Below are 288358 nucleotides of genomic sequence, written 5' to 3'. Positions count from 1 at the left end.
TTTTCCCAGGAGTATTATAAAGTGATCTGCTATGTGCATCTGCTTGTTCTATTTCTGTTTCGTAGCCCAAGATTCCTAACGCAGGAGGCAATAACCCGGCACCGTGTCAGATCGTATCGTGTCACACAGAATGCTGACCTTGGCTGACATAACGGGACATGCTACAGTTGAAGTAATGTAATGTGAGCCCATGTATCATGTGCTTAACGTTAATCTAAAGTTATTATCTGTGAACACAGCAAAAGATTCGGATAGTGTGTTGTATGGAACTGCCTTCTCTTCCTCAGGTGGTCTGAGCTGTGTTCAAGTTAACGACCCAAATCAATGGAGAGAAGAGAGGCAAAAGCCAGGCCAGTGTCTCTGGGAGAATTAATACTGAAGCTACTGACCAGTTCAGCACCTACTGAAAGTCATTGTAGCCCCCTTGGCACCACAATAACCACAGAAGTGTGACCACATGATGGGAGCACTGGCTATCAATTGATTACACTCTTGGGAGTTTTTTGGTATGGAAAGCTGTTCATATCCATTTCACAGTAGGTCTGTTGCTGAAGGGGTTACTGAATATACTTATTGATATTATTTTATTTAAAGCAGTTAATATAAATGTTTGGCCTTATGAAGTTAACCAATTTTATAACATTTTCTTTGTTTATCTTCTTTCTCGATCTTTTGACTCACTGCCCAACACTATATGGGCTGATCTCTGTTGTTCTCCTAGGGAGACTCAAACTCGGTGTCTTCTTGGAAGATATTTTGTAAATTACATGTCATATTAAAGCATGCCTTCAAATTAATTGCTTGAATTTAAATATTAGGAAAAAATATTCAGTGCTAGAATTGTCTTGTTCCTTCAGTGGTTTAGTGGTGCTCAGAGCCTGTTTCTGTTTCTCCTGTCATGTGCTCCTGTGACAGCATCATGTTCTTCAGTGTGATCACCTTCATTCTTAATCAGCCAGCTCTTAACTGACAGAGGTTATTATTCTTGACTTTTTGTTAGGCCAATATTTTCAGTCCTTGGTGCTTAAAAATTAGCCTTATAAAGCTGTAATTGTGCATCTACTTTAGTGAAAACATTAGGCAGTTCAAGCTGGAAGCATTTTAAAAATGAGCTAACAGTGTACCTAGTGGCCTAAGCTGATGAATGCTGGCATGTAGATTTGCTGCAGATGATAATCAAACATCAGTTTTATTTCAAATAGGGGCTAAAAGGACTCAAAAATAAAAAAGGTTTTTCCATACACATGATTTTTGAGTGCTGTAAATCTTGAGTGCCATAAATAAGGATTTGGAGCACCATAGAGCACCTACTAGAGAAAACTGGAAGCTATATCTTCTTCCTTTGCAGGAAATGCCTTTTCTTACTCTGAACTGCCCTTGTGATCGTAGATCAGTGCTGCATTCTTGACTGTACTGAGCCTGATCCTGCTTACCTTGAAGATAACTAAAAATTCCCATTCTCTCCAGGAACACAAGTCTAGACTATAGTTAGTACAGTAGCAGTGTTTGGGGGTGAAACTTTCTTCTCTATAATCTGCACATCCCCATACCTTTAGTAATTAATTTTTTTTTAATGAGAGATACTTTGTCTGTTATGTCCTTTTAGTTTTCTCTATTGCTGTTAATCTTTATGGGCTGGATATGGAAATATTTGCAAAAGTTTGTAACAGAAAAAGCAACACTGTCATTATCTAGTAGGATGAAGTAAAGGATGATAATTTGTCCTGGCCACAGCCAATATTCTAGAAAAGTAGTGGGAAAAAAAAGAAAATTACATGTGTTTTCTCTGACTCCAGACTAGACTCAGGTGTGTTTCAGGCTTTCCCCCAAGTTTAACTAGCAAGCAGTGGATGTTGGCAGCAATCTGATCTGGGTGCTTTGCTGCAGATGATTGTGGAGTCAGTCTGAAAACAGGAGAAAAGTTGAAGCAGCATAGCAACAGATTTGCAAAGAAAGTAAATGCTTATTTCATACAGATTTCCTACCTTCTGTTTAAGACAGTATCAGGAGCATGGGAAAATAATTTATTTTGCTGGAATTAAGGAGATTTTGAGATTGTCAGTGACCAGGCTCAAGTGGGTCATCAAATCACAGAACTCAGAAAGCATAATGTAAAACCGTAATGGTATTTAATGTAACTCAAAATTGGGAAAATATGGAGAAGCTGGGTAATTTTGAACACTAATTTCCAGAGAGGAGCATCAACCCAGACCTGAATGCAGCCAGGAATAAAGAGAAATTTTCTTCAAATGTCAAGCTGAAGCAACACACTGACAGCATCGCAAGGACAGAACTATCATGATGGAATTTTCAACTCTTTAGCACATAAATCAGCAGTTACACTAATTAAATATATACAGAGAAAAGGGCTCTAATCCTTTCTAGGCAGTGTTGCTCAGCAAAAGGTCTATCAGTTGAATAAAATACTGGAGGAAAGGCCATAAAATGGCATACAGCAGATTGTTGATGACACCTGGAGTTGCCAAAGAAGGATAGAGCGAGTGTGAGGAAGAAATTGCATTTCTGTGTACAGTAACCTCTGACCAGCCGGATAAATCATGGCTAGTCAGAAGTTATTCCAAGGCTGGAAACTTTAGGGCAGTATGCAAGGCAGAGACACTAGAGCTGTTGTGAGATGTTTTCTATTTGTGGAAAGAGGTATACAAAGAGCAAAAAGTTTCCTGAGAGAAATGGGATGTTGGAGTTAAGAGTGCAAGGAAATATTACCTGTGGCTTTTCCCTCATTACTTTACTTCCTCATCTTTGAAGTTAGTAACACCATGTATGAGTGTTGGGAGAGTTCAAGAAACTCCTTCTACAAGTGGGGTTTTAAAGGTCTAAGGAAATTAGCATCTCTACAATTGTAAACTTTGTGGAACAGAATGACTTGCATGATCGATTTAGAAATTAATATATGTAGTGTCAGTAGAGCAAATAATTCACTAGAATCTTTGCCCAAGAGCAAAGTCTAATAACCCACATCTCCTCCACCCACTGTAGTCAGCACAACTTTGCAGACATCTGTCACGGAACTGACTCTAAAACAGGAATAAACACAAATATTTTTGGAAGAATGTTCCAGAAATAACATGGGACTACATTTGAAGGAGGCTGTAGAGAATGAGGAGTTTCATTGCACTTCCAAATAGGGTTAGACATGTTCCCTCTCCTTAGCCCAAAACGTCAAACTATCAAAAAACTCATTAAAAACCCTTTTCCCAAATAACTGATGATATTTTCATACTTCCTTTATTTGCCTTTTCAAATTTCTAATATGCATAGGCAGCAATTCAGCTGCCCAGAGGTACAAGTCTCTGCACCCTGTGGCTTGCTGAGGCATCTTGTGTGCAGGGATCCAGGTTTGATCCCACCAAGGCATTGCTGCCATGCTCCCCTACACTGCAAAGGTATCAAACAATGCTGGTTCCTTTCAGTAGTAGCTCCTATACTCACTAATATTAAAACAAGTATTTTCCAGGTGAAAGATGCTGAAGTCTAACCCCACTCTTCCTGCCCAGGCTACCCCTTTTACTCTGGCAGGAGGCAGTAGAGTGTGCTGAGGAGCACCTGTGACAAGCCACACGTCAGAAGTGGATATTGCCTTACTGATAAGAGGTCTTCTGTCAGTTTTGTGTTTACATATGTTGTCCATTTGCAGAGCATTTCCTTTGCTGAAGGATCCCAAAGCTCTTCACAGAACTGTTCATGTGGAGGACTGTCAAAATTCAGTTAAGCTGTTCTCAAGAAGCTCTGAAGTCTTTCTCTTAAAACTCATGTAAAAACAAATTCTCAGTTTTTCAAGTCTGACTTGATGATGAAGATGGAATTACAAATCCACAGGCATTGCATTGCCTTTCAAAGAAGGGAAAAAGCAGATGGGGTTGCTTTTTGTGCGCACTTAAAAACAATGAAAACTTGTCGATATTTTTCATTTGAATTTTCATGAAGAGCTAAGAAACTGTGCTGATGCTGGAGGGGGCAGGAGAATGTTGTGACTTTTACTGGCAGAGAAATATTTGAATGGTTATTGACAAAGAGCACAGTGCACAGAATGTGCTTGGGCTAAGCAGAGTGAAGGTGTTTGACATATTGGCAATACAGTGCAGGGTCAGGGGGTGACAGATTAATGTGTTTCACAGTCCAAGCTAATACTCTCTGCGTGCCTCCGTATGCTCTTTGTTATTGAACACATTTGGAAGGACAAACTAGCTCTGGGTTAGTTAAACCTAAGCACTGATTCTAGCACAAAGATGCTTTATTTTGGTTTAATCAGTTAGGCACAAATGTAGAATAAACCTAAATAAACTATTCTTAGGCTAAATTGAGTACCATGCAGGAGTTTGCACTATTTTAGTTAAAATCAATTGAATTTCTAACTGAATTCAGGGCAACAGTGAGTGCAGAAGGAAGGAGTCATCCCCAGCTCAGTGATTCACAGCAGCCTGTGGCCACTGTGGCCTAACCATGAGCATGTCACAGCCAGGCCCAGTGGCTCTGGGTATGTTGGAAAATCTTAAGGCAGGAGGCAGAGATTACAAGAAGTTAAAAAACAGCCCATGGAGAACTCCTTAAAACTCCACCTCTTGGCTTGGAACTCTCCCTGGCTGGCTGCTTCTGGCCTGCTCCCTGGAACAAGTAACAAAACTGACTCTGCTTCCAGCAGCAGAGACCAGCAAACCAGCAGATACTTTTCAACCCTACAGATACGTTCAGAGAATGGGAGGTAGAGGACTGAAATGGAAAACAGATGATGGACAGAGGCTGGCGAGAGCAGGAGGAATGCAGTGCAGGCAGCCCATTTGTCTCGGAGCAGCTGATGTGCCTGCTCATGGCAGCGACCTGGTCTGTCGGCAAAGTGTCATAAAACGATGGAATAGTAATGCCTCTCTTCTGGAAGGTGCTGAGCGCTTTGGCTTCATAGAATCACTGTGTGGGACACAGCCCCCAGAAGTTCACATAGCTGTGCAACCAGGGACAGCACGGTCTACGGTGGAAGTTTGCATGGGAGGCACTTACAGAATGCAGAATTGCATGCCAGTCCCTGCAATGCCTGGTGAGATAGGCACACGTGTGAGAAACAGCTTTAGGGGTTGCTGAAAGCAGAATGCCATCAGAAAGCTCCAGTTGCTGAGTTCTGATCTCCAAACCTGTCTAGGACGTTGTTGATGGATAGTTCTAAATGGATTTCATGTGTGTCAAAACATTTACGTGGAATTCTGCATGTTTATATGTTTTATATCCAGAGCTGCTGTTTTTCAAGGCAAAGAGCTCTTCTCCAGTGTAGTTCCCTGTGTTGTACATATTTCATACATGAGGACCTGACAATAGCAGATTAACGATGAGAAATTTTCTTCTGCTGGCCCCAGGCCATATTCTTTAGCAAGCACTCACAAATACATGTGAAATGGCAGCAAAGGCAGAGCTCACAGTGGGAATAGCCATGGGATTGAGATATCAGCACATTCACTGGCATGTTGAAAGTGATGTGACGCCTCTGACAGAAATAATGTGGGTGGGTAAAGATCTGCTCTTTGGGGTCCAGGCAAGTGCAAACGTGAGGAAAACACAAGGAAGAGTTTATCCCAGCTCCATTCAAATGCAAAGCAAAATGAGCAGTATTTGATTGCAGCCATCTGAGAGTGTGAGATGGATGGCTGACTGAGCTAGGAAGGCTTTGCTTTGGGAAGACACCACCTGGTTCTTGAGTAAGAATAGCTGGAGCATATTGCAGTAACTGCATAGCTGTAAGTGTGCTAAGAGGCTTGTACCCCCTTAATAGCACTGTGTGTCTGTGTGGTGATCCCACCCTTAAGGAGCTCATGTGGGGAGAATAAGCTGTGATGACGCTTTAAGGCCATTTTTTCTATCAATATAGCACTGTTTCTGTGTTGGGAGACATGCTACTGCTCCAGATTGCATACCTAACTGCAATAGCAGTGCTGGTAGAGGAGCAGTTTGCAGTCCAAGCAGACAGAAAAGCAGGTCTGCACTGCAGTGGGGTGAGCATCAGTCACTGGTGTGGGCTGGGCTGCTGCTGCCCAGGGGGCTCCTTCTGGCTCCACTGCAATGCTGTAATTGCAGCTCCAACTTCTGCAGAATTCATGGAGAGTTTCCAATTAATGCCAGGTAAAGGTCATCCCTGAATTGCTCAGGTGGCCTCACCCACACATCTCTATCTATCCCCACTCCTCAAAGTCTCTTGGAGAAGTTTGAGTGATGATTAGCAGTTGTTTTTGCTTCATGTGCTTGCTGTGCTCCGTGGTACCTAAGCATGTCACGTGCTCATGTCACATATTATACCTTGCTTGAAAGGAGGTAATTAAAAAACTGTTGAACAGCATCCTTTTTATTACGAGAAAACCCTGGGATTTAAGCAAGAAAATTTTCTGTTTATTTTCAAGCTTTAGAGAAGTTATTGACGGACAACGCAATTTAAAAAAAGAAATGAGCTTCTTCCCAGGACCTTTTATAAAGAGGCCTTGTCCAGCTTAGAATTTGGGAAATGTAGTCTATTTTCTGAGTTTTGCAGTTGAGGTCAGCCTGTCTGTGATTGCGAGTATCTCTAGACTTTGGCACTGTGCTGATTTAAGCCCTAGGGCACGCATTTAAATTGTCACATATAGTGTGTCTCATACTGACATCTTCTTCTGTAGAAGTGAAGGATAATACAGCACTTGTGCTGCAGAATAAGACAGTGCTCTCTCCTCAAGCATGAAAATTGTCTGCAAATTTCAGACATGTTTTCCTTGATTGTGGCGGCTAATCAAGGCAAAACCCAAAGTTCATTTTACTTGGGGATGAACAATGCTTGGCAGTGTAGTGAATGTTAATGCAGTTAATTATTCCTAATGCTGTGTCTGTCCTCTGAAGAGTTCAATATCTCTAGACAAGGCTTTAATGATCCACAGCTACCCTGTGGTTTCACCCAGAAAGTGTTGTTTCCTCAGACCAGTTTGCAATACGTTGTCCCTCAGTGTGTGCTCTCCCCTGGCTTTGTGGTGTGTCACATCTCTTACGGTGAAGTTGGGTGGGTGGTTTTAAATAGGCTTTGTTTTGTTACAGAACTCAGAGAATCAGAGAATATGCTGAGTTGGAAGGCATTCATCAAGATCATCAAATCCAACTCCTGGCACTGCATAGGACCCCACAAGAACCACACCATGTGCCTGAGAGTGTTGTCCAAGCATTTCTTGGACTCAGACTGGTGCTGTGACCACTGCCCTGGGGAGCCTGTTCCAGTGCCAGCCACACTCTGGGTAAAAAACCTATTCCTGATATTGAGCCTAAATCTCCTCTGACTCAGCCTCAGGCCATTCTGTTGTGCTTTCTGCTGTCTCTGTTTTCTTCATGCTCTCTGTAAGCTTTTGATGTTGTTGATTGGGGAACATAAGAGTAGAAAAAAAAAAATATCCCAAACATTTACCTACATGGGTCAATGGCAATAGTGTTCCAGGTCACCATGGTGCTCAGTGTCAGTGGAGTCCCTAGGATGTGGTAGGAAAGCCTTGTGCACTGACAGGGGTAAATTATCTTCATAACACCTGTTTGCTGATTTAATTCTGTTGTAACTTACCCACAGTGATATCTTTCTCTAAGTTGTGGCTTTTATTAGATCAACATAGTTTAGAACTTCATGTTTGTTAGGGTGTCTGGGAAATCTTCATTTTAAAATTGTATGTCTCTACATATAAACAACTTCTTTGATACTTGAAACAAATTCTGAAAATACTGCTTCTCAAAAGTTTTCAGATAAATCAGCTGTGTAACTGTCTGTCTGTACCTGAAAACTATAGTTTAGGGGTTTTTTTTAAGTTTTTCAGGTTTGGGACAGGTCCTGTAAATTGAGATTTGTGTGTGTTTACTCTGAATATGCTATCTTTGCTACAAAATTACTGACAGACCATATTTTTTTATCTGAGAGTTTGCAGGGCCACATCCTGTAATCCTTTGTGTCATAATTTTACAGCTGTGTTTTTTGTTGTTGTTTTGAAAAAGCCAGTGATGGAAATTGCCTTAATTTGAAAGTTGACACCCCTCATGACTGTGCTTTGTTGACAGCTGAGTGCAGTGCTACCTTCACCAAGAGCTCCATGCTCATAGAGTATCTCCATTAATAAATGTTCTGTTAAGAAGTGCTAGTTTCTTAAAAAGAAGAATCTCTAAAAGTGTCTTAGACACTCGACAGGACTTTTTATTGAAAACTCTCATACAAAACTTTAAAGTAAAAAAAATGTTTTCTTCATCAAGAAGCCATAGTTAAAAATTGGCTTCAAGAAATAGAGAATGATTAATGAAGCTCCCCTTCTTCAGTGCACTAATCCTTCTTGAGATTTAAGTGTCTGCTATGGAAAAGGTCCACAATTTGGAGGGAATGATTTATGAAAGAAATTAGGCAACAAACAGGGCTTGTGGTTTCTGCTCACAGCAGAAGACAAAAAGCCTCCGGAATTAAAAATTATTTTTATTTTATTTCTAAGTATTTTTCTTACTGAATTCTTGACATATGTACTGTTAATTAGGCAGTAATGATTTCCTTTCATTTGCACTGCAAATTACACCAATAATTATGCTTTTATTCACAGAATATATTTTGTTAACTGACCTTGGGTTTAGTGTGGAATACAAAATGAGAAAGAATTGTTACGTTCAGTTGATGCTTTGAGATTCCTAGGGAGTTCTGCTTTTGCTAACTTTGAATTTTAATTTTGGAGACACCAACAAAGACATACAACAGAAAGGTTTTAACTAAGTATATTACTTTGACAGAAGTCACTGGGTTCTACAATTAATTCTCACCAGTAGATCAATGCACTTCATAAGCTGCAAGTCATCCTGACAAGATGAAACAAATGCAATCGTTAGTGAAATCCTGATAATTTGGAACAACGGGCTGTAAAACTAGGTCAGTTTGTGTCTTCTTTGAAATATTTTTCTCTCCATAGTGTTTCATACTTGGCTTATCTTGATAATGCACTTGACATCTTTGGTGACTGATCATATGCTAATTTAAATTCATATTGTTATGCACGAATTCAGAACAACACTGGGAGATGTTTCAGCATGATGACAAAAAATTTTAACCAGTAATTGTGACTTAAATATTTTTCTGTCAAAATGTATAATTTTTTTCTAATCTGAAAAACGTAAGGGAAGCCTTATTTTTGTTATTTGAAGATAGGTATTGTAATGACTGAGAGCTTTTGTTTTCCTGTCTCAGAGAAATACCGGATTTGGCTTTTTAGGGCAGGTTACTTGGAAGAATAAGGTCTTCTTTTAGAGCTGCTCATCCAAACCACTGCAGCCAGTTGCTAGGACTGCTTCTCTCAGGAACACCCATGCTGATTTACTGGCCCCAGTCCTCCTGCTGATGTCAGTGGTAAAAGTATTGTTGACTTCAGTAAGAAAGGTATGAATCCCATTATCTTCAGATGCTGCTATCTGGATTTTGTGATATTTCTTGGAGCATATGCACTTTCAGGTGTTTGCTACTGAGTTCTGTAGAATGCTTTCATTGGGGGAGTATATAAAACTGTCATGCCCTTCTTCATATACTGTTTATTGTCCTTTGTCCTTATCATTTCTCTACCATAGGTTTCTCACAGACTTTCAGAGATGAAGAAAATGTTTATAAGGGCTTATCATGCAGGAACACATCTGATAATTGCTAGCATGCTGTAAACTGTTTTGGAAAGTAACGCCTTCTTTATTGTTTCCAGTAAAAAAAAGTTTGATTCAAGATTAGTTAGCTGTTTTCTTGACTTACTGACATCTATCTACCTCTGCCCTCTCTCATTTTTTTTTCTCTTTTTTTTTCTTTAGAGATGTGAATTCAGTGAATATTTGTTGGGCTGGCTGCTGGTGAATAATAATAATAATAACAATAATAATAATAATAATAATAATAATAACAGAGAGAGAGTGCCTAGGGTATAGTGTATATTTAATGAGATAAACAATATTTAAATATAGTATTTTCAGAGTTTGGGACTTCTATTCCTGTCTTATGTCTGGTTCTGGTTTTCACTAATTATGTAATTATTAGTTATCACTTTGGGGGAATAGAAAAAAAGTTTAGTTTAAAAGTACTACTGACTTAAGAAAAAGATAAAGAAAAAGAAGATGACAATGATGAAGAGACTTACTGACACTTTTTCATTGCTAATAAGTCTAAAATATTAAACTCGTAGAGTCATCTAGCTTCTTAGGTTAGTTTTTCAGAGATTCTGACCACTGAGATCTCTCTTTGCCCCACAGATGAAACTGCAGCACACTTGGCTGCTTAGGTTAAAAAATAAAAGCAAACCATGCATAAGGAGTAAAGTCAAATTGAAATTCACAGACGAGGTATTTTATCTCATTTTCTTTTTCCATCCTTTTTCTCGATGAGTGTTTTTCCATATGGCATAAAATGGCACCTAAGAGACATAATAAGGATAAATCTAGGGCAGTGTAACAATATTTATTGTCCTTTATAACAAAACAGGAAGAGCTGGCAGTTGCTCAGTGACAGGTTTCCAGATCACACTGTTTCTGATAGACTTACAGCCCAGGGAGGCCAGAAACAATCCAGCACAGTAGGTTATGGCCTTTCCAGAATAATTTCACTCAGTAGAGATTGAATGATGCAGTCATGAATGCCCTTGGGAGTACCTTGTTAAGGACAAGGCACTGTTAGTATATTATCAGATTTGGAAATAATAGTAAATAACATCCTAAGTTGTAATTTTCTAGTGTTACGATAATACAACTGCAACCTGAGCATGTCCCCTTTTGTAGATTTGCTTGCTTTCCCAGCTGAAGTTTTGGTGAGTCTCCCGGGGCCCTGTCTAGGTACAAACCCTCTCACTTGTCACCTGCATGGAAGTTTGATTCTCCTCCCAATTACAAGTTCCAAATAGCAACTGTGTGTCTGCCTGGGATACTGGCATGCAAATAATAACAGATTACCGTTAAAATTCCAAGGAACCAAGAGAAAAGAACTTGTTTTTATTGCTGAAAGCTGGTTTTGTTTGTTTGTTTGTTTTTGTTTTTGTTTTCTTCTGTTGTTTCCTTTGTGTCTTTGGGGGGGCTTTTTGTGTTTTTGTTTGTTTGTGGTGTCAGTTGGTTTTAGTTTTTATTTTATTTTGTTTTCTTTTCTTCTTTAAAGAAAAAAAAATATTTTCCTAAGCAAATATTTTAATCCTTCCAAACTGTCCTGAAATATTATTAGTCTCTCAGTACTCCTTGCACTCCAAGGTTTTCCACTGTAGTGTGTTGTCCCACATATTCACTGAACATTTGCATTTCTGCCAAAGATCTGTGTGTGCACTGAGTGGAGTGTTGAAGTTTTGTCAACCATTGTTTTGCACAAAGAGAAAAATGCAAGTGCTGTGCCGTATTTTCAAATATAGCCCAAACAACACAAGCTCACATGAAAATGGAAGGCTTTGAAATGTGAATGGATTTCTTTGGGTATCATTGTCCTGTCTGCAGCTAAACTTCATCCAGGCACAGATGTGTGGAGCAGGGGGGCTGCACTGTGACGATTTATCGTGAGGGTTTCTTTTGGCAGGCCAGGAAAAATTACAATGTGAATAAAGGGAACTTGTTTAGTACAGATGAAGACTCTATTAATGAGACCCATTATTCCTATTTTTGGAAAGTGTTAGATTTTAAAAAAATATATACAATGATGTATTATTTTTGTTAACAACGGCATTCACTGATCACTTTTATCTTTGTGTGTGAGTTTCTAATTATACATGTTAGATGAGTGATCTTTACTGTAAATAGTAATGTGGTTTTCTTCCACTTGATCTCTCTGTACTGGATTCTGTTTCATTGTTCACTTTTTTCATCACAGTATCTTGCTTATTTTATCTTTCAACAGACATTTCTTTACATCCTCTCGCATGGTCCTCCCCTCCCCCTGGTAACTTTTTGAAAAGGGCTTTATCTGAGCAGGCGGTTTCATTTGTCTTTTGATCTATTTTTTGATGGATGTGCATTCACTTCTGATAGTAAGCCCAGTACTGAAGTCTTTATTCAAGGCCAAAGTGTGGGGACTTGACTGCGACTCCTGGGTAAGGCTCTTACCTACAATTTCTTAGAGCTAACGGGGAACTTGGAGACCAGACATGTTGGTTAGTTCATCATGAGGCTTTCAAAGGTTTTTCAGGGTGTATATTGGCAATTTCCAAACTGTCAAGTGATTCCTCTTGAGTCTTGAACAATAGCAGCATTGGTAACTGCCAGCCACTTCTGGAAACCTGGAGTTTTCACCCCTTGTGCTTCTGTGAGAAGAAGCTCTTGCCTGCTCTGGCGCACTCCTTTTTGGCATTGGATTGCTCCCTGCCCATGCAGCAGCACAGTCTGCACGTGAGAGCAAAGGGTGTGTGATGCCTTCTGATGGTCCCACTGAGCTACAGCATTAAGCTCTTCTTTCCATGTCCTTACTGAGATCTTCTTAAGAGCCAAGAACATGAATAAAGAAGGTAGGTACTGGCCCAGAAAAGGGAATCGAAAGGTTTGTAAACCCAAGAAGTACTGACACCATCTTTAGGAGAGGGAATAGAAGTTCTGAAAGAGAACAGAAGAATCACTCACCTACCTGGAGATGATAAATAGGGAAAACCAGAAGTTATTCAGCCTAAGCCCCTCCCTGCATCTCTAAACCAAAATTAATCTGATTTGTAGAGATGAACAGTGACTGGAAACTCAGGTATTTGTTTTGTTCAGTCTATTTTTCTGTAGGTCCTCAGATGCAAAGTCAAAGTCAAATCCAGTTCTCCTTTAGAAATGCGAGTGACTTAAACCCAGCATTTGTATGTTAAACAACTTGTTTAATATAGTATTAACATTCGGAGAGTCACAATGAGGCTTTGAGGTTAACATCCCATTAAGATGAATGGGAGTTGTTCATACCTCAGGCTGCAGATTCAACAAGACAGCAGAGCATTGATTTACATAGTGAAGGCTATATCTTGGCAAACCAGAAGGGCTGCAGACATCATTTTTCTAAAGGGAAGCTTCGATTGCAGTGCACACATTACAGACTGCAAAAGGCCCCAGATCAGGAAGCCACTGGAGCTGGACAGCCTCTGGCTGTAACTTTAAACTGAAAGACATCAAATGGGCTTTTCACTATAAAAGTTGAGATCTCAGCCAGGTGCTCCCCACTCCTGTCTTGACACTCCCTTTGCTTCCTCTTTCCTCCTTTCTCCCAGAACTGATAGGAAATGTAGGCCAAGGATTTGATGACCTTTACTGACCTTAATGTTATGCTCATTTTTGTTTCTTTTTTTAAGTAGTATGCCTTAATATTTGTGCCAAATCTTTAGATTCTCCCTTTCTTCCATATGTTTTTTATTCTCTCTTATGTTGATGTATTATCACATTAATTCCTTTCCTTCCTTAGCTCCACATTTTTCCCCACAGGAGCTCTTCCACTTGCCTGTTTTCCTGTGTTCTGTCCTTGCTGTCTGGCATGCTGTAATTTTTTTCTAAGACACTGTCCTCCTAAGGAGCTCCTCTTTGCACAACTGTATGTATGGATGTGGATTTTCTTTAGATCTCTCCCACGTAACCTCTCCCCTGCAGCAGAGTACGGCTCTCCTGTAAATCCCAGGATGCTTCTGTCTTGGGCACACAGAGGAGTAAGACAGCCTGGATTTTACAGTAAGGTCAAACTGCAGACATTGTGCCTGTGTGTTTTGTAGCTGAAAACCTTCATCCTCTTTCTAGCACACACTGGCTTGATTTGGGCATCAGTCTGGAGTGCAAATGAATGTGGCTGCGCTTTAGTTCCAGTTGGTTACATTGCAAACCCACAGCATTGCCGGTTGGCCTGGCAGGGGAATCAGCTGGGAAGGGAATAGCAGGGGCACTAATGCTGAGGTGTATTTGGCAGCACAGCAGCTGCCTGTACTGTGCTGCATATATTGTTTATGTCTTTTGTCACTGAAGCCGCTCAACTCTTCTGAGTAATTAATAGAATTATCAGCTTGTAACAAGAGAGCCTAAAGTGATTTTTTTTTCCCTGATAGACTTCTGCTTATGAATTTTGCTTTGCAATAATGCATTCATTTTTTACTAGTCCAGCTTGTGTAATTAATTAATCAGTCATGGATGAGACATGGAACTTGAAGATTTTGTTTGTTTGACAGGTATTGCTACATACTTTGACTTCTTAATTTTTTCTCTTTGTAGTACCTCAGGAGAGCTGGCATGAGGGTCACTCACTCTATTATTGACTCTGTTGCATTGCTTTCAACAACTCAGCCCTCATGGTATGTCACACAGCCATGCATTTTATATTCAATATAGTTACAGTTTAATAAGCTTCATTTTCTGTACCACTAGCTTGTATTCTATAGTGTTGGTTTCCCAAGCATGGTACTAAGCAATTTCAGAAAATGGTGGTACAACTGTAGCAATTTTCCTCAATTTGTTCCTGACAAAGAACTCGCTTCAAAATTGAGTTGGCTTCCTTTTTGTTCGAAACACTGGTAGACACAATTAGCCTCATTAACCCTGGTTTCTGTTTCATAACAGAAAATTAGCCTACAATCACTGGTTTGCTGGAAAACACTATTGCAATTAGTCCTGAACACTCTAATATGAAAATCCATCGCATTTTTAATTTCTCTGACATATACAGAAAACATGCCTGATTTCTCACTTATCTTGGAGATTGAGATAAAGTCAAGGACCAAGTCCTTGGCTTGCTTAGAGCACTGTAGAACAGATTGGACAAACATCTGCTGAGAGTGTCATGTGTGCATTGGTCCTGCCATGCAGGAGGGGATTTCTAGAGGTCCTGTCTGTCTCTGTTATTCTGTGAGGTTCTGACCTCTCACACAAGGTCCAAATAAGGACCATTTAAATCCTGGCCCCACTGACTGGATGCTTTTCCTTACCAGTCCTCCAAAAATGCTGTGTTATTCCAGATTCATTCCAGAGTAGAACTCTGGTAGTGGCACCGAAGCCAGTGCCTTTTTAGCAACTTAGAAATGGGCTGACTCAAAGGTGAATGAGATTAATTATTCTTAAACCTCTGTAGATAATCTGGAATTGGATGACTGGGAGAGATTTATTATCACCTTTAGGACCTGTGTCACTCCAGTGAATATGCCAGACTGTGATTATGTTCTTATGAAACAGTTATTCCAATCAGAGAGCAAAGGTGTAGTTCACGTGGGGTGCTAAGCCATTAGGTAGGTGCATGGTGTGTCACACTCTCAGAGGTTTACAGAACTAGTGCTGCTGTAGGGTGAGACTTACTAGATCAAACTGCTGGGAACTGGTGTCCAAATTCTATCAGGCTCTTACTGAGACAGTGAGGAGCAGAAATAGAGGAGGTCTGTGTACACCTGTGTGTGCAGAAATGTACCCAAGAACTTTTCTGGAAATTTGGGTACCTCACTTCAGCCAAATTACATTCTCCTGTGAAATGGCTGAGATTTGAGTAAATCCAGACCTCTCTGTTTGTGTTAGAAATGGGAAAACAACCTTCATTATTTTGAATTTAGCACAAAAACTCTAATGGTAACTCCTAATCTAGCTCTGCCCTTTCCATGCCTCTTGTCATCCAGTAAAGAGGGATGGTGCTTGCCAACTTCTAGATGTGTCATGAGTGACTTCAGTGAAGGATGTTGTATTAATACTCAGCAGAATTTTAGTGAAAGACAAGAGAAATTATTTGCATAATTACAGCATCTTAATTCTTGCAGGTGGGACAGAGGGCAGGTCTACAAAAGCTCCTAGGGCTGCTTGCACAATAGGGAGCTGAAGACTGAACTGTGTCATTTGTGCAGGAAAGGGATTATCTCACAAGTCTCTAGCACCCAGAGAAATTTTTGCCTAAGGGACATTTTTCTCCTATATTACATGATCCTCTTATTTCCCAACTGTTCTCTCTAAATGTATGTGATACCCTGGGGGTATCTGCCTTTGAATGATCTCAATTGCTTCTATGTCCATTTGGGTGCCAGGCTAGAGGACTGAAGTGAAGCTGAGCTGTTCTGTCTTGATAGCTAAACTGCACATGAGGAATTCTGTAATTGAAGTTCAGGTCACTACATGTGTTTGTTATTAAATTCTCAAATAATCAAACAGTAACTAAATAAATGGTAATTTAATTTATTAGATGCCCAGAGCATTTATAGTCAAAATGCCAGGGAAATTAATATGAACTTATTCCACAAAGAAAGATAAAGGCATTGACAAAAAGCAAAGTCTTCAAACACCATCTTCATTCATGCATGAGGCACCCTGTGTGCAAAATGATAGTGTTTGGAATGTCAGCCAATCAAGCAGTCTAATTGGCTGAACTACTTAAGTGCCTCATCATATAGAAATGGGTTTTAACATTTTCTCTGTCACACTTTAGTTCCTCCAAAGTATGTCTGAGCTTTACTGTAGCTCCAGCCTATTGAAGATTTTTCTAAGGCCTCTGAGTGAGGTGTTGAGCTGTGACTTTAACACTTCATTGAGCTGAGAGCCCCAAGACCTGCTTCAGAAACCTGGTCATAGGCAAGCTCTGGAGGTATTCCATGGATAGGACATGGTACTGGCTCCTATTTCTCCTGTTTCAGTGCAGCATAGTTGGGTCTGGCTGGACTTCAGATTACCTGCAGTCTCACTTCTTCCAGCAACAATGGATTTGGAGCCCAGTTTGCCTCTGTGCCAGCACAGCTAAATTACCAGTCGTGTGAAACAGCCTCATCCCATGAGCAGTAGGTGAGATGTTCAAGTATCAGAGGTCAGCTGAATGTGCCACAAATCACAGGTAGCGAGGGGAGCAGGTGGTGCTTCAGTCCCTGCTAGCAAAGGTGCATCAAGGAGCATGTGCTCCAAGCATGTTGAGGCAGATGTGTGCTCCTGGTGAAGGGAGCACATCCTCCTTGAGTGCACACAGGGAATTCACACCATGCAGGATTGTCAGTCTGCAAGGCTGAAGAGCCCAGAGCAAAGATGATAATTAGAGCCTCATGAGCAATGATTTCCATCTTGTACTCCCAGCTTCTTCGTTGATTTTTGTGATAAATGAGGATAAATCATCCAGACCATATGAACCAATTTACTCTTCCATAAAATGATTATACATGGTAGTTTCTGATTGTCCCACTGTGCTGCATGTGACTGTTTGAATGATGCCTTGAGATGCTTGCATGAACATTGCTATACAACAGCAAAGCATTATCATTAAGGGTCTCTTTCAGAACAGAGTCAAACTCTTCTGGGGAACAGTTTACTGTGCATGCACAGACTCTATCTCTTGGCTTGTATTTGTCAACATGTGTGTGTCCATCCTCCCTTCTCTTGTTTACTTTGGTTATTCACCTAAGCTGAAAAGGAAGAGATTAGGTTAGATATTTTCAAAGATCTGCAAATGTAGTAGAATGCACAAGGGGCATTTTTGGCATTAATGTTCTGTGTATTTTGTTTGGATAATTAAGCACGGAAAGGTCACCTTGTGTTCTAACAGAAAACATAGAAAGAAAAGCCAAGTTAGAGCAAAAGCATTTTAAGGAGAAAGGATCAGCATCTCACAATATTTATTACTTCTTTAGTGTTTCTCAAGCTGCTGCAATTCATTGATTCCAAACCTGTGCTTATACATTTAGTTTTCAAAGGCTAGTATAAAGTATGATATCGAATACAAGGTAAGGGCTAGGCAGCTCAAGGAGAGCACATTGTTGACAGCCATTTGGCAATGTTTGTCCTTTGGGACAGGCATCCAGATGAGGTTTATTCAAAGCACATCAGCCATGGCACTTTGTAACCCTCTCAAAGAGAGGACGCATGAGGAGCTCCTTTTCTTGTCATGTGCTTATGTGCCTTCTGAATATCATGTCCTAAAATTAAATAAACAAAAAAACCCCAAACCAACCAAACAAAAAGCTTTTTTTTTTTTTTTTTTAAAAAGAATGAAAACAGTGGACAGAGTTTGATTATGAAGTTCCAGCCGTTTCTGCCTGAAGCCTTTCCCACCTCAGAGATGCTACTCTGTTTTTACTCTATTCCTTGTGGCTTTCTGTCTGCAGCTTAACTCTGCTCATTATTTATCTGGTGAATGCTTCCAGTGAAAGCCACTGCTTCTACTCACAGGTGAGCTTGGTCCACCTTACAGCATCCAGAAATCCCTTCCTGAATTACGAACACTGAGAAAGGATTCAGCTGGTTATTGTTCCCACAGCAGCTTCAGGGTATGAAGCAGGGCCAGATGTGAGCTGTTCTGTGCACACAAACCCCATCTTTCCCTGTGTGACCCTTGCAGCATCAGAGAGGCTAAAATAGCATAAGGATAGGTTCTTGAGGATGATCTCTGCTCTCACAGTACCTAAGACCAGGAGGTTGTATAGATTTCTGTCTCATGTAGGACAAATGAGTGCAATGGGTGAATAAAATAGGAATTCATTTTTCTTCTGTTCCTAGTTCCTACAGAATGTATTTAAAATTCACTCTTAGGAGACCTTCCTGCCTCATCTGTGATTGGCAGGGGGACTGTCTGTACTATGCAGAGCTGTAATTTATTTATTCCTTCTATTTGTGACCTGGAGTTCTTTGAGTATTTTTCCCCTCTCACGAAAAAAGTAATTCTCTCTCCTACTTCAGTCCTACATCCTTTCTTATGAACACTTGGTAAAGATTTCATTTCATTTTTCTGCAATCTTTTTCATCTGTTACTAAATAACCCTGGCACTCTCTTAGAGCTGTGCTGACATTTTGCTTCCTACATGCTTGAAAAATTCTTATTTGTCTTTATTCCTTGAAAACATTTTACCACTCTTCCTTTCAGGTTTTCCTGGCCAAATTTTATTCTTTTAGCCTCATTCTAGCACTTCCTCTTCTATCTCTTTTCTCAAATACCTGTTTCATACCTTTTGGTTACACAGTCATTCATTTCTCTTTTTGTGTCTATTCTCCCTGTATTTTACTTCCCTGGATAGCCTTTATCCTTCTAAATCTGCTGAATCACAAAATGCTCCAGTCCATTTTTGGTGTTTCCAAGGCCAGGTAATAAACCTAAGAGAAAGGAAAAAGTGAAGGCTTGGTGTGTGTTGTGTATCTAAAGGGAACACTTTCAGAAGGATTGGCAGGGTTTCAGTAAGCAGTAGACCCTTGATGGTGCTTGTCCTCAGTGAAACTGTGTCATGATTAAAGCTAAACTGTAGCACTTGTTCTTAAGGATACACGGTGGCCCTTGTTCCTAGAGGTTGGCTGCTCTATGAGTGAAATAGGAGCACCATAATTACCTGGGTCATTCCCCCAGATTCCTTCATGGCAAACCCACAATTTGCTTGTAGATTTTTTTTCTCACAAAACCTACTTCTCCTTTCTCTCTCTCTTTCTCTCTCTATTCTGCAACCCCCCTCCCCCCCTCTCTCTCCTCAGATATTCTGCTTTGAGTCTAAGAGTGCACCTATTTACTGTGTTAAGACAGAGCTTCTATTTGGCCTCGTTTCACCCCTCTGTTTCAGCCTTAGCCCCATCCCTGTGATTTCTGGGTCAGCTTCTGCTTGGTATGCAGTGTCCTGCCTGGAGTTCTGAGCATCCTGTTTCCCTGTGTTGCTGGGCAGTTTAGTGTCTTTCCTGATCAGGCCTCTATATGTGCTCGCAGAGCCCAAAAGCAGAACCAGAAATTCCTGAGTTAAAAATGTTACCATGGCTTCTTTTTGTCACTAGTATTACCTGAAATGCTGTCACAGTGGGCCACAAGCACACTTCCCAGCAATGCAGCTTATTAAGCATGGTTTGAAGATTCCTGCTTACCAGGTAGGGAAGACTAAGGGAGTATGATAGTACTTCCACAAGCCCTCTGAAAGACATTACATGGTCTCAGATGAGATTATCACCTCTCCTGGTTTTCAGTTTAACTTTTGGTGGCATCAGCTGTACTCTTGGAAGAAGACAGGATGAAACAATACCTTGAAATTACAGAGAAGCAGAAGGAGCCTCCAGTAAGACACACTCCTCATGGAAAAATCCTTTACATCTAAGCCTCTGACACTGCAAGTTCAGAGAAGGAGAGGAGAGGAGGCAGAAAGCCAAGCAGAAAGTGGTTCAGGCTGATAGAATTTAGTTTTGCAGGAAGGAAAAAAGCCCATTGTCTGCAACCACATAATCATCTTGCACGGTGTGTAATGTTTATAAAGAACAGGGGGTCACATATGGCTGGCTGTCAGCAAGAAACAGCAAGCTTGAATTAGTATTAAAAAAAGCTGAGTACTTAAAAAATAATATAACTACATGTAACAAATGTAAATGGTTTCAGCTGTGATAAGAGAACAGTCTTTCCTTCCTTCAGACTTGGCTCTGTGTTTCCTTCCTTAATTTCTTCTGTCATGTTAAATTATTTACAAAATGCATCCTGGTATTGAGAGGTTAGGACCTAACACAGACAGCTTCTTTACTGGCTTTGTGGTAAATGTCTGGCAAATCAACTTAGACCTGCAAATGAGAAATTTCTACAGATCTTTTTAAGTACTGCCACATTTAAAGAGACGTTCAGGTTTGGAATACCTCTCTAGCTGTTGTGCAAACAACTCATTTTGGGACAATTTTAGAAGCCCATGTTATTCCCTTACTAGCCTAAACAGCCCCTGTGCTCCAGTTGTGTGATATCAGGGATGGAAACAAGAGCTGGCTATAGATAACTAGGGCTGGCTTTAACTGTGTGGGATACTTGTATGTAGGAAAGAAAGAGCTGGTTCTCAAGGAAAGAAAATGAGGCCAGTAAGAACTGCAGGCTTCCCTCTTCATCTTCTGCTGCTTCCTGGGGGTAAGGGGTGTCAATGTACAATGCTGTATTTTAACACTGACTGCTGATTATTCAAGTGACTATCAAAAAAATTACACTGCTGCAAAGAATATACTGAAGATATAGTGCCCAGAAAATGCCATGCACTTCAATGGGGAGCTTTTGCCAGAGAACAAAAGGCCTGGGACTGCAAGAAAAGACGGAAGTGTGGAGTCAGTGCTTCCCTGGGGCAAAAATTAAAATCCATTAATTTATATTGATTATATCCCTAAAGCATTTTAAAGTATTTTTCCCTGTTGTTCAAACTTTGCTGTTTCTAAGTCATAGAGGAAAGGGGGGAAATGATGAAGAGCAAGGCAATAGTAGCTTTACAAGGAACAAAGGAGATTAAATACAGCTTGCCCATCCCTTCTGTTCACTATCCCACTTCCCATTTACCTTGTCAGTACTCATGGCAGCCCAACTCCAGAGGCTTCTGCAAGCTGAGGAGGGGAAATTGGAGGGTGGAGGGGAATGGCTGAGGGGATGTTTTGTGATGGCTGGGGCTGGGCCCCTGAGCAGTCTACCAACGATCACCAAAGCCTATTCGGAGTGCAAACTGCTTTCTCCCCTGGTCTACTGTATTTTCTTGATCATTCATCATTGACTTTATTGATCAGAATAAACAATTATTATAGGGAAAGCAATGAAAAGAATGTTCTGTTGAGATAGCAGCTACAGAAAACCACAAAAGAAGGTGTTTGCAAGAGCCCAGCCTGACAACTGGAGTGAGGAGCTGGCTCCCACATTGATGGGAGTCGCAGAAATAAAAAGCTGTTCCATACCAGTGTTCACAACCCTCTCACAGTTATTTGCTACTCTCCCTGTGGCCATATCCTTATCCCTGCTGCTCTTTCCCAGAGTCTCTGAGCCTGGAAGAGGTTGAATTTCTGCTGATCCATTGTATCAGGGCGAATTCTGGCAGCCGTGGCAGCGGAGGCCTCTGAGAGCTTGTACTTTCTGATAGTTTACCTCATGGCCTTTTCTTCCTAGCAGGGTAGAAAGGTGAGGAAGAGGTACAGAGAGAGGGAGGCTCCTGTAGACTGCCTGGGGCAGTGTGATTGCAGCTGTCCCTTGCCATATCAGAATGGGCAAGTAGGTGACAGGCATGGTCTGCTCTGGTAGCACTGCTTGGCAGAGGGGAATTATGTTATCTTGAACAAGGCAGTAACCCTTTGTTTAATTTTAACATTTCGAAAGTGCACTCTATCTCTGTTACACTTTTGCAGGGAGCTGGTGTCTGCCTCCTCCAAATGTGATGATCAGGACACATTATTTGAGTGTGGTGTGATGGTAGATGCAGCAGTTGCTACATTATTTTCTTCTAGAAAACGAGTTGTTGTTGGTTTTTGTGTGTGTGTGTGTTTGGGGTTTTTTTTGTTTTTGTTTTTGTTTTTTTTTTGTTTTTTTTTTTTTTTTTTTTTTGTTTTTTTTTTGGTTGGTTGTTTTTTGTTTTTTTTTTGGTGGGGAAAAAAACTTCGTTCAAAACACAATTCACTACAACGTGAAATGGACAACATTTAATCCCATTTTATGTTATCTTTGTGGCTACTTTAGTTACCCATTTCTTGGGGAAGTAAAAGTTTTCTGTCTATTTTGTGTACTGGCTGACCAGTGTGCCTCCAGTCTTGGCTGTTCCCCACGGAGACAGTCTGCAATGGCTTTGTTATCTGTCTCATCCCTCCTCCTCCTCCTCCCTGCTTTTGTCTCTGTTTCCGGGAGAGCTCTGGAAGTGCCTGCCAGCCCAGCAGTGAGCCTGCCCCACACAGCATCCCCAGCTGCTCTGCCCTGCTACGCCCACATTTGGTTTGCCCTGTTGAGACCAGGACCTTGGCGTGTGTTTTACCCTGGGGTGTGTATTTTTCTCCATGGCACTATTTATCACATATTCTTTCTTTCTCAGTTCATTATTTATTCAAGCATGCAATTCACATCCTCCCACAGTGGGCATTAGTGAAGGGTCCTGCTTGGTAAATGGGAGGGGCTTTTACCCATTTACTTTTTATCTATGGTGGTTCTTTCATTGCTGAAGTCATTATTTCTGGCACTCCTGTGATTTCCATGCTGTGATCTCGTTCAAATGAGCTCCTTCACATTCTTGTGCTTCTTCTTCAAATGATAGGCACTGTCTGTAACTTGAAGTGTTGTTTTTCACTCAGCTCCAGCTATGGGTTCCTTGCACCTTTCCACTTCCAGTCTCTTTTTTCCTCATAGTTTACTTTCTCTCTCCTGCCTGCAACAGAAGAGGACTGTCCTCTCCCCTTATTTCTGGTCTTGACTGACTGACTTCCTTTCCATGGTAGGTTCGAGTGGCTTTCTCAGAAGTACCCTTACAACTGAGACTGGTGCCTTGCTATTGAATTGGTCCAAAGTTTCTCTCTGTTGCCAGAAGCCTCTTTTGCAGACTGTTTCCAAACACGACTCTGAGATGTTTTAATCTTTTGTGGTTGCAGCTCTGCTCCTGTCTCTGTATTACCTCTCCCCACTCAGCTTTCTTTGCCCAGATTAAATGAGAACTGCAAAAAATGTCATCTTCTTCATGACTAGCCCTGACCTGAAAAAGTTCCTTGCTCTGACAGCTGCTTTCTTTTTGGCAGCAACATTACTGTCTGCAGCACTTTTAAAACCTTCTCCAGTTATATCACACATTCCCAGAGAAATTCCATCTCTGACGGCACTTCTAATTGGTTTGTTTTTTTCACTTTATGTCTTATCTTATTTTACTCCAAGTACTTTGTGTTGTCCTGAAGTTACCCTGAGCCAAAGAGGGTGGCAGGGATTTGCCTCATTCAGTGTCCAAGCTCCAGCAGCCTGGTATGGTGTAACATGAGAATTGGCATAAATGGAAAATCAGTTTCAAATAGCTCATGCCAGCGCACGTAGGAATGTGTTGACTGCAGGCAGTGTGTTGTGTGGATTGCACAGATAAGCATATTCTCTGCTATACCATCATTCAGTGCACAACCTGCCATAAATGCATGTATCTGCTCCCCTACAGATGGACTAGTTCCTAATGCAGTTCTGTTTTCTGTAATGACCTATAATGTGTTCACCATCTTTTTGATTTGTCCTTTTGTAGCTAAATGTGTCTCAAATATACCATGCACCACAGGTATGTAGGAAAGTCAGATGGCTCTATAAGGGCTCCTCACCAATTAAAAAATAACCCCTGTGGACAAATACAGTCAAATGCTGTAGTTTGATCCACCAATACATTCTTTTCCTGCAGCACATCCACTTATTAAAGCTGCTTTTCTGTGGAAATTAAACTACCCCTGAAGAGTCCTTTGGTGGGGGACGTTCACCTCTCTCCCCAAACAGCCCAAGCGATTGAGGAGGGCTGGAATTCATCTGCAGAAACTAAGGGCAGCTTCTCTATAGGTGTTGTCCCAATTTAGAGAGTGAAATAATGGCCTCTGGCCCCCGCCTGACTTGGAAGGATAATGTGGGAGTTTGGGGCCAATGTATTTGCATATATGTGGAGCCAGCATGGAGAAATAGAATACAGAGCATTTCTTAAGTACCTCCTTTTCTTGTCTGTAGCTCAACAGGCTGTACCTGTTTACCACCATAGTTTGCAGTTGCTCACCTGGCGACATCTGCAAGGCACCACGCTGCCCTGTGTCAGAAATCCTCAAGTTGGCTCTGGGGAGGCTTGAACCTGCACATTGTCAAACTGCACACAGATCTGGACTCAGTTCAGTGCTGACTGAGCTGGGAGTCTCTGCAGCCCCTTGCCCTCCAGGGGAGAGGGAGCCTGCTGTGTCCCATGCTCTCTCTGCATCCCCCAGATGCTCTTAAAGTGTAAGCAGATGTCACTGCATGGCAATGACACAGCAGACACTGGTGAACAAGTCAAATTTCACTCATCTTCTAGCTGACCTAGAATGGTTCACAATTGGAGCTATTCTCCCTTGACAGCTCCGAGAAGAGGACTAATGCCTACTGCTGATTGCCAGGGTTTTCTGACAGCAAAGCAAATCACTTTTTAAAGACAGTGACTTGTTTACTTTTCACTGAAACTTGAATTGAAGATATTTCATAATAGAATTTGAGCAAATTTACCAGATGTTTCATCCCACTGTGCTTTTCTGGCAGGTCTACAAGACAGAATGCTGACTCAGGCTAATAAATCAGGCTGTGTATGAAAGGCTTGGGGAAGGAATACAATATATATGCCTGAAACCATAGGAATATCTTACCCCATCGATCCTTGGGAATTCCTGATGTTTCCTGTGCTTTTCTCAGAGACTGATTTCAAATACAGGAGGGGAAGGGGGTCCTGTTCTGTTCTTGTAGCCTATGGTGAGACCTAACTTTGTCTAACAGCACTCCATGTGCTGGCACTGGAGATCATAGACATAAAAATGATTAATATATTTCTGTAGTCAGGCAATTATCTATCCAGCTGGGAGAGAATGGGAAATAGGAGTTTAAGGTGCGTTCAGAGGCTGGCTGTGACCCAGAAAAGTACTGTATTGCTCTACAAAATAATATTCCCTTCCTCATCCATCTCCTTCTCTTCCACCCCCTGTCCTTTTGCTTTGTTCAGTCTCTACTATAATCTCTTTGCTTCCTTGCTGTCCTATCCTGCTGAGCTCTGCTGGTTCCCTTGGAATGAGGAAATAAAGCCACCTGTAGAAGACTCTTCTTCTGGGGGCTTGCATTGCATGTGTTAACCACATAAGACTGTTTTAAAAGACATTTCTACTCCCTTTCTAGTGATTCTCACAGTATTTGATTCAGTTTACTGACCACTGTGCAAGTTTCGACCATTCAGTCTGCTTTTGCTTTCTTTTCTCTAGTCTTCTTTTATTTTCTCTTACTGTAGTTCTGCTGGTTTTCTAGATATTCACCTCCTTGTTTCTCTCCCTACATATGAGGAAAAAGCAGATGAAGTTTCCACACCAGGTTCTAAGCAGAGGAAGTAATACAGGAAATGCTATTCGTGTTTGTCTGACTGCAGCAGGAAAACATATATCAAGCTCTTCACTGAAGCCCACACCAGCCCAGCAACACTTGTGCTAGTGATACCTGGTCCCCTAGGGTGTAAGAGGCTTTGGGTGACAGCACAGCATCATGTCACTCTACCCTTGCCTGGAGTGATTTAATTAACATGTCCCTGAAGTCCTTCTGCTGTTACAGGCTGTGCTAGTTGGAGACTTTGCAGTGCTGCTCCTCCTGTATGGCCATTTTTAAGGATTCTCCCTCATACCAGGGTGACAGTGGTACTAAGCAACCCCTCTTTTAGTCCAGCAGATGTGAAATCAGGATACTCAAGCGTAGGAAAGTGTTCTTTAAATAAAAACACGGACAGACGTGGACCCACAACAAACAGATTGCCTTTGAATAAAGTTTGCCCATCTGAATTAGCAATGTCAGAAGCTGCATTTTTAAATCACAGTCATATAATTTCAGCAAGTTCTATTATCCTGTGTGTTGCCTTTATCTGAAGATTGCAGGCATTTTTGATTATCTGTCATTTTATGTTTATGCAGCTGTTTTCATCCTGATAGGTCACAGAAATTTGCCACATGGCAGTAATGGCAGCCATCTCATCCAGAATGTTACAAAGGAATGGAGAAATGGGGAGTGTCTACCCAGGACTGCTATTGCAAATTGACACACTTAGAAAAATGCTGTAAAGCCATTCCACTCCATTTTTAATGCTGTGTCTGAACAGCCTACGCTCGATGAATTGTGTGATGCTCGACTTGTCTGTCTGTGCAAGATGAAGGGCTGAGCTGGCTGTGTTAGGTTTAAACCCATGCTTCTTGTGGCAGTAGGTATTCCTTGGCCCATGCAGCATCTTGAGGGTTAAGGGGCTGGAAACGGCAACACTGACTGTCCTCCAGCTCCTCAGGTCTTAAACCCATCAATACCCGAAGCTATTGTGATGTTCAGCCTGTGTCTTCTGAGTGAGTCTGCACAGTTGGCACCACTCCAGCTGCAGCTGCTCTTTAAAGTTGAAAAAACTGCTTGGAAAGTGTTTTTTTTTTTCTTAAATTATTATTATTTTCTCAACTTTGAGAATAGTTTGGTGTCATGTCCCTTCCCCCCTACTCCTTCCTTTAACAGCAATTTGCAGTCCAGCTTGTGTCCCACCACTCACACTCTCACTGCAGCCTTAAAGGAGCACAGACCAAACCTCAGCAATTTTCAGCAAGGCCACAGAGTTGTTGGAAAGGTTCCCACTGCCTTCTTCAGTGAGCTCTTAAAGGCAGGCTCCAGCTTTCGAGTGCTGCTGTAAATAATGTCTAGAAGGGGCCGGATAAGGAATAGGGGGTACACACAGCCCTGCTTTCAGCTCGCATTTAATTTCCGTTGTCTCTTTTAAGAGAAAGAAGGGAGGTAATTTCATGTAACTTGGCACATCGTCTGATTGTTGGACCCTTAGGGGTCTGTTTGGGGCTGTCTCTCCCACCCACAGGACTTCAGGCTCCAGGTTTTACTTGGAGGAGCCAGAGAGGCCTCTCGGGTGCCTGAAGGGGAGAGCGCAAAGTGTTAACTGCAGAAGGAGCGCTGGAAACAAGGGCAATTTTCTGGCTTTGATCTGTCACTTGGCAGTTCCAGGAGACAGGCTTGTCTGGGGCTATCTCTGCTGCAGAGTTTGGAAGTGGCTGAGAAGGCACCGCTCAGCCTGGGGGATCAAAGTGCACCAAAGAGCAAAGGAGCTCGATGTCCTCTGTTTGAAGCAGGAGCTGCAAAATAGAAATGCAGCACTGGTCTCCGCCAGGAAGCCGAAAGGGAGGATGTGCTCCCCTCCTTTCCCTCTTTCTGTGAATTTTTCAACAGGTTAAGTTGCATTTGGTCGTTAAGGGTTGTGAGTACACTGAGAGACAAATGCAGCATCTGCAGCTAGAAGGAAGGCAGAGTTATTCGAGTGGAGTTAATAGCCAGATAAGGTGGCAAATATTAAGTTATGGAAAACTTACTGTATCATTCCCTTAATTCAACAGAAGGTGACAAGGAGATGAATTAAATATAGAAACTAGACATGAAAGAACTCAAAGAATGTCTGTGTTCTTATTCAACGCTAGGATACAGAATGCTTGATTTCATGCAAATCAGACTTCATTTATTTTCTGTTTTGCTTCTTCAGTTATATATGAGATGAATGAGGAGTGTTTTTTTTGAGCATCCCATACCTGGTAAATTCACTCTGGGAATGGAGGAAATAGAGTGAATATGATTCTGGACAATGACATCGCCAATGATCCAAAAATATTTGCACTGGGTGACCTGAATAATCTCTTGAATATAAATGAACCCCAAGGGAAAATTTCTATTAAGAGCAAATGCAGTAGCTAAAAGGGTGATATTGGTGAATTGGAAATATGCAGAAGGATTTAAAGCTTGCTGAATTGTACACAGGATTAAGTGAATTGACACAGGTGGAGAAAATAATTTCAATAATTAACAGGTTTTTGTTCTTTGGGAATATTTCTGGGAAATATAGTCATAATGGTCATACTACACACAGTAAGTTACTGCTGTAGTGTAGAATAATGGAATATATCCATGTGGTAAAATAGTGATCCATAATCATATTGTTATGCTAGACTGTGGAAAAACAGACATTTGAAACAAAATTAAACTTTGTATGATACATGGATATATTACATTATGCTTCCTTCTGCAGGACACCTTCAAAGTGACAGTTTGCTTACTGGGTTATCACACAGCACTTTTTCCTTCTGCTTGGCCCTTGTTTAGCAATGAGGGACTAAAACACATGCAGGGCAGAGAATGTTGCTGAGGTCATGCAGAAGAGACCTCAATTTCTTGGTTGTCTTTCCTTTGCTAACCCTCTGTGCTGTTCATTTATATGATGATCCTGTCGAAACAGGGCCAAGCAAAAGTAATAGCTGGTGATCCTGTTGGGAACTAGGTGGTTGTGGTTATAACTCTGCTTCATCTGCAATCTAATGTCTCCAAAGTCATGAGCGCTCTTCTCCAAGTCAGTCAACCTGGGCCACCACAAAGGTTTACAAGGGTGGGAGTTAAAAGCTAGGAAGCTGGACCAGGCAGATTGGCAAGGGCTTGTCTGTCTTACAGTTTCAGGCTTCTTGTTTTGTCAATGCCTTGTACTTATCGTCAGATTAAGTCTTAACTGGTTATAATTGCTGTGCACTGAAGGTTACATCTGTGTTTTTATGGCCTTACAACTTCCTAAGGTGTCTCTTTGCCACTGAACTTTTCCGTGCATGTCTACAGCATCACTCACTTTTTCATGAGGCCCTTCCTGTTCTTCAGCAAAGCCAAGAGACTGAATCTTTGTAACTTACTGGGGCAAGGAGTACATCTTATCTCCCTTTGTACCATATCAGAGTGGTTGCTTTCAGTGAGTAATGATAGTGACAACTCGTTCATTAATGGGCTGTTAGGTGTGTCTTTTAAGACCAAAGTTGTACAAATTATGTTTAGCACATATGCTTAATAGGCACATATGCTTAATCTTCCTATATAGCACTTGAAATTTTGCAACCAACCTGTAATCTCTAATGCTGTGAGCAAGACAGTCCCTAGCTGAATATTTTGAACAATAAGAGTTCCAATACCAGTAATTCAGGTAAAGCATTACTTTCTGATACCATTAAGTATAAAAAGTTCCCCTGAAATGGTTGTGACCTGCCTGTTCTGCATGGCTTGCAGGATTAGCAAAGCCTATTTGAATTGATAGAGATTAAAAAATGTTTCTTGACAAAGCAGCTGTTATTAGCATGATTAGCAAAACCACTAATTGGGGAGTGGTGAACAGCAGCCAAACAAAAGCCGTTTGACTCCAGCCCTGCAGTTAGTGCCAAAATATTGATGGACAATATACAGCTTTTAATCACTGCATAGAGGACTGTAGAAGAATGAAGAAGGGCTCTGAACCAGCACTGCCCAGTGTCTTTGAGGCCATTGCAGTGGTGCACAGAGAGCGTGGTTTGCTACTTGGGGAGCAGTCGGTGGCAGTCGGGGCTGTATTGGAGGTTCTTCTCTTGGTGTCCTTGGCAGTACAGAGCTTCTTCCTCTTTGGTGGAGGAAAGTGTGAGCACCTGGAAATGCTTATGATAGTGAGTAAGGACTTGATTTGGGCTTGGTTTTGTGGTCTGTTTGCTTTAGTAAAACCTGAGGAATTGATCTTAAAAAAATGGTGAAGGACAAAGGTGGAATGTTGTGCTAATGATGGTGTAGGATATGATAGCAGTGCTTTGCCATATAATTTTTTTGCCCTTCCTCAATGAACCTCTAAGTAGTGCTTGAAATCATTGCCAGTCATGAACAGTTAATTGTGTCATGTATTACCTCCCCACAACAGTCACTTGGACTACAGAGGGCTGTGTGGGGTTTTTATAGTAGGGAGTTGGGTTTTTTTGTTGCTCTTATCATTTGCACTGGGATTTGTTTTTACTGCTGGAAATATGCTTGGAATGGACAGTGGGGCTGTAAGGCACTGTGGCTCTGGGGAGTTCTTCACACAGTCTTGTCCTGGATAGTATCCCACAGAGATGAGTTTTACTCTCATAGCAGAAGGAAAGTGTGACCCTGCTAAAGGGACATGACTGGTGATTGCAGTTCTCAAATTGCAAAGAGGATGTTCCTGAGCAATTCTGTTGCTATGTTAGAGAGCATCAGGAGTGGTCAGCAAAGGGTCAGCCTGTGGTCCCGATGCCTGCTGTCTGTCAGCCTTGATTAATAGTACCTGAAACTCAAATCACTTGAAATTGAGTTATAAATTAATTATAAACCATAGTATTGAGACCAGAGTAGGAACTACTTTTTTTCACCTAAAAGGTGAATGAAATGCTGGTTGGTTTCAGCATTGCAGGAGCCCAGATGAGTGCTTGAAACTTCCAATACCTATACAGAAGCAGGCTGTGCCCCTTCAGGCTGAAGATATCTGCAGCCTTTGACCAGGATTTTTGCTCCAGTGAGGGATGCAGCTTCAAATGGGCACGTCTTTGCTGACATTCACTGTGGCAGTTTGGTGTGGGGGGCTTTGGATCCCCTTCTGACATGCGCAGCCCTTTTCTGGATTTTGATCATTGTGGCTAGATGGGCTTCTTAGGATGACACAGATGCAACTTATGAATAATTTATAACACTTCAAAAATTCTGATTGTGCTGTCTGGGGAAATGGACTAAGCACAGTTTGCTCCATTTAAAAGCAGGAAGTTGTTTTTATTGTAAAACCCCAAACTACATTTGCATACTCCCATGCTCTGCTATCTCACATCTCTTGCTCCCTGTCAATAAGCAAGATCTTTCAGTGGTTTGCTCAGTAAGAAAGTGATTCCACATTATTTCCTACAGAAGTTCCTGCTGAAGTGGGCTGGCTGTAAAGAAGCAGCAACTTCTTTACATTCAGTAACCATACCATTTTCTCTATCAGCATGGAGCATTTGACTCATGTGCCCTAGAAAATAACTCCTCACTCCCACTATGTGCTCATATACTGAGCTGAGATCTAAACCTGACCTGCAGTTCTGGGATAAAAACTCGTGATCAAAATCACTGGATGTGGGAGGTCAGTGTTGCAGCGTCCCTAGTCTCTGGGGTGAGAGTCCACTATTTATGGAGTATTGTTGTGAATTCAAAACAGGTTAATGCTTTCTAAGGTCTAGTGAAGTTACAAAAACACAGTACCAAAGAACATCTCTGCCTTAAATAAAAGCTGATTATAGAGCTCAGTCTTGTTTCTATAAAAGTCAATAAGGGGATTGTGCTTCTAGATTTCACTCAATCTGGGTCAGGGGCTTTTATCAGGGGGGCAAAATATTTCTGTATGAAAAACTGACATGTTTGGTTTCCAGCACAAGCTGTGATTTCACTCTTGCAGTAATGGGATGCAAGTATACTCTTCAGGGAGCCTATTTAATAAACAATACAAAAATAGTGGTTCTGTCTATAGTCTCCCACACAGCACCTTGAAATGTATTGAGCACTGGGCCTTATGAAGCAGAAGGCTAACCTTCCCCAGGACTTCACACTCCCCATAGCTGAGGGACTAGGTTTTCATTACAGTTAATAGCAGATGGGGTAACTAATATTTTAAGCCAGATCTTAGGCTGCAAATTCATAGCAGAGTTTTGTGTGATTTAATTTTCTTGATTTGATACTCTCAGAATGTGCACAATCCAGAGGTGCTTGGTTGTAAAGCTTGCAAATAGGCTCACCTCTTCCTGTAATTATCAGAAAATCTTCTGATGTGTCTGCATAAACTGGGTATTTGTATGTACACAAGCATCTACCAAGCACAAGCCTCTTGAGAATTTTGGCTCCCTTTTTTGTATATTTTTTTTTCATGATCCTTGCTCTGAATGTCTTGTTTGTTAGTCCCTGTTTTCCATACTGGAATTTGCCTAGTAAAGAAGTGTCTCCTAATAGTTGCTTTTCATGGGGAGATTGTGATGAGCAGGCTGGAATTTCAGATTCCTGCAGAAATCTACCCCTGAAACCCATTTCTGACAGTGACTCACTCTCATGTAGCAGCACCCCTGGCTGTGGTGAACTCCACTCACCCAGACTGCCCTCGCTTGTGAGTAATTTTCTTGTTCTCCTTAGCTACCCATGGATTTGCTAAGTGCTGAGGAGCATATATGGAACGTACCCTAGAGAGTTGTTAGCCAGGTGGCTGCTCCATTAATTTTCATGGTGGCCCTGTCTTAGATCTCTGTATGCTGCTGTGGAAAAACTCAGTGCCCTCCGAGTTTTAATTCAGGGATCATAAAGGCCTAATGTCACTTTTCCGTAAAGGAGAGAGCAGCAAATGATTCCTTGGTGTATTTTGCTTTTATTTTGCAGCATGTGAAGACAGAGAGGTTTATGAGTTTATTTGCAGTATAAAATCACTTGGTTAGTTCTGCATAATATTGTTTACGGATATTTCACAACCATTTTGGAAATTCTCAGGGACAGAAATGCATATCAGGGTGTGACCAATTAAAAAAGTGCTTGTTCTGAGATTCCTTTCTATAGAAATTAATGAGGCATTTTTGGGGAATGAATTCTGAATGTGTTTGCTGATCATCTTCACTATTAACCAGAGATTAAGGGAGAAGTGCAGTAACCTCAAGCCAAGGAGGAGAGCTGGAGGTCAGCTGAAGGCTGCTCAGCCAGTGCTGGCTTTTTCAGCTCTGTTCCCCTTGCTGAGGAAGGGCTCTCTTCAGGCGTCGACTTTACTTGTCTGTTTAATAGTCCTAGTAAATCCAGAAGGACTGTGTACCCATGGCTCAAGGTCCCTCTGTGCACACATGCACAGTAATAATCCTGCCTTAAGTGCCTCTTAGTGTGTTAGGTGTTACCTTCAGAAGATTGTTTCCCTCCCACGTAGAGTCTCAGCTTTACCAAGGTTGGATCTCCTTCAAAGAGAGCAGCCTTCACAGTCTTAACAGGCTTTCATCCATATGGCTTCTCACTTTTTTCCCCCTCCCTCTGCTTTAGGTTTTCCTTGCTCACCTGCCTGCTCTGCAGCTTGCTTGGATGCATTGCTGACTCGGGAGCTCAAGACCAAGGATTCTTTTAAGCTTCCTGTCCTAGCACGTAGCTGAATACATTCAAAGACTCTCAAACGTGAGTGTGTTGCATGGGGTGGGCTGAGGGCTGTACCTAAGCTACTTTCAACTCTCTCACATTCTTCCCATCCCCACTGGCCAAGGAAGCCATATATCCTTTTCCTGGTAAGTAAAAAAAGAGTTTAAAGACTTGCCCCTGTGGTTTCTTCCTACCATTAAACAGCTCGATCTCTATACATCCAATATAATTTTGTTTTGCAGCTAGTCAACCCTCTTGATCGTGCTCTTTGCTGATCTGGTAGTTATTTTTGTTGCCTCTGTGGAGATCTGCTCTCAGCACACCCAGAGCCAATGCTCCTGACAGGCAGCACAATCCTGGAGAGCCTTGGCAGGCTGCCTGCGTCTGTCCTGCAGGCCCTGGGGGGACTCTCACACGTTTTGCTGCTTACTTTCCTCTTTCCTAGAGATCTAACGCAATTTTGCAAGTAGTCACTTGGAGCCATATTTCCCTTTGCCCTGGAATATTTTTTATTTATTTTTAGTAAACGTTTGTCAGTATTTCTAACACTGTGCCTCCAGCAACGTGGCCTGGACTGAAGCCACGCAGCAGTCTGACAACCTGTTAGGCGAGTCTCCTATCAATTAGGCTGCAGCTGTCATTGGATCTATTCTCAGCCTCCTTGGTACGTGTTTGCAAATAACAGGGGCTGCTGTTTTGCAGCTCTTGATTTTTTTTTTTCTCCACAGCCAGTCAAGAACATTTTATCTCTAGAATTCCTCCTGTCTCCTTTGGGTTTGCTTTCTAATCATCTTCGTTTTATTCCCCTAAGAATATGTGCTTATCGAGGATACTCTTATAAAGTCAAGTCTCTTATTTAATGCAGAAAACCTGGAAAACCTCCCTCAAAGAAATAAACAACAACAAAAAAACCTCACTCGAGGCCATACCTTGATCCTTTAAATGTTTTCAGACTTTCTCCAAAGCATCCAGACTCCTTCTTAACCTGTGGGAAGCTGCCATTTTGAAAGCCCATCTTGCATGGAAGCTCTCCATGGGGGGAGCCTTGTTTCTGCTGATGTTTGAACTTGAGGTGATAGTGTGCTTCATTATCAGGTTTACCACAGCTGGAAATAGAATCCCCAACGATGTACAATCTGTTAGAATTTCCTCTTATACCTTCTACCATTTACAGTTTTCTCTTCTCTTCCAAAAAAATAATGAAAATGGCTCTATAACTTTTTTCCAGATGTTACACTCTGCATGGTGGTACTTGATGCTAATCTTTCATTCAGTAATCCATGGACCACAGCCCAGTTTCTATTAGAGTACCCATGCTTAGGCATATAGGGGTTTTTTATGCTTCTATGTGAAATGGGAAATCAGAACTGAGTATTCAATCAAGGCAAAAGCAGCAAGGGCATTTCATCCTTGGGTTGACTGAAAGATACATTTTGATATTATGCTGTCATTTCTTTCATAAGCCCAGCTCCAACTTTGCATAAAAACAGTGGAAACTGTTCCACCTTCTGCTCATTCCATAGGTTCTAACAACAGGTCTCTGGCCTGCAGCTCTGGAGGCAGAACCAGCCCATCATAGGCAGAATGAAGCAGTCAAGTTTATATCAGCTCATGCTGAATTGGCCAAAGTCCCTACACTTGCCTGCTGGGATGCTGAGGACAGGACTTCTTATAGGATAGGATCCCCATGAAACAGCAGTGCAAGATACTTCCCCTGACATCACTCAATGTTTGCTCTGCAAGAATATCCACGAGGAGCCCACTTGGTGCTGTAGCTGAGTTGGCATTCAGAGCTAGCATGAAGTTTTTGTTTATGAAATTACCCCAAAGTAGCTGTGTGGCCCTGTGAGGCTCTCAGGCACTGTTCAAGTTCACACAGCGCTGCCCTGCAATGCTGCATTTCCTGGAGTGTGATAAACCTGGGACAGGAAGGCTCCACCAGGATCCCAGCACTAAGAGGTTTGGTGAAAGTGCACCAAGGTATGGGACAGATGGCTCTTGAAGGGATTCTGCAGAGCGCTGAGCAGCCGCTTGGCACTTGAGCAAGAGGGGCTTCTGTGGACAAAATTAGGGAAGCCAGAATACACAGAAGGCCCAGGCAGGGCATGCTGGATTGCCTAGCAGTGCTTTGGCACCTCGGAAAGACCTGAGTGTTTTTGTGATCCTCTTCCTAGGAAAAGTGGCTCTAAATTCCTTAGGAAACTTCTATTTAGGCTAGGATCTAGGCTCCCACTTCAGATGTTTCATGAAATACTTGTTGGAGATAGACCCTGCTGAGCAGAGTAGACCTTTGGGCAATCTCCAGCTGAGGCATTTAAGGGTTTCTCAAGTACTTATTTAATGAAAAACGCATTTCACATGTATATAGCAACCCACATTGTTCCTGCTCAACCACTGAGCTTTCAACTCTTTGAAAGTATAAACATAGTTAGAACAAGCTGCCATCCTGCAGACAAAGCTCAGTTGGCAAGATGATGTCGTTTATGCAGTATTTATGTTCTCCTGATAAACAAAGACAAGTAAAATGCTTTACTTGTTAACATCAATTCAAAGGGAAAGCAAATGATGGCACTTGCTATAATCATGTTCAGTGTTCTGAAGGTGTCTGCAGGTTTCAACTTTATACTAAGCTCTTGCTTATAATTTGCTTCTTATGTTTTAATAGTGTGTGACTGTTTCTGAGAATGCAGTGTAGGACCTTGTTTCAAGACTGTATCTAAGGAAAAGGGCTCTCTCTGGATTTTATAGTGATAATATTAAGTGCAGCAGGAGCACTGGTTAAATAAGCAGGAGAGGACAGAGCTGACTAGTTTGGTGTTCATTTCTTTGTCAGCTGCCACTGGCATAGTGTTCAGATTAATGTGATTACTCTTTGCAGTGGCTGCAAGTTCATAGACCAACTGTGCATTTGTATCAAAGTCATTAGAATGATTTTAGTCCAGGTTTCCTACCAGAATTATTTATATAAAATGCATTTGAAATTCTATACTGGCCATTTACACGTGAGGATTTCTATTTCAGGAAGCTTTGGAAATAGCCAGGATCTTCAACTGCACCCTTTCCAAAAGATACAAGATCCTTTTAACATTTAATGATGACTGAGAAGGTGCTTAAAAATAACTTAGAAGCACAAAACACATTAGTGTGGTCCGTACCAGTTACAGGACTGGACTAACAGTTAAATTTTGGATTCTATTTGCTTTTCTCATCCTTTCTTGCTTCATGACCTCAGGTGAATTGCCTGGTTTCCCTTGATAAATGAGCTTAATGCTTATCTATTGTCCATATTTACGTTATTACATTTAGGAGGTGATTGAATCTGAATTCATCTTCTCTGAGGAAAGAACTGTAACACTCTGTGGTGGTCAGGTAGTATAAAATATACCCTTCTACATGACTGCACATGGTATTATCCGCTGCATAATTTGCTGGGTATCAAGTCATTTCCCATGCAAAAGGTCCCTAGTTAACGATGGTGTGAGTTCTTTTGGGAGGGATTATGCTTACATATATATATTTACAATATTCAACATAATAGCAAGCTAATCTGGACTGTATCATTTTTGCTTTCCTACAATTTATACAATATAGGTAATCAATTAGTCTGATTCTCCTGCATGCTGCTAAATGGAACATGAACAGCTCATAATGGGCAGCAATAAATAGACATTTGTATGTACACAGGTACCCTGTGAGGTGAAGGGGCCATGCAGGAGACAAGGTACTGAACAAAAGAGCCCTACATAAAACCAGGCTTTCATTTAAAGGAAGAAAAATGTCACTGAAAGCTGCAAGGTTATTAGCATTACTATGCATGAGGAGTAGTCAAAGAAGATGTTACAAGAGGAAGAGAGACATTATTCAAGTGTCTAGGAAGATGGACCATCATCAGCAGTGGAGAGAGAAAAGGCTTTCAAAGGAATAGCATAGCATTTCAAACATTAAATTATAAGGGAACTGAAGCTTTAAAAGGTATGTTGGAGTTTCTGCATTATTTATAATTTGAGATTGCCTTTCCCCCTAGATGCTTAAGTTTTGTTCCATTCATACAGAAAAGTCCTTCTCAGCTTCTGGACACTGAGCCAGCTCTAAGTTTTGGGATATGATTTACTCTAAGAAGACATTGATTACCTGCAATGCTGCAGTAGGTTAAAGTTGCTGCTTAGAAAGGCTGGGGAAGTGAGCAAAATTTGGCTACCATTACTCTGGAACCTGGGAATGCTGGGCTTGGAATTAATTATTATTTTGTATTTTTATTGCGTCCATAACTATCAGTTCCAGCCACTGACAGGATTTCACAGTGCTAGGTGCTGTCCTTTCCTCAACACAATTTAAGGTCTTCTGGACACCTTTTTTGAACCCAGTGCAGAGCTGCACTGACAGTGCAATCACTCAGAGTGCAGAAGCTTACACTAAGAAAAAACCCTGCAAAAATATAACTTATATCAGTTGCCTGAGCAAAAGAAGCTGTATTGGCAAAAAGAAACTTTTTTTCCCCTTTTGCTCATATTGTAGCTCTGTCTGTGTTAGGGCTTTTGCTTGCATAGCTGAAAAAAAAAATCACACTTCTAGCTGACAGGGATACGCTGACAATTTTTTTAAATAGATGATGGATCAGTGTGTGTTTTGGGGGGGAGGGGAGGGGTGAACCTGGTTTAAAATAGAAGTTTCTAAAATTGGTTTGCACAGATACCCTTAAAATGGCAAGTACTACCCTTGCCAGTAGCCTCCTGCTTCCTGGCCCTCCTGTCCTTCTCATCCAGTCTCAGATTCCAGCCCGGTATTCCCCTTCTCTTCACCTTGTCTGCCCCACACCCTGGTGTGTCCAGGTGGGGACTCTTGCCTGCTGTCCTTCAGTTCTCCTGCCTGGCTTCCACCCTGCTGCCATCCCACCTCCACGACTCTGCCTCCCTTTCCCTGCAGGCAAACACCTTCACTGAAGCTCCAGCCCAGCCCCTCTGCCACCAGGAGTTGCTCCCTGAAGTGTTTCTTACCTTCCTCCCAAGGCCTCCATCGGGTGTGACGGCTCAGGCTTTGAATACAAACACAAGTCCTCCAAACACTCTGTGCCACTGCAAAATGCTTCATTTCCTTTGGCCAAACTGCACACTGAGTCAAAGAGAGAGCAGAGCAATTCTCTTTTCTAACAGAGAGGCAGAGACTTTCCAGAACGTCTGGAGGAAGAGAAGGGCTGTGATAAGATCACAGGACTAGAGGCATGAAGGTTGATTCTGTTGCTGCTTGCCCTGAGCAGACAATTACTGTTTCCCTTGTTCCATCAGTTCAGGTTGGTTGATTGGTTGGTCCAAATGGCATACAAAGCTATCATATGCACTAAGTCCTGAGGAAGGCATGGATTCCAGAGCTATTTTGATCTTTCTGTATCATCTCTGGACTAAAGTTACTACTTTGGCGCGTCAGATTCCCTGTGTATAAAATGAGACTTCACAGTCGTAAGGTATGAACCTTAATTTAACCAAACTGGAAATGGGGTGAAGTCCTGTGGTGGTTGAATCTGCTGAAGTGCAAGGAGTAGAGATTACCTGGACCCCAGAGGACTAACATGCCTTTGGAAGCACAATTTTGTGAAAAAACATTGCTAAATAATCCACAGAGGTTGCGAGGGAGTGAGGGGTCAGAAGCAAGCAGGCTCCTGAGCAGACAGCAGCCTGGACAAACAGGTCCTTGAACTCCCCATAAGTGTTAGTGTGCATAGCCAGCACACCACAGTCCTTACTGTGGTTATTGCAGGCAATTCATAGGTTATACACCTGGAAATGAGGCAGATAATTTTTTTTAAAGGAGCAGTGAGAGGACTTGTTTTAATTTCTTTTCGAATATGAAAGTTTAAGTACTTAAATAGCTTTTAACTAAGTAACCCAAGCCCATTGGTATCAATTATTTGTTTGGAGTTTAAACTGACATTTCATAAGTATGTTAATTGATACTGCACTAACTTACTATAGGTATCTTCCTAAGTGCCAATTATCTGCCTCAACATTCCCCACAATTTAAGTTTGTTAGTAAGAAGCTAATTACACTAGTTTATTGCTGATGGAATTACATGAAGAGTAGATTTCACTCTTACATACTTATTAGACCTCAATAAGTGATCCTTAGCAGTCTGTTGCGATTCAATTAACAAGTAATAACTTACTTAATGAATCTAATTGAAATGCTTATTTCAGTCAGGCACCTAACATAAAGCGCTTTACTTTGAGCACTTTTCTGAGTACTAGTCTTGTTTACTTAATAAGAATAAAATGGGGCCACTGAGGAAAACTCAGGACTGGGATGAGACCTGAACCACTGTTGGCAGAGACCTGCCAAACATTACCAAAAGTAATCTGCCAGGTGATTTCTGTTCTACTGAAATATCATGGGAGTAAACCAAGACTTTTGTCTCTCTGAGGGTTTTAAATCCATGGAGAGGATTCTGCAGCATGAAATTCTCCTGACACATTAGCTCTGCCTCCTGTGCTGAATGTAAACACTGGTTGCTCAGCTGGGAGTGCACAGCTCCGCTGCTCTGCTACGGATGCTGTCACTGAGTTCAACTCACTCCTTTTCCTTTTGAGTCTGCAAGTTTGGCTTAAGAGATTGATAGAAGTGTGATGATGGCTCTATTAATGATCTAAAACTATTAGTGTAATTACAGCCAGAAAGAGAATGCAACATGTAACTGGAGGGTTTTATACTATTCCATGTCCTTTAGTGGAACTGACTTAATGTCATCACCATGAATTTAATTTTTGCTCACGAGCAGAACTCGTGCTGAGCTGTCTTCATTGACCACTTGAGGTGAGCAAAACACAGTTGCTATGAAGAGACAGGTTCCTACCTAAAGTGGCAAGGAGGTGTGTGCAGCGTATCTGGGAATGCACACACTGTGCCTCATGAGCTGTTAGGTTGAGAGTCTCCTTAATGGGGATTTTGTGGTCTTACCAAGGATAACCTGGTGTGCCCATTTAGGGGATGGGAAGACCCAAGAATGATTGACTTCTAAAGCTATTTTGTTTCAGGATTAAAAGTCTGCTTTCTCCTGTAATGAGTATTTAACAGACAAGACTTGTGTTTGTGGATAAATGCCAGGAAATCTTCTCAAGCAAGCTAACAAATTATGCCATTTGGCAATATTAGTGTATGGGCAGTAACCTTTTCTCGAGAATTTTTAGCAGATAGATTTAGTGTCAAAAAAACCCATAACAGGCTGTAATATCTTCTCCAGTCTATCAGGTTTGTTACCAACTTTTTAATGCATGCCTTCTACTCATTGAATTGAAAGACCTTATTGATCTCTTTGCAGCTGAACTGATTATTGGGGTAAGAGAGAGGCTTCCTGAAAGAAGCCAAGAGAAATTATTCATTTAACATATTCCCATTTTAGTAAACTTCCATTTAACCTCCAGGGTTAATGAAAAAAAAAATTACTGGTTGGCTGGCATAAATTTATTAAATCAGACAGAAACTGAGTTCAGGCTAGTACATTTAATGTCAACGTTTGTAATAATCTTAGGGGGAAAAAAATCCACACAGATTTATTAGTATTTCAGAACTGCTTTATTTTAAAACAACAACCATAACAGCAAAGGAACCCAGCAAGGAAAGTAACCCCCAAAATGGAGACACGTTCTGTACCTTTGGGTAGTTTGGAAACACTTAAATAAGGTATTGGGGACTTCGTAGGTCTGTTGTTATTGGCTGAAATCCTGTTGTCATCAAGAGGCATTAGCTGGCTGGTGTCTGTAGCTTCTTTGAGTTGGGATTAGGGGATTTGGTCTGCTGTCCAGAGGTGCCATGGTTCTTCCCCGTGTCTACAGAGTGAATGTTGCACATCAGAGCTGGCGTCTTTGTTAATGTCTGAACAGAGGGTGAGGATTAAATAGGCCTGACAGCTGAGGGGATTTTCAAAGGCACGAGTGGTATTTAGACATGTATCTTCTGCTGGTTTCTGTTGGTTTTCCAGACTTGCTTTCAGATGCCTGGTTTGATGTGGGTCTGTCACCCCACTGCTCTACCTGACCCTGTTACGGACAAGCTACTTATGGGTGTTTGATGGAGACTGGGGAAATTTTCAGAGGTACAAATGTCAACACCCAAGTTACTTCGATGAGATGGAGAAGCTCATTCTCGATAGGGAGGAGTTCATAGAGAACCATCCTGGAGAAGGTTCTGTCTTGTCATTCATTGTGTGGCAAGCTTGGAGGTGAGACTGGGTTGCATAAAAAAGGTGCAGTCTGACATTTTGAAGCTGAGCTCCTCTGATCCTGATTTGACTTTGTATCTGAAGCAAAGGGGAGTGGGGCTGGAATATCCTATGAAGCAGCAGTTCAGGAGGGGAGAAGCTTTCATTGGAAGGACTCTGTGGAAAAACGAATGAGTACTAAAATACCAAAGTGCAGCTTCGTGACAAGTTAGTTATTGTTCTGTGCAGAATAAGTTAAACTATGTTTCAGAGAACACAAGGAGGAGGTCCAGTACTGGATTTAGATAGAAACTGCTGACACTGTTAGCTGGGTGGTATTTGTGCAGTATTTTATTAGAAGCCAACATCATAAAGCTGTCCATTCTGTCAGCCAGTTTCAGGACAAACTTATTCTCCTCCCTCCTGCCATCAAATTGAGATGATAGGTTTCTAAATGATTTTCTTCTGAAATGTGACAAAAAGTATATTTTTGGCAACTGATCTTGCTTTGTGTCTTACGTGATATTTTGTCCCTCCAGGCCTGGAATATCTTCTGTAGTTAGAGCCTCATGAGATATATTCTCTCCCTCAGAGTATGGAGAAAAATTCTACCTGGAGTTTTTGTTCGAGTGGAAGAGCAAATCCAGTCTTTTACCAAATACTGCAGTTTAAGTGAAGCAGCAGGAACTAGCAAGGAATGCTTGTAATATGGGACATATCATGTATAGTAAAATGTCATTTTCAAGTGCTTTCTGAACTATCTGTCCTAGTAATGAAGCAGCTCTGAAACATCACATGACTTTCTCATAGTGTGTTGCACTCAGGATAACCTCGCCTTTGATCATGATGTCACTTCAGATGAAAGACTCCCATGGAGAGTGGTACGTTGTGCATTAGGATCGGCAGATATCCTCCGGGATCTGAGCAGTGAAGGACTATTTGAGATGTGCGCTCTGTGCTTGTCAAAGACAAGTAAGTGCTGCAATAAAAATAGAATATTCAAACTCCCCTCAGCCTGGGTAGAAGGAGGACTTCACCTTTATGCAAGAAGACCTTCTTAATCTGAAAGTTCTCCCAGAAAGGGTTTTAAGGGTGAGTAATCATATTTACTGTCATTCAGTCCAGGGTCAGATCAGTGATTTCCTGAATGTTTGAGTGGGTCCAGGTGGCCCTGCTTGAACAGGGATCTTGAACCAGGTGATCTCCAGAGGTCCCTTCCACCCTCAATCGTTCTGTGATTTTGACATCTTGATACGCCTACCAGTAGAATTGAAACAAACATCACAAAGCACTTTCTTCTGCTACTGTTAGCACCAGCAGCCCCCTACAACAGTCTCAATATGCTCTGTGGTACCTTTATATGGCTTTTCTCTCCTGCCTGGGAGCTTGGTATTTGGCACCTTATGTCCCAGTTGAGCTTTTCTAGTGAATTTAAAAGCAGAGTTACAGTCACACACACTGTGGTCCAGAGATGGCAAGAGGACTTCACACACAAAACGTCAGCTGGCCTAAGCAAGCCAGTTCACTTCCATGGCAGTACCTGCTGGAAAACTCTCCAGCCACCAGAAATGGCATGCCATTCCTGCAGAGGCATTTTTCTTTCCCTGAAGCCTTGACCAAACACACATGGCCAGAGATGACGTTGGGGCTGTGTCCTGTTGCAGCAAATGCTTTCCTGCAGATGTGCTTCCCATTTTACTTTGGCCTTGCTCACACCTCCTTAGCGTTTGCTTTCAGGGAATGTCTGAGTGATTGAGGGTGAAGGCCTGGCCCCATGCAGCTCTGCCACCTCCTTCGATGGAGTCAGTATTTCACCCGCGCTAACGGTGACAGAGACTGAATGTCAGAGCTGCACGCACAAGCTTTCACAGAAATCAATTCTCACATGCAGCATTAATACTGGAAGTGCTTTTCTCTCACCTAATCGTTGGCCAGGCACAATAACCTGTGACTAATGACCATTTGTGGTTATACAGCACGGCCTGATTATAAATATTTGCCATTAGCCCGCAACAAAAAAAAAAATCTCAGGCTGTTAATTGACCAACGTGTATTCCTGAGGAAATCAGAGTAATCAGATGGATATTCATTGCACTGAAAAGGAAGGTGGAGCCAGCTTGTGCACTGCTTTTATGATTCATCTGCTTTTGATTATTTTTTCCTCATGTGAGGCCAGTATTGTAAATCAAAGATTTGAGAAATAACCCTGTGCTTGAAGTGACCCAAATTAAAAGCCAATTGCCACCTTTCTTCTCTTACTAGGCAGCCGTCCATTTCTGTGCAGGAACAGACATATGTTAAAGGCTGTCATGCCGCTGCAGAAGCAAACCAGTGAGCTCATGGGCTGCCTCTGCCAATGGTTAAGGTCAGCTACTGGAAAAAATTACAAGACAGCTATTACAGCCAGGTATGATCCTGCAGAAGGGCCTTCATTGAGAATTGCTACTCTTTGCTCAATTTTGTGCAAGCCAGTGAGACTGTGACCTGGAAAAACAGCTTCTGATTCTCAAAACAAGGACGGCAAAGTGTGTGCAGTTTGGGGGTTGGGATTTTTTTTTTTTTTTTTTTTTGGCTATTCAAGTTTTTCAGTCATAAACTGCCTTTTTTGTTGACAAATGGGGATCATTCCTGAAAATGGTCAGGACAGCTTGTCCATGTGGTAGATTTTCTTGTCCTTCCCTACCCTTTAAAGCATTGCAGGAGCCTGAGCAACAATCTTCTTGGCTGACACGAATGGCAGAGGCACCAGTCTGATAGAGAGGATGCACTGTCACCACTGCAGCCCAAGGAATTCTCAACCCTTACCTAAACATTGTGACACTCTGGCCTCTCCACTCTGGTCAGCAGCCTTCACTTGGACACAGACTTGGATCTAGTTACAATTTTAACGGGCAGAGCTCAGAAAAGTTATTAGTGACTGTAGGAAAAAAGCAAGTGAGCAGGCCATAAATCAGGCCATCAGATGAATTCAGAACACACTAATAAAATCAGAGCTTCCAATAAATTTCATTTCAGGCATAGTAGAAACAGTTTCTCAGTTGAGAGTTCAGCACAGATTATAATTTCAGATGTGTGTCTGGTCAACTCAATATGCCTACAAAAATGTTTGCAAGCAGGCAGCAATGGCTGGTCCAGAGTCAGGCCCTCACACCAGCTGAACTTCAGTAGGATTAAATAAAAAGTAGAATCTTTACTTCTCTGAGCAAAGCTCAATATAATTAAATATTTAATGTAGGGTTTTTTTCTCCCAAATCCTTTGGTTTCTTGCTCTTTTATATGTGATATGATGACATTTGAACAACAAGTGCAGTCTTGGTACGTTGGTCTCCTGGTACTGCTTTTTATATGAAAAGCTTGCACATCCTAGCTGAGGTCCAGATGCTGCATTTATGAGGTATTTTGTCGTGATCAATTTTTAAAAAATATTTTTCCATGCCATGAAATTAATAGGCACCTGGGGAAATACCAACCAACTCCTCCCTGCTCCTGCAAATACTAACCTTTCCCAGATGGGAAGGTATTTCTCCTTCCCTTTATTTACCTGCAAGATGTCCTTGCTGGTACTCAGAATCACAGAGAGAGAAGGAAACATTAAGTGGAAAACACTACAGACAGTCCAACTGCACTAAGAACACCGAATTCTGAGGAGCCATTTACTGCATAAACCCTGCATAATCTTCCCAGGGTCACAGAGTGAGTCATTAGCAAGACAGCACTAAGACAGAGGCATCCTGATTTTTCTAACTACTCTGATTACTTTAAGACCCCAATTTAAAAGGCCATAGGTTTGTGCTGGCAGCACAGTCATAGAGATAACTACTCACAGCTTTACAAATTGGTTTTCTTGCAATCATCTCACTAGTGTGGGCCTGCAGCCCTTTTGTATTCTCTTCAAAATTATTTTTTTCTACCAAAAGCAAAGCAAGCCAGAGATGAGCAGCAGCCTCACCTCTGCTGCTCCATGCCCACAGCAGCCCTGGGTGCTGAGGCCAGCTCTGTGCTCTGGGCCCTGGGCCCTGCCCTTGCCAGGATGATCCTGCCCGCCTGTATCAAGCACCCTTTGTGTGCTCATCAGCTGTGGCCATGGATTGTTCTTCAAGGGAGACTTTAGGATGCTTAAACCCAACCAACTGACCCAAGAGAGCACTGGAGGAGAAAAACTGAACCTGTGTTCTTTTCTTCCCAAGTTTTCCTTATTGCTGCAGTTCCCTTCCAGATGGGGCGTCTGTAGGTGGCTGTTTTGAAATCATCATTGGAGACAAAGTTTAGAAGCTGCTGGTATGTCTGCTTAGCCATTGCCTGCCATATTCCCTCTCTGTTAATAAAGGGAGAGGTTTTTTGTACTTATTTTTCTAAAAAATGATAAATATTTGTTTTCATAGACTCTTGTGTGTTTTCACCCACCTTTGAACTCAGCAGAGGATGTCTGGAGAGATGATGATGATGATCTGGTCACCCCCATCCAGCCACTGCAGCCCTCTGGTTAAGGGAAGGCTGGTTCATTATAGACCAAAACACATAATTCTGGAAAATGGTCACTTAGCATATTTTAGATAAAATACAGACATTTTCTGAACAAAAAAAAATACCCCAGGATTTGTGTTGCAGATGCACATTTTTATGTCACTAAAATAGCAATTTGTAATTTTCTCAAGACTTTTAATGCCTGACTGAAAATGTCTCAAGTAGGTGTGCGCTTCAAATGCTACAGCCCCTCCATGGAAGGGACACCTTTAGCCACACTGGCTGACACTTTGGTGTCAAAGACATCATTAATTTTAAGTGGAAAAGCAGCACAGGCTTGCAGCATACAACAGCTGTATGTCTTTGATGCTTCATTTCATATATAAAGACATCCAGAGAAAAAATACAATACACCAATAAAAGAAATATAAATTTTCTTTGGCACCAGAAAAATACATATTGAGTGATTATAGGTTTGGGAGACTTTTTGGCCTTTTTTTTTTTTTTTTTTTTTTTAGCACAATGCTTTTTTTACTTTAGAAATGGTTTTTTTTTTTTTTTAGTAAGATAAAACTAGGTGCCATTGTACTGTTAAAACATGGGTAGCAATTTTAAAGTATTAATACCTTGACAGCATAATGTCATAAAAATAATTTTTATCCATTATCTAAAATCAACTTTTAATTAAAAGAGTACATTATAGTTGTTTTCTGATACTAAATTATCTTATTTTAAAATCATGTGTGATGTTGGCACTACTAAATATACAGCATATATTTTTCTGCTGGGCTTTACTGTCTGCCTGAAATGTGAATTTCAATTATTAAGCATTAATAAGTATGTAGGAATGTCCTGCTATGTGGGTCTGCAATTAATTTTACCAGTAATTAGCTCTGTCTTTTGTAGTCTACATTTTAGAAGGAACACACTACCTTCTTACAAAACTGTGCTGTATTTGCACAAAATTGGTGGTTTTTTACCTTAATGAGAAAGGTTTGCCCAGGTGAAATGTGAATCAAGCTTCAATACAGGCTTCATGTGGGCATACAGGACACATTTTCAAATTCAGTGCAATGTGCTGGTGTGCCATGTGGGCAGCCCTGGCTCTGTACTGGGCTCTGCCACTGCACACTGGTTACTTTACCTCAGGAGGCTGAAAGTCACCTACAGCCCCTCCCTGCTCCCCAGGAACACACACATCAGTGCGTGGCTGCAGGGAAAACGAAGGGCTCCGGCGTGCGTCACTTCCACCTCCGCAATTCCCGTACGGCCGATGAGCGGCTGGAGGGCTCCGTGCCTTCCTCACTGAGCTACTGAAGGCAAGTAGAGATTTTCCTCTGTTGTAATCCCAACCACACACCTAAAACCAATAATGCTGCACCAATAATGATATTACACTCTCGGTACATTGGAATATTTTATTTTGACTTTACATGCGGTGTTAAAAACCCAAAGAACGTATTATTTACACATCCACAATACAAGTTTACAAGATATCTATACATGTTAAAGTACTCTATAGTATAGAGCAGCTTCATTTAAGGGTTACTTTTTTTATGCCGTACCATTAAAAAAGATACAATCTGCGTTTACCTTTGCACAAATGGATAAAGCATCTTTTATTATTAAATTAACAGAATAAGGACTAGGTTGAATGTTAGAAATTTCAACATAAATACTGAGAGAACTCACATTACCATCTACAAGGCAGCACAATGTTACAGGAGGTTATCAGGGTTCACATACATTTATCTTTCGGGTCACACAAGTCTGTATTAATATTTGTAAAGTGAATTCGGATCAGTTTGTGTCTTTTGACAATGGAGTACATTTTAATAGTTATTAATCTGTAGTGTTTTAGTTGCAAGACAGAAGTGTTTAGGAAGAGAGATCATTGATTTTTGGATCCAGAGGTCTCAGGAAATAAATGCCCCTTACAGCCTTACAAGAAGAAATGACTACTTCTATCCTTTATTCTTTGTTCTGTAACAGAGATCCAGTTTTTAGTGACTAACCTTTTCTCCCCTTTGAACACATAATATAAATCTCCACCGTCTCTGAAACCCATTGCAGTTATTTGTCCCACTAATTCATGAATATTCCTCTGCCATGGTTATTTCTATAGTTATGTTCAATAAACAATGTGGTAGTGTGTAGTTTGCAAGCTAAAATAGCCATCTGTGTTGAACATCAGCTGCAAGTGGATACTGTAAACCCTACTAAATAGCTTACACAACTTTAGCAGGTGTTCCATTACCCTAGAAACCTCATTTGATTTCACATTATAACTGTTTGATCCTTCAGAGAGCTGGAGTGGAATGTTTATCATGGTAAGGTGATTTAATGCTGCTGTCTTCTTGGATTGTAGGCTGCCTTTAGTTACCATTAATTATTCTTGCTTTTTATCCTTTTTTTTTGGGTGCTGTTGAGAGGTTTTACAACTGGCACTCGGGAGATATGTGCTATAGTGAGAACACTTGACAGATTTAAATTTTTTTTTTTTTTAGTACTTTTATCATTTGCATGAATAAGGCACAAAATGCACAGATTCAGGTAAACTCACACATAATATTTACAGAATATTGTCATTACCTGCATGACTTTGGAAAAAAACAAACCTTACTTTACACAACAAAAACAAATTGATTGCACTACTGTTGAGTTTTCACAGACTGCTTCTGCCAGGCCAATTAATGTTTCTTCTTTTTTACTGACAAGAGTCTATCAGCGTGTAGGGCATAATTAAATGCAACAAAAATGTAACCTTCTCCAGTTACACAGGCGTTTGCCAAGTGAATTGATTAGTAGCTGCCCTCAGTGAGAAGTACAGGGGCTCGAGTTCACAGTGGCCAGGTATTGGATGGAGGCACTGTGGAAACACAGTAAAACTCCCCCATTCCAGCCCAAAACACTAGATTTGAAATGCACAGCTCTGAATCAATAGCAGCATAACAGAGTTATGAAGAATTAAACATATCTGCACTCTTTCACCGGGTGACTGTTTCATCGGGGCGTTACCGCTCAGGAGGCTGTCAGAGATGCGCAGTTCATCCTTAGCTGGCTCCAAACTGAACCCAACGGGCTGCAGAAGGCAGAGTCATCTGTTTGTTCAGTCATGCTCAATGTAAACAATTCCATAGCATAAAAGATGCAATGGGAATCTAAGTACATCCTAGTGTGTACAGTACACACGCACATCCACACACACGCACAGCTTATCTGTGGCAAAAACAAAATGCCACACACACGGAGAGAAAAAAAAAAAAAAAAATGCTACAGTTGGGCCAGAGACTGAATTCCAGCAAATTGATTATTAACCCAGCTATTCATTGAGACATTACCATTTTCTGACATTTGTGCAAGAGGCAAGGTGAATGCATACATAGTAAAATGTTCACATTTAATGGGAATGACCACACTTAATGGCAGTCTAAAATGGAACCCATTTTTCAAGTATTTGCTTACTGATTTTTCCCCAATAACTGTTTTTAGCTATTTAGAACAGTAATGTAGCCCCCACCCCATTGTGCTACATGTCTCCTTAGCTCCAAACAAAAGAAATGTAATGACCAGCACTTTCCTTTGTTCTTTTGTGTTTGCTCGTAGCAAGTACATGAAGTCTTGCTACAGCTAAACGTGGCAAGACACAGATGTTGCTGAAGTAAAGACAGTTTCTTTGGCCACTTTGTTCTCCTTAATAACAAGCAAGTCTCTGTCTTACGTGTCTACCACAACATCATCTCACAACCTGTACAGGTCAATGCCACACTCATTTTAGCACAGACATGTCCTAGTAACTGTATTTGTTCAGTGGTCTGACTGAAGTTGTCTGAGGAACGAATGAGGGTTTTGGTGGCACGTCGGGTTTTAAGGAGGGTGTCCTCTTTATTCCTGTACGAGGAAGGGTGCCGTTGCTCGTGTAACTGCTTTGCCTGGACAAGGAAGGCTGGAGGTGAACACTGACAGGCGTCCCTTGCATGTAGTCCATCTTTGTGCCTGCCGTGGGGGTCATGTAGCCCCCACGATTAATACTTGGCTGTCTGGATAACAAAACACCATTTGGTGAGTTTAAGTTTTTAGGAAGGGCAGATATCGAGTGCCTTTGTGAAGAATTTTTGTGATAACCTCTCTGCCTTTCCAAAGAGGTCATTGGTACTGCGGGGGTGGTGGGAACGTCCACTCGTTTTGTGGGACTGTTTCTTGGAAGAGTCGATGGAGGAGAGTATAAAGACGCCTCCCTGTTGGGAACCTTAGGTGGGATCTCAGACATATTGCCCATTGGATCCAGCATTAAAGTCTGGTGGGCCACTTGAATATCTCCCATAATTGCTTTGGGATTATTAGTAGTTTCATTTAAGTGTTTCAGAAAATCATTCAGGGTGTTCCTGGAATCAACAGATCTCCTGTGGTCTCTTTTGCTGGATGGTTTTGTAAGTGGATGATCAATATGTTGCATCTTTTTGTCTGCCTTGTGCGCATTAGAATTTGAGAAAGATGTATTGTAATCATGGGTAGCGTTGGGTAGAACAATAGCACTGGGAATATGTCCATGACTTAGAGGGGAGTGGGGTGGAGGACTGGAAGGAAAAAACTGAGGGCTTTTTAGTGGGGTTTCCTTTCGTGAAGCATTGAGGTTACCATGAGCTTTGTCCGACTGACTTTTCATAGCCTGCAGAGTCTTTTGTTGAAGAACTGGTGTAGATTCAGGAGTTGGAAGTGCAGCTAATTCTGGAGGCTGTCCCCTGTGGTCCATCATCATGGACTTCGTATCACCGTTTGGAGGCAACTCCTTTCTGCTAGTCAGCAGGTTGGTGTACAGTTTGGGTGAATCAATGTTCTGCTGATATTCCTTGACAGGACTATCAAACAGCCCGTTCAGTTTGGCAAAGCTCCCACTGGAGTCTGTGCAGGACTGAGCTGATTCTGCATCTTTGTGTATTTTTCTGGATTTCCGTACAAATATATCCCGGTAACAGTAAACGGCCACTCCCGCAATAAAGGCTCCCAGGACAAAAGCGGCAAAGACACAAGTGATTAGGACATTCATATGTACCATTTGGTTGGACTCTCCTGATTGTACTTCCCACCTTACACCTGCAAAAGACAGGCAGTATATCATCAATCTACAGGTATTCATACTGACATATTTCAGCAGAAGACAACAGCCTCCCTCAGGGAAGTGTCTGCTCAGTGTTTGTAAGTGCTCTGGGTGTAGTGTTGGTGTAACGCAGTAGGATCCTGCAATTCACACCACTGGTGAATGCAAATAATTTTATAAATAAAAATGACTGTGTGAGCATTGACCAGTCTAAATGAAGACTGACTATTTGCTTTGATAATAAGAAATTCTTGTCGAAGCTTCTCTCTCCTTATGTTTTGTTTAGCCTGTCCCCAAATTTCCTTTAAGGCTCACAAATAGGGGCCTTATGTTATTAACATTAATGATTTCTGCTGGAAAATTGAGGTTAGAAGGTCCTACTGGGCCAGACAGCAATTAATAACTCATGGATGGATTTCTCTCTCTCTTTTCTGCCCAACTCATAAATCAGTATCAAAGGAGAGACAGGATTATGCAAATGTTGTGTAAAAATGTACAAAGTACATACTGCATTGTTATAACCATGCTAATGTAACACGGTGCAAAACTTGTGACCTACTCCACCCCCATGTTGCTGGCCCTGTAGTGCACACCTGGCACTATATTCATGTAGAAGTTTTTAAGTTGAGGATCATGTGATTCTGTTAGAGCACTAATTTTTTTTTTCTTTTTTAAGCCAATAATGAACATAAATACTTACATAACAATAAAAAAAACCAACTTGCAGGGTAAGTTATTAGAGAATGTTAAAATTTAGAAACTTTTAGCTTAGACTAAGAAGTTGAATATTTGATTAATTTTTTTATTTGTGTATTAACAAGCTCCCTTTGGTTTTTTGAGATTTTTTTAAAGCAACCACAGACATCTTGCAGCTAAGACAATGTTAGTTTTTAATGAAAGTAATTCTGCTGCTATCCCAAGAGATGTTAGAATGAAAGAGCAAGAGGGAAGGAACAGATTCACTTTTTGTTAGAGGCAAGGCCTTTGAACATGGTTAATGTTCAGGGTTACAGGTTTTAATGGCACTGTGCAGAAGAAGAAGGAAAAAATGAGTAAAGTTCACTAATAGCTATGACACAAAATGTGATTCAGAACCAAGAGCAAATGATAATAAAAACTTAAAGCAAAACGGAAAATAGCTGCAACAAATTAAAATGACAAATGCACTGCCATAATGGCTGATAGGAAACCTGATATGTTTTGGTGAATGGTAATAAAACACAAATGGTTTTTGGCTGGTGAGATTTTTCAGTAAATACAGAATTGTGCAAACATGTCTGTCACCTCACTGTACTGTGCACTGATGGAGAATTTTGTTAAGTTTTGGTTATGGGATTGGAAGCTTCTTGATTCTGTGGTTGACTGCAATAGTTCTACTCAATTAAAGTCTCTGTTGCCATAACAGCCTAATCAGAGGTTCACTTAGCTAAGTGAACAGAAGGATGAACTACAGGCAGAATAGGTTTCTTTTTGTGTTCAGCTTAAAATCTCTGCGTGTCTCAATATGTACTGAGACCATCTGTAAACTGATGCTCATATCCAGAGAATAAAAATTCTGCACATTCTTACTCTGACCCATGTTCTTCAGAAACATGCTCCAGGCAAGCAGAGTTTGGGATACACCCCATTTAACACATGGATCTGTCACTGAGCTCCGATTCGTTTTCTGTTTCCCCCCCACCTCAAACCCAAAGGAAAAATCTCAAATGAAAAAACCCAAACGTAAGCAACCATTCATGAAGACTAATAGTCTTAACCAAACTAGACTGGTTTGAAAACAACAAACAGAGGTGCAGGCAAGTCTTGAAGGTAATGTTTTTTAATGCATCCAGAACTCCCACTGATTTCAATGGGAGTTTTGAAACATCCCAGGAATAAAAGGCTGAGTTTATTATCTGTGTTTCTCATTATAATCTCTAAGCAGCACTTTGTCCATAGGATAAGTATGTATGAAAAACATGATTGCACTGTCTGCATATTCACAGGAAATGGGTGTAAAATATAGCCCAACAATCATGGTTGTTACATTTAAACCTTAGGCAATGCTGAGACTATCAGGTTTCCATTCAGCTGCAATGTATTCCCTGGTAAGGCCTTACCCTTTGGGACACCTGATAATGGATCAGAATAATCAGAAGTGTTTGGGTCATCTTGAACTACAAATTTCCGAGAGCCAGTCACTTTAGGTTTCCAGGAACCAATCACTTTAGGTGATATAACTGGGATACTTGCCATTGTGGTAATGGAAGCTGAGGAGAACTTCATGTCTGTGGTGGCAAACAGATTTTTATTAATGTGTTTCATGGCACATCTAAGCTATAACTGGAGACAGTATTTAATGGGAGTTAGAAAATGTGACCCCCCTACGCTCTGCAGAAGTACAGATGGTTGATTAAAATCAATCACTTCAAAACTTTATGTATGAAAACAGTACATTTAAACATCAACAGCTGCTAACCAAAAAGCCAGAGAAGTCAAACATGAAAGCAGTGCAAAAGTTAAAGTAAGCAACTGTGGGGGTGAAAAGCAACAACTTAGTCTACTTAATTGCTGTATTATTCATTGGAGACAACATACTTGGCTGCCTTTTAAACATCAAAAAAAAAAAAAAAAGAAGTTACTTGGAAAGATATACACTCATGACAGGTTACGCCTGAGAAACCAGATCAGCTCCATTATTGCTATTATGGTATACCAGGAACTGCTGAATGAGCTATTTCTGCAGGTGGGGATAAAAGGAATGTTTTTAACCTCTGTTTTGTAATGGTTTTTAAGGAATAATGTTGCATAGATTCTGGCTCTCTGTAGTACATTTGCTGAACAGAACCACCACAGCCTACATGAAAATGCACAGGAGCAGGAAACACATCAAACTGGGCTTACAATTCACAGTCTGGTTTGAACACTCAAGTGTTTCGTGTTCACTGTCACAGTAAGTTTAGGTACGAAGGTCCATGGCTCAAGATCGGACTTGAGAAATGTACTTCAAAAGCACACTCATTCAGGACTTGAAAATAAGGTTCAGTTCTATCTGTGTCATAAAATATCACTTTGAAAATTCAGTCAGTAAACACTCATGAAGCCAGGCAGCATTTGCGTGTAACACGGTTTTGTTCTGCTTTCCTAAGTGAGTCTCTAACTTGCATTATGAGTAAACTGATCTGGAAGACATTTGTCTCAAACTTTTTGTCAGGTTACAGAAGTGAAAATGTCAGAAACCAAACCGCAAAATAATGTTCCTTTTTCACTCTTACAAATTTAACATACAAATGGATTATTTTCGTATTTGTCAGTCAGAAGCGTGCCCTTGGTTTGAAAGCAAAGACCCAAGTTCCAGAAGCAAAGACTGGAAAATAAGGGCGGAGACTTGCTCCTGTTGAAGTCAACACAGGTTCTGCTCTTGAGTTCAACAGAGGAGCACTGGGTGTCCCTGAACACCAGAGGCTGACAGTGAAAACACTATTAGAAAAGTCACTGGAGGAGAAAAGGATGTGAAAGTCCATCTGACAACAATGCACAATGTTTTTTCTAAGCCACTTTTGTCTACACAAGTTCTCATTCAGCTACACAGTTTGTGATGTTAAATTTTTTGCCATTAGCATAAACTACTTAAAGCATTTAAAAAATATAGAAATACACATTTTAGAAAATGTGTATTTGAGCAAAAAGCTTGCTGGGAAAGAAGGAAAAGAGGAGAGGTAAGGAGGAAGATGATGGAAGTTCTGCCATTCATCTACTAGAGATGACCAATAGGGGCATTCACAAACGCATGGCTGGGGATAAAGAGTAAAGCTTAGTGGACTTCGTGCAGTGAAGATGTCATCTATGTTAATCAGGCTCTTTAATAAAAGATGGCTCAATAAATAATGAGCTGTTAACATGCGGCTACACAGGGTGAAGTGCTGAGTGAGAAGAGTCTGACTATCTTTACCATCAGTGGGAACATGAGTAAAAGCACAAAAATGGAGGACTGCCAACTGTGCAAAAGGAAGGAAAAAAGGGCTGAAAATGCTGAACTGAAGGAAAGTAAAGGTCATTAATTCAAAAAAATTAAAAAAAACTAACCAGATGTTGGGTCGCCAAATATTTTGTAATCTGGTGTAGCTGTAGTAGGCAAAATTTCTAAAAGAATTAAAGGAACAAGTAATCAGTAAAAAGTAACAAAAAGAAAGCAAAAGATCTCAAACCTGAGTAATGGAAAATAAAAACTAAAATATTACTGGTTACAAAAAATAAATTCTTCAATACTTTGCCGTAGACCCCAAATAGTTGTAAACTGGTGAAGGAAAGACAAAAACTCTGCCACCCAGGACCAAAAAACTCAGCTTTGTGAACATTCACAGTAACACCAGGTGATGTGTTCATCATGTTACTGAAAAGCTCATCAGAAATTTAACATCCACAGTGAGGTGTGGCCACAGACTACAGTGAGACACTACAGAGGAGCAGCATCGACTGTGCCTTACCATGGCAGTCCCCAAGCTGTGCCGTGTTGCCGTACTCGACATCTTGTACGTATCCTCCAGTGCTGTGGTTGTATGAAACAAACAAAGAGAACCTGCAATTAACAGTATTAGTAAGGATACAAATGGAGATTTTTATTTTTTTTCCCCTGGAAGGAACAAATAGAAACATATCTAATGGCCAGGGTACGGCCGAAAGAATTGCACAAAATGCACAAGTTAGTTATAGCCCAGGCTTTAAAACTCTGTGTGTGTGCTTATGCCAGGAAATAGAAAAAAAAAAAAAATTCCTTTTTTTCAGCAACTGCATCATGTCTTCTCCATCGGGCATGCTCTTGGGTTTAGATACAACCGTCCAATTATACTAGTTAAACTTTGCACTGGCCTGCTACAAAGGCCTCTTTTTAAGATACAGCTGCTAATGCACCATATATTACAGACTTGATTTGTGCAAAATGCCTTTTGGTATGCATATATATCACCCCAGCTCCAGCACAGAGGCACAACCTTACTCTTCCCACTGTGAATCCTGTGCTTTCATATTTGCAATTGGCTGTGCCCTGGCCCTGAGCATGCCTGGGAGGGGATACTCTGTGCTCTCCCCTCTGAGCTGCTCAGGTTTGCAGGCTGCCTTCCTGCTTCCAACTGCTCTTCCTACAGCTCTGCTTGTCCTCCTGTACATGTAAAACTCCCACTGAAAGCAAGTCTTCACCCAAAGGTTGCAGAATTAGGCCAGACTTAAGCATTCTGTTCCCTTACATATACAGTGTACTGAAAAAACATCTTTAAAAAAAGGGAGATTTATTAACTGTGTGCAAGGGAAGAGGCACAGGATATGAGCTCATGGGGTCTGTAAAGCATATGTAGAGATGCTGGGCTTATTTGAAAAGGAGTACTTACAACATGCCTGGTGTCACTCTTCCACAAGTCTCATGGTCTAACCAGCCACAGTACGGGTCCCGTGAAGCAATACATGCCCTTGCAAGAGAAAAACCCCAAAAAATCACGCATTTTTTACTTCCTTCCCAAGAGATGTTGATGCCCTTCCTTTAAGGGGGAATTCAGGAATGTAGCCATACTTTTTACATGATCCATGACGCTCACACCGACTCAGAGGAATTCTAATGACGCAGCTGGAGAAGGCCACGAACAGAGCATGGTGGTCTCTGTCCAGCTGAAGGGAAATGACTCTTCTGTCCTCTTCGCTCTCTCCATTACACCTGTTCAGCAAAAATAATGGGAGGCCATTGCTTTACTGACTGTAGAACCTTGTGCAGTAAATATTATATTTATTTATTGTCTGTGTAGATACTGAAACCAGACTTTTTATATATACAAATGTAACCTACTAGTCTTTGCTGAGTGATCTCAAAACAAACCTATGGGTTATCAAATGCCACCTTCTGGTTGCTATTTACATTTAGGTGACAAATTCGCTGAACTAAAAAAAAAAAAAATCTAAATCCATTTTCTTTGTTCTCTCAGTCAGCATAAATATCTTGACAGAGCAGAAAAGGAGTCCTGTATTGGATGCCTGGAGAGTCTAATTGGAACATTTCTATTCCCAAATTCTTTGTGCCAGAATAAGTGAGTTTAAAATGATCAGACGTAGTTTATACCCTGTTGGTCACTCTTGAGCAACCCCTCAAGATAAGCTCAGATTATTTAACATCAGCAGATACTTCTGACGTTTCAGAAGTACTTGTGGGAGAATTAGACTGTGTCACTGACGTCACTGGAGTGGAATTAGGTTGTTCATTCAACCCATGCAAAATGGCAAGTCACCAAATATTTTCAGGTTATTCAACACGAGGAACATGATGAAATGACAAACAAGTGGTGATGTTGGTGATAATGAGCTGGCTTGCGCTTACCATAATCTTTTTTAGCTAGGTACCAACTACTAGATGAAAAGCTTAGATGTTCTGGTAATACTCACTTTGCATGATTATACGCTTCAATCTCTTCCAGTAATACGCTGTCATTCAAAGAAAAGGGCCTGGTCTTTGCCAAGATTTTAAGTACTACTCCTGCTTCAGAGCCAACAAATATGACTGTGTAGTTCTGGTAGGGTCCAGCAGCGTGATCTACAGCTATTGCTGTCAATCTGTATCTAGCAAGACCAAAAGGCATATCATTAACAGCAAGTTTTCTTGTTTTCCTTTTCACATGTGTTATTTTTGAACAATGTCATACCTGACACGTGTTTTGGTAAACCAAGGCTCCTCAGTGACTGAGGGAACAGCTGAATCCATCAAAGGATGAGATTTGATGAAGGCGAGTGTTTCGTCTGGGAAATCAATGGAGGTTTTGTAAGCCTCTGCTAGGCCATGTTTTGCACAGCAGCCAGGTCTGAAATGAGAAGAACATTGTTTTCCTCTTGGTATTTTGGTTAATGAGAGAAGGCAGACAGCTAATGAGCATCCTTATGGCTGAAGTGTCAAGTTCTGCTTTGGGTTTGCTTTTGGCACTCCAGAGTGCAGCTGATTTAAGGTAGCTCTTTACAAGGACAGTGTTATGACATCATGAGTAAAAACCTTTTACCTTGGCTTTGGTACTTTGTCTTCAGGTACAGCTGTCCAAACAGAGTCAGGAGTCTTTTGTTCTTTAAATCTCCCTTTGAAGACTTTCTCAATGTCATCCATGCTGAAAGCACACACTGCTGAACCAGGGATGCTGTAAAATTAGAAAAACAGTTGCAAGAACTCAGACTACAATGGCAGCAATCTCAGTGTAAGAGAGAACCAGAGCAGTACCTTTGATGTAAAGTTGCTCATCTCTCACCTGTTAAGCTGTGTGGTGAATACACCGACAACTGTGGGCACTCCATTGATTTCTATTATGTCTGTGATAGACTGCAGAACATCAAAGTAGAAGAATGAATCCCCAGGAACTGAGCAGTTGAGCCGAGCTTTGAGAAAGGATGTCCAATGTTTCTCCAGGACCCTTTGGGATCCCCCCATGTCATTTTTGCATATGCGTGCCACACGGGAATACACAGCCTGTCAAGGGCAAAAAAGAAAGGAAAAGGGAGGAAGGCTTGAGAGATGCAAAGAAAACAGTGCTTGTTTCTGAGCTGTTAATAAAACAGCAAAGATAATTTTGTTAACAGGAAGCTGTCATTTATCTGCACAGAAAAGATGAAAGCAAATGATGTTCATCTCATAGTGCACAGGCATCTTAATGTATCACAAAGCAAATGCATCTTCACAGCTTGTCCCCACCCTTTTTCCCCTGCAAAATCGTATTGTTAGTGAGATTTAAAGACTTTAATTAACCATGTGTAAAGGATTTAATAATTTATTGTAGAATATCCTTCCATGGTGAGGCATGAGTATTATACTCTGTACTGGCATGACTGAATTATTCAATATCCAGGGACATTAGAGAAACTTCTTTGAAACTCTTCTTTTGTGTTGTTTTCTTTTGTTTCTTTAATAAGCATGAAAACACCCTCAGATTTTCCATTACTTGCCACAAGAGTTAAGGCAACAGCAACTGAAAGATACCTGTAGTGAGCTTGCCTAACAGCAAGGCTAAGAGACCAGAAGCAGCTTTTGGGTTGAAGAATGCACTGCTCTATTTCTCCTTTATTTCCCTCCCTGTAAATTATAATGTCGGGAAAACTGTGCAACCTTTGTATTAGTCCCTACTTCATACAGTAAACTGTGCTTGTTTCTATGCTGGTTTAGGATGATCTCTTTCTGCTGCGACTCAGATACCTGACAGCTCCCTGTGCCGATACCGACCTTGCCTAAAGTGTTGTGCTCCACAGCGATTTCTCGGAAGAAGAAATAAACATAGTTCCCATATTCTATGGCGTGGAGGAAGTGTGGTTCTGTAAGAAAGAGCAAGTAGAAATTACTTCAAAGAGCCACACAATCATCATACAACACTGACTGTGCTGTGCGACTTGGCGGCTCCTCCCCAGGCCCACACCAGCCAAAGTGAGCTCCAGTCTTCCAGATACTTTGGGATGGCCAAATAAGGGTGCACTGGAGCTTAAATGAACTTGAAGTCTTTAGTTTTGGCTACTAGACTGTAAGAAGGCCTCACAGAAATTCTGTTTCAGCTGCAGTATTTTGTAACTGCAAATTCACTCACTGAAGCATTTAACAAAAATTTTGCCACTTTTTTTTTTTTTGTTAAACAGCTTTTTTATTGTAATGATACCACACTGAAAGCCTCACACATGCTGACATTGTAGCATATGTGTAAAGCACACTGGCTGTGAATTACCTGACCTTCTGTGCCACTGAAATTACATTTGCCATGTGTATGGGAAAATACTCCCCAAATTACCTTTTATCCATTTGGAATCATACTTTATTGTTCTTAAGGCAGATCCATCCCCCATGCTGCGATAAATAACAGCATCACTTGCCAGGAAATCTGCTACTGTTGCCGAATACAATTTTCCATCTAAAACGGAAGTTGAAAACATGGTATTAAGAGGCCTTTAATAATCTAAAGAATTCTGACTAGCCTGTATTTTCCCCCATTTCCTTACTGTCACATTTCCCCAAATTGCTGTAACCTATTTATTAGCAGGTCAGCTTCAGATCCTTTGGAGACCCTTTAAAAATTTAAGAGCAGGGGCACCATGACACCTTTAGCTTTCCTGTGCTTGCTTTAAAAGCTCTCTGGCTCCTTTGGTGTCATTAATCATTTAGACTCATTACAAGCAAAAGTTCTTACCAGCAAAGAGGGCGACATTGGTTTGTCTGGCATCAAATGGGCATCTTGCCAAACCACTAATTTCCTCCCCATCATACTCTAAGGTATTCAGCTGGAGAAGAAGAATAAACAGGTGATAGTGTCATTTCTATTTTGTGCACTGGCACAAAAGCACAACATTGCCTTTCCACAAAACTTAATTCAGCACACTGGCTTCTGTCTGTTTTTATTTCACCTTGAAGCACCCCCCAGTCACACTGGATGTATTTGCTAAAGCATAATCAGTGCAAGCAAAATCAGTAACAGATTAATGACGTCTCCAATATTCTTACCCGATAGTATCTGCACATAGGGTTAAATGCATTTGTTCCACAGACAAACACCATCTCATCATTCCTTGGAACAAAGACTTTAATGAAGTTATGGCATTCATCCTGAAAAGAGAATAAGAGGTATTAATCACAGACTTCAATATATAGTAAATACTAGCATCACTTTTCTATAATGTGCTAAACTTACTTTATGTTTGCCTTTCATAGCACAGTTCTCTCTGTCCTGCTGCCTTGATCTCCATGTTAATTTCTGTTAAATCAGACCAGAAAAGAACATTTAAATTCCTTTCCAAAGAAAATTCTTAAAAAAAATTAAAGCCAAAGAAACCCACCACCTGCATCTACTACTTACCTTGCTTGGAGTAACTTCTGATTTTGGAACTTCATTTAAGTTTACAGTGTAAACCTGGTCCCTGTTTGCAGAGTAAAAAGACACCAGTAAATTCATTAATTCTATGGTCCTGTATTTGATAAGCTAAACCTATTCTTAGAGTGTTGTGCTAGACCAGAAACTCCTATGAAATGCTTATGGATTTTCTGAGAAGGTTGTTCATGGAAAACATGGGGTGGTTTTGATTTTTATTGCTGTGGTCCTTAAGCAGCACCTGCAGTGTCCAGCTCCTCATCTCTGCCTGCCCATTTTGTTAAAGGCTAACCTGGGCTGTAAATATGCAAGTGTGTTATCCTCACTTCTGACATCCCTGACATGTCAGTCCAAGTTTAAAGCAATCAGGAGAGGTTTTTATCAGGCAGGGCAGTAATATAAAAGCGGGAAAAGAGCATTTGATCATTGGTTTTAGCCTAACTGCAGTAACTGCAGCCTTCAAATCCAATTTTCATGCACTGGCCATAGATATGGTATATTTCTCTGGGAAGTCCTTCCCCAGTTCTAATTTTTATCATATTCTGCACATTTTTCTAAATGAATTTTACACATAAATGCAAAACCAGAAGAGAAAAGAATTTTAATCTAATGAACTGAGTGAAGGAAAATTACCTGCCAGTGATATAAAGTGTGTCTCGAATTTTCAACATTAGTTGGAAGTCCAGTCTGTGCTGAGATTCATTGCCTGAAGGGCGTCCTCTAAATACTGGATATTGCCTTGAATCTGCAAGTAAAAATGGGCTACACCATCACTCAGGATTATAGAGCTAAAGAATCAATATATGGCATTGATTAGCTGTATATACTAGGTGTAGAAGGGTTTAAACTAAATTCCTTGAGTAATGTCTTGAATATAAATGAGAAAAAGATGGCTAATGTCAGCAAATGTTCTTTTTCCTGAAGTTATTGCTGTATTTCTGATTGCTTTTTTAAGAAAATGATTAAGTGTTCTATTAAAGATACAAAGCCAGTAAACACATTTCAATTTGAAAGGAATCGGATTTTTTTTTTTCCCCAATTTCACGAGGAAAAAAAACCAAACAAAAAAACCCCAAAAAATCAACATTAGAACTTTTTCCCGGGTGTTTAGCACCACTTGCAGATTAACTTACAGTGGTAGTCAACAACATTAATGGGGTCCTCGTCCTCAGGGAAGCTGACAGCTCGGCACCGGGACAGGCTCATTAGCGTCAGGAAGGCACAGAGCAGAGGGAGCCTCATGGCTGGGGAAGGCTGAGCGCTACCTTTGTGGAAACACTGTTTAACTACCTGGAAAACAGGAACACAACAGTGAGATTTCAGCAGCACAGGCGAGCAAACGTGACTTCCTACAGCAGATTTTGTCTCTATTTGGGCACTGGCAGCAGCAGACTGAACTGGAGCTTAGGAAAGGCTCCTGTAGGCACACTGATGGAAAACTACTGCATGGCATACCCCTAACTCAAAGCTGCCCTGAAACATATTGATGTTTGCTAATTTTTAGCTGGATTTACAGGCATTTCCAAAGAAGCTGACAACTGTCAGCCCATTTAATTCACAGGAATCAGAACATGCAGGCTGCTGACCTGGCAAGAAAAATTGTCAAACTTAGGATTAGAATTTTAATTAAACTGCAATCTCTTTCCATCCCCTCTGTCACTGAATGTCATCCAATAAAAACCCATTTCCCATAAAATACCTAAATCTTATCCACAAAACGTCACGGCACACACAATCTGTCCAAACACCCATGCTGTGTTTTAATATTAGTGCTTTTTTCCAGGATGCACCATCACAGTACTAAGTCTAACAGACCCATTGTCAAAGACTTTATGCCAAGGACCAGGCACTTGATGCTTTGTCTTCTGCAGTGACTTACACATGTGCACAGTTAATGCAAAATGCTGCCCTTACAGCACTGTCACACGTTTTGCAAGGGTGGGAAGGCACTCAAAAGAGGGGACAATGTTGAACTGGGTTCCCAAGATGCCACTTTCCCCCTTATTCTATTTATTACTGTCCAAAGCCAGCAACTTCAGAGGCTTTCATCAGTAGGGGTTTGTGTGTGCCCTATAGACCGTACAGCACAGATTATGACAGCACCACAACATTATACAACAAAGCTTTTAAGAGGGGAAGGGAAACATAACTTCTCCAATTAAACTACAGAGATATTTTAGTGAGCAAGAATGTAACTACTCAAGTTGCAATTTGGGTAGGATGCAAGAAAACACATCTCAAAGTGAAATGTAATCTGTAATGACCGCAAGTGGTCTGGGCAGGGGTCATATTTCTCATTAGAAACCTGGCAAATGTAGTATTATTCCCTCCTCCAACCTTTTGGAGGCATTCATTCAGCCCTGATTCACAGGTCAGAGCTCTGAGTCATCAGCTCAATGCCTTGCAGTTGCTGAAATTGGTTATTAAATGTTTTGTCTAAACAGAAAAAAAAAGAAACCTTTCCATTTTAACATTTCAAGAATTGCAGCGAGAGGAACACGTTGCCAGCACAAGGTGCCAGACCTGATCCAGCAAAGCACAAAAGTATTAATCATTTAATAATTTGAAAAGCAATTAAAAAACCCCTTCATAACAACACTTAACCTTTCAGTCATGCTTACTGGGGACAAAAATGCTGTATTTGTTAATTGATACTACGGCTGGCTACGGGCAGGGCTTCCTCCTTCCACAAGGCTGCTGAGCTGTCAGTTCAGGCTGGACTGAGAGCAGAGCAACTGAGAGGCTGGTAACATTTGGGGATGGGGGCAGGGGTGTTGTCTGGATGCCTGCCCATTACAGACCGACCTGGAAAGAAGCATTTTCCACTGTTAATGATATTTCTGTATCTCAGTCCACCAGTCCAGAACGAATGGGCTGTGCTCTTAGTCAAGATTGATGAGTGCAGTGGTTAATAAACACTAATGATTCCTGGCACTTTCCCTCTGCTCTTCCTTGTCCTGACATGGCCTCTTCAGCTGAAGCATCTTGCGTTAAATTACTAATGAGCAAACTTAAAACAAACTGGAATTAATAAAGTTAGTCAAATTAGTTCTTTCTTGTGAAAGCACCATTAGAGCAAAGTCCTGCAGCATAGTGGCTCCCAGACACAATAACAAATCATTAATGTTTACACAATTTTTTTTTTTTTTGGGGGAGTGTCTTTCTTTAAAGAAAAGCAGGCTCCAAATATCCAATCCACTGCTACCCCAGTGAAAGAGAAAGGGGAGGCACAAAACTGTACCTTTAGTCAGTCAGTAACATCAGTAAGGTGCTTAGTGAAAGCCCTCCCTGAAGCCTCGTTTTCTTGGAGAACAAATGAATACAAATTGCCAAAGAGCAAGAAGCTCTCCCAGCCATGTAGGCTGTAGTTAGCATAGGAGATGAGGCTGTTTGTGGCCCACATATCATGACTCAAAGAGACCCTGGCCCACACAGCCTGCAAACTGCACAAGTTCTGCCTCTACCAAGCATGGGCAGATAATAGGGGGTTCCTTTTTTCCTCTCTTTCCTCTCAATGTACAATCTGGGAAGAATTCACTGGGGCAAGAATCACAAAACTGTCTTGTAACCTGCCCTACACTGGCAGATACTGACTTCTGGACTCAAGGAAATGGCTGCAGAAAAAAGGGCAGTTTGGTTTTGGGTCACGATTGTCATGGCCAACACACAGCAAACTGTCACAAAAGCAGTAGGGAAACACCTGAAATGCCAGGTAAACAAGGAGGGTTTCGGTTTTCTCAATTAGATTCAAATTTCAGGGGGCATACCATACTCCCTCAAAGAATGAGAAGTTTTGTAAATGTAAATCCACAGGATGTGTCTCCCCAGAGATGGCATCCACAGCAGAAACAAACTCACATTCATGGCTTCCTCAAAACCCCCTGAAACATCTCAGTATACTCCAGGGGTGAACTCTGAGAACATACAGGGCTGGAATAGTTATGGTCTGCAATCTCTTCTAATTAAACACCACCTGTCACAAATCTCTATCAAAGAAAATATCTACATGAAGCACAGACCTCTGTCACGACAGGAGAGAAGAGCAGACAGAGAGCTGGACTGGATCAGCAAACCAGAGGCTCTCACTTCTCACTAGCCAGGCAAAAAGTACAGATTTCTTTGTTATTTTGCTTGCAAAATTATTACAAGAACATTAACGGTAGCTAGCTCTGATTTCCAGCTACACATGAAAAGGAAATGCACCTGCTTCAAGAGGCTCTTGAATGCAGCTTTTATCTGGTTGGACATAGGCTTGAGATCAGACTGAACAGAGAATAAACTGGGAAGAACAACAGCTGTTTCCTGGATAATCAGAAAAATGGGCTCCATCTAGCCCTTGGAGCAGGGCTTTATGACAGCCAGGTGTATGCCTCTGGTAGACCAGATAGGCTGGTGTGAAAGATATAATTCTTGCCACACTCAAACCTTTTAGTGGAGGCCACTACTGGGGACTACAAATAACAATGATGAAGTATCTGTTTGGACCAGAATAGCTGATTACAAAATGCTGGCAAAGTCTACCTTCAAGAAAATGCAGAAAACAATCATACTCTGGGTTTGATTATTTCTTCCCTAGCCAGGATTCAGACCAGTCTTTGATTAATTTCTCTTATAAATTGCATTCCTAGCGTTTCTGCTAGGAAACAATCCATGGCAAGTGCAGTGTTTGGAAATTACCATATTGCTATCCTTGTTTTGCAGCTGGGGAATTGAGGCACAGACCAAGGCCAACAACCAAAAAAAGCCTTTTCAAAGTTCCTGAGCTGCTCTGGGTCATACATGGTCCTTCCTTGCAGCACAGGCACATTGACCAGTGCCACTCAGGTGGAGAGCAAGTCACAAATCAGAGCTCTTCTGGCCACTTGGCCTGTGCCATAACTGCTTGTTGGCTGCAAGTAATAAGAACCAGAGGTATAAATGCTAACTGGTGGCACATATACACATTGTTTAAGAGGAGAGTAACCTGCCTGAAACAGGCCTCAGGGAGATGCTGGTGGTCAAATGGAAGGCAGGCAGTTGTCCCATATAATAAACTGGTTCTTTGTGCCTGGTACCTTTCAATCTCAGCTACAAATCCCATCCTTCAATTCCTGATTGGGGGAATCCAGAGAAGCAGGATATAATTTCTGTTAAAATATGAGCCTGCCTTCAAACAATCACACATGAAGGGGAACAGGCTGGTGTTTCTTGCCCATTAATCTACTCCAGCCTTTGACAACGTGCCGGTGACACTCCATCAATCATCTTTCCGTACACTGCCACGTAAAAGAGAAGGGGGGAAGGGAAAGGGCATTCAGCCAGCTGGGGAGAAGCAACATATAAAATGGCTTCAAACCAGGCTGATGCAATATCTTCCACTCACTGAGAAAAAAAATTTTCTTAAAAATCTCCTTAACACAATAAACGCCTCTCAAAATGCTAAGCACAGACAGGAGAGCAGCACAGCAAATCCAGGCTCAAGTTCAAGACAGGTCAGAACAAAAGATATATCCTAAAAGTTAGCTCACTTGTGGAGAGTTTGCCAAGGAATGGAGAAAAGGGTTGCAATAATAAAAGCTGAGTAAATGGCTACATTGTCTTCCTTCTTCACCAGAGTCAGGCTGTTAGGTGAGATCAAGAATGTCCTCTGTGCTTGAAGGTACAAGTTACAAGTTAACCATATCATAGAGGGGGGACAGGCAGAATTGATTAGCAATATGCTGATCTTAGTCAATTTATGTTGATATGGTTTGCCACAGTCCCAAGTGACTGGACTTGGACAGATCAGGAAATCCCTGCTGTCCTCTGTTCCTTCCTGCATGCAAATGGCTCCCTGAGGGCACTAATTAGTGCAAAGGCACTAACTACTGCATTTCTCAGATGGCACCTTCTGAAATCTTGAGCATGAAACCACTCTAATAATAAGATAAAAGTTAATACAAAACAAAACATAAAAATCTTTTACTGCTGCTTGTTCAGAGATGCTCAACAAGTTTCTCAGGGGCTACAGTTGAGACTTCAGTTTCTGATGCAGAGTAAAGCAGATCCTGTGCAACACTCAGCAACTTCCACTCAGCCCTTGAGACAACCCCGGTGAGGGTCACAGGGAACCCTTAGACACTGGCTTCAGGGCACTGAGCAGTTGGGCTCTTAAACCACAAGACATTCAAGCAACAAAGATGTGCTGGCCAGGCTAGAGCAAGTCACAGATTTCACTTGCAACCAAATAAAAGCTACAGTAGTCTCTGAATGAGAACTTCTCTTCAGCACCTCTCCCCTTTTTTTGGATACAAAGGACAAGAATAGAAAGGTTAAAAATCTTGTTTACTACAGCCTCAGGGATCATCTTTTGCTGCACAAATCACTTACAGTCTACCAACAGCAAGTTAAAAAGCACGACCTGAAAAGGGTATGGTTCAAATTCTGGGCTTCATGAAGTTTAAATGCCTGATGGCAGTGACTCCACTTTAGTGGGCTAAGGATCTGCATCTGAGTTTACTTGCTGATGGTAACTGCTACCAGGTGGGGGAAGTTCAACTTCGTGAGCCAGCCGCAGAGAGAACAGCTCACCAGCAGGGCACTGGGGCTCTGCTCCACTTGTACCTGGTAAAGAAACGTAGGTTGTTGCTCAATTTTGGTTTGTCAACCAGGTCAATCTTTTCAGAAGATAAAACATTCAGAAGAAAGTATATGAAGGTGGTACAGGCTGTCTTAAGTGGTGCCCTAGACTTGTAGAAATGTATGCGTTGGCAACCATGAATACACCAGAACGTTCACTCAGATACCTGATCCCTGCTGTGACTGGAATAAAATAACTAGAGCAGAGCCACACAGAGGGGGAACCAGGTCAAAAAATGTTTTGATAATCAAAACACGAAAATGAAGCCTTTTTGTACCACTTGAGTCAAAATGTAAGAAAGACCAGCATGGCCCAGGGTCTAATGGCTTGAACTCTAGAGAGGGAACCAACTGTTCTTTGTCCTGCCTCTACTTTTTTGTCTTGGTCTTTTTTTTTCTGTGTCTTACTGTGTGAAATGGATCTGATGAGTCATTTGCTTACAAGCCAGAAAGTATTCCACATAGAACACAAAATCTGCCTTAAAAATCTGTATCAGTATTATATGAGAAGCAAGGGATTAGATTCCCATTTTAGGTCATAGCTATACATAGGTTTTCCAATGATGCAATTGCATTATAGTGTGGTAAATCCTCTCTAAATGGGGATACAACAGCCAGAATCAATGCAAGTGTGATTTTCTTTATAATTTTTTTAATGTCATTCCAGTATGTGTTTCTTCTAATGAAGGCTGACTTCAATAAAGTTCCTGAAGGCAATGCCTGACACACGGGTTTACTGTACACTCAGATCTTGGAGACTGTCGATGATGTGATAAATCCACGTTGTAGAAATTGGTGACAGATTGTTTCAGCTAATTATCAAATAACACAGAAAAATATTTGTGGTTATAATAAAAGAAACTTAATTCTTGTAGTCCCTTTTAGAAAAATACAGCATGAATAAATAGGTAATAAAACCTGTTTCTGTCCTATAAAGGTACATCCAAATTTAAACTTGCTTATATAGCCCTCCTGACTTTCTCTAACAACCTTAAAAGTCTGCAGCTCTGAAGAAAAAATTTAGGATATTTGGAGCAGATATATTAATTGAGCATGAAAGTGCAAATAACAGGTCTGTTATTTTAAGATAATACTTGACTTCTTTTAAGGATTCTGCATTAACACCTCTTGATCTATGCCTAAGTAAAAAAAGATAGTTTAATATTAAAGTGATGAAACCCTACCACTGAGTATCACAGCTTTCATCTTAATTGGCTTATGGTACTGCCAGCTACACTTCAGTTGTTTGCAGGCTTTGAACGTTGCAGAAAGCGCACCCCTCTTGCTGCAGAACAAGCTGACAGAATGCTTGCAAAATGGATAGGGTGACTTTTAATGATGGAAGTGTTTAGTGGTTGATTAGATGCACTTTGAGGGCTAAATTCTCCTGTGATCAAAAATTTACTTGAACACACGGTAGTTTCAGCAGGAAAGGAAATAAAATGCTCAACAAACTGTAAGTGATTGCTTCAATTATGTTTATTTTAAGTTAATTTTTGAGAGTGAATGTTAACCACCTTCCCTTACCAGGGTGACACAAAAGTCCTCCAGCTGAAACCAACCTTTGATTTCAGCTCACATCTATGGTCAAATCTGTTCTGTTTTGCAAAGCTCCTGCAGGACATCCTTCCCTTGAAAGTTTGCCAAGGTTGAGCTATCGGTGATGGAGTGCAAGGTACTTTAACTTAAGCAGTGCCCTGGATTCACCATTTCAGCAGACCTGCATTTCATTAATTCAAACTGCTCATGCCCAACTGGGACTGCCCTAGGATATACTAAATTTATTCATGAAATCATCCAAGGACTGGTGCAGCGAATGTCAGTGCAGTGATGTTCAGGGTTTGTTCTATACTCTTGGCACTGATCTTCCATTAATTCCTGGCCATGGGCAGCCCTGGTAGCATGAGCTCCTACCCCTGCCCTGACCCCAACCCGAGGAAAAGCAAAGCCACCCTGCTGGAGAGAGCAGCTGTGGCTCATCAGGGTGAAGTCCTGAGTGCCTCCAGCTCCCAGCTGGGTCAGAGGTGTCTGGTGCTTTTGATTAGGGTGTTTCAGACTGAAATACTTTTATCCCAAAAACTAGCAAGAACTCTTAAGCCATGATGGCAAAGATCTAATTACTTATAGTACTACATACAGGCTTAGATGCAGGTTTGGGAACAACCCAAACTGCCCCCTCTTGGCCTCAAACAAAAGCCTAAAAACCTAGGCCAAAGTATTAGTTTTCCTCCCTCGAGGAGGGTTGGCTAGAAGTGTGGGTGAGAGCTGGAAGTGAAGGAAGTAAGTATTCTTCCTGCAAGCCTGCAGAACATGATTTACATAGGAAAACTGCCACTCATTTCAGCATGATTAGGCATCATCTGATAAGGCAACTCTGAGACAGGTATAAACCAGTATTTGCAGGTGAGGACATAATGAAGGTCTCAGGCACAACTTGCACAAGTCCAGCTGACGCCACAGCCAGAGAGAGTTGCTGGCAGCCCCTTGGGCCTGCTGTCTGAGAGCCCTGCTGTCTCTCCAGCCTGCACCTTGAGCAGTGCTCCAGCCCTGATCCCCGAGATAAGTGCTGCCCATTTTAGTCCTGGCTGGAGCCCAGGAGGTCAGGGTTTGCCTACGGGATGAAGTGAAAGGGATGTTTTGAAATGGAAGGGAGGTTTGGGGGAAATAATACGTCCCAACAAGCAGGATTGACAAAGAAAAAAAGGGATTTGCGCTGTGGAGAGGGCACATCTGCTGTTCAACAGGCTGTGCCTCAGACAATGTTGCTGTCAACCTCACTCCAGAAAGCATCACTTCTTTCCACCCACTGCTCTCCCCTGCTATAAACATCCCTCCAGCACTGCATCACTGTGCCTTGCTGGAGCATGGGGCCTGCTGGCTTGAGTTGCTACTGCCAGGGAAAAGGCTGCTGTATGCCACTGCTCCCCTTCAGAGAGAAAGTAAATGACTGCTAGAAAATGCAAGGGGAGAGACAGAAGACTATCAGCTGGCAAGAAACACATCAGAGCATCCTAAGCACTGGTACTATCAGTATGCCATTCTCAGGGCTGGAATAGCCAGCCAGCCTTGCCTGTAGGAATGCTACCTACGGAGAGTGGGGAACAATGTGTTTTTAACTAGTCTTGGTTTTTCTGCACAGACAAATCTGGTAGCTGACCACCCAGTTACCTATTTGTATATGCAAAGCATGTGCTCTGCCACTTTCCTGGGCACAATCAATTACATGTACAAAATACAAGCATGAAAACCCGAAGGAAGCTTGAGCTCAAAGTTAACGATTACTATTCTCTCGTTAAGCATTAAAGATTAACCACACCAGTGAAAGGATGTGTTATGAAATGTCTTTCCCAGGCTAGAAAGTAATAGAGGTTTTTTTTGTTAGTTTGTTTTGTTTGTTTTTTGTTGTGTGGTTTGTTTTTTTTTAATTATTATTATTGTTTTGGAGTGTTGGTTTTTTTTTATCTCAAAGTCTACTCAGGATTTGAAATAATTATTTAAACTGCTGTTTTTATTTACCATAATACCAAACTGTTGTCACTTGCCACGTGACTGCTCATACTTTCATTTGAGATGTCGTGCAGAAACACATGGAAATCTAGTGAAGGCAAACCAATTTTAGAACATGTTCCAAGCAATTGTTTTGCAGCACTGCCCTACAGTATGAAGTCTCTTACATTTCTTAAATTGCCTAATCAAATGCAGACTCTGTTCCAGTCACGCTAAATTTTCACATTATGGCAGAAAAATACTTCTTTCTAGCCTAGCACTGAACAGTTGGATCACATTATCACATTTGCTGCTTTTGTAGTCTCCAAGTGTGTATTTGTAAATGTATGTATATACATATTCACAGGGGAGAGGGGGGGAACATCAGCGCTCATGCTGTGAGACCCTGGGGACAGTCAGAGGGACAAGACCCATGTCCTAAGAGGTGCCTGTGCTGAGGAATAGTGGTGAAAAATTTCTTTTTATTTGTCTAGAAATCAGATGTATTAGTGCAGGATTTGATCCAGATGATTCCTTGCCCTACAGTCTCCTGAAGTGACTAAACTGATACAAGCTCAGTAAGGTCAGTTATACCCATTTGTTGCCAGTCTGGGGTCGGAGGCAGGATTGGTGCAATGTGCAGCCATTGCTATCCTGCTCTGGGTCCCAAGCTTGGGCACATCCTGTGTTGCTTCACATCAGTTTGGGGAACTCTGCATCCTAAAACCACCCACTTTCTACAGACCAAACACAACCTGCAGAGCCCACCCTCAGCAATTCTTTGGAACTGAATACAGCTGTGCTGGGCACCAGCTCTCCCTCTTTCTCTCTTTTACTTGGGCTTCATCACCCCATGGTAACATTCACCCTGCAAAACAGGGAAATATATGCATCTAAATAATTTGGCATTTTGACTAGTAAGCCACAGAGCAGTCACAGATCAGACCTTTAAAAGTAAAAATAAAAAAGATATTCAAATCAGTAACATATGGACTGGAAGTGCTTCAAGCAAGGTCAGAAGGAAATCTGTAGCAAATCAGGGAAGGGCTTTAAAGCCTTATATTACAGCCTGTCCCCTTCTCTCTTCCACACAGACCTCCCCAGATGCCCAATACAATTACAATGTTTCCTTAAATCCTTGTGTTGTCACCAGTAATACTGGCCCGGTGTCAATATGACTCACCCCCACACTATTTAATTCTGCAGGTCTATTTTTCTTACACATCTGCAGCAAACACATTTAGGTTTGTGCTGGCATAGTTTGCCCCCAAAGACCAGTGTTCAACCACAAGCAGTGTTTGTTATGTTTTTGGTGAGGATGAAAACCTGATGCTTTAGAGGGAGGAAAAGCCATAATCCACTCTCACAGCAAAACCTGTACAGTGGTACACAAGAAAAAAAATTTCTATCTGTACCCTTGCAGGAAATCAGATTAATCCCCAAAGCATGAGATTTGATTATTTTTGTCTGAGGTTATCATCAAGGAAAAAACCTACATAATGCTAAAAATATCCACAGCATTTAGTTTATGAAGAAAATATGACTTACTGAGCAAAACCAAATTACTGGCTTTTCGGTGTTAATCTTTGATAAACACGTGCTGGGTTAAAGAACCTGTCACAGAGAGAAGTTTGCAAATTGAAAGAAACCATTCAACTCTTCAAGATTATTTCCCCCCCACTCCCCTCATTACTCCTTTCATGAGACACCTGGGGACATTGTTCACACACTGTTGACAGCTTTCACGCTACTGCTTTTCCTCTCTTAAGCTTACCCTTCTCCTCAGCACTCGTCCCCAGGTGGCAATACACAAAAAGAGGTGTATTTGCCAGGAGTGCCAATGCTGGCTCTGGGAAAACTGTTGAACAGCCAGAGGGTCTTCTCCTGCCTTCCAGCTTGGTTGGTGCCAGTTGCTTCCACAGGGCACGGAGCCTCCCTGACCTGCTCTGGTATTTCACACCAGAGTGCTGCTTAGGGACACACAGACCGCTTCCAGCCCTTTCTTATTTTAAGCCACCATCACACCAACAGGTAGAGTCACACTCCCTCACTAACACTGGGCTACACTCAAACACTGTCTAAAATTTTAGTACCGTAGCCTTAACTATACACTGAGGGTTTTGCAATACACATTTTTCTTCCCTGTAGTCTCCCAAACCAGGATGGTTACACAGCCCTACAGAACATGTAGGTTTTGACACAACATGGGAAGGGGGTACCTAAATGGAGGCACAATATAAGCAGGGTCTTGAAATACAAGCGTGAAAATTTTCTTTTGACCCCAAAGTGCATCTGCCATGATAGACACACACAGAAATAGCAGCAACACCTCCTGTTGTCGCTGCAGTCCCTGCCCACCGCCAGCACCCATACTCGGCCTGGGAAGCGAGGCAGTAGCACTTGAGGGAAACACCTTTTGTTTCACGCCACAATAAAGCTCTGAGGAAGGTTCAACCCAACAGAGGTGTGAACTGCTGCTTTACTGCTGCTTGAGAAAGCAGAGTCCCAGCTGCCACGACCATTTGGTAAAAGAAAGATGAACTATGTAGCTCACATTAAGAAAAGCCTATTATTGCAGTAATAGCTGAGCTGAATGACCAGCTGATCAGCTCTCATCTCTTCTGAGGTTTCACTCCCACCTCTGATGGGCTGTGTTGATGGTGCCCACTGCTCACTTGTTACCTTTCCAGACAAGCACCTCTGTGTTTGCCTCCCTGCTGTCCTTCACACACTTGAAGAGCCCCCCAGCATGCATCTGCCAATTAACTTCTCATTCTCAACCCAAGCTCTCTTCAAAGATCCCTCTTGCCTCTGATGCCTCCGATCCTGTGTGCCCCCTCTCCCCAACACACGCAGCTCAGCTATGCTTAGGCGGCTTGTGCGCTGGCACAGCTGCTGATTTTGCATCCAACACGGCTCTCCTGCTTCCAGAGGCCACTGTCTGGCTGTACCCATCTGCCACCTCTTCTCTTAAACCATCCACTGTGGGAACAGGATACATCCTTTTCAGTTTGTGTTTATCCAGTGCCTATCCAATTAGAAACCTGGGCTGCAATTTGCCTCTTAGATGCAATGGTTAAAAAAAAAAAAAAGTAACAGCAACAACAACAAACCTTTTTGCAAGAAGAGTATCTGTGTGCAAATACGACCTCTGTTATGTTACCAAGGTCAGGCAGACCAAGGCCAATCTGCTGTGTGAGAATATAAATCAAAGCTGTCCAGGGACTGATTTCGTTTACAAGGTTTGTAACCATTCTGGACAGAACAAATGTCACTTGCTTGCCTGAGCTCCTTGCTCCTCCTCTTCCACCACTACTTCTTTGCTCCTCCACTCCCATCTAGCCCCTCCCTTTCTGGTAATACCTCTTGACCTCCTTTGCTCTTGAAATCAAAAGTTCTTTTCCAGCAAGAAAGCAGTGTCTTAAACGTGACAGCCATACTAGGCCAATTTATTTAAATTATGCACAAATCTCAACAAGGAAAATTAGCAGAGAGCCACAAGTACATTCACCTGCTGGTTACCTGCCATTCATGGCACACATCAGAATTAAAACAACAAATGCTGTAATTACTTCTTTCCTCTTGCATTCATAGATCTGCAAAACAAACCAAGGAAAGCATCTGTAGCAAGTATTAGAGTCTGGGCACAGATCCTGCGAAATCACATGGTTTCCGTTGTGGAACTAAAAAGGCTTCTACAAGAATGTGTGAAATACACAGCCGAAATTCTCCATTTCTTTTTGTGCTCCTTGGCAGTTTGCGTGGCCAAGTTAAAGCAGCAAGTTCTGTTTCTTTAGCTGGCGGCTCTCAAAGCACACCCCGACCCGCACGCTGACAGCGCACAGGACTCAGCCAGCAAGCTCCCTCTCGAGTACGGACAGAGTTAATGTAATCCCACTCCAGACAACAGGTTGCTGCCTCCAAACTGGAGCCTCGAAAAGAAGGAGTCCAGCGGTTGCCTCGCTCCTCACAGCCATTTTGCAGCCCTTGCTCCTGCAGGTGTGCACCCCCAGCCGCAGCGGGGCTGGGCAGGGGTGCCAGAATGAAAGAAACTTCATGTTCTGGATGTTAACTTTAGTTACCATAGGCAGACAATGCTGCCACTGGCGTGGAAGAAAAAATTGCTGTAGCCAGCTGTGCTGTTCACAGTCGGATGGTTTCTGTGTAGCTCCAAATGGTTATGGAGCCAGTAGCCTGTTGTGGCCAAGGACAGGATGATGGATGGTCTACACACACTGTCCAAGCAGGGAGAATGGCAGAAGTTCACTTCAGGGTTGTTAAAATGCTAATCTGGGTTAGTTAACAAAAGCTGAGTGGAATAAAAAAGTTAGGGAAATAAACACTACTCATATGTTATATATGTGCACTACAGATTTGATCTCTGTGGTTAATACAAACATTTGACTTTGGAAGTGGGACAATTCAACAGCCTTCCTGTCTGAATAAACTGAATCAACTTCTGATATTAGCTGTACTGTAATTACTGTCAAGCCACAACGAGGGAAAGCGGGCTACGGCACACAACACACAGAGCTCCAGGAAACAGCATGGAAAGGGCAGTAACACGATTTTCACTGCACACCTCTTCCATGTGACATGGGAACAAATCAGAACCCGCTTTCTTTTGAACTCGAGGCTGGCAGCTATTCACAGAACAAGCAACAACTTAATAAGATGGCTTAGATGGATTTTAACAGTAACTGCTGTAGCTTATCAGATGCGTAAGAAAAGAGATCATCTGTTCGAGCAGCAGTTTTGACGAAAGCGACATTTGAACTGTTTTAATTACACACAGAGTTGCTAAGACTGAAAATAACTTGTACTACCCAATGCAAGTAAAATGCCTCATTCCATCTTTTCTTAATTATTTGTGGAGCAAATTATTACTTTATCAAGTAGAAAGGTATCTGATTTTATCAATCTGGAATTAGAGGTATGTTTAATGACGAGTATGTAATCAACCACCATCTCCTCTGTTCAGCAAGCAAACACACAGTCTATGCCTTGAAAAATATCAGACCACATAAGTAAGGTCCACATAAGCTTAAACAGCTCAGAAGCTGTTGATGTAGCTATTTCCTTTGTCTTACAAAGACTAGAACTGAAACAGTCTCAGTCATATCACTTGGAAAAAACACTTGATGAAAACTGAGCATATCCACACATGATCTCCACTTGACTTCATATTTCAAATTTCTTTCTTATTTTTTTTTTTCAGAAGGAAGAACAACCATAGCATTTCAACATTTCCATGCAGGTTCTATCCATCCAGTTGGGCTTCACCTGACTTCAGGGGATACTGAATCCTGTGTTAAGTGCACTAATGTTTTAAAAAGAATTCAAAACCCCTAAAACTCCGGAGCTGAAATCTGCATGTGATCAACTGTAGTAAGACCAGAAGATACATTGCTACAAATGCCTGATATAACACATAGAAGTGAGCTTCTATGATGGACTTTTGTTTCTCTTCCCACACCTCTCATGACAGGACTGATTGGATCAAAGGCCAATTCAGTCAGAGTGGATTGCATATATAATTAAGCATTCCACCTAAAAGTGTGCTCTTCATAAACATAGAGCAAAGTTATGGCGGCTCTAAGGGCTACAGTATCTGCTGCAATAGTCAGCTCAGCCCTTCCCAGAAACGTTCAGATGGTCCAGCTCAAAGGGCTGGGGGAAAAAACCCGCAGCCATACAGCTGGTTTGTAGAGCTTTGACAGGGCCATCACTGTATTCCTGGCACACACTCCTGCATCACACAAAGCACATTTAGAAAATGATGTTATCTTTGTTGCATCTCGACCATAAAGGAGAACAGGTAGTGACAGACTGCAGGATATGGGGGAGGAAGAGTCACTGTAACTAAAGGTGCAGATGAAAGTGAGAAGCTGGTTAAATAAACCAATTTAGAGCCTCTGGGTTATACTTTTTTGGCTGCCTTTTTGGAAACAAATCTGAGCTACATAATTCAGAATGCTAATAAATTCTTACTACAAAAACTTTTCCTTTCTGATTTAAAAAACCCTGAGCTCTATATTAGTTAACACAAAAAGTGTTCAAGTTCATGATTATATAGAAAAGAAATCAGAGCACTAAGCTGGCAATTTGTATTTATCTAAGCCAGAGTAAATGTTTATACAATATCTGCCAACATAACAAAATATGCCTGTCACTTACTACATTAAACATGATTACGTACAGCTTAATTTACTGAAAGGAACTGAAGTAGACTTTGGAGGTGCATAGAATTTTATAGTGTGAATAAAGCAGGAAAAACATCTATTCTCTTTTGCCACAAAAGTAATTGCAAAGCTTTACAATGAGCTTCCTGTTGGACTTGGGAAAAGGAGAGAACCTCAGAAAATTCTCTGTGAAAGTATTTGTATGTGAGAGCAACAGACCAGCAGTAAAAGCCTCTAAGACAGTAGGAAGCTGTTCCTTCACATAATATTTAGGGACTTAAAACACATTAATAAGACCAAAAACTTGGAGCACAAAGGTATCTCAATAAAGATGCATGTCTTTTTTCCTCCAAAGAAAATAGCTAGGAGAAAAAAATGCCACACATTTACAGAGCACTGAACAGTATTCTGGAAGAAGTTTGCTGTAATTCCTGCACATTATGTGTGAAGCGTGTGTGTGTGTACATGGCTAAGCTACAATACCATCTGTACAGCAAGTGCCACATATGTGAGCATTATCAACCATCATTGCCGCTGCTGTGCTCAAAAGTAAATGTATTCTAAGCCACACACACATATAAATACAAATGACTTTACACACTGAGGGCTGAATTTTGCTCAGATTACTCACAGGCTAATGCCTGTGATACAGACATGATCTTGACCAGAAGTAAGAAACAACTCAGAGACTGGCAGAAACCCACTAATTTAAGACTAGCTATATTCATGCTAACAAGTGGGATATCCACCGGAACTACAATGTTTTCAACACATCAACCTAAAGCACTTAAACCCATTTCTCAACTCACAAGATAAAACACAACGACAATCACAAAAAAACCCCCGCACAACCACCCCCCAGCCCTTTAAAACACAGCCCTGAGAGCCACCTAGAAATATCTGTGCGACCTTTCATTTCCATTCATCCTTATAAATAATAAAGAAGGCTTTAAACCCTTCCTAATTACTCCCTGAAAGAAGCTGTATCGGTTTCTGCAGCGCTGAAACGCCCCCCCCCCCCCCCCGCGAAGAAAAAAAAAAAAAAAAAAGAAAAGAAAAAAAGGAAAGTTTCCCCGCTCCGCACCTGAGCATTGTTTTCGGCAGGAGGGCGGCGCGGAGCTGCCCCCGCCGCGGCGCGGGGATAATTCACTACTGACTCCAGTATTTGTTTCCATCCATAATTGATGGGGAGCTGGAAACACAGCTCCCTCTGCCTCCCAGCGCCCGGCTGCTGCCGGGGAGCCCGTAAATCACGGCAGCGCCGAGCCCCGCGGCAGGGCGGGCTCAGCCCCCGACGCGGCGCCACAGCCCCGACTCACCCCAAAGCGCCCCGGGGCGACTTCGCCGGGGACGAACCCCACAGCTCCGCTCCGGCCGCCCCGTCCCCGGCCAGCGCCGGCTCCCTCCCGCTCCGCTCGGCAGCGCTCCCCGTACCTGCTGCTGCCCGCGGCCGCCGCCCGCCGGCGGGGCCGCCCGCTCCGCTCCGCCCGCCGGCCCCCGCCGGGCGCCCCATCCCGGCCCTGCGCTGGGAGCCGGGGCGGCGCGGGGGAGGCGCGCCCGGCAGAGCCCACCCACTCCTTCCCTCCCTTCACCTCCCGCTCATGGGTTTATTCTCGCCCGTTCCTCCGCGCCGACACCGCGCCCCGCCGCCACCGCGGACAACTTTTGGGGTCTCACCGCAGCGGGAGCGCGGCCCGCGGCCGGCGGAGCTCGGCGGCGAGTCGCGCCATGGCGGGGCGGGGGCGGACCGGCCCCGGCACCGCCCCGGCCGCGGCCCCCCCGCCTCCGCCTCCCCCGCCGCGGGCAGCGCCGGGCGCCGCCCCGATCCCGCACCGAGCGGCCCCGGCACGGTGCGCCGAGCTCCGGCAAAACTTCGCCCGTAGTTTTACCCCCCCCTATAAACACCTCTCGGCAGACGTGCCCACCCTCTCCCGCCCCCGCGGCCGCGGAGGTAAACAGCTGGGGCGAAGCCATGGGGAGGCGTTTTCTTCGTCGCCGACGCCACCTTCGCTTCTTAAGACAGAAATTTTCGTTTCTGCGCGGAAAGAAAAAAGTCGTTTGGAGCGATGCAATTTTGCAGGCTAATGAGACTCGGTTTTGCGGACGAGTACTTCGCGTGTGGTGCTGGGGGGGGATGTCCTTGAAATGACATCTTTTTAAATGCCTGTCCAAAATCCCCTCAGATATTTCAGAAACAAAAGGTTTAATCCCAGAAATGAAGTCCAGGAAATAGCTGTCACGAATTCATTTTTTCTTCACATGAAAGATAAATTAATTAAGGCTTAAAGTGCCATGGAATATTTTGGATGCCCCTGCAAGGAGTAAAAAAGGATTACTCGCCAAACTGTATCATCTGTGTTTGTTTTGTGGGAAATAAGAAAAATACTGAGTAAAAATAATTTGGAGATTTTTGCTGGGGAATATCTTCTTCGTTCACATGCAGTTCCCAGATTCCTGCCCCTTAGCTGTGCACTGCCTCCATGGCAAATCCTTGGACCAGTTGCTCCCCACAGTGCTCCTGCCCCTCTGGAAGACAAACGCTTGATACTCCCAAGCAGTATTTTGGGCTGATCTGGCAGGTTTTTGCGCACACACCACTCGCAGTGGGAGCATTGCCTCTTGAGAACTGATTCATCTAAGCAAGGGCGCCAGGATTTGGCCCATAGTAAATTCTCTTTAGAGATTGTGCCAACAAAATCTCCCAGCCATGGGAATAGGACGTTTTTGGCAACTCAGCCCCTTGGCTGTCTCTCTCTGATGTTTCCTAGTGGTGACAGGGTAAAGGCGAGATCATTATGGGCTTCCTCACTGTGAACAGAGCAGGGCTATGTGGCACCCCAGGAGCTGCTGTCTGGTTAAAGGTGTAAGGACATTATTTTCCCTTTCTCATGAACAGCTCTAATCTGAAAAGCATCAAAATTTGCACAGTGCACGAAAATGCTGTGATAGAGACTACGCGCTTGGTTAGGAACCAAATTGCAACCTGAGGACAAAAAAAGCTGAATGTGTTTCAAACAGAAGGCTTCGTTTCGCAGAATAGCTCTGTGGCCTTTGCACTGGAAGTCAAACACCCGGAGCAAACTCACTGTTGTGAGGATTTATCAGGGGTATGGAGGGGTACCTTGGTGCAAGTTACCCACACCACGGCATTGCAAATGTGGGATTTGCTTCTTGGCTTTTGAAACACCTGATGGTAGTGCCAGCCAGAAACACTGCAGTACAAGAAGAGTCACTCATATTTTCATTTGATAGATCCCTTTTGTGACTGCCATGTAGAAATCACTCTGCAGTGTTGCTCGGTTATCCCTACAGCGGGGGGCATTGGATGCACAGCCTGTGGCATCTGCTTGGGCTGTGGCTGCACACTCCCCTCTGCTCTGAGAAGGGCGGCTTGTGGGAAGGGACCTTTCTTCCCTGCTATACCTCCCAGCCACAAGCTGACTCAAGGCTTCCATGTATCAGGATGAGAGATTAATATGGTTTAAATCTCCTTCTGCTTCAATTAGGGAGGTGACATATTGTTGAGAATCGGATCACATTCCTGTAGGGCAAAGGGTTCCAGCTTGAAGTACAGCATTTTAGAGGATTTTGGTATAGCCAAGACTAATATCTTGTGTCTACAGTTAAATATGGTAGTTTATTATCGTTTCAAAATTTGCTGCATGGCTAGAAACCACTTTATGTAAGGATTTAAAGTATGTGCACTTACAATATGTGTGCAGTCAGGGAATTACACAGCCACAGGTTTTTAAACACAAATATATGCAGGCTCCTATTGATATGATAAACTATCAGTAACATGCGCTGCAAAGCTTCTTAAATCCTCATTGACACAACAGACCACTATTGTGTCAATAGTGTGCAGATTAATGGGGTATTGTCAGGCTATTTTAGGCCTTAACTTTCATTTATCCTAAAACTTGTTCTTCATTGTAACTCTTAACCTTTGGATTCTGCCAGCACATTTCTTGTCACAAATATACTAATGGAATTAAAAGAAACCTGGCTTTTAAATGTTAATTATCCCTAGAATGATTGATTTGTAAAAGAAACACATCAGCAGAATCTGAAAGTACAGAGGTACAATAAAATGGGCTGAGTGTCAGCCCAAGAGCCAGGAATGCCCCAGGACCAGCTTTGGCTCCAACCAGACTGTCCCTGTGCTCAAGGTGGTAATGAGAGCACTTACCCACCCTATCTCATGGGTTTAGCATATGGATTATTCCTACTGTCTAAAGGACTTTTCACCCTCTAAGTATTTTACAGACTTAAGCAACACTTGTTCACGAATTTGAAAATGTAAGCAAAATATTAAAAATTTACATACTGATAATAGAACCACCATCTGTTAGAACACCATATTGAGTTCTTAATTCATTAATATATGGATAATACTAAACTAATATGTGTTTAAACCAGACATTTCTTTGTGCTTGAATGCCTCCATTGGGTTTATAACCAAGGCTGAGCTGCTTTCAGCAAGCAGGTGTGTTAATTAAAATCACCGCTGCAGCCACATGGTGATTTGGTAAGGAAGCACACAGTGCACACAGTGCAGGGCAGTTTGTAAGTTCAGAAAGCCACCTTCAGAGCATGGTCACACAGCAAAGTTTGCTCAAATGGCGCATCCCTAGGAAATACCAAGTGCTGAGGAAAATGGCACTGATGGTTTCCCCCTGCCTGAGCCAGAGCTGAATCAGTGACTCAGCATGCTAACGCACGGAAACTTATATTTTGAGGACATGTTCATTTAAGCTGTGTCATTTCCAATAAAAACAGCAAACGTCAGTTACAGAAGGATGGTCAAGTCACAGCAGTGCCAAGAAGCGATGATGTTATATCCTAAGAGTGGTTTTATTTTAGCTAAATATTTTACTCTCTTCTTTCTCTTTTTTTTTCTTCTGAAAATCATCACATTTCACCAGTGCATACAGACATCTGCCTACTGCATGGTATTGTATAGAGGAATTGGTAGGTAATTTAATATGGATCAATACATAATTTCTGATGAAGTAGACAAGCAGTTTTTATATTCACTGTCTTTAAATCTAAATTTCTAAGTGCGGATGTTATGACTTACCTTGACTGTAATTAAGTTTGATAATAAAAGAGAATAGAATTTATTTATTATGAGTGCATAAAATTAGTTGGACAATTTAAGGTGCTATTCAATGAGTAATGCTCCCATAGCAGGGCTAAACATTAGTCTGTCTGATAATATTAGTTTCTATTAACAACCTAGAAAAGTTATTTTCATACAGCTCTGGTTTTATGTGCTTTCGTGTCTTCTCAATATCTGGGGAGCCATTGCACAGGGCAGGGCAGGCATGTGTAATAGGTGAATAAATGTAGAACAATTTCCAAGAAAAACAGGCTTTTTATCTCTATCGATTGGTGAAGAATTCTCTCCTTTGGATTTTTAAGAACATAAATGTAGAAAATAGGAAGATCAAGCTATAATGCTTCACAGCTCATCACCAGAACAGGGTTAAAGCTACATAAGCTGAAACTGATAGCTCATTATGGTACTCCACCTTTAGCCTGTACAAGGCAGAATTCGGTGTTTCCTAATGCTCACCTCTGTTAGGATGCCTACCATTCTTGGCTTTAGCATCCAGTCTCCATGAAGCCTTACTGTAGCTATTGCCCTATTTGTAGCCACTTATTCACCTCCACTCCCCATAGTTTAGATCCCAAGATGGGTCTTTAGTCTGCCTAGAGTGCATTTAAATGCTCTCCCTGTTCAATCACCCTAAACCCTGTTGCCTGGGGGAATATAGGTACAAATCCCAGTGTTTGGCTGGCAAAGCAATAAAACCGTTTTCCTTTTTCAAGTCCTGAGCTTGTAGCAATATCAACCCAAGTCAGGAGTGACACATTTCAGAACATTGTTGCTCATGATTTACATCAATTGGCTAAAAATAGCTAATTGCCAATGTAGTAAGCCTGTACTGTGTTGATACAGGCAAATAATTGGTTATAACTCAAGTATTGTATGAAGAGTGGGAAGTTCAAGAAAAGACATCACAAATTTATCCCTGTGAATAGTATCCAATTCAAGTATCACATGAATGTAGTTCTTTATAATGCTTACAGGGAAGAAGAAAATTTTTTCATATTTTCCAAATGATGGGAAACCCTTCTTTTCAGTTTCAAAAATTTCACAAATGCACAAATTTCAACCCTTGTCAGTTGTCAGAAGATTACAGGAGGTGCTTTTAAGCAATTACCATTTTGTAAAATACAGGAGGACACCAAACAGTTCAAACGCTTTCTTATAGCATCTTCTTGGGTATTGTGTTATGTTTAAAGCATTTCTGACTGTCAAAAATTAACACAGAATCGTTTAGGTTGGAAAAGACCTTTAAGATCATTTAGTTCAACCATTAACAACATCACTGCTGTGGAGGGATGTGTAGAAATCCCAGGTTTATGCCTCTCACTCTACACAAGGTGTAGTGATAATTTTCTGCTAACAGTGATGGGCTGTGCACCCAAACTTGGCAACTTTATCCTGTCTCTGTATAGGATCACCTTGTCCATACACTTTCACTCTTGTCATTTATCTTTCTGGTTGGTGTAAGAAATGGGTCCACAGTGTCATTCATGACCACACACAATCATCTGACGCCAGTTTGCCTAGAGAAGCATACAGAACACTATCTCTATATTGAATATTGAAGTGATAAGTCTAAGCTGCTCTCAAGTCTTAGGCAAAACTCTGGGTGAAATTCAATATGTTCATTCTCCAATTCCCCCAACTACCTCTGGGGAGGTAGAAGAGATGTGCCAGTAATGAATAAAAATAATTGTAAAACAAATAATTTTTTCTAAGCTTTGGCAGTATGCTGCATGGGTCAGCCAGTGAGGATCATGCAGGCTCCTGTGCAGATGAACCTGAGGCAGTGAAAAGCCAGAAATCCCTCTGCTGAGGCTGTGGGGCTGGCAGAGAGAACCCCATGTCAGCAAACTGGGAGAGACAGAGACACAATGCTTGCAAAGTGTTGTCCTGAGTGTTTTACTACTTGAAATGTGCTTAGAGTGAAATCTGGATGAAATGTGCTTAGAGTGAAAGCTGGATGACTGTATGACAAAGCTAATAAAAGGGATTCAAGCAATAAACATAACTGGGCACAGTCTTGTAAAACTGGTCTTTCCTGCCTGTAAGCTCCCCATCAGGCTTAACTTTGTAAAACCAACTCTTTCAGGGCAACAGTTCTTGCCACGGCACTTTCCTGCAAAGATCATTGCAATAGTAAAACATGACTATTTCTTGGTCCTTGCAAAAGAATAGTATCGTTAAAAAAAAAAAAATCCCAGAGAGGGATAATCGTACAGGGCAGAGAGATGGGAACAGAAAAGCCAAGCTGAAGGCATTGTCATGGTGCCTTTAGGAGCCCTTCAGCCCTTTAAATGTCTACAGGAATGACTGAGAGCCAGAAAACTTCATTCTTCTGTACAAGGATTAGCTTTTCATTTAGGTATATTACAGCACCTATCTTTTGATGGGGAATTTATTTAAAACATCTAAGGTAATATCAACAAACTACTGTAATTAGATTTAATAGCACACTTCCAAGATTAATAGGTGATCTTCCTCACAGGCTACAATTTTAATTTCCAGAATTTCATTTGTCATCTAGCTGTACTCAGTACAGATTCACCATCGGCAGTGTTTACCTCCAGTTTTCCTCACTAGTAGTAAAATGTGCTGCCTTTTCCAGGCATAGACAGATGAAAAGATGTATTAGTAAGAAATCTGTGTTCATGGCATATAATCACCAGATGACAAGACACTTAATGTTATCTATTTATATATTATATATAGCAACTTCTGTTACACAAAATCACTTTTCAGTCCCATTTTAGGGGATTACCTAATCCTGTAATTGATTCTGTGTGATGAATCCCCGTTGTCCTGTGGAGACCCACTGACCTTCAGAACAGGAACAGGCCTGAAAACATTCTATTATTTCACTGTTATTTATGTGTAAATTACAAGATAATGTAGGATGAGAACAGATGATTTTATCTTTTTATTTATTTCACTGGGCTCAGAATTTTAAGTGTTTTATGTCTTGGCCAAGAAGAAATATTACTCCCTATCAGTAAGAATGACTAAAGACATAACTGATGTTTTCTTTAAGGTAAAACAAATACTCCCTTAGAAATTTAGCCAATCATACAAGCTTTGAAGCAGCTCAGAGCTACAGTAAAGCTACTTTATACTGTAACTGTCACATCTCAAAACTTGCAAAGGGGAGAGGCAATTGCTCACTGGTTATAAATACCAGCAGTTTAGTTTATCTATAGATTTGTATCGTGTTACTCATTCCAGAGTCCGTAAAATCCAACATGAATCAGCTTGACTTTGTACACAAACAATCACATCCTACACAAAGGTGACTCCACAGGTAGCAGCTGATGACATTTATAGTCTTGGTGGTTTTTAGTATTACAAAAAACAAGCGATTAGACATGTGTGCTTGTGTAGACTCACACAGACCCATCCACAGACACACATAAACCTTCCTCCTTCACTGTCCCACCAAATATAACTCCATGGATTAAGGCCTTAAATAAGTCTCTAAGAATGTAACTTAGTACAGTCTGAATCTCCCTTGGGCAAGCCTGAGGTAGCTCCTTGGGCTGTCACAGCTAAGCAGCTGTCCAGCCTAACCCGACTCAGGAGCCAAAAACCTGCCTCATTTGGGTGACAGTGAAACAGTTGTAAAGGATCAGACAGACATTATTCGTGGCTGATGGAGGGAGGGTGCTCAGAAAATAGTTAATACCAGTAATTACTAAGAATAGAAAGGTAAACAACCTGCTTGTAATTTTGTATCTGCTTGAATTCTTACATAAAGCCTTACCACATGGCATTCCTGTCCAGCAAGGGGTAGACGCTCATCCTGGGTTTAAAGAAAAATGATCAAACTACTTTTACCTCGGTGACACACATAGAAAGTTCATAGCCCACACGCAATCGGTAGTGACAGGAATTGCTGTCTTTGGCATATTACCTTGAGTTTCTGTTTAGTGTATGCCCCTTGACATCTCAGATCTATTTCCTAGCCTAGGGTATTTGGTTCTTGAGGCATAGGTGGATACCTTTAATTATTTTTTCAACACTCATGGCCTTAGTTAACATTACAGTTCGTTCGAAAAAAATGACTTCTGGCTTTGGTATACCTCAGTGTTCCTCCTTGTGTGCTAGCTGTGGGCTGCAAAATCCTTTCCACTGAGTAGCTGTAACAGAACCATCCATGGAAGGTTTGCCTTTCTCTGTTCTGTGCTTTGCACGTTAGTGCAGAAGGAAAATTTCCACTTACAGAAGGTGAGTACACACAATTATTATTCTTTATATACCACATTGTTAAAATTAAGAGGCAAAAATGAGTGCAGGTTGTTTGACCCTTTGAAGTTACTGCTACTCCTTCCCCCATCAACATTTGAAATGGCACCATGTCCACTGATCCTGGGACACATCCTGCTGTTTTTCTTTAGAGGATGCAAGATGACATATTTTCACTTTTGAGGGGACAGTAGGTGACAATGAGATAGGTGCCCCATTTCATCCCCACATTGTTTCCCTGATCACATTGTGCCAGCTGCTTGTATGACTGTGCATGTCAGCCCACTAATCTTGAGTGATGCAAAGCTCCACAGAGTCTGGGGAAATACCATTGTCTGTGACAACTCATGCAGGAAACAGTCATGCAAAGGAGCTGTCAGGGAGGAGGCTTGGTCTAGAAGAGGGGGGTGTATGGGGTCAAAAGTGTAGAAAGCACTTTGGATCCAAGGCAGTATAAATTAGCAATGGCACCTATTCTAGCCCACAGAATCTCCTGTTTGCATCATACACTCGAAGAATTAACATTGCAAAAATATACAAGAAAGCAGCAACCAGTAATAATGAAGTTATTACTAAATACCATGGATGGTGCTTGACTTGGAAAAACAGGCTCAGGTAGGAATGCCAACACTATTATCTGACGTGGCTCAAAAAAAAAAAGAGTAAGCCATGACATCTCCATTCTTGGCAAATCACAGAGACTGCTGCAGGCACTCTGTTCCCTCTGCTGCTTGGAATGATGCAGTCATAGCTGCTGTCACTGTTAGCTACTGATCTCCTCTTTTCTGTGCCTTTGTGGGTAAGAGGAGAGGATGAAAACTGGTTCTCTACTTGGGAAGCAATGAAGAAACAGTATTTGTGGCTCCAGTCAAAGCTTTCCATCTCCTTTTATAGATTTGACTTTTTTTTTTTTTAATTACTTGCATGACAAGGTGCCAGGATTTTAGCAGCCATGTTATAGCAAATAAATCATTTTACAATAAAGTCTCTACTGTCCAGTAGCCAAAGATAACTACAGGTTATTCTCAGCTTTCTTATCAAAAGCTCTTTCAGACTTGGGTATTTTATCTGAGTACTTCAGATGCTGCCTGAATAACTTCCTGTGTTCAGAAGAATCTCAATGATTGTTTATTTTGTGCATATGTACTTTACATGCTGGTGGAGAATGCCTAGTTGGCATTTCTTTCCTGCCGTTATTAGCCATGTATTTGCTAACAGAGCTCAGCACTAAACCAGAGAGGAATGGAAAGGTCTCCACCTCCTCATGTAGCCAGACCATACAGAAACACTCTCCATGTGTGGGATGGGGGACCCAGCTGCATGAAGCCCAGGCTTAGGGGGGGCCCTGCCATCTGGGCAGTCCCCTGCACTGCCCAGGCTCGGGGTGCACTGCCAGGTGAAGAAGGGAGTGGAGTCAGGGGAAGACAGTAAAGGCGAAGTGGGGGAGAAAGCAGAGTGTCCCATGCTCAGCCAGGTGACAGGTGATTTTGAGAACAGGGTCATGGTCAAGCTTGGACTCACATCCCAATACCAGGACTCAAGCCCAGAGGAGCTTTGGACGTGTCAGAAGAGGGATCTTAGCGAGGAAGTCTCTGCGAGGTGGATCACGTATCACTCCTGTCCATCAGTAATGTCACAGTGCTGATGTCAGCCTGACAATTTAGATTCAAAATCCTTCCTAGAAGGATCAGGGTAGCACGTGAGCCTGAGTTCCTGGGGTTGCTGGCCATCTGGGCTGCTCTTAAAGCCTTGTGGTTTTACACCCTGCCCACGTTTCGGGCGTCCTGTATCCAGAACGTCACTAGGGAGAACTGCATGTGTTAACTTGCTCTCTGATCTACACCTCTTCATGAACTTTTGACAGAGCCTAAGTCTATGTTTTCCCTAGGATCTTCAAAACCCTTTCAAACAGACCTGATGACAGAAAGCCTGTTGATTTTTGTTGGGACTGCATGAAGATCCCTCTTTTCTCTCAGTTGTCAAAGGAAAAAAATGTGAACTACAGTTTTCAAATGTCATCCTGGGGAACCAACCCTCAAACACTTCCTCACATATAAAATGCCCTGGCAGGATTACCATATAATATCCATTGCAGCAGTGGAAAATATCAAAGGATCATGATTTAAAATTAAAACAAAGCAGCACCCTTTCTTGTCTCAAAAGCAATACACTGTTCCTCTTCCTTCTTTTCCCTTCTCACCTGCAAACTGCCATGCAGTTTGGTAAAGTGGGATTAAGTAACCATAATAAACACAACCATGTGAGGCCAGAAAGTGCAAATGGAAGCAATCGCTTTACTTTTTAGCCCAAACCTTCTGTTACTGTAGCAAATGAGATTTTTTTGCAGCTGACTCGCAGAAACCGATTTAGACCCTTTGCACTTGCTGCCAGCAAGTGTTCCCACTCCAAAAATAGCCTATTGAAGAAAGAAGTGTCAGTTGCTGTCTTCAACAGGCTGCTTTCTAAACCCATTGTTAGAAGACACCTACTTCAAATGAAACCTGGCACGTCACCACGCCGGTGGGCAAAGCGCCATTCTAGCAGATGGGCAGGGGGTAGGCAGTGCCAGCAATTCAGTCTGTATATCAACCTGAGTAACAAGGTTGTATTCCCATCTGAGAATGTCAGAGCCCGTAGCTGAGCTCTACCTTAACCTGTGTCCTTACATGTGTTGCTGCCCAGACACATCTATGGGGTATTTAAAATGTTTCTGTTTGATTTTGAGCCCAAAGTGCTCTGTTTGACCAGGCCCCAGGTTTAAGTTTGGGATGGGTAAACCTGGCCTGCCATGGTCTGCAATGAAGGTGTGGGCAGGACCACTGTGAAGGTGTGAGCAGGGCTCTCTTTCAGTGCTTTTATCCCCACTGCGGCATTTAGCCGAAAATATGTGGGAAAACACTTCAGGGTGCTGTAGTAATGGCAAAAACTACCAGAAACACCTCAACAGCTGTGGAAATGGTGAGAAACCGCAATGTGGGGATCTCTGACTGGAGCTGTAGGCATCCAGTAAGGGGTTAATCTCAGTGCTCAAGTCCCCCTACATTTAGTGTGAACATGTGCCCAAGCACCAGGCGATAAGAGCAGTCCTGCTCTCATTTTGTACTAGTCTCACAAATCCCCGCACTCTCACTTGCTCACAAGAGCATCAGGCCTTGATGAACTGGGATTCATATGCCTCAGCCTCGTGAGACTGATGTGACAATGAAGTCTCCACCTTTTGATGTGTCTTGTGCAAAAAAAGCCTTGACTTTCTAGTGAAATGCCAGCCTGTGTGGAGACTTTATCTAGGTTCTTCTGTAGCACCTATTTGTATTAATTGTGTTACAAAGTCTCAAATTAATGCACGTAAGCTCTATCTGCATCTTTTCAAAATCCCGTCTTATATATCCCATGAAACTATTAGTTTAGCTATCACTAGGTATTAAAATTTAAAAGGGTCACTAAATGCATACTGCTAGGAGGGAACAACATTAGTTACACATTACCAGAACAAAACTAAATTAAGAAACAGCTCATTTCCTCTGTACCATCAATATTTTACTCAGCCATAGCCTGGATGCTTGTACTCACAAAAAGGAATTAATCATTCATGTGCTAATGTACATCCATTATTTTTAAATCATCACTTAAGTAATCATTTTGTGTGTGCTCAGATGTGTGATGCCTGCTTATGAAAGTGCAGGAAGATCAATACAAATTAAATAAAATTTAAAAGGTGGATATCTGTGAAACAGATGCAAAAGAGTCCTCCATGCAGTAAAAATTGTAACAAAATTTCTGTAAAACTCTGTTAGTGAGTCATAATTTGAAAAAGATACCAGTCTAATGCTAAGCCATGCTACCCTCTTTATTTTGGTGCGAGCATACACAATGAAGTTCATCACAGATTTTGTCTTAAAACGTGCATAAAACTGAAACAACAAAATCTTTACTGCCATTTAATTGGGTACTGCCATTTCCCAACAGTTTATTTACCGAGAACCACAGTGCTCATATCATAACATCATCTGTGTCTGCACATCTGGGAGGTTCCCAAAACCCTTCCCAAAGTGAGGTGCAGGAAGCCTCGTGGAAACTCTTCCCCCCGTGTTGGGTGCAGTGCTCCCAGCTTGTGCTGCAGGTCATACACTAAGTGTGGGAAACGAAGCACTGAGTGTGGCTCAGCAAAAACAACATCCTCCTCTCCTGCAAAGTGTCACACAGCCTTTAACATCCATCCAGTACAGATCACAATAATCAAAGTCTCATTTCCCCGGCTCCCTGGAATGGACTAACTGTATCTCCTGGGCTGGATTTGCTGCTGCCTTGGGCTTGTCATTTACACCCATGGAAAGTGCTTCCAAATCAAGAGCCCTGCTTTGCTCAGATATAAATTACAGCCACTTTACTCAGACATAAATGTCTATCTAAGGTGCAAAGTAGCGAAGAACAGCAGTTAGTGCTGGCTGCATTTAGAAGAGTTAAGATGGTCCTACTAGATTGGAGCCCACAGTCCCATGGAAATTAAATCAACTTTTGCTGAAAGTGTGATTGCTTCTTTTGGACTCCCCATATCAGTGAAAGAATATGGCAAAGGTGTTAGATCCCTGCAAGGACAGTGAATTTCAAGCACAGTACTTGAAGTAGAATTTGGTGTTGCAGGGCTGCAGGTTTTTTCTTCTATTGCTTCAGTAATTTTAAGGTGATGTATTTTGATGACAATTTGAGGAAGCTCTGTGTTTATGAGACTATAACAAAATCTGAAAAATAAGTTCCAAGGCCAGGTTGTCTATTAACATATGGTATGGCTTGTGAATTAACGGAGATGAACTGGAACAATGCTCAGAAGAAAGCAAGAGGGTGTGTACCTTGACTTCAAGATGGGAAGGCTTGGGTTCCTTTTCCAGCTAAGACCTGACATTCTCAGTCTCTGAAATAGAGAAAATGATCTACCAGGCAATATTTCTATTCTGCAGAAACCTCTGAGTCTTAGTAGTGGGTTCCCAGCTAGCTCTACACCAAAAGCCACTGCTTTTGGATATTTAATTTTGGATAAAGGACTTTTTTTCTTCCTCTCTTCCCCTGCTTAATAGATCCAGATATTTTCCAGATGAAATTTTTGTGAAAACCAGTGCATCCCTGTGAACTGTTTCTACCTCATCAAGACATCATATTTCCAGCCATCTCACCTGCAAATGTCAGCGAGTATATGGCAAAAAAGGCAGCACAAAAGTATAATTAGTTTACTGATAGTGGATAATAGAGCAGCATGAACTGACCATGATTCAGAGATGTATTGTGAATAGCTATATTTTAGACTTCAAGGAACTGAGAGTTTAACTTCTGGAGAAGTACCAGGTGAAGCTGTGTTGGGCCACAGCTTGGGGGCTCCCTGAGGAGCAAGCAGGAGTTCAGTACACGCTGCGTAGGCACCAAACCAAGCACACAATTTACATCCCCTGGCAGTGCAAAGCAACCAGTTACTACAGTCCAGTACACAGATATGAATCCATAACCTTGGAGAATTGGATTGGATTAGTTTATTTAATTTCAACCTAATTAAGTGACAATGCATGGTCATGAGCAGTGTATAGGGCAAAAAACAGTTGCCAGATGAAGTGCCCACCAGGTTTGGAGGCCACTGTCAGTAAACTATAAGAACATAAAGTTTGACCTTTTTCTTTTGACCTAATTTCTTTTTTTGGGTGCCTAAAGGACTAAGTGGGTCTCTTCCCCAGGTCAGAAGCTGCAGGTGAGCTGGAAATCACTTGAGAGAGATTCAGCTGTTGTCTGTGGACCTTCACCACTCTCTGTGCAGAGGAGAATCCTTGAAGAGAAGCCAGAATGGGAGCTTGCACCGATGTAGAGAATTGCCCCAAACCTATGTGTGTGCATCCACTATCTCAAAACACACACATACATGTGCCTTTTTTTGCCTTTGCTCAAATTTAGCAAAGTGTCCTGAAATGCACTTCATATGAAGGATAAAAATGTCTGTCTTGCTTGTGCCAGTTTATTGCTATTCATCAATGTGATTCATCAATGGATGAAATGAGATTTTCAAGTTGTTTTAAAATGATGAGGTAGTTTTCAGAGCTCACGCAGTTTGTTACTAGATACACGATTTATTAATATATTTGTCAAATAATGTATTTGACAAGTTTTAAAAACATTTCTAGCTAATTGCTTTTATAGCTCATCAATCTTAGAAGGGGAATAGCAAGATAAGATTGTATTTTACAATTTGTGTTTTTCTAGTCTCTCTCTTGTCATCGCCCAGTGAAAGGGATGGCAATGTAAACACTGGATCCATGTCTCCCCATGATTTTTCTTTGGTTTACTGGTGATTTTCTTTGTTCAAGCTGGACTCAACCTTGCAAGTGAAACCAGACCAGGAGATTGGCCAGTTTCAAACTTCAATTTACAGTTTCATAATTGATTAGTGTATTGTGATTGCTTTCAGCACCATGGGACTTTTTAACAGCACTTTGCCTGATTTTTTGTTTTGATTTCACTCTAAACTATAACTATGTTTCCATCTATTCCTCACTGGGCCCCATTCAGAAATATCATTTTCAGGATTACATTTTCCTATTAAAAGCTTGATTGAAAGATGGATCCAGGGCTCAGACACATAGTCACTTAACAAAGCAGATGCAGCAATTTCCTCAAGCTGTTTGTTACCACCTGCTGTCAGACACTGTATCCCACCAAGGAGTGGATGGAGTGTTTGGTGGCTGCTTCAGTGCAAAGTCCTGTGTCTCAGTTATATTCCCTGGACATGTTCCCTTCCATCTGCAGATGGCTAAGCCTCAAACAGGCACTTAAAGCCCACTGACACAGACTGGAATTATTAATGATCTGAGCAGTTTTCCTGATTGAGACCAGAATTTCCAGTCCTGTGATGAGATACACCAGAAGACTTCTAAACCTATCCTGGACAGCCACTCTGCTCAGGCACAGGAATCTGCCATAACCAGTGCTGGTGCAGGACCAGGGGCTCAGGCTGGGCACACACATCCCCTCCCATGTGCTGATGCTCATTTCCAGGCCCAGCTGCTTTTTACCGTCCCTCTGCCAACCACTGCTGCCCCATAACTGCAGAATAGATCACGTGCCTCTTCCCTCTGCTCTCTGGGCAAAATCAGGCACACAGCTTAACCACCTGCTTAAACTATTTAAATCTAATGTAGTTTTAAAGCCATAAAAGCCTAGCAGGAAAGCAGGGAGAAGTCTTGGAGACCATTCTGCTGAATAAATGTGGAGAAATTTCTGATGCTGGACTGGTAAGCGGGAAAAGTTAAGCACTGATGCCTTAAACCACAGTAATGGTTTGTTAACTAATATTGTGGGTTCACAACCACTTCTCTGGGACTGCTGTGGCGGGGAGAAGAGAGATGGGTTACACTCAGATGTAAATCTCTGCAAGATCAGCATGTACACACCCTTCACAAACCTGCTCATGCAGCTTGCACATAAGCCTACAAGGAGTTGCTGATTCAGGTTTTTCTTAATAACAAAAATATATTTTTTGGAACTTAAGCTTTGGAACTTAATGCAGTCTGCTAATCTATCTTTTATTAAAAAATAAACGAGAACAACACAGAAGAAATAACACCAGCCAGTGCTGGGAAGGCAGACTATTATATCGAGAGCAAGAGCCTGTGCATCTACACTGAATAAACTTCATTTCTGAGGTGTGCCTTACTCAGACCCAGCCCTGCAATTGTACTCCACCAGGCTTACTGGCATGGGACAAAGACACTGCCTGATCCAGTCCCTACAGATAACATCCACTCATCTGCAAGAGCTGTTTTCCTACCATTCTTTCTTAGTACTGAAAAGCCTTAGCTAGGTCAAAAAATTCAATAGTCAGCTTTATTTGATTTGTGACATGGTATGGCTTTTTTTCTTTTATATACATTTTAAAGTAATCTTTGTCTTCAGCAGAGGGTGAGAAGCTGTGGTATTGTCACCCCAACAGCTCAGAAATAGCTACAACAAGCAGGGTGAGCAGAGGCACTTCAGAAGCTGATGAGAGTGGGGAGATCTGCATATTCAGAGCAGGAGCTGCACATACAAACTGAGCAACTGCCACCAATGGACGAGCTGATTACTGCTTATTTGCAGGGGAGAGAAATGAGTTCTAACTGGCTGTTCACTTTTGCTATCGTGAAATGCATATTTGGCTACAGCAAACGACTTCAAATCAGAAAAGTGACATTTTTGTGCTGGCTGTTTATAAACAGGATGTAGTTAGTGTAAGGCACCCACAGCTGCAGTAACTTCACATTTTCAAGGCTAGACTCAAATGTATCACACTTTATCATTATTTTTTTCATATTTGCTATACCCAAGGCCTTGTAGTTTTATAGAGACCTAAGAAAATAACTTGATAAATCAGTTGGCACTTAATATTGTATAACAGTTCATTGTTTTAAAGACAGTTTGTATTTGGACCTGAAACTTTAATCACAGCATTTCAGGCTCAGTCCCGTTTTTGATAGTCAGTGTCATGAGCTTTGGTAAGTGCACAACTGAACTCAGTAAAACCGAAAGCTGGGAAACCTCTTCAGTATTAAGAGTGAATTTAGCTGAGATGAGGGTCAGAACTTTCAAGCTTGTTGCTGACTGTTTGACTCCAGTGGGGTGGCAGGTGGAAATGGGCAAGGAGAGGAGTAGCAATAAGATAATGGGGCAGCATCACAGGTACAGCTTTCTAGAAAGACAGATGCAGCTTAAATCCACGACTCACCCATCAGATATCTTCCTAACACTCATGATGAAGTTGATGGGAGTGGTTTGAGGAAACCACAGAGAAAAGCTATCTTTAGTGTAAATGTGTAACAGTAATTCTTGCTTCTTACAAGAAAAACATCGTGGAGACAAAGAGGCAGCTTTCTGAGGGGGAAAAAAAAAAAAAGGAAGGGATGTGGGACTACAGTACTGAAATCTGTAAGCAGTTGCTAGAAATTGTGCTCCAAACTCGTATACATAGAGTTTGCTTTTGACTCAAGTAATAACTAAAGCAACTTATCTTCTGCCAGCAAAACACATTCCTTTCCAACAGAAAATTGCAGTGATTGGGCCATCATCTTCATCATTCTTCAGCTTCCCCTCTGTGGGCAACATTGAAAAGGCTGCTTGGTTATTTATTTTTTTTTCCTTCCTGTACCTGTCAGTGACAATACCATTAAGTTTTGAAACAGAAGGAGAATTTGCTATTTTGGAATTAGCACCATGACTACCCTTTGTATGGAAATAAGGTTACTCTGCTGTAGTAAAATTGCTGAACTGAAGGCACAGTTTGAAGTTCATGACCCATTGAAATGATGATTTATGGAACTTTTTTTGCAAATTACCTGTGTTAACATCAAATGTAATATATTTCCATCATTAGAAAGGGAGTTTTCTTTGCAAGATTCTTTCCATTTGTTGTATAGAATTTTGTTCCCTCAATACTTTCTCATAGGAGGGTTTCAATTTTACAATCCATTAGAAACCTCTGAAGGTTCTGCTTTCAGATAAATGCTTGGCAGTGTCCAGGCTCAGTCCACTTGGATGGATGTTACAGTGGAAAGCCTTTCTTCTGTACTACCAATTTACATATGGTCCCAGCTCTGGAAAGATGGGTCATGTTGTCAAGATCTGCACCAAGATGTGTCAGGGAAAGAGCTAAGAAGAAAAACTGCAAGACTTCCCTTTTCTTCTTGTCTGTGCTCAATGTTAAACTTGTGTCATGAGAAGACAATAAAAATCAGTGTGGGATCAAAGAATTAGGGGGAGATCATGGTGAACCTAGAAGTATTTTGCTTACGTGGGATTATAATATGAAAGGTAAAATTAAGTACATGGAAACAAAAAACACTGGGGAATGGGAACAGTGTGATATGGAATTCCCTCTGTGTCATCTCCACTGAATTTCATTCATTGAAAGTGCTCAATATATGGCAAATATTTGAGAGACCAGTGCCAGAGCAGTATTTTGTATATTCTGTGGATGGAAGTGTACTGGGAATCTGGTCAGCAGTGTAATTGTTTATATTCATTATAAACAATCTGTGTTATTTGGCAACAAACCCTGCCTTTCTGAGTTGACTCTCATTGCTGCTGAGATAGTTTCATCAGCTGGTTGTAATTTTACTTTGGGGGCATGCAAAAGTACACTGTATTTCTTCCAAATTATCTGTGGGAAAAACATGGAGAATACACTAAAGACCCCTCATTCTTGTGGGACCTCTTTTGGCCCTCTTTCAATAGTCTTTAAGGGCTATAAGAGGATGTAGAATAGGTTTAGTTTGCATGTGTCTTGTAGCACTGTTATGTACATCTGCATATTTCCTGGGTTTAATGCCCAACTATGTTCTTCTTGAACAGTGATAGTAGATAAAATAAAGAAGATTGCTATTGATGGTAAAATGGGGCATGGAATGGGGGAAAAGATCTTACTGTGAAGAAATTAAATCCTTATTTAGCCTAAACAACGAAGCAAATAATATAGAAGCCATTTTCTGAGCCTTCCACACAAGGCTGAGTTTATTGCAGATGTGTAAATATGGTTTTTGCAAGATGGGACCTTGCGTTTGTCCAGGATACCCTGCACCTAAAACATTTCCTTGAGCTTCTTATAAATATGTACTTGTGCTGCTGCCTAATACGTGGGCAGTGTAAAACTTTTCTATCAGTCATTTGGGGGATTCCAAATGATCCTCTACTATGTGAGGAGAAACTATATATTTTCCTTTTTTTTTTTGTCTCCTAAAAGAGTAAAGGGAAGGCCTGACAGTGAATTAGCCAGTAACTTCATGGTTGGGATCTTCCACCTCATAATCTGAAGTCTGCTCAGAATGGGTCAAAGCAAGGACTCAAAACTTGAACTTTTATATCCCACATATTTATTTTGACTAGTAGGAGCCAGTCACTCAAAAGGAAATTTTTTCTGTCACTTCTGAGTTGTTCCAATTTGTAGGAATAATTAAATATTATTAAACTTAATGAGAGATGGATTATGCAATCCAACAAGTTTGAGCATTCACCTTTGGTGTCACTGATGCAGGTTTGAGCCTCTGCTCTAGTGACTCATCAGAGCAAATAGATGCATCTGAATTGCTGGATGGGCATTGCTTTTGCTTGACTGACATTTTTCCAAGATAAAAAAAGAAACTCTACACCAAACTGTTTGCTGAAAGAGGGCTGACCAGCTCTGAGTGAGCCCTACCACATCCCTGCTACTTCTCTGACCACAGACCTGACCATACTCAAGCAGAAATACTATAAGAGCATGTCCCAGCCATGTGTTTTCGAAGAGCATTTCATCAGCATGAAGAGTTTTAGTTCCTCTCCCATGCTGGCAGCCTCCAGTGCGGGGGAATGTGTTTGTGCTCACACCTGTGCCTGGAGATCACAACTGCACAAGAACATGAAAGAATATTTCCAAGTATATTAGGTGCCTTTAAAAAATTCTTGTAATCTTCTGTTTTCCCTTCTTTCTCCTCTTGTCTGTTTTTGCTAAGCCTGTGCTTGTCATGCCCGTAGGCTTCAAAGGGAAAAAGACTCTTATTCTGGAAGTGGCTGTTTCTACCAGAGGAGCTCATTCACTTTGGCTGTGATCTTCCTCCAGGAAGGTGAGGCTCTGCTCTCAGCTTACACCCAGGCTATCCCGGCTCCCCTGAGTTGACCCAAGGACAGAATTTAGCTCTGTGTGGTAGAGGCTGAGCTCTAGCTCTCCCTTAGGAAGTCTGACTCTCTCCCCGTCTCTCCTGCTTTTGGAAAGTGCAGTGGGAGCTTCTCTAAATTTTGACCGGGCGATTTCATTTGTTCAGTACTTGAAGAGCAGGATTTATTTACTGAGGATTTAAATTTCTCTAAAGTAGGGAGAAACCAAATAGCACTGCTCTTTAAGCATGCCTCCACATTTAGAAAGCATTGGGTTGCACTTTCCATTTGAAGCTTTTCTTCTCAAAAAATAATGCAGACACCCCTCCTGAGACTTTCCTGGCACTGCCCCCCCTGTAACCCAATCCACCCCCGTGGAAGAGCAGAGCTCGCTGCTCGCCAGGTGTGCAGGCAAGTTTGTCACATAAAAGACTTTAGGTGTAACTGTCGGCAACATGAGCTCTGAAAAGGCATTGAAAGAGGGCTTTATATATATTTAAGTATAAGGTATGTGCTGTTTTGCTAATGGGATTCAGTGTCTATATTTTGCTGTAAATGCACCTTTTTCTCCATAAGGTATGAACGAGAAATTAATTGTAATGACTTTTTGGATGGCCTTTGATTAGAGATGGATCTCTTCCTACAGGCATCCTCTGACATCTTTCCTTTACTTGAGTGCTATCAAAACTAGTAGGAGACAACCACCATTTCTATTTGAATGAATTCTCTTGTTATTATAGTGTCAGGCACTCAGCATTGTCTGACCCTGCAATCTAGAGGCCCAAAGTCTCTGCAGTCCTGGGAAATACTTCTGAAAAATAGTGATAACTAAGATAATAATAATTCTCAGCACTCCTGTAAAGCTTTTAATCCACTGATCTCAACCAGATACCAGCACTTACTACTAGAGGAAAGCTAAATATGTGGCATGAGGGATCCTATCATTTGAAGGAGGAAGCTTGCAGAACACTGTGCACTGGGCTGTTAGAAAGGACAATGGTCAATTGTTCTGGGTAACATACTGATCTCACTACACTTAATGACAAAATGACTTCAGTGGAGCCATAAACACAAAAAAGTGTTGGGAAAAATAGTGTCACAGTCTCTGTATTCAAAACATGCCTTTTTGTAACAAAGCATTGCACATTGTAATATAGATGTTTGCTATCTGTTGCTTATCTTGCATGTCAGACTTATTCTTTCTGACTATTTGTCTTCTTTGTCTATCTAATTTCTATCAAATTTGAATATGCATAGATATAACTTATAAAAGGTGAAATATTGCAAAAATACTCTGCCAATATTGTCATTATTTCAAACTGATTTGTTTGTACATCAGATTTTTTGTTTCCATTTCACAGAAATTCAAGGAACCTTTCTTTTTTCTTTTTTTTTCCTTGCACCTGCATTCATGGCAAATAGCCTTCAAAGTGTCATTGAAGAGATTTTGGTGAAGAAAAAATAATTTACATTTGCATGTGTACACACTGATGTTTGCTCTCAAGAAGTAGGCAAACATATCCAACTGGGAGGAAGATAGCTAATCATGTACCTATATGACAAACTGTAGCTAATCAATGCAATTAGAGAAATATAGAAATTACAATCAATCCAAACTGCTAAGAATGGGGAAAAAAATCCTATTTTTGAAATAGGTTTGAATAGCAAACACTTCTGAAGCAGCTGTGATTTGCTTACAGATATTCTACAAAAGGAAGGGATAAGTAGATTTCCGTGATAAATGATTTATTGCTAATTATTCACCGAGTCCCATTCTCCCACCTACTTTAATGAACTCTAATATAGTGAATCTTAACACCCAATATAATGAAAGCAAATCTTCACCCTTAGTGCAGTGTGAATGGCACAATCGCTTTATTCTTTTATTCACAAAGTGTCAGTCATTCATTTCAGCTCTGGATCATTCAATAGAACTAAGATGTGCAGTGAATGTGATTCCAGTCATGTCATCCTGTTAGTGCAAAGTGATTCTCAATAGCACTTGACAGCACACTGCTGGGTTGGCTCAGTGCATTAAAACAAACCAAATTATTCTGGTTTTATGTACATATCGGTACTCGTTGACATACTAGTAAATTGTTTTAATAGCCTGTACTTATGAAGGTGTATATCTTTGTAGTTAAATTCCAATACATTGTAAAGTATGCTTTACATAGAAAATATTCCTCTCTCAGGAAAACTGTAATCACAAAGTTTAGACTCAAAAAATACAGCCATGCTAACTGCTGGATCTGATCTTTGAATAGCCATCATGAGGTAGATATGTGTGATTGAATCAGAAGCGAGTGGCCCGAGACACAGCTTTGGAGCAAGGGGAATATAATGTGCTGCAGTTACAGCCCAATTAAATGGTATTCTGCTTAGCTGTTTGTGGCCAGAACTGCAGCCTTGATGAAAACCAAACCAAGACGTTTTTTTACATAATCCTCAGAAATAATTTCCTTTAAGTAGTTTTTAGACCAGATTTATATCTTATGTCAAACAAAGGAGATGATGAATACTTCCCTCAGCTAATACCACCTTCATGTGAAAGGCGTGCATTGGCCTAGCAAAGCGATAAATAAATCCACAATGATGAATACTGACACTCTTTACTCCTTATTCCTGCCTCTGCTTTCACCTCTATGCTGCCATGCCAGCTCAGACGTACAGAAAATATTCTTATTATGTGTCCTGTTTGTGAAGACTGACCAGTTCCCTCTAATTCGTGGTGGTCCTCAGGGAGGAAATAATTCACCTCACTAACCTTTATGGACTTTAGTGCACAGATGACTTGCTGATGTTTTTAATTGGTTCAACTGCACGAGTGGCTGAACAGTTTGATGTGGTTTGTTACACTTGCTGCTTTTGTTATGAAATATCTAAACACCCAGGAAATCTTATTGCAATGCACATCCAACCTCTCATCTACCCACGCAGCTGTAATGGCTCGTGGTTTTCAAAATTTGATCAGAGGAGTCTTCCAGTAACTAGATGAATTAAGATTCACTGATTGAGTGCAGATCCTGGGGGGCAGCACACATTGCTGATGCCAGACAGAAACTTTGTTTGGCACTAGTGTATCTCACTGATGCACCTATTCTTTGCCTGATTGCATTCACATCCACCTCTCTGCAGGATGTGGTGTCATCTCTCAAAATAGCTGAACCTTTGCCACTTAAGCATGTGATCTGACTCCTTTCAGAGCAGAGGCAATTCCTAAAAAGCCCTAGAAAACTGGTGTCTTCAATTTGAATGTATTCATCATTAGAAATATATGAGCTACATCTGCTTTGGGAGAGAAAGGAGAGGACAGGGTGATGGGGCATTCCAAGAGTGGGAGTAGGCCATTTAGGGGTCCCTTTATTTTAATATTGCATAGTTTTTAGCAGGAGAACCACAGTCATGCTACAGACCTGCCTCCAAGGGAGATAGATCTGAAAATCTTATAGGAAGGACCTGCATGGTGAAGTAATTCTCAAAATTACTAATTTTAGCTGCTAGTCCATTGGTGTGTTTTATTCTGCAGCATTGGTTGAGAGCTGCTGTATGATCAGGGAAGAGTTACAGAGCTACAAAGAGTTTGTATTCTACAATGTCTTTACAGTGTTTACAAATGGCTGTCCAGTTTACTCTTCTCACCTGAATGTTTATCTCCTTAGCCAAACGGGAGAATTCTTGGTAAATGCATGCTTTTGGTTGATTCCATCTGAACACTGAAGTTTTTCTGATATATGAGAATGTATAGAGAGAATATAAAATCTTAGAACAGTATGAGTATTTGTATTATTGTTTATTAAAAATAAAACAATAATACAAATACTCTGGAACTGCCAATACACTGAAATCTGGAGACTTGAGGTGGTTTGCAAAACATCCACAAATGAAACCTCACATATTGGTTACAGTCCCTCATGTGGTGGGCTCTCTCCTTCAGACCTCATGGATGCTTTATAAAATATCCTCAAACTGCTAATGGTACCTCTCCAAAGTGCAGTGCTTCATTTTCTGCACAGAAACTCCTCATTGGCTTCTAAAGTGCAAGCAGGCTGCAAAGATGCAATACAGCCATTAACAGCACAAAGGGAAAATGGGATTTGTTTACGTTATCACTGACTAAACAATAGTACTATCTATAATACTGCTATCTGTCAATACTACTGTTATCAATACTATCAATACCAATATCTATCAATACCGACAATACTACTATCTACCTAATAAGAATACTATTAATCATATCTAAAATGATCCTTCCTGGACTAGGGAAAGAGTAGAGGCTGCAGAGTTCTTTAAACAGAATGCAGAAATCAAAAGCCCTTTTACTTGCATTTTTTTCATGATAGGAATTAGATAGAGAAGTAATAAGATAGTGGCAGAAGTGCAATGGATAGATTCATTTCTGCAAGAAAAAAACCAGATCATACACAGCTTCTCTCCTACTAAAAGCACAGATTATTAGGCATATGCAGTTCTTGTATGAGTGAGATGAAGTGGGGACATGGGCCAATGGAAATACTGTATTTGCATTAATATATTACACTTGCTATAGAACAGCTGTGGCAGGAATGTTATTACCTTTTTTTCCCTTTACAGTAAGTGTTATGTTTTATAACACTTGTTCTTTGAAGAATACCTAACTGATTTGGCTTTGTCCTTATTTCTGTTTATCAAAGGTTGGAACTTGTTCCCACTGAAATCAGTGCATTTTAATTCTGACTTCAGCAGTATCAGGGTGCACTCCCAGCACATAAAAGAGCATATTTATCCAGTTTTTGCAGTTCAGTAGATACTATTGATCTCCTGTGCATAAAGCATGTGGCCAGCTAAGGGTTGCTCATCTCCATTTCAAATGAGCATGTTTTATTGGCTAAACTGTTTAAAGGGTAATATATCGTATATGTCAATAGCATATTTAGCAATATCAGAGATTTTACAGATTTCTCAATTTTTTTTAAAAAAAGCCCACATATACTGTAACAGCAGCAATCCCAACATCAACTGCTGCATACCAAGCTGCTTACACTTAAATAAAGTGATAGGAGGGGGGAGACTGAGGGAAAAGGGGCTAACAGGGTTTGGCACAGGGGGAATCACACATCCTCAGGATGCTTCTGGTCTGTTCACTTAGACATGGATATGCTTCCACTTCTGTTTCTAGAGGCAATGGCTTATTTTGATCAGCCAGCTAAGCTTCTTGAACAGGCAACTCTCACCTCTAACCCTCCAAGCCTGCACATTTTGCATTGCAAGGATTTCCTTTGGCTGAAAGGAAGGAGGGAGGCATTGTCGCAGCAGCTCCACAAGAGGTGCCAGCCTCGGGCACCTCTTGCAGGCAGGCTGGAACAAAACGCTGGAGGCAGTAGAGAATGTGTGCCTGGAATTGTGACTTCCTAAAAATTAGAATGAAAAAACCCTAAATAAATGTAAAAAAAAAAAAAAATCCCTTCTCCATATTGTCATATAAAATTCCACTCAATATATCATTAAAGTAAATAGCTTCAATAATCATTGACTCAGGCAGTCTTTATATCCAGGACTGAATTACAATCCACTATTAAAAATTTCTGGAGTGGAACCAACCCCAAACCTCTGACCTACTGCTAATAACACAGCATCAGCCTGCCTGAAAATATTATTCCATCCTCCTGCCACACACAAATCATACAACAGAGAAGCTGTTCTCTTGAAAACAAAGCCTAGGAGCAACTTGCTTCTTGCATCCCTTTCTACTGTTTGTTTTTAGTGTTGGGTTTTTTGTTTGCTTTCATGTTCACTAAAGCTGTTACAAATTATTTGGGTGTTTAACTTCTCTTGGTTCCCAAGTGATGTTAGGAGAAATTAGTCACTCCTCTCATGAGTGATGAAGACAAATGATGTGACTCATCTCACCTAACTTCAGCCACCGGCATTTGGCCTGATACATCCAGTTGAAGGAATTCTACAGACACACAGATCCCAGTCTTGGTAGAAGAGATGAGAGGCCTTCAGCACATACCACTGGTTGTTACTTTCCCTCTCCTAGAGGTAATTGCTCCCTTAGGTCAGGCTACATTTAGGAGAACCCCCACATTTATTCCTATCAAAGTGAACCCGGTTGGCTTGAAAAGTTTCACTTAAGAAGGTATCAGCCTCTTTCTGCTGCAGATGGTGGAATGCTACAGAAACGAAGATACTGTAGGAGACTGAACTATTACAGATCACATTGAAATATGGCATTGCTCTTCTTGTTAAATTAGGTACAAAACCTTACTGATGATTTTAATTTCCTTAACATCAGTGTGAACTGAAGAAAGCTGTCTTATTTTTGTGATCAGAATAAATGCTGGTTTTCCTCCTTTTTTTTTTTTTTTCCTTTTTCTAACTAGTGTATTTTTACGACCTGTTAATTCTAACTTGTGAGTTTTTTGTATTGTAACTCCACAAAATCAGCAACAGTTACTTTCTGTTGCATTCACTACTGAATGGTGCATGGCGAATTTAATAAAGAGGAAAAAAAATAACATGTTCTTTCTCACTTATTCCAGCTCAAGCCCTTCCCAGGCAGGACATGGAGACGTAGGCACTTTTTGTGGACAGCTTTAGTTGCATGCCAAGAACAATGTGATCAGTCTCTGCTGTATGCATTGTTCCTATGAAAATTTGTAACATCCACTGTTGCAACAATGTAGGGTTTATTTATAAACAATTATCAATTATCACAAATATTTAGATAACAGTTTCATAAATCAAAATGGAGTGTGTCTATGTGGTTCTGCTGTTTTCAACAGCCTTAATAGCTTTTCTGAGAGAGCCTATGGGGACACACCACCAACAGACTCCAAGCACAAAAATGACAAAATGCCTCCCAATTCAGCTGTGACTAGAAAAATGGGATGTTTCTGGGAGATCTTCATCCATGGCCAGATGTTTTCACCCCCATTACTGAGAAGCTTAGCAGCTTTCAGATGGCCTCTGCAAATCCCTAGGTCGCTCTCAGACTACTGGAGGATGACTTTAATTTGCATGTTAAAAGACAGGCAGGTTTGCTTTATAGGCTGCTTTTCTACAGTCCCTCACAGTTTGCCCCATAGATAAGACCTTCCCTGCAGACAGCACGATAGAAGAAGTGGGAATTTCTTCTATAAAACCTCTTTGTTCACTATACAGTCTTCTAAGTGTTCAGTATTTCTCTTGGCAAATGTTAATGTACTAAACAGACATCATATACATCCATAGGTAAGTGCTTATATATATATATAAATGTATGTATAAATTCATGGGGAAATTTTTTTCATTCATTTGCTGATCAGGCCTCCAGGGAGCCTGGCCTCAGAACCTTTTGTCCTCAGTGAGCAGGAAAGTGTCTCAGGGCTATAAACATACATTGCATGACTGCATTAAATTAGCTCAAGTGCCTGCATATTGCAGCTAGGAGTTGCACCTGAATGTGGTTTACTTTGGCAGCAAAAAAGCAGAAAAAACAACTAAAGAGATTAGTGGGCAGGACCCCAGGCAAACCAGCATCCCCCCAGAGAGGGGGTTTCCCCAGACAGGCAAACCTAAGGCAAAGGCTGAGTCAGTCACAGTTGAACACAATACATTCACCTAACTGGATTCATCTGCTAACAGGACATTTACATTAATTTAAACAGTTTTAAAAGCATTTGTGAAATATGGTTATTGACAACGGAAAAAAATAGAACCTACTCTGTATGCCTTGTACCTACCTAAATTAGCAACTAATGAAAACAAATTGTATTTAAAGGATTTTAATATTAATTAAGTTAATGATGACATATTCCAAGTAGTACACTTAGAATCAGTCTGTAATAGCAAGCTAACAGATGTTGGCATTTTTATTATTAATTATACATTTCATTATCATACGATGATTGTCAAACATCATTTGACAGCAAAAAACGTATAAATGATTCACACGTTTTATATTGTGAAGATGATACTGTGCTTGATTTTATAATATGCTGAATTTAATATGCCAGATACAAAATACTCTTTGTTTTAGCAGCCTGGAATACAGACAGCTTCTGCACAACACCAAAGACTGACTAATCTAATATGGGTTGAAGCTCTTAAAAAGAAACAAAACGAAACAGCTGTCACATTTGAAGGTGAAGCATGTATTTTAAGATTACCTCAAGTAGCAACAGAAGGTAAAAAATATCAATGTATATATTTAACAAGTATAGTTTGCCTCTGTCATTCATATGGTTATGAAACAAATGTGTTGGGAAATAATGGTGCTAACAAGTTGCCATTCAATCATGATAAAATTGGGGAACAAATTATGCAATATTTGCAGTGTGAGTGCATTTTACTTAGAATTTGTTTAAAATTCATAAAGTTTCATCTTTAAAATGAAGCACTGGAGTTACCTTATTGATTTCAAATCACATTATATGCATCCTTCAGAATGCAGTTTCAGCAAAGTCTGATTTAGGTACAGTAAATATCTCCAAAAGAACATTTGGGACGGAAGTGTAAATCTACACCGCATGTCAGAGCAGACAGATCAGAGCTCTCCAAATCAAATACTGGTACACTTATCTTTATAATCACCCAGGATTATTTTTTTGCTTACTGTTTCTAGCTCAGCATAATCTTTGTTCATTGTATAAATGTTAAATACTGTAAATGACAGTTCTCTGAGGGCTGTGTGAGTCTCAAGACATCATTCAATCTAATACAATCACACAGCAGTAGCATCCGAGAAAAAGGTGAGTTGGTTCCACAGTCAGCTTGATTTTTTAACAGAAAGGCTCATTTAGTAATTGTTAAACAAGTCATAAACATCCTTGCCAAACTCCATCACTTCAAAAGGCATGATTGGTAAATGAAAATGGATCCAAATTACCCTTTTTCCTTCTGCAGGGCATGAAGTGCTCGGACATAGTAATAATTCTGTCTTCCTGTGTCCTCACGCACACTTACCATTTCAGAATTGTTTTTTCAATGATCTCTTTTCCCCCTTTGTTCAAGTTTCACAGTTAGACCATCCTTCCCATTCTGTATTAGCACAGTTCACAAGAAGGCTATTTCAACTTCGTTTTCTAACACTTATCTGCTTAAAGTGCACATAATGTATGTCTGAAATATAGCCATTATCCAGAGGTCTGATTGTAGCAGGAGATTACTCTTAGCTGACTCACAGAAAATTGTTTTACACTAAAAACCTGAGTTTTAGACAAAGAAATGTTTTTGAAACTTTATCAGATTAAAATGTATCAGATTCATAGAATAAACTTAATGTCTTTTAACTAACCAAGGGACATTGTCTCATTAAAAATACTGGATTTTTAAGGGCATGGCAACAGCACTGTGGTAGCTCCTCAGCAAGGGGCCATTAAAACCACTAGAGCTACAGAGGCTGCATCAGCTGGTCACCTGTGTTAACACCTTTTCAATTATTACTGTGCAAGGAGGTTAAATACTGAATTTCTGTTTCTCATTACTATGAATATGCTCTCTTCATTTCTCTTCCTTAAACAATGGAAAATGAACACTCTTTTTCACACAGTATTTTTCCTGCAAGAGCATGATACTGAACTGCTGGGCTTCCAAGTGTCCCAGGGTCAATTTGATTTGTGACACCCCTTTTCCTGCCATCTGTAGTAACCCCCCTACCCTTTTAGCAGAAGATTTGCTTACGACTGTGAATAAGGAGAAAAGAATATTTACACTGACATTTTCTAAGTTGTACCATTGCCTGAATGTTCTGCTTTTTGAGGATTACTCCTAGAGGATCTATTTAGGCTTGGTTCTGGTCTGGTCTTTTTATGTTTTATTTACCCTGTGCCTGTTTATTGTTTGCAAAATACACTGAGCATGGAATCTCAAAGGGTCATTTTCCATTGCTGCCCTCTGCTGTATTACCAGCAATCTGTTCTCCAGCATGTGCAGAAACCGGGCAGGATTCAAGGGCATAAAGAGGAACTTCCCAACATTTTGTGGTCAGAGTTTTCTTGAGTCATGTGGCCCTGTATAATCTTCTTGGAAGCATCCCAGGCCATTCCTTGCTATTGGGCTCTTTCTTCTGTGTGGGTATCATCCTTCTTTCCTGGACATTAGTGTCTGACACAGGACACCCCCCTCCAGCCTGGCCTGCAGACCATATTGGTGGCACACATCCAGTGATGATGTTTTGAGCTAATTGCCCACAGGTAGTATTGAAATTCAGTGTGGAGTATATCAAGATCTACTTTCATTTCATTTGACTTTCCATCAGGAGGAGTGCTGAGAAAGTCTTATCATAAGCGGTAACAAGGTTTCTTCTTGAATTACTGAGCCTCAGCTGTACCAGGACCTGGCAGATTTCCAGCATAACCTATAAACTGGCTGAAGCTGAGTAAACAAATTATAGTGAATTTATAGTGCACAAATTCAGCCTCTCATTCTGTTTGTGATCTGTCAGTGAATAGTTTACAGCTTGTTTTGCTTCATTCATAATTCAGAATCTTTTGGTAAATAATCCAGTACTTGTAGGTGGTGAGTTTTTAGTAGGTCTTTGGGATACTCCAGTCTCAAGAGGTGTTCACAAATTTTCAAGAAAGCACAGGCTTTCATCGCTTTTGAATAGGTGTCAATTAGTCTTGGTATTAAGTCTGCTCATATTCAGCATTACACAAAGTTTCTGCCTGCCATTTTTGTGGGTAATAAGAAATCTTTCCTTAAAACATCATGAAGACACAAACATACATTACAAAAACAGACACCAAAGGAAAAAAAAAACAAACCACAAAACCAATGGCCATTGCACTAAGATTTAACTGCAAAATTGAGTCAGAAGCAAGAAATCAGGCTTGCAGCCTAAAGGCATTTCCTAGACTGAGGTTTCAGCCTGTTGTGAATCCTATTGGACTAAATCTTAATAGAAGGAAGTGCTTAGCTGTTCAGTGTAACCCTGAGTATATTAGAAAAAACCCCTCTTATTTTCCCTTCCCAAGCTAAAGTCATGTTCCTTACTATACAAACATAAATCCCATTGACAAAAGACTGAAAAATCCTATTCACTATAGCTCAGACTGAGCAGGCAAGCATATTTCAGAGCAAAAGTTATGTTCTCTATTGACAGATGTGGCTGCACAAGCTGACAGGGCAGGGTGATGGCAGACACCAGTCCCCAGCGAACATGGCAAACCCAGAACCAGAACCCACCATCAACTCACACTGAAATTGTTGGATAAGCAAATCCAATGAAAGAACTACTTCAGCTCTTCCCAGGCTCCTTTCTCATCCTCTCCTTCTGTAGCAGAAGCTACAATATGCATGTTTAAAAAGTGCCATAATAGAAAACAACTAAAAACATACAGCTTGCTGTCTGCTCTCGGTTGTACAATGCAGTAAATGTCTTATCACTAGATTTTATTAATACCCTAAATGCATCCTTCCCAAATAAGTATAGAGCCCTTAAATATTACTGGTTTGCCACTGTATCCTTTATGTAAAGAGACTGTCATTGGTCAAAATGATTACCCTAAGTATTTCAATTTTACCAGTGAATCAGGGAATAATTCTACTCTTTGTTTTGCTCTACCTGAATTCGACTTAAACAACAAACTGGAAAAACATACAGCTGGGTGTAGACTCATAGAATATGCTGAGGTGGAAAGGACCCATCAGGATTATCAAATCCAACTCCTGACCCTGCACAGGACACCCCAGGAATCCCATCAGGTGCCTGAGAGCAAAGTCTAAAACTTCTTGAACTCAGGCCTGGTGCTGTGACCACTGCCCTGGGGAGCCTGTTCCAGTGCCCAACCATCCTCTGGGTGAAAAACCTTTTTCTGATATCCAACCTAAACCTTCCCTGACTCAGCTTCAGGCCATTCCCTCAGGTCCTGTCACTGGTCACAAGAGTGAAGAGATCTGTTCTTCCCCCTCCAATTCCACCTGTGAGGATGCTGAAGATCACACTGAGACCATCCCAAAGCCTATGCATCTTTTAAGCTGAATTTATATGTCACTTCAGATTTATTTCAAAGACAAAGAGTACTAAAATGATACAGGCTTTGTGATGGCCCTTTATACAGGACAAGTTCTATCTATCTTGAGCAAACAAATTTATATGGATAGCTGTGGAAAGAAAGACGGAAGACACTGGAACATTGCCAAAGAAAAATCCTTTATAAAAAAAGCTGTTGGAGCCTAATGAAAGTATTAAAAGCAATTATCCAAATGTTTCTGTATTTGCTCAGCTGTAAAGTTAGCAGAGAGATTGGTATAAAACTCAAGTAAAGCTTTAGAAATGTTTTAATGACATATAAAGCAAGAAATTTTCAAATGATCACAATCCAGATGGTGCAATGCTTTGGAACATGGTGGTGGTAGTTCATCACAAGACACTACCATCCATCCTGGCTCTGCACCATCTGCATTCATGAAGCTCAACCAGACCTCTCATCCTGACTCACTAACCTGCTGCCAGGCATCCATGCTTACTGCAAGTTGTATAGAATTTATCAAAGGCATTTAGAAAGCCTCAGAAAAAAAAAATAAATCTGTAAATACCATAATTCCTACAATGAATTAAAGGGAAAAAGTCACACTGCACATGTTTAAGATGGTTGGGAATTCTAGATGATCTTGAGTTACACCTAAACCTGATTAAACCTTACATGAAGCTCATGGCAACCCCAGGTCCAGTTCTTGCTCCAGATACATATAATTAGATGGTTCCATGCATTTTCCTCTCCCTCACACACACATATGCAACAGATTCAGCTGCTTGCTGTTTGGAGACCTGGGAACTGTGCATTTGCCAAGGCTGATATCCCTTTCAGAGCTGGAGGACAGAGACTAAACGAACTGATTAGGTTTTTAGATGTGCCTTGGAAATGGACTCTGGCCTGAATTCACTTTTTCCTTGAGATTATTTTACTTACCTTCCAAGCCTACTATGAAGAACCTGCAAATTTGGTATTTCAAACACCCCATTCACTCTAAAAGTAAATTTACAGAAAAAACTTCAATTTTAAAATTTCAAAAGCTTCAACAATAATGTTAAAAATACTATTTGAACAAGAATTGCAAGAAATTTATACTATCCACAAGACTTTTTAAATTTGGAAACTAAATTCACAGACTGAGTATTTCTTTAAAATTAAAAGAGTCCTTTTGCTGTGTTAACATTTTTCCTTCTGTGCTGTTGCAACCACTCTCCCACTCCTTTATCTGACTGATATGTTAATAACAGGTCCTAGGGCCATATGTTCAAATACGTTAGAATTCACGATGGCTTTGTTCTAGTTTCTTAGCTCCTATTAAGGCTGACAAACTTCAAGGAAAATGAGCTTTACTAGCACAACTTCCTTAACATTGTAAAAGATGAACATACACAAATACAGTGCTTGACTGCACAAGTGTTTTTGTAGGCCTGATACTGTCCACACCTACTCCTGACCATACTTAGGAACAGTTCCCCTGCCTTCAAAGGAATCTCCTGGCAATGAAATTTACTGGTAGGAGCAAGAATTTCCAGGATCAGGCTCTACATCTGTGTAGATATGAGTGAAAACAAAATTTTGTCCAGAGATGACAGGATCTGTTCTAGAGAACAGGATCACAGTCACAGAGGAACGTGGCACGTGCCAGAGAGCATGAAATGCTGAAAGCAAGAGACCCTAACCCAGCTCTGATCCTTCCCATCTGCAGACAAGATATTCCAATGATTCCCCTTGGTCACCTCCCTGTGGGCAGCCTGGGGCAGACCTTATGACCTAAAGATGTGCCTTTGTGAAGTGATACTGAAGTTAACACAAATCTCAGCAGTACCTGCATGTTAACTAAAGGAGGTTGAAAATATTTTCAGGGTACATAAAATTTACAGATATGCAGGCTCAGAGGGAATTAAACTATTCAGAAAGTCAGATCATGTTGTAAAATAGCTTGGCCAAAAGAGTAAAATCAGAGAAGTATAAATGTTATTCACTGACTTTTTCTAGGTGAAATATTTTGACTTTTTGTTCCAAAATGACATTGCATTTTGAAACTGACAGAGCCATTTGGGTTTTGGGTAAAAAAAAACATAAATAACGTTCTTAGAAAATAAGGTTCTTTGTCTTAGGTCAGGCAAAATGTTTTGTGTCAGCTGAGACTGACATTTAAATATATTTTTTCCAGGCTAGACATGAGCAGAAAAATCCAGCTCTAATCTTGACACATCCTGGTAAATGTATAAAACTGAACAATTGTTTCCAAATATGTACACTATTGGGAAAAGCAGCAATTGTTGCTTCAGCTTTCAAGCAAGGATGTAGTGGTTGAATTGGGTTACTTGAAAAGCACCCACCATTCAGTTTTATTAAAAGCTCTTTCCAATTAACAAAACAGATGTGTTTAGGATTACAAAAAAACAACCACAGACTTCCTTAGAGCTTGTCTGGTCATAAATATGCCATTAGACATGCAAAGATTTTCACCTCTCCTCACATAAGACGTTCCAAGGTTCCCCTGGCCAGCCTTCAGGACTCAGGATGCCATTTTATGAAGTTAAACTACTTCAGTCTGTGACCTTTAAGATTAACTGTTTGGGGATTTTCTTCTCACATATATTTTTAATCTGTTATCCAATTCGTGCAATTGTTTTAGAGCAACTGTGCTTGTGAAATGCACTTTGTAGAGCTTGAAAAAAAGAAATAAGTGCTAAGGAAGGCTTCTTATTTATACAGCATGGCTGTGTATTACATTTGCATAATATGATATCAGAAGAAATAAATGGCACCAGAAATAAGTGTATGGAGGGAAGTGCTAATGAGCTGTGCAGAACAGGGAAAGACAGTATTTTTTCACAAAGGATATGGATCTACATTTTGGGAGAAAGGAAAGTCACAGAATTTTTCTCTAATGAAAACCTGAACAAAGAGATATTGGATCACATTTCCCCCCCCGAGTTTGTTAGGTTGTTTACAGATGTAATTCTGAATATTAATAAAACATGCATACTAAGCTGCACAGCCAGAAAACGTGCACAGTGCAGCATGGTACTGCAGAGGCAGTTTAATGTGCTAGTTGTGCTCCACTGACGTTATGTAGAACAGGGAATCTACCCAGAAAAGTCTAAGACACAGGTGCATATGTAAACACTCCAGCATGAGAAGAATGTATCACTGAACAGGGTTAGCCCATGTAAAAGAAAGGGAACCTAAAGCAGAGGAGACAAAGCCCATTGGATTTGTCCTGCTTTGGGGATCTCCAAGGGATGGTGGTTAAAGTATGACATTAGCAGAGGTGTGGCTCTTGTGCTGTCACATTCTTCACGTGTGATTTTTTGACCCAATCTATCACTGTGCTGTGTACAGATAGTTGAGAAAGGGACCAAGTCCATGCATCTGTTTTTTCCTATTGGAAGAGGATATTATCTCATGATAAGCCTCAATTTCTGCCTAAGTCACTGGGAGTTCTATCATTTACGTCCATGGAAGCAGAACTAGCTCCTATGCTTTAGCAGCTGCTATCCTTCTCCTCTGGCAAAATTAATCAGTGATCCCCAAAGACTTCCAGACCCACTGACTGATGCTGCAGCAATAGAGCAAAGGGTCGAAAAGGGGAAGGAAAGGCTGCACAGATTACAGTGAACACACCTCTAAGGTGTCCTTCTTATTAGAAGTCTTCTATATGCAAGTGTAGAAGACAAAAGACTTGAATGGATGTCAACCTCCTCATTAAACCCGGCTGCTAGTTGCTCTGCTCAGAGAAAAGCTAGAAAATATTTCTTAAAAACCAGCTACCAGTACAACACTGATTCACTGCAAGGTTTTTCTTGGACAAACACATTCACCGAAGAGACAAAACAAAACCAAAGCCCAAAACAACAAGCTGTCCTCTCAATTTACAGCCCTTTTACAATACCTTCTATTATTGATGGGACATGGCTTCACAATTCTTTTTTTTTATATTTTATTTTTTTGACATTACACAGAGATGACTGCATAGTGCACAGCCAGTCACTGCATCTGCTGGATAATTTTATATCCTGCTCAGATGCTGGAGTATATATGGTCCCATGGTGAGTACATCCAATAGACTTTTTCTTCAGTGGGGTTATAAATACAAGTAAAAGCAAAGTACTGCACATAAGGTGCCTATATATTGCTTTAGTGAAGAGTGAAAAATGCTATGGATTTTGGTTGTGTGGATTCATTCTGTCTTACAGAATACTGAATAAATTGATATCTTTGTTCATAGAAAGGTGAATTTTCCTGTGGCCAGCGTGTTCCAAAACAAATTTTCTGAAGCATTCTCTAAGGCAACTGTCTAACTACAGTGCTTTCTGTCCTGTTATCACTGTGGTCTGGGATGCAGTTAAAACAAATTTAAGATCTGCCACTTTCTTCTGGTTTCTCTGGGTAACATTTTAGAAGGAAGTTTCCTGGTACATGTTAAGCCTGGTGGTGAACTATTTTGAAACTTTCCAGCTTCACAGTTGCCACTGTCATTGCTAACACTGGCATAATGGGCATTTTGCATATTTTGGAGTGGTGCTAGCTCAAGTAAGACCTAGACAAAACTGTATGAGGAAAATAGTAAATTGTTGCTTTGTTCAAAACCTCTGTCAAGGGGTACTTTTGGAGTCTAGGTAAAATTCTGAAATGAGGAAACCTCCTCAAAACCTGCATCTTTTGGTAAAAAGTCAGAGGCACAGAAATGCAACAGTGAAGCCTTTAGTCTACCACAGTAGTACTGTGCAGTCTTCTGCAAGAGGCAAGTAGCAAATCTTGTTGCTCACTTACATCTTCATGACTTATTTTTGTAAAAAGTCAGGCAGCCTAGGCATGTCATATTGTAACAGGCCAGCTTGGGTTTGGAAAAGTGCCTGACATAAAGAATGTGAGTCTTCTCTGTTATTGAAAATCTAGTCTAAACCCACAGAAGAGTACTTTATTCCTCAAGTGGTCCCGGTGAAATCACTACAGACCCTCTGAAGGAACTGTTACCCAGTTACACAAAATTTCACAATGTTGTCCTAAATCTGGAGTGCCAACAACCAAGAGGGTGGCAAGACAACAGTTTGTAATACAGCAGAATCTATAGTAGTGGCTGCATACAGGGAAGTTTTCAGCTGCTTCTGAATTATAGCAGAAAGAGGAAACACTTCTCCTGCAGTATAGTGGAGGAAGTTGTACTCTTGTTATTAAACTTCTGAAAAACATTTATTTGCTTTTGAAGAGGCATCTGAGATTTCCTTTCCTGGTCAGAACTGAGAAGTCTTCTGGGTTTTATTTACTTTCCATCCAAGCTTAAGACTTATGCTTTACAACTCTGACTCACAGACTGAGGTTTGTCTTTAAACAATTTAGACTGTGGTGTACTTCTGATGAGCACCTAAACCCATCTTTGAGAAATCAGTGTGCAGAGACAGAGAAGAGAGAGGTAATGTCTGTCCCTGGATTGGATCTGACACTGCTCTCAATCACAGCACAGCAAGGCTGGAAGGATTCCATGTTGGTGTAGCATCAAATGGGCGTGTACATCTTGTGTGAGCGCTGCAGCAGGACACAGAGATCCCGGCTCTGCTGCTCAGCGGAGCTGGCACTCCCCTGCACTTCAGAGCTTTGGAGTAAGGCAAGGCTCCCACAGAAACTGGAAACTGTATCTCTCCACTGGCACAGCAGCTGAACTGTGCAGGACCTTTGCTGTAACAGACCCAAGGGTGACCTTGGGGTTCCTGCATCACCCCTCACCCCTGGCAGGCAATGCCCCTTACTCTGCACTGCACTACCCCTGGGGGACCAAGCACACCTCACCCCTGATCCCTGCATCAGGAAGCAGTCCTGCCCCTTTCTACATCCAGCTCATTTATGTGAGGGTTTGTTTTGCATTTTCAGCCTTGCAAAGTGACTCTACAAGTTTCAATCCCGAGAATGAAGGGAAATCAGCTTTCAACATTCTAGTCCATAACCCACAATATTTGTTACATACTTTTTCAAGCATCAGTGTTTTGGCAATCAAAACGTCTCAAAAAATGCAAAAAAACCTCTCTTACACAGCAATCTGGGTTTAGCCAGAAAGCTTTGTCAACTCTGTCTCAGCAGTTAGTTATCCTGGTTAACTGGATCAATGGTGACAGCTGTAATTACTAGAGATGAGATTGCCTGCACTGTAATTACACTTCAATCTTCAGTGTGAGATGGACTGTAGGACACACACTGCAGATTCTCCCAATTACAAACAGGTTATGGAGAGCGTAGTACTTCTGTGCTAATCATGTTTGTTATTATATAGAATTAAAAAAAATGTCACCAGCTGAAAGAATTGTTAATCTGAAGCAGCTTTGCTGATTCAAAGGCATTAATCCACAAAGCTTTACCGCTATGTGGGTTTTCAAGATAACCACACTGTAGAAACATAGAAGGGTTTTTTTTAACCTAAATAGTTACTAGTTATTCATCACATTACAATCACCATTACTTGCTCCAATATTCATGTGCAGAACATTAATAAAACATCAATGTTCATAAAAAAAAAATCTCCTTTCAAAACCATGCATTAAATATAGGAATAATTCTTTAATTTTTTTTAAGTCCAGTGCAATATGAAAACATGCTGTGCCTGTCAAAACTTGTTCAAAGAACAAGGACTAAGAATAAGGAAACTATATGGATTTGACCTTTGATTTAGGTTTGAAGACATCAACCATGAATGTAACTTACAGGAAAAAAATGTGTCTGAAGGTAAAAGGATGCTGAAATGTTTATTTTTAAAACCAGTGAAACTATTAAAGAAATATTCTATTTTGCCTCACTAACTCAGCCCTCTATAGTCATGGACTCCTGTTTTTACTTTCCTTGAGGGAGGATAATATATTTCTTTAATTAGGTTTAAAAATGTTATTGCTGATTTGAAACTACATCTACATACATGTATTAATAACTTCTGTTTCCCAGAAAGGCCACTGCACCTTGTTTTTATGCAGCTCTTATTCTAATTTAGTTTATTTTTCAGTGCATAGAAACATCCATGATTCATGTTTGGGGGAGAAGGGAATGAGGGGAATAAACCAATATATCTTTTTCTCTCATTTTCTTTCCTTTTTTTTTTTTCTTTTTAAACTCCTGAGGCTCAACTATGCCTGATATATTAAAGACCACGTAGGTTTAATGAAATCCATTTATGATTTTATGAGTAAAATCTGTCCCTGAGCACCACTTAGGCTCACACATATGCCATCACGACAGATCTGAAGTGGCATGTTCGTGGGGAAGAGGTCTTGCTCCCGTTCTTTGCAAAGGGGTAAATCTGAGTTTCTAGCATCGAAACCCGCGGTTTTACATTCATGCAGCCATCACATTCTCCTTTGCAAGTGCCAAGTGATGGCACTGCAGGGAAAGAGAGCACCATCTGTCTCCACTGCATGTGCTTTCCATGTGATGCCGAACAGTGGGAAGGAAGAGTGGTCTTTGCAGGAGGCTGCTGCTCTTGTCGCTGCCTCTGCATCTCCTCTCTTGGCCTGCGTGGGGCAGCGCTGGGGGAGCACAGGCAGAGCTCTGACTTGCACAGCAAAGTCCACTGCGGGAGAGACCCGTGCCAGGGAGAGGGCAGGTGTGTTAACTCCCCACTACAGACACCGGGTGTTGAGAACCAAACTGATCTCCTGCATCATTACATATCCCTGCATCCAGGGTACCCCCCTCCTGGGGCTAGTGGCAAATGCACCAACGGTTCCCAGATTTTTGGGGAAGTAAATCTATATTTTATATCACAAGTAAGAATTTTCCAAAAAAATGTAGCAAATTGGGAGAGGAAAAGAGACAGGTAAGTTTTATAGTTCAGCTCAAACCTAGTTTGAAGCTACTGAAACCGTCACTCAATTGCTAGTATAGTAACAATCCTCACAAGAATTTAACTGTTCCAAATAGATATTAAAAGAAAATGTTTGGATATCATATATTCTGGATAAAAATTATTTCTAATTATGACTATTTTCTTTCACTCATTTTTCTATGTATAATTTGTAATTACCTTTTTTAACAGTTTGACTCAAACTACAAAATGCTATGGAAGATTTTTGAATTAAAATTACGTTATCTCATCAGGCACTGTTACCAAGCCTTATACGATATAAACTGTTGGGGATATTTAATTTATTTAAGCTATACTTTCCCTAATGATAAAGATAGGTTAATCTACTGTTGTCTATTTCAAAAAGTTTGGTATTGTATTTCAAAATGAGTCTGTGAAATCCTGATTAATAGAAACTGCTTAAGCATACCTTAAGCATGTGATTCCACTGAAATGAATGGTTCTACTTACATATTCAAAGGTAAGCATGTGCTTACTGCTTTGTTCAGCTGGGGCCTCAGATATTTCCAGAGATTTTAATATCACATTTGCAAACCAGATGGTAGTGCCTTAGTTTAGTAACAATGGAGCAAAGTGTCCTTCGTTTATACTTTAATCTCAGAAAATGAGATCAAGACATTTTCAGCAACTAGTTGATTGATACTATGTGAAAGCTGAACAACCTTGTTAATTAGGCAGTCCTGCTGGAGTGTCTGAAGTGCACGGCAAACCATAATTAAAATATAGCATTACAGTGATCTGTGGAGGCAACCTGCTTTAACCCTCCCTGAAGAACTGGCTTTCCTGAAGGTGCACTGCGGCATTAGAGGGGCAGACAAAAGAGCCCTGCCATGTGATCCAGCTACAGAGGTTAGCAGCTTTCAGTTTCATAAAAGGATTAATCAGACTGGAAAACCAAGGACAAAACCTGGCTTTCTCCAGCTAAAGATCTGAGTATTCAGCAACTACATTCCATTTTATTTGTTTGGATTCCCGGTTCACAAACACAAACAAAAAAAAGTAACTGTGGACTCCAGGAGGCTCACACTTAATGCCTTGTGAAGAGGTCCTTTTTGTCACTGCAGAAAGACATGGATGGCTGATGAAAGTTTCTCACTGGCCCTAAGCAATGAATATTCAGGAGGTGCTCACCTTACCAAGTGGACAAAATCTTCAACGAAATTGGAAGGGGGAAAGAAGGTGGAAGAGGGTCAAGTTCAAATAATAACTTATCTTGCAGAGGCTGAATTTGTTGAGACCATCCTGAAATTGCTTCATTACCACTGCAGTGAGAACTGCAACAGGAAAGTTCAGCGAACCAACTCCTTTAGATAAGTTTTCCAAAGCTACTTAGTAACTTGCTTGGTTTGCAGATCACATTCTGAATTTTCAACTCGCTCAGCAAGCTTAGAACAAAACTCACAGATGGGTGCACTATTTTGATGCAATTAACTGTATATTTAGATATACTTATCTTATACTTCTGGACTCTGTATAGAAATGTTTAGTTTAAAATAACACTGAGACAATTGATGTTTCCATAGTTTTAATTACTGTAGAAATTTGTATCCACTTTCTGAGCTTTGGAGGCTGATTTTGGCTTGGATATTTGTTTTGTCTTTATTCAGAGACACAGTGCAATTGAAAATATCCTTTCCGAAGAGGGCAAAAATGTGATGTAAAAAAACCATCTCAGTCAAAACTCTGAATACTGGATAAGCCAGAAAGTGTTAAAAAGCTGAGACTGCATATAATAAACCCCTTATATGTTGCTAAGTTTAATTCAGAAAATCCTTCTCTACAACAATACTAGTCTCCCTGTAGATAGTATTGTTTCTAATTCATTACCTACCAGCATTCAAAGCACAGTTTATTTCAAAAACTGCAAAAGCAAAACAATGGAAGCATGTTAAAACCCTATTATTTATTTAAAAGCGGTAAAGAATGTGTCTTAAGTTATACAAAATTACCATATTTTTATTGGTTCTGAGCTCTGGGAGGAAATGTGTATGCAATTATAGTATGTCTTCTGCATCTGTCTGCTGAGTTTATAGTAAGAATAAATCGTGGTTAATCATGTACAGTCTTGTATTTGCTCATAACCACAACAGTGATATGTATGCATGGAGCATCCTGCTGTTTGTTATTGGATTTTTCCTAATTCATATAGTATTTCATGTTTTGCTACTGACACCATAAAGCTTTCAGTCTTGCATATATTAAATACAATCACATTATTAAAGTGACCAAAGTTCCCAAACCTTGCTGATTATCATAATGTACATACAGATCAATGTATTTGCACAGCTTTGAGGGGGTGTCTGTGTTTGTGTGTTACATAAATAGTAATAAATATTAGGAGTGTCTCCTGATAAAACAGCCCAAAATAGGAAAGAATTTTCCTATTTACAGTTTGACATTTGTGGGTTTTTCTCTTGATTTTCAAGTGCAAATTTTTTGGAATTAACCTTGCACTCAGTGAGGAAAATTCCCTTAGGCACTATCTGTTCTGAGGCTGACTCACCTTTGTGGTTAATTTTTTTCCCTCATGCCCATGCCTTTCCAATATCTTTGATAGTTTTAGTCTGAACAGTTGAAAAGCCTGTCTTTTTAAAAATCAAGACTAAAAGGCAAAATTTAAATTCTCTGCTCATAAAATTATTATATTAAATGTTGCCTTTCCAGTACTAAAACAGCAGAAGTGGTATTCTTTGAATCCCGACCACATGAAGAGCCAAACCACCCACCATGTGAGAGATCCTCTAGCTCTTGGGTAAGTGGGGGAAGGACATGGCAACCTTTCCATGATCTGAGATGAGGAGATCCTAGTTTTAATTATTCATTACTTGAATATATCCTGAGAGATTAGTACTTGTGACTATAACTTGTCACAGAGCTGTCTAGACAGAATGTATCACTACTAAAAAGACTTGTGATATGCCATATGGTTGTGGCCAATAATAATGGATTTATAGATCTGACTTGATGTACATTTTGATTTTCTTGCTAGGAGTTGGTATATACAGAATAACAGTACTTAGGGCTCTGGGACTAAACCCACAGGACTGGAGGGGTGGCATGAGATCCACTCAGTTTCAGAGGCACTTTCCTGTGTCTATGGATACACTCAAAATACAAACCCCCTCACTGCACAGAAACACCAGATGCAGAGAAAACAGTTTCCTACTGACTGAATTTGCACTTCTCAAATATTTTTTTTTAGGATATATTTAGATTAAGAATTAATATTCCAATTGGTTGATTTGCAGGGAGTTCTGCATGGTATTTAGATGCTAATTACTGCACAATTAGAGGGCTAAGGTCAGACACATCTTCCAGTAATGGAGCAGAGAAATTTACAGTGTTAAAATATCAAAATTATCCACAAATACAGATACGGGAAGGTTTTTAAAAAGGCTACCACACATGAGTTTCTGCAGTTCAGAGGTCAAACTTTGCTCTTGTTAATTATACTTAAGTCAAAGGGAGCAAGATTTGACCGTAACGACTACGGAGCAGAGCAATGCAGGTTACATGTTTCCTCACACTGAGAGCCAGCATGCACACATTTGGGTTTTGGCACTTCCACTCTCTCTCACTCTCTTCTCTGGCCAAACACCACATGTGCCCATTCAAAATTTTTCACTAACTACCACACGATAGATCTGCGTGTTTCTCACTCAAATGTTCAAGGAGAAATTACTGTGGAAATGGAGTTAATAGAGTATTTATCATATCTTACATCCTGCTCTGAAATCTGGATGGAGGAGAAGGATTTCTACATTAAGGAATGCTGGCATAAGAAGGCAAAACAATCATAAAGCATTCAAGATCTAGGTGCTCAGGCAGGGCACAATCTGTTTTATTACCACCACACTGTATGATCAGAACCTTTGTGAAGGCAGGCTACTGGAAATGCACAGATTTCTATTTTTCAGTGTGTTACAAAGAGGTAACTCAGGTTCTTTTCTAGTTTGAAACATCTAAAACCTGTCCTGCTTTGGGGTTTTATTTTCTTCCCACTAAAAGGCTAGCCCAAAGGTGCTACTATTTTGCATTCAATGCTGCTGAAATTATATCTAAACTAGAAAACGAATGAAATTATACTGGAAGAAATACTTTTTTTTTTTTTTTTTTTTTTTCCAGAAGGGAAGGTGGTCCCATGCCCACTGGTTCTCACTTAATCACTTTATTAGCACAGGCAGCAGCACCTGGCTCAGATCTGATGCCAGGGTTGCCACTGCTGCCACCTCAGTTTTGTGAGTGTGTGTGAGAGAGGAACCAAGGTCTGGGGAATCTTCCTTGAGCCCAAGTGATGAAGGGCCCTTATCCTGAATAACAGGATTAGCTCCGCTGCTCACATGAATGGTGTCCTGTTCTATTCAGCTGTGACCAGAGCAACATTCATCAGCAACTGCAAAACACCTTCTTTGTCCTTCTAGGGAAGGAAACAATCAGACTGAGTGGAACTTTTCCCTAGTAACTAAGGACATGTACAACTTGGGAAATCAAGGGAAAGTTACACTACTTTTTGTTCTCCAATATTCCCTTTCATGGGGGAATGAGAGCATTTCCATTTCACTCATCTGAAAAAAAATCAGCTGGAAGGTAAAAAAAGACTAAGAATGTAAAGCTGCTGGTCTGACCAGGTGGGATTGCTGTTTAGTAACAAGACTGGAAAAGGAGCAGTCTCAATAACAGACTGTTATATACTCAGTACCACCCTGTCCAGCCCAGTGCTCTCCACACTGCAGGCTGGCTGCACTTGGGCCAGCTCTGGTCTCGAGGCTTCACAGCAACATGAGCACAGTGCTGAGGTACCATTGGCAGCCTTAGAATAAAGCTAATTTCTCTGAGCTTAGAGCTCTGCTTTGACCTTTCACAGTGGAGCTGGGCTGCAACTGGGCATCATGGGGAGTGCTTGTAGCACACCCCCAGGCTCTCAATTCCTTGTGGAGGAGCTCAAGGAATTTCATGAAACAGCACAGAACTGCCTGGGCTGGTCCCCCTACTCCCACTTGCTCCAGCTTTAAAAAAGGAGACTGATGTTTTGGTTCTGGGGAATGACAGAACAAAAAATCCAGCAAAGTTTCAGTGCCTGCCAAGAATAAATGTTTCACTAACGGAAATATTTTTCCCTCTTGATCTGCCATAACATGGCTGCTCTGTGGCAGCCAGGAGTATGATGAGCTCAGGGCATAAGAGCCTTTTTAAAATCAACACTTATCCACCAAAACTGGGGCTGCTAGGAGTTATATTGGACGCAGGAGCCATTTTTAATGTATAGACCATGACAAACCTGATTTACAGATTAAAATAACAATATTATGGCATTTATAGGATGTATAAATTTAAAGCTGAACTATACTAGCCATAAAATCTTGGATTCTTTTGTTACAGCTGTGACTAGCAGCAAAACAATACAACAGCAAAGCTTTGCAATTAATAATCTCCAAGTGTAACCACATTCAAAAAGTCAGGGTCCCTTTCAGAGTGCATTACCAGGTGGCACAAACATCACATTGTGTCATGTCACATCAGGCTTCCTTCAGGCAATAGCTCAGAGCTGACATAAACAGATGCAAAAGACTAAGTTGAAAACATTTAGTAATATAGATTCAAAAAAAGACCACGTGGCCTTATTATTCAGTTTTAACTACTGTTCTGTATTGTATATTTACCACAAGGCTTTCACTTTTCCTTAGCCTGATGCACAGAAAAAAATGGTCACTAGGAAATCTAATCCTTAAGGGTGTGTAATACTGTAATATTTCTACACTATTTTGAACCAGAACTTACCCTGTGCTCATGCACTTTGGTAGCGAGCCACTAAGAAGCCAGTTACAAACCCTGAATTTCTAGGACAACCTGCTCTGCCCTTGCCCTGCAAGCAGATACTCCAGACAGCTTCCCTGTGCTACAGCAGGTAGTTTTGACAGCAGCTGGTTCTGGTACTGAGGAACCAGGGAGGGCTGTTGAGCAGCACAAAGGGTCAGGGAAGGCTCTTTACCTACTGATGGAGGAAACAAGAGGCCTACATCCTTTTGTACTACAAGAAACGTGACAGTCAACCCTACAAACACACAGTTTACAAGACATATTTTAAAATATATGCATTTTTTATGAAAGGCTTCCTCCAGGCAGGCAAACCAAGACATTTTGCAGTGCCAGTTCTCTCTCTTGCATGACTGAAGGTTTTCAATTCACTTCCAATAATGGGTATTACTGGGTCAATAATTCCCATTCTGGTTTGAACAAACTCACACTGGAAAACCCAACGCTTCAAAAAATGCAAGGGGTCAGCTGAGGGAGCAGACCCAGAGTGTGGGATCTCAGCCAGGGATAGGTTTTAGTTCCCATTGCCTGCTCCCGTATTTAGAGACCACTAATAATTCTGCACGTACTCTGGTCCATGCCAGGTTTGTGAAATTAATGATAAAGCTGGGTGAAAATAAAAATCCCCAGAAGAAATTCTCAGAGAAACGTGCAAATTGATTTCAGTTAATTGTAGCTGCTATGATGACTATTTAATTTTCAGCATATTTTGATTGTATATGGTGAGGAATAGCATCAGCACCACACTACTGAGGAATAGCTAGGCAGAGAATAAAACAATCTGCCATTTCACACCAAGTAATTAAGTATCCTGCTCACCTTGTTCACCTGAGTAGTAACCACTGGCACGTATGCAAAAATCACCCGTTGTTCCTAAGCCCTCCTCAATAGAATGAACAGATCACCATCCCCAATTTGCAATTAGAGAACCTGAAGCCCAGGTTTAAACATTGCTGAAATAGCAGGGATGAGAATAATTATGGTCATGGTCTTACACAATTTCCACCCAAGTCAGAGAAGTGAGAGCTCTGCAGTGAAGTTCCTGCCCTGTAAAAATCAATAGCTGAACTCCCTCCTTACCCCTGTTCCTATTCACTGAACCATAATAATGACAGGAGAGCTATTTGCATGTTTAAAGAAGCAGAACTGAATACATATAGACTCCTTATAATTAGTTTCGCAGCAGCTGACTGTAGAAACACACAATTTAGGTTCAAATAATATATACTTTTAAAAAAAATCCTGAAATGCACCCTTGCCTGTTTGCTGGTACTGAAACCATAAAAACCAGCACGGTGTGGCTGAAAAGTGTTCAATGTAGAAAGGTAGAATGCTGGGCTTTGGATGAACATAGTGTGAGTCTGAAAGCTGTACAATCAATTAGCATCCTACTGGAAACCTGACAGCCTGTCGTGACCCATTAGGAGGTATTCTGTGCTCTCAATAGCTGTGGCTATAGGGACCATTTACACAGATACCAGGTAAGCTCCTACAAAGCAGAATATGGTAAGGTCAGCTCTTTGTTTTACTTCTAAGTGCTTTTTTCAAGATGATTTTCTCTCTGGTGGAATGAGCATTGCAGTGCAGCTAAAAATGGCAACACTGTATTTCAGGTAAGTGGGTTGAAAAGTCATTCTCAATGGGAAATGAACTCATGACCTTTTCAACGAAAGGTAAAGCTCAAGTCGTAAAAGTTTGCATGTAAGATGCACTAAATATATCATTGAGTAATAGCTCAAGAGGGCAATAACAACATAGCCTGCCTAACAGCTCATGCTAATGCAAACATAATGTGCCATGTAAAAAGAGATTAATCAAGTTTTCCTACAGGAAAACTGACAGCCTGTCGCGACCCATTAGGAGGTATTCTGTGCTCTCAATATCTGTGGCTACAGGGACCATTTATGAACTGACAAATTTGGGTGACTGGTAATACCACACCAGGACAGAAATAAAGTCTGAGATGGGTGTCACATTTCTGGTCCTTTCCAGCAGTCTGCTTATAGACATTTCCCTCTCATTCATACTCTCTAATGTATGTACACAGTGTGCACACATACACGTACCTTGTGTTAACTACAACACGGTGTGTTAACTGTGCACTTAAAGCAGAAACCTGATCAGAGGATCATAGGCTCAGTTTTCAGCCAGGAAGCACAGTTAAAACTGGTAAGTAAGTTCAAACCATATCTGATTCCCTTCACAAAAACAGAGAAAACAACATAGTTCAGATTATAATTTAATGTCGGAGATGAGTAAATAAGATTTAACGACAATATCAGCATTCTTTGATGAGGGCAACCTCAAGTCGCTGGCTCATCTCTTCTGTAAATTGGAACCCACTCTGATTAGACTCCATTTGGCATTCTACTGTGCATTAGTCAGTTAATGCAGTGCTTATACCAGCTATACTTAATGAGGCAGCAGGCGTGCCTTCGTTTTCAAGCAAGAGCTTATCTACGTGTCTATAGCTGATTTCATAAGTGAGACAGCAGATCCTCAGGCCCTGTTTGCTTTCATCTGAATGTTTGAAAACACTGTGTCCTGCAGTGGAAGGTAAAATATTGCTTCATAAAAGCCAGGCTGCCACACGTGCCATGTTTTTTCAAAAAAGCACCACCAAATGTCCCTGCCCCCCCTTCCGCCTTCCACAGAATAGTAGTTTTAGAGTAATAGTTTAAGATACCCTGGTTCTTTCTCTGCTGTATTTATGAAGGCAGTGTTTTATCTCCTTGTGCATATCACATTGTGATTACTTTATTAGGGATTTACTGGATGAAGCAGCTAAATGAACACTAAAAATGTTAAGCACAAGTTTCACCTAGAGGTGTTCTAACAAATAGGATGTTTCAGTGAACTGGAATCTCTTGAGCTAATTGATTTAATGGCTCTACATAACTCTAGTCCATCAGAAAATACTGGGAGTCTAACTCATAACCCCCTGCCACTGCAGCCTTTTACTCTATTGCAAGGCCAGTGTCAAACACTGCCAGATCAGAATGAGAGCCCTATATTTTTATTTCTGTAGGACTGATTATAGGGTATACTGTTAAGGTGGGTTGGGATCTGTAAATCGATCTCTAAGGCCCATCAAACTTTAATTACCCTTCTTTTAACCTAAAGACACCACAAATCATATTTTGATTAAAAGCCAACATCACCCACTCAACTAGAAATGTTTGCAATGTAGATGCTTTATTACAGTATATTTGTCTTGATTTTTCCTAACAGAAACTGCATAAACTGGTCTTACTGTAACAAACCACATATAAGATTGCTTAGGGTACAAGCATCTTCAGCAGTAGTGTTGTGGTAGCTCTGGGGGATATTAAGCAGTGGAACTAATTCCTGTCTGGATTTGGAGCCTCTTTTGGGTTTACATCATATCTGGTTTTAACTTGTTACTAGCTCAGGCATATACATTATGAATTACAGGCACACCTTTCACTGCTGATCAGAAAAACTTCATTTTAGCAATGATGATTTCAAAGTATTTGGAAGTTATAGCTCACTGCTGGACATGACGTTTGAAAGCAAGCAATATTCCCCATTGTCAGATAAAACTGACTGCTAGAAAATCACTTTTTATTATATACATTCTTCTTAAATTCTCAGTCTCGAGTATGATGGTTGGCATAGTTTATTTTATGATAAGATGTTAAGCTCACTCTGTGATTGTGCTACTAACGTGGGTATGGCACAAAAATAGTAGTGAAAAGTCAGAAAATGTTGCTATAAACCAGAACTTTGATTAATTGCACTATTCCACCAAGCTATTCTTGCCATAAAATATTTTTAGAAGTCAAGATTCAAACAATTGAGTGGTGGGTAGCTACGAGCAGCAAAATCTCAGAGAAAAGCAAATATTTACATCCTTATGTGCATAAAAGAAAGCTGCACAAGTGCAATCTGAAGCATGATAAAACTATAATTAGCTTCATTTACAGTAGCAGAAGAGATAGCAGTATGAATGAAGTCAGGCATAACTGATGGGTTTGAAGTACCTCCCTATGTCCTTATTTCATATTTGCCACCCCAAGTTATGACTACAACAGAGTTAAGGTCCACTAGCGAGCCACAAGTTCTCATGGAGTATCATGCACTTCTACATTTAAATTCTGGATATCAGCTGTTAACGAATTAGAATTCTGAATTCTTAAGATTTCTTCACTTTTCCCTGTTACTTAAATTGTATCACATTTAACATAAGACTATGGAATTAATAAACATTTACCATTCAGCATGAGTGCTATGGAATAAAGTCTAACATCACTAAATCAAGTCTGCAGGTAGTGAGAACTACACATCACACTGGAGCTGCTGTGCCATCTCATCAGTCTCACCCTGCCTTCCACCTTTCCCTTTGCTAAGCCCAAGGGAAACCATTCTTCAATACGGCCTTACTCTGCTGCCAGTCTCTTGGTGAAAAAAGTCCTGTGCACCCTCAGTGTTCGTCACCTCTACTGACACCATGGACTCCTTCAAGACAGGAATACCCCAGTCTTCATATTCTGCTCACACAGCTCCCACCTGGCTACACAAACCCTTGGACTGTGCACGGATAATGCCGGCATTCAGCACAATGTGTGCAATGGTGCTTTTTCATACAGTTCCCTTCTCTGTAATTTTTGACACTTTATTTATTGACAAGTTTGTGGGAAGTCTTGCCACTTTAGGGAATGCTAGAGAGCGTGCAGCTAAGGGGGTCAGTTCATGCCTCAACTGAACTGAACCACTGAAAAGAAAACGAGGTTAGAAGGGACCACTGAAGATCATCATCGAGACCAGACTCTTGTTCAAAGCAAGTCTAACTTTGAAGATGGATCGTTTTTCTCGAAGATTTGTCCAGCTGTGTCTCAAAAACCTCCAAGCAAGAGATCCTACAGTCTCCCTGGGCAGCCTGCTCCCTGCTCTCATAGTGACAATTATTTCCTTGTGTCCAGCTAAAATTTCTCTTGCAGCTACTTGTGCTTACAGCTTCTTGTCTTTTCACTGTGCATTTCTGAGAGGGATCTGGCTCCATCTTTTCTGTAGCTCCCTCTTTAGGAAGTGTAAGATTGATTATATTCACCCTCAGCCTTCTCTTCTCCAGGTTAGACAAACCTAGCTCCCTCATAAGGGCTATGTTCCAGCCCTGGTCTATTAGTGGCTCCCCACTGCACTCTCTGCTGTCCTCAGGCAACCCAAAACTAGCTGCAATATTCCAGACACAGTCCCAGAAATGCCAATAGAAGGGAAAGATGTGTTCCCTTGTCCTACTTGCTTTCCAGCCAACTGTCCTTCTCTCAGCAAGGCAAGAGCATTACGTTGCAACCTTAAGCCTATATTAGCAATGTTTTTGGGCAGTTTACATCAATAGTGTGCTGTTTATATGGAAACCAAGAATTTTTTGTAATCATATGTATTTCATCCCTTATTCTCTTACCTTACCATTTTTTCCAGTAAACTCTGACTATTGTGACACTTTTGCAGGACTATTTTGTGGGCAGTTCTTTCCCAATTCAGCTAAAGCAATGTGATGAGAAGCAGAAGAGATTGTAATATGCTAACACTATAAATGTGCTTTTGAAAAGGCCTTTGGGCACAGATGTTCCATAAAACTGTATTTATTATTATAATAATCCGCTGAAGAATTCAATTGTTTATTCAGAGGTCTGAATATTGAAGACTCCCTAAATCTAATGATTCTAAGTCTGCCCCACTTACTTCCCTTCCAACACTAGTAAGAAATACAAATTTGGAAAATCTGTATATACCAATGCATTTTAAAGCACCACAGAATAAACACTGACTTACAGTATAAATGCTGCTAGAAGAAACATTTCAGATGGAATCCCTTCAAAATACAGGGATGTCAAAAAAGCTTCTAAGGAAAAGACTCAAACCCACAATGCAGAGGTACCAGTTGAGTTTAACACCTACTCCACAGAAGGACATTAATGGTAGATACCTGTGAGTACTCTGGCTTGTAACAGAAGTGACACACATGGCCAGAGGACTTTGGTTCATCAGCTTTCCTTGAGGCACTGAGGAGATTCAATTTTAAGTCCACATGACATTTTGGATAATGTTATTTGGTTGTGATTTCCTGATGCTAGTTTGGAGAGAGGAATAATAATCTGAATATCAGAAATTTGACAAAATCCACAACAAATGTATAAATGTCACAATTTTTTTCCTAAATTATCTAGCAAGTCCTTACTCAAACAACTTCAGAATTGGATTTCTAATAAAACCTGGAATGCAGCAACTGAACAATTTTCTGTCAGTCGATGCAGATATAAGAGACTGCTGAAGAGTTAGAAAAAAATGAGTTTAGAGATGTAAATTATTCTTATCTGGACCCACAACTTGTTTGCCTGACTATAATTATCTCTTCTGATTTTGTCCCCTGGGAAGGTAACTGAAATCCAGAACCTTCTTGTCTTTGCTATATGGGTGCCATGGCAAGAGCTTCCTTGGAAAGGTTTTCTTTACGTGCTCGGCTCATCCTCAGCAATGAGCACTGGGAGGTCTCAGAGCACCTGGCTCTTGAAACAGATGTTTGGCACATGAGGCTGGGGGTTGTCTGCTGCAGATAAGATTGAAAACCTCAAATCACAATTATTATTTACCTTTATTAGCCTCAACAGGGTTCAAACTGGCATCTATTTAATCATATCATATTTACTATTGTCAGGAGAAAGCTCTGAGGAGTCTCCAGAGGAAACTGCCTGTAGTTCCACAAACCTTCTGAGCCCGTTCTTTTATACTATGTCATGTTCTCAGCCCTTTCTGAAAAATCCAGATTCTACATCCACCCAGTAATATAAATGTTTTATTCTTAGAGATATTAAATTCATATGCTATTTTAATTCAAAAAACATTGTATTCCACTGTGCAAAAGCACTATTTGTTCATCTGTTCATGAACTCTGAAGTCTGTAGGTTCACTGGGGGACTAAAATAGTGATGAAATCCTTTGCCTTTTCCTCCTCATTTTTGCAGAGAAATATAACTGAAAACTGTTAATTTTTCATGTCACTATTTTAATATTAAATACTCTAATTTCCTAAAAAAATCATGAATAAATCTTTTATTATTTGTTTGCAGATGATCATTACAGAGGAAGCTGCTTTTGCAAATGTGAAAGGGTTCATGTCATCTTGTACCAAGATCCAACAATTCCCACACCTTCTGCTTCCAGGGTTACAGTCCTCAAGCTACTGTAATAAGATCCTCTGTAGAAATGCTTGTGCTTCTTCCTTCATGTTTGGCCTTCACAGCCTGGCCCATGTGGGGTAGGTTCTAACAGCTGGCAGTGGGTTTCACAGTGGGTGTGCTCTCTCTGTGTCCTCAGAGCCACTGAGCCTGTCCCAGCAAGGCTCTGAGCCTTGTGCTGCCTCAGGAGGCTGATCCATGTGGCAGGCAGAGGAAAACCCTTCAGAGGATTAGTGGGACTGCTGGCCTGGCATGGCTCTGTCACCACCAATACTGAAGGGAACAGCACGACTCACAACCAAGTGTTGCTCACACGTACAGCTGTCCTTGCTGCCATGTGTGCACATTCCCCAGGATATCCATACACTTCAAGGATGAAGAGGCCAGAAAAATAAATGAAGTTAGTCCAGGCAGAGATGTTTCTGGCTACAGTATGTATTTTATGATAATAAAAGATGCAGAAACCAGCAGTCCTCTCAGCAGAGCACCAGCTGGCTCCACATGTTGCAGTAATAAGCTTTGCTCTAAAAAGCTGGGCTTCCATATCTTGTGTACCAAGTACAAAATCACTAAAGGTCTACAAACTGCCTACAACCATAGTTATGCTTCTGAGTTACCACACAGTTTACTGACACAGTAGTTTTAAGTTCTGTCTGTTAGGGCAGTACAGTAGTGACGCAAATCTCGAGAAACTTCCACTTGACAATATTTTATACCCTTTAGTGAGAAAAGCATGCCAGGAGTGGTTATGTAGTGTAAAATCATACTTAGCATAAGGTCTGATGCCACAGTAGATTAAGAGTGGGAGAGCTGAAGAAGTAGTAAAAGTGGGTGCAATGACATGCATCTCTAGTTTTTCCAGTACATAAATTTATCATATTTTCCCTAAGCCACTAATTGACTTGTTGTTCACTGGCTGTGGAGCCCATTTGCTTTGGGAACATCAGCAGAGAAAGAAGACCGCTGTTAAAGGATTTCCAAGTGTGAGTGAGCAATGGTTTCCAAGCACTCAGCAAAGTAAAATAAAACAATTAGTTGATGGCACCTCTTCCCCCAAACACCTCCCAAACTTAAGCTTTCTACCCCAGCTGCTGTGGTTTTCGTGTTGTTCAGTAACAGTCCCATGCAATTTTTATAATGGGAAAAGTGTCCTTTATGCTTCACCTCATTCTCAAAAACAATGAACTACTTTTGCTTGAACTTTATTAAAATTAATTTCTAAATGTAATAAAAAAGGAGTCATGGAGAACAGGAAATTTTCCATTGAAAAATGAAAGATTCAAAAGATATAAGCAGCTGATCAAATAACCCCTGAGTGGAAATGGCATTGGTCTCAGAAGGTTGGTATTTAAGCTGGCATGTGATTTTAAGCACTTGAGTAAATCCCTAAGAAGCAAAAAAAAAAAAAAAAGCATGTGCTGCAAGTTACATGTAAGTACAGAATCTTGCTAACCTGGAACTGTGGACTGTAAACATAAGCCAAAACCGAGTAACTTCTATATTAATGCTTAAAGTTACACACTCATTCAAGAGCTTGGAGTAGACACAACCTAATGCTGTTCTCAAATTGCTACAGTATTTCACAGAGTGCTATGGTAATATATTCTGCCGTATACAGTGTGATGTTAATTTTTATGCCTTGCAGTAGAATGTGCAGTGAAGTTGAATTACAATTGCTGTGGGAATCATAACACTGGAAAACATGTCTAAATCTCAGCTTTAAGGCCGTGCTAACATATCTTTTACATTTAATTTCCCCTAGGAAAAAAAAAAAGAAAAAAAAAAAAAAAAAAAAGAAACAACTGACTATGGTTGATTTTGCCAGTAAAAAGAACCAAGATGTTCCAGTGTGGGTTATCTGGGGGTATCTGTCACGTTCCCTTTGCTCTCTTACCAAATATTATTACATTATGAATACATGAGAGAGACCCCAATGAAGGTGCTTTGAGACACCTTCATAAGGCCTTACTCAAAGGGGAGCAAGGATGGGAAGAATCTTCCAATCTTCACACATACCCTCAAGGTTGTTCTGGATTCACGGTCCAGAAAAGAAATGATGTGAGGCAAAGTTATACCTGTTAGTAATCAGGGACAACTCAAGGGCCCTCCATGGAGAAATCACAGCAGAGATGCACTTGAAACAAGGTGAGAGAGAAGCCAAGCTGACATTCCCACTGAAAAGAGCCTTTATCATTCCTCATGTGAAACATGAGCAAGGTGCAATAAAGACTCTTTACAGCCAAAATGTCATTTTGTTGACTACTGACCTCCTGTCTTCTTTGCACTTTGGAAGTGATTTTAACTGACTTTTGAATGCTCTCTTCTAGTTGCCTATTCTTTTTTTTTCGTAGACTTAGCAAATGGCCTTGTTAAACCTGTCCTTTTCTTGGATTCCTGGGTATTACCAGGATCTTAACCCCTCTGAGAGTTTTCTAACTGTGAATGTTTCTATAAATTCTATATATAATTTGCAAAATAGTTTGGTGGTTTTCTTCCTCTAAAGTATAAGCGTCCATAAAAAGAAGAGAGCACGAAGGTTGAAATGGGAAAATCACTAGGTTAGAAAAAGGAAGGTGATATTGTGCCCTTAGTACCAAAAAACAGCATTCCCAGTTCATATTGGTTCCATGAAAGATAGTGCTAAGACGAGCCAGAAACAGAGTGGGACAGGTCATCAAATTTTCATCATTTGGACTCCAGCTCTCCGAACCCTTTCATGACATTGTATTAGAGCAGTACAAAATGGAAAGAGATGAGCAGGTCCTCCTCTGCATGTCTGAAAGACCAGGAGGATTATACAATTCCTGTGGTTTTTTACCTGATTTCTCCTCATGGGAACCTGACCAGAGCCATCAAGCAGTTGTGCTTGCATGTATATGGATACACATGCACAGACGCTGCAGATGTCTACTTTCCAAAAAACATCTATGAATAACTTACAGCTCCCAAAAATATATACATGTTTTTGGAGCTTGTTAGTTTTTGTAGTGTTTGCCATCTTTCATTTAAAAGTTTCTTCCCCCTCCAAAAAACTTATGTTGTTTTGAGAAAAAAGCATGTGTATTGGGGGTGGTCTGCCTCATAAAGAGCCGCAGGGCTTGGGGCCAGCCAGCTCCTTTCAATTATCAGGTCCAGGTGGGAAGAGCTCAGGTGGTTCCTACAAAGGCTGAGGGACTACATGTGGAGTGGGAGGTTTTTGTGAAGTCTGTTTCGGTTGAGGGGGAACAAGGGCTGAAATTAGATTTTACTAAGTTTGAAAATAACCTGACTCCTGAAGGTGTGGTGTCTGATGTTGTTGGACTGGGGCTGCCCACACACCTTACGTTATGGGGACCTAAGTGTATTTTCAACAAGTCCATTAGACTTGTCTGCATTATTTCATAGTCCTGGCCACAGCAAACAAACAACAAAACATCTTCCCCCTCGCCCCCATAAAGAAAGCAAAGCAAAAGCACAAAGAAACCCAAACCAAGAGAACACATCACAAATATATTAAAAATTCTGGCTAATGTACACACAGCAGAAAAATAAGAAAGCAATCATCCAAAATGACTTTTGTATTACAGATTGCTCTTAAATGAGGCCTAATGGTGGAAGCATCACTGCAAACTGTTTTCCATTGTCGGCATGCATTTATGATAACCATTTTGTCCAATTTCCTGTTCTTTTGCTGGCAAAAAGGGACAGATTCCCCCTCCTTTACACTAAGGCTTCCTCATGCTGCCTGGCCTGTACTGCACGTGTGCTCAGTCCCTTCCTGGGAAGCTGAGAATAGAAGGTGGAATGATTATTGTTACACAATAACTATTTTTCCTTTATCTTTTCTGATGGGGGAAAAATGTTCGAAACTGCTGGCCACATTCGCAGTGCACCAATTAGAGATAGAGAAGAGAGGCATTCAGTCCCCATGGATGGTTCAAGGTTAAAGAAAATTACCCACTTTTAGGAGATAACAGAATCCTAACTATCTGCCTTAAACTGGGATTGACTGTACACTATCTGAGCTGACAGTAGGTACAATATTTCATCCAAAGACAGGCGTATTTGCCTTCTAGTTTCACCACTCTGTAATGCTATTTTGTTGACCTTCAGTCACAGTGGCACAGGAATTGATGTAACATGAAGGGATATGACAGAAGGCAATCAACAACACAACAAGATATGAAAAGACTAAAGAAGAACTTATGTCCTCAAGAACAGGACACCTACTATCCAGTCACATGCGGAGCTTTGAGTTGTGAAGAGCTACCAGAAAATACAATGTAAATCAATATATGTCCACTTTATTCGCAAAATGATGGATAATGTAGCAAGCCATCTTGATTTACCTTAATTTGCAAATCAATTTCCTACACTTTTTAAAAAAAAAAACCCACTAGTCAATTTCAGATCAAAATAGGCTGAAGCACAGGGGGATCTGCCAGCCCCATCAGAACAGTGGAAACCATAGAACTCTCCCAGAGCAGTCCTGGGCAAAGCCAGGAGGCACCCAGTGCTGTGCCATGCTGTGGCACAGCATGCAGCCTGCTGGTAGGTCGTGCTTGCCTGCACATACTGCTTCATCCCATGTCTGAGCTCCTCAGATCCAGCACTAGATGTGCACTGGCGTTAGTTCCCTGGGGAAAAGTTACAGAAGCCCAAAGGCAGCACTAGCACGAACAATGTGTTAGTGTTTCAGTGACTATTGCTTGCTCCACCTTTAAGAAGCCATGGATGCTGCCTGGCACTGGGACAATAGTATTATGGAGGAGCCTGGATACATGGATGAGTTGGAATTGCAGTGTGTGAACTTTCCTCTCTATCACTCAAAGCAATGACTGCAGGGCAGGGAGACCCAAACAGGAGACAGCCCGCAGGCTGCCCTCATCCCTCCCTCCCAGCCCCACAAACCCATCCCACTGCCAGGAGGCTCTCACAGCACTTTGTGGTGACCTCAAGTGCCAACTGTGATGTCTGGGTGGTGACACTGTTCAGGACAGCAGGGGCTGGTGTGGCACAGCTGCTCTTGGGAAAGGGCAGCAGGCCAGGCGTGTCCTGAGCTTTGCCTGTCACAGCCCACCAGGGCCCAGGACAGCGAGAGGGAACTGGTGGCTCCCCACAGCTCTCTGTAATTGCTCAGCCCATTTCTGTAGCTTCTGTGTAGCTGTGTCTGCAGCTGAGACTGTTCTTGCTACTCCAGCCCCATCTTTGTATTTTAACGTGGGGGCAGGGGAGAGCAGACTGTTCATAGTCCTCTCCTGTGTGGTGCAGGCCAGCTGATCTATCTCAAATTTTTTTTTGGTCAAAGCTATTTTAAGACACAAAATTAAAGACTTGACACATGGAGCTCTGTGGGATTTTACACTTGGAAAACAATCTTCACAATGTCCTCGAATATGAACAGTACGTTTCTGTGGTGAATCTGTATGGGCACTACACAGAATCTCATCTATCGCAGTATTGTAGCACCAAAAGTAATAACTGCATAGTCTTTTAACCAACAAAGCCCTTAAAGGGCTTGTGAGTTAGGGTGCAGAAGGAAACAGATTTCAACAGACATGGAAAGTATTTCTTATGTGAGGATTTTAAAGGGAAAGCAGCTGTAAGAGTGAAAATATTCAGGAAGAAGATCAGACCTGTTAAAATACTCAGATATCCTCAGAGCAGCACTTCACAGAATATATGCAAACCAAAAACTCAAGTTCATTGTCTCGTTTCACTCTTGGCTGTTCTTTTGAGGACTAGGAGAATACAGCTGCAGAGTAAAACAGTTTAAAATCTGAGCTCTTGCAACAGATGAGGGTAATACGTCTCCGTTTTAAAATACAGACGGACTATTTCCACAGATGATTTGCAGATGTAAAATTTAGCTATTTAAAGACTAGGGTTTTTTCCAACACTTTCCGAAGAGCAATAGAAAATCGTGTTTGTGGCAGAACTTAAACTGAAATTGTAGAGCTGTTCCATTAGTACCCATAGCACCCATCACATTTTTGTTCTTTGTTTTGGTCAAGGGTTTCCCTTTTTTTGTCTTTGCCTTTTCTGTATCTCACACTTGGCTCTTTTCTGCCAGTGTCCATAGCAGCACCCTCTGGTAGATTGCAATGATGCTGAGATGGACTTCTGCCAGGGGAGGAACAGGATTAGTGAGCAACAGGCAATGCAGTTCAAGGTCATTCTGGGTTTTTCCCCCCTAGCACCAAACCCTTCTAAGCAGCAGTACCTGAAATGTTCTTTCAATCCTGGTAATCTGGGTAAAGTGGGACTCATTCTGCTTTTCGTTTTATCTCCTGTGTCAGTGGGATGCCAATAAAAACCAGCTAACCAATCAAAGTTTACTGCAACATGTGCTAACAGGTACAGCATTCAATCCCTGACATCTGAGTTGCCTTCAAATGCTTCTAGGAGCATTTAAAAAAGAATGAAAACATTTGCTGTTGTACATAGCAGAGAAGGTGCCTTGAAAGTATTTATATTTCTTACTATTTCTGTGTCTTAGAGAAGACACAATGTGCCAAGCAACTGCTGCTTATTAAAAGATTTAATCCTACTTCAAGGCTCACAGAAAAGAGATCACTGTGTAGACAAATGTGTAGAAAAAAAATACACAGAAAATATGATGCATTTCTAACTTTATAGGCTCCATACATTATGACTTACAAAAATGGTTAAGCATTGCCAGGTCAAAGCTTTAAAAAATGTGGGATCGTTAGAGTAAGACTGCCCACGTGGCTGAGTTGAAGACTCTATAAATCCATGTTATGATAATTTTGTCTAAAAGCACAAAAATATTTGGGAGAGAAGTGGATGGAGTAGATAAGAGGTGAATGGATGTTGAGGTCGTTATTGGAAGACGGCAGGCATAGATGCAAGGACACAGAATCAAAGGTGAAAGCACAATTAATACAGAGGGAGTTTGTGGGACATGCCAGAAGCAGTATGTATAAAAAACCTGTCTTACTCAGATGTAAGTACTAACACATTTGGGGGTGCGTGGGGTTTGAAAAATATAAGGACTAACGGGATGGAGTGTGCTGTCATCCCGAGAAGTGGCACAGAGCCAAAGATAGGATCATTTGAGGTGAAATAGCAAACAAAGCTTACTGACTGTGCCATTTATTTGCTTCACATTTTCACTTTTAGTTACAGCCATCCATTCACAGTTGGCATGTTTCCAAAGAAAAATTTGTGAATCTCACAGATTAATAATTAAATCTTTCCTTATTCAATCAATACAGCGTAATTACCATCAATATAAAAAAAAAACAAACCACCAAAACCCAAAAAAACCCACCACCTTCACCTACTCCTTCATAACAAAACAAAAAACCCACCCCAACCCTCCAGAAAAACCCCCAAGGCCCTAAAAACGAAATCTTAACTATGACACATCCCATAAAGGCTAACTAACTGGAAGTCTCTCAGAAGGCATGAAACAAGTACCCCCAGAGAAAAGTTGTTTAGCAAAACCACTTCAAATATAGCTTATATCACTGCAAAATCTCCCCCATTTCATCACCTGTAACAATTAGTCCTGAGCATCAAAAACTATCTCAACTGGCATAATACATCATGAAGAGAAACAAATCATATCTTGGGTAGCTGGATCTTGGACTGATAGTTGGAGAACCTAGAGAGAGAGCCAGAGAGGAGGTTGAAGCGAGGACCACATGAAATGTGTGCTCCACGTACATACAGAAGATAGAGTGGTTTTTTTTCTCTGAAATGTCCAGTTTAATATGCAAAACAGGGAGCACAGAGAAAAAAAAACACAGTTATCCATACAAAGAGTTATTTATAGATGGAAAATTGAAATCTACAGGCATTAAAGTCTAAACGTGATAATCACACAGGTCAGACTTGGAACTTTTTCAAGGTTATCAAAGTTAACCACAAGCCAGTTATCAACTGTGGACTCAGCTCATGTCTTGCTTAGTTCCAAATCACTATTTTAGCCACTGCCTGTGTAATGCTGTAAAAGCAACAGCAAGTTTGCTTTTAACTGCTAGAAACTCTGACATTTCTGCAGGAAATGGGTAGCCCTTTAAAAAAAAAGAATAGCATGAATAAATTTGCAACTAAGTTATGCTCTCATGAAACCAAACTTTTAAAATTATGTGACCAAAGGCTGAAAATAATGATTGAGAAAAAAATTGTGAAGTTGCTATGGTAACTATTAAAGATTCAGACAGGCTGTTGATATGAGATCTTATTAAATATGTCAAATCAAACATTTTATTTATAATTTAAAACTCCAACGTTGACACTTTACAGTTAACAGAAAATAAAAAGAAATTCAAGATGTAACTTAATAAAGACTTGAGAGTTAAGGCTGAGACAACACTTTCATTCTACCTTGTCACTTCGCACATTCTAAAACACCTTCACAAATCCTTCTATGCTAAAATTTTCCATGCTTGGCCATAGCCTAAAGAAAGGGGAATCAAAACCATTTGTCTTCTTTTGAATTAACTTCTTTGGGAGGTGGAGAGATGGGAACATCTTGATTTTTAGCCCCTGACATAATCACTCTGGTGTTTAAAGATCACACTGTGATTATGCACTATACACTGCTGTCCTTACTTGGAATAAGTTACATTGCTCCATTGTTCTTGCCTCAGTGAATCTATCTAACTTTACAGATGAAACAGCAGAAACTTTCCCAGAAAACCAAATTTCTTTAGGACCTCTGTTCTGCAAAGCACTGAAACCTTCACTGGGATTACTCATATGCTTGAAATTAGGCATGAGATTAGTTCACAATGCAGTCTAATTTATTCTGTGATGCAACTGCAATCCTAAAAAGAACATTAGCACTTTCATGTTGTGTTACAGGAGCCAAGATCCTTCCTTGATTGTGGCCATGATGGAATGGGAAGAACTGTAGGTCCTGTGAGTTGACTGAGAGCCTGCTGAAGGATCCCAGTCCCACATAGCTTTGCTGACAGGTGTCCTGTGAGACTACTCTGTAACCGTTAGCTGCCAGCCTGGTAATCCTGACCCATCTTTGGGCATCTTTATCCCCAGAATGACACTTGTATCTTGGCTATGAGAGAGGACATGGCTCTAAAGGGGTGTGGTTACTTATGAGTACCAGTTGACATTGGAGCATTGTGGCCAACTTATAGTGCGAGCAGTCAGATGTGCAGTGGTGGTTTCTTCATGAAGCCCTGGTTGCTGCCATGGTCAACAAGACTAATTTTATGGATAACTGAAAGTTACAGAAGATGCTGACCCTTTCCCTTAAAGAGTGGAGTAAGAACAAGCATTGCGCAGTCGGCTGAGTCACAGCGTGACCCACGACGAGGGTCTACTGTAAAGCACATTCCAAAGGAGGCAGAGACTGCCATCACTTGAGAACTTACCCCTTGCTCTGCAAATTTCTGCCCTTGCCATGAAACAATGCTGAAATGGCACTGATCCATTAATAAAATTACTTTGTCCTGTACAGAAATCCTGTGACAAAGCCATAGTGTGCAGACCCACAGCTAGCTAGTTGGACGATACTTACCTGAATATCATGATAAATTAGCTGTTTCTACCTTACATTCCAAATAAATTATCTGTGATTTTATTTTTTTTTTGTCTATGTGAATTATATTTTTTCAAGCAGGATGCATTAGTATAGAGTTTGCATTTTGGTTTAGTGGAATGTGCATTTTTCAAATGTCAAACTGTACTTTGCTTTGAGCCTCAGAGTGGGCCTTATGTGACAGTGTTTCCACAGGCAAGGCTAGCTCCAGAGACCTCCACCTCCCCCTCTCCTGAACCACCACACAGTCATGACCCTTTCAGAAATTCTACAGATACATTTGCTTGTGGTGTCACCCAGTAGCTTGAGTTTTAAATAAAAAATGCACTGGAAATCCTCTCGTGGAAACCTATTCCAAACATCATGAAATTTCAGGTTTCCTCACGGCCTCCCAAAACCAATCTACCATTTCCTTGATGACCATTTTAAATATAGCTATTAATTCCTTATCCAATTAAAATTCAGCAACTGCATATTGCTTGCAAGTTTCTGGTTACTGTTTACTGTATACATATAGCAGGATAACACATGTCTCTATTCATACAATTATTTGCAGGTGCTGTTAAATCACTAGCAATCAAATAGCCTACATTTAATATTTCCAATTAGCTTATTTAGTAATCATGATGGAAACACAGGAATACATTTAGTGGTGTCCTCTCAGATATCCTTAAAATTGAGGAATGTCACTAGGGGCTTGTCCTGATGTGGGTGTTTTTTCAGCCCAGTCAGTATGCATCATTTTAATGTGACTGTGATCATAGCCCCATTGTGCCTGCCAATCCCAATTAACAGGATCTCCCATCCTAGGGCGGAATTTATTGCTGCATGTGCAGCTTACTGGGACACAAAGCAGTAGTTTTGCAGTCTGCAGGCCTCTGCAAAGCCATGCCTCTGGGAACTGTGCTCAACTTTTCTCAGCTGTGAAACCTCTCTGTTGCAAGATATGTTCCTGTCACATACTCTTCCCTATGGCAGCCTGAATATTTCCCTTTTTTGAAGACTCCAGTACAATCAGTGGTATCTTGATAAACAGAAATATATTCAGGAGATAGCCTTGCTGTTAATCTTGAAGTTACCATTCAGCCTTGAAAACTAGGGCAGGTTTGCTTATCACTGAAAACACTTGGTTTGCACCACCACAATGAGTTACTACACCTGAAAATGAAACAGCATCAGACTTTTTTGCTTAAAATTGATGTGTATGTCATGTTACGTTTTTCAGCACACAACTAGTGTTGAGCCATCTATGTTGTATCACACACACACAACATAATTCATATGTGAGGTGCCTATTTGGCACAGCACCAGCCTTTTCTGCCAGTGTCAAGCAATCTTACTTTTGGTGAGCAGGGGACCAGTAAGTCACTTTTATCATACAAGACCTTTTTTGGCAAAAGCAAAGCACCAAGAATTTCAGCAGCAACAACCAAAAGGCTGTGCACAGTGCAAAGATATGCAGTATCTTTTTGCATCTCCAGGGACTTTCCCTAGATTCTGTGGCAGACAGAGTGCAAAGAGATTGCTTGTAGCTCTTTTGTTCCTTCATCTCTTCTCACCAATTTTCATTTAGAATCAAACACTTTTGCTGGAGGCTAAAGGTATATTTTCTGGCTTCATGTCCTAGAATTTCTGTAAACTGTTCTTGCACATGTCTGCAGCTGACATACAAAATATGCAAACTCTCCTCTTGATTTATGCTTTATGCTCTGCATGGAGTCTGTATAATTGTGGAAAAAAAAAAAAACCAAGCCCAAGACCAAAGAGTAGTTTTCCTTGAATTTCAGAAAGTAATGTATACTGTTTGAAAAAAGATTCTCCAGCATCTTACTCCAGCCCGCACTGCAACGATTCATTTCCAGTGTGTATCTTGTAAAAAACCCCGAAAAAAACCAGAACTTTTTTCAGCATCGCTACTTATGAATCTCAGCATTAGAGAAGGCTTCCTGTTCCTACCACTGTGCTTGGTAAGAGAGAAAAGTTAGGAAATAACTTTAGGAAATTCACCAAAGGCCACTTTTCCGAATGGACTCACAACTGAACTTTTAACTACAAAACCTTGGGCCAAATTATCAAAAGAGCTCACCTCACATTTGGCACAAGATTAAGGACAGACTTTTCAAAGCATTTAGCCACTTGAAGTTCTCAGTGTGACACCACTGCCCAAATTTCCAAACTTTCCACTCTCTTAAGGACCTAGAAATGAGCTGAACTCCTTTGAAAACAGCTATTGGTTTTGGACGCTTCAAAATTATATTCTATTGAATGCAGTCCAGAGACTACACTACTCTAAGTATTTATAATTACTTGATAAAATACAAATGTTTCCTTCAATTTCTTCATTAATAGTTTTTCTGCATTCCTCAGAAAACTTCTGAATCTATAAGCAGAAAGTTTCCTTTCTGCACTCTTCAGAGTTCTTATTCAAAAGCTCAGATAAAACGGCCCGTGCTGGTTTACTGATAACGAGAGTAACTTCCACCCTGTCTCTTCCAGATTCATAACCCCCCCTAAGATTAGCTTTCTTCACAAACAGTAAATTCCTTTATTTCCTTATAAAGACTTTGATACAACACTTCAGCTAGGAACCATTTTTATCACTAAAATTACACTCATTAGAAGTTAAAGATACTGGAATGAAATAGAGCAATCTCAGATCAAAGTAGCCTGCTCTTAACTACATAAAAACAAATTAAAGCAACTAATAAGAAGCAGGCTAAACACATCAAGGACCTAAATGATTAACTTACATTTAGCAATTATTTTGACAACTTACTAAAGCAAGACTGCATAATACTGACCAGCTTTTTCTAAATTAAAGCTTATTATATTTACATGAAAAAAGAAATGATAATTTAGTTATTTAGCAAGATCTTTCTTACCAGCAAAAAAAAAAAAAAAGGCAGCATTCTTATCAGGAATAAATTGACCACGACAAAACACGACTCTCTAAATTACGCTTTCTGCATATTAATACAGTGATAGTATTGATTCCATAGTAATAAACTGCAGTAGTAGTAATTGAATTTTACTGTGATCACAAACCCAAATATTTAGGGTCTGACCATATGCAGTATTAATCTATTTATAATTAGCGAGACTACACTATGCTTTCTATTTCACCATGATTTATCTGTGCTATCAGGGAGCTTTTTGGAGGTAAGCTTATTATTACTACTTTTATCTGTAAAAGTTTAATTAATATCTTCTTCCCTTTCCTGATATGGTTTCAGTTATTAAAAAGGCAATAGAAAATGAAGGGAAAGTTTCGAAGTACAGCAATACAAGACCAGAGTGAATTTAAAACAACAAAAATAAGGATTGAGCCATCTATAAGAGTGTTAAGGAATCGTAGAATTATTTAGATTGGAAAAGACATTCAAGACCATAAAGTCCAACTGTTAACTCAGCACTGCCAAATCCACCACTAAACCATGTCCCCAAGTGCCACATCTACACATCTTCTGTACACAGTGAACAGTACCCCATCCAAGCCACAAGCAGCCAGTTTCTCCAAAGGAATGTTCATTCTTCATATTTGGCAGTAGAAATTAGAGTTAGCATGTTAATGCTATATGGAATAAAATGGTCTAAAGTCCACAGACAACTCCATATATCCAAAGACAGACCTGAAAGTATTTTTAATGAAATCAAGCATAACATTTAAACACATTAGTGAGTTCCACACTAACTCTACTTTGTATTTTTAACAATAGAGTTTGATAGATATGACAGTGCTGGACAAACAATTCATATTTATCACTTGCTGCAGTATGAAGATTATTTGTATTCAGACTCTACTCTGTCTAGGATTTAACGCACTCATGGACCAAATAAAGGTACCTTGTGACTTATCTCATAATGTGCAGAAAGAGTGATGGTAATATGTGTCTGGTGTTGAATGTGTAAGTCCACAGGCTGTCTAGGATGCCTTTGTGTCCTGTGCAGTCTGTATCAGTATATAATACTAAGATATTTAATATTGATAAAAAAATTAAATTTTTTACAGTGAGAGCAATCATTCATGGAAGGAGCCTCCCCAGGCCTGGTAGGGTCTCTGTCACTGGAGGTTTTCAAGATGCCATTGGACGGGGTGCTAGAAAATCTTATTTAGGCTCCCTTTGCCAGGTGGACCAGGTGATCTTTCAAGGCCCCTTCCAAGCTGGGCTCTTCTATGGCTCTGTATGAATGCTAACAATGTTTTTCAGGTATTCACAACAGGGGCTGCTGCATCATAAAGTGTCCCCACTCATGCTTCTCTTCCTCATCACCCTTCTCAAACCAACCCCTGTATGATCACAAGAGCGCTCACTATTTTGTTACACATTTAGATAAATTTAGTGTTTCAAAGATTTTCTTTTTCATTGTAAAAGCTGAAGGTTTAGACTTACAGAAAAAGCATAGGTTCTGGAACACAGTTACAGGGCAAATTAGAAAAAAAAAATCGAACACCCTGGCAGTTATGTGGCAATTAGCATGGCAAATTACCATAATCATCTTATAAATGGTTGCAAATACATCACTGTTAGTTCTTTTCTAAGTGTGCAAAATTACTCTGCGCCTTAAAATTTTGGGATACCAAGCAGACCTTTTTCAAAGAGTAACTAAAGTTCCAGAAAATACTTGAACATAAGACAGACATGTACAAGCAATTACTCTTCGAGCAGAGCGTGGAGTGCACCCTGAACCTAGAAGTGAGGTCCAGAACTGAAAAAATCCAGTCAAGATTTTGCCAGCTTGTGGGTCACGTCCTAGTGAGAGCAATCGTTCATGAAAGGAACCTTCCCAGGCGTGGTAGGGTCCCTGTCACTGGATGGAGCACATCCATTCTACAGATCAGCTACCAGCATGAAATATATTATCTAAGGCAGGCAAAGAGGACTCTGTGGTAGCACAGACACAGCAGACATAACTGCATGAACTGTTTCATGGAGGTGGAGGTCATGCAAATCTTCCTCCAGGCTCCCAGTACTGGCACTGTAGAGGAGCTCTCTGGGCTGGGCTGGCTCACACGGCACTGCTCTGCCGCTCGGTGCCCGGGGCAGTGGTTCAGGCACTTGGTAGGTTAACCCAACTGATATTTTAGAAAAATGACAATACCTGTCAGTAGCTCACTGGGTCTGGCCAGGGCCAGGACTGGTATAGCCACCTTTGACAAGCAGCTGTGAGCTTGTCCCTGCTGGAAGGGCTCTTTCCCTGCAGCCTGGGACAGTGAGCCCAGGGGCAGCAGCAAGTTCCCTCTGGCCCAGGACTTTGCTCAGGCTGTGGCAGGAGCAGCTGCACAGACCAGGATGTTACTGAAGCACCGGCATGGAAGTCACACATCTCCTTCCTGCAGCCAGCATTTGAGGGGATGCTATCTACCTTAAGAGAGTGGATTCCTGGATGCATCATTTCATATTTCCTCTGGTTTGTATTTTTGGGCCCCTGGCCCAGATTATGTCTTGAGGAGACCTCAGGCTAAATTCTGTTTTCAGCTACAATGCAGCTGTTCTGAAGGAATTGCTTTGACTTCCACTGCATTGCTCTGGATTAGCACTGTAGTAATAAAGGGTAGAATTTGGATCATTGCATTCTTTCCCTGCCATCCAAAGAAAAAGGAGGTTAACAGATTTGCATCACAGTGCATCAGATGAAGAGTTTTGAAGAAACACAGAAAATGAGTCCTGACAGATAAAAAAAGAATCCCCAAACCCAGGTAGCTCAATTCAAATGACAAAGTCTGCTTTTCTGACTTTTTCTGATTTTGTTTGTCAACATCATTTAACTGTACATATATTATTAAAAAAAGATGTTATTAAGCAGTCTGGGGGAACTTTAATCACACTCAACTAAAGTGCTCACTCAGTTCCCAGATCTAGTTTGAACTCTTATTTTTGTTCTGCAAGATTCATGTGAAAAGCAACCACAGCCTGGGGTTTTGAAGTTGAAAGATTATAATTTGGCCTTCTGGCATGTATCTTTGTCAGTTTTTTAATCTCTATATACCGTCTCTCAGCTTTAGAGAGAGACCAATTGATGTTCCCTGAAGCGTACATATTCTTTCAACACCATAAAAGAAGTCAGCCATTGTCATTTTCAATCTAAAAGTTTTATTCTCTTTATTTTCAAATAATTTGGCTTACTAGTTCAATTGTCTGTGTCAGGTTCAAAAAACAAGAATTAATGTAATCTGATTTCCACAGCTATCTATAGGCTGTTGGTCATACACTCTGATATCTGAATGTGATACAAATATACTCAGCAAAACCAGACACCTCAAATGGCTTAAGAGATAAAACCCTTTAAATAAGCTTGAGACAGATCTGAATTTATTTAAATGTCTGATTCTAAATGTACTTATGCCTAGTAGTAATGTTTACCATCTGCCTGATTCTGTCTGATGAGGTAATTGTAAATCTATAAATAGCTTAACATATGCTGCACATATTCTGGCCTTAAATATAACAGCCTTTGTGTAAAACAACTGGAAATAATAAGAAGGGATATTAGTTTGGGCACTATTCAGGGTAAGACAAGAAAGAAGTATAAGGAGTTTTCACTTTGTATTATTTGTATCTTCTCCTCCAAGGCCTGGTAAAACCAAAGTGTTGTTTATAGGCCCAATTCTAACGAGTTGTCAGTACTTTCTGTGATTCACACCTACCAAAATAGGCATTTGAAATGTAGTAAAGCAGTTACAGTCAGAGTAATGTATACTGTAAACCAATATGAGAACTGCATTCATTTAAGATGAACAAATAGTTTTCACTTTTCTTTCACAGGGTAGAAGACAGGAAAATGATGTTCAGGCACAGCGATCACGAAAGCTCAGCTTGAAAGAACTGCTTTACAGCCAGATTAGGGGATTCTTGACACTACTGTACCCACAGCCATTGTACGAGCAGTCAAAGTGCTGTTTCATAATTACAACTAAGAATACCATTAATGCCAATTATCTGCAGAAAGAATTGTAATTGCTCATGTGCACTCACCTAGAATGAAACCACAGGAAAGGAACAAAGCGCTCTAAAATCACACAGCTTTTGAAACCACCCTGACTGGCTCACAGCTTTTTGCTCACATGGTGGGGAAACCATGAGATGTAACCAAAGGCAGGCCTATGGATGGGTAACTGGGTGATGCTCTTTGGTTCTTAGAAAAATCATTTAGTTAAGATCTTCTCTGCATGATTTGTGCTCCAGAATCAAGGCTGTACTGCAGATTTCAGTGAATTATCTTGGGAATCCTGACATTATCCTGCTTATTCAGGCAATCATTTCAGCTGCTTGCAATGGGACCCTGGTGCAGGTGGGGAGAAAAATGATACACTACCAAATTAGAAATAAAACAGTGAGTCACTCTCCAAACCTCCTCCCAGTGGCATGGTCAGTCTCTATCTTGTCTGTAGTCCTGATACAAAGCTTAAAAAAGGGCCTAAATATGCCTATAGGGTCAGCTGCCGACTCCAAAAAATAAAATTCCTAATGTGGAAAGCTAAGAGTAGGGGCTATCCTAAGGTTTCTAACCAAACACTGCATTCACTGAACAGGATCTTGGCTTTAGTGCTGGGAACTGTGTGGCTGTACTCTGTGTCACATGTGCAAAGAGGCAGTTATTGTGTTTCGTGCACCATTAATTAGTCTCTGATGTTTATATGGGCTTTTAATTTAATTCATTGAAAAGTTTTGCTCCGTTTGTATTTAATGAAGGTTCTTCCCGAGCATCTGTTTCTTGACCTTCAAAGCCCTCACCTGGTCCAGGATTCTCCCCAGCTTATTCAGTATCAGCATGAAACTTCTGGAAAGGAGGTGAGCAAAAATGAACCAATTGCCAGCTGTGTGCAACTATGCCCAGCCAGACATCTTCATACCATATGGGTGGCTAGACTTCAATCAGGCAGGACTGAGAGACTGAATGGAAGAAGGAATTCTCTTAGAAAACTCATCTCCCCTAGAAATGCTTGCACATTTTAAGTAAATCTTTACTCTGCTTTCAAATGCTCTGTGAGGCTGGACATCCAGCTAATCTTGGATCAAAAGGTGCCCAGCTCTGCCTGTGACATTGCACAGTTCATCCCAGCCTTCCCAAGGAGCTCACTGCAAATCTGCACACCCACAGTGCCAGAACAAAGCAGCTCTGACCACCTGAGGCACAGCACAGGCAGACCTTAGAGAGGAGAGCAACCACCACAGGGAAGGGGCCAAAGCATGAGAATAACAGTAAGAGGGTAGAGAGCACTGCAGAGAAGAAAATTAATTAAAAGTAAGCAGCAAAAGTAATTTTAATGAGAGGGTAGAAAAGAACATGGGGCAAACCAAAGGAGAACTTCAAAGCACTATTTATTACTTTTTAAAATACTTAAACAAAAGCACTGTCACCAATTAGTGCACTTAATTATTTGTTCTGTGCTCATAAGAGAAGGATACATGTATTAAAGTGTGACAACTACTTACAAAATCGTTTCAGGAATGAACTAAGGGTATTCCTGGCATACTCAGTGTCTCCAGTCACATGGAGGTATGAGCTTGTGCATTGTCTGCTTTGAGAAGTGGATGGAGGGCGGTGGGAGGTGAAATAAGGAGGCAGGGCCAGGTGCTCCTTCAACAGTAAAGGAATAATTAGTTTACAGACCACAGAATTCATGTCAACTGAGCTCAGATTCTCATCCTATTTTCACTACAATAGATTTGATGCCATTTTTTTATTTTTGACTCCTACAGGTAAAAATTCTAGATAGCCATCTAAATATCTTAATTTCCTCATCACTTCCTGTATTTTTTATTACTTCATTATGGAGCCAAAGCCACCTTCTTTTATATGAACAATATCAGTCATTTTACCTAATTTGCAATTATGAACAGATAATGGCCTTCATTTCTTTTGTATCCACTGGTTATGTAGCAATTTCTAAAATAAAGACAGAATGGAACTCATATCAGAGCAGACTGTGCTTCCTGCCCCTCTAAAGTAGTGACATATGCTAGAAAGAAAGGAAATGATGAGGTCCAAGACAATAAACAGACAGGACATGTGGAAAACAAAATGCCAAACTGTCCTAATTCAGCTGTGCATCTCTACTGGCTTCTCTGTGATCTACCCATATCCTTAAGGAAACCAAAACCACGGATTTCTTACATAGCTGGAGTGTCAGAAGAAACCCATTTCTGACTAGTATGCTTTACAGAGAGATAATTAAAAGCCTTAGTGATCTCCATCCTATGTTCAGATTTGGGTAGTCACCATTCAAGACACAGTCTCTAAGATGTCATGATAAAACTGAAGCGCTATCTTTCCTCTCCCACTTATTCATTTTAATCTCTCAGTAAATCCCAAACTTGCCGGGTCCCAGACACTCTTAATGTATGCAACATCCATATAGATCAAAAGGATTTTTTTACCACATTGCCAAGGCCTGACCTGAAGACACCCTTCTGGGAGATTCAATCCATTTACATCACTGTTGGTCCAGTGAAATCAATGGAATTTCCTCAAAACTGGGCCAGTGTAAATAGAACATGAACTCTGACTGGAAATGCCAGTATGTCCTGACTGTATATTCCAAATAAGTAGAGCCTGATGCACTGGGGTGAGTGAGCAGGTAGAGGATGGAACTGGAAGGTGCACAACAATCCCTAAGGCCAGTGCCATGAAAACAAAATATAATATTACTTTATTTTATCATAACTCACTTGTACCATTGCCTAAATGTCTACACAGCAAACATTTGCTTGTGTCATTAGTTTATCTGTCCCTGGGTAATTGTTAAGATAGCTGTGGTTACTGTGCTGATCTAAGGTACCGAGCAAACATTTTGAAACATTTAGAATGGTTTCATTTATGGTAGAAGAGAAACCAAAATGAGTTCTATCTTTGTTCTCCAGTATCAATGTAATGATATGTGCTGGAACAGCCTGGGGATGGAATATTAGTTAACTGCTTTTACAGAACAATGACTTAGTGTCAAAGCCTAAAAACTGGAGGTTGTTGCACCCTTTCATTTTTTGTAATGATATCATGAACTGAAAACTATTTAAAAACAAGACCATAAATAATGAAAAATATTTGTCACTCTCTCAATATTTTACAGACATTCCCACTACATATTTTCTTATGCAGTGACTCCATTTCTCCTACGATTATCTTTTGAAGCCCTTTTCTCTAGCACTTCTCTGATACAGATGAATTTCATTCCACTTTTAAGGGCACTGTGAGCTTGTATACAAACAACAGTGTTTGTAATGCAGAATCCTCAGGGCTGTCTCCTGAATTTCCCTACACAAGTAAGAGGCTGCAAGAATACAACAGGAATCCATTCTTGAGGGAGGCACAAGAGGAAGCAGAAAGTGTTATGTGCAGTGATGCAAGGAAGCAGAAAAGTGTTACATTCCTGTATCAGTAACTAAATCACACTGTACCATGGATCAACTATTGCCAGTTACAGTGCTCTATTTCAGGAACAGAGATAAGGATTTCAAATAACTATTACCAAAAACTAGATTGTTCATAATAACTGGTACACAAAAGATGAAATAAAATCAAGAATTTGTCATTGAGTTTAGTGGGAATAGTCTGACACAGGCACTATCTCCCCTTTGCAATACTCTGGTTGGAATTTAATAGAAAATCATAGATTTTCCCCTTGCCATTTACCTGAATCTACCCTGAGAGTTGCTTAACATCAAATGAAACTATAATAAATATTAAGAAGATAATTTCATTCAATGAACATCTAAAGTACTTCAGTCAGGCCTCTAACTGAGAAACACTTTCCTTTTGAAGAAACATGGCAAATATCTCCAGAACTGAGTCTGTTGTATGGTTAAATCAAGGATCCGATAATTAAAACACATTTCACAGAAACAATTCCATGGTCTTTTGGTTTTCTTGCTAGACAGAGATGAACAAAAGTTCAAGCACATACTATACACCTACAGGCACTGGAGATAGTGCCATATGGGTCATGGAGAAACTCAGATGTACAACAGCAAGACAGACACTTGTAGAGGGTAAGAACAGACCTGCATTGAGAATTTCAGCAGCTACACAGACTGGACAACCTAAAATGTCCTTCCTTAGAACAGCACATGCATCAGCTGTTGATAAATTCAATACCTAGCCAGGGCAGAGATTTCTCTGCGCACAGGCTGCCATTAGAATGGTAAGTGGCATTTGGTAGTCATATAAACCAACCACTGCTGGAAGAACAGATTCCAGATATGCCATTTCATGTTTGGTACATTCCTTATAATGAGCAGGTGGATTCAGTTTTAATCCTGCTAGGAGGTGACCTTTTCAAAATTCTGTATTTTTACTGCCTATCAATTTTGTTTCTTTCTTCCAAGCTCATGAGATTGTAATCAAAGATGAATAGGAATTGCTAGAGAATTACTGAATACTGAAAAAGCCAAAGTGTTAAAGATGGCTTTCACCCAGTGTATGCCCTCATGTAGCCATGATATCTGATTTTTAATAGATTAGGTGCAAATATGCACATTAGCAAACTAAACAATGTAGTAATATCTACAGAGAACAGGTTTCATCGATTAAATCATAAATATAGCATCTTATTATGCTTTTGGGGAAACAGAAATATGAAAAGCAATGCATGCATTTTTGAATTATAAGAGGAGGGAATATTGGCAAATCTTTCAACAGCTGTTTATCATGAAAAAGAAGTTACAGTTACTATTCCCCAGCCATGCAGTCTGAAAAACTAAAAACTGTACATTAATAAATTATAACAATGATGCATGAAGCTAATATAAAACTTTTGAAGGCAGTTTCTTAGTCCAGAGGGAGTTGTCAGATTTGCTATTTGTGACTTTAATGTTACTTGGAATTTCTTCTAGGGCGTTTAAAACTCCTTTTGTGACTCTTCATCAGCAGTTTCACAGACAGCAAGGGCCTTGACAATATACATTTTCACTTTCTGCATGGCTGACGGACTTCATATGCTATATCCAATTTAAGGGTAGAGCAGTAGATTACATTGCTAGGATATAGAGAGCCATTGCCATTGAGACTGAATCATTGCTGTTTATAGTAATTCTTACTATTTGGTTTTTGACAGCCCTTTGTGATTGGAATAAAAGATGATGCCGAGATTATTGTCAAGCTACTGTAATAGCTAGTAGTGCATGAAGTCTGCAGCAGATGGACTTGAACTTATGAGCTCTCAGATTCTCAATAGCCTTTCGAATGAGCAGTGTTCTCCTTGGCCACATGTAATGCAACTGGCTTTGACAAACCCTTATTTCAGAAGATGAAATATTATTTCAGCCAGCTTTCTTTGTTCTATTTGAAATGTTTTATAGGGCTTAATTTGAGAGGTAGCTTGGAATTGAGAGAACAAATTGATTTTCAGTTGCATGAGGTAAACTACGTTACAGGTACATCCAAGCTGAACAACAACAAAGTGACTTGACATAGTCAGAACGCTTCCAAAAGTGCCCCCCAGCCACTTCCATTACAATACGCAAGTGCTATGTAACTATCTTTGGCTAAACTCATATTTTTCCTCATGAATCCCACTAATTCACGGACCTTTAATATAACAAAGAAGAAGCAATAGTAAAAATTTGTTTGGCATATGATACCCCAGAAGGATTCTCTTATAACACAAACAACTTGGATGCTGTTTTAGCTACTGTCAAGAACACAGATGGGCAGCAACCAGCTTGTGTTGCTGCAGGAACATCTTACACCTGATTTGTCTCACTAAAGACCCCTTCCAGAAGCACAATTCTCTCAGGTCACCAGTTTACTGATTCCTTAGTGCAGTACAATGCAAACCCACTGTTGTTCAGTCAGCTGTTCATGCCAGAATGGGCCAAGAGAAACCCATGAGAGTGAGCTGAGCTTTAGCAGTTCTCTGGACCCAATGAATACACACCAACAGCCCCAAAGTCAAATCATAAATGTTCCAAGGGCTGGTTTAAAACTTTGTCAGATTATTTCTTTTGTCCATATTTAGAATCTTTGCATCAGGATCCATTACTCCTGCAAACCTTTTTTTTTTTTTTTTTTTTGGTGTGTGTATCATTTTTCTTTATATTCTAGCATTACAGTTTGATCTTTTATTGCATTGCTGCTGTTCAAGATCCTATAGTTAAAGTTGTGTCAGCACTTTTACTACAAACCCATTTACGAGGGGTTTATAACACAGCTATAAAGATGTACTACAGAATGAAAGGTGGTTTACAAAGTCTCAGCATGGGGCATTGTCTTTTTTTTATCACTTTTTAATAAACAAATTAGACTTGCTATTTTAAGCCTTTATGAGTGTAAAGCAATTCCAGTTTATAGGTTATTGCCTATATAACGTGGCAATCAACTGTTATTAAAAAAAGTAAAATGAAACAACTTATAAGTACTATGATTAAAACTGATCATGGAAAAAGTGGAATTTTGAGACAGTAAAGGCAGGCCAAATACATGTTTTCTTATGGGAGTGAGCTGTGCACTGAGAATGTGCTGAGCTTTATAAACTCATTTTCCCCAAGGCAATGGGGGAGTCCAGCTTGGGGTACAAGGTGTGAACCTGGTGAATAAATTCCCCTGGAATCTCTTGCTCTGTGTTTGTGTTGCAAGGACACTGGTTCCCAGTGGAGTAAACACAGGGTAATGCATTCTTCTCTTCTCTAATGTAATTGGAGCTGACTTCCTGAAAAAAAGGTTTTCAAGCGATTTCAAAGTGCAGGTTGCTCGTGAACCCCATAGATGTTGTGTGTTTTAATAAAAACACACTGATGAGGGTCAGTGAAGGCCTGTTTTGGAGTGTAGTTTACCCTTTACTACATTACCCTTCTGTTGTTTCTGCTTAGCCAAGTACAGTGCTGTGTTTGGAGGCACTCTGCAAAACCCCTCCACGGCTCACAAGGTGCTACCTGGTTGAGCAGCTTTCCTTGATAAACTGTTTCAAGACACTGGGGTTTGATGAACAGATTCACAGCTTCTCACCAGTGACTCATCCCCCAAGATGAGAGCCCGGTAGCCCACTCAGGACCCACAGATCAGTAATAACATGAAATAATGAGTCCAGAGGGACTGCCAGAGAAAGCTGGTCATACTGCTTGCAGTACCTGAACTGTGAAGCCCCATGTGTAAAATTCTCTGTGTACTCTTGAACACTTTCATGGAATCCTGTGTTGCACCCTGGAGACATCCTTAGTTACACACAGTTCCCAAGATGTGCTGACAGACTAGGAATGCCCCACTAAGTCACTACATCTGTGAGTTAATTCATGGCTCTGAATTTGGCTGTGATGTGATGAGAGTGGGAGACGAATTTCCAAGTATGCTGACTATAGAGGGCATTCAGATAAAGAAAGAGCACTGGCTATGTACACGTACGGATGTTATGTGCAAAATCTGGAGTGAAACTCATGCTCTCTCTACACTGGACCAGATGTATACACAAAGCTGCACCTGTGAATGCACTGGATGACACTCACCGGCCAACTCAGACACCAAGAGGGGAAGCTGCACCAGCACAAACTTCAGCCCAGGCTGCTCATACCTTCCAAAGGCTTCGGGTGCTTCCCAGCTGAAGTATGTGCTGCCAGAGCCCTGGCTATTAGCACTGTGTTACAAGTGAGGTAACAGATGTGCTACTGCCTACAGTGCAGGGAGCCCTGAAGTCCAGGCTCCGCTGGCTTCTGCTGAATTGTGGATCTGAAGTAATTTTAAAATGTTAATATCTTGCACTCAGTGAAAATGAGGCTGCCTCGGTTTCTGATCATGCAGGCACTACACAGATAACTTTACACATGGGACCTCACAGAGCTGCCTAAATTACAGTATGTTATTACAAACTCCAGTGAAGACTGGCACAGAAATCAGGACTGATTTTTAAAAAACAGACCACAAATTCCAAAGGAATAACTAAAGGCAATGAGGGGAAAAAATTAAAAATCAGGTTTTACAATGGCGCTAGCCACATATTAACAGAAGATCTATTGTTGTCTTTCTCATAAGTACTGCATATTAAAAAGAATTAATATACTAAAAATATGTTTTCAGAGGAGATGAAACTTCAATTGTCTGCACATAAAATACCCATGATGTATTTAAACAACCTTTTAACAGATGAACTATTAAATATATTTTCCAATATACCTGGGAAGGAATCACTAAATACTAATCTTTTCCTAAATATTTAAACCATCAAGACACTGCGTAGGCTAACAATGAGTTTCTACGAATATAAATGGTTCTGTAATAATTTAAAACAACCTTAAGTACCACACGTAGAACTGCACAATCACCTCCCAGTGACCCCGGATTTTTCCTCAGTTTTGCAAGGAAGGTTGCTGGCAGCAAGGTTGTTACACGGACTGACAAAAGCGAGTGGAGACAGTGAGCTGTGCTTATTTAAGTCTCTATTCTTCCATGCCACTCAGCTTCAATCCTGTGCCTGGCAAAACATCATCAGTATTCTCTGCCTCTTTTAACTAAAGGAAGCAAATCAAGAACCAGACAGGCTAATGGGAACTGAACCTCATTTCTTGGCCTCTCGCTCAACCTGTGAAGCCAAACGGAAAGCAGCCACTTCTCCAGGCCTGTGCTCCCCTTGCCAGCTGGGAAGCCGAGCCCCTCCTCGCCTCCCGGCTCCGTGGCAGGCAGCATGCAGACTGCTTTCCCGGCTGTGAGCGCCATGAGCCAGCTGGGAATCTGACTGCTTCTCCAGGTCTCCTGTCCACCTGCCAAACAGAGTCTGCAGGGCTCCTTTTCCACTTGCCCCAGCCAGTTAGGAGGTGATCTATAGTGCTATTATCACAGCTAGCTAAGCAGTCCAAGAATCTCCGTACAAAAATGAAGTTTTGGTAAAGTTCCACGAGAAAGGGGACCAAAAGAGGAATTTAATAAGGAAAGGGCATCCTTCTCACTCTTTCTCAGTTCCCTCAGAGTCAAATTTAGGGTTGTATTTCCACCCCTTCTCCTAACTGCGCTTAATCTGAGGCACATTCAATTAGAAACACCACAGACACATTAGAGGGAGGGAACTGAAAAAGCAACGGCTACTGACTAGAGCTGGTTGAAAGGTTCTCAACAAAACCTGAAACCATATAAACCCCACCTCGTTTCATATTTCACTGCAACTTGAAACTCAAACCAGATTTGTCGAAAGGTTCTCTGAGGATTGTGGTTCCAGTCACAACTGGCTGATCCATTTATAGTGTGCAACTGTGTTAGACAAACTGAGGGCCAGTGTAGCTGGGCTCTGTTTCACAGCTCTGAGATGTAAAGGAGAAGGTCAGCTAGTCCTACATGCTGTCCCTTGTGGCAGACTGAACATGGGGAAGAGCCTCATCTCCCTCTCACAGACAGACAATGCAACAGCAAGATGGGGCATATCCCCTCCCCATTTTCCATTCCTGTATGGGATAACCAGTCAGTTAAAGGATGCTTAGAGATCAAGAACCTTGGGATGAACAGGTGTAAAGAAAGAAGCATCCTTCTGGCCCATCAGGAGAGGACAGGTTGTTTCCCCCATACACAAGCCACAGCAGCCTGGTTTTCGGCCCATTTGTCTGCTTGCAGTTTGTCCAAGACCAGGTTACTGTTTTCACCTGAATTAGTTGCTTGAAAGATACTTTTGAGTAAACAAATTCTGCATCTGAACTTGTTACAGACAGGTTACTGTTGTCATTCATGCATTGTCTGCACTACTCCACGCTTCAGATGGTCAATACAAAGCAGACCACTTCTGGTCACTGAATCATTGGTCATAATTTTTATTGTTTTATGCTGGTACTGCTCACATACACACATAGGTGCTAGCAAACAGAAAAACCACTCATACAACCTCAAGTACATTCACAAGCCTCAACTGCCCCAAATGACCACAAAGAGCAAATACACAATCATCCTGTCAGTACACAGATCATTTCACCAGCTTCAGTAACGTGGATATTTAAAACTACCTTTTCCCTTTCCCTTCTTTCTTCTCTCCCTCTGTGCTTTTCCAGGTCTAGTTTGAGTTTTGTTGTGAAGCACTGGATTCATTCATACATCAAAGGGAACCTAAGGCATCAGAGCCCACATAGACAGAAAACAAAGGCACTGTTTACAAGGCAGAAACTTGCTGAGAGAAGCAGCTGAGTTTTGCAAGGCTCACCCACTGACTGCCACCTTGGAGGTACATCAAACACCACTACTTGCTCCATACAGTCAAACATTTCTCTTTCAAAGCCTCCCAATATAATGGATTATTTGTATTACTGTAGTACTGAAAAGTCCCAGCCCTGACCAGTGCCCTGTATGGAATACTTCCCCCTTACTGAGTTTTGCTGGATGCGAAACACTCCAGCTCTGTGGGCACAGAGGTTCCTATGGGCTAATCTAGATTAAATTAGGCTGGAAGGAGCTACCACAGTATCTCAAAACTAGGCATCCACGTCAAGGATTAACCTTCTCTCACTCAGGGTTTGTACTGAGCCAGAAAAAAAAGAAAAAAACTTAAAACTTTTTTTCTTAATGAGTTCCTGTTATATTTATTATACACTTAGACTAACATATAGGGGCGGTTGACCATATTTTTGAGGTCCTATATGCTTATTCTCATTTAAATAAATTGCTTCCTTTTTGAGTAGGGTCAAAAGAGACTCTGGCTTGGGAAGGCACAGGCAAACTAGCTGTTTCACATACAGCTTTGCACTTTTCAAGCCAAGTGTGGAAAGCCATGGCAGATTCAAAACTCATCTTCTTTCCATCTGGCAGAGCAGGAGCTCAGTATCCTTCCTATCTTGTAGACATGCTTTTTTCCTTTAGCTGAGAATTATTAATTACAGTTAGAGTGTCTGCTTTTCTCTATTTGTTTGGTTTTGCTTGTATGCCAGGCTGCATACAATGTATCCAGTATTCTGAAAATACAGCTGAGTCTACCAGCCTTGCACTTCCATTTGCTACACCAACTCTGTTCTTTACAGCTGAGATGAAAAAGAGGGGATAAGTATTTTAAATGACACTCATCTCATAGCCTCCATACTGTATGAATATTTTTTCTTTATTGTGGATAAACGTTTTGGCAACTAAATGAAAAACACACAAAAATCATAACCTTGTTCTTCCACGACTACAGAGTGCCTTGGACTGCAGAAGAACAGTGGACTTCCAGTCCTCCAGCCCTTCACAAAACTTGGAGGAGCCCCTTGTCAGTGAGAAACTGTGACAGATTACATCAATACAAACTGAAGGCCCAGCTCTGATCACAGTTCAGAGGAAGCCCACTCATGAAGTTGTGAGGACTTTGTTTGTACTATCAGCGCCATAAATGAGAACAAATGGAGGGTACAGAGCAGCAACCATTGGATAGCCTCTAGAAATTTTTTGTTAGTGTTTATTACACCAGATATATAATAAGGGGTTTCCTATTAGACTCAATTTTCTCCACTCATGGAAACACAAAACAGAGTGTTTAAATCCAAATAAATAGTTTCCTTTCAAAATGTGGGCACATTAATTTGGCTTACAAGATAATAGCTTTATTCTAAGAAATGCATATTAAAAGTATGGTCCACAGAATATGACTCCTAAGATATATGCTGGACAACAGTATGAACCACACCTATGCCTGGTGACTGTTCACACTGAGAAGGGTGTTGCTTACCTATGCCTTCTTTGAGGGGGCTGATTGCTATTTGCAGTGATGTGGATGTAGCATTGGCTTCACTGTGCTAGGTCAGTGAGCAAGAAGATTTGAGGCTTATTCAGTGTCTGCACTTTCATCTGAAGCACGATGCAACAAATAGCTATGAAGAGCAAACACAAGGAATGATGAAGAGGAATAATGCTACATGTTGAAAAACTTGTAAGCTAACAAAATAGCTATTTCACAGTTTAGTGATTCCAAAATAATCTGAAAGGTTTTAACAAAAATCTTCACCTTTGATTTTGGCTATCACAAAACCCTGGCTGCCCCTGTGTATAAGTGACTTCTCGTGGTAGCACAGCAGACATTTCTTCAAGGAGATATTCAGAAAAGAAGAGCACTTCACATGTTCATTAAACTACAGCATTTTACTAGAAAAGCTATGGAGTGAAAAATAGAGATGCCTGTGAGGATGAAGTACCCCCAGCTAGTACCACTGGTGTAAGGAGAAGAACAACGGGGCAACACAGCATTTTGCTTCATGGATTAGGTTCTGTGGCTGGGAGCAAGAGCCCAGTAGAGCTTGACTGGCTCTCACCAAGCAACTGCTGCTGAAAGCAAAGGACAGCAGCAGCTGCTGGAGCAGTGGCACTCCCATGCCAGCACCCTGCCAGCTGGATCTGCAGCTCTACTTCAGAGCTATAGGCACTCAGAGGAATCAAAAAGAGGAAAATAATCAATATAATATAATTCGCAAGGGAAATTGGAAAAAAAACAAACCCCATCAGACTAATATTTCTGTGGATATTTTAGAAAATCTGTTCCAGCTTCCAAAAGCTTTAGGCTTACTTCACTGTGTTAAAATCCCAAGAGCCTAACAACCATGAACCATGTTTTCATTCCTTATCAATCAAACTATTCCTGCCCAAAGTGCCATGGGAAGAGCAGGAACAGAAGTGTGGGTCTATTGAACCTTTGTCCCTCTACAGCAGAGTACTTTGTATGGGTACATGATCCCTCTTCTGTTGAAAGCATGTACTCAAACTCTCATTTTTCTCTTTTTAAATATATACCCAAATTATCCTGCTCCATATGCATACGAAAAACTACATATATCGTCTCAGGTAGGTATTATAAGCATTTTTTATTAATTGGAGATGTATTCTGGTTGCATCAGGAGTTCTACTTTCTACAGTCATTTCTTCTGTGATCTTTTAGAAATGGTTATGTTAAACCCCATGCTTTCTTTAACACTTGAAATAAACCCCATGTGAATCTGTTTCTTCTTAAGAACCAACCACTGCTTTCTATCGTGTGAAGAAAATGAAAAGATATCAAATTGTTTGAATCTCTTCAGTGAATACAATATCTACAGAGTAAATATGAAGTTATACACTGTCTCTCCTCCCAAATTCTGTTACTTGGCTAAAAAATCTGGACATAAATATCTCAGTTATCCAAGATAATCCATGTCTAACAAAGTTTCATTTATAAAACTTACCATGGCTAATTAACATTATAATTATTGATTTCAGCTGAAAAATTCTGGAGGCTGAGCATACATAAAAGAAATAAGTATCTGCCTATTGGTTAATGTTTTTATTCAAGTGTAGAGGTGAAGCTATAGATCCCAGAGATGGAAAAGCAATTTGCTATTCTCACTCATATTTAAAGCCCTATTAGTGGGTTTGTGGAAAAAGTCATATACTTCAAAAAAAATCAGGCTATGAGTTAATGTTTATAGATTTCATTGCTTTTCCCAGATCTCTCTATTTCTATTCTCTATTCTTTGTAATAGTCTTAAAAAAACCTTAGGATTATAATTTTTTCCCTGCAGATGCTGTCTTTTTCTATTAAACAAACATCAATCCCCTGCATTTTCCCTCTTTTGTTACCCTGCCACCCCTTTTGTATCAAATGGACGTAACATTATCTCAAATACTTTTGCATTTAACATCTACAACTTCATTTCACACGGGTCTAATTCAGACTCCATAACACTAATAACAGTAATCATCAAACTGCTGTGTATTACAAAAGACTTAATTCTTGTCATTGCATAGGACTTCCTTTCCTGTTGACTTTGGGCTAGACTTGAAAAGCAGAGCCTGCTGTCCATCATGGACAGCCCTACAGGGAGCTCCACCTTGCTCAGCAGGAAGGATCAGGGAGGAGGTACAGCTGATCTGCCCATCAGGACTGTTCCCACCATAGATGACCTTTCCCTGTGGCCTGTGTGGGCTGTTAAGAAAACCAGCAGAGAGCAGAACATGTATCAGTGGCTCTGAAAGCCTGAACCAAATGTATTGTCAGCAGCAGATGGGGGCAAGTGAAACTTTCATTTGTCCAGGTCCTGCAGGGTCTGTAGCACAAGACTGGTACAACAGAGGTCACGTTATTTAGTCATCATTTGTTTGGGGTTTGCATTTGGGAAGGAGTTTGCTCTGAAACTCAGTAAGAACAGCAAGACCCTGGCCCCAGTCAGGAGTATATGACTCTTCTCAAATCCACCCACATGCCCATTGGGACAGCTGTGTGGGGCATACCTGATCAGATTAAGGAATCAACAGAAAACTTGATGTGGGATGCCCCCAAATACTCATAATCTAACAGTTTGGGTTGTACTGAAACATTAGGTTGCACTTAAAAAAGTTCCCATCTTTTCTTATGTGAGAGCAGATTAGGGCAACTGAGCCTTCATGTGCAATAAATACATTATTCTTCTAATCTTTTGGGGTTTTTTTTTATGATGTAATGCCAGGTATCATCATCTCCATGAAGAGAGAGAGTACAGTTGTTGAAAGTCTAGTTAGACAAAAATTTCAGGATTACCACTTGCCTAAAAGTTCTCTTCTTCTTTTAATTGTATTTTCACTGGAAAGAAATTTCTATTTAATCAAAATTTTTTGCATTGTATTTGTCCTAGTCAGAGAGGACAACTTTAGTTCTCAATGGTCCTGGCCACAAATTTGCTGGTCTAACAGATCAGAATGACTGGAGAATCAGACCACAGAATGCTTCTGTTGCACTTCTTCTGCACAATTATTTTGAATTTCTTTTTGTGACAAGACAGACAACATCACCTCTGGATTCACACTGCACTGACTTCAGCAGATAATGCTCATTTAGCTGTTATTAACTGCCCCGAGGGTGATATGAAGTCCGCACCTATCATCTGAAACATATTCCAAGATCAACAATAGGAGTCACCAGATAACTTTCTTCTTTACTGAAGGATGCTCTAAACTTTAAATGTTTCTCTTCACCTCATGTTATACACATTAAAAATGACTGTTTTTGTAAGTTGCTCTTACAAACTTAAATCCATATACCCCAACTTTGTACCCAGAGAGCAATTTTCTGCATTATAAAAGAGCAGACACCTGTTTGGCAGCACATCTGCTATTTTTGTATTTCAGTCTGAGAGAAGAAGAAACAACTGGGAGTTGGAAGACCCTGATACCAAGGATATAGTGGATCTTTAAAGAAATTCCTTTTAAAGATAATTAAAGGTAAGCTGATAGGCACACCAGTTATGGTGGACACTTCCATTGTACAGGCAGCACAAACCAGCACATCTCGTATTCTTACACATCAGGTGAGCAAATGTCAACCAGATCTCTCAATACCTGCTGAGCTGCCGCACAGCATGGAGTGCATGTAGCTACAACATGTCCACAAGCTTCCTCAACAGTTCTACTGGGTACTTTCTGTGTTTGTTTATTTACATACACCTCCCACTGAGCTGTCCCATGAACACCAGGGCATGGTTTGGAGCAGAGGTGGGGTTTGCAGCACACAGGCACCACCCAGCTCTTGCTAAGAATCCTCCTGAGCCTTGTAGAGAGCACCAGAATCCTGCAGGCACCCAGCTCTGCTTGGCTGCCTCTGCATTTGTCTCCAACAGGGAGTAAAATGTCGGAAGTACAGCATCTTAATCATAAGCCACCACACAAAGTCATGTTTTTTAAAAATAAAAGTATCTTGAGAACTTCTGGACATATGTGACAGATAATTATTTACCTATGATGTCCCTTACCTTCATGTGTTTTCTCTAATGAAATACTTATCATTCCATATCTCTCTTCATATATGCTCATAGTAATTAGGTCAAGCAACAAGACAATCTTTTGTTGTTGCTGAAGCAAGCCACAAACTAATCTTAATTCTGTTGGAAGTCTTCCTCCCTTTAAACAGTTGAAAACATTTATTATTGAACATCCTGCTTTTGACAGAATTCTATTAAAAGAAATTGATTTTACTAGCTCAGACGGTTACATTCTGCTGAAGGATAAAGCATCATACCTAATTTTTGTTCCTGATTTTTGTTAAGAATATTTTTAAAAATTCAATAAGCTGTTGACTGAAATATCCAGTCACAAGTGCCATTGCTTTCAAAGGTTTTATTTTTTTTTTGTAATCAGAAATCAATATACTAGAAATTCTGTAAAAAATAATAAAAATTAAACTTACTTTTTAAATATTCTTTCAGGAAAATTACATTTTAATAACTAAATGCAACAATATGTTGGATTACATTTTGAGCAGAATGTTTACCTTTCACTGAGTTTCTCTGCCAGCTGTGTCAGTGCTGACTGTAATAGCTTATGTATAAAAAATATTAAAAAGAGCTGTTTATTTTTTCTAATTGCCATGATCGTGCCAAAAAACACAATGTGTGGGCTGGAGGCAGAGCGCTGGGAGCAATATTATTCATGTTAAAAACAGTTGCCTGATTTGCTTTCTTTGAAAATTAGGATACTATAAATAGGAGCCCAGTGGGATTTGTCAATTGCAAGTTATGTTTTAGAAGCTGCTCGGATGAAACTTTTGAAAGACTTACAAAAGATAGAACAATTACATTATGGCTTGTCATTTCCCTTTGGCCTATACTGGACCTTTATTTTTGGAAGAGAGTTAGGTATTATAGACCTACCTTCTATTTCTATGAGTATGTTGAAACATTAGACTTTTTGAAAAATCTTTATAGAAAGATTTATTTGCTTTTCATATGTCTTTCTATGAGCCAGCTATCTTAACTCACTGTTTTGTTCATAGTAATTAAAGATGTTGTATTGCCAAGCTCATGTCAATTTTGTGTTGCTTGCTTTGTGAAAACCCTTCCCCACAAATTACTTGGAAATTAAGGAATACTAATCCTTTAAAAAAAAGGTTGTGTCAAGCTACTGTCCCTCAAGGGTACCACAGCTGTCCTTCCTGTTATTTACCTGTACATTAGCACCTCGGTGCTTTTCCTTTTTTTGCTTGCTTTATAGATGATAGAAGGCATGCTTCCCAAAAAAAAAAAAAACCAAAACAAAACCCAAACCCTACCAAAAACCCAAGGAACCAACAAACCCCAAAACACAGAAAACCCTTATATGAATAACAAAGCAAGAAGAAACTATTGCAGAGATTTTATCAAGTACTTTTTTCCATGATAAATTATACATGACATTCACCATTAGAAAGCTGGCATTTTGACCTGCATTTGGAATGGGAAGCAATGGGAGCTATTGGGATATGCTGACTTTTTAACAGCAAACACAGGGAAAAAAATAAAAGATACACTGCTAATTTAACTCTGAGCAAAAGGCCAACAAAGCAATTACACAGCTTGTAAGACCTACTTAAATTCCTAGCTTTGCCCACTGATTCTGTACAGTACAAAGAAACAATTTTTTCCAAACACTTCAGTGTTTGACTGTTTCCCTTTATGTAAAAGAACTTTTACACAAGCATATTCATGCTGCACTGCTTACATAAACCACACATCTTTGAAAGTGGTGTGGGATTTTGGTGTCCATCTTAAAGCATGAAGCAAATGGCCTAATGGCCATATTTCTGAAGGCACAACCTTTCATCAGGAATTTGGACCCTGTTCAGAGGAGTTTCAACTGAAACACTTGACAGCACTTTAAAGTTGCCAGCCCAGCCTCGATGCCTGTCTGCATGTCTTTTTGCGACTCCTCTGTTCTGTGACTGTGTGTGACCTTTGAGTTTACTCAACTCCACGGTCTCAAACTTGGCTCAGCCCAAGATCTCAAATGCAGCACTCAAGTTCCAGAAGAGAACAGCAGAAAATGGAAAAAGAGGGGAAGGTGGGAAAGACGGATGTGGTAACAAAAGAGAGGAACATTGCCTTCAACACAGTTCCAACAAACTTTTAACTAATGCCATATTTTCCTTTGTAAATTAAATACTTCATGATGTGTATCACACTGCCATCCTCGTTGAAAGAAATTTGCTGTCCTGATCTAAAGCTTTTCTTAGTAGAATTGTACTTGAGTAAGAAACAAGAGCTCAATTCCATGTTTTGGTCTACTCTGATTTTAAAAAAAATATTTAGCATAAAGAGTTGATAATTATCTTCTCTCCACCATAAAAATTCAATCAAAATATGAAAGCCTGAGTTTATCCTACACAAACCATGGAAAAACAATTAATAGTGTGACAAAAAGCCACCGTGTTTTATCAGGAGAGTTGACCCTGTTCCAAGGACAAAATGATAACTTGTGTCCTGAGTCCAGCTCAGTGACCTTCTGGAGCTGGAACTTTCAATTATGTCAAATTAGCTGTATCACATAGGCTGGCTTTGTGAGTGAAGCTAGATCAATGCAGTGCATTTCTCTGATGATGACAATGATTTAATCAATCTCAGTCACTCAGCGGACAGCAATGAGGTTGTGCAGTAAGCACAAAAAAGAATGCTGGGATCTTTCATTGCCAGGGTTACCTCGAGGCTCCCCATTTGTGCTTTTCCTTTAAATGCTAATTTGAAACTATGAAAAAATAACACTAAGTAGCAATTTCCTAGAAGGGGTTTTGTCACATCTATTCAGACTTATATTCTGCGTACCAAATTGCAACCTGATGTTAAATAATGCTGTTTTTGACACTTCTGTGTAATAAAAGTGAAGATCCTTCTTTGCTCAAGGATGTCTATGACACTTTTGACACTTCTCTCCCAGAACTGCAGGCAGCCCAGATGTTCTTTGCATTAAGCAGAGCATTGCCACAGCTGCTATGGAATGTCAGAAGATATTGGGCTCTAGGCAAAGGTAGCAAAGGGCATCTTTTCTCTTTTTAACTGAGGAGTAATTTTGGAGAGTAAAACCTTTTGATGTGCACAAAATTAAGGCCTCAGAGGGACTTTATAGGCAAGGGACACATTACATTTTCTCTGCTCATGTTTCAAGGTAACACAGAACCATTACAGAGCAGCTGTTTCCACTTCTGTTCAGAGAAATATCCCTTACCTATCTATGCCAGCATGGCACTGCTGCATCTGCTGGACAGCCGAATGTTATGATTCAGACAAAAATGAAATAACAGTAACAGGTCTTTGTGATAGACTGATGCCTTGATTTCTGGGGACTCTCAAGGGTGCAAGACCTAGTCACCTCTGGATTGTTTGGGCTTCTCAAGACACGAATCCAGGGATTTAGATTCACAAGTGTCTCCTTCCAAAGCAGTGACAGCTGAAGAAGCCTTGGCTTCATGATGTGCCCCTGTACCCCACTATTCTCTGAAGCTGGGCTAAAGAAAGTGAAGATCCCACCATGTTCCTGGAAAAAAGTGTCCCTGGGTATAAAATAACCAGATATTTTCAGCATTCTCTTCCTTATTTCTGCACTTGTACTGTCCCCAGAACAGATGCTTGTCGTACTGAGTAATAAACTGGACTGTGTTTACCCTTTATTTTAAAAATACACAGGTTTTACTCTAACACAGGCCACACAAGCAGTTGTTCTGTGCACACCAAAGAGATGTAGGATGCAGGGGTCCATGGGTAGCTCCCTCAAAAGAAATACTCTTTGAATTTAAAGTAAAGCCCCAGGGCTCACACAAGGCACAGCTCCTGTCTGTGGGTGGGCTGAGTCGGGGTCTTTCCCTTCATCTTGCTGCTCTTCAGCTCCATCTCCTGGAGTCACCCACTGCATTGGAAGAACCACCTTTCCACACCATGCACTGCCCTTACAGCAGAAACAGGTTAGCAGAGAGCCTAATTAATCAGTTTCCTCAGGAAAAAGAAGGAAAAAAGTGAGCCAGAAATAAAATTTCGAATTTGGAAATTTCGGTGCAGGGATCTATTTTTAAGTACTTGTAACAGATGTTTCTCTGCTGGAAGGATTTTTTTTTTTTAATGGAAATCTTTGTGATTAATACAACTTTTAAAAGGATTAAAACAGCTCAGACAGCTGTTATTTATACTCTTACACACACTCCCAAAGTTTAAGGTAGTCACATCACCTTCCTCAAAATAATATGAAATGGCATTGTATTTTTTTGGAAGAGTCACTGTTAAGTGTCTTCTGTCATCTCCAGGGAGCTGCCCGAGTGGCACACGAATTTTTTAAACAACATCTTACTGGGATTACTCTTTGCCTGACTTTCCTCAGTGGCTGCATAGAGAGCTTACTGGTACAAGGTCTGTTTGGTTTAGATGCTGGTTTACAAAGGTAGAAGGAACAGCAGCAGCCAAAGTGAGTAGTATGGAAAACTAATATTTCTGGCTGCTGCCAGGTCAGATTAGAGCAGATCCTGTAAAACTCTCATCATCTGGAAAGATTACTTGTGGCATCCATACTGGGATTTTTGTGTTGCACTGCCAAGCCAGTTTTATCCAGGAGCCATTACCATGCCCAAAGAAAGGACATGAACATCAGTATGCTTTGATGAAACCTGCCACCACTTCCTAAAAAATACCTGGGATTGCACCTCGCCCTTCAGCCCTCCATGGTCCTCCTGATCAGACAGGTGTCAAGCAAGACAGAAACACTGCCTAACACCTTATTCCAAACCTAGACCAGAATGGCCCGCAGCAGACCCTGAGCATGTTGACCTTTTGTTCTGTGTTGCAAGTTTTTGTCTCTCTTTGGGACAGTGTTACAAACCCATCAAGGATGATGCTACTTTAGCAACACTTTCCATGTTGTCTGCTCCTTTTCTAGGCATATTCCCTAGTGTGGGTGTCACTTTCACAGTCAAATGCCACTGGACACAGAGTTATGGCAGTGATTACTATGGAAAATAAGAAACACAAGGACAAATCATTTTAGCTGAAGCATCAGCAATGGAAAATGGCAGTCATCCTTAAATGTCATAGAGCCTCCCAGTTGGGCCTGGGCGCTGTGAAATGGGGAAAGGAGTCCAGAATTGCACAGATCCATTATCCTCAATGGTTCAGGAGGACAAGCTCATTAGGGACTACAGCTTCATTAGGTAGCAAGAGCTGCCCTGTTGTCAGGCTGTGATCTATTTCTTATCCTGGATTGTGCCACAGATTTTTCTCTCCTACATCCCAACCACAATTGACTACCACACCTCACTGCTTTTGGTGATGGAGCATAGATCTTGCTTTAAGAAATATAAGTTAGAGTTTCTGTAACACCACAGCAATATCTGCTAAACATTACTCAGTATTACCCAGGTACAGGAATGCCCTTACTTCTCCTCTCTAGCATGGGAAGGAATCACTCGCCAAACGCCTACAACTGCCAGCAGCTCCCATTAAGGGGCTTATTTATCTACGCTCAGTGACTGCAAACACCTGAGTGCAGAGTAACAACAAAAACACTGAACCACACCTTTGCAATACATATTTACCCTGGCATTCAAGAGATGCCCAAATTTACATTGTAAATCAAATAGTAAAATGATGCCACAAACACCAAGTAAAAATACTAGTTAAAAAAGTGACTGTTTTGGACACACTGGAGGGTGTGGGGAAGGCAGGGCAGTGCTTTATTCTATGGGGATCCTTTTCCTTTTAAAATTTGTTTTTTAAAGGCAAAATGGATTAACATTTAATCTCTCATTATAATGATATATACCTTTTACAAAGAATTGAAAGAGTCAGAAAACAGCGATCTCTTAGAAAATTCTATGTTATTTTTTAGGCTTCCAAAAGAAGTGTTCAGATATAATTGCTTAAAGCAGACTTCAAAAGATTCAATACACCAGCAGCTGCAGCAAATACATGGCTTTTTCTGTTTTAATTATCCATTTCTTCTAATAGGTTCTACAAGACTTAAACATGAATAGAGATCAGAGAGAGTGAGCCAGATTTTATATTTTACCTACACTACTCTGAAAAGAGGGTAATAATTACAGAAATGGCTGAAGCTTGCATGGTAGTTTGTTTGTACAAGTGAAGAACTCCCCCAGTGTTTCTATTCTCCAAGTTCAATGATTAACTCCACTTAAAACCCAGTTCTTGTGTGTCTGTTGACAAAAATCTCTGCAATATAAAAGATTTAATAGCAATACTTGGCAGAAAATATTTTGGCAAAATGAATGAAATATCACATCAAACACAGTTGAAAGGCAAACTTCCCAGCCAACAGAACAGTTTTATCAAACTCCAGATTCCAATGTTCTTTTACTGTGGCAAAATCAAAATTGCTTCTATCTTATAGAATTCCTTTGGTCAAGGTGAAATCACTTTAGATATTGTCATTTGTCTTCTTTGCAGAGATGTAGTACATATTCTATTATGGTAAGACTCTCTGCTTCCTTGCTCAAAACTGTGAAATATATTGTTGTCCTGTTCCACAAAATTTAAAGCTATTCTGATGAATACACAACTTTCATTGGGAGTTTAAAAAAAAAACTTTCACGCCTCATTTATTTAGAAGCTCTTTGCCTTATCACTGCTCTAGCTATTTATAGCACTGCCTTTCTGTTTATCAAAGGCAACTTTCTTCCTTCTCCTTTACATTTTTAAAGACAAAAAAAAAAAATAAAAAGCAACCTTTTCACTGACATTACTCTCATAACACATACCAAAATTGATTTGAAAGCATTAGATTTGCCAAATTTCTCCTGCATGTTGAACTGTAATCTAAATATGCCTTCCTTATTTATGTAAGTGGAGGCTTATTTATTGAAGAGACAATTTTTTTGGAGGATTTTCCTAATGATTATGGTGAGAGCAGCTCAAAATTTTGAATGAGTTTTTCATTTTTAATTTTTGGAACATCAATTTTCAGACAATTTCTGGACATATAATTAAACATGAAGTTAATTATCTGTTTACAAAGACTCCTTTGATGCATGACTTTGACTGCAGGGAGGCTGTGATCTGAGCCCAGCACCGACCCTGCTGCCAGGCTGCTGCACACACCACACTCCACAGGGTGGGACAGGGACAGCCCTGAAAGGGCAGTGGGTGAGAGCTCCAGACCTTCTCATCGAGGCTCCTCCTTGCATTCCCCCAAGGTGACCAGAGTGAACCTGCAGAACCCTCACTGAAGGGGAGTTTTTGGCCCTTGTTTGTTGTAACAGGTGGAAGTCCAGTTAGAAATGCATCTCATAAACTGGAAATATGGTCTCAGCAAAAATCCCCGTTCTCACTCGTTTTTAAATCTCAAAACCTGCAGCTTTGGTGCTGGGCTGTTACATGATTTCAGCAGGTACTTGTAAAATTCAAATGAAAGCCCATTTACAATTTTTTATGTTGTGAGAATGGATGATGTTTATAGAGCCTTACAATTGTCTTGGTTATTTACATCATGCTAAAAACTTCAACGCTCTTATGCCTGACCCTGACTGCACTGAGCACAGGGCAGTGCCCCAAAGTGCTCTGATCACATGCTCTGATCCTGCAGACACTTAAAACATCCCTGACTGTAAACAGATGAACAGCCCCCCACTAAGGTAAAGTAGCACAAAATGGAGTCAGAGAAAATAGAAAAATAGAACTTTCTAAGATTCCATGAATCCTACAGTGAGCCCTCCACAGACTCAGAGAGAGGCCTGTCCTTTTGGAGCTAATTGAACAAAGGCAAAATTTTTTTAGCTAATACCACAGAGGTAACAAATTCCACAGGTAAACACATCTGCTCCACCTGAGCACCAAAAGCATTGCCCACTGCCCCCGAAATGCTACCTTGTCAACAAGCTGAAACAACGTCTGCTCATCGCTCCCCTCCTTTCACACTCATTTCAATCCTATGCTCTTGTCACTCCACTGACTACAGGCAAAGATATCAGGTGATTCCTAACCAATTTCCTTTGTGCACACAGGAGGCCATCGAGCCCATCACCTCTTTCAGCCAGAGGGTGTTATGTACATATCCCCTCTTTTGTTCATTTCAACACAATTCACATAATTTTGTAGTTTAAAATTATTCCTAGGTAGTACACATTAATATGAAAATAAAAGAAAATTAAAAAAAAAAAAAAAGGAATTTGCAGTTAAACTTTAACAAAGACTGGAGGGCAAATGCTTAATCCTCTGTATACATTAGTGTAAATGTGAAGTTGATGCAGACAAGGGTGGAATACCTCCAAGTTTAGATTGGCAGAAAAAAGACAATCTAGCTATCTGTTCCTAAAACTACTAATTGAAATAATAGCTCTTGAATAACATATTTATAACATAGATAAAAATATTGCAGGATCTCCAGACAAATCAGGCAGGATTACACTGCAGTCAGAAGAGATAGTCTAATGAAAATATAGACATGAGTTTAGTTTAAGTGAAAAATAAGTCTCTCAAATATCACACATTCTTGTCTCCATAGAAAGCACCCCTGTATTTTCAGTACCTTCACTGGCCTACACAATGTGACATCTATTTTTCATAAAGACCTGGGATGATAGCATTGGTTCTGAAATTGATTCCTACCAGAGACGTCCTATTCCATTAAAAAGGATTCAGTTTCTACTTGAGTTTTGTTTTAGGCTAACTCCTGTTCAATTTTATTTTTTATGTTAAGTTGCAAACTTGCACTCATATGAGCTGGTATTTTCACAAGAGCTGTAATATTTTGCTCTTCAGTTATCAAAAAATCCTGTATTCTGCACATGTCCTCTGTTAATGTGAATTATTTGTTAGCTGTTAGGTGGATTTATGCTTTTCATCTTAGCCTGAACTTCCCTCATGAGCATTCAGATAAATTATTTTGAAGGCGTTCAGGAGCTAAACATCCAATTGTATTATGTTAATATTACCCGATATCTATATTCATGCCTCACAAATGACTGTACTACAGTTTACTTAATGTTTTTCTTTATTATATAAATATGGAGCCTTAATGCCAATGCATTAGTTCCTTTTTCTCCACAGTGTTTCAGATTGTACTGAAGTCCCGTTGATGCCATAATTGAGGTTAAGCATAAGTGCTGCCTGAGATGGGTCCCTATTCCCCAACGTGCCGTTTGTCTCTGGTATGTGACAGAAGATTGCTTTACTCTTTGTTCATTAACATAAATACATCTTCTCCTCTCTTTGCACTAGCTGTGTGCCACAAAATCATTTTCTTGATTATGTTGCTTATAGTCATGTACATTGTAGGAATATTCCACGTACCTACTTGTGGAATTACACCTGAAAGTGCAGTTACTCACATTTCGAATAATTGGGGGGAAATACTGATTTCTAACTTTAAAGTGCATTTCAGTGCATGCAACACAGGTAAATTAAGATTAAGCACTGAACTTCAACTCTCTCTCCTGGTTTGAGCTTCATTGTGCCACCTTAATATTGGGTTAGCATAGTATGCACATAGAATATTTGTTACAAGATTTGTGAATAAGTGATTCTCATCTCCTTTGTAAGGAAAATTGACTCCATTACAGGAGAGAAGAGACATCAAGCTAACATTACATGAAGTCATAATCCTCTATTGAGACATCGCACAATGACATTGTTAACATTAGTATGCAATATTTATTATAAATAAAAGAGGCTATTGAGGCTTTCAACCCATAATCAGCCCTGTGTGGATGACTTCACTGTACGAACACAGTGGAGTTATAATGAGGATAAAAGATTTATTTATACCTAAACATGTTCTCATTAGTAATTCTGCACTAGCATGTAACAGATACAACTGGAGGACCAGTAGGGCTTGTGTGGGTTTTTTTGGTTTTATTTACAATTTTTGGTTTTAATTACTATTTATTGTTTGCATTTTGACTATAAACATTTAGTATGAAAAAAAAAAGAAATCAGTTAACGAGTTTATTGTACTGTGTATTATTAATTCTCATGAATGAAGAATGATTCCATTTTTATGGAATACAGTATCATCCCATCACTCCATAACATGGAGATCCGGTGGACCCTTAGCTTAGACCTTGATAAAATGGGGGAATTGTTTTTGAAGAGATCCTACCTGCACATGTAACACCCAGCCATGAAGCAACGCAGTGTCATGAAAGATTTCTTACTCACCTGCCTTTTATACTCTTTTCCAAACACCACATTTTACACTTCTTTTAACACCAACTGACTAACCCTCACTGCATGGAAGGCAGTTCTTTAACAGTTCTCTTGGTAAAAACTTCAATGTATTTGGGGATATTTCACTACTAATGAAATTATAGTACAAGAAGAATAAATATGCTTATATATAATATGGAGAATATTCTTTGTGTAGCAATAATCACAGGATATGCTAAGTTGGAAGGGACCCACAAGGGTCATTGAGTCCAACCCTTAGCCTTGCACAGAACTCACACCATAACTACTGCTTAACAGAATCGCCAGGAAGAAGGGTAATGCATTATTTTTTATCCTGGAAGAATAAAGTTCATCAGGTATTCATTTCTCGTCCTGGGAATTACAGTGACATGGCTCATCTCTTTCTAAAACTGCATTTAAGTTGATTACATGTAAGCTGACTGATAAGAAAATCTTATTCATATTGAAAAACAAATCATTTAATTTAGAACCACTCAGCTCAGCAGAGAAAGTCCTTAACAACAATTACTGAGATATCTGAAGAATTCTACTCCACCTTCAGATGTAGATATAAAAATATTTACTTTTCCTGTTAATTTCAGCTGTTCAGTTTCAGCAATAAAAGCTCAAACTTCTTTTTATTGAAAAAGAAGACCAACCTCCTGAAAAATACTCTTTTCTATGGTCTGAGCACTCCTGTTGGTCTTAGTCTTCCCTTTTTATTCAGTCTTTGCTTGTATAAAATTTTATTTACTCTACTGACAGCAGGATTTAAAAATGAAAAAGCTTTAATTTTGAAAACCAAGATATCCATCTAGATCTGCTTAAATGAACCAGCTATAAAAAAATTAACACAGCGGTCATAAGTTTCTTTAATTTCCTATGCTCTTTCTGACACCATACTTATAAACTCACAGGCTCCATTTAAAGAGATACAATGCTGAAAGCAAGTAAGTTCCTGTCATGACATAATGCAATAAAAAAAAAAGATTGTATGAATTCCATATAATAGAAACAACATTTTGTTTAGATCTTACTACCCTGAGGTTTTTTTTTGCCTCAGATGCGATGAAGGGCCTGAAGGGAACAGCAAGACGAGCTTCACAATTTAGGAGAAATTCTTCCCATTAAAAAAAAATGTTTGCATATATGTAATCTTATACAACTACACAATATAGATTTTTCAGATTATCCATTTGGGATACGGATTATGAGCTTTAGAACATAAAGTGACAACATTTTTAGGAGTATTCCCACATTTATGATTTCAATGGTTTTATACCAGTGATCAAAACACAGCTAGGCTTGGAAGGTGACCCCTACTACCTCTCCTGTCAATCCAGCTCTTAACTCTTTAACTCCCCAAGGATCCAGCCCAAGTCCCATTAAATGCAGTGGAAACATTCCCACTGACTTCACCAAAAACCAGATCAATACAGATCTTAAATTCAGTTATTGAACAACTATTATTTTCTCTTGATTTATGCATTTGTCAGGCATAAAAAACCCCAGTTTTGTTTCTTTAATGGGATTTTCACAACAATCTAGGTGGCTGGTGCATCTGCAATCTGACAGAACAGATATCTCTTTTTGCAGAGGGTGTATATAAGTTTCCCCATCTATCTCAGAAAAAGTCTTACAGAGCTATTCAGAACTCAGTACACGTTCTTTCCTCTTCACAACTCATTTTCCTTTTTTTTTTTTTTTTTTGTGACAACCTAGGCAATAATTCACAGCTCACTGGGTCTCCTAAATAACCCCCTTTATATTTACATGGTAGGCATTCCCCCCATTACCCTGCAGGATTCAGCAGTATTGGCAGGCAGTCATTAGGAATTCTTAAGACCATGGAGGTTTAACATATCCTTCTCTAGCTGGTGTCTTAGAAAACACTCTGTATGGTTACAATCTCAGCAAATATATAGAAAATCTCAACAATTTAACAATAACATAAAATGTGTCATTTTGTAATTTCAAAGTGGTTCCCTCTTTGGGTCCCATGCAGACTCCCACATGAAGCCTTTGAAGCTCAGAAGCATTTCACCCAATGGAGGATTGTTATGTTTCTTTCTTTTGCTAGAAATTAAATGAGCTACTTGAGTCTCTTTGACAGAAGAGAGAAGTGCATACTTGCTTTGCATTATGTATTGCAGTTACTTTAGTCCAGCATCTCTAAGAATTCTGGGAAAAAATTAAAATCATGGAAAAATCACACCTGCTATTGATGAATGGAAAAAAATCCTTTTAGAAAACACGGATGAATAATATAAATGTGTTATGAGAGAGATGTCCAAGTCTAACTCTCACGGAAGTGAGATTTTCACTAGGTCATCTTTCACCAGAAAGACATGATGTGAGCACAAAAGAAGAGCCAAATTTCCAGGCCTTATGATCTTGCTCTGACTGAGGATGCTCCCCCCCACTGATTTCCTCCACTACCCATGGAAAGTCGTTGGAGACACTGCTCTACAGCTTGCCCTGACATCTCTCTGACATCTCTCAGCTGGGTCACTTATTCCTTCCCTTTCCTAACACATGGACTACAGGAATCACAACACCTCTTCAGAATCTTTAGTAAGTGCCAAATTGTATCATGGGGGCTTGTAGGAATATAAAAGGAGAAAATAGAGAGGTTGATTCATATTAGCATTGCTGATGCTTGGTACTGGTAACTCTACTTGTTCTGATGGAACCTCCAAACAAACCTTGAGTAACAGATTGCCAATCGTGTTCACAGCACTCTGCATCCTGTGAACCTTGAATTGACACTGATGTTCAAAACTGGATTTATTAATAAATGTTCTAAATTAATATATAAAAAGGCTTACGTCAGCAAAAAATCTCTGGGAGAGTGATTTCATTGTGAAATAAAAAATAAAGAATATACCCATATTTTTGTTTACAATCAGACTATTCTCTTTCTAATATTATCGGAAAGTTTAACTGGGGTATCTGTTTGTTTGATAAGAACCAGAGCCTTCATGATACAATGCCTCATAATGTGTCACATACAAAGTTATTAAATATGTCCAGATTTAAGGAGCGAATTCCGGGTAATTCTTAAAATAAGAGCCATTCACACTGATCCAGAAGTCATGACAGAATATGAAAAGTATGCAGGGATAGTTAATCTGCAATGTCATTGCCCATGTTAGAGAAATTAGTAAAAGTGTTTTGAAATCTTTAAGACCAATAAATACTTCAGTATATGTTTCTCATGTTTACAAAGTTCAAATAACATGCTGACAGCTCCAAACAGTTTCCCATTACAGCTGAAATGAAAGAAAAGAGTCCAAACCCCTGCAAATTGTTTTGGGTTTTCTTTAATCAAAGTGAATTGTTCTTAGTTATATTTGTTCTTATGGCTTCCTGTAGCTCCTGAAGACTTCTCTTTCAGTTTTAAAATCTCTGTAGAACACAGTTCCCCCTATCATTTGAAATGCTTTGATAATGCCTTTTTAAAAACTGGTGATTTGTTTAAAGTTCAAGCTAATAAAAGTAACAACCTATTGAAAGAAAGCCTGGGTGTGGAGTGGTATTTTTGGATGCTAACTGGTCATGTGTACTAGCTATCCATGAAACATATGCTGAAAACACTGAAAAGTATTCAGAAATGCCTCTCTAAGTCATAAATCTTTTACAGGTAAAATTATGTGAGAGAAGAAATAGAAAAAGCGCATTCAACATCTGGAGTTAGATGAGTTTACTGAAGTAAAATGGCAAAATTAAATTTAGATGAACTTAATTAAAAAAGGGGTTCCAATTTAATATGGACATTCATCAACTTCTCATTGAAAATCTTTCTTGCCTGAAGAAAATATAATAAAATTTGAACACAAAACCCATATAAAGGCTGAAATGAAGTGTGAAGGGTTGGTCAAATAAAAAAATGCAGTAAGAGGGAACACTGTCTTTTTTCCTCATTTTAACACACATGTGCATATAAACACTTTGCCTTAATTGCACAGAATATTGAACTATTTTTAAACTCTGCAGCAGTTAAACAAGTGAGCTGGTCATCTGTATGCCCTGAAGGTCATTATTCTCTCAGAGGCATATGCTATGTATGCACTGATAATATGAATATGGAACTTTCTCTCTCCCTGTATGTATTTCTGGTTGGCCAAATTTTTCTCCCAGACCCTAAAGGACTTTATCTAACCCAGTTATATATTTTTAGTGCTTAAATGCCCATTACCCGAGTCGCTCTTGCTGAAGTGAATGGGAGTTTTGTCACAGGGTTGAGCCTCGGATGACTTACAATGGATTTTCATTTGCCTCAGTTAAGACACAACAAATGAGGCTCTCTTGTTTTCCTTTGCTAGATCATTGCTGTCTTCTTTTTTTCATGGGAAAAAGATCTAGTAGTTTAGTACCAGTCACTTCTGGCTTCCATGAGTTCTGTCTGTCAGAGCAGCATTGACTTCCAGCTCTCTAAGTCATGGTGCTTATAGAATTTGGTGGTGTCAAATGACAATTTGAAAATTTAAGAATAGTGCTGTTAGGATCATATTATTTCCTTACAAAACCGCCTTGATAATTTGTTGTTCTGCACACTGGTTATGTGATAATCAAGTAACATGATATGAATGCTGTATTCTTTTATTTCTAATAAAGAACATTGCTAGAACAGTATGCTCTAAGGGAGATACTGTCCTTTATTAGAAACACATTCCCACATTATAAAAGTCACCCAGTAATAATAAAATGTAATCTGTCTTGAGGATTCATGATAACACAGTATTATGCTCATTTTTTGTATGAAAAGAACATGATTGAATAGGAATGCCATTGTTGTTGAATACATCTTTAAACTGAAGCAGAGATTTTATTGAACTACTTGGTTAATGACAATAAATTGCTAGAGGAATTCTGAATACAGGTTTTGTTTCCATGTCAGAAAAGTTCTAGCTTCTGTAATTTAATTCAAAAAGATATAAACTTCAATAGCCTGCAACTGGCAGGACTGGGAAGTGGTGGCACTTGACATCTCTGTCACAGTGATCTAAAAGCAGCATGAGCATGACTGGCCAGGGGGAAGTCAAAGGGCTAAATCCTGCCTCTGTCAGTGGCCATCAGTTGATGCTATGTGGAGGAGTAGAGCAGGCAGTGGTTTCCTCTCCATGCTTTCTACTTCCCCAGGTCCCAAAATACTCAACAAGGTATATGGCATAACAGTAAGAGTAAGTTTGACCACAATATTATCACAAACAAACATTATAATATAAAAGTTAGGTCTGTCTTTCTTCCTGAAAGAGCTGAACACTTACACACCAACACGAGTTCCTCTTAAAGAACAGTTCCACACTACCTACCTACCATAGAAAGTGCATCCCAAATAATGTACAAGTACGACAGGATTCAGATATTCCCTCTTCCCTTTCTCTTTTACAAAAGCCGAGAATTTATCTCTGCAGCAGAAATTCTGTGCCTCAAGATGCACATAGATTGCACCTATTCACAAGTTCTCCACAGCAGTGTTTGAAAATCTTACTCAAGGTTTGAGCAACCAGACTAGTTGCAACAAAGAAAGCATTAGAAGAGAAGATAATTTGTCATTTTGAAACTTATTCCTGAGTTTTCAGCAAGAAGAAGCTACTGAATTTCCTTTTTGTGCATTTTACTTTCCCTTTGGAGTCTGCCCAGTGGTTACATTCTTCAAAATGTACAATGTCAAACCTTCCAAGAGCAGTTACATTAATAGAGAGGACAGTAAAAAAGGTCTTTTGATTTTAGTCTGATGAAAATTGCTCAGAACTTGTGTCCTGAGCTCAACCTCTTGCAGATCAATATATGCTCTAATATCTTTCTATCATCTTACTGGTCAAGGGAAAGTACTTCGTTTTTCACACAGATTCAGTTTCAGTGTAACATAACAGAAAACACTAATATTTTAATGTGATTTACTATGGCATCTTTAGACTTACCACTGAGAGCAAACGTGAAGATCCTTAAATTTCTGGCATCAGTGTTCCTGTAAAGTCTGGCGCGAATTCAGGTGGGCTACCCTGCCAAAAGTCAGAGGAAAATATTCATCAGACAGATGATTATTTTTAATCACGCTTTCCCAGTACCCATTTAAACCTTACTTTATAAATGCCTACTGCAGGTTTAATGATAAGACCACTACAATAGATCTGGATGCAACACACCTGCACATTGACTTTTCGAGTGACTGTGAACCTGAATACTGATTCCCCCAAGGTACTTTCTATAGAGAAACCCTCCTTTTATGAACGCAACCCAACAGATTTTACCAGAAAACAAAATAACAGTAAATTGCAGTAAGTTTTAATAAACTTCAATAGAAAGATGCCTCCTGGAAAAAGCAAACAAACAAAAATGCGCGCAATTGGCCAACCCTAAATCAACAAAGTGTACACTCATACGCAGTTCATTTTGCTTTCAGATCAAAGGGGTTTTGAAGTTCAAATAAATTTGCCTCCTAATAGTTTTAGTACAGGATTATCTCTCTTAACATCTGAAAAATAACATTAAGAGTTGGCATTTAACAGCTTATTTGTATTGCAGCACTTCAGGGACAAGCAAACTTGTAATTTCTACCATATGTGGAAAGTTTCTTTCATTAAAGTATTGCAATTTCCAGACAGAAAAATGACTGAGAAAAACTCTAGCAAAAGGATTATTTTACAAAATATATGTATAACATACTTATTTTTGCATAAATTTACATACTATACTGTAAATACTATTATGCACATATATACATTTGTTTCATTCATGTTTGCATGGTTATTTTATATATTATTCAGATCACTTCTGTTTACAAGAACATGAAAACTATTTTAAAGTGAAAGCAAAGAAATGGAATTGATGACAAGAAATACATAGGCAGGTGCAGAAATGTTCTTGGGTCAGGCCAGTTTTATGATCTCCTAGCACTCAAATCCAAGCTGCCTCTGAACAATAACAGAGAAATTTCAAAACAAGAAAAAAAGCGCAAGGAGCTAACATCAAGCCCTAGATGAATGCAGAGGGTCTCCACATCTCTCCTTTCCTCTTTTACTCAAGTTCCCACTGAAAATATTACCATTTTCACTATATAACAACAAATTCCTCAGAGTGAGATTTTCAAAGACAAGTAGAGAACTGGGTGTCTAATTCCCTCAGGCAGTTTTGAAAAGTGCACGATAAATATACTATATAGCTCCTTATACATCAAACAATTTCCCAGTGCACTTCACATTAATCTTTAATCTAGACACTTTAATCTTCAAATCTTCATACAATAATCTTCAATGAAAGGTTCTTTCTGGGAGTTTACAGTATATTTAACACAATTTAAAAACTACTAGTGCATTGCCCTAGCTTTTAATACCCAGAAAATGTTTTATAAATTAGATCAATCACAACCTGGCCAAGGTTTCTGTATTTTTAATATCTTTGGAGGGAGATTACAACAAAAGGGTGCTGGAGGGAATGACTTAGCTGGTTTAGCACCCCAGAACCATAGCTGCTGATCCCAGAGTTTACTCAGTGTTTCACTTTTTCCAAGGTAAGGACTAGCATCTCTTCATATGTTATTAGGAAAACAGCATATGTTACAGTGTACACTACTCTGCTTTGGCAGCTCTCTGTGTGCACATCTGGACATGGACATAGTTTCCATATCTGTGTTTTTGCCAAAAAATATTAACTGTTTGAATAGTGTGCCAGGCCCATTCTGCAGGGATATAGCCATGACTCCAGCCCCTCCTGGCCTTTACTGTTCCCTTCAGTGCTGTTTACCACAGCACCTCTGAGTTCTACTCATAGATCAGGACTTCCCAGTCTTAGCTCAAGCTAAATACATAGTGGAAAACACTCCTAAGAATTTGTACAGTGGATTGAGGACAAAAGGCAATAGGTCAGTATGAAATAAAAGAAAAAAAAAGACAATAATAACCATTATGACAAGCCATAGTTTTTATAGTCAACCTGGTACAGGTTTTTTGAGGAGAGGTTTCAAGAACCAGTTTCACAGAAGTGCCTGAAGAGTTCTGGAGAAAGCACGAAGGTGCTACCTTGAAAAAAGGAGCTGAGGAGGAAATTGAGACAGAGTAGAGAAAGGACAAATGAGCTTCCTAAAAGAGAGAAGAGAGAGTCACATATCACCTGAGAAAAATCGTCAGGAAGCAGTATGGCCAAAAAAAAAAAAAAAGAAACTAAGAAAACTACTTTTCTAACAGCATTATTTGAGTTGGGTAAAATGATATTTGGCTTCCCTGTAATCTCCTGTAACTGGAGACATGAGAAGGCAGATCCACCCAAGAGCACACAGAAGAAAGGAAATGCTACGGAACCCAAAAGAGGAGAGCATTTTAGTGTGATTATCAAAGCTAGAACAGTGGATTGGCTCACATGGCCAGAGGTGGAGTATCATTCTGATTAGAATGGAGAAAGTTCCCACAGACTGATTTGAGCAGTTCCCATTAACTACAAAGAGTGGGAATTAGGTGGCAATGACTGTAGTGTGCTCCATGCATTCAGGGCCTAGAGCTTCTTAGAAGAACAGGTTGGGTAAACAGTGGGATATTTTGAATAAGTGAAAGGTTAAGGCACGCTGGAAAATTTGCAAGAAAAGTAGAGAGTGACAGACTGGAGGAAAAAAGGTGTAAGATGGGGAATGCATAAAGTGGATGATCAGAGGACAGTAGTTGGCAAACTTTATAACTTGTGATGAGCTAGAAGACTTTCAGAAACTGCAGTCAGTGAGGGGAGCAGTTATGGAGATGAAGATCATGTTTGTCAGTTCTCATTGGGAAGAAAGTGTCAAGATCCTTCTCAGAAAAAGAAACAGGCCTTGAGGACTGAGTCAAAGGTGGTGAAGAGGAGATTAGGTCTGTCGGTGAAGATTTCAATTACAGTAGCTAGGCATCTGAATTGACAAAAAAGAGTGACTGTGCCATGGAGGAAGTCAGCTTGGTCACAGGGTTTCTGCCAGAAATGCCTTGTTGCACAAAGCAAGAAGCAGAGAAAGTATCTACAAGAACAGTGGTCTTGACGGCTTTGAGAGATTCAGAGAGAAGGTAGATGCTGAATTCAATCAGTTCAAGAGCATCACTTGCTTTTGTGCAAGGAGACCAAGGGAGGAGAGACAATAAAGAAGTCACTGGGCATTTTCCACCCTTGCTAGACTAAGTCATAAGTAGGTCTTTATTTAAACTCTCATGGTGTCTGTCACAGGTGAATAGAACTTGACAAGTGGATGGATTTAATATACCATGAAGTTCCAGCACTTCAAAAATGATTGCAAATCCATAAAAGGTCTCTGAATACCAGGTTTATATTCAGACATGACACCTGAACTTGTTAAAAGATATAGGTATATTTGTTCAACTGTGCTTTTTATCTCAGAAAAATACTATGATTGGTCCCTTGAAGAAAAACATATGAAATATTTCATATTCATGGGATGTATTTCTGTGTAAGGACATGACCAGTTGATAATTTGGGTTCAAATTTCCATTTTTTTTTCATGGTCAAGTCTACTCTAGGGATAGAAAGATGCATAGCATCAATCCTATCACATTTCTGGTAATGCAGAAGGTTTTCAGCACATAGAGTTTTGAGCAGAGGCAGCAGCAAGCCCCTCAAAATGTTGTCAGACAAATGGCTGATACAATGTATAAGAAAGCTAAGGCTAAAATTCATATAAGGCAAATTTATAGTCCTGGGAAGCAAGGAGAACTTGGGGATAAAATGGGCACTTATGATCTAGAAAGCTTAGTGAAAACAAACTCTTGTAAGACACTAAGAACGGATTTATTTTTCTTTTTTTTTCTTCTTCAAGTGAAGGTATTTTCTTATTAACGATTCATATGAAATTTTACATTGTTTTGGCAAAGTCAGGAGTTGAGACTAAAGGAGTGAGAATGAGAAAACAAAAAAAGCCCACAAAAATTTAAATGAAAAAAGCTTAAAGAAAGATATTCTCAAGTGATACCCAAATGTGCATTCAGAGGGGAACAATTAGCTAAGAGGAGAGAACAGGTGATTCCCTAAAGATGAAATTTATATTGCAAATCTCAAGGGTCTGTGATGGTACCCATGACTCCAGTTTGCTAAGTACTGTGCTGCAGATGGTATCGAGCACAAGACCTTAGCAAGAGGAACATTAATCTCAAGCAAACATTGACAAGCACTTCCAAAAGCTTAGAGATAAGAAAGAATAACTAACAGTTGAATGGGTAATGGCCTAAAATTCACTATGAACACACTGCGTTGTTTCAATCTTATTGTAGTCAACTTGTCTGAATGGATTACCATAAAATACTCATTAATTTACATATTGTTAGATTAGTCTGTGTATTTTCATGACACAACAGAAGAAATCCAGTAACACCAAATATAACAATTAAAAATGAGATTTCTCAGCATTCTTGTTTTCCTTCATGAATCCCTTTTTCATCTATTTCCATGTAAATGCACTGAGTTTAACAGAATTTTCCAAAATAAAAACAATAATTTTTATTTCTCTAGGTGTATATGTGTACATCAAAAAACTGCATCTGTCCATCCACCTTGAATAAAAATTGATGTTCATGCTTCACTAAGAAGGAACGCAGCTCAGTGTAGCAACATCTGCTTGCACATCTAAGAGTGGAATAAAACACTGGAAAACTACCACTGGTGTTACTTCCTTGGAATAACGTATATCCAATATCAAATTGGTTACGTAACTCAGATATCACAAGGTTTCATGCAGCATAAAAAAGCTGCATTTTAATGTTTTATGAGGGAAGGAGACGAGGTGTGAGGACATGTGAGTTCTGTTCAACACGAAACTACTCTTAATGCTGTGAAATACAGAGAAGCAAGGTTAATTGAAAACCTGAAGTAATATAAAAATAACTTCAGCCTTTACCAGAAATACATATGGTGTATAAAGCTCCATTGAGCCAAGGTGGATAAGTGAACATTTTTAATGCACATTAGTTGAAGAAAGGAAGAAGTAGAAGCAGATAATAAGTATTACTAAACTGGAATATTCTGAAGGCCTGGAAGAGAGATAGAAAACCACTACCATGGAAACATTTTATAGATTACTTTTCCTTCCCACCCAGAGAGTACTAAGTCCCCTGTTTCCCTTTAGACGTTTATATTGGCTATGGTTATCATCACTCTAGGGAAAAGGGGGTGGCTTTCAAAGACAGACTTTAAGCAAGAACATCTGGGCTCCCCTGTAAAGACACAACATGAGTGAGGTATAGGATTTCACACAGTAGCTCTTCTCTGCCTCATCACTCCTACGCCCTGCAGGAGAAAAGCCCAGGACCATGCAGAGACATGTGCAGGTCTGCCTCTGTCCTCCAAGGATACCTCTCTCTCTTTTGGCATGTATTAATAGGCTGGAGTTACTCACAATCCCTGAGAAAGTATAAATATTCACTGTAACATGACGTGTCCCCTATCATTCTTAAAAGCCACTTAAATATAAGCATATCTGTTTCTCTATCTTTATAAAGAGATATATAAATAAATACATGCTTATTCATTGCCACATGAAATGATTCCAGCTTTTGGTTCATGTACTATGGGTGCATGTGGTAAATGCCCAAGTCCTCTGCTATGCTGTCTGTCAGCATCAAGCAGATAGTACCCCACACCACGTACACCTGAACCTGTTTTAAGCTGTATTCTTTTCCATTCAAGCATTAGTAGTCTCTTCCACAATGTAAAGGTCCCTGGTTCTCAAAAAATTAGCCCTTTCTAAAATGATGCTGCTTGTTCAGGTTATTGCTACCTAGCCTCTATTCCAAAAGGATGTAAACTTCAGACCTTCTCACTACCAAACACATGAATTTAATGTGACTCATGGGCCAATCAGGCAGAACCCTGGAAGAACACCAAAATATCAAGGAAGAAAAACCTCTTCAGAAAGGAAAATTTCTGAAAAGGTACTTTTTATCAAAAAAGCACAAAAATCCCAATCATAATGACACATGACAGTTTAATGAATGGCTATTACTTGCTTATTTTGGAAGAGTGATATGCTATAATTTATCATTTAAAATAATAGCTAATTGAAAAGCTTGTCTTTTATCACATCTGATTCAAAGTATCTTTAACATTTTATAGCAATATTACACTTTCCTACATTTGAGACTAACTGACAATAACACCACCTCCTGCATTTCAAGACCCTGCCTTAAGCACACTAATATATAGAAGTTTTAATGCTCAGGAGGATTTATGTGACAAGCAGTACTTGTATTTCATTAGCTGCACCCCAACCAACTTAATTGCATGTCTAGAACATATTCATTAAAATGCTATTGCATGTGTGACATAGTTTTGGAAACTCTGGCTTAAATTAACAGTAGTTTGTTGTACTTTCATTTTTCTTGCCACTGATTAACAAAGGACTATCAAACCCCTTTGATTTCATTGTTTAATAGCAGTATGTTTTGCTGTTAACAGGATCTGAAATATGTACTCAGGCAAGGATTCAGTACCTTTCAAAACCCATTTTGTGAGCTAGAAGACTTCTGAACTAAAGCCATTTCTTCCTCATTACAAGACAGTAAGCTCACATAGCTAGATGATGATAATCAATTCAAATTATAACTCAGAAGTTATTAGGTTAAGAGCTAGAGAAGAAACAGCCACTACAAAGCAACACATTTAAACTTACTTTTATCTAGTGATTTGCTACAAAAGGATGTACTAGCAGCTACATAACTTGGTGTTGCAGACTTGTGTGTAGCTCATGTTTGAGGCAGTCTTTTGCTTTTTAAAGACATTTCTGAGCCCAGAGCAACGAAGTCAATGGAGCAGGGTATTTGGTCCAACAAGAATACACCCACACCTCCATGAACTTTCTGCAGAAACTCAGTCCCACAGCCTCAGCACTGTAGTTCTTCATTACAGGCCCAACTTTTCCTCCAAATCTATCTTTCCAAATCTGGCTCTAGACATAAAGACTTGACCTTTTGGCACAAAGACAGATTGGTGTGAACATTTAAGACATCACTTTCATTCTTAATAAAACTCTACAGCTTGAATGTGAAACAATATGTTAAGAAGCACTTATTTTTCATCTTACATCTGTATACTTAGTTACTTCAAAGCCATATTTACGTCCGTTTTAGAAGATTCCCTTTGAAAATGCATTTGAATGAACGTTACCCTTTTCTACAGAGGTTTGGGTAAACATTTTTGTTACAGCAATTTTATTTAGCATGGTAATGCAATCAATATCCCAGGAGGCTCATCTTTCACAAGATGCCTGCCTGCAGTTCTACCTGCAAAGTTACATTATGGTAGTCTTCACAGATAACAAAGTACTGAAACTGTAATGTGTAAAGCAGCACAATCATCTGTCAGAGGCTGGCTCAAAGACAACCAAAAAAAAAAAAAAACCTCAACCAGAAATCCCCCCCAATTTTCAACATAAATATTCATATTATGCCAGTGCTTAATTTCAGGAGCCAGTGGGCATAAGCTGTATTGCTCATTCACTTAAAACAAATAGTTAGGAGATTCCATGAGCAATTTCTATTTCCTGGACAAAGCGAAGAGCATTACTGTTCTTCAGAGGAAAGGTGAAACAGTAGTGATCAAGCTGTGAACTGAATAAATATAAAGTCTATGAAGTAATTTACTATTCCTACTGCAGCCAGCCAGCAACAAAGTCAATCTCTTTTGCTGAGGCAGTGATTAGTAGGTGCAGTTGACCTGTGATACCTACTGCTTTTAATCCAATGGTTTGCACATTACGTTACAGGCTGAACTAGCAGAACAATATATTTATTCCCTCTGAAATCTTTCCAGTTTTTTCAAAGATCTCTATTTTTTACAAAGCGTTTAAGTAAAGGGTTATGTTAATTAAAAAGTAACTGAAAATAATTACTAGCAAAATCATAATGTGGGTCACCTTTGCCTGTATTTAAGTACATATGGCACTGATAAAGAACCATGAGTCTAAATAAGAGTCTTGCTAAAGTGGACTTGTAAACAGATTTTATGCGATTTTTTTTTTCATAGCCTTGAAATAATTTGAATATTAGAGACCTACTCTTTTTAATAGCCAGGCATTTATTTCCATTTTGCAGCTATCACAGGAAGATCTCTTTATGCTCTTTTTACAGTTCAGCACTTCTACTTAAAGATAACTGACAGGATTTAGAGGAACTGGGAATCTATAGGCTTCACGTTTACTATCACATCAGTTCAGTTCTGGGGGTGATTATCATCATTATCTGCTATACCTAGCAGTGTCCCATATGTGACAGGTGCCTTCTGAGCACTATTAAAGGCATCATCTCTTAAATTAACTGTCTAAGGAACAGATAAAAAAGCAACAGATAGATGCTGGAAAGGTAGGAGGGAAAATGCCATGATCAGGTAGCAGTGGATATTTCCCTCAGCAAGAAAGCTCTAACAGAAGTGATACTGTATGTTTACATGGATAGTTTCAAGGTTCTTTTTCTCCATGTACAAATATGAAGGCATATATAGCTTGCCAAATAAAATCACAACAGGTTTTGAGTAAGAATCAAGTGTCTTTAGTAACCACTTTATGAAAATACACTGTTGGAGGAGTCTGGGATATCTCACAACAGTTTCCCCACCAAGGGACACCTCGGCTCTCCACCATTTCTGCAGATGGATGAAGACATTGTAGTTCAGATAAGGACAAAGAAAGCACTAGAAAAGGAACTGGTTGATTGTCCTCTTTCTGCCCCAGCCAAAGAAGTAGAGGGGTAATACAGATAATCTCAGGCTGCAACACCAGCCAGGTTACCTGAATACGCACACTCATCTCCTGTCTCATCACACTGTCCAAGACTGCTACATAACCAGCCTGGCAGTAGCACAATTATGGCAGGTGACACCAGGCAGTCACAGGGGTAAGCTGTCACCAGGATAAAATTCTAGGACCTGATCAGAACTGAGAACCTTGAAACTAATACACAGATTTTTCTAAGACTCTGCAGACCCTTATGTTGTGCTCTAAGCAAAAGCCTTCACCTTGTATTGCCCTGTATATATCCAGGTTTTCTTCTGAAAACCTTTGAACCACCTGTAAGGTAAATTCAGTATGCAAACTACATCTCTGCTTCATGCTATTCTTCCTACTTTAAACTTCTTCAGGAGAAGCTCATACTGAAAATAAGGGACCAAAACTTAAGTATACAAGGTCAACCTGTCATCCTAATCATCTCTGTATGAAGATGTTACACTGAAATCATTAATAATATTTTCAGGCTTCTAAATCTTTATTCACAGTAGGCAGCCAAATATAATTTTTAGTTCACCAGTTGCAAACACGTTTGTACATTGTTGTGGCTTCAAGAATGCTGAAAGCTATTTACTTATGTAAATCTTGAGATTTGCTACACAAAGAAACAGATGTATGTGACATTTTCAAGGCAGTGAAAATGAAGTGTCATATGTTGGCCTGGGAAACAAAGCTTGGGGAAAAATAAAAAAAAGGTGTGCCATATTTCACCTAGCCTTCATTGCTGAAGGGCTGGAGGAAGAACTGCAACAGGAAATCTTAGCAGCTGCTGCAAATCCTAAAGTGAGAGCAGCAGTATGGTTTTGGATATACCTCACAACTATATTTGTCCTCCTAGGACTTTCTGCACAGGGGCAGTCTCATACTCACACAGGGGGAACTTTGTGGAATGGAAACATTCTGCACAGTTCCACTGTTTCCTAATTTCGGATGCCAAGAATTGCTCTTCCTTGAGTTCCTCTGTAGGAGGATGCTCATTTGTTATACTTAGTAAGGGCCCAAATAAATTACTTTAATTAGTTATATGTTTTAAACAAACAAATGAAAAATAACATACGTAATTTTTCTCACCAGTTTTCAGACATTACTTCTCGAGAATTTTGGAATTCTTGATTTAAAAATCCTATTTGTAACAGAAATTACTTCATAAATTACTGATAGAATTTATAAAGATGCATCTCTGTCTAACTTCATATTTTTTGATCCTGCTTTACAAACCAGGGCCACCGTTCTGCAGCAATAGTTGTTTGGGCTGATAAGGACTAATTGACTGATATAATTCCTTAAAATGTTCTGTGACAAATACTATTGTGACAGCTAAAGGTATTAAATTTACCTAAAATGAAGGGGAAAGAACAAAGTGACTGTCATAATGTAGAAAACGGGTTTAAAAAATGAAAACAACTTTACTAACCAATTGCAATCTGGAAGTAGACAAACCCTGAAAGATCTACAGACAAGATATGTTACAGGTGTTCTAATTAGGTATTTCATCTGGGACTCCATCAGCTGCTTCCCTGCTGAGGAACAGTTTTTCACTGTCCTATGAAATCACAATGAATGACTAAGGAGCTGTGGGAAGCCAAATGGTTTGCAAAAGCCTTGGTATCATGCATAGTGTAACAGCCAGAATTTTCAGTACATGTCTGATTCTGTGAATTTCTGAGACCTGAATTTCTGAGACATTTTTCAGGACTTTGGTGGCTATACCCAAATTTGGTCACCCAAATTTCACAAATTTGAAAAACCTCATTAATCTGTCAGTTCACTCATAAAATGCTAAACTTTATAGGTGTAATTCTCTTGTTGCCTATGGCTCTATATCTGCAAATATGTAGCTGCTTCTTAGTTTGAGAGCACCAAGACATCCAGATCTTTGACTCATTACTCCTTGTATTTGGGAAAGCAGGAGATATTGTCTCTGCTGGGCTAATGCTCAGTGTTGAATGTTTTTGAAAATACTTTGCTTTGGTATCACACAACATAAATACATTTTCAAACTATTATTGAATTAAGAGCTTTGGTGTGGGGAATATCTGACTTAAGTAGCACTTAAGGATACACCTTTTGTTGTCCCTAAGAAAAGTCAAGTTTGGCTACATGAAAAACCTCTCAAAGATCTTACTTGTATAAGACCATTGGAGAGACAACTAGATTCTGAAAACTAAATAACAATTAATTAATTAATTAATTAATCTGAAGACATACACCCTGAGCATGTCTTGAAAGGTCTTCTTGGGGATACTCTGTAAGGGGCCAATGTAAAACTGTGTGTCAGATCCACAGCTATGGTGGTGCTGACAACTGGTGCCAGGAGAAGCAGCAGGATTTAAGTGTGCCTCAGACAAGGAGAGGAAGAGTAGCAGGATAAGGCAACCTTTTGTTTCAGCACTTATTACCTTTTCAGTGATGAATTTTGCAACTTTGATGTTCTTTTGCTGTCCAAAAATAATTTTTAAAGAACAGAATATTTTTAAAAGCATCATGAAACATCCACTATGAGAATGAGTATTCTTGGTTTAGGTAGTCAGTTCCCTGTGGAAAACCATTTATGTTTAGTCAACATAAACAATAATAAGTTCTGATAGGGCTATACTGTAGGAGGCTGAGGGCACTACTATTAAAAACTCCATATATTTAAAGAATTAGATTTATTTTTCCTTAAAGATTTGGAATCAATCCATTGTTAATAAACCCTAACTCATTGAGAATTGCGAAGGACAACCAGAGAAATGTTTTGAGGACTGGAGAGAAGGTCTTAGGCCTCCAATATTCCAAGAGCTGTATCTGTTAAGTTTATGCAAAAGAAGATTGGGGATCATAACTGTGAAAATATTTGTTACAAAGACCTTTTTTAATACTAGAAAGAAATGGATAATAAGAAATAGTTGCTAGAAGCTGAAGCACAGCAAGTTAAAGCTACAAATACAGCTCCTTCTTCTTAAATTAACCATTAGAAACTGTGAAGAGGAACGGTGCATTCACCAGCAAATTGGATTGGGTTTGGTTTAGGAACTTGTTTCAGTTAAAGAAACCTATTAAGACTCATGTTGCTGTAACCAAGTGGAATGCTGTGATTTATGAGATACAGAGAGATCAGATCTGGTTATCTGGATGGAATGAAACCTTCTGCCTCTAAAGAAACTGGTACAAGCTGTAGGCTGTGGATACCACAGCTCTCAGGATTTGGCCTTCCCTACATGACAAGTGCACGTGAAGCCTCTTAATGCTGGAAGTGGTATTGCTTGGTACATTTTCCTCATACATTTAATAAAAACATCTGTGCAGGAAATGTTTCCCAAAGGGCATATGAAGAACTTGTTTCAGGGGGCATCAGCTCTTACTCAGGCTTTGACCATTAATATATATATGATTCCATTATCCTTTCTCGTTAAGTAGTACCAGAAGCTTTTTTTTTGCTACTGCAAATAATACATGGCAGATGGGACATCCCTATCAGGTCCTTTTGGGAGGAGATAAGCTCTTTCCTGATTAGTTTAAGTATCCTTTGAGGGACATTAGTAATCTAATTCAACCATTTTAAAATTAGGGAACAGGAAAAGCCTAGCATTACCAAAATAAAAGGTGTTTCTAAAATCTACTAACACCATCTCTCGTACTACTCCACTTCTTTTTTGAAAATTAACATTTTAAAAGAGTAACATATTCAAATGTAGGTGATAATATTTTGTACCCAGTGACATTAATTTCATTAAAATATGTAGTGACATACTTAATAAATCAACTTTTTAAAATTATCCAAAGTTCTATACTGAAAATTTTAATCAAGTTTATCTATCAAGAAAACAAATTGAGAAATTTCAGATGCTCGCATGAATGGTAAATTTAAGTATATCTACAGGTTTTTTCTCTAATCCCTAATTTTTTTCCACGCAAATCAACAGAAAGCACAAGCAGACTAGACATCCCCCCCTTGCATGAATCAAAATTAATATTTAATATCTGCAACGCAGAAGCTCTAATACTGATGTGAAATTGGGGCCTAATTGAGGATGATCTGCTGATCTAACTAGCTATCCTACCCCTAGGGAGCTGTTAGAAGCCTGTAAGTGACAACATTGTAATAATCTTCAAAATATTTATTAATTAGCTATGGGATTATGTTATTGAGTCATCAGGAAGTTGTATCTCATGCAAATAGCAACACTATTAACTACTTTTTAATGTAATGGTCATGCCCATAGATTGCTGTTTGCACCCCTCCATTTCTAACTATGCTGCTTCCCTAGAAAAACAGTGAGGTCTGAAAAAATCTCTAAAGTTGTTGTTCCTCCAGAGTTAAGTTCAGCTCTGTGAAGAAAGGTCTCAAATTCCACTTGAGTCTTGCACAAGGGTGAATTTCATCCTTGTGACTCAAGTCACCTCTCAGCTTCTGCAACCGGGTATTGCACTCAAGAGTGACCAGTGCACTCAGTTGGACCAAGAGGGGAGAGGGCTGGAGGAAACCATTAGTGCATCTCACAAGCCTCCCTCAGTACCAATTCACAGTTATGTTGTTAGTGCACATAAATGTGGCTCCTCAGATGCAAGAGCTTCTGCTTTTATCTCTGTGAGTCCTTGACTCCATTTCACACACACCAGACCAAAGTGAGCTCTGTTGTTAAATGCTGGTCTGACAGTGCTGTTCCCATACTCTCTGTGCTTTGACCTCTTACAGAGCAGATCGAGATCCAAACACAGCCATTCCTCCATGGACTGCAACCACTGTGACAGACCCCTTGCCCTGTGCACACCACAGCTGCTCCAGCCCAGTGGCAGTTCCCTCCATGGCCCCTCATCCAAGAGCTGCTCAGCAGCACAAGGGTTTTCCAGTTGCACTCATTTTCCTCTCGTGTTACTTTGAATGAAGTTGTAAAACCCAAACACTCTTTGTGAGCAGAAACCATGGTCTGATGCACCATCAGAACATTTTAGAGTTCTCCATCAAGACAGCTGTGGTGGGTGATACTGCCTTGGCTGCCAGTCACCCACACACTGCTCCCTCACTCCACTCCTGAACAGGGCAGTGGGGAAAATGCAATGGAAAAGCTCATGGTATAAGATAAAGCCAGGGAGATCACTTACCAATTGCCATCAAAGGCAGAACAGACTCATCGTGGAGAAAATTAAGTTACCGCTAATTAGAGTTTTATGGTGAAAAGCAAAGAGTAAACACCTTTCTCACACCTGTTTTTCTCTGTCCGGGTGCTGTCAGGGTCATTCTTCACACTTTTTCACCTCACACCCACCACCTGTGGGGCTCTGCCTGCTCTCAAACAGGTTCTATGGAGGCTCCACCAGCTTCTCCAAGGGGTTGTGTCCCATGGTGGGGACCAGCTGGGGCAGCCCTGCCCTCCCATCATGGGGGTCTCTGCAACCCCAGCCTCTCATCACCTGCACCCAATGCAGGGGTATAGCTGCAATTTCTGCAGTGACCCAAACCATAGGAAACTTGTGCCTCAGGTCACACAGATACTCATTGCTATACAAGAACCCCCACCCCAGATAGTCACACTCTTTGCCCTGCTTGAAGAAAAGCTTTTCTGTGACAAGATGCTCCTTATCACTCTGTTATTCACATACACATGCAGGAGTCTTATCCTGGAATCCGGAGACATTTGGCCAACCAAACCCCAAGGTTTCTCTTGGCTGCTCTTCCTTCCCCCTAAGAGCACAACAGGTGAAATACATGACCAATTTCTCTGCCGACCTACTCCTATTTTCAGCTGCAGAATTTTATGTGCCAAAGACCTCAAACTACGTGCATGCAGTCAACCCCTCTTACAGAAACTACAACTTATTACACATAAACTGTGCCCTAAGTCTGGAGTAGGTATCCACACACAAACTCTACTGCTGTTAATTTGAAAGGTATAAAGGTTGATTTGAACAGTATAAAGTGACAGGAGCACCCCTCCATCAAACCCAGCAACAGCTGTAGAGGTTTCACCATCTCCTAAGCCCTCGCAGGTCAGAGAGCCTCGCTGTGCCTGAGGCAGAGGTGAAAAAGCTTCTGGTGAGCAACACTGCTGCCTCTTGTGCTACATACTGTGGTTTCTGTCAGCAGATACAGAAACTGCACCCATATAAAGAAGAAAAAAGAGTTACATTACAGCACTCCTTTTTTTTTTTTTTTTCCCCTCAGTGATAGCTGCCAAAACCAGTTTACTTGTTAGTGCAGTAAGGAACTTGCTGCTCTCGGTGCATGGGGATGTCCTCAAGACAGCTGTGACAGTCATCAGACAGGGAGGGTGTACAATTCTGTGGAAGCACCATCAGGTTCCTGGGTCATTGTATGAATCTGCAAGTCCAGGACTTGTAACTGTGGCATCAGAAGCAAGACTTAGGCAGAAGAGCTTAGTCTTGAAAGCCTGAACTCAGATTTTTGAGGAGGGAACATGTCTGCCAGTGTTGGAGTGGAGTATGACTGCAGTGATGAATTCACTCTGTAAGGCTCCATTCTGTCCTGAGAATTCGTGCCTGCAGTGGTTACTGCTTCGGAGTAGCAGCTGCAGTGACAGTTCCTAGCACCACAGCGAGCACCAGCACCCAGGAATGATTTGGGATGGAGACACGGTAGTACAATCAGAGCATGAGGAAAGGAATCATGCCCTGGAAGAGGAATACTTCAGAAGTTTCTGTCTTTGAAAATCATCTGTTCTTTACCTCTTCTAATGGAGATTTCTCAAGCCATATTGATGCACAGTACAGCAGAGCAGATGCAGGCTTTTCCTAAGATAATAAACGTGTGCTTGCACCTTTGACTCCTGAGAAACCAGTGGGAGAGTTGCAGTATTTTGTCAGATGCCTCCTGCCAGCAGATAAACATGCTACTTAGGAACACGTTTCTCCCAAGAACCAGAGGTACATAGAGCATCTGCTTTGAATTTGTGCAGATGTTTTGAAAGGACAACACTTGTGGCCTTGATAATACTATCACAGATCTAATGAGATTTACAAAGGAAAAAAAGGAATGGATTATATTAACCACATGAAATTAATGGTGATTAACAGAGAGAAGTTCCATGGGAGAGCAATGGAGATTTTGGAGTCCTGACACGGGCAGTAAAAAGCCTGGACAAGGAGAGAGGTGAGAGCTGCCAACACACAGGAGGCATGCTTGGTCTTCCACATTTCCTGTATGATTCCCCTCAGGGATACTGCTGGGAAGTATTCAAGAGTAAAAAACCACACAACATACACAGTAATAGAGGTACAGGAATATAAGAACTGCTTGAAGTAGCAACACGGTGCTAAACTGATGTCTCATAAGTCTTCATTTTCTATGTTGGCTACTACATTAGCTTTATAATAAACATCCAAATCCTATGCAGTCTCTGGCAATTAATACATTGACCTTTATGATGCATAGTGTTATGTTTTTCCTAACAATATTTACTGGCTAATTTGCCAGTCTCTCAGTCATCAATGCATATTAACAGAACTGTTGTGCAGGTATTAGGTTTTAAAATCTATAATTAACCCTTACCTACCTTCAGCTTGGAATCAATTCTGATGTAAGATAAATAAAACTCAGAAAGATTAATCACGTACTCTGCACTAGCAGAAAAAATCAGTTTTCTAGAAATGTTGACTACAAAAAGTTTTGAGTATTTCCTCTTCCTACAAACTCCAAAACCAATCTTGTCTTTTATCACAAAATATAAAGTATAATCAGAAAATAATTATATTCTAGCTGAGTTGTAAATTAAATCAGAATTGCTAAACATGAATTGCTATCTCAGATTGTATCATTACAGTACTAAAAAAAATTAAGATGCACAGGCCCCCTTCTGAGCTGAGTACTGTCATGCAGGACCCTTCGTGTTCTGCCACTAACAAATGAAACACTGACATTTTGTAGGAAGCAACAACTTCATCACCTTTTCAATAAAAGCCTCCACATGTAATACTTTTTTCAAAAGTGGATTCACATTAACCTCTGAATCATTCACAAACTTTTAATATTTTCTGTACCATCACCCCATCTCCTCCTCCTTCTTACCCTCAAAAAAACCCCACCAACCAACTGCAAAGCCATTGGCTGTTTCTGGAGCCAATATTTCAATAATGTTGTGATGGTATCAAAATTGCAATTTGCTTTTCCATCTTCCAGGGCCAGCACTGTTATTGGTACTGTTTTGGTATACCTGCTTCTCAGTTGTTTATTTCTTTATGTGATTCCCAAATTCTTATGTTTATTAAGCAGCCTTTAGACTTTCTCATGCTAAGAGTGCAATACTTCAGAGGGCATTCCTCAGTACCCCATTCTCTCAGTGTAAATCCCTTTCTTCCCAAACACAAGCTCTCAAGGAGAAGAAAAAACCCCAAACCAAACAAAACCCTCCTGTGCTACCCATCCCAGACTTGCGCAGACTCTGCCTATAATTTACTTCTGTTTTGTGGGTTATACATAAAACCACTGAGCTCAGTGGGGTGGGGAGAACCTTCTTTACCACTTTGCCAGAAAAACTTGAATTCACTGAGATTCCTTTTTACCTCCAAACGTTTTTGCACAAATGCCTCAAAAATTCCATTTTGGGTTAAAAAAAACCCCTGCAATAATATATTCATATACATATTGATTTGTCAGAAATAATCATCACTGTGGATCGTTTAATGTACTTGAACTGAAAAATTAGTTTTATTTGCACAGTTCAGTCCTTCCCTGTGATTTGCTGTAGAAACTACCGGAATACTGGAGAGAGAGAGAGAGACAGCATATCTAAATAGAAAAGCCATGAGTGTTTATACACAGTGGTAAACAAGAGTTACTTGGAACACAGCTGTATTTCTGTGGTTTCCTCATTTTCTCATTGCTGGGTGCACAGCACAACAGTGTGAGATGATACGAGCTGCTGACAGCAGTAAAAAGCCCGATTACTAGTGCTCTAGATATGTCAGTACTTACCATCTGAAAAGATGGGCAGATCTACTTCTCTGAATAAAACAAGGCACAGGAGAAGGTGACTATTGCAAATCTGGCTCTGCACAGTCTAAGGAATGAAGTAGGACGTGGCATAAGCAGAACAACAGTAGAGGAACGTCACATACTGAGCATAACCAGCCAGTGCAGGAGTAGCAGCTTGACCCAGTCTTTCCATACAGATTAGCCAAAAAAAAACCAAACCAAACCACCAACAAGAACACAATGATCAGCAGTGCCAGCTGGTCTCTACATTAAAGCTAACCTGGACTCCAGCAAGTAAGATGGGAGGGAAGGAGCACGATCAGAGATTAGCAGTGTGCAAGAGGGAAGGCAGAGCAATGTAAAAAATTCATGGTTAGGATAACCACAGGAAATGATGTGTTGCTGGCAGATGTTTGTTTTGAAGTTTTCCACGACTCTGACTATGCATGAGCAGCACTGCTCTCAGTATGCTGAGAGCTGCAGTCAGAGGAGAGCAGGAGCAACCCCGGGGGACGGCCACTAAGGCTTCTGAAGAACACCTCAAAAAGGCAGCTGCTTATTGTCCTTGCAGTACCAGCTTGGTACGGCATTGCCCCTTGGCTGCCATCCCCAACCCCCTGTGCCAGCCTCACCCCCTGCCTCCCTTCAACAGAAGAGGCATAACGAGGTTTTTAGCCTGATGGTTGAGCTCTTGGCTTTGGCCTGTTGTCTTATAGGGACCAAAGCAGATTTTTCACTTCCTTCCCACCTCCAATATTAATAAATTTGAACATTTTAAGCCAGAGGCTTTTATAAGACCACTTGTATACCACAGGTCATTAGTTGCTCCAGTATCAGCTCAAAATGTTGAGTGACCCTCCAAAAAGGCACCTAGTCCTGACTTAGAAGTCTACTGAGAAGTGGAAAACCTCTGCACTCCCTTAGGTTTGTTCAAGGTTAATCAGCACCACTGATCACCTTCTGTTTGATTTCTCATTTGAATTTATTATGTTTCAGTTTCCAACTGATGATTCTTGTTATGTTTTTACCTCCTAGATGAAATAACTACAGAGAATAAAGAGTCTTTCTTGTGGAGAGGAAACACTATAACAACTTTGTCTTTCTTTTCAGCATCTTCCTTGATTTGTCAGCATCACTTATAAAATTGGGTCTCTGAACTAAAGTATTCAAGTAGCAGATCCACATTGTATAAATTGTTTAGACCTAAATTATGGTTAATATTTTCTTACTTAGGGAGTTCAAACTATTTGCTTTTTTCATATAATCAGAGCATGTTATCCTGCATCCTTCCCAGGACAGAAACTAAGTAGTAAATGCATATTGCACTCTTCATACTTTGTTGGTGATCTTGCCAGTCCTGTTGACTACAGCAAGGATGTGATCTTTTCCTAATTTACCCATTTTTGTAGCTGTATCAGCTATACTTTTCCTCTAGAAACTTTCTGTTTCATGCCTTCTTCATATGGATTACTGTAATTTTTTCCATTCTTACAAGGTTTGTTATTAATTTCTTATCAGTTCCAGTTGTCAGTTCAGACTTGAGTCAGAGCAGCCTTTAAGCCAAATCTTTGCTCAGTCTTGAAAGAACACTTGGGGCTTTTGAACACTAAAAGCATTCTTCCTAAGCAAGAGCAGGTTTAAACTACTGGGTTTGTCCTGTGTCATCCCATCCTCCCCTCTAAAATTTCACCATAACAAATTCTTAGCAAACAGCCTTTTGAAAAGAGGATTTCTATTACCAAGGCTACCTCCTTTAGTGACGTGATATCAGAAGCTGCCAAGTTTTGTGATTAATATTTCTAATATAAAATAGCACTTTGACATTTTGGATACACAGCAATATGTCTCAATTAAAGGATCAAAAAAATGGAGGGAATCACATTACAGGAATGAGCATATCAGCTTCTGGAATTCTCCTTCAATTTTTTTTTTTTTTTGCTGAATAGCACATACAAATGGTAGAGTTCAAAATTTACCTTCCTGTGTATAAGTAGTACAAAGATCTGTATCTGACACTTGTCATATAAAACAAGTGCATTGTCCATGGAGATTCAGAAAAATCTGACTGTATTTCATACATACAAGTACACTCATCCCTGTACACATACTCCTATACAAATGGGCTTTAAGGCTGAAAGGCTTTCAGACTTGTGATACAAATATAATAAAGTATAATCTTTAGTTCTTTGCACACATTATAGCAGTATGGTCTGAGTATTACTTCATGTCTAAATTTTAAGACCATTGCATTTGTTCAAACTTTAAATGTCAGTGGCCAATATTATATTGAATTTAGCTTTTGTGTTTCAGATTGAACACATGCTATGTTCTAATTCAGTGTTTTGAAATAAATCATTTACTTTCTAACTTTTCTTCCTTCTATCATCAGAGTAATTTAACACATGTCGTTTCCTGCAATGCTATCCAATTCACACATCAGCAGGTGGTATACAATTTTTCCTTATTTTCCCCCTCTTTTTACTGTATAACATTTTGTATGTTTAGATAGGACCCATCTTATTTAAAGAGCAGCAGCAGAGTGGCACTGTAAACCAATGACAGTTTCTACAACATAGATCTCATAGCTTTTAATTACTCTTGTCAGTGTACCATTCAGTAACTGTTTTACTTAGAGATTATGACTTTAAACTAGTGATAGATTTAGCATATGTCCCATATTAATACATTCAAAGAGCAATTACCAATATCAATCAGCTACAGCTATATGGACAAATTCACGTGCATCTGCCTAATGAAACAAAAATAAAAAAACCCATCACTTTCATGATCCTCTCTGCTAGACACAAGTACGCACTTCTGCACATTCTTCTAATGTCTTTTTGATAGACCTTTTATAGCTGTTCCTGGCTACTTTGCCTGCTGAAAATCATCACTTTTGTCAATATAGTCAGGATTTTCTTCTGATTACTTTTTCCCATTTCTTCTGAACTAATCTTCTTTATATTTTTAACCAACAGGACAAACAGTGGAAAAAAATCATGTAGACACAATGATAGAAGGTTTTTGAGTAAACCCAACAATTAAAGAAAAGGAAAGACTCACAAAGCACAAAGATCAGCAGATGGACCACTTTTTCCAACCCCCACCAAAATGCTGAAAAACAGAAAGGGCCCTAAAAGAAGTCAAGTAAAGCAGAGTAATACTGCCAACCATCACTGGAGTTGGAAGGAGACCTATGGTGAGTCAATCTCGTATTTCTGTTTTCTTTAAACACATAAGTTTATCGTCCTCTAGTAAACTACACATAAAGCAGAATAATAGCTTTACACAGCTTAAATGAAGAGTTTGGTTTTTCAGACAAACATTTTTGTTTCCTAAAGTAGCAATTATAGGAGACACTAGGAGTTGGCTAGAAAGCTCAGCACAATCTATAAACACTTATTCATAGAACCACTGGGTGGACACTGTATTGGAGCCAACTCTTATGTTCAACATTTCCGCTGTGAAACAAGGTTGACATTTGTGTCTGTCTCCTTTTTTTTTTTTAAAAGGACAAATCAATTTGTAACAGAGAGATGGCAGTTTGCAACCAACTGTGCTCAAAATCAAAATGAACTAATGATATTGAAATAAAGGTAACAGGGCAGTAAAGGGTAACAAATTGGAAATAAAGAGTAATATAAAATTGAAATATGAATTAGAAGGGCACACAAAAAGAACATGGATTAGCCAGCAAAGCTTCTCTACTTTTCCTAATTCCCTCCTACTAATTCTTTGTGTTGTAGCAAATTGATCAGCTGTTTAACACATGGTCACCTCTTTTAAAAAAGATCACTATCTTTTGTGTTTGGCTTGAAGCTAATGTTATCTAGTCTTTTAGAAAATGATACTGGATATCCCTTTCAAACAATGTCACTTCTTTATCTCTGCTGCGCTTTGTTGTTATCCTGCTCAGATGCATCTCACATTTCTCTTGGGCAGACATTATCTAGGGATCTGGTGTCGTTTCTGAAACAACAGGATTACTGCATCTCTGACCTCTTCACAATGAAAAGAAGTTTGCTTGCAACCTAAACATGTTCAGCTGAGGGCTTTATCAGCTCCCATTTCTACATTTACAATTTACAGTTATGTTTGCGAACTAAACAAGAATATCCATGATAAGTATTAGCGACATTAATAATAATAAATATCTGTTACAAGAAGAGACATCAGCTGAGTTTCAAGGTGGATACTCACTGATCCCTTCTCAACACAGAGCTGCCCCAGCTGGGCTGACCAACGACAGCAGAAGGCTGCAAAGCTCGGAGCTGTTCACACGCCATCAGCCTCCACATGTCCCACGGGCAGTCAGCAGGCCTGACAGTCTGCACCTGAAGGAGTACAAGCAGGCTCAGAGCAACCAATGCAGCCTGCAGTGTGTTCCAGTTATGCTGGGATTGTCCTGGCAGGGATCAGTTCAGAGAAATGAAAACACATCTCTGGGAATGGCACAATTGCACATGAGGCAGAATGGGACCTCTCAAGCCAGCCTTGCCAGTCTCCTGTGACAGCCTAGGTGCCATTCATACACCTGGATGTGTAGATGGGCTCCTTCCATTATTTTCTTTAGGCTAATGCTCAGGGCAATCATGCTGGATGGAGAGAGCCCATCTGAAAGTCCCTTCTTTCCTGACTTGGGACAGGATCTGAAAACAAGTTGAAACCTCATGTTAGGATAAGGCAGAGGAATGAAGCTTTTATTCCCCTCCAGCTGTTCTCTGAAAGGCACTTGTCTTTGAACAAAACACTTAAACAGTCACAGAATCAGATGCTGAAGACCAGATGTTATGAGAAATTACTGTCTTTACTTCTAAGCTACCAGGCCATCCATCATAAAAGACGGCACCACTGTCTTCTTCCCTAAATGATGCCTATAGCCTGATCCTACTCTTTCAGAGATGTCCCAAGTTAACCAAAACGTTTAGATTGCAATCAGTATTCAGAAATTGTTGTTATTGAGTAACTCCCTGCAGAGCCAAAGCCTCAAGAAACAGACAGACACAAATACCACAGAACACTTCTAAAATTAGCAGGTCTAGGTTGGTTAGAAACAGATCATAAAAATTCTTTCTCAGCAGCATCTTAATTCCTCTTAAAATTTTTCAGTCAGGTCCATGTTAAATGAAGATTCTGTAACAGTAAAGGAGTTGCAGGAAAGATCCAATCATCTTATTTACCATTTTTTAGGCACTTCCAAAATATCTGTTAATGATACTTCAACCAAACTAGAAAGAGCAGCCTACATAATTATGGATGGCCACAGATATAATAGCACAGTGCCTCTACAGAAGACAAAAGAAGAGGCTAAAGTAAATCATAAACTGATTCTGACATGACTGATGGAAGACACGTATACCATGATGTGATAGTTCTTGCAGCCAGGCTGGAAATGTTGCATTGTTATGACTCCTAGAAGTTTTGTTGACGGTATTAGAAAGAACAAATCAAGGGACTGAGATATCCACTTCATATACAAACAAGTCTTTCCACAGCATTCAGCAAACTTGTGGTATTTGTACACGTATTCAACTTCACAGCAAGTTCTTTCCAGCATTTTGCATACCCCTGAACTGTGCAATTTCTTTGATGTAAAACGTCATTTCTAAGTTTAAAAACAATGGCACAGAGTGGATGCTCTGGAAATTTTACAGCATCCCATGTCAGGCTGAACTTACTCAATTGCCAAGGCAAAAAGCCCTTTTAAACACAAGATCAGCACTCAGCCCTTGAGCAGTAACGTCTGTTCTCCTTAGAATTTAATTGCAAATAACAGCAGAAGATAAAAATAAATAATTTGAACACTATTATATGATGCTGAAGTCTTTCTTGACAAATACTTAAAACAGAAATGGTGAAGCTGTTAATGATAATTTAGATGGTTTTCTGGAAGAAGCTTCTTTGGAGTCTGTGCTTTTATTACCTGCTTAGTCATACACATTTTCCCTTATTAATATTACTTCTGTGAGGGAGTAAAATAGTTCTTTGGGATATTCACTTAACTAGATTAATACAGAAACTGGAAAAAATGAATACAGGAACACAAGTTGGGCATTAAGAGACTCCTTGGTTATTTTACTAAGCAGTTCCAATTTATAGGTCTCTAAATTATGTGACAGATACTTTCCTGGAAAATGTTCCTTCATCTCCAGTGTTCTTCAGCATGGTGGTGAGAATTTGTCCTGGGACATGTCAGCACAGTACTGAGCACTTTTTAAATATATGCTCATCACTGGAATCTTTCCTCTCTGTAGTAACATGAAACAGTGGCTGTGTTCTAGAAAGCTATATATTCTGCAAAATGGGAGCTTCAGAACTGGTCATTTTGGGTGGATTACCTGGCTTTTGAGTAGTTTTTTGAGGTAAGTCCATGTGCCCTTTCCTCTTTGTTCCAAGCTACATGTTTCCACATGTTTCTCTTGGAGCTGTCATGAAATCCAAAAGATGAAACTTCTCCTTACATTGCAACATTATGATGGATTATGCCCTGGTCACTACCTCAGGAAAAAGGAGAGTTGGACCTGCATCACCTGAAATACATCTTTCCCCAGGCTTCCTTTCTCCTGCTGCAAAAGGATCTGGCTGAAACAGTCCATAATATACACACACAATTTGCTTAAAAATGAAGAGAAGTTTGAAGCATTTCAGCTAAAGCAATCTGGTTTTCTGCAGATTTTTGTCCTGCCTGGTAAGGTGCAATTGCTGACTAGATCTCTCTCCTAAGTCAGGGCACAGATCTTACAAAACAAAGATCTCTCTCTTTTCAGAACAAATTCCTTCCACAGCTTTGCGTTTAGTGTCATCAAGTATTTCTTTTACCCATCTGAAGAACTGAGAACTAACTTATCCTGAAGCTCTCCACTTCTTTTGCTTCTTTTCCCTGCAATTGGCCGATTGGTTCATAAGTCACAAGGGCAGAAGGAGAGACAGAGAGATGCAGACAGATGCTTTCACAAGGCTGTTGCAAAAAACTGTGGGTACACAACACAAGCCAATGCTACATTGTCTGCATCCAGGGCAAAGAGCAGTCTGCCCACAGCACTGGATTGCACTACAGGAACCCCAAATCCTACCCCTGGATACTTCACATGCTTTCAGTAAACCTTTGAACCAGTCATTTGGTATCTTTGTGTCCTGTCTACATTTACAACTCATTTAACTTCCATGGGATTATGAGTAGGGATCATATTTGACCACAGTCTTATGCAGTTATCTGGGTAATTTGGATACAAATCCCAGTTAGACTTCTGTAAGCTGTTTTAATATAAATAGTTAAAAATAACCGAAAGCATGGCTGTATTAAGTAGCTAATAGCTTATGTGGAATGAATAATTTTTTTATGCGCTGTAAAGTACCAACCTGCATGACAATCCCACCTAATAATCCCTGTCCACAGTAAATACCCCTCACACACAGCAGTTTAGCAGGTACAAGAGCATTCAGCTGTGCTCTCACCTAATTCCACTGAGCCTTCCCTGGCAGTAAAGTCCTTAGTGTTAGAACGAGTAAGACTATAATGATATTTAATATAGAAAATAAATACTACTGAGAGAATAAGTGAAAAAAACACCACTTTTTTTGTTTTCTTTTGTTTTCAGCACTGTACTGATGCATGACAAACCCTTCTGGTGTGACATATATCTCACACACATAGAGGTCAAAGTGTACAATAAATATTTAAGACTTCTACTGCCTCTAACAAGAAAAACTTAAAAATGGAAACTGCCCAACTTAAAAAAAGACACTTCTTTATTCTTATTTAGTATGTTTTAAGACATAAGTAAAAAAAATGTTCTAATATGCTAACTTTTATGCTTGCATTAAAATGCAGTCTGATCTCTGTAATAATTAGCAAGATTCAGTCTGAACCTCATTTCAAGATAATTGCCATCTTTTAGTATTGAAAAAAAATATCTACCTTTTCAACTCAAATTGAAAAGAATTTAAAATCACAACAGCAGTTTTTGATTTTGCTCTCTAAGTAGTGTGGGTGAACCATCACGGAAAATTAAAACATAAGGCATGAAAATTTGCTAAGAAGGTATTACATCTATTACAAATTATTTAGTCTTCCTTTGGTAATATACTGTAAAGGTGTCAAACCATTTGAAAGAAATTATATAAAACTCCTTACAATTTTAAAAGATCCTATCTATTCCGGGAATAATGGTGGCTTGCCTAAAATGAGCAAGACATTTTTGCTCAAGTCTCACTTTGTACTGCTGAAGCATCACTATGCAAAGAGGAAAACTGGTTGTGCTGAAGTTCTCTGCCATCTTCCATTTAGGCTGAATCATGCCCGAGCAGTTGCTGGCAGGCAGCAGACACACCAGTGCTGGGAAGTTGGATATCAAGCTTCTGGAGATTCCTGTTCCTCAGAGTAGTGGGTCTCATTTTGTTAAATGGAAGTGGTGATGAGCCAAAAGCTTGTCATCAGCCATAAGACAGAAACACAGGACTGCTTTAACTTATTTAATTGCAATGTTTAATAGATATTAGTGCTGTCAACACAAAACTGGGACACGCATTCCTCCTTCCCTGAAGATTGTGGAACATTAAACAAGGGAACATGATAGACCCCAGCTTCATCTTCCCACTTACAAAAAATGAAGGCACTGAAGAACACCAACTAAACTACCTGCTGACAGCTTCTAACCTCCTTTAATTCAAAGGAGACAATCAGTAAAAGCAGTGAGCACTGTACAGGCACAGATGCTGAGAGGACCTGATTCTAGAAGAACTTGCTTTAAAAACAGAAGTAGTAATTGATCATAGTCTGGACTATCAGCAAACTCAAAGCAAATGCTCACCTAATACTGCACTTTTGCAATGCCTTAACACAGTAAATGTTGACTTCTACAAGAAAAAGAGCTGCCATGTGTTATCAGACTGAGTTACAGCATTTAATTCTTTTTGCTACACAAGCAGCATGAGCAGCTAGAAAACCAGCTGTGGGAAACAGCACAACCAGTGGCCTGTCTGCAAATGAACCTTCAGAATGAGAAGTTAAATACATGTACTAGCTAAAGGTGGTGAGCGTTATCCCCACAGGCAAGAAAAACACGTACCAGGGAGCCCGTCCCTGCTCTGCCCTCATGTCTCAAGCCAACGTGCCTTCAGCCTGGGCTGGAAGGCTCAGCTTCAGAGATATATCAGTACAAAGGGTACTTGAGATTTGCGTTGGTTTGAAGCGGTATTTTTAAAACTGAATTTGCTCTTTTTTTAAAATAAATTATTCAAATCATGGCATATTTAAGGGGTTTGCTATATGATTTTGTTAGGCTATATTATCTTAACTACATCTCATTTGCAAGTTCGTTTTTCTCGACCAGATACAAGGGAGTGCAACTCTAAGGCACAAAATACCTTTTAATTATAAAATATATTATCTAGATATCTTTTTGTATACCTAATCCACCTACCTACTGTTTTTCATCTTGGAATTAAGAAATTATTTTTTTAATGATCATCATGATACTCTGCCGCATTGCCATATAGTTAATATTTAAGTAATATCCCAAACCATAGCTATTATTTTATTCTATCAACAACTGTCACGACAAGTTGCTCTTGGGTTGATGACATGTTTATGAAAATAAAGCAGACCACAGATCTTTGTGATATCTTTATGATTAGCAACAGAACTTAAATAAGAGAGTAAAAACATTTGTTCAGCCCCAGTATATTCTCCCTTTGGGTTTTTAACTGAGACACAAAAACTTACTAAAGATGATGTGAAAAAAGGATCCCTGAAAGTCCGGGTTTTTTTTCTTCCCCCCCCCCAAAGAATATAGATTTTTTTCTTTTAAAAAACCTCTCAGTTCATAGAATCACAGACTTTTAAAAGTACATTCTTTGGGGATTATTTCATAAATACATTTGATCTTTTTAAGTTTCTGCTCTTAGGTATATAATCATCAAGTAAGAGTGTGGAATGCTCATTTTCTGTGAATTTGAACCGAGGGCCCTACTTGGAGAACCTGCCAAGCTCCCTATTTATTTTAGACTTTGAAACAGCAGTGTTTTTCACTGCTACTCATGGCTGTCAAAACTGCCAAAGTATTAATGATACGATGTGGCTCTTTAATTCTCTCCATTTTTCTTCCGTTGTCTCCTTGCCTTCCATCTGGAAGAGGCTAGTGTTTGATGAATACAAAAAACATAAAGAAAGGTTAATTTCTTGCCAGGAATGTTTTTCTCTTTATCTTTTGTAGTTTTATTTTTATACTTCAGAGTGAAATATTCCTACTGTGCAGCCAGATGTTCTATAATCCTATTTTTATAGAGCCCAAAGGACTCAAATCCTAGGTAAAGTCTCTTCCATGATGACTTGAATGATGGGTAAATTCAGGCTCTAAAATCAGATAAGAGTTTAAGGCAAAACTGAAGTGTGCTTTTGCTAAAACAAAACCACTCCATCTACTACCAAACATATATAAATATACCAATATTCTCTTACTAAAAAATGATGGCATATGCTTGTTATCACACCAGTATGAAAAAGAAATGACATCTGTTAAGTATTCTGCTGCAATAGAAAAAGGCAAAATAATTAAAACCTGGAAGCCTGCCTGTAGGTAATCCCCAATAGCATCAAAACAAGAGCAACCTAATTTTATGAAGGGCCAGCAAAGTGCAGCTCTACCACAGTCAGTGGGAGTTTGTTGAACTAAGAGTTTCAGGACCCTCTTGAAGATTCCAGATGCTTGTCAAAATCAGGAATCTTGCCACAGGACGAGAATTTTGACGGATTTCAGATTTTCTGTACTCTTCATGTCCCCATTTAGTAAACAGGTTGTCACTGTTACATTACTGCTGAAATTTGCCACTGCTGATTCACAAAGACAGTATATTTAGAAAAGAGCTGGTGCTTGACGTTCGTTCACTTTTTTATCCTCTGAGGTCAATGAGGGTTTTACTGCTGCTATTAGAAAAAGAGGAGAACCAACAAGGAAAAAAAGAGAAAAATTCTGAGCTGTGGAGCTGGATTAGCTATGCAATGATAGTAAGATAGCAAGAATGGATTCAAAAGTACACATCAGAAGTTTGCATCTTAAAGAGTAAAGATGAATACACTGCCTTTGTCCATACACACACACACAGAGTTATAACCAAACTCTCTTTCCTGAGAGAAGGGCTGTCACCAGTGCCACCCAGTGCAGTGTCTGTACTCCAAGTCGTGTCCTAATGCAAAGCACATGTTGGATGCACTTGCAAAGACATTGTATCTGCTGGCCCTGATGTCTGCACATAACAGCCACTGCTCTGCAGAACTCTATCAATAAAACTAGCAGGAGGCTATGCTGCCCTTTCTAGTGTCGAAAAAGTTGTTCTTTCACTCTGTAAACAGCTAATTCTACTATTTACTCTTGAATGATGGGGTTAAATTTCCCACTAGGAAAATCAATACAAAGACCATAAGGCAGAAGTACTATTGCAGTTAAAACACTAAATAGCTGCTATATGGCAGTAGGGTTTCTAATGACTAGAGAGATGTGTTTTTAGCAGAAATCTCTTCTTACCACGGTACAGACTGGAAGGAAAACTAGGTATCACATGCCAACAAGGAGAGTAAATAATTACATGGTTTAAAACAAGAAAGAAGAAAGGATTAACATAAGAGAAGTAGTTCACAAAGGTTCAGGCATATTTGAAGATGATGAACTGTTCTGGCTGTGTTTAGCTCCAACTAGCAGCACCTTCAGTTTTCATCCCTTCCTGAAGTGGAATGTAGACATAAACCATCCAAACATCGCCAACAAGGAGTCGCTGTGTCCCAGTGGGTGACAAAATCAAACCGTACACAGCTGAATTAGCTGCAGTTCAGAAAGTTTATGTTCAAAGGAATGTACAACCCAGTTTTGATCTAGTAATATATGATATTACATGAAGTCATCCCCAGAATGAGCATGCTTCATTCTCTTCCAGAATAATATTTCATGGATTTTGGGATAACTGGACTTCGAGTTGTTAAATTCTAGTTTCTGACTGCCAAGTCTGAGTATCTAGTTCTTTCCTGAAATCACAACATCCTGGAAGCAAGTGAGTAAATGAGAACCTCTGTTTTCTTAAAACCAAAAATGAAATCCTAAACCCCTCAAGAAAAAAACAAGCATGGACTTAGTAGCTCTTGTAGTTATGACACAAGAACTTGAAAACAGTATACCCCAGAAGCTCAAACAGTGGAATGCAAATAAGTTATATCTTGAGGGAAAGATCAGAAAAATTCTGATAATTTGGGGAATAATGTATATGTTCAAATAGTTAGAACTGTAAGAAAACAAGCTTTTTCTGACTTTATCTTCTGGAAATACTGCAGAATACTAACCTTTAGTCATGGCTGGGTTATCCCACACACTCTGGTGACCTTCCCTTCCAAAAATTAAAAATGTTGACAATGACAAATATTTTTACCCTCTCCTCCCTTTTATATACTTTTTTTTTTTTTAATTTTACCTACAAATTGCCTTTAGTCTTCACTACCTGGTAAAATCTTTCAAAATCAAGAGTATCTTACTCTACATGTCACACTGCTTAGCACAGTAAGACTCAGAGCTGTATGGAGAATGTAAGACTTTAAACAGTCAGCCCTCATGAAAGCACTGGAAATTGCTGTTCTGTCTCTCCGATTTTGGCACAAACAGTATTTCTGGGCAAATATCAATGATATCTGCATCTCAGCTTAAAAATTAAAACAAATTAAATAAATTTCAGATTAAAATAATCTGAGGTTAAAGGTGTTTAAACATTAATGGGCATTTAATGGGGCAGAGAGAGAAGATAGAGACATCTGAAGATGTATCTAAAATCTTAAGATTTCCTTGAAGACAATCATATTTATTCTGAGTTTGTTTTAAATTGTCCATCCTCTGTATTTTTGTGTACATCTATTTTGCCATCAAGGAAAAGTTTCCTTTGCTGTCTGAATATGCACTCAGACCTATAAGACTAAGCTTCAGCATTGACCACACTGGTGTGTTCTGAGGTTTAACGGACTAGAAGCAGTTTAAAACTGTCACCTGAACTATCTGTGCCATTCTCTTCAATTATTTTGATTCATCTTTGAGAAAATTCCATTGGAACAGCAAAATTAGCATCTCTACTTAGTAAATTTGTATATTTTTTTAAATAGTCAAAATAATTAAACAGATGTGAGACATTTAAACACTCCATGTCACTGTATTGTACAGCATGACTTCCCTTCTAAGCAGACTTAAACTCATGCCCCATGTCATGTCAAGCAGCTGGCACCTCTCATCAGAAACAACATTTTAATGAATCTTATTTCACATACTCAAGATTGCACTTCTCATGTTTTATAAACAAATTAACTTTTCCTTACAAAATAAAGATTGGTTGAGCTGCTGCAGACTTCAGAATAAATGGATTTCTAATCAGCTACAGGAGTCTGATTTCTCTGTGCACCTTCTCCTCTCAGCATCCTATGGGATATCCATTATCACCATTCCTGATGATCTGTAATTTCTCCTTTCTTTTAGCTTAGGGATGCAAGAGCAACAACAAAGGCATATACAAATGGTGTGTAAATATGTTCAGTAAGTGTGAGAAAATAGGAAAATTATACATATCTATTACGATCTCTCTTCTGCTCGCATAGGTCTATTCTTACGTTTGTGGCCTGTTGACAATCTGCATCATGCTGCTCACTCACCTTCTGGGTAATGTTTCCATCAATGATTATCTAAAATACAGTCATCTCTAATGGGTAACCAAGCAACCAAATATGCCCCCAATATGAAAGCCAGGAAACTGCCTAAACCAGGACAATTCATTCAAATCACTGCCTTCCCAGCAAGACTCAGATAGTTAAAGGAAACTCTATACAAGCTCCAGTCTTTCTATACTTGTTAGTGTAATCAGTATGAAACTGCAGTTCTGAGTATCACTTAACTTGACATGTAACTGGATGGATTGCTAACAAAGGTTCACCAAAACTGTTTATTAACTTGAATTTTTACCCAAATGAAATTTGTTCTGATAAGAGACTTCTTTCTGCCTTTTTATTTCCTAAGCTGAAGAGAAACAAGAAACCTTAAGTATTCAGTTCACAGACGCTGCCATGGGAATTCACACCTGTTATTTTTTCAGTGTGGCCTTCCTGGTAGTCTGCATGTTCCAAGAAGGAAGACAACCACAGAACAAATGTACAGTACACCTGGAGTTGTAAAAGTGGAATCAGAGAAAGTACAGTCTGACCATGGAAACCAAAGCTGCAGACAGTGAAGTTTGTGGTAAGAACCGAAATATCTACATATCATATTGTCTTGTTTTAGTTGAGTCGTTCCAGCCTCGTCCCATGGACCAAAGAGCAATTAGAACCCAGAAGGCACGAGGCCTCCTCCTGCAGTGCATCCTCTGATTTGTTTCATGCAAAAGATCTTCGGTTTCCACTTGACGGCTGCTCTGTCAGCACATCAAAGCACGTGCAGAATGACTGGCACATTCACTTCAAAAGTGAGCCTCTGAACTGTAATGCCAGGGTAGGGGCATCCTGAGACACCCAAACTGAAATGAAAATACATTCTGGTAATTTACCAGAAAAATTGTCACCATTTAGTCAAATAGCGTCCTGGGAGAATGAGCAATTTTTTAAGCTTATGACTTTTATTCCTCATTCTGAAATAATATTGCAATGTCTAGACATTTCAACAGCAGGCATACTTCAAGTCACTGTTTTCTTACTCTGCGCAACAAAAACCTTGAGATCATTTCATGCAGTGGTCTGCATTTACAGCTAATTGAAGATTAGCCTAAGCTCTGACTTTTCATTGACTTCCATTTCCATTGTTTCCCTGCTTGCAGAAATGGGGTTAATTTTTGTAAGTACAATCATACAGTGAATTTGTTGCTCGTGGACTGGGCTGCCTATGATCAATGGATCACAGATTAAGTCATACGTCTTTAACTGATTAGAATAAGTATAAAAATAGATTTTTCCAGCCTTGCTCTCACTGCATATTTTTCAGGCCAGATTCTAATTTCAATATGACAATTTCACAGAGTGAGATACTGTTCAATGTGGGAAAATGATCACTGACAAATAAAATTATTTTCCTTTTGTTCCAGGAGAACTAGGGAAGGGAAAAGATAGTATAGAAAATATTAAAATTGATAGAAATAGTAAGCAAGATGTAATTCGGTATTAATATTAAAAATGTTGAGGTTTTTTTTCTCCAAATGTCTACCTTATCACAAGCTTGCTCTTTATCACATCTTATGCATATTTGAGATCATTTCTGCATAAGAGAAGAGAATATAGAACACTATTTAGCAAGTCAGGGTACACTGGTACCCTTCATCTGAAAATCTAAATATTTGCCATCTTTTATCAGTTCAAAATTTGGTTTCATTCCTCCTATTTCTTAGCTTAAGTAGTTTTTAAAGGATGTGTAGAAACTTGATGATAAACTCAGAATGAATTCAGAACCTGTTTTCTGACCATTTTTATTCCAAGGGGCTGGACAATTGGACACACATATTTAAGGCAGATTAAACTGTTAAATAAAACTACTTGCTTTCTCTTTTCTGTACTGTTGGTGCCAGCTTTAGAGGTTTATTCAATGTGGATTTTAAGCCCTTTAGAAAAATCGCACAAGTTCTTCTTTTAAACAGAATGGCAAGCAGCCATTTCTAACTATAACTACTATCTGCCTTTTTATTAGATGACAACCATACAAGATGTCTCCTGGGTAAGTAACATTATGTCCTAATAGTCAATAACACATTTGGGGTAAATTTCTGTGTCCTTTCGATAAAAATTCAAAAAAAAAAAAAAAAAAAAAGAGCAGGAGATCTTTACAAACTATAATTTTTTGCATATTTTATGTGCATATTAGAAAAGATCTTTACATTAACAAGATCATAAAGTAGAAACCAAAAAAATCACATCGCAGAGATCATAGAGCACTATAAGTAATTATTTATATAATGGGCGACTAAACCTATAATTTTCCTCAAACTTTACTTTCTTACTCGGTCAGTTACAAAATTGCAGAAATACCTCAGACTATTTACTTCCAGAACAAGTTCCAGTTGCAGAAATGAGCTCCCATGCTCAGATATATTGCTTTAAAAATCCCCTTTCTGTCATTTACTTATATATCCATCTAGGTTCTAGCTTTAACATTACTAATGATGGGCACTGCTCTGTCTTAGAACAAAAACCATGAATAGTTATTTACCTTCTTTAAGATTTTAGTGTCATGTGGAAGAAATGAGCAGTAGAGCAGATAATATTTTTTTTCTAAGTCTGATGAACCAAAAGAGTGAATATTGGCAAACGCTTCGCCACTTTTCAGTTCTGCTGTACAATCTCATTTCCTGCTGCACGTCAATCACTGTGTTGTCACTGTACTGAATACTATTGGAAGCTTTCATTACCCAACTCAACAGTAAATTGGTTGTGCAAAACAAAGGTTATCATGTAATAGCCAGCAAAATTTGGAAGAAAAACGTAATTAAAATTAATCATGATTGATTATTTTTTCTTAAGGTCAGAAGTCACTGTAGGCTGAGAGATGCAAATTTTCCCTGTGGGGAACTGTAGGGAGAATGGGACAGGACAAGACTTATTTAAAAATAGGAGCACAGAGGACTGTGGAAGAACTCCAAGACAGTGAAAACTGTCTCAGAAACTGTAAACAAAGAAGGGTTATCAGTGGGAAATACTTCAAGAATCCCATGGAAACAGACCAAATAATATTTTATGAATTCGCTCCTTTAAGTCACATTTTTTAGACTTTCAAATAGCCTTCCAAACACGTGTTCTTGAGACCTGCTATTCATAATAGTCAGCTTAACCTTTCTCACTGTGCTATTGGCCTAAATTAAGAGATGTAAATCTGAGTGCGATGGTTTAGGGATGAACTCTTGGTGTCACACATCAATTGCACAGTTTTGGCTTCACAGGTCTTACAGTCACCAACCCCATGATCCAATTTATTTGCTTTGCCCAGTTCCCAAACTTTGCAGAAGTTCATAGGAACTGAGCAGACACTTCCCCCTCATGTCCTAGAGATATTGCAGGATTTTTTTATTTGAAAGAAGAAACACAAAACTGCTTTTTGTGGTTATGTAGAACAGAACACGACCACTAAACACCATTTCACACTGAACAGCTCAGGTACAGGTTGAGCAAATGCTGTTTCCTTCTGCATCACACTGCTGACCTAAATTCCTTACATCCAAACATGGGGCTAAAAAGGATAACTGCTTTTATATTATATTTTGTACTATAAAACATCATTATGCACAAATGTTTTCTAGTATAACTTTTTGTTTCCCCCCCAAATTACTAAAAGTAAGTTTCATTGGAATGAGGAAGCTTGACCTCCACTGAAGGCTTCCTCTACAAGAGCTAGCAGGAAGAGCTAGCAGTAGAGCATCAAGACTGTGAGTATGTAGAAATACTACACGGCTGAAAAGAAGTATTACTTTTAAAGATTATGTGGTTTCTACAAGTTCATGAAATTTCCTTGCCTTTGTGGTTTGACAAAGGGAAGATGCCAAGTGCAGGCAGCCCAAGCTAACAAGCACTGAAGTGAATGGGAAAACTTCACTTGACTCAAATGTCTTTTTGCTCATGGATTCTGTAAGGATGGAGTGGTCTGAACTGTCTCTTTTGAATAGCTAATTTTTTTTAAGCGCTCCGGTCTGAAAAACTAAAGGAAAAAACCTGCCACATTTTTCACTGTACTGAATTTCCACAATCAGAATATCTCTATAGATATGAAATTTTGCTGCGTGTATTTTTGACTACAATGTGTATGTATGTCCTTTTCAGTTCCTGTTTTCATACTTTTTTTATACCCTGTTCTTCACAGGAGGAAAAAAAAAGGATTGCTGTGTGTGCAGTAAAGTAACCCACTTAGAAGAACTGCTACCTACATCATCTGAACTGTGGTACTGTCACAGAAACCTCTTTAGGAAAGTCCCTCAAACTAAACACAGCACTCCAAAATAAGTTTTTTAGAGATCATGTATTAGAGCCACTTGCTTATGTCAATGAAATAACATTTATTTAAGAAACAACAGGGAGATTAACTGGAAAGGGATCTACTGTTTTCAAAACCAGCTGCCAGAAAACACTAACAGAAGCATTTATGAGTTGCCTCCTACTATGCTGCTTCTCATGAACTGAAAGTTTGTTTTGATAGCCTACAACTTCCCAGAGTCATAACTTAAATTAATTTCCAGAATTACTGCAGAAATCCATTTTACCAAAAACTCTGGTATTGATGAAACTGAAGTTCAAACATAATCATATCTATTCTAAAACGCACAACTTTTTTATTGCTGTTGACCTAGAATGAATTTAAAGCCTCCTTGCTTTTATCTACTGATGACAGGCCTTGATGACTGGGTTTTTTTGTTAAAAACAAAACAAAACAAAACTGTATGACCCCAGTTAATCTCAAAAAACGCTGCAGGCTTGGTGGTTTTGGTTTTTTGTTTATGCTTTCTGGTGTTTTTGCTTGTTTGTTTTTAATTTTACTAAGTTTACTACGGGAATTTACTCTCCCCACTTTCCTTTGCAGGTTCAGAAGCTACAACAGCCCCATGCAAGGAGGGGCAGTGAGCAGGCAGGTGCAGCCAGACCTCTGGCAGGCAGGGCTGTCACACAGGGCCACCCACCCTTCAACCCCAACAGCCTCAGGTGCATCTTCACTGGTCACACCTCTCGAAAGTATGAAACACCGAGCCAGTCCCTCCCGTTTCAGAGGTACCAGTTCTGACTGCTTGGGGGGAGACCTGCACACAGCCAAAGTGTGTATGAAGTACTTCTCAGTCACCTTTCAGAGAAACAAAACAACAACAAAATGAGCAAGAGAGCAATTACTGGTGGTCCAAGTGGTTTATCAGAAGAATTATGCTGGACAAGACTGTGTCCACAGCGTCATATACACAACAAGTAAAGCATACCATTCAGGACTATAACTCCCCAAAATACTGTAAAATGCAAGAAGCGGTAAATTTTTCTAGGTACCAGTCAAAAATTACAGGGCAAGAATAACGATCAGGGCCTTTCACTAATGAAGTACAGAAGGAACATGTAAATGTTCTTTCTTTTTTCTCTGGGGGACTCAAGAGATCTATACTGTCACTAGTACTATAAGCTTTCTTTGCTCCTAAGAGTCCTTGTTTTCCTAACTTTTCAATCTGATGATTGTCCAAGCCAGTTAGTGTTGCCCACTACCTGCCCACAGCCCCAGAGTAAACCATACCTGCACAGGTATGCCTGTCAGCCTATGAATTTAAACAGCACCCATGCATACTGTCTGAATACAGACATCTTTTTTTAATAGATAAGTATAATGTAACTGAAAGCAATAAAGTGCTACTACTTAAGCCACTATAATGAGAGCTACAGCAACATTTGATCCTTTAATGCAAATTCATATCTAAAACTCTCTGTTCATCCAAACACTTGTCAGAAAATTCCAATGCTAAAAATCAAATTTCTCCTCTGCACTGTGTTATACCTTTGCTTTGACTGGGCCTAAACTGGGTTTGTTGTTGGAAAAAGAGAGGAACTGAACCCTCCAGAAAGTTCATCAGGTTTTTCATCTTTTCTTTTTTAGCAAAAACCCACAGAAGACAACATTTGAGTTGTGTAAAGGGGTCTCTTAAGCATGTCACTATAGCCTGTGTGTTAATACTACATTTTAAGGGCTTAATAGAATATCTATTATCAAATAAGGTTGAGTAAACAAAATGCATTCTTAAGGTCACTTGCAATGACACAGTCACGCAAATTGACTAAATAACTACGTTAAGTACAAAATGAAAGTGTGATACAATACACAAATCCTGCTAGAGAACATGGAGTCTTTTCTCCAGCAAAGCTCTTCAGCTATCAGGACTGATTTTCAAGCAGAGCTCCTCAGTTAAAGCTCTTAAAGGAAGTCATTTTAGAGGAAAACTGCTCTCTCAGTTATTACAAATAACAATAGATAGGCACAGACTACAGTGAATTTATAGCTGTGTATCACTCTTGGGACTCTGCTTCTGTTCATAAACAACTCAGATACACTCTCATGGTTTGTGCTGTTAGCAGAGCCCCTAGAGGGACTTAAAACTTTGTATTCATGCAGTAACTATCCATTATGCTATATATTTTAGATGATGAAATTAGCACCCAGGAGATACATTCACAAAACATTACATGGGGTTTTGGCTCTGTGATTCCCCTTGATTTGAATGGCACGTGTGGTTAAACCCTTTGCAAACCTTTGAGAATTTAGCTTAAGATACTTATCTCAGTAGCAATAACACAAATATTAAGGTCTAATGCTCCTCCCTGAAGCAGAACTGCTTAATCCATGTTCTTGATGCTGCCATCTTAGTCCTTCTAAAGAAAGCTCTTTCCCTCCCTCATTCATCAAACTATTCAATTAAAAGCAATAGGACTACATGCATAAAATGACACTATTCAGTAGAAGAATAGTGCCAGCATTAATACACACATGCTACAGTAACCAGAATTGTCTTGTGAAAGATTATCAGCTGCAGTACCTAACACAGTATGTGTCAATTCTATAGCAGATATGTTTTGAGTTAAATTATGCATCTCAGTTTGCAAAGGGCTATTCTTTGACAGCTCATGGAAATTAAGGGATTGAAACCTGTATTCAACCATGGCATGATTGTTCCATTTTATTCCATTTTTCTGGAAGCAGTCCTATGCCAAGAAAACAATGTCTATAAAGCATTCAGAGATATCAAGACCAGTGTTAGGATAACAGTAAAGAGCAAGGTGATGGACTTCGTTAATGTCATGACACTGTGGTACAACAAAAACAATGGCAAGACAAATGTCACCACACCCCCCTCCCAAAAAAAAGAAATAAAAAAATTGCCCTTTTAGATAAATACAAATCCAGTTTATACTCTACTATTCCCAATGAAAAAAGCCAGTGTTAGTTAGATGAGAGCCCCACCTATCACTAAAGCACAAAGCCATAAAACTGGAAATATTTATACGATTCTTGAGAGGAATGCCAGCATCCTCTTTTGCCAGTTCCTCACTAGAAATTTGATTAGCTGTTTTCATTCTTTCTAATCATTCATTTTCTTAATGAACTGCAGTCTTCACTGCATTCTGAGTTATGAACAGGTATACAATGCAAAGCACTGTGACACCTGTAAATGTTCAGAGCTGCTCTGACTTGTTCTGGCCAGGGCTCATATATTCCCTTTTGACTCTCCAGGGGTGGGGAGAGGGAGAGAGAGAGAGAAAGGGAAAGAGGGGGAGAAATTGTCGTTGACAGAAAAGATGTCTCCAAACAGCAAGAAGTCATCATGAACTTCTTAATTTTTTAAATATCTTTAGAGAACATGTGGCTCTCTATGCAGTCTTTAATGCTCTCTTCTTGCATCACAGACATGCCCTGGGTGGCAATATTGGTCTGAGCTCCCTCTCCCTCAGCTATTCTTGTCTAAAGAGAAGTGAACAAACAGGCTTACTGGAAAAGGCTGCCACAATAACTAAAAGTGACTTTAGTGGGAAGCCACACCTGAGTTCAGCAACACCACTCCTCAACTTTACCTGCTATATTCCACACAACTCTTTCAGCCCACTGGACAATACCCTTCCCCCCTGTCTCTCTTATCACACATCTACGACAGGATGCAAAATGAAAAAGGGGGAGGCAACACACAAACCTACCCAGCTGAGAACAAGGGTGTTCCAATAATACCCATTTAAAACCAGGTTGAATGGCTTGTGCATGCTCAGTGGATAGCCTTCAATCCCACCCAACCCCCCTCCAAAAAAAACCAACCAACCCCAAAACCAACCAACCAAAAACCACCAAAAAAAAGTGCCCCTAAGCAACATTAACAATTTGGTTTTAATAGCTTAGTCTACATACAGAAGATTCAGAGAATTATAGAGGTCAACAGCAAAACTATTTCAATAGAGAAACACAGTGACTCTTCCCAAGCCAGGAGATAAACAGTGTCTCTTTCCTTTTCACAGACAGCAAAATGCACAGCATTCCTTATTAATTCAGATAAATTTTCTTTGGGCAAAATCAAAATAGCTTTTACTATTAAATTCTATGAAGTAATATGCTCACAGTAGTTGTTGAATTAAAATTTTAAGTATGATTGTATAGAAATTTAGTTCCAGTTATTTTTTTTTTGCCCAGTAGCTAAGAAATTAGTAGCTATTGCATCTGTTACCCTTAATGTTAGGGTTTTTTTTCAAAAAGTAGTGCCTCTTAGATACTTTACTGCTTATAGAGGCTTTTCATAATGGCAAATGGTCAGCTGCACTTGCTTGTATCCCTAATGTTCAAAGTAATTTAATGCCAACTACAATTCCTGAAAGCCTTCAAAATTTCCTACAAATCCAAATTCAATCACGTCAGTAAAGACTAATCACTGACTACATGAGTGCTCTCTCGGTATCTGGGACACTGTTTAAAGCCCCAAATGCGGCACTTTTGAGTATTTTTCTTCAGTAGGGATGCTAAAAAATAGAAGAATCACAGCAGATAAACTGCCTCTTTAAAACCCTGCCTCTCCTCTCCATTTACTTTGCCAGCTACAGACACTGAACAAAAGGCAGGCAAAGCACAGGTTGAAACACACGTACAGGAAGAAGAAAGAAATGCAAGGGTAACTTTGGATACCAAGGGGAAATTAAGACTCTACAAGACCCCATGGGTCATGACTTGGATTTCAGTAATGGGAAGAGGAAATAAAGGAAATGAAGCTTAGTGTCACAACGTAAGAGCGATACTAAGATATCTATGTAATAAGTATGTGAAGAAGAAGAAGAAAGGAACGTGAAAAAACCCCCACAGATTAGCTTCTGCAACATAGTGCTTTGGGGAAAAATCTAAGCCACAAGCAGAGATGCATTTATAACTTCAGCTTCAGTGGTCACTGCCTCCTGCTCCATGTCCCTCCTTCCCTGGTTGTTAGCAGCTCTCTAGATCTCCTCTTGCACACACCCATCCATCAAGAGCCTGTACTGCTGGTATATGAAGGATAATGAACTTAGAACAGCCTACCAAGGAATATTGCATTATCCAAACCAGTAAGGTAACTGGAGGCAGGAGACAACCATCAGAAATGATCTGGCATTTGTCACTGTCTACAATAATCAGTGACACAGGATTATAGGAGGGAATTATTGGGAGACATTAGGGTTTTACTCAAACATGTGAGAATTATATTAAAGTCATATTTGCAGCAATACACTTACAGAAAATTAATGTTCTCTCTGTCGCTGGAGGAAAAGGATAGGAGAAGCTGTAGGCACTTCAGACAGAATCATCTATCACTCGGTATCAGACCTGGTTTGGAGGCTAATTCTGGGCTCCCTCAGTTCCCAATAAAAAGCTAAGGGTCCTTATCCATTTAAGGTCAAATCTGTCACAAACCTGGCAGCAGCTCTTCTTTACCCAAGGAGTGAGAAACAGTTCTGATTTTTCCACAAAAAACCCAAAGCATCCATTATTCTTCTCTTCCAAGGAAACAGAAAGAAATGACTGATCTATGGGAAAAATAAGTCTCCCTACGCAAGAGTAAGCAATGTATGTAATGTAAACATTACATACAAACTGTTTTAACAAAACCTTGTTCACTCTAATAATTTTACAAGAGTTAATTGAAATCCTTGTTAAAAGCCTGATCTTTTGGCAATTGCAACTTATTTGATACTGCAAATTTAAACCTGCAAAAGGCATTAGCCTTGTAAGAAGGACATAAAATGAAAGCATCCGATGTTTATTCATCAGAAGATGTTCCTTTCTTCCTCTGATTCCATAGATGTGTAATACTCAATTATTAAACTAATTTTGAAGCCTAATACACTGCTGATTTTGCAAACTCTCATTAATTACCCCTTGAGTGAATAGCAGGTGGGGTTGTGGCCTGTGGATTTGCATTGTTTGGAGCTCTGCTACACTGTGCTTGACAAATCAGTGTTCTAAAATGCAGTGCTTCTCCACCCAGCAGGCACCAAGCTCCTCCACAGTCAGCTACATACACTAAACTCAGTTCCACAGAAGTGACCTCCTGGCTGTCAAAGGCTCTACTTAGTAGAAACCTTATATGTCCAAATAAAACCTTCAGAAATTTGGTAGTTACCAAACTCTTCAGTTTCAAAAGAGCCCTCAGCTCACAGTTTCACAAGCTCAAGGAGCCCAACATTTTCACTTCTACAATATGCCACTTCAGCACGATGCTGAAGAGAAAAAAATTCCTGTTTTTACTATTCCTACCCTGGCAAGTCTTATGTCCTATCACACTCCATTAAACTGCTGAAGAAATACATCATATATGCAGCTGGGTTGGGGCAATCCCCAGCACGAATACAGACTGGGGGAGGATGGATTGAGGGTAGTCCTCAGCAGAAGGACTTGAGGGTGGATGAGAAGCTCAACATGAGCCAACAATGTGCACTTGCAGCCCAGCACCTGTGTCCCGGGCTGTATCCAGGGAAGCATGGCTAACAGGTCCAGTGACTTCAAACTGACAGAGGGCAGGTTTGGATTAGACATTAGGAAGAAATTCTTTACTGTGAGCGTGGTAAGACACTTGAACAAGTTGTCCAGAGGAACTGTGGATGCTCCATCCCTGGAAGTGTTCAAGGTCAGGTTGGACAGGGCTTTGAGCAACCTGGTCTAGTGAAAGGTTTCTCTGCCTGTGGCAAAGGGTTGGAATTGGGTGATCTGTCAGGTCCCTTCCAACACAAACCATTCTATGATTATGACAAGTTCATGGCCTACTTACACAAAAGAAATTCAGTCCCATCAGCTCCAGCTGCCCAGCTCATGAAATCAAACCCCTCTAACTGCTGAGAACAGAGAAATGGTGGAAGAGGCTTTCTCTCTTAGTTACTGTGTTCAACAGCCTTTGCCTGCTTCAAATTTTGATATCTACATTCTTGCCTTGCCCTGAGAGCTTTCAGTACCAATCTGAATTTGCCACAATGAGGGCCCTGTCCCTGCTCCTGGAACAGACGTGCTCTTCATTCCACCCTGGGAATTCTCGGTTTGTGCTCCCTTCAGCTGCCTTCTTGATTACAGACCAGTGCCAACACGGAGCAGCACTTCCAACTGTTTGAGCAGCTATGGCACAGAGACAAAACATGAATGATAAAATGCTTTTTGTGCATTTAGATCTGAGTGTAATTTGAGGGCAACACAAAAAACATGTGGATGAGTTTTTAAAGGTAAGGAGGCAAAGGTAGTTGGCACGAAGCACTAAGAAATTTGTAAGATCAAGATCTTACCTTTCTCTTTGAAAGAAGATAAGCATGGTTACAATACTGAATAATTTAGATGCAATTTGCTAGCAGGGCTCCATGCAGCTGTCCTTATTTAATATCAAATTGAGCATAATCTCGGTCTTAAGAGATTAAAAACATACAATTACACACAGGTCTACGAGTTCTTCCACAGTGTGAGTTTTTAGGTTCTACAAGGACAAATGAATGATTTTATCTGTTTGTTTGTTTGTTTTTAAATTATTACTACTAATGTAAAATTAGTCATATACAAAAAAGTTATTCTCTTTGTTATTCTCCGTATTAAGAAGCAAGTCCTGGGAACTGGATGTTGGGAAGACAGGAGTGCCTGTGTAGTGTTTGAAGCTACCTCTTTTTCCAGAGGTTATATATTTGTATGTAATAAAATAAGTTACAAAACTTCTGCATCATTGATTGCTGGAAGGGTATCAACCTTTGCTGTTACGGGGATGCTGACAGACTTCCGGAAAAATACAATATTTTTAATAGAAAAAGCAGCTATATGAATCCATAACAGCTTTCTAGAGGAAATGGGATATCTTAAGTTTTGAGTAAAAAAGACTTGTACAAGGTAAGAGTAAATTGGAAAGAAAAAATTAAATCAGCTCTCTCCATTTCTATTTTATTCCTCTCCTGCTTCCAAGCGTTGCCAGCCTTGGTGTCCTATGCTCAGATTTCATTTTAAAAACTCAAACCCACAAGAAGAATTTTTCATAAAAAGTTCTTATTGAATTTTCTTTCTAAGTGATTCCTACAGGCTCTAGTTTCACGTGTTGCTTAATCAGCACTCTTGGAAACAACACCTCCTGACAACTGATTGACAGGAAGTATTGCTTATTGTTTCCAGGAAAGCTAATTCAGCAAAAAAAAAGGGATTTCACTGAATGGGAATAGATATGATAAAAAAAAAACACTATAAAAGATGGTTTAAGCAGTTACCCTCCCTTCATATGCAATTCTAAGAGATAAAATCTCTACTCTGACACAGGTAGTTTGTCACAGAAAGAAAACAGGAAAAGGGTAAGCAAATAAAGTATCTCCACTTTCTCTTTTGAGATCCAGTTATTAATGAATGCACACGGTCTCAAGCAGAAATAGTCTCTTCACTGGTGCCACATTTTCCTATCTTTAGGTGCCATAAAGAACTAAAGATTTTGTAAAAGAGAAGGAAATCACTAGTTAGGGGAATTCAAGACCCCGTTTTACAGCAGCAGCCTTTGAGGCCAAGTGTGCTGGGGTGGAAACCAAGGGTGAGGAAGATCTGGGTCTCCACCCTGAAGTCTGAATAAATCAGGTTCCTATGGGGACCATAAAGCACCTAGAAATAGCCCCATCTGTGCTTTCCCACCTTTCCCCAAGTCTGGACTCTGTGCATGGAGGTCGGAACGTTTGGGAAAGGGCCGAGGACTCTTTACGGGACTTGCAGCTCAAGCAACTCTTGTGGTTATGAACTGCTCCAACATGGTGATAAGTGACAGATGCAGGGTATGAAGTGCACTGATCTGTGGCCTGACATTATTTCCAAACAGATAAACCAAGTATCACTAAAAATGTTTGCACTCATTAATTGCCTTCGTGAAAAACGAGGGGTTACGATGTGGGGGAAAAAACAGTATTACTGAAACCCTGAGCAAGAGACCTCAAAATCCACTGGGAAATGTGAGCTCCTTCAGGAGTTCCTTTGATTGTGCTGATAAGCCCTTGCAATGAAGAATTCAAGCTTCAATTTGGCTGTTTTTAAAATGCAAACATCCAATACCTGCAGTCAAGGTAATGTGTTTTTCATCACAATGGTTGCTGTCACACGTGTATATCTTTCATACACTGGAGTTACACACCACCTCTGCTATGTAAACAGCGCTGTTATTGTGTGCACACTGCTACTTCCCAGAGTAACTCCAGCAAATGCAAGGGAAACCCTACAACAGAGAAACCAAGAGAAATTGCTTTCTGTTTACCTCCAGTCAGTGGCTGACTTCTCAGTCTTTCAGCTTTAGGGCATATTTCTAGCAAATGTTTTTACCCTATTTTTGGTAAACATGAGTGTTCTCATTTTTAAAGGAAATGTTTAATCCTTTCTTGAATCCTGCTAAGCTTTTTGCTACAATGATATGCTACAGCAGTGAATACCAATCCACCAGTCCTTATCTTCTTTGCAATATCATTTTTAGAATAGCTCATCAGAACCAAATACAAGACTTAAAACTGCAGTAAACAACTGATTCCAAATAGAGAATTGCAATATTTTCAGAGTTATTTTCCAAAATCCCATTCTCCAGGCTTATCAACTTTATGAACTTTGCTGATCACCCTGTTCTGCTTCAAAGGGACATCTGGTTAACCTTTCTACAAGGATACCTAGTATTTTTTTTTTTTTCCTGGGTGATTGCAGTCAATTACATGCCTGTAATCTCTATGAGCATTTGAAATTATTTTAATGTGCAATACTTTGCATTACTCAATATCACATTTCACCTTCTATTATGCTGACCACAAGCTAAGCTTTAAGCCATGCAATCTCCTTCAGTCTTTCCTAAATAAATGCATAATCTGAAAATTCATTACTTTTTGCCTATTTTTCCCACAATACAAGAAACTTTGATCAACCATAGGTAAATAATATGCATGAGCATCAAAGCAAGCTAAAGGGCAAGGAATCAGAAAATAATTTGATTGCTAAGTTTCTGAGGTCACATTTGACTTGAAAAACTTTGCACACAAATCAGAGGACTCATCCTTTTCCAAAACAGTTTAGTGTCCATAAGTATTCCTGTAGACAGAATTCCTCCTTTTACATTTTGCCTCTCCAAACATAAGATGTGTGTTCGTATGAAATCCATATCCATGAAATCTGTATGCTCACTTACATCACAATTACTTTGCAGACTTTTCTTTATTAGGAGGTAGTAATATAATTAGAGAAGTACTAATATCATGGTCCCCTCGTGTGGGAATATCTAGCAGTTAGAAACTCAGTAAATACCACAACTTCACCACATAGAAGTTTCTGAAGTGACCCCATGCAGTAACTTAAGGTCATAGGCAGAGTAAGATCTGAACACTGAAATGTAGGTGAAGTTTCCAGTTGCTTGGTCAGCAGCTGAAGTATTTCTGTAGTTTTAAAAATTCACCTAAAATGTCTGTTCAAAAAATCTGCCCTGTAAGAAAGGTTTAATATTTGATGCTATATTTTAGGAAAACATCAGCCAATCTTTTATATTTTTTTTTGTAAGTCATTCCCTGTGTTAGCAGTAACTCATATTAAGGCCTTTGAGAAGAGCATTTCACTTAATAGAACAGCTTGGTATATCCTGCTTCATACGAAGAAAAAACTGTTTTCTAGGATGAGATTGCATCATCATAACCTCAGCATTTTGAAAGCAGAATATGTTATGGTTGATGATTCAATTACTTTCCTCTTCATTACAAACACTTCTGCTATAACAGTTTTACCCCAAGAAGCCACCAGATTTTCTGTACTGAACCACTTTTCCATCACTATTTCAGAGGCAGAGGTAAAAGCTCCTGGATGATTCTATAATCAATTTTAAATGTATATTAAAAAACCTCCATGTTAATGCTTCAAACTCTTAGTAGTGTATGTAGAGATGTAGTAAGCAAAATGGGATTGGGATATATTCTCAATTTTCCTATGAAGCTTCTGAACAGTGAAAAATAACCAGCTTTTAAAGATTGGTCTTTTATTACTACACCATAGTAGGCACTCCACCTCCAAGACATTATAAGGATTATAGTTTGGGAGTTTAGAAAATTACTCAGAAAACATTTTCCATTGAAAGAATTTTATCTATGATTGGAGTGTTTTCAAACGGTCTGCTAATTAAAATCATCAGGCAGATTGTCGTGTTCCTGTGGGCTTTTCAGGATGGATTCAAGCTCACTGAATCATGACTCTCATTACTATGTTATCGTGGAATATCAGCTTACTATGCATGTTTTCTATGTGTCAGTGGCCAACTTTCCAAGATAAAAATGAAGAACAAAGTTGAGACTAATATTGGGTAGGACTACAAAACTCCAAATGAACATAAATCAAATTATAGACATAACTTGCCCCACCACTCATTTTCAGATAATCTGATAACTGTATCTGATAAACAAATAGGAAGAAGAACCAAATGACGCTGTAGAGTGTTCATAAAAAAAAAAAAAAAAAGTCACACAGCTGTTTCCCCTCCCATCACCCAGAGGGTTGAATCTACATCCCCAGCTTCACCTGTGAGATCCCAAAAAGCAGAGGTAGAAATCCTTCAGCGTTTTTGTAGATTATTGTGTGCTCATATTTTCTTTGAATTAACCCCTTGGAAAAAAGAATCATGTGTTGGTTCATATGAGTGTATCAATCTGCCTGTTGTTCTTGATACAATCTTTAGCTTCCTCTCAGTCCTTTCTCATTTTTACCTTTGTAACTAGGGGAAACTGTTGCACACACTGGTGGCAACTGTGATCTCAAATAGTCACAATAAATACCTTACAGCAAGTCAGAGTAATAAAGGATTCCTTTACCACCTCAGCTGTTCAGAGAGGAAAAAAGCTAGCCAAGCATAATTCTGAAAGCATCTTCAGGCACAGAGACTCATGCAGAAACTCATTAGAACTTCTCCACTCGTCATAAGAATTCAGATTAGGGTGGAAAACATAAAACGCTTCAGGCCAAACAAGCAAGTGTGTCACTGTATATAGATCTCTTATGTAATTCTTGTAAATCATCTCCTAGAAGATGGCTTTAAATGCTGAAGCGTAATTAGGATAATTACTGCTTTGCAAGTAGAAGGAAGTTGTATCCAGTAGGGACAAACAAGCCAGCTTGAAGAGATGGGGGAGGAATACGAAAGAAAATACATCATCCCAAACTCTGTTGCTGGAAAGATTAAGAATTCATTTCAGACTATTTAAAGAGTTTGCTTCATGTTGGAAATATTTCATTTTAGTGACGATATTCCCTACAGGGCTAACAGATTCTTTTAAAAATATGCTTGGCTCCCTGAGAGTCCTGCCAGATATCTTAAAAATTGAAGCATTCAGTAGAGTGAGGAAATAGGGTAAAGAGCTGCAATTCAGCGTGACCCTCTGAGAAGGGCAGGATTGAGGAAAATGACTGGAAATGGGACATCACAAAACAGTTCATTTTTTCTTATATTAAAAAGATTGATTTACTGTAAATACCAGACAACATGAAGCCATAATATAGATATCCTGACATGATATACAATGTGACTGCTGCATACCTTCCCAGGTAGTGCAAACTTCAGAAAGTTTAAAAAAATCCAAATGCAAGAAAACCAAACCAGACAAAACAAAACAAACAAAAAAAAAAAACAAAACAAAAACAAACAAACAAAAAAACCCCACAAACCCAAGGACATCCCCAAAACTCCCACCCCCTCACTCCAAGCGTTGTGCTGAAAAAGCAAATATGAAAATGAAAACACTTAGTATCCCCTGCCCAGGACTCACTCAGCAACTTGCATCCTTTCCCAGGTTTGATCCCAACAGATGCATCAGCTGGAAGCAGGTCCCCCACAGCTTTATAAATTATTCTATGAATTTGAAGATTAGTACAAAGTAATAAACAGGGGGAAGGAGCATGGGGACTACACCCCAGGGGAACAGAAGAATTTTTGAACTCAGCTAGCCTGGGGGTTTTGACAAAGCTCAAAGATATTCTGCAGCCCAATTTATGTACCAGGATATCAGAATCTTTCAAGATTCTTTAATAGCTGCATCAGTGCTAATTTTATGCTAATCTCTTACTGTGCACATCCATGATCATTAAGACTTCTGGAGATTGGATATTACACACAATAGCTGATAATTTGTTAAATAGAGAGTTAATGGAAAATATCTGATAAATTTAAACATTAACTTTGTATTTGTTTCCTGTACAGCTGTACACAATAAGAAGTTATCTGGCTAGCATTAATGTACTTTATTTTTGCATGACTGCTTTTGTTAACTAATACACCACAATAAGAAAGCAGATCTTTTTAGAGAATACACAGTTATTCAGATGAGAAGTCCTGTTTCTTTCCAGTTCTGTATTACAAGTACAAAACTGCTACATAATCTGAGAGAAAAAAATACTTTCCCCTCTTTGATTTACCTGAACCTTATTAAATTGCAGTTTAACTAGTGTAATTACTCCAGATTAGACCCACCTCCTGGAATAATTTTAAAATCTGTTACCCATAACAAAGCTCTCCTGCTGATAAAAATGAAAAAACTGTTGTTTCTTGGCTTTACTGATCAACTTTACTTTTATTGCCAAGGATAAATAACCCAAAGCAATCAAAACTGCACTAAATAAAATCCTAGATGTGCATAATTTGTTCTCTAATTTGAGTAAATGCAGCCTTGAAGGATTACAAACTCACGTGGTAGGTAGTTTTATAGAAGCAGGCTTTAAGCTTCCACAATACCAGTATATATCTGCTTTTCTCCAAAGTTAAAATAGAGCTCTGCTTCCACGGAAGGAGGTTTTTTTTTGGTCCTAATTCAGTTCTGCTGAGAAATCTGTGCTCTGGAAGTAAATAAAATAATTACATTGGAAAAAATATTGTTTTGCAACTTCTGTAATTCTGTTCACATGCTGGGGAGGACCTGAGGGATCACTCTGATTGAGTTTTATCCCTTATGGTTCAAGGCACAGGGCTCTCCTTTCACTGTTGACTGCTCAACCAATTCTGTCCCCTGAACCAATTCCAACAGTATTTATCAACATTAGTTAGCTGGAAATCTTAATGTAGGATACATCTCAGTGACTCTCTCAGTACAAAAATGAGGGCATGAACTAGTATAAGTTTCCAACTGCAGCAAAGTTTTACTTGTATGGTTTACATATAACAGAGTTGGTCTGGAAAGTCTGGATCCTGACACCACACACATCCCCACCCAGCTCCCAACCTGGGCACCTGCTACACTCCCTCCACAGAGCATGTGGATAGATAGGATATCACCCAGTGACCCCTGAGGATTACAGTCAGCTCTGAAAGGGTTGTGTCACCTTGTGAGGGAGCTCCTGTTCTGCAGGACTCCTTCCTGGTCACGTCTCATCTCATATTCCCTTGTATGCTCACTCTTCTTCAGAGTAGCTCTGATTAGGTAACTGCCACAAACCTACAGGGTCCAATGTTCCCCATCCCCTCCTGGTGTTGCAGAGATGTGCAGTATGACAGTCAGCAGTGCCCTACCATGTTAAAAATCACTTTTAATTGTGTAGACTGAGAGATCTTGGAGAACTCAAATGGAAAAACTGTTTCTATCACAGTGTATGAGATGATTGCTCATGACTTGTGAGGTTTGACTGCATGACTACAGTGTCTCCCATTTCTTACTCTTTACTAGGTTTCTCACTACTATTTGGGGGCAAAAAAAGAAAACACATTTTAGTATTTTCATCTTCCTCCCATTTTCTCTTTATAATTTACTATGTTCATGTGTGTTAATAGAAAATGGAAGGTGCTAAAAAACCCCTGTAAGGATAATTGTCTGTTCCAGGTTTACAAGTTATACCTGATGACAGTTTTTATAGTTATTTATCCATCTGTTAAACAAAGGAGACTATTTACTCTCAAAAGTCTTGCATTTTGATAATATAGTACCAGGGCAATATATTATTCTGTTCTAAAAGAACATACTCGTTAAAATATTGCGTTCAGCTCCAGATTTCATATGCTGCTGTAAACTATATAGGGACACATAAATTGGTTTTTAATTAAATTTTTTCTCTCAGATTATTTTCTATTTGCTGATTCAATTTTCAGTGAATAACATATATTACGTGGCTGTGCAGCTACTAGGCTTTCTGTGCTATTAAAAAAGTTTTCTTGAGATCCCTCTTGGTCTTAAGGTATAGTCAAAAGCCTAAGCACATTTAATTTTCTGTTCATAAAACATTTCCAGAAAGCAGAAGACCCCATTCAGAAATTACAATATTTTTTATTTATAATATCAAATTTATAATGTAAACTATCATAAATCAAACTTGATTAGCAGTAAGAGAGACAAGATGCTGACCATCATTTTCAATATATTAGCTACTTGCAAAGCAATAGAATCAAAAAGAATTAGAATATAGTCAAAAGACTGAATGAAAATTTGTGGGTTTGGACCCATTAGTGTTTGTTAATATTTTAAGTGATATTTTTCAATTTAGCTGTATACTGAAATAGGTATTTGAACCTACATACTTTAAGCATTCAAAATTCACTCTCTGGAGTCATGAATACACAAGGAAGATTCATTTTGATCTGCTTGGAGTGTTGTGTGGGGAAAGAATACAACACTGTTTGATGTGTTTACATATATGTTTTTCAAGCTCACTGTACATCAGTTACCCACACACATTTTGGGCAAAAAAAGGAGCCACTTTCTCAAACAGATGCCATCACCACTCCTAGTGCCCAATAGAAATTGATAGCTTTCATGGAAAAGTGTGTCTGGAGTTCAGTCAACTACCCTTTTAGTGGGGAACATTTAATATTTATCCCAATTTATATTATTATGTATAGGCAACTTTTTCCTGCTCTTTTTACAGTTAAGCAAGAAAATTATGTTAATGCAATGATAAAGCTGCACATTTAGAGCAACAAAGGGTCAGGAAAGTAAACACCAAAAGTAATACCAGCTTTTAGTACTGGTACTGTATTATATTCCCTACTGTCCATTTTTGCCACTGTTTCTAGTTTAGTTTATTACCATTTACATAATAAATATAAAACAAATTCTAAATGCAGTACAAAGCCCTGTAGAAATCCAGGTTTACACACCTAGACTGTAATTTCAGTGGTGAATATCACTGCAGCATTGTTCCATGTAGAAATATACTTGTTTGAGAACAGCCATACATGGTTCCATAGATTCTGTCCATCAGAAATGTTCATATGTAACCAGCTAACAAGGTTAACCTCTCCCTGCCCCTAAATGCTCCCCAATCACCTTTCCCCATCCACTAATTGTTACATATCAAAATGAGACTAAACCAGGGAGGTCAATTTAGTTTCTTCCGTACTCATCAGCATCAGATTTTGCAGACCCACAGGACCCTCAGTTACTCTGAGTTGCAGCTTCATCCCCAGACGACACAACTAAACCCTCATTGCCTTCAGTGCCATTAAAGATATAAACTGAGAAGAAAGGGCTTTACAGGCAACTCTGACAGGCAAAGCATCTACCAGCACTACTCAGAGACCCTGCTGAGATAGGCATTACCTCTTGTACATGCCCAGGATCCCCTGGCACAGTGACAGCTGTACAGAACAGTCTCCTTCTGCCCAACCCGCTGAAGCAGAGGAGTGAAAAATACATCTGTAGGAGGGGAGACTTGTTGAACAGGAATCTGCTATTTTCAGTGTAAACCCTCCTTTTTTCCTCTACACTGGCATAATTGTACTGACCGATACAGCTAACACAATTCCCAGGCTTTTGCCTTTCAAGTACTGTGAGAGCCAACTATCAATATGGCCATGAGTTAATTTCATCCTTTAAAACTCTAGAGGCCAGAAGTGACTGGAATGCTTGCAAGGACAGTGCTTTTCTCCAGTTTTAAATAAATGTGTCAGTTTTTCTGAACATTACAATCCCAGGCTGATAACATTTTTTGTTGGTTGTGTCCTCGTTGCTCAGTTGGTTACAGCCAGCTGATAAATGGCTGAGGAGAAAGAGCCCAGTGTGGGTTTTCTTGACTATGACTCTTTATTGGAGCTAAGGTTCACATCTTTCCCTGAATAATTGATTTACATAGAGAAAAAAACAAATCCCGATTCTTTGGGAAAAAAAAACATTTTTCTTTAATCTTCCTTAGATAAGGCAATTTCCTGATGATTGTTTCTTCACTGCCTGAATTTCTAGATGGATTTCTGCTGGGCATTCTATAAGCTCTCTCACTTTTAATAGGTAATACATAATTTTTAGTGTGACAGCTGCATACATATAGAGGCATTATGGTACTAAGGTACACTACAGCACTATCTTCAAATGTTTTGGTATAATCAAGTACTTCATCACCTTCCCAGCTGCTCAGTAGCACTTGGGTTTTTTTCTGCCTCCTTTCCATGACATCTGTTCCTTCCTCACAGGTACCCTTTCTGAATTATATGCTGTTTGAAGTGTTCACTCAGCCCTAAAATCCCACTCTTCTTTTAGTTAGATAGTCTTCAGAATTATTTCCTTCAGGAGCTGGAGGCTATCATTCAGTGAACCTGCCTTTATATTTGCCCCTTGCGTTTTAACTGCCTAGAACAAAACAGCCAAGTGTACAGAAAATCAAGTTACAAAGTTCTGAACTTGTCCTGTGATCAATCTCTTCCAGGTTGAGGGATGTTCACTCACAGCTGGAAGATATTTACTCTTGAAAATGCAGGAATCCAAAACAACTAGCATATGTTAAGATAGGTCACATACTACATTACGTTTTAATGAACAGAGACATAAGTTTTACAAAGGTAACAAGATCTACACAATTCTGTAAAGCTTTTTTTAAGATCCAAGAATATTTTCTTGCCAATATACGTACACATGGGAACTCTTAGTCAACTCCAGTGATTGTGCAGTACTTGCATATATTAGAGTGACTAATATGGTCATTACTCCAGAATACCAAGGTCTGGAATTGACAGCCAAACAGTATTTTATCTAATGTATTACATTAGGACAAATGGACAACAGCCTCAAGGAGCAAACAAAGCATAATCCAAACAAATTCATAAGCAAAGTTACTACAAGTGATAAGAAAACAGAAGATGTGATCTTTAGACATGAAAAAGGAGGAGCAGCAGCAGGAATATGTGTATACTGTTCAGGCAGGTGCTGCTGGAAGAGACCGCCTGCACACTTTTCTGAGTGCTGCTGTCCTCCAGATGGGTGCAGAAAGCAGCATGATGAAGTTTAACCAAACTGTTGTACCACATTCAGGAGCAGAGCAAAAGCTCCACAGAATTAAGGAACTGCTGCAAGAAATGAAAATAATAACTACCCCCCACCAGCAAAATTTAAAAAAAAAAAAAAATGACTGAAATTACTTGAAATGGGACAAAGAAGAAAAAAGTAAAATTTGGTGAAACTTCCTCGATGGTGAATAAAAACATCCTGAGATATCACAATAAAAAAAACCCAAACAAAAAGATAAATATTTTTGACCTACCAATGCAGCCGTTCATGTTTAACGTCACTGTAGAGTGACATCTCAAAAAACTATTATTTAGATTTCTGTTATTTTAGTTAGCGAGGCTCAAGAACAGCAATTCAGTCAGGCAGTTCCCTTCTCATTAACACTCCTCAGTATGGCACACTCTCCATGTCAAGCAATAAAAGAGAAACTGTGCCACCTCTCAGGACCTTAATTACCACTGCAGCCACAGCTAACCCAGACAGCAGACCTCGCTCACTAAACCTACATTGAATTAGGTCACAAACTGGACTCCAGGACACTTCCCACTACAATTCATGATAGCTAAATATGATCAAAAGTTTCCAAAGATGTTAAATGTAATCACTGTTTTTGAGTCTAATCTGCTTAAAATAAAAGCTGGAGAACTGCCAAAGGCTGTTTAAAAGGAAAAAAAATAGAAGAGCCCAACCAAGCACAGCTTATTTCATTTTTACCTTACCCCACAGCTGCCAAGTAAATTTAATAAGTCTTTGTTTTATGAAGAATCCTAAAAACAGTCCAAAAGCAATCTTATATAGCCAAAAGGTACTAAATAAATATACCTTCACTATTACACACAACTACTATTTTTTTGGTCCCATAAAAGCAGTTCCAATTTTACATTTCATTCCTTTTGGTGTGTGTGTTAATGTGTAACTTGTCCCCAAATTGGAAGGGCTCTGACAAAATTACCAAGACTTTCTTAATATCCAAAATGCTTCCCAGTTGTCCCCCTTTCATACTTATCTGTGTAACTACTTCCAGCTTATGCACAATGCTGACTTCTCTTCTGCTCCAAAAATTCTCTTTCCTATTTTTCTTCAGGTCTATTTCTGCAAACTTCTGATTTTCTGCAGGCTGTACTCCTAACCACAACTCTCTCTTCATTCCCTACAGAAGAAATGCCTGGTTTGCCAACCTACAGGCCCAGTTCATCCACAACATCTGCTTTCTCTGCTGTTATGTGTTGCTGTGGGCATTCCTGGCAGGAAAGGACTGACCAACTTGACATCTTTTTCTATAAATGTTTCTACCCTTCAGCTTTGACATCTTCCTAGTTAAAATACTCTAATTCTCTGCCCTGGTAGAAATGTATGCTTGTAATCCTAGATTTCTTTATGCTATTTCTGTCCTTTTTGTTTTGAACCATTTTCTCTTTTTTTGTAACATTTTCTCCTTTTTTCTTCCCTGTGTATCTAATGATTTCTTCAGTGAATATATGCCTAAAAGCTGATTTTTCTTATGCCATTTTTTGTTGCCTTCCACCTCTTCATGACCAGCAAGATGTAAGATTTTCATCACTCTTCATACTTTATCCCCATTTGCTCCAGTAACTCTTCCCCCTCAATCCCACTGCCATCCCCATGCCATTTCCCCCAGTATGTCACATCTGTCCTGCTCTTTTGTCTTTTAACACACAGCTCTTCCTGGAAGTGTAACTTAATTCCTAGCAAAAAGCTTAGTGACAGTCAATATTCCAGTCTCCTCTTTCACCCTCAGACCTGGTTTAAAAGTACCAATCATACTCTGTTCAATATCTTTCCCTCCCTTGGTCCTGCTTTCTCCTGATTCTCCCTCTGTCTCTATTTCTCTTCAGTATGTTGTTCACAAGAACCTTGGTTCAACCTTTGGATCTCTTTCTTCCTCTGTGCCTTGTCTCTGAGTCACCTCTGCACCAAGGAGTCACAAATTCACTACCCTGCTCCAGATCCTTTCAACCAACAAGAGGGAAAACCTGTCCTCCTTACCTCAAAGGACAAAACCTCAACAATATTACCAGCCAAAAACTCCTTCTAAACCAAGTCACATACAAGTTCAATGCAACATCTACCACATACTGTTTCTCATTCACTGATCTAAAAATTCAGCCTTGGACTTCCATTTTACATAATTTCTCTTTCTGGTCGATTTGTGCCCTCCCTGAAGTTATTAATAACTCTGTAGCAAAAATAATTTTGCTTGCTTTTTGCTTTGGTCACGCTACTCTATTCTTGGCATTCACTACCCAGATTTCCTTTCCTGGTTGCCTCCAATTCTACAATTCCACGTGAATGAACACTTTGGAGGAATACGTACTGTTTACAGAAGTTTAAGGCATTTCTGTGAGCTATGTGAGGCAGTAGCAGCTAATTTATTAATTTCAGAGTGTGCACATGTAATTCTGATTAATGTTAACAGGAATTTAACATGCATAAGACCTCCCAGTCTGTTCAGCTATCACATACCATGAGACAAGCCTCCTCTTCCTCACAAAGTGTAATCGAGGAAGGCAATGTCGTATCCAATAGGCACGGCCCAGACTTAGAGTACTCAAGGAAGTCCTCTGAATTATCAGTCTCTTCCATTTCACTGCAAATTAGTATAGTTCTTTAACAGTTTTAATTAAAAAAAAAGCATTATTAAGCAAAATAGAAGAAGTAATTAAAATTTTAGAGGTATCCAGAGCTACACACATTTTACCTTGTATAAATTTAATGCAAAGACAGTCAAAATCAAAAGAAAATAATACTTTTGGGTTCCATCTCTATAAATTCAAATCCTGTAGTATGGCAACACCACCCTCACGTTATACTCGAGTACAATCATGATGTTTGTATTATTGTGATATCATTATATTACTCATTACTCAAGAGTTTAATGAAATTTTATTTTATTTATTAGTAAATAACAGCCCAAAAAACCCAGTAAGAATTATATAGACAACTGCACTTCCCACTCACATATAAATACAATCATTCTAATATTATCTGTTTACCTCTGGTTGTTAAAAAGTACCTCTCACTTATGTCTTGCTTCAGACAGCAATTAAGTCTTCTTTGGAGTGCAACTAACCAAACCCTAATTAAAGTCAATGGGAGATTTTCCACATATTTGATGGCTGTTGGTTGGGACCCAAAAGTAATTGTGTAAAGAGCATAGTATGTCACTAAACAATAAATTGACTCTGCCTTTCAAAGAAATACTGGAAGTGCATTGCAAGCTTCTTGTTCCACAACCAGTTGCTGAAGTCAGATGCCCAAATGGTCACCCAAGCCTTTGATAAATAGTGAAATGATTATGCACAAATCCTGCTAATCCTGCTCTTGCTGAAGATGTTGCTGAAGCTCCCACAGGGCCTCATATTTATCTACCAGACACCACATGGAGCGTACACACAGCACCGAGAAATAGAGTTGATCATGTATTACTACACATTAAAGGTACAGTTTTTCCACAGTAGTAGATCATCTCAACACCTTTATAAAGATCCTGCCTACCACAACAGCCAGTCACTCACAGAAGGAGTTTTTAGGATCCAAATTTGTCTTAAAATATCAGTTACAGTTGCTCTCAGTGTTTTCCCATAGGTCAAATCAATGAAGAGGCCAGTATCTCACCCAGATATAGGTCAAACAAAAATGAAAGAACAAACTTGGCTTGAAAACAAAATTTCAGTTTCCATTTTCTTAGAGAAATACACTTACCAGTGAGGCTTTCTTGTAATAAAAATAATTCAGCTATCAAATTTTTCCTTCTGTGAGCAGAATTGCTGGACCAAAGCTTACGTGGAAGTGAAAGGCAGGAGAGGGAGCATTTGTTCAGCAGGGCACCATCACTGGATTAAAGACATGGTGTGCAAGACACCCCAGGCTGGCAAAAATATCAGCATCTCCAGTGATTCACAATGGGCATATCAGCAACTAGCAGCTATTTCAAGAGGTGAAATGGGGGAGTGTTGACACAGCTGTACCCATGAGACACTGCTAAAAGGCACACGGCAAGAGAGCAGAAAATGGCCAAGCTACTGTCTGCCCAAGCAAGTTGACAAAGTTGACTGCACCAACCTCATCACTATATTGTAAACTCAGCAATATGGACTCAGTTGCAATGTTTCTGTCTGTACACAGTCTGTGAATTTTAATTGATTGACAAGTGCTCAGATTGACTCAAGGTATTAATATCCTGTTTCCTCTTAATGAAGGACTGAGAGGAAGAGACAAACAATTGGTTTATACAGTCATTCTAATTAGATCTTCCTAGATTTTAGGATTTTTATATTCCCACGACTTTTTTTGATTTAAGAGAGGTACTGCTACTATCATCACCCTACTCAGAAGACCTTTAAGTCAGAAAGACCACTAGCTATTTAAATCTGACCTTCCTTTAATTCAATTTCAAATCTAATAACTAAAGTATCTGCTTTCCAATTAAACTATATTGAGCCTTATATTGAGTGACACAATGGCTCTTCTGCTGTGACCTACAAGGCCATGACAATGTGATCCTCAGGTAGTATACAAAGCCTAGGATTTTCTTTTTAATTATAATATCCTTTCAGTATTTTCAATTAAAATTACTTTTTCAAGCACATCTTCCAAATCAACATCATCATAGCCTAAAAAATTCACTGCATCTACCAATATCTCATTTCAATAGTTAATCAAACCACTATTTAAAAACAAACAAACAAACAACACTCACAAAACCAAAAAGGCCTTTTTCAGATGTGGCCTTTTTTTTTGTCCTTTTTCCTGGAATTCAGGTACCCTTTCTGTGTACTGTTTTCCTGCCCACAACACATTTAATTTTAATCAAGTTATCTTCTAATAAACTTTTGATAAAATGTGCTGGCTTGGCTTATCAAATGCTTCACTGCAAGTATTTTCTCCACTTCTCAAACAGGTTTATAGTTCTTTGCTGCACCATTTAACTTTTTGCAAAATTCATTTTTGAAAAGCAAAAACTGGATAAATACACAATAGCTGCTTGCTGTTATGGTACAGAACACCCATTTAAAAATTATAACATATTAAAAACTGATGACAGTTGAAGGGGATGGCATGTGTGGTTTAGGTTGTGTTGTGTGTTTTTCTGGTAGTGTAAAACAGAAGCTAGGAGATATTCCATACACAACCCATAAATGTTGCCACTCAGGCAAGCACTATCAAGGCTCAACTGAGGGAACAGCTAAACTTTGCATCAGGAGCTAGGACTTTCAATGCATCTGCTGCTGAATCTCTGCACAGCCCAAGTCCCCCTGCAGTGAGGTCACAAGGCTGCTACACAGGCCCTCCTGCCTCCTGAGCTCTACTTGTTCACAGTACCCTATAAGAGAGTTCAATAACATTTTTTAAGGCACAGCAGAAGGCAGGTAGGCCATCTCTTTCTCATGCAAGCACACTCAGATAGAATTTCTGACCCAGAGTATTGCCCCAGTCACTTCCCCACACAAATCTTGCACCCAGTCTAGTAAGGACTGTAAAACGTATCAGCACTTGAGGACTATGTAGTTACACAGCAACCCTGGCTGCACATGGGTCTGTCATTCTAGCACTCAACTCCCAGCACTGTTTCCTTACTTCAAATCTAGCTCATGCCATTGCTAAAAAGGCCACATACTATGCAGCAGTGATTGAAAGGCACCACATAAAATAATGCAATATTATGCAGACAGCTTTAAAAAAAAAGATCATCTTTGTCTGTTGGTTCTGAACGAATGCTATTTGTGTGACGTTTTGGACAAGACTGGAGAGGTAACTTTAGTTTAATGGTTAATTAGCAAACTTTCACAGGAATAACACAGCAATGTATTAGACAAACTGTCACATCATATCCATGCCAGGTTTCTTCTGACACTTCCCTTGCACTCACTGTCTCTTTTTGGACTTAAAGAGCAGGGACATTGCTTATGCTACAAAAACTCATTATGTTTAGAAACAACAAACAAAATGTGGGCTCCATAAATATTTACAGCACAAAACATAAAACATGAAAGGCATAGTCTGTGGAATAATCAACCCTCTTGGACTTAGAAGCAATTTCTGCTCCATCTTCATATCTGAGCCTCTCAGTAGCATAAGCCTGAACTGGTCAACATGCCTCCTTTCTCCAAGTGACCCTCCTGACAGGCTTTCTCCCACAGTTTAATGGATCAACTTCAGAATGAGAACACCACAGTTATCATAGGAAATGTCTCTTTTGCTCTAAAAGCAGTGAGTAAATTATATTAAGTGCTTTGGCATCCATAGAAAAATAAGGACACCCAGATCCTGCAAACAGATAATATTCTCTTTGCAGCTGGGAACCTAGCTACTTCACTTCTTTAACAAAAGTTGTTTGCTATATGTGGTTATGTACCTATTTATATTCTGTTTATTTCAAGTAAGCAATGAAACTGGCCCTTAGAAGAGTCTTACTGAGTATTCCAGTAGACAGAATATCTGTTTGATCAGACAAGAAATTAGCACTTTTACCATTACTAACCTTATGTTTTGCCAGGACAAATTGCTGTGACAGGACTCAAAGACTAGCAATACAGCCACTTGAAAAAGCAGCCATTTCTTCCACTCTTGGGAGACTTTCTGATAGTTCAGACACAGTGTAACATTAAATTTTAGTGATGTTTTAGTTCCCTTTTTTTTTTTTAAAGAAGTTAGATACTATCCACCTCCATTACTGAGTGCCTGAACACCAGTTGCATGAGAAAACTGGTGACAGGATAACACTATCAAGCACCCCTCCACCAGATAAACAATTCACCCACAAAGCTCTCAGCTACCAGGGAAGCGCTGTCTGCAGCCGAAATGGTTAGCATGTGCTTTTTTAGGTATGATGTTTGTCATTTATTTAGTACACATTGCCACAGCCTAAGGAAGAAGTGTTTCAAAATAATGTCAATAGACAAAGGATCTTACTCAAGAGTCACCTACCTAACCTTGCTGTTCTCCCTGAGGCAAAAGCATATATGAATTCATTCAGGGTCATCTATTATATATGCAGGGAAGTGTTTAGCAAACAAAATGAGGAGGAGTTACTCCCTGCACAAGGTCTGAAAGATCATGTCTAATAACTAAAAGTTGAATTTCAAGATTTCAGAAATTCTCATTTTAAAGTACCCGAAGCAAAGTCTAAACAGGAATGATAAGAGAAGTAATGGGTGTACCAATTTGGGTACTGTGTCCTGTTTCTGATAGGAAGCACAATACATCTTGTATTAAAGATTAGGACAACAAGTGCAAGCCACCCCAGTAACAAAGCACAATAGCCAGCAGAGATTGTGTCAGCATTAACTCTCAATTTCCTGATTGCTGTCATCCACTTTCACAGAAAGTCTTTTCCATGTATTTTCTAATTTCCTTAACTTTAAAAAGGAATTATTTGAAAAAGAAGAGGTTGAGCAGTTATTAGTTTAAGAGACTGACATAACCATTCTCTTTCAATTTTTCTTTTTTCTTGTCTTCCTTCATTGTACAGGCTTTAGTGTAGAATTCTTCACACATCTCTTTAAAAAGTCTATCTCCTCCCCTTATCATCTTCTCTTCTTCAATTGTAACCTTTTTATTATTTCCTTATGTCTTCTTTGCTCACCTACACCTCATTTCTCCCCTTTAAATAATCCTTTCTGGTTTTTATTTTCTGCCCCCATATTTCCCCATTATGTCAAATTTATTCATATCTACCAAATATTCAGGCAACTTATTCTACCAAATATTTCAATATTGGTGTGGCAGGGGAGTTCAAGGGAAGAATTCCTACTCATTTGTAAAATTCCAATGACCAGCATTAAGACCTGAACTAGACTTTTCCCCTTTTTTACACTGTGAGAGAATAACTGGGATAGAGAACAGCAACAAAGACCCTGACTATGCAGAGTCATTTAGGACCTTGGTTCAGTTAAAGCAAGTCAGAAATGGACAACAAAGGATTAGGAAACAGTTACAGGGCTCTTTATCTAACCCTATTCTTCCATTGCAAATCCAGCCCAAACAATTCACCAGTTCTTTTCTTTTCTTTAAGCAAGATCCATCCTTTCTGCTCTAGTGCCCAATGTCAGAACTTCTCTACAAAGACTTTTTCAAAAAAAATGTTGCAAATGAACATATCACAGCACCAGTTCCCAAGTATATATTCATATATTTGAGTGACTCACCGAATGTTATACTGGAACATTTAAAAACATGCTACATTTTTCTTAAATTTTAAATTATTTACTCAGATTTGTTAAACATTCAGCATCATGCAAGTGAAACGTGACAAGTAAGGGAAGTTCTACAGCAAAAAATCCACTCCAGAGTACATGCTCTTTTTCTGATGAGAAAAATACAGTGTTGACAACTACACAGGTACTGTGATATCATGCACATACCAATCTTCCTTGGCTATAGTAAAGGGTTGCTAATAAAGAGTTGCATATTTTCATTTTGATTGCCTGGAACAAGAATGGAAATGTGTAAGGAATTAATGAGTTTATTCAGTCACAGTCAGACGTTTGGGCCTTTTCAAAGGCTTGTTCTGCTTGTGTAGTCATGCTTTTAAATTATCTTTCATTATTAATATAGCTCCTATTAGTAGCCCTGCTTAGTAAAATACTTCTTTTAATTTGCACCTAATATGAAAAATTGGCAAATGTTTTGACAATAATATCCAGTTCATTTTGTCTCTTGAATGTAAGAATTTGCTTCCACAATAGTAGACTAAATATCCTGCATGTGATGACTGACAGTGGGAGCATATGGACAACTGTCAGATAAGGGACAGGCAAAAGATAAAGCTACCTCTTGATAAAAGAAAAAAAAAAAACATTCTAATAATTTAAGATACTATTTTTTTATCTGTGCAGTTGTATTTTAACTAAACTTTAATTTCAATTAATAAGTCAACATACAAGTTACACGATTCCATCAGATGACTCAGCACAATGCACTAATACAGCCAAAGGAAAATAAGAAAGGGGAAAAAACCCACCTCTAAAACCACAGAAGAAAATGTATCAGAGAGCTCTAGAAATTGTTAAAACACTAAGACTGGATCACCATCAGCTCTGGATTCAATACTGCCTTTGGGTAGGGGCTTTTTTCCCTAGAAACTATTTTTCTCCCTTTCTAGCACTCTGGAGATTCTGTGTGAAAAATGACCCAATTGAAGTCAGCTTTGTCATTCTCCTAAAAGGTAAGCTCTCAACTCTGATTTTTATATTCTATGCTATTTCTATAGCATACCATTTATTTAGCAAATACAATCAAAGTGATTTATGGCATGTGAAGTCTTTTTTTCAACGAAGACATAAAGTTTGCTGAAATTCACATTTGGTGAATGTTTTCTTAGAATAGGACATGTTTAATGATAGATTTCTGACAATATCTGGATATCTCCAAGTTACTGTGAGAACAAGAGACACTAACACTGAGACTTGCCAGTGCTTCTCCTTTCTCCTTAAGTGCATGGACAAATTCCTTAAAATGGCAGCATTATGCTCCTGGCAAGCTCGTTTCTTCCCCTCCCTCCTCAGGTTTTCTGTGGCTTCATAAGGTTGTGTTAGATACAGGCAATCTTCTCTGAGACAAAGAGCTGATTTCTCACAGTCACAGAGAAATAATTAGGTTTACCAGGGATGGATTCTGCTACCTTATTCCACATACACCAGAAGTCAGTAAGTAGATGAGACCTCAAAATGATTTATCACCTGAAAGAAAGCTGATGGTGGAGCACTGCTGTACGTGAGGCTGAAAAGAAAGAAGCGATGTGTACATGGAGTTCTTCCAGTATGAGCAGTTTTTCACTTGTCAAAAATCAATTTCATGTGCCTCCCTGCTTTCTGCTCATCTGGCTTTGTTAGCTCCTTTCAGAGTTAATACCAAGCCTCAGAACTACAGATTACAGTGGACATGTTGGTGGGATTGTATCTGCTTATGTCAATAACGGCTTTGATCTGCCATCTTCACACACCACCTAAATGTTTACTGCATAATTTCCTCCTGAAGGAGGACACAAAGTGTGCAATAGTTTAGACGCTCTGCAGTGCTCTGCACAGATAACCACTGACCTTATAATACACCTGTAACCTCTCTGTATTCAGCTCCCTTCTTCCACAAACTTGCCTCCTTACCAGCTTTTACTGAATCTAAACTCTAGGCAGAGGAGTTGGAACTGTTACACTGCACACTTGCTTTCAGCAATAGAGGAAGCATTGAAAGGCACTTACTGATTGCATGCAAAGTGTATGACTACAATTTCCATATTTTAGTCCAGTGTCTAAATTAGTTTTATTAATTCTTCAGCAGACCAATAAGTACTGTGAAAGTCTGATAAAAATCCAACACCTGCATATGCAAAAGTTACTGCATTTCTTACCAGTCCATGGTGTTACTCATTGACTAATGAATTTTCACCCTCAGCAGTGTATGTGTTACAGAGGCTCTGTGGACCACATAAGCCATTTCTGCAGTGAGTCAAGTAGTTATGAGAAAGGTCAGTTCTGTGCACTAATTTTGAAGAATAGAATATTTATTTCCCTACTTCAAATATGGCTCACTTCCCTCCTTAATATCCATTCCTGCCACATGGCAAAAGTAAGAGATTATTATGTTATGCTTAAAATACGACCTTAACCCTTTTCTCCATGAGACTGGTACTATGTGTACCTGCATGTACAAAATACAACACAGCTCAGACAGACTTGCTTACAATACAAAGGTTCATACTAAAAGGCTAAAAGTGCTTTTGTATGTCTCCTACTTCAATAAATATTGCAATGACAAATTCAGAAGAAAGCTTCTAGAATATGATTCACAATTATTATTCAGGTTTTTCTTGATTGTATATACACTTCCACACATGCTTAATAAAAAGAAACTGTTGAATATCCATCAAGACACATAGATCCAACAGTAAATAATGTTACATTTACAGCAGGAATAACATATAGTATCTTGCATCTTAATATCAGTTTCACAAGGCAGCATCAAGCCATACGAGGAGTTATTCCAAATAAACTCTCATGTCTCTTTGGAAATATGCCAAGTTATTCATTCTAAACTTATATGTCAGAATACTATAGGATGGACTGTGTAGGATGCCTCTATAAATATCCTCAGGAATGTCTTTTTCCTCTTACATTTCCTCTTTTAAATTCTTCAAAGCCTCTCACCACTCAAGCACTTAGTTTCTCCTAAGTTCCTTCAGCATGTGTAGTATCACCAGGTGTGGGGCAAATAAATTAGGGCTTACTGAAGAAAAGTAAATAGCTAGCACTGCAAGCTGCAGCTAATTACATTCAATAAATTTCAGCCCTTTATAAATTTTTTTCCCTGAAAGAAATATCTGATTTGGAAAGCAAAGAACAATTTTAATATCCCTCAAACAGTTTAAAGGATTAATTTAACATGTGTCAGTATATACGATACAGCGGCCTTTTTTTTTTTTGGTAATTATATTTTCGAATTCACTTCACACAGAACAGCCACAAAAAAGCACTTTTACTTTACCAAAATATGGGTTTTAAGGTTCAAGTAAAACTGATTTGACTGCTTACCCTCCCAGAGAGTTTCTGCAGACACAGATTTGGCAGGCTTTAATTAGGTCTCAGATAGAGTCTATAATAAAACTCTGCCACTTATCTTATTTCTCTCATCCTGAATTACAAAGTATGTTAAGTTTTATAGGCATTTATTCTGCTACTTGTGTAGCTCAGAGAGGATTTGAAAGATCTAAACTTCACCAAAGGAGCAGGACCAACTGAAGTTACACTCTTGTTCTGGAAAGAGTGAAGTCAGTGAGTGAAAACATGCAGATTTTAATGATCTAACCAGTTTTCTGGTTTACTATCCAGACCCTCAGTAAACGTGCTACTGGATCTTTCCTTTCCTAAGTATCCCAGAGTGTGGTTACCAAGGCAAAAAGAGATGAAAGCAAAGTGACATAATGAATTGCCCTGTCTCTGCAGAAGACATGGTAAATTGTAAAACAAACTTGTATGGGCAAATTAATAAGCTCAAACACAAGGCAAGGCACTCCAGAAGAAACAATGTGGACTGTTCCTTGAGTGCAGCTGGACAAAACAAGCCAGCTTTAACAACTAGCTGTTATCAGTAAGGTTATTCAGCCCTCCCCTGGCATGACCTCTGCAGTTAAGACAGTTCAGAGATATGAACAAGGGGAAAAAAAAAAAGAATTTATTTTGCACATGCCAGTTTTCCACACTTTAAAGTCCTTGATGTAGCTCACAATAGGTTTATGAGCAGGAGGAAGCAGAGAATCCAGGCCAGGAAAATTCCTCAACAGCTCCTAGGCAGCACAGCAGTTCACTTGGAGCTGCCAGACTGCACTGGCGTGGACTTGGATTTGCCAGTGACACCCCCAGGGCCTGGGAGCCAGGAATCAATAATTAGCTCCCTCCCTCTGCACTGGAAGTAAGTGGGTTTGGGTCCTGGCTGAAATCAGAGGGAAGAGGGAGCAAGGAAGATCTGAAAGGCAGCAGAGCTTGCTGCAGACGTTTTTTAAAACAATGTTTTAAAGCAAGCTCAGTGCCATTTGCTAGAACTATCTCCTGCACAGTCCTGCTTACACATTAGCTTCAATCTGAAGTGCAAACACACAGGGAAAAAGTATTAGTACATAGAGAAATAGAATAAACATTGAAAATACAATAATGCAATTACACGAGTCAACACTAGAAAATATTGAGGAGGTCCAGGGATGGGCAATGAAATGATCAGAGGCATGGAAGAAAGCTTTAAAGACTAGGAATATCTAAGTTTCCATAGGAGATGAATACACAAGACCAGATACATTAAAGCTATGGATTCAGAGAGGATTAGATATTAAATAAAAAAAGAGCAAGACAGTATTGGCTGTCTAGCTGAGCATCATACATTTACAGATGATATATAAATCATTGCACTTCAGTCAACTGTTTGATAGCAAGGCTAAGGAATAAATTTTGTTCTACTTTAATTATTTTTGGATTAGGCACTCACTATGAGATATTGCAGATTTTCAGACACTTATGTTTGCCATTAGATTTAATGTGGAAATTTGTACCTTTCCTTCTTCCCCCTTACGACAGTCACAGTACTGCTGGCTACTTTGCTTTTATTTTTTCAAATCGCATTTATGAAAAGCTGCAGCACTAGAGCACAAAAGCAGGAAGAGAAACAACTGTGAATTCATAGGATCACACACAGCTTGTAACAGACACTGTCCAGCCAGTTCCACAAGGGGATCCCCTTCCCCAGCCTCCTTTGCCAACTACAAAATGCAGATAATTCAATCGTAAGAGAAAAATGAGATTTTTAGCACTACAATCTCAAATGTCAGAAAAACACTACACAGAAGAAACCAAAGGATTTATCTCTATTTTATATTCATGTGCAAAGAACCAATTAAAAGAAATATTCCAAATAGCTCTAGGTAACAGATCGTATCTCACAATAAAGATGACAAGAAAAATGTCCCAGTGGTCCTAAGAGAAAAGACCCTTCTCAGGTCTATATCTGTCAAGATTTATGCCATAAGAAAACAAAGTAAATACATTCTTGCCTGCTTCTTAATTGTGAAATCTCATAATACAACATTATTTTTCCATGTCGATTTTTCAGTCGCTTCCAGCCTATAAAAGTACCCTGTACTCCAGTTAATCACTATATAGAAAGCAACCAAAACATGGTAGGATGTGTATGAATTTGTTTGTTTTCCTCCTCAAAATAAAATCAAGATAAAAAATAAAACTAATTTTGTGCATAGGAACAGTCATAACTAATGGTTAGAATGGTTATTCCATCTGTCCACATTCCAGGGCAAGATTAGCTTTTATCCAGTAATGATGGAAAACAGTGAACTTATGCAGATTTCATTTAAGACAAAGTATAATTATAAAATCATTAAAGTCAAGGAAAAAAAGTAATTCACTAATATTTCTTTAGAGCTAACATCTTGTGTGCCCTGAAAAAAATAAGCTTTCCTACTCAAATTTTAATAAGCCCTTGGGTTTTCTCTGAAATACTTAAGAATAGCTGGTAAGAAAACAACTGGAAATGAACAGATGTTAAAACCTATGAAAATATACACTTCCATGTTTTAAAATAAAAACGTCTTGTACTAACTGTGACTGCATATTAGCAAAAAAAAAAAAAAAAAAAAAAGCTGCTCCTACTTTTGTTTACTCCTCCTGTACCTTGCAATAATGCACTGTTTAGCTGGAGGTTCTGGATAGTGGAAAGTGTCAAGTGCTATTAAATAAAATTTTAAAAATCATTTATGCTATTTGCTTCCCATCTTTCTAAAACAAAAAAAAAGGAGAAAAATTGACTTCACTGCATTACGGTTTGCACCATTCTAGATGGTTTTAAAGCATAAATTATTTCTGGTTTTGCTTAGAATAAATTATGGATAGCATGTATTGGAAAAGTTATTTGGACTGCTGACTGCAGCTGTGGATGTACTTTGTAGCTTTGACAGTTCAGGTAGCTATGACCGTGTAGCACACTGGTCTTGATATGAATAAAGCAAACACCTTCAGAATTCAGCACCAGCGAGCCCAAAATCTGTCAAAACTTCTGTAAACTGAAGAGCAACTCCTTGAGGATTTTATTTATTTATTTAAATATCAGTTTCAAAACAGCAATGAGGCACTCCTGGTAATGAATTAATGAAAGATTATTGTACCACTCAGGTAGTTAAAGTAACACACCCTTCAGCATATTCCCCGCTATACCTCTGACATCAGGAATATATTTAAAAGGGATTAATGCCTGTTGTGCCTTATCGTTTAACTATACATGGATTACAGAGAATGTAAAAACATAATAAAATCCTGAAATGTTCAATATTTCTTTTTGATCACAGAGCTCAATGGGTAACTGCCAATTCCAGAACACGTCATTTAGATTTTGTTGAATTTATTTAAATGTCTACATTACCTGGCTACTAAACACCTCAAAATATGAAGTGCTGCAGTTACTTCTAAACTAATAGCATATCCAAGGCATGGCCTGTGAGGTGACAGACAGGTTCCTTATTTCTCATCTGCTGCAGAGAGAACTTGAATCTTAGTTCTCCCAACCCCTGCATTTTTCCCTGGGATAAAAGAAGAAGGATCCCAGGAGCTGGTACAGGTACCGGCCTGGGTGTGTAAAGGCCCTCAAACACAAAGCAAGACCACTGATCTCCTCTCTGTGGTGACCAGTGACAGAACCTGAGGGAACTGTCTGAAGGGGGAGGTTCAGATTGGATATTAGAAAAGGGTTCTTCCCCCAGAGGGTGCTTGGTGCTGGATCAGGCTCCCCAGGGCAGTGGCCACAGCACCAAGGCTGACACAACAGAAGAGTTTGGACAATACTCTCAGGCCCATGGTGTGACTCTTGGGGATGGTCCTGTGCAGGGTCAGGAGCTGGACTCGATGATCCTTGTGGGTCCCTTCCAACTTGGCATATTCTGTGACTCTGCTGGTGGCTCAGCATCGCTGCCACGTGTACACCTGGTCAAAGGCTCTGCCTGATCACAGCACTGCACTCCACAAACTACAGCCTTATCTCCACAATGGCACCAGCTGGATGGAAACAGTCATTTTCTGTTCAAACTGCTGGAAATCTGCCTGATCTAATGACGTGAGTTTGACACTAGTTAGCTTACAAGCAGCAACCTCTGTAGTTCAAAACACAACAAGCTTAATATGTGGGATTATCTAGAGCTTTGTAACTGATCATTTAAAAAACAAAGCTCCCACCTCCCTTGTCATACAACTGCTACTTTGCATAGAGGTTGTACTACAAGCAATTTTTAAAGCAAAATTTAAACTGATCTAAAAGAAAATTAAGATAAACCTCACTTTTACCATTTTCACTTCCAAATTACTGCAGGTAATTTCTTAAACACATACAAATATGCCTATACAATTGTTTAAACCATCTTTACCTGATCTGCAACAGAGCATTCAGGAGCAATGCAGGTACCCAAACATAGACATCTACTGCTATTTTAGATGCCTGAGGGCATCCCACCGTGGCTCTCAACTGCTGCTAAAAAAGGCATTAAGTCATCTGTCACACCTGCTAGCCCTGACAGATGTCTCAGGTACCCAGAGCATTTAAAATGGCATTAGATGTCTATGTTTGGCTTCCGAATCTTTTCCTTGGTGTCGGGAGAAAGTGCAAACGAGAGGGAGAACTGCTGTCCTGCAGTCTGTCATTTATCTCAAACACAAGCACTACAGAAGCAGCAGAAGTGTGAAATCTTTACATTGTCTCACTAATGTATGTTTCCACTCTGTTCCCACAGATCAATCTGTGGCAAGAATATACAGTATGTTATGCATTATTATAAGCAAAAGCTACTGCAATGAGAAAAGCTAGTGCAGATTTTTGAGGGCAAAATCAAACTGGATTTGCATGAGAGAGAAGGATGAAATGCCCTTCTTCAACCACAATTCAAATGGAATCAGTTTCTTGCTCATTACCCTTGCAATTTATTTATGGTACAGCATGGGGAAAAATAAAGACAATTTTTACATTGCATTTCTTACATATTAAGGCTCTCTGCAATATAACACCATGTTGACACCTCTATCTGGACAACCTATAAAGAAGAATCAAAAACAAGATCATGGCAAAAAGTCTGAAAACCTGCTATCCCAAATGTACTTTCATCTCAGCCAGATGAAATATAAAAAATTAGTTTGTAATATTGTAGTGAATAATCTTTTTTCCATATGTAGAGACTTCAGGCATGTGAGAGGGCTTCTTATACCACACATTCTTCCTGGGCTCCTACTTGGAAACTTACTTATGGGGAATTTAATATTCAGACTATGTATAGTCTTCTAAGTGTCATCTCAAACAAAGCCACGTGAGGTGGGTTATTTACTACTTTAGCACCTCCTGCCTCCTAATTTTTTTGAGCTGTAGGTCAAGGGATTTCCATGTAATTTTCTAAGTTAGACTTCAACCACTGCAAATATAAAATATAAAAACCACCTAAATAAACAAACAAAAAACCCAACAAACAAAAAAGAGAAAAGAAAAACAAAACAAAACCCCAAACAAAACCCAAAAGAAAGGCTTTCTGAATTTCTCCCATAGCCATAATTCCTACAGCTTTCTTTCAAAGTCTTAAAACTGTGCCTCTTTCACATCTTTGTTTCTATTACAGCATTTCGCCATAAATTTTCTTAATAACAATGCCTTTTGTCAAAATTAAAGCTATCATGGCTTTATACGAGCCATAGAAAACACCCAAAGGAACGCTGCAGAAAGGAAAAATATTTTTAAATCACAACAGAAACAACTGCTTACCTCAGACACTTTTTTAGTCACATGAATTTTCTCCAAGACAATAAATTGTACTCCAAATTGGTTATGAACAACTGACATTAAGCTACAAAGTTTGGCAAGTAGTTAATTAAGTCCTGTAATGAAATGCTTAAAAATAACTCATTGGGTCTCTGAATCCCCACAAGTAATTTTACAGCTCCATTTTTTTTTCTGATCTTACAGTTATTTCTAGGTATGAAAATATTTGGTGTATCCCTTTAAGAACTTGGCATATACATTTACTACTGCAAATTTAGCCAGCAAAGCAAGTAGTTTATTTCCATTAAACAAATTTAGACATTTAACAACTCAAAGGAAAGAGAATGTATCTGTTATGGAAGGAGAAATCCCACATTACTGAGAAATGTGCAGTGGTTAAAAGATATTGTGGATACCTCTGTCTTAACAGCAAAGATGTTACATGTGTGATGACCCTCAGCACTCCACCAGATCTATAGCAGGCAGCTGACTCAAGGGACAATGCTAAGGAGCCACCAAGAGTCCCCAGCTCAGCTCTCCTGCTGACACCACTTTCCACACCATGGATGGAAACAGAGACTCTCTTTACTAGCTAAGAAGGAAATCCACTCTCCATCTTGCCACGATATCACACAGAATCACACAAACACACAGCATTACCTAGGCTGGAAAAGACCTCTGAGATCATCATACCACTCTACAAAGCAGGTAAGAAAATTGAGGTTCTTCATGCCCATGTCATGTCATGAAATCATTGCGTTAAAAGAATACCCAGAAAAGTGAAACAAACCTGGTTACCCAGAACATAAGACTTCAGAATCCCCTAACCAATCTCCCTAATTTTCCACATAAGCACATGTTCCACTGTTGAAGATGGAGGGGAAAATGCACTTTTCCCTTTAGAACACCTACTTGAACTTAACTAAGCTGATTATTGTTATTGTGTTTATACTGCAGCAGCACCTAACATGAGGGATGCATATAATCCTTTAAGGCTGATAATTTGTCTAATAGTCATTTCATGGCTTATTTGAAACAAGCTGATGTTTTAGCGCAACAAATAAAATCTCTTGAACGCTCTGCATAAACAGTAACAAAGACTGAAGATGCCTTTAGGCTAATTTAGGATTTTTTTTTCCTTTGCACTTGTTCTTCTCCCCATGAGTACATGTCCAAGGTGCACATACTCAGAAAGAATGCATAAGAATGTAGGGGTGTGGTTTTATTGCTTTGGTTTGTTTGTTGTTTAGTTTTTTTAAGTTGCTTGTGAATCACAAAAACTTCCCCATAACTAGAGTTCACTAAGGCTGCTCTGGGTGTGAACACACACACAACTTCTTATCAGGTCTTCAAGTGACAGTGCTACAAAAACTCTGTTTGTTGAAGGTAGTACTGATTTATGGAGCCTGGGCCTGTGACCAAGATGGTCCACTAACCTTCTTCTGCTTATTTTAGCCATATACAACTCCCTCATCTAAACTGAGAAACTCTAAAGTATAGCATATTAAAAAAAGCTGTGGTTCTTTTCATTACATGCATAATATAAAGCTTTGCTTTTCTTCCCTTCTCCCTCCCCCACAAAGTTTCAGAAATCTTCAGCAAAATTACTTTTCTCCACCCACTTGCACAAATCTTTGGCTTTTACAACACAATTATCCTCAGGGGAAAAAAAAAAAAAAAAGGAAAAAAAAAAAAGCAGCCCAACTTTTTTCTAAACTGAAAACTGAGAGGTTTTTGTTGGGGTGGTTTTTTGGGTTTGTTTTTGTTTGGTTTGTTGGGTGTTTCTTTCAAAAACAAACACACAAAACCAATCAATGTTTGCCTCTGAAAAGCAGTTCAGACTGTCAGCCTACAGGTCCTGCTGCAATCATGACACTGTTTAAGCTCAGGATTTTCAACGTGATAGAAATCCTAGTTCAAACTACCTTTGCTGCCCAAATGCAGGAGTGTTTCATCAGCACCTGCGCAGCCCAGAGCTTGGGAAGAGGAGAGAGCACAGTAAACTGGGGAGTCCAAATCTGCCTGGAAGAAACTGCTGACATAAGCTGATCTCCATCCACTTAAGGCTCCTGAATCAAAACCACCACTTTAAGTGTCAGAATGAAACTTGAAAGCACCAAGAGAAGATTAAGAAGTGACAGAGATGCCTAACACCCAGCTGACAAAATTGCACAAGTTTTCCATACAGGTTTTCACTTTTTTTGCACATCTTTGACCAGTGGAGGCTTACAATGCACACTCACACTAAAGAGACACACACGCTGAAAAACACTACATGGCCAGGCTTTACCAGCAGCCTCCCAGTTTAAATACAAGCTCTGGAAAAAGCAAAGGTTCCACATCTCCCCTAGATCTACGAGAATGGCCTCCAACACATGTAAATTAAACATATGCCCATTCCATATACTGAGCTAGATACGAGTATTCATCAATATGAATAATTCATAGTAAAAGATGCAGAGCTTTTGGAAATCTTATTTCCACATAATGATTTAAATTCTATACTAGACGCCAAGTTTACATAAAAATGTGTTGTTTAGTAAGTAACTGATATCACCAGCATTGCACATTTTTGTAGCTTTCTGGAATTTTCCAAGGTAAGAAATAGCTCATCAGCTTTACCATTACATTTTATACACTTTGTAAGCATAATAAATTCAGGAAAAAGGGTACCTATCTCTACTTAGATTCCAATTCTCACAACATTGATCTAGTATTATAGAATATTTTGATGTAAATATCATGTATAACTTCAGGTTTTGTTGTTGAGGTTTTCTGGAGGTTTTTTATTTGGTTTTGCACATCAAGAGGACAACATTAAATAAGAAAACTGTAATGAATTTCAAAGCATAAGGACAAAGAAAGAAAATTAAGTGAACCATTATAGATTTTACACTTCTTCATTAAACTTTTTGCTTCTATTTCAGGGGATATAAAATTCCTGACAACTGTTTTACGCAACACAGGAAGCCACTTTTAAACAGTTGGGTTTTTTTGTTGCCTAGCTAACTCTTTCAGCTTTCAGACTGACTCTTCACACCACCAAAACTCTGACAATAATGAAGTGACAGTAGATGAGTTCATTGCAGCAACCCAAGGTGTACATTCGAACCAGGATAGATACAGTTAAGAGGAAGGCTTCGTTGAAAAGAAAAATAATGTGCATAATTCAGCAGCTATGCCATTCCACACACATATAATTAACAAGTCTTCAGCTCATTAGCAGGCTGTATAAAATACATATAATATGCTGTGCAAAACTGATTGAGAATAAAAAGCCTCTCATGCATTAAAATAAATTATTTAAATTGTTTTGAAAGAGTGGTATCAGTGGCATTCAGGGATATGATTCCCAAACCTACTCAGGGGCTGCAGCTTCTTGAGACTGACGTTTCCACTCTTGTGGTTTTCAACAGACATCTTGCCACGCCAGTTCTGGTGTGCTGGGTTTGAACAGTGACTGCTGAGATTCTGCTACATCCTTGAGAGACGAGCAGGACTGAGGGAGTACAAACAGCTGCCCCACAGCCCTGTATCCATGTGGATTCCCCACGGACAGGACGCACACGTACCACATTGAATGATCGCTTCAGTATCCATGTAGGAAGGGTATTTGTGAGGAACAGCACACTTAGTACACATTAGCATCATCTCTTTACTTGTCTATATATCAATTAGTAGACTGCACAGTTTCAGTGCTCCTTCCCCAGACGTGTGACCAAGGGCTGTGCGTTACTGCACCTGATGACACCAGCATTTAAGACCAGACCTTGAAACTATGAAAGCACAGCTCAAGGGAACAGAATAGTTCCCTTCCTGAGTTGTAGTGACACCTCCTGGCAATAGATCGAGAAGGTCTTTTCCCACATAGTGTACTTTCTCCCATCAATTTTTAGGGGGTTTAGCCAGAAGGCAACAGTCATGGTGCTCCCTCTAGTCTGGTCTCAAATGCACACTGCCCAGAATACCAAGCAGAACTTTCTAATTTACAAGCCCTACTGACATTTCAAAAACCAAGAGGCTAAAATACAGGAATATCAGCTTCTAAGATATCTAGATTTATTGTACCACACATTGGCCTTTCTTGAGTGGTTGGAAAAACTGCAGCAAAAGATAATCAACTAGAAGCTTAATTCATACCATGAATCTTGCAAAGTGTTTTCTCACTTCTCTGTGAAGCCCTGTCTGTTTGCTAAGAGTTTATATCTCTGCCCTCTATGGATTCCTGACAAATATTGTAAGTATGATTTCGGTCAGAAGAATGTAAGTTAACATGGAAGAAACAATAGCTTAAGACTACCTATAATCCAAACATCACAATATGTAGAAAAAAATTTTCTCCATTTCTTCAGTGTAGGTAACAAAGTCAGTGTAAGTTGTACATTCTGTAGGAAGACAGAGATGACAATTGCTGACATGCATTCTAAAATACATTAAATATCAGAGCAGTAGACGTAAAACTGATTTTGATCTTTATATACTTGCAGGCAGAGCGACACCCATCAACTTTAGCAAGAACACCACATTTAAAAGTCCTGCAGAACACACAACTCAAATATTTATATTCAAGTGATGGTCAGACTGTAAGTGCATTTGATAGCTTAAGTTTAGCTTGCTCAATGTTTTACACAGCTATCTGTGGTCCCCCTAACCCCTGATCAACCACTATCCAGAAATTTGAAGGACTTGATTGCTCCAATTATAACATTCCTCTTATGTCTTTTGTGCTGCCTTTTACAGTACCATTTTCTTTATACTTACATAACAATAGAAATCTGAATTTTTGTCTGTTTTCTTTTGTATTGTTCTCTCCCCCTGCCCCAACTCTTCAGAGGCAATTACAACATTTTTAAGTACTTTGCATATGCTGCAAGGCAATCAAGAAAATTCATTTGACAAACTGGATTACAAACTGTCTGCCAGAAAGCGAAGTGGTAACAACATTTCCAACAATTTCTCAATGTGTATGTCTGTTAGATGCTCACAGCACACTGAAATAATGCACAAGAAGAGTTCCACATTTACAGTTTAAATAAAGGGAAAAAACCATAAAAATTATGCATTTCCTGTCATCATACCCAAAGTTAGATTGTAATTTTTTTTAAACAAGTGAAAGCTTAACAAGGTAAATCCCCATTTTGCAATTACTTGCTATCTTCAGAAACTCAATCCTCACACCTCATGAGCTGAACTATACATGTGAACATTTCTACAGAGTAGGAATGGTAACAAAACAGTGATACCTCGCAGATTGCAGTGCTTTAAGATTTAACTGCATTTTATCTTCACTCCAGCTTATTTTCAAGCTGATGAACATGTACACATGTACCAATCTCTTTCACTCTCTGCATCCATCCATCAACATATAAGATCTCTTCCAGTTGTGAGCAATGCAGTCATCCCTCGTTGGACTGCTACGGAAATTTCTGATGCCATCACGTATTTTCTCCCTCTCACCCCCACCCTTGTACACATGCTTGCTGTTTACCCAGAGATGTAACAGCTCTTCAGTGTACAGCTCCATCCTCCAAGTCAAAGTCACTCAGAGGGACACTGACCACAGAAGTATATTGTGGGAATCATCAAACTACTCCGTGTCCAGGTGACCTGGTAGTAGAGTGCTGTTTGCATCAATTCACACTGCTTTTCTTACTGAACTGGTTTTCAAGTGCAGACACATCCCAGCAGGTTCAGGGATCTCCACAAAGAAAATATTCCAGACTATCCATGATGGGCCCAAGATAGGACAGGAGCTGTGTGCCCACCTAAACCTGCTCAACATTGTGGGCTACAGGATGCTGTTGTAAGTAGAGAGAGGTATAGTTTTGTACAAATTCCATTATGCTGCCATTTTATAGGGAAAGAAAACGCCTTTCTCTTGTCTTTTTAAAATAAATGCTTCATTGATGTCATGTGGTAAAGCAAATGCTTCAGTTTGCTGTATGTAATTTGCTAAGAGGAAATGGGAATGCTTTAATGTGGACAAGCACTGTTTTTCTGAGAAAATCTGAAGGCCTTCTTGTATTGGTGGAAAGACATGACATTTGATTGAAACAAAAACATTTCTGGTGTGTCCTAATGACAGAGATAAATTCTTCATGTGGAAGAAGAGAAACCTGTCAACTTCATAAGTGTGTCAAATTCTCCATAGGGCTTAGAGTTTAACAGCTGTTTTTTCTGGAAATTCATCATGTGTTCAACACATTTTATCTTATATGGTCAAGGAAATGGCAAAACTCCATGGATTTATTTAGTTGGTTTTGGTTTTTCTTGTTTGGTTGGTTTTTATTGTTTTGGGTTTTTTTATTTAGTGGAGCTACCCAGGCAATGTGCAGGTAAAGCTTCTCTCCTCACAACGTCAAGCAATCTCGAGGAAGAGTGGAGTTTTGTCATTTTCAAAATGGGAAAAAGACTTGACTCACTGCCAGAATCGGAGTGAGATCTAACTGAAGACTGTCTAGAAAACACGAAGTTCTAGTTTTGAAAAAAAATTTGGATACTTGACTTTATGACTACTGTTCATACCCTGGGATTTTTCAGTTTTTATGTTTTGCATGAAACAAAAAGGGACTTCACACTTCATTAGACTTTGCACAATATACTCACATTCTCATGCTAATAATGTTTGTGTAATTTCTCATATATAGCTGAAATGTCTCATCTTGATCTTTTGATCTGTGAAATGGTTGGTTTCCCTTCCTTCCAAAGGTGATTTGTCTTTTTAATTTTAAAGCCTCAGACAGGTTCATTCACCTGTTCTTTGAATTACAGGAAAGTGAAAAAAATAATACTTACTCAAAATGACAAAGTATAAGTGGGTCTCGCCTCACCTAAACCCCAATTCAAAGATGCTGAACTTTATGATCTGACATTTTCAAGTTGGCTATGTCTGACTCAGTACTGTGCATGTTCATTATATGTGAAGAAATCACTCTCTGTTTTTCCTTAACCCACACCAACAGACAAATGAGGTTAAGGCATTTTTAAAGTAGATTTTAAAAATTTGGCTAGTATCGGAATTACAGTAATATTTTCCATTATGAACTAGCAAGAAGCGACCACTCAAAGAAAATACAGGGCTAGACTATTCTTTTCTAGAGCAGCAACAGTAAAGCAGAATTCTGTATTTCAGGCTCTCCCAAAGAGCCTTGTAATGCATTTTGTAGACCAAAACTAAGCTCTGTAGCAGGGAATACATCTCAGAATTTTGAGCCTCAGAAGACTAGCAAGGAAAAGCAGCAAGGCTGTTGACTCAAGAAGACTGCTTATTTTTGGTTTAGGAGCAAACAGAACCCCCCAGTGGTTTGTCAGTTAACTTTTTAACAAAGAAAATTAGGATCATATGTCTCAGACACTGCACAATGGTTCTGCTCTCACACACAGAAGTCCTTAAGAATCAATTCTGCTGGCTTTCAAGAACATGGATGTATATCACCCCTTTTCACAGTAATACAACTTGTCAGGAGGAACTCCCTTCACAGGCAAAACTTCATGTGCAGTGTTAGTGGCATGAACATTCAAGTTCAGAAACATAGCTACAGATACATGCTACAGCTGGATAAAGAAAATATGTGCTGTCACATTGTCATGACTAGCTTTCAAGTGGGAGAAAACGTTGTAGGTGTAAAGAGATCTTAAAGCTAGCGAGCAAACCAAAGAGTTGGAGTAAAAGGAATTGGGTTCTTTGGACAGACTAAAAGAGATAGAGTGGTATATCAGTAGGAAACATAAGGATTAAGGAATACAAAATATTTCTGAGAATTCAAGGAATATGATCAAAACCAGAACCGACAAAAATAAAGGTAAAAGTGGACTTTGTAAAGGGAATTACGACCTAACAGAACAGGCAGGGTGGATTCAGCAGAAGCTAACCTCACCGAAAAAGGTCAGAGACACTGAAAGGGGAGCTCCCACTAGAGAAACAAAGTTAAGAATATGTAATTGGAGCTGCTTAAAAATACTACTGCAAAACTGATAGGAACTCCTCCTGCTCTGGAAGAAAGGACTCAAAAGCCTCTCTTTTCCAAGTGGAGATCTTTCCTACTTGAGCTAAAGAAACGGGCCCTTGGCTAATAGCATCACAAGCACTTACTGTGTTCGCAGGCCTGCCATGGGAGCAGAACATACTGAGAAATACAATGACTCTTCTTCACCAAAGAAAGCTTGTCTCAAACATCTGAGTTGTATGATAAAGTCAAGTGATCTTCAGTTTACAAGGGAAGAAATAGGTGTTTTATACCATAAAAAAAAAAAAAAAAGAACTTCATAGTTTTCTCATAGAATAACATTCATTTCTAGCTGTGAAACACTGCCCAGTATCAGCCTTCAAATATATTTCATCTCTCTTTTCCCTTCTCTTACTTTGATTTATAATTACATTGAAGATTTGTCTGGTTTTCAAGACACCATTTATTCACAATTAAGGTATCCACAGTGTCACCATAATTTAAGATACAGACTTTTCTCCACTAAATATTCACTCCCCACGTAAATGACACGCTTAACTGGCTGTTTCCTTGTCTGTAAAAGAGATGAGACTAAGCGCTTCCTTGGGGGATCAACAATACTTGATTATTTCAGATTAAACCTAGGACTGGTTTTAAGACATAAGAGTTCCTCCAGATGTACACTTTTATAATTTTCAGTTCCACCCTAATGCATTCCAGGAGAATCACCTGGAGTACCAGGGATAATCAGTGTAGCTGTAGATGGCATGGAAAACCAACAGATAAATTGGTATGTATTCTCCAGCCCCTGTATTTAATCATCTGTCATTAACATTGTCATTTATAAAAGAGGCTCCTGCATTTTGAATCCACCAGGGTTTGAGTTAATTTTAAAATACAGTGCCAAAGACAGGAATTAATTCCCAAGATAAAGGTTTAAGAGACAGTATTTAAAAATAAATTAAAACCAGTTGTAAATAGCAGTAGAATTCAATAATAAATTTTCAGTACCTATCCTTGGTGAACAGCAGAGGATATCATCCTCCTCCTCCTCCATCCACATCCCTGACAGAACCACCTAGTTTTGTCCCCACCAACCTAAGCCAATGGAACCATAAGCACATCAGCCCACAGGGTCAGTGTTCAGCAGGGACACGTGATGAGCTCCATGCCATCAGTCTCTGGCTGTGACCACCTCTGCCATGCATACTTGGAACCCAATGGGAGGTGAAACGGCACTGGACTCCAAAGACTCACGTGTTTCAAAGAAGCCCATTTTTGGAAAGTGACACTCCACAGTGCCAAGAATAGTCATGAACTGAGGCATCCAAAAGCTGTAAATGGGTATGGGCCTATAAATACAGACCATTTCCACTGGCTCATTCCTGAGTCCACAGAGAATGAAACAGCCTTAGAAAAACAGCATCTGTGTTACAAATACCATGTATAAGAAAAACTGAATTATTAAACATTTAGATAGAAACACAGGATGAGAAATATTTATTTTTTCACATTTTGACATGGTAAGAGAAGCAATATTTATGGAAGGTGTCCTTTAAAATTACCACATTGCTCTTTTTGACCTTTGAAAATTTCAGCTACCTTCTTTCTCAGACATTTAGTAAACCTGACCTTCCGCCACAGATTATATGCCCTCAACTTTTCCAAGATCCAACAAAGACTGCTCCCAGACCCCTTCTGTAGCTTTCTCACACTTCCCAACAGAAAGTTCCATAACTTGAACACACTGAGGTATTTAAACATAAATTTACAAGACAGAAGTAGACCAACAAAAGATCTGGAGCTAGGAGAAAACTAATTTATGAACAATAGCTTTTTTTATTTATTTATGGGTTTACAGTGAAACCGTAATCAGAAAACATGCGAGTATGAGCATACAAATAACTCTCTATTTTGGGGTCCTGAGAAGTTTCAGCAATTGCTTGTAGCATAATGAATGTTTGTAATTCATTGGGTTCTGTTTAAAAATGCAAAGCACACCACAACATCAATGATGTTCTCTTTATCTTAACAAAAAGACTACTACACTTAATGTTTTTCTGACAGAGCTAGCATGTTTCAAAATATGTATTTCTTTTGTATAGTATAATGTTTACCACGGTATGTTCCTACTTGAGTTAAATTAACTGTAGTAACATCATATTTCAGGCAAGACCATGCTCTGCTAATTATCCCAAAGAGCTTCAAAATCTTTACAGTATATTCACTGCATTTACATCTTCTCCACAAACTTACTGATCTTGTTTATATAATTTTGCAAATGACAAGATGTGTAGGATAACGATCTAAATGAACTAAAAATTGTGTCATGGACAGATCCTTCATAGATTTGCAATTTGTAGCTGTCAATCTTCCTACAGCTGCTAGATAACAAAACAACAGTTCTTTTCTTCATGCAGACAAGCAAATTCAATAAACATTGGTAAGGACTCTTTTCCAAAAGAAAGAAATCTCTGGTTCTCCACTGTATTAAACCTTTTCTTATACACATCTTAACTCCCTTCTTGTTTTTCTTAGGGAAAGGGAAAAAAATCACATCAATTCTGTGTGTTTTAGCACCAAATTTAACTTATGTGAAAAATGGGCTTGCTGATTGCTAAACATTTTGGTAAAGAGGAATAATATACAAGGGGAAGGGGAGAAGAGATATAGAGACTTACAACTGACATCACATTGTAACTGGAGAACACACAATGGGAGTAGTCAAAATGATCATTAAAGGCAGCCATTGCATTTTTATATCACCTTCTCACTCAAGACCTGCCTGAAATGGGCCAAGTTATACTAACATTTGAAAGAGAACAAAAGCAATAAAGGGATCAATATCATGTGAATCTTACAAATTCAAAGTTGTGAAATTAATAAGGGCACTGCCTCTAAGATTGTTTCTCTTTTCCTTAAGATGAGGGTATGAACTGAAACCGTAGTTGCAAATGCTGTTAAGAATTGGATTAAGGACCAACATCCACAGAGATAGGAAAGAAAAGGAATTCAATCAACATAAAATCATTACAGAAGGAGAAATAAAAATAGAAAATTAAAACAAATTGCTACTACTGTAGAGAAGGAGTAAATGGCTACATTGATAATGGACAATGCAAACATTTTATTCCTGCAACACCCCTGTATTCCATTTTTAAAATTGCTCCAAGATTTCTTCTTTCTTCAAGGAAATTATGTATCAAGTTTCCATAATATCAACATCAGTTCCGTACCATGGGTTTTCCCTTTGAAATTAAACTCCACGTTAGACAGAGGTGTTCACAAAATGTGTTGCTCCCAGGGGCTAGAAAACTCTACAGCCTACAGACTAATGCACTGAGCAAGTCCATCAAGGATCATCAAACAAAAAGCATTCAAGGCAGCCACGCATGTTCGGTCCCCCGAGATTAACACCCAGCACCACTTGATGCACACAAGCAGTTTAGGGTCATGAGTTGTACCACTTCTTACATGAGATATTTTAAATAATTTCTACGTTGCACAGCTATAGAAATATACCTTTGTGGGTGCAGCAAACAAAGTGATCAGGACACAGACTTGTAAGAGGAGAGGATGCTCGCAGGTGCCTGTGTTCAGCGAGACACTGTCAGAGTATAAATTTGCCTCATACATCTCACTGATTAGATGCACATGTCTTATGATGGAAAAGGGGATTCATGAATGCTGCGGAGAGAGACCTGTAACAGCACGCCCGCTTCTGCTCTAAGACAACCAACAAGGGGTACCATCATTTAAAATAAATAAACATTTCCTCAGTCAACGAGTAAAAAAGGGTTAGGGCTCCAGCCGGGAGAATAATTGGAAAGTCGAAACACCTGAGAAGAATTAACGGGAAGAGCAGTCCCGGCAGTATCGAGCTCCAAAACGCCCCAAGTACCGGGCGGACAGACACGTCCCCCCGGCAGCCCTTCGGCTCGGAGCTCACGAAAAAACACCCACGGAAACCCCGGCGAACGGGCTCGCAGCCGCCCCACCTCAGCCCCCGGCCCAGCTCGGCCCCACCTCGCCCCCAGCCTCGGGGCGCCGCAGACAATGGGCGGGCGGCGAGACCCGCCCGGCGCAGCCCCGCGCAGCGCCCGCATCCCTCGGCACCCCCCCGGCACCCCCGCCCCGCGGGCAGGGCCGGCCGGAGCCGCGGCCGCACGGAGGGACTGACGGACTTACTCGGGGTGCGGCAGGACCGGCGGACACTGCGCGGCTCCGGGCGCGACTGGCGGCGCAGCGGGATCGGCGGTGCGGCTGCAGCCGGAGCCAGAGCCAGAGCCAGAGCCGGAGCAGGAGCCGGGCCCGCCCCGCCCCGCACGGCCGCGCTCGCCCCCGGCCCGCCCCGCCGCCCCGCCCCGCACCTGCACCGCCCCCGCACACGGCCCGCCCGCCCCCGCGCACCTGCCCGCGCCCCTCCGCACCCCCGCTCTCGCCTCCCCGCGCTCGGCCCCGCCTGTCCCCAGCTCTGCCCCCGCCTGGGAGGCAGCCCCGCAGTAACGCGGTGCCCCGCCGGGATGCGCGGCCGCGGATGGGCGAACCCAGCAGCCGCCCGGGCCCCCGCCACGCTGCAAATGTTCTCCAGCGATCGATACTGTCATTTGACTTTGCTGCGGGGGAAGGTGTCAGGCAGAGACTTTACTCTGAAAACTAACTCGCTTTACTTTTTCCTTCTTTGCATCCCCGGCGAACTTCTTCCCCGTCGCGTGTGCGCACGGGCTTCTCGCCGCGGCTCACCTGCCTCCCGAGGAGCGGCAGGTCCTGTCCGGGCGAGGAACTGACGTTCGGAAAGCGCCCCCGCTCCTCTTTAACACCTGCAAAAGAGTTAGAGCAGACAGCTCAGGCTCACTCCCAGTGGGGTCCAAGTTCTCCAATAAAAGCTCTAGGTTTTGACTTCGGTATGAAACGGAAATCTTTTGTTTCACTTTGGGTTTGTGTCGTTGCAGATTTTGCATCACTGACTTTTCAGAATATTCCCTCAGCCAACATCAGAAAGAATTTGCTTTAGATTTGAAACAAATATAAAATTAAAATATTTTTTTGCAGCCTCTGGTGTTTTGTTGTTTTGGTTTGGTTTTTTTTTCCTTTTTATTAAAATCCCAGTTTCGTGGCATTGCAACATAATGTCTAATCTGAATGTTTTACTATAATTTTCACTGAAAAATAAAAGTAATTTGGTTAGTTCTAACCTGAGTTCAGAAACCAGATATTCCCTTGGGAAATTAATGGAAGCTAAAGCATATAGATGAGAAAATATTTTGCAGTTTATCTTCAAGCATAATCTATTGAGGAAAACATCACAACCCTCTCCAGGTACAGGTTCCTCTACAAATAAGGAACAGGTTTGCTACAGAGGAAAGTGACACTTGTGCAGGGACAAGGATGCTATTATATACTAAATATTTTTTTTTTCTACTAGAAGTCTTCAGTGACAATTGTGTTTCTCAGATTCTGCAACAGCAGCTTGGCTTCAAGCCACAAGCAAGGGAGCTGACTTTGATATGTTCTCTGAAATCCTCTCTCCTTCCTTTTTCATCAGCAGCAGGTGCAGGTCCAGCACCACAGCCTTCATCATTCACCCTTCTGCAGAGCCTGGAGCCCACCTGAGGGACGGCCTGTCCCTCAGCCCTTCTCACCCTGTTTGGGCACTCTGTCCTGTGAAAGCCCATGTGCTGGGTCACTCTGACACTGGGCTATTACTTGTGGGGGAGGATTTGCCCTTGGTATCGTTGCTGCTTTAATTCTTCTTGGTGTCATCTTGCAGGTTTCCAAACCTCATTTCTTCCTACTTTTCCAAATGAGCTGGAGTACTCAGGGTACCTGTTCTGTATTTGGTTTTGGGAATAGACTCACAGTTGGCCACTGTTTTGCAATGGCATTGGATTTCTTTGTCACTGTCACCATGAACCAGACCCAGTCAGAAGGGCTGTGTCTGACAGGCTGCTGAGCTGAGCCCAGCTCCCTCACACACCCCTGGCACCTCTCCCTCCTGGCTGCCAGCTGTGCTCACCGTGCCCAGCTGCCTTGTGTGGCCTTTCCCCGCTCCAGGTGTTCATATCCAGGTGTGGGGGACTGCAGGACCTGCCCCAGGTGGACTCAATTCCAGCTGGTTCCCCACTGTCCTCATCCCTGAGCAGGGCTGAGCCCCTCAGAGAAGCTCAAGGCAGGAAGAGGTAGAAGGTCAGGGTGAGGCAGAGGTACCCCCCTCCTGGAGAGACAGGGGGTATTTTTTAACTTTGCTTCTTGCTATCCAACTATATTTTAAGTTGGTAATAAATTAAATTAATTTTTCCCAAAGCAAGTCAGTTTTGCCCATGGCAGTAACTGGTAAGTGATCTACCTGTCTTTATTTCAATCCAGGAGATTTCCCAACTTATTGTCTCTCCTGCCCTCTTGGGGAGGGGAGTGATGTAATGGGCAGATGGGTGGCTGGTGGATGGATGGGATCACCCATTACAGGGCTACAGTCACTGGAGAGAAAACAATCCTGTTCAGAGTACAGCAGTTCCACACAGCAGGTTTTGTGTGTTGTGACTGTCCAGCACTGCCAGAGGGGTTCTTTTCTGTCCATGTTACCATCACCCCTGTCTCTTGGCTGCCTTTCCCACTGACTGCAGAAGGCACTGAGGGTACAGTGAAGACTTTTGTGCTGAAATTCCTGTTTGGCAAGAAATCATCCCATTTCACTGCGGTGCAACACTGTCTGAACAGGGCACTCTGATAGACAGCAGCACCTTCAGTTTTCTGACTACAGTTCCTGTCTGAATGTCCTGGAGCCAGGTCAGCCCGTGTATTTGCATCCTTTGCAGAATTACACTGTGACCACATGGGGCAGATATCTCTATTTACTGTCATTTACAGTACCCTTTGGACTTCACTTTCTATCCCATAAATTATCTCAATTGAACATTCATTGCTGGAAAAGAGAACTTGTTGCCCCCCCCCCCCCTTCCTTTTCTCAACAATATCTGCTTCAAGTTGTGAGCACATGTCTGTCCTATGAAATCAGTGATTAAATTGCTTGGAATTTATGCTTAGTTCCCTTTAAACAAAATTGTAGATAAATTCTGGATGAACTATTTTTTCTCATGCACTAAATTCAACAAAGATGCAGTTTCACTTAGTCCCCTCAAACACAGATCTGGATTATCTTTGCAGAATAGTTTTTTTGGGGTATTTCCAGGATAAGAATCACAAATGCATCAGAGTCACTTTCATCAATCTTCTCCTATCTACTCTCTTAGAGGGTAGGTAAATTTTGAAGCATGTGGGAGATTCAGATCTAGTTCTGTTCTCTGCCTGAGTGAATTTGAATTCTCATTGTCATCTACTAAGTTATAAGTTACTTGAGGATGTAAAAAGATGGAAGAGAAGATTATTTTCCTGCCAATACTATTTCAATATGTACAAATAACATTATCTGGAGCAGGAATTAGATCAGAGTCTTCTCTCAGGTAAGAACCAGGAGATTAGAGACCTGTTCATACTTCTCAGACAGCATTTATTTTGAGATGGAGTTCAGCTCCAGCAAGAGAGGTGGGAGGAACCTGCTTTGCTGCCTGCTGGAAGACACCAGCCCTGGCTATAGGAATGTGGATGCAAACCATTAGAAAGGGAACTACGTGCAGGGGGTTAAGGTGCTTTTAACTCTTGTGGTGATATTTCTTACAGTACCTTTCTTAAGGTTTGGATGGACAAAGAAATTCTCTGTACAAAGTAGGAAACATATAATCAGCTTTTCTCCACTCAACTTTGTGTTCTTTCTTCTCTAAGTTAGCAGTCACCGTAACTTGATGTCATAGCATTGCTTAACTTTTCCTCTGCCCTTTCCATTTCCTAAAAGAAAAGTTATTCTCTGTTCTGATCTTAACACCTTATTCAGTTTATACTAAGTTCAGTGTAAACGAGAACATTTCCTGGAAGCATCCATAGTTACTTTTTTTCTGAGGTACTTATCACAGGATGAAGAAAACTTTGTCAGGTGACAGGAGAGCCTGTATAATTTAACACGAAATAGTCACTCCTGAATGTTGCAAAGCAGGCAAGAGCCCTCAGAGGCTGCTTGTGTGAAATGTTATTCTTCACTATTAAGCATTTCTGAGCCAATGCCAATGTCTAGTTTACCAAAAGACTTTGTCAGCACTGTTTGGAGACAGATCCATACTGAGCCACTTTCACATGTAACAACCCTTTAGAGATATCCCTGCTTCTTCTTCAATTGTTTTACTAGGGCTGCTGGAAAAGGATGATCCCTATCGCGTTGGAATGCTGCTGTCCTCCCTTGGAGTACTTTTGATGGCCCTTGTTGAGCAAATTGCTCTTTCATGCTACACTGTTGCTCAGCAAGGTATTTCTGCTTGTCAGCTGTTACAGACTCCAAGAGATAATGTTGCTTGTTTCACAGGTTTCTTATTAACAGCTTATTTTTTCCTTACAGGACTCAGAGCACATACACTGTATATCACCAGCTCCCAGCTACATTTCTCTAGTGTAATATTTGTAATATTATCAATATTTCTGAGGCTCATATTGCATCTGGTCCCATGATTCAGCTGAAATTGAATTGGTTTGTGATCTAATAACTCAATTGCAAATATAGCAGCCTTTTTTTCCTGGAGAGTGTTTAAATCAAGAGTTTGTAAAGCACTTCAGGTCACATGGCAGATATCCTCCTATTCCTCAGATTTTTACTCTTTTTTTTTTTTTTTTTTTGATAGTTGTTGCAGTGAGATATGAAGTCCTTAGTTTCGCCTTATGACTCATCTCCTGTAAGCATTTTTCTTTTCTTTCTCTTTGCTCCAGACACACTGGATTAGGTTTTGTGTCTCTGTCCCAGTCCTCTTTCCTGGACTCCTTTTTATGGCACCGTATCTGTTTTGCACTGTGTGTTGTTTTTGATGTGATCTTTCTCCTGCAAAATTTAGCTGACCTTGTTTTTGTGTTGCTTTAGAACATATATATTTGTCTTTATAGTAATCCAAAGCAATCAAAACCTCCTCTGCTTTAACCAGGAAACAGATTTCCTGTAGACAGTCTAATCTCAAAGAAGAAACTCTTGGTATCTCAATACTTTTAAGTGGGAAAGAAGATTTCTTAGGTCTGTAATTTAAATATTTATTCCCTCATTACTACTTCTTGTTAGCATCAGGGAACAGATAGACACATTCTCTTGAACCCTCTAGCTGCACTAGCCATTTCAGCGTCTCAAATATCAATCTCTGTCATTCCATGTCATTCCTTCTCATTCCTAGCAAACACATGTATCTGTAATATTCCTTACCTTCTTCTCCTCTGAGTTGTCTATACATTTAAATGTCCTATTACACCTCATCCTTTCTGATTTTTTTCTATCAACATTACATCTCTTAGATTCCAGTCAGATCTCAGTGTTCCAGTCACACAAATGATTTGATGTTTCAGTTGTACCTCCTTTACTGAGACTTTGTTTCAGAGTCTACACAGACAAACAGCACAATCTGTTATAGTTACCTGACATTTTAAAACAATCATAGTCAAAATAACAGCCACAATTTGTTTTAGTTATTATCATTATGAATGGTTCATGAAAGTGTATATCCTGTAGAGTAAGACAGAAATTAGGGAGAGGTGGTATTGTAGAGTGTATAATATACAAAGAGGTAAAAATACCCTATATATAGTATGAATTTGAGCTCTATTTTCTGTACAGCTTTTGCATTCATGAAACACTTCCTGCTGGCAAAAATAGCAATATTTTTTCACAATCTTTCAAAATATGTTACAGTTCAACCGTTGTAAATGCAACAGACACTTTAAAAAAAGTGCATCACAAGGTTGTTCACTTTTCAAAAAGGGGGTGATTCAGTTGCTGGATGCATTTTTCCATGAGCAAAGAATACTATTCAGTAAGAAAGAGTGAAGATAGAAAACTAAGTCTGTAGAAGAAAAGAGTTAAACAGACTGAAAAGGATCCAAAAGGAATGATATTCTGCACACAAGAGAATGCCATGTGTATTCCGTTACTTTCCATCTATTCTGTCAGAGAAATGCATGTGTACCATAGCAACAAGCACAGTTCATAAAGCCTATATGTTAAATCATTAAACTAAAGATCACTTACTTTCTCTGAATTGGCAAGCAGTACTTTTGCTGTTCTTTTAGGCAATAGTTAATAAAATATTCATAAACAACTCATAAATGGTTAAACACGCTGAATGCTTAAACTTTTACATGGTTTCTTTCATGTTTCCTAACACATGTGCAGAAAGATTTCTTTAAAGTAAATAATACTCTTAGAACACATTTTCCTGTGTTTTTTGCACACAACACACAAACACATGCAATTATGTCAAGAATTTGATTGTAGAGCATAGTTCATATTCCCACTTCCTCACCTTTAACCCTTCTAAGTGGACAATGGGGTTTTCTTTCTTCTTATACAAATTATTGCCTGTGGAAACACTTCCTTAAATCTCTGGACAACTACATTTGATTATCTGTAATGTTGTAATTTCAAATTATGAAGAAATACTGTGGCTTCCTATTTTTTCAGGGCATTATTCTTTAGGGAAACCTAAAGTGACCAGTAAGAGAGTTCAAATCATTTGCAGATTTTCCAAATATGGGATTAAGTTTCATTTAAGCATTGCTTTTCCTGCCCTGCAAATGCAAATGCATTGTGTTTTTTGGAGTAACCAGCGTTAAATTAAAAATCTCAGCACACCCTCTAGGGAATTCAACTCTTCACAAACCTTAATTCAAGTGAAAGCTTGAGTGAATATATAGGTATTCAATATGACAGGAGGGACAAGAATCCATGGTTTGCTGCAGTTTCAAACTCCCTTTCTTACCATCTATCTTCAATCAAGGTTGTGCTCATACAGGGACCATCTGCAAGGCGGCCCCATTTAATATGATTTACCAGTGCGAATAAAAAGGTGGAAGCAATATGTGATATTACCAGACTCAAGCTGTACAACCAGGAATAAACAAGAGTAAACAGAAGGTCCTAAATCAGCTTTAATAACAAAGAAATTCTTCAGGATAGTATGTATCCAGCCACCCCTGTGAGTGCTCAGATCACTGAGACTGCCAGCCCAGCATGGATCGGATCGACTCCAGGTTGGACATTGCCACTGAGAGATAAACAGACAGACTTCAAGTGGTCAGATAGTGTAGAATCCACATGAAAAACAGTTTTATTGCTAGGAATGTCTGTGGAAAGTAATTTTGGAGAAATTTTACATTTTGTGTTGAGGAAAAAAATAGGGCACAGGGAATTCAAGGGTTGGACTTGCTCATCTTGGAGGTCTTTTCCAACCCAGATGATTCTATGATTTTATGAATTTAATAATATTTTCTGAAGGGATAGATCACAATGATAAAATATGGAATTATTATATGTATAGGAGTGCATTATATTTATATATGTATTTACAACACCAGCAAACAATTTTTGATCAATGAGTAGACATAGTTTTTCTACATAATGTTTGATTGACAAATGAATAAGAAGATCTCACAATCTGTTCAAGCAATTTGCAAATAGAAAGAAGAAATAAATTTCATAAATACAAGTTTTACTGAAAATTCTTTTCCAAGCTACTCATAGGATAAGTGGCTTACAAAATATTTACTACTGATGCATAGAAACACCATAGACATTAAATTTCTCGGCTCCAGCTAAACTTTGCACTTTGATAAGTGAGTGACACTATAAATTATAAATTACTAGTACTGTCTAAGTGACTATAAATTATTGTTTTGGAATGTATTGTACTAAGTAACCAAGTTTCAGTGTGGTTAATATTTATGCATGCATGGGGGGGTATTTTTTGAGCACAAAAAGTAATTTCACATAAAAATGGCATGCAAAATGAACTGATATTCACCAGTTCTAGTGACTTTCCATTGATAAGGGTAATGGGAACAGTAACCTGAGCTTGGACAACTAATTTGTGTGGTTGTTCTACCCTGCAAAAAGGCTGAGACCTTCAAATCAAGGATTGATATTGAGAGTCTTCTCTTTGTCCCCAGGAGAGCCATAGCTGTGTTTGAGATCTTGAGGCCTTGCCCTCAGTTAGCTTGCCTGAGAAATTATCCTTGGATTACCTTGGATCATTGATTCCACTAATGTATGGGCAGTAGATATTATCTACTGCCAGATTTAAGATTTAACTGAACAGTTACAAGAAACTATGGGTCTTGCAAATGGCAATACAACATTCTTTAATGAGCAGCTAATATTTCTGTTGAGCACCAAATGTAGATCTCTCACCTAAAAGACAGAGTGCTTTACCTCTTCTGTTAAGTCTTTTAAAGCAGATGTATTCAAGTTTAAAACTGGTAATAAAATGCTGGATAAAAAATAGTACCCTTAGAAGATCTATTTCTCCTTAACAGCTTTTAAAAAATCTAGTATTGGCTGTATTAATTTGCACAAAAGATTTAAAAACAGCTTACTGTAGGCTCTGCTTTTGTGCACTGTGGCAGAATGAATTATGAATGATTGCATCATTTACATTCTAAGTTTAGTTTTCAAGTATGGTTGATTTTGCTTAAATGAGAATCCTGTAGCTATTTAGTAATTAGGACTGATAGTTCTATGAAGTTCATAATTGGTCCCCAAACAGGTGTTTCCTTTCTACTTGGAAAAAATTAGGTATATTTTTGCCCTGCTGCATGTGAGCTCATGGAAATTTCCTGAATATAAAAGTGTATAATATTCAATAACAATTATAAAATCAAAATTATACTTGACTTTAAATGTCTACTCTGCTAATGCATTGAATTTGAACTTGACTCAGGCCTAATTCTGTAACAGTGCTCTGCACTCTTGACCATGAACACAGTTACCAACACCTAAAATTGCTCGGTACAGATGATCTGATAATATTTTATGACAGTCTGTCTAAGGAGTGTAGCTATTCTCAATAATAATTACGGATAAGTTAGATATATAATGCTGTTTTTCAATATATACTGTGTCTACTGAATATAGATAGATGGTTTTGGATGTACTGAAAATAAACCCATTACTGCCTATAAAAATTGTGTATCTTTTATACTGACTGACTGTCAGGGACAACACAATACTTGAAGGGGTGACTCCTTTGAAGTTCCTGTGAATTGTCTCAGCTGTATTATCCCCAGTTTGTGTCTCTACTTTGAAAATGGCAGCAGCTGGCAATCATTTATCATATTTGATTGTTCTCCAATGATTCAAGCTCAGACAAGTTACCTTATCATCAGTGCAGGCAATTTTTATGTAAAGCACCAGTATTGACTACAAGAGATCTGATGGCAGTTTTAAAACATTTCTGCATTAATAGCCTTCTCACTACATTTAAGCATCCTGTCTCTTAGATCCTGTGATGAATGTGACACTGCTATTATATGTCCTAAGTACCCACTTTTAATGGTGACAACATCTATTCTTCAAAATGGTAATTACCTAATGCTAACTATCTTTGCAATTTATGACCACCTTGGGAAAAATACTCCTTTAAAATTGCACAAGTGTTTAGTTAGAAATATGTAATTAACCAGTTACCTTGTTGGAATTAATTTAGGGTAGAATCATAGAGTTGTTTAGGTTAGAAAAGACCTCTAATATCATTGGGCCCAACCATTAACACAGCACTGCCAAGTCCACCACTAAAAACCACATCCCCAAGTGCCACATCTGCATGTCTTTTAAATCCCTTCTGGGATGGCGACTCAACCACTTCCCTGGGCAGCCTGTTCCAGTGTTTGACAGCCCTTTTGGTGAAGAATCTTTTCCCCAATATCCAATATGAACCTTTCCTGGTGCAACTTTGGGCCATTTCCTCTCATCCCTGTTACCTGGGAGACTAAACCACATCCTGCTCCAAACCCCTTCAGGGAGTTGTAGAGAGGGATCAGGTCCCCCCTGAGCCTCCTTTGCTCCAGGCTGAACCCCCCCAGCTCCCTCATCCACTCCTTATTCACTGCAATGAATGGTGATGTGGAAACTCATAGAAGGGGAGAGAGAGTAGGGGGGTGAACTCAGAGAAGTAGCCCCAGAGCTAAAAAACCTAAAAACTACAGGCCCTTTTATCCCCAAGAAAGGGAAAGAGCTGATGAAAACAAGTCTCTTGACACAAACCAAACTCACGTGTTCTTTGTAATGCAGTTTTTTTGAAGAGGTATAAGATTCAGACCTGATCAGTACAGTACTGCTCAGAATTTAAATGAACAAGAGAATTAGGTGTATTTGTTAGATTATGTTTCATTGCTGACAGTTTTTTTAATTGTAGAATAACAGTTTCAGAAAAATTTGTAGGAGGCAGCTACTTTCTGTGAAAAAAAATCAGCTTTCTGTCCTAAAACTGACAGTTCCTTTTCTGTTTGTTTTATCTGAAATTTGAGGGCTTTAGATTAAACAATAGATTTTCAATGAAAAATCAAACTTTGCTACAGATAATTTTGATTTGTTGAAGCCAATTTAACAGTCACATCTGGCCTTTTCTAAAATCTTTCACAATCCCCAGAGAGGCTCCATGGATGATTAAACTCCATCTATCTGTGCTTGGCCTTGACTGCCACACTGCTTGTCTCCCACATTTTTTAATTTGTTTGTGACTGATTATTAAATAAATTGTGGATACCTTCCCAATAAAAGAATAAAAGCAGTAGAATGGGGAACATTCTTATAGCTTTCAATATAAAAAATACTTTACTGAGACAGTACAGAAAGAGTTTGTAACATTTTGATGGAGCAGAAGGAAGCAAACTTTTGATATGTTTTGTGCACTGTTGAGAGATGGAAAGTGAAAGAGGGAAGAGTGGAAACTCCAGATTTCAAAAGTAATCAATAAGCTTTCAGTCTTCTACAACAGATACCACTGATTTTGCAGAGCTGGAGTTGAGTACACCCTTCTGGGTTCTACAGGGCAACCTGTGTAGAATTCCAAATTCCATGAAAGAATTAAATGCATAAAGGCTGGAAGCAATACTGCCCAACCCACAGGAACATCTCAATGGTACCAAACATCAAAGCTGTAAGATTTGAGAAGCAAATGTTCTGGAAGAGTTATCTGGGAGGGTGTACATGGTGGTACAATGGAGCTGTCACTCCAAAACTGAGTGTGAATGCTTTGCAGGATTTCTTGGATTTAGTATCACAATGTGACACTACACACACCCCCTTTCCAAATCTTGAAACTAGTACTATTAAATGCTATTACACACACACAAAGTCTTAATGGATTACTAAGAATTTTGACTAAGATTGCAGTATGTGGTTCTATGTGGATTTTTATGCAAATGAGTTTATACAAGCAAAATTAACTAGATGTTTCATGCATTTATAAGGAAGAAGAAAACTGCTTTTTCATTGGCAGAAGTAAACAGGTGATAACTAGTTTACAACACCAGTCTGTCCATATGTAATAGCAACAAAAGAACCCATATCATCCCAGACAGTCTTCCTTACTTCCTTATACTATTTGTGAAGGAAAAGCAATGTGACAGGCAAGGCTGCAAGCAGAGGAATTGCCCACAAGATGTTTTACCAATTGCAATAGAAAAGGCTTTTGAAAGGGAAGCAAAATACAGGAGAGCAGAAACAATTAGATATGCAGCACACTGAATTCAGAAGTGCCAGCAGGTGATGTGCAGTTCTGGGGAGTTTTGGAAAAACACCTTTGTCAGGTTTATTTATTTATTTACTTCACAGAATAATCCTTCCAAAGCAGAATTGCTTAGTACAGTTTCTAAAAGCAACTGAGCTTTTCACTAATACCTGTATGTACATCTAATGAATAAACTGAAAATATGTTGGATGACAGAGATGAAGGGCACTCAAATTCAAAGAAAGTTCTCTCTTTTGTGATTAGAGCCTCTGTATTCTCTCTGTAACCTGACATCAGGTGTCCAAACCGTTAGCAAATATATAACATCCATCCTCCTGAAGCCAACAATCTTTTCTGTACACAACATTTCTGCCACAGCTTCCCCAACAGCCCATCCCAAGTTTTCAGATTCCTTCACCCCAGCTGTCTCTTTTGGGGAGGAAATACCAAAATTGATGAGAAACTGTCAAACCCTGCATAAAACTATGCACTGTATTCACTTGTGGCATTCTCCCACTTGGGTGATTTGTATACTGGTCAGAAGATCCATTTAAACAAGAAAACATCATATACATTAGGAGAGACATAGCCCCAGGTTCCTGAGACTTGCAAGCACTACATGTGCTTGCCCAGCGTACTTACAGCTTATCAGCTTGAGGGCTACATAAAGACTAACTCCTTTGTGAACAAGCCCCATGTTTTAGTTTGGTTTCCTGATAGCCATTTTTTTTCTGCAATAAGTTAATCTCTTTCTTCCAGCCGCAGTCAAGTCTTTTGTTAGTCTCTGTCATGGGCTTTTTCCATTACAGGACAAAGCAAGTTTTGCAGGTTCACAGTCACAGTAAAAATAGCAAAATACGTGGTTTTGGTATTACCCTTTCACTGCAAAGAGATGGCTATCACGAGCTATTCTTTTCCTTCAGATGCACACATTTCACTACCAAGCTAATTGCACTCTGCACACAGTCCATAATATGGTCAATCTCAAATTCTCACAGGATGACTCCATGTCTCTTGCAATACTTTCACAACACACAACATGTCCTTCCTCAGTTCATGTTTGGAGAAATCCATGAACAGATATAGGGAAAAATCAGACCTTTTTACTTTCCTTTGTCTGCTAAGAGAGTCCTAGCACTGCCTTGATCTTTACACAAAAGGATGCAGATTGAGCCTGGATCAGGCGTTAGCAGAGGGAGGCTCCTTGCCTGCTGACCTGCTTGAGCATAAACTGACTTGGGGCACTGCATGTCTTACATGTTCCTATGGCTTCAGTTTCAATTATTATTTCAGTATAGGACTCAACAGAGTTGTACTTTTAAAAAGTCATGGTGAAACCCCAGCTAAATATTATAAAGCAGGAGAGAAAAGAATGAGCTCGAACACTAGAATCATAGCTAATAGGATTCTTCACCCATTGTATTTAGACTAATTATCTTTGAAATGCCTGGGGAATTGAAGAAAGACTTTTCTCGCTGGATATGACACATGATGTGGTAGGTGCTAGAATGCTTTTTCTACAAGCTACACATATCTGAGATCTCCCACAGATATTCTACTAATCATTCCTCGGTCTACTTAACCTTCGTTAGTGCAGCCATGACCCTTCCAGAAAGAAGCAAGAATATTTTTTAATCTTCATTTTATGAATGAATTTAGTTGTGGAATCTTCTATCAGACAAGAATACCTTCATGGGAAGAGCTTTGCTGTACAGTGCTGGCACTGTAGAATAATACTGTGCTGTATTTTTTATTTGATTAGTGATTCTCTATGCATCAGTATACTAAGCTTTCTACACTGGAAAATTAGTTAAAACAACTATGAAAGGTAACAACATTAGCATCTGTTTGTGAATAGCACTACAGGACTTTCTGTTTTAATAACTTGCAAAGGAAAGGTTTAGAACTCTATAGCAAGAACAGTATTTGCTGCACTAATCAAACTTACTCAAAATGCAAATCTAAATTCTTCTATGATTGCCATAAATTACCTCAGATGTATACAGATGTAAATCAGAACAGAACAGGTTTATTGTTTATTATTCTTTCTTGGATACATTATTTCCAAGCATTTTACAAGCTCTTCTCTACAAATCTTTATAGATCCTTGGTATCTGTCAGCTCCTGACTGTAGTGTATCCCTTGGGCATTTAAATACAAAAATGAGATACCACTGTCTACTAGGTAGAATTCAGTACAACATTTTGTCAAGCTAAATACGTACTTATAGGAAGTTCTTCCATATTCCAGATGTTCAAGCATATGGGAAAAGAAGACTTGGTGAATTGGAATCTTCCCATGTAATTTTTCTGTGAAAAGCTCTGTATCTGTCTACTCCACTGAGAACTTTCTAGCTTCCTGAATGTGGAATAGATGTGAACCTGCAAACCCAGTGCCCAACATTACGTTTCTGATACTAAGTAGGAACAAGTTTGGAAACGAGCTGTGTGCCATTTACTGCATCTTATCCTGCTGATGGGCAGACAACACATGCAGGGAATTCCCACTCAGAGAACAGATCAAAGACAGAATTGCTTGTGTTCTATTTTTCAAGTAACATGATGTTTTGAAATTTAAAATCTTTGTTTGATCCACAAACTTTTTCTGATGTTCTAGAAAATATCAGGTAAAAGGTTATCCATCAGAGTATAACTTTTTTGTCTAGTTTCACCAGCACTATTAGTTCAGATCTTACCTGAGTTTCTGGTACTTCTTCTTATTATTAATATTATTATTATTACCAGTATTAATAATAGTAGCAACAATTCTACACACAGCAAGTCTCCTGCAAGCATAGTTGCCCATTTTACCAAGATAGCAAAAACCGTTGTCTTCAGAAAATTAGAAAGATTATGTAAGAATTCTGCTTTAGTGCTTCCTAGAGAATCTGCTCTACAGTTTTTCTCTTGAACATTAGTGTTCTGAACCCTCATATATTCCATGCTACTGTTTTCCACTGTGAGACTTCAGATGTCCATGAGAGCCATGTTATCAAAAGTGATACAGACAGCTTTCTTATTCTGATTCTTATTAGAGAAAGTTTTTGAGATAGCTTGATTTCTTCCCTCACTATAATTTCCTCTTCATCACTGTATCCTTTCTTACTTTGCCTTAGAGTGAGATCTTAGCTGAAAATGGTGTTTTGAAATATAGGCAATGATCTTGCTATTTCTTTTAAACACAGTCATTACTGGGATTCATTTTTAAGAAAAGAACCAACACAAAACGTGCTAAGACTCATGTCATAACACCATCTTGCTCACAATTAACAGAAAGCCAGGCCATTGATTCAGTTATTACATCCTTGCCTAGCAGAGAAAGCACAAAATTGGCTGCTCCCTTTGTCTCTCCAAACCAGCCTTTTCTGGACAGGTTCCTTTCTTCTCTTGTGAAATGAAGTCTTTCCTTGTGAATGGTGCCTGAATGACAGCCTTGAAAGCTCCATTTTTCTTTACATAGACAGCAAATTCGCAGTCGAAGCTTGTAGTGTGAGATTTCCCTTAGTGACCCAGACATAACACCCACGCTGGTTCAGCAGCACTCTCCACTTTGGACCAAGCACTACTTCAGTTTGTGAATCACTATTTCCCTCATGAATCTGACCCCTGAAATGGAACCAGTATAAATTCCATTAATTTTTATGATATGACAACAATATCCCAGGAACTATGTTGAAACCACTACTTTATTTCACATAGCGCTGTGGATGGTTTCTTCTTTGTTATGCTTAAAATCCTTTCAATCTAAGCCTTATCTTTGGCATATTATTTCTATGTGAGTAATCCCCCTGGAACAAGAGAAACACCATTTAACATCTCTTTGATCTAGGCAACGAAAAAACACATTCCTACTCTATTTTGAGGATTATTACACTGTATTATATATCTCAAATCAGGGCATTTATGCACCCATAGCAATTCTGGGCTCATACGGATTCATTTTCTTGTCTCTCCTCAAAGGCTGTTATAGAGCTAGAAGTTCCTTTTAGACCCCAGGCAGAACTGAGTTCATATAACCAAGTGTCGCATCCCCTTTAAAACTGGTGGTTTCCAGGTGCTTCTCTGTGCACAAGAGGCCATAGGTTTAATTTATCTCTTTGGCGAACTGCACAACCAGTCCTTTGCAAAGAGTGAAAGCACCTATGAGATTCAGTAAAAATAAATGAAAAGCAGACATCCAAATCTGACCTCAGCAGTGAGCCAAAGCACAAAAGCTTTGGCAGAAAAAAAGAGCTGAAGACAAGAGGAACTGTGCTAAAACTTTTCATCACCAGGTCACAGCAAGAGATATTATGAACTTTTATTCAATACTGCTTGCAATGAACTAAAGACATGACTGTTTCCTACCTGCTCCTGCAGCCTCCCTGAAGAAGGAAATGTCCAGTATCCATGAGCCCCTGGCCAGCTCCTGTGGTACCTGTGGCCTGGACAGCAGCATCTGCCTGCAGACAGTGAAAAATTGTCTGCTAAAGCGGATTTACATAGTTTACTAAATCCTAAATAAAAATCTATACAACAGAAGGAGATCTATTATTAAACATAATGAACGGCATTATCTCATAAACTGCACAAGGAGGAATTTAAATCTCATTTTTCCGTATCCAGCTCTTCATTACCATTTTGGGAAGAGTTAGAAGCTGCAGCTCTCCTTCTGCCTGTTGTCTTTTAATCCTCTCATTCCCAAGCCACTCACTATAGCATAAAAATGCCATAAACCTAATGCTGTGAAGTTTTATGTCCTTGCAGTAACTAATCCTAAAAGCAGGAGGCACACTTGTTGCTCATACATCCCTCTTCCTGAGCTGATACCTAAGCCTGTTCCCCTATTCCTCAATGCATGCCAGCTCTCTTCATTTTCCTACTGTGAACCCCAACACAAGGTGGGGCAGATGGTTGCAATTTTCAAAGACATTTCAAAACAAACATGTTAATTGCAGCCACAGATGCAGTAAAAGCAATGTTAAAACTATCAATTTAATTTATTCTTTCAGTTTTGGGTTAAGATGAGGTTTTATGAACTGAGTAGCCCAAATTAGGCCACTGAGACATTTCAAACAGCATGGAGACTTTAAGGTGTTATGTGTATCCAGGGTTTTTTGGACTCTTTGGGTTGAGAACAATTACTGCAGAATACTATTTATTTTGTAGTGTGCTTTCTGCTGAATTATAAGTGTCATAAAAAAAGAACTTGAGAGGAAGAGCTTGCTTTATTTTGGGATGCACAATGCAAGGCAAAGCAGCTCCCTTGGGATGCCAGTATAACTGGGGTGTACTTACTCTAAAAGCAGCTGATTATAACCAATCCATATAAAGGTCTGCAAATGTATTTCTTCAAATTCACCTACTAGCTCTTTCTCCTCCTTCTGTAATCACCCCCAGCATCCTCATCCTTGCAAACAGACTATGGAGTAGGTCAGAAGTTGTATCCTAAGACACTTCCCAGAACATTAAGCTCTGTGCAGAACTTTGCACAAATTGGCAAGCAAGCCACTGGAGTCAGCGTAAGAGGAGAGCATAGAGAGGCACTGCACTTTCTGTGTGGCCAAACATTGCATGAAGAGGTAACAAACCTAAACCAGGTAACTTCTCCATCAAAACAGGCCCAAAGGACAACAGCAAGGAGTAGAATGTAGCACACAGATGTGGCGGGGGTAGAGGAAGCTGCAGGCATCAAAATCCTATTATTTAGCAGGAATCAAGACAAAATCCAGGCTATGAGGCAGAGTGGTCAGAAAGCAGGAAGTAGTTCTGGATCCTTCAGAAGGCACCTGGAAAACAACTACCTTAAAGTTATCCTAAAGCACTATTAACCTGGATGAGGAGTACCAACTTTTAAAGAAACACTAACTTTTAAAGAAAAATGCCGACACAATCTGCTATGGTTCTTTTCCCAGCACTGTTTGCAGTCTGACCATACAAAATTTTGTCTTCCAAAAGAGGTCCTGCATTGTCAGCTGGGTACTTTCTGTCCCAAGTGACTCTGAAGTGTTGCTGCCTGGCATCACTTTCATTTCAAAATGAGTTGCATTTTAGTACCAACGAAAGAGCATCACCTCTGCTTACTTTTTTTCCTCCAAAGCCTTCAGAAATGATCTGATTATCATTATCTTTGAATGGACATTTTTGCCCAATTTTCCTAAACGTAAATTTCTGCAATATTAAGAAGATACTTAATTCATAATGCATAAAGAATATTGCAATGGTCACTCCTGAGCATATTTTAATAAGCCAATTTAGTCACTAGGCAATCTTTATGGTTACATTTCAGAGGCAATTACTAATTTACTGACCTTTTCTGTTATTAGAAAATATTCAGATTGCTCATGATTTCCATTAATTTTTCAATTAGCTTTGCTCAAAAATATCTTCTGTAACTTACAAAGAGCCCCCTACATCTTGATGAAAAATTTTCTGGAGACTATTTATGATTTCATATTCAAAACAGGAGCTGGGTGGAGTATCTCTGAATGAATTAGTTGCTACCCTGAATGAATTAATTTAAATCAGGAATATGGGTTAAAGAAGCTACTGGGTTGTTTCTGCTAGAAAGAAATTAAGATAAACAAAATTAAGGGAACAACAGATACCATAAAAGTATTTCCTTTCTGAGTTGCTGAAACCTTATCCTTATTCCTAAGAGGAAAACAAGGTTCTGCAAAGTTTATTGGCTTGCTGAAGAGTTTAAAGTTATTTAATCTTATGGCGGTTGTAAAACATAACTCCAAAAGGAGTAAAAAGGTAAATATAGAGTTTGGATTTAAATCCTTCTCTGTTTTCTTTGCCTTTATGGTTTGACTCTAGAGCAAGTGGCTTGGCAACTCCATCTCTCTTGCTTATCTCCTAAAACATTTCTAGTTCAAACATATGAGCCAGACACTCAATTCTCAGAGTCATTTTGGGAGCTGAACTCAAAAGTATTCAGTGGAATCAAGCATAAGCATATGTTAAAGTAGCAACATAAAACCCAGAAAATATTTGATGTTATTTACCAAGCTCTATGTTCCAAATGGAACATAGCAAAAATCTAAGCTGATATCTTCAGAATATTAGAAAAGTTATGAATTCTTGAGCTCCCAATATATGTTGTTGTTCATTTTTTAACTTGCACTCTACACACATCCATGCCCCAAGCAAGTAAAGAATGACGCAGTCAGAATTAGAACAAAAATTACCAAGCATCTGTTGATTGTAAAAAATAAACAAAAAAATCTCTCCAATTAACTTCATAATATTGTAAACTCAGCTTCCCACTCCTTTTGAAATTTCCTTTCATTGATAAATACCCATCCTTTTTTAAAAAAGAAAATAAGCAGGTAGATAGCCCAGCTAGAAGCAGCATAACATACAATTCTATACCTTTACCTCTGTGCTCTTTGCCATGTTTGATAACTATCATTTTATACTGCCTGCTATAAATACTGTATTAATTAATTAGTTAGAAAAAAAAAAATCCCTCTCTTGTTTTCTCCCTGTATTTTTTAAGATCCTAATGAAAATCTAACAGAATGGAGAACAAGGTACTACAATTGCATTTTCATATCTTTTCTGTAACAGACATCCCATTCTTCTTTTGCATCCCACTACTAACAGTTCATCTGAGCATAAAGGAATGGCATACATTTCTCTGTTTGTCAAAGGAGCTCCATTTACATTTCCATGGTGACATACACAGCTCTGTTCTTTGTTACTCAGGAGTAAAATGTGCAGGATCTCTGCCACATACTAGAAATGCCAGTACATGCAATTTTAATTGCAAAAGGTCCTTCTCTCCTTTAATTCTATTATTTCTGTCTTGCTCACTTGCCAACTGCCTTGGCATTACTGACTGTTTCTCAACACCCAACTTCTAACTGAGAGGGCAGGAAGCACAGCCTTTTCCTAAGCTTTTGGTACAGGTCCAAATCCTGCCATTCTCGCTTTTTACTAAATTCTTGTTCTCACACAATTCCCATTAACTGATGTGAGAATTTTGACTGCACGAACACGGAGTCGGGTTGTTCAGATCCAGCCCAGCAGCTGTAAAGTGTAGAGCTCCAGTTCCCATCAATAGGTCTGTGCAAGTGAGCAGGAACCACTGCACCTGATCACAGCCTGCAGAATCAGGCTGTAACAGTTCAATCAGTGCCTTCCTCTGGAAAGAAAATTTTCCATCCTTTGACCTGACATGTTCGATTATGCAGGGCTGCGGAGTGGAAATAGCAGAGACATTGCAAATACAGAATCTATTTCTGCTTCTCAGTAATAAATCATCATATTTCTCTATTGAGGCAGTAAGATCTATGGACAATAAAATATTGTTGGCTTGACTTTTCATGGCTCACTCAAGTTACAGACTACAGAAAAATTCTTGGGCCAGATTCTCACCTGGCAGAGCCAACACAGATATAAAAAAGAATCCAGCCCATTCTTTTTCAGGTTCTATCATGATAATTCTTTTCAGTATAACTTCTCTTTTTCTTTGCAAAGCAAATGCAATAGTCCCTTTCTCTAATAAGACCCTATCACTTTTCTGCAGTTTCAGAGGAAGCGAAACCTGGCTTCTGTTCCCAGTCTCAAAAATCAATCACATGCATGTTTTAAAGTGAGTTTTGAACAAATGCTCCAGGGTAAAAGCACAAAGAATGTAAAATACCATAAAATAAATACTTAAAAAGTTAAATAAGACAAATGGATTTTGCATTTTGACCTAAAAATAGAAAACAATTTGGAGTTGTAAAACATAATAGAATCACATTTCACTGTTGTGGAGACCAGTGAATAAATGGATAGGGTCCATTAGGTACTGTCCATACGTGTGGATGAGCTAAAAGCCTTTTAGAAGCTGAAAAATGTCTCTTGATTAAGTGTTCAAAAGACAGAACCAAGAGATGCAAACCCTTGTAAGCTGGGATCAAACTTTAAAGTCAAACCTACTATTACAGCAGGTCAATTAGGTTCTTTTCAAACCAGGCTAATACAATGGAAAAAAATTTTCATCTGTGAAGCTATTTTCAGGACCTGATAAGGCTCTGCTCAAAGGTAACATCAAAGGCTGGATGTTGGAATATTCACAAATAAAAGAAACCCAGACACAATCAAATCAAGATTAAAGTTTCAGCAACTACTTTGAAAAAAAAAAAATTCGTCTCCTTTACAGAAACTGAAATACAGCAATGTTTAAAATAAAAAAAAAAAGAAAAAAAGAGAATTGTCACAGCCATTGCAGAATTCTCTTCCGCTCCCCACTGTCTCTGAAGAATCAGTTCTTGTCCCAGTCTCTTCTGGGGTGGGGTTCTGTTTTCCCTTTCCAGCTGTTCAGATTTTTTTTTCCAAATTATGTTAATCCCATGGTCTCCTGGCTATGTTACTGGAAGTGTCTCTATTAGCCAGTAAAAATAGTTCAATAAAACCAGTACGAGTATCCCAGGTAATGCAGATTTAACTTAGATTCCAAACTTACATGTATTATCAAATTTTAAGTAAAATGTACTGTATTCCTTCTCTCTGGAGCTCTGTGACCACTGTGGAGAAGAGATCAGTCACATTCTTAAAACACAGTTTATTTAGCAACAGTACACAAGCACTTTGGGAGAAATACCATAAAAAACCAACAAGGAGTTTATATTGATGACTGTCTTTTCCTGAGCTTGTTTGAACCACTTGAGTCTAACAAAGAGGCAAACATCAACAAGAATAGTCTTGAGGTTATCCTTTACTGCTTTGCAAGTCATTGCAAAGATGCAGTTATTTTGAACTCTACATTTTCTTGTTCCTTGCTTTTTCTGAAAAGGAAAGCAAAACTTTTAGCAGATTCACTATTCTCAAAGATGTGTTTTTAAAATGAGAGTGTTCTTTTAGTACAGGTGACCTTAAAAGATCCTTTTTTTTTTTTTACAATTTCTATTTGCTATAGTATTATTTAAATTTATTTCAAGTGTGTTCTGCTACTATTGGATTAGGAAACTGTCCATTTCTTTTCAAAGATCAAGAGTAACCCATCTAGGAACTCTGACTCTTAACTCCTTTGATTTATTTCATGTATATCACAGTAGCTTTCAAGGCACAGGCATTTGCTAAAAGGGGACACTCCCCTATGATGCTGTGGGTGAGTCAGCAGGGGGTGACAGGCAGTGAATCACACAGATTCACCCAGAGACTGTCTCTTGCTGTTCCTGGATGTTGTGACTGCAGGAGCCAGAATGGCAGCTCTTGCCATGGAAGTTCCCACAGCGCCCACCTCTTGACACCACCATGGAAGGAAACCTATTCCCATCTCCCCCTCTTCCTGCCTTTTGCTCGTGCTGTAATTCAGCTGTGCATTAATTCTTGCATCTGTCTTGTATTCCCACTCCTGCCTGTTCAGCTCCTGACTCCCGGTTGCTGCCTCTGGCTTAGTCCTGTGATTCCTGTGTCCTACCTTATATCCATCCTTAGAGCCCGTAAATCTCTACAGAAAGTGAGCTGGTCCCAAAGCAGGCCCTCTCATACAAATCACAAACTGTGCTGAACAGCTTTTCTCTTTTTGTGATATTTCTGCCACAATTTTCAGTGTCATTCAAAATATATTAACCAAGTTCTTCACTACAGAATTTCAACTGTACAATTTCTGCAAAAGATCTGTCAGTATTATGAAATTTCCTTTCTTCCTTAATCTGAAAAAGGCAAAAAATGTCAATCTTCTCATGAATGAAATAATTCTACAAGAATGTTTTAAGAGATAAGTCAAATAATTTTGTAGAAACTGTTCATCTCAATAATGCTTTTCAATCCATTATTGTTTTAATTGATTATGCTCTATTACACAAACTAAAACTGAAATGGCTAACGTTGTTTTTAAAGCTAAATTTTGCTATTACCATTGCAATTATTGATAAAGCAAATAGATTGCTCCGAAATGCTTCAGTAAGCTTAAATCCGGTAAACCTTTCCAGTGGAAAAATGCTTCATCACATTATTTCTTTATTTTTATTTTTATTTTTTTTACCAGTTTTAATTTTGATCAGGTGTAGTACTGTGCTATAATTGAGAGCTATTTGATGGATGTTCTCAATAATATCCAATACCTGTGGCTACAACAGGCCATACTGACAGTCAGGAATAATCAGCATTTATAGATGCCTGGCTGTAGGAGAGAAATGCATTCACCTTCTGAAGCACTGACACGATGGATGATTCCTCTTATACTCCCTTATTGCAGGGATCATCAAGTGATGCTTAAATAGGAGTCATGCAAAGCCACCTTTATATTGGATATTGCAGATATAAGCTCTCTATATGGACATGAATAGACTAAATATTGCAGTGCCTTAGATTTTATGACTTGGCAAGAAGCTAAGTAGAGTGGAAAGCTGTAAAAATAAAAACTTTCAGCTCCACTAAGCTGAAAACTGATATCTAAGATATCAGAAATGTAGCTGCTGGTTCGCATATCTAAAACCTCATCCTCCCAAAGGGTTCTTCCACCTCTCCCCACACCAACTTGACTAAAGCTGGTTTGATGCCAAGGGAAGTAACTGTTAAGCGTGTGTGTTATCAGTTCGCTGAAGTGACTCAGCTCTACATCTTTTAATCAAACCTTGATTTTTTCAATCTCTAATTTCTTCCAGAAAAGATTCTGAACAGCAAGTCACAGCCTCAGGCCTGTTGAAGGTAGGAAAGATATAATGACTGTAAGGAAAGCCCTTCTGGAGGGATTTATCAAGGGCAGCAATTATCCTCATCATGCGAGGCAGCCCATCCTCAGCAGATTGTGGTGGTAGGGGGGTTTCTGAATATTCAGTCACTGTCATGGCTGAAGGTTATATCCTGGTCAGGGATATTTGCTAGGTTATATTTTCACTAGGACAATTTCTGAAGTTAGGTGTGGAATGTGTGTCCTGGAAAAAATAGCAGGAAAGACCTAAATAGTAAATAACTGAATGTTTGAGTCACTCAGATGAGACCCAGACTATGCCTCTGCTTTGGATTATGTAAACAGGGATAATCTTCCAGGTAAGTACCCTAATGAGCCACATGGAACAGCTGACAACCTTTTACTTTATAAATATTTATTAGTTCAGAGAAAGAAGGATGGGCCCAATAGCTTGGTGGTTAGAGCAAAAGTGAGTCTGGGAATCAAACAAAACTCCACCCATAACCTGGTCTCAGATATTATTTTTTTCTCCAATTGGAACTAAAAGCAAACTGTGATGTTGAAACAGAATTGCCACAGTCAGAGGTTTCCACCAGAACCGGAGCAAAACTAGAACATGCATAGGTTTGACTGTTTGGTCTTTGTTGAGTCCCCTATGCATTGCAACACAGAGACAGAGAAAATCTGCTACAGACAAAGCCAGGGTAGTCGGATTCACCATCTGCAAATAGATGTATACTGGGAATGACAGTGGCCAGTAGATGTAGGGCCTGAGAGGCCCCCACACCAGCTTACAGGGTATTTCTGTTACTGTGAATTAGGTCTGAAGGGTCTGTCCTACTTCAGTCTGCAGACAACCTGGGATGTGAGGAGTCATAACACTGGATTATACACTCCTTTGCTATTCTATCTGCTATGCCAAGTGGAATTTAATAAATCTAAATAACTAGCCTAACAAGGTTTGAAAGTGTCCCATGTGAAAATTTGATTTTAAAAAGAAGAAAGAAAAGAAATTAGCGCTTCGATTACTGAGTGATGTAAGTTCCATGTAATCTAAGAAGTTTTAAATAGAGAGAGAAAAAATATGTCAAGGCCATTTTTTGGTATCAGAAAACTAGAAAATGTGATGCCACCTACAGAAAACCTGTATCAGCAGTTATCAGAACAGTTTATTGCACACAACAATTTTAAATGAGACTATAACACTATTTAAGCCATAATGGGAAAAGAGCATCTAACATCAGAGTGTCCATGGCAGAAGTAACAAAAAGCAGAGTCAGAAGCATTCTGTAGCCTTTTGATTCTGTTTTTTTTTTATGAACATTTAAGATAGGTTAACTCCAGTTGTATAATGAATATGTCCTTCCAATTGAAAAGTCAATATTTAACATCCATTCTGTCCTGCTTTTTAGGACATGATCCATTCAGATAATAGTGTTTTAAATCAAATTAGCTCCAGAACTATGTGGAAGAAACATTGAATATGTGTCATGAATAAACCCACATATTTTACAACACCAGAGTTATAACAACGTTCATATCTGCAAACTTAAGATCAGTATATTGTCTCACTGGGTCTATCTTAAAAAGAGTGGCAGAAGATTCCTTTGCAATAACCCAGAAAAGCCTTTTTTTTCCCCTACCTCTCAAATATTTTGAAGACCACAAGTTATTAGTTCACAGGCTACTTTGTCAGTATGATGGGGTTTGCATTTTTTAATTGACAATAATTTAGCAAGTATTTAATCTCACATTTCTCCCATTGTCCCTTTTCATTTTATGGACATCAGTGGCTTCATATTTTTATTTTTTAAATTTAGTGTCCTAATTGAAATTAACTATGATTGGAGTTTTGATTATTTGGACTCTAATAATACCACAGACTCTAATTCTGCTGCTGCCCATGTGCAGCTTTCACACCATATTTAGACCAACAGAACAAAACATTTTATTGCTGAGACAATGAAAGCATGTTAATTGAGATTTGTAACACCATATTGAGGAGGAAAATGTTCTTATTTCTGTTTACACATGAGCAAACAGGCATGGACAGACAATGACATTCACTGAGTTGGTCTCTCTATTACAGCAATTTAAAAATCAGGAAATTTATCCTGAAGTTCTTTCAGGCAGTACATTCAGTTAGGACTGATTTTTATGCAACAATCCTGCACCTCCCATTTTGCTACTGGATATGCTGCATTAAAGCACAGATCTATTTGATCACCATATACCCATGCCAAATGATTTTGTGGGTTTTTTCAATAAATAAAATTGTATTTTAAAAATCAATGGAAGATCCTCTTTCCTCTGTATTTAAATGGTTTTTTTTAATGGAAACATGAAAACTTTGACCTCACTGAACAGAGGAGGAAAGAGACAAGGCAATGCTAAGGTACACAATTGAAGTTTTAGTCAATGCTTTTGAGGATAACAGCACAATACTATGTGTCTAAAATAAGAGTTAGAAATATATCCTTGTGCGGTGGGTTGACCTTGGCTGGATGCCAGGTGCTCACCAAGCCACTCTATCACTCCACTCCTCAGCAGGATTAGGGGAGAAAATAATATGGAAAAAACCCCTTGTGGGTCAAGATAAAGGCAGTTTAATAAAGCAAAAGCAAAGGTCATGTGTGGAAGCAAATGAAAACATAAGATTTATTCTCTGCTTCCCATCAGCAGGCAATGTCCAGCCATTTCCTGGGAAGCAGGGCTTCAGTATGCCCTAAACCCGAGTGATCGTGAGCAGACTACACAAATTCAAGGGTTTAAAAGAATATGAAGCTACCTATATATAAATATCTCTCTGTTAATTATGCAAAACATCAACTACTTTTGAA

The 288358-nt window shown here is 39.7% G+C and overlaps 1 protein-coding gene across 11 annotated transcripts; it reads right to left on the bottom strand.

Annotated features, from left to right (window-relative positions):
- Nucleotides 1-47340: 47340 nt before the first annotated feature.
- On the bottom strand, nt 47341-263089 carry SEMA6D (semaphorin 6D). Of its 11 annotated transcripts, none has more exons than XM_050309335.1 (20): nt 263071-263089; nt 179158-179238; nt 62021-62177; nt 61521-61632; nt 60876-60936; nt 60711-60773; nt 60524-60625; nt 60213-60303; nt 59817-59936; nt 59264-59352; nt 58299-58516; nt 58059-58190; nt 57711-57866; nt 57454-57627; nt 56594-56734; nt 56415-56492; nt 55518-55609; nt 55117-55173; nt 53151-53318; nt 47341-51047 (listed from the first exon to the last, which is right to left on the bottom strand). In XM_050309335.1, exons 3-20 carry the CDS (start codon nt 62127-62129, stop codon nt 49744-49746), a joined length of 3267 nt encoding a protein of 1088 aa, XP_050165292.1. In that variant the 5' UTR covers nt 62130-62177; nt 179158-179238; nt 263071-263089; the 3' UTR covers nt 47341-49743. The 11 variants fall into 11 exon arrangements, with proteins under 11 accessions (XP_050165292.1, XP_050165297.1, XP_050165293.1 ...); XM_050309340.1 differs by having other exon boundaries at nt 55518-55579; XM_050309336.1 differs by lacking the exon at nt 263071-263089 and adding an exon at nt 262516-262534.
- Between the last annotated feature and the right edge of the window lie 25269 nt (nt 263090-288358).

This window comes from Myiozetetes cayanensis, unplaced genomic scaffold, assembly GCF_022539395.1.
Source record: "Myiozetetes cayanensis isolate MyiCay16 unplaced genomic scaffold, myiCay2020 scf14, whole genome shotgun sequence".
Lineage (NCBI taxonomy): Eukaryota > Metazoa > Chordata > Aves > Passeriformes > Tyrannidae > Myiozetetes > Myiozetetes cayanensis.
Note: the sequence above shows the minus strand (reverse complement) of the source record. Positions and strands in the feature narration are given on the sequence as shown.

Excerpts from the sequence above, each read along its gene's own strand:
- SEMA6D (XM_050309335.1), bottom strand. The coding sequence starts at position 62,129 with ATGAGGCTCCCTCTGCTCTGTGCCTTCCTGACGCTAATGAGCCTGTCC. Across the intron at positions 61,633-62,020 it reads TAATGTTGTTGACTACCACT|ATTCAAGGCAATATCCAGTA; the intron begins GTAAGTTAATCT and ends TTTTACTTGCAG. Across the intron at positions 59,937-60,212 it reads CAATGTCGCCCTCTTTGCTG|ATGGAAAATTGTATTCGGCA; the intron begins GTAAGAACTTTT and ends CTTCCGTTTTAG.